This window comes from Rattus rattus, chromosome 9 (assembly GCF_011064425.1).
Source record: "Rattus rattus isolate New Zealand chromosome 9, Rrattus_CSIRO_v1, whole genome shotgun sequence".
In the NCBI taxonomy this organism is placed as follows: Eukaryota; Metazoa; Chordata; class Mammalia; order Rodentia; family Muridae; genus Rattus; species Rattus rattus.
In genome coordinates, this window is record NC_046162.1 from 64,650,291 (window position 1) to 64,929,270 (window position 278,980).

A 278,980-nucleotide genomic window follows, 5' to 3' on the forward strand; every position below is an offset into this window, starting at 1 on the left:
CCCAAGTGCTGGGATTAAAGGCTTGATGTGAGCCGTCATGCCTGGCTCTGGTTTCGATTTTGCTTTTACAGGGGATTACAGTTCAGAGATACGCGAGTCTCAGAAGAGACTCTGAGCTTTGGACTTTTAAACACTGCCGACATCTGTGATAGACTGTGAGAACGTTTCAAGTTGGACTGAAAGCAATTTTTTGCATTATGATGTGACTTTAGGGGCCAGGGTGTGAACTGTGGTGGTTTGGGTAAAAATGGCCCACATAGGCCCCTAGAGAGTGGCACTATTAGGAGGTGTGGCCTGGCTGGAGTGGGTGTGGCCTGCCGGAGTGGGTGTGGCCTGGCTGGAGGAGGCATATCACTAGGGCTTTGAGGTTTCAGAATGCCGCACCATTCCCACTGCTACTGTTCCACATCCATGTCTGTCTGACTGTTCCCGTGTTCCCTGCCATGGTTATAGACTCTAAGCTTTTGGGACTGTGAACCCCCTTATTTAAATGCTTCCTCCCTCCCTCTCCCCCTCCCCTCTTTTTAAAAATGCTTTTTTTTTTTTTTTTTTTTTTTTTTTCCCGGGGCGGGGGGCCAAACCGGGGGCCTTTGTCTTGCTAGGCAAGCGCTCTATCACTGAGCTAAATCCCCAACCCGCTTTTTTTTTTTTTAAAGTTGCTTTGGTTATGGTGTCTCACCTCAGCTACTGTAAAGTAACTTAGATATCAATTTAGATGGTGGTTGAGTTCAAACCCAGGGCTTCATGCGTGTTACTCAGGCGCTGCCAGCTGGACTTGGAGCCCTCGATTTCCTCTGCTTGGGAGGACAGCGTGTTAGATTCGGGGACTGTCCTGAGGTAGTATCACACGTACTCCAGATTTCACTAACTGTCTACAAAGACTTTCCCAGGGAGATACGCACAGGTGCAGGGGGTTACAAGCTCAGAATAATTGGGGTCAAAGCTGTAATGCATTTTCTCAATTAGTGATCAAGGGGAGAGGACCCAGCCCCTTGTGGTGCCATCCCTGGGCTGGTGGTCCTGGGTTCTATAAGAGAGCAAGCTGAGCAAGCCAGAGGAAGCAAGCCAGTAAGTAACATCCCTCCATGGCCTCTGCATCAGCTCCTGCTTCCTGACCTGCTTGAGTTCCAGGCCTGACTTCCTTTGGTGATGAACAGCAATGTGGAAGTGTGAGCTGAATCAACCCTTTCCCCAACTTGCTTCTTGGTTATTTTTGTGCAGAAATAGAAACCCTAACTACGACACACACCAACGACTTACTACACCACACACCAGGAATAGAGACATGGCCCCCACTATACCACAGACTAGCAATAGGAAACCACAGCTCCAAGACATTCACATAGGAGAGAGTGCTGTGAAACCATTTCCTCTGAGATAAAACCTCCATCATGAAGGGAAACCTTGAGGCACGTTTTAAGAGAAGATGAAGCATTCATTCCATCCTGCAGGAAACCTTCTGCCCCACCCCCTTAGAGACTTATTTATTTATTCTATATAAGTACACTGTCACTGTCTTCAGACACACCAGAAGAGGGCATCAGATCTCATTACAGATGGTTGTGAGCCACCATGTGGTTGCTGGGATTTGAACTCAGGGCCTCTGGAAGAGCAGTCAGTGCTCTTAACCACTGAGCCATTTCTCCAGCCCATAGGGAAGTTTCTGACGCTCAGGAAGCAAAAAGCTCAGTATCTTAAGGAACCAGATTCACTAGGCCCCTCCCTCCCTCCCTGAGCCTGTGTAATAGGACAGCTGAGCCTGAGGCAACAAGCTAAACAGCCTGGAAGGGACAGCAGCCAAGCTGCCAAGCAAGGACCCAGTCTGACCTTTGTGCTGTCTGCAGGCTGTACTGTGAGCTCCCGGTTCCCAGCTTCCCTGAGCTGAGGTGCGGATGAGTCATGGAAGTCACCTGACTCATCCTGTGTGGCTTCCGTCCTGGAACCCTGACAAGGGGCAGCAAGGACAGGAGCACATCCACGCCTCTGACCTCCACAACCCAGAATCACAGCTTCGTCACAGGGGAGGGGCAGCTACGTAGGCGGGGACTGTGGCTGAGCAGGCTCAGGCTATAAACCTGAAGAAGCTGCCCTTGCTAGTTTCTGTACAGACTGTCAGTCACACGCACCAGACTCCCAACGGGACTTTGCCATCCTCTGAGCTCACGCCCACAGGGCTCAGGCACTGGAATCCTTGGCATGGCCGTGTCCATACACTTCCCCCCACTCACACTTCCCTGTGCTCCCTAGGGGAACCCCCCATGCTCTTAGAAGAGAGAGTACAATGCTCATTCGTTCACCAAGCTGGACGGTGGTATCTGTACTTTTATCTGACCCCAGTTCCATATCCAGATTGGACAGATGCCTCTTCAAGTCTCCCCGGGAATCAAGTCACCCAACTAGCCATAGGGACACAGCTCTACCCACTGTGACACCACACGGCGGCAACAGGAACAAGGCTCCACACCACGGAACACACTAGCAGTAGGCATACGGTTCCATGACACAGCACATACTAGCAAACCCCCAACACCCACGTACGGTGTTGATGGGGTTGCTGGTGAGCCTCTAATCCCAGTGCTGGGGGACAGGGCAGACACAGGAGGATAGGGGGCTTGTTGTCAACCAGCTTCCATCCACAGTCAAAAGGGGCTTCTGTCTCAAGGGAGCAAGGCGGAGAGTTTCGGTGGAATACTCAATGCCCTCTTCTTGCTTCTGCACATATGCACACACCACACACACACACACACACACACACACACACACACACACACACACAAAGCCACACACACACACACACACACACACACACACACACACACAGCCACACACGGACGCACGGAATAAATAATATAGAATTAAATGCCATTGATCATCGCAATAAATAATACACAATTAATGACGACATGAAGACAGTTTACAAAGCACCTTAAAACAGTGATTCGGGGTTGGAGATTTAGCTCAGTGGTAGAGCTGCCTAGCAAGTGCAAGGCCCTGAGTTCGGTCCTCAGCTCCGAAACAAAACAAAACAAACCAAAAACCCAAAAAAAAAAAAAAAAAAAAAACCAAACCCAACAGTGATTTGGTTCTTCACATAAGACTGTGTGTGCACACAGATACACGGACCTGTCCTGGGCAGGGGACCTCAGATGAAGAGGACAGTGAATAGGGCTTAATAAGTTCTTGGATTTAAAAAAAAAAAAAACCAAACCAAAAAAAAAAAAAAAAAAAACAAGCATTAGTGTTCGTATTGCTTTACAAAAACACCAGAGTGACTTCCATTTCAAAACACGTGATTTTAAACAGAATTGACCTTGTGTGGCACACTGTGGTCGCCTCTTCAGCTCAGGTTCGTCTTCACGCCATGGTCAGACACATCTCTGAGATGCCCGGTCTCTCTGACTCTTCTCTGGTAGGGTCTGATTCCAAAGAAGGACTTGAGATCTGGAAAATGCCAGCTTACCCTGCCAGCCCAGGCCAGAAGACATGATTCCCCATCTTTCTTGGTCTCTCTCTCTCTCTCTGGAAGACTGTCCAGCCACCCCAGCCCTCAAATACTCACACCTAGGGGACACCCCGGAATCACACATGGCTCCCTGCTCTTCCCCAGAGCCATTTCAGTCCCTCCAGGTTGGTGAGTCTATCAGGTGACACCAAGTCACAGCGACAGAACCTTCCGGAGACCCTTCCTATACCAGCTGCCGTTCAGGGGCCCGAGGGAGACTTCAGTAGGGAGCTCCTGTGCTCTGAGGCAGTGTCTTCACGGATGCTGTAAGGCTGAGTCCCTGGTTCCTGCTGCAGGGATTTCTCTGCAAAACACACAGGATCTTATCAAGTACTGAAAATACTACCCAAGGCTGGATCCTAAACTCAAGGAATGACCGGCACCCAGGGTCTGGTACCCAGGCAGAAAGGGTGGGCCTGTCTGAGGCCAGGCCCCTGCCCAGCTCGGAGTTTTCTTGACTCGTCCTGTTCCATATCCATCACAGTTTGCTGAAGAATATTCCAGACACTCACCTGCCTCCTCCAGAGTGGTGAAGTACCGGAAACCCTTGAGGTCAGCAGCCAAGAGTGTGCGGAGCACAGGCACCTAGGACGCACACACAGTGTGATACAGGTCAGGGTACCTCTGCTCTGTTCTGTGCAGTGGGTGGTTCATCTGGATACCCTGAGTGTTCCAGGGAGAGTCTGTGTCTTGGTTAGGGTTTTACTGCTGTGAACAGACACCATGGCCAAGACAACTCTTGTAAGGACAACATTTAACTGGGGCTGGCTTACAGGTTCAGAGGTTCAGTCCATTATCATCAAGGCATCGTGGCAGCATCCAAGCAGAAGACCGGCTTCCATGCAGCTAGGGTGAGGGTCTTATAGCCCACGCCCACAGTGACACGCCCACTCCAACAAGGCCACACCTCCTAACCGTGCCACTCCATGAGCCAGGCATAAATAAACTGTCACAGTCTGCTTCAGTTTGAATGGACGGAGGGAGGAGGAGGGAAGAGAGAAGCGGGAGGAGGGAGATGGGCGAGCACTGCCAGAAGAGCTTACAAATGAACGGTCTCCAGTGACCATAAAGGTTAATGATTTAAAACAGCAAATCTCAGACCCGGACTAGGCGTGGTGAGAAGAAACCGTCTGACCAGAAAGCCAGTGTAGGAACGGCAACATCTGCTGACATCCTTCCTTCTTGAAACTACACAGAGCACATCCGTAGATAAGTTTCCTCTTCTGAAGCTCCCCTGTCCTCCCTATAAAGCCAGATCATCCTGGGCACACGCTCCACTCCCTTGAATACCCCTGCCCTCCACGGTTCTGATTAAAGGGCACCCTGCGTCTGCAGAGGTAGGTCTCTTCCTTCCACATTGCCTCCAATAATCTCTAACACCCACGAGGACGAGAGCTCTGCACGCAGGCGCAGCACAGTGGCCATGAGCATGGTCCTGGACCAGAGCCCTGGCCTGACGTTCCCAACACTGAGCACATAGACAGCATATGTGGGTCGGCACCGACTGCAGGAAGATGAATTCAGATGGTTGGTAGCCTGCCAGGTTAGAACCACAGCCAGCAGAGAGCCCTGGTGCGGGTGCTTACAATGACGTCATGTGACATGGGCGCTTACAATGACGTCATCTGACATGGCTGCTTACAATGATGTCACCTGACATGAGGTACTAATAATGCTGTCATTTCAGATGGGGTGTGTATAATGATGTCATCAGACATGGGATGCTTATAATGATGTTATGGCTTAGAGGTATCACTGAGGAATTTAAATTTTTTTAGTTTTAGTGTTTTGTTTGTTTTGACTTTTTTAATTTTTTTTTTTTAGATTTATTTATTTTATTAATATGAGTACACTGTCACTCTCTCTTCAGACACACCAGAGGAGGGCATCAGATCCCATTACAGATGGTTGTGAGCCACCATGTGGTTGCTGGGATTTGAACTCAGGACCTCTGGAAGAGCAGTCAGTGCTCTTAACTGTTGAGCCATCTCTCCAGCCCTTGTTTTGACTTTTTTGACAGAGTCTTAACTCTGTAGCTCTGGCGAGCCTCACACCTGATACATGGCCCAAGCTGGACTCGAACTCATGTCAGTACTCCTGCCTCAGCCTCCTTGAAATGGTTTGTATATGCTTGGCTCAGGGAGTGGCACTATTAGGAGTAGCCCTGTTGGAGTGGGTGTGTCACTGTGGGTGTGGGCTTTAAGACCCTCATCCTAGCTGCCTGGAAGCTAGTGTTTTGCAAGCATCCTTTAGATGAAGATGTGGAATTCTCAGCTCCTCCTGCACCATGCCTGCCTGGATGCTGCCATGTTCCCACCTTGATGATAATGGACTGAATCTCTGAACCTGTAAGCCAGCCCCAATTAAATGTTGTCCTTATAAGACTTACCTTGGTCATGGTGTCTGTTCACAGCAGTGAAACCCTAACTAAGACACTCTTGGGGCTGGGGATTTGGTTCAGTGGTAGAGCGCTTGCCTAGCAAGCACAAGGCCCTGGGTTCGGTCCCCAGCTCCGAAAAAACAAAAGAAAAAAAAAAAAAGACACTCCTACATACTGGGACTATGGTAGGTGCAATTGTATCTTTCCACACGTATCACATTAACCTAGGGCCATGGGGAGGCTGTGGACCCTCCTCATAAGGTGGCTTGGCCTTCCTACCTGTAGGCCAACAAAGGCCAGGGTGACACCTTTCTTCTGGAAGTCCTCCAGGAGCTCACTGAGTCCCAAAATCACGGTGTAGTCTATATTGCTGACATGCGTGCACTCCAGAACCGCGGAACGTGGTGGGGATGCTGGGGAGACAGGCCATGAGTCTGCCACAGAGCCTATGGCTCTGCAGCCCGACAGTGGAAAAACATCCGCCATGAGACCATTCCCCAGGGCTGTCGCCCAGCAATGGAACCAAGGTGAAAAGGATGGATTTGTGGAGAGAGCAACTTCCTTTGTACGTTCCCTTGGATGTCAGTTCCCCAGACAGAGGAACAGAAGCAAACACGGCCCTTCCTGACAGGCTATAGGGAAGCCACAGGGCTACTGCCCAGTGAGGGCTGTCCTATCTGCAGCAGACGCTACTCAATGACGTCTCAACCGTGAAAACAGGTGAGTGTCTCCCTGACCAAGGGGCCCGGCCTGAGGGTGTTGAGACTGTGGTGTAGGGGACGGCAGGAAGTGTGTGCTGCTCATCTTGATGGGCTCACATACCTTCCAGGGCCCTCTTCGTCATTGCCTCTCGGAGGGCATCAACTGCAGGGAAGTGCAGGCCGCTGGCCGGCTGGAGAACAAGAATCTGTCCTTCTGACACCTGGATTGGGGCGGGGGGTGAACGTTAGAAGCAGACAGGACAGGACAGTCTTCCAAGCTTCCCTCATTGCACCAGGAGGAACCCCTGACTCAAGTCCATCAAGTGGGGTACAGCAGGAGTGCGAGCTGGCAGGAGAGCTCCCAACACCCCATACTCAGGAGAGCTAGAAAATGCTCTCCCTCAGGAGCACCTAGGAAAGTAAGCAAGGAGGTTGTTGGGGCCTGGGGATTCCCACTCCCGCTCTCCCTACTCTTGAGCCTACCTGGGTTTTGGGTCTAGCTACAGAGTGCAGGAGAATGAGCAAAGACACCAGGGTCCCTGCCAGGATGCCGTATTGGATCTCCCAGAAGGACAGCAGGAATGTCACGCAGAGTGGTAACAGATCCAGCCCTAGGAGGAGTACTGATTCAGAGGCAACCCTCACCCCCATCCCTGTTCACTGAGCCCCACAGCCCAGTGACCAACCTTAGCCTCTCCTGGGGTTCATGGAGGTAGTCAGAGCCCTATAGCTGCCTAGAGGAAGATCTGGTCACATGAATAGAAGGTGTGGGTTGCAGCTGTCCTCTAGACGGAGGGCAGAGGTAAAGAATGGGGTCTCTGTCTACCAGGGTAGGACCTGCCTGGCCCATCCCAGCCCTCTGGCCTCTGAGCAGGTAGGTGTTGGGGTGGGGGTGGGGGTGGGGGTGGGGGCTCATCAGAGGATCCAGGGAAAAGGGACAGAGAGAAAGGTGTGTGTGTGTGTCTGTGTGTCTCTGTGTGCATTATGTGTTTGTGTGGTATGTGAGTGTGTGTCTGTCTGTCTGTCTGTCTGTGTATGTGTTTATGTGGCATGGTGTATGTGTGTGTGTGTGTGTGTGTCTGTGTGTCTCTGTGTGCATTATGTGTTTGTGTGGTATGTGAGTGTTTCTGTGTGTGGTGTGTCTGTCTGTCTGTGTTTGTGTTTGTGTGTGTGTGTGGTGAATGTGTGTGTGGTGTGTATGGGTGTATGTCTATGGTGTGATATGTGAGTGTTTGTGTATATGTAGCATGGTGTGTGTGTGGTGTGTCTTGTGACTCCAGGAGACCAGGAGGATTTATTGCCCTGGGCACAAAGTACTTGGACTCAGTCTGAGGTTGTACCTCTGATGTGGCAACCTAGACAGGCCATGCCCTTTCTGGAGTCCTAGTTTCCTTGGAGAACATCAGTTCCACACATCTACACTGATATATTTCAAGGCTGTCCTAAAGATGAAACCTGTTACACAGAAAACTGGGACACACACCCGACAACTGGCCAACGAGGAAGAAGGAAAAGTTAACCTCTGATTTGTTAAAGAAACCAGTGGATGAGGGGCTCTCAGGGCGGGAGATGGGGGAGACTGAGAGACTATTGTGTGAGGCCTTTCTGTCACCACCCCCTCAGGAAGAGATAGGTGGGGGGAGGCGAGGATGAGGACACCGAGTGGGGAAAATCTGCTCTCCACTCCATAGCTACAGAGCTCTGCCCAGCTCTGTGTGGACCGAAGTCCAGCTTCGCTCACTAAGCAGCCACCTCCAGTGTATCTTCTCCTAAGTTTACCAGAGTGCCACAGCTCCAGCTCACAGGCCAGGAGGAATAACAAAGGCCTAGGCATTCCCAGATGTCACCCCAGAGCTGCCCCGCTTTGCATACGTACTCTGAACAAGCCAGAGCCTCCTGAAGATCTTGACGTCAAAGAGCGGGGCCACAGCCATGATGATGACGGCAGCCAGTGCAGACTTGGGGATATAGTAGAACAGTAAGGTCAGGTAGTCCAGAGACAGCAGCACCAGGACACCTGTGGGGATGGCGGGTCAACTGGGGACAGGCACTCACCCGGCCACACCCACAGAAGGATACAGGCTCAGCGGAGGTACGGAGGAGCCTGGTTATCCACTACACAGACTTGGTAGAGAACCGTGGGCTCCTCCCCTCCACCTTTTCCACCCAAGGTAAAGAAGGGGTGGGGCTCACCAGTCACCAGGCCTCCTGCCGGGGTACAAACCCCCGTCTGGGCATTCACTGCTGTCCTGGAAGGCAACGGGAAGAAACCCATCAACCCCCCATGGCTGAGAGGAGAGCTGTCTGGCCTCACTGGAGGGCTGACCTTCCAGGGAGACCTGAAGTGGAGGTGACAGCAGGTGGTTCAGCCCCCTTAGCAGAATGAAGTGAGTTAGCTTTGCCACCAGCCCCCATTCCTCTCTCAAGTCCCTTCCTCTTCCTAGGGACTCTGTTTTATCTGCCCACTTAGTTTACTTAGGAAGGGATTCCTGCATGAGCCCGGGTGTGGCTCTATTACCACAACACTGGCTACTGCCCATTGGCCACACCACTGAAGAAACAACCCCGATCCTACCCCTCAGCACCCACAGCCATCAGCAGCCAAGAGCTCTTCAGCTAGGGGTGGGTGGGCTGTCTTCTTTCCCTAATATAAACTGTTTATTACTAAGTATGGAAGACACTGATCAAGAACCTCAACTATTTTAAGATCTCCCCTCTTCTGACTCCCCACATCCCCAGTTTCTGCTCGGTAATGCATGTAGCCCCTCTTTCAGCCTCAGAGCTCCCCCAGCTCTGAACCCAGGAAAACTTGCCTCCGAACAATGCATCAGGACAGACACAGATATGGATACATCTTCCTTTCCCCCTCTCTCCTCTCTCTCTCTCCCTCTCCCTCTCCCTCTCTATCTCTCCTTCTCTCCCCCACCTCTCTCCCTCTCCCTCTCTATCTCTCCCTCTCTCTCCCCTTCTTCTTCCTTTCCCCCCTCTCCTCTCTCCCTCTCTCTCCCCTCTTCCTCCTCTTCTTCCTCCTTCTCCCTCTCTCCCCTCTTCTTCCTCCTCCTCTCTCTCTCTTTTTTCTCTCTTTCTCTCCAACATCTCCCCTGGAACTCACTCTGTACACCAGACTGGCCTTGACCTCATGCACACAGATCCACTTGCCTCTGCCTTCCAAGTGCTGGAAATAAAGATCTGTGGCACCGTGCCAAGCCCTCCCCACTATTTCTTTTGGAATCAACCAGGAAGTTGTATCACTAAATGCTGGGCAGAGATGCCAGGAGCTATCCTGAGGGGTAGGTGTAACCTGCCTTGCTGGGGACAAGTCACAGCTTCCCAGAGGTCTTTAGAATGCCTGTCGGACTAAAGGAGGTAAGTGTCAAATATGACTAAGGGCATGGCAGGGGGAAAAGGGTCTCTGGACCCTGCTAACCCTAAATGTACGGAGAAGAACATGGCTACTCACCGCCCAAAGCTGCCAGTGACCGGGTAAGACGAGACTAGGGAGCCCAGCACATTGGTGAGGCCTGGAGAGAGAAGAGTTAACCAGGAGAGGCAGGGACACTAGGCTGACAGGAGGGGACTCAAATGCAGAACCACACAGGGGAAAGACAGAGAGGACCTGGGGCCCCTCACCCGGTGCTCATCCAGGGAGAGGAACCAAATCTATCACATTCCCTGCCTTGGAGTCTAGCTTTCTAACTCTTAATTCAAAGAGTTTGCTTTTGTTGTTGTTCCTGGAGACGGGGTTTCTTTGTGTAGCCCTGGCCGTCCTAGAACTTGCTCTGTGGACCAGATGGGACTTGAACTCACAGAGATCCGCCTGCCTCTGCCTCCTGAGTGCTGGGACTAAAGGCGTGTGCCACCGCCGCCTCTGCCACCACCACCCTGGCCAGCTTTTGCCGAGACAAGGTCTCAGGTAGCCCAGAGTGGCCATGAGCCAAGAAGGACTTGAACCTGCAGCTTTCTGTCCCTGCTTCCTGAGTGCCACCATCACCATGCCCCATCTAGTCTAGGTTTAAAGTAGACCTGGCTCAGGCCTCATGACGCCTTAAAGTCACTATCAGCAACCATGGAGAGGACCTTCCGGGGAGGGTTGCAGCTGAGAGGGTACCTGAGATGTGGCTGCTGCGAATGCTGAGTCCCCTCAGGGACTGAAAGGCAGCAAAGCGCTTTCCCGCTTTCCCGGGTGACATCATATTACATCACATTACTACTACTGCCTGTTGGGACCCAAGAACTAAGACCTTGGCCTACACCCACCACGCTCTGCCTGCTCAACATCCATCCCACACAGGAACCTTTACGGTGACTTAATCTGGCGACCACAGGTTCAAGTCCTACTCTTGGAACTCCCCTAGCACTAAGTGTAAGGAAGCCAGTCGCTACCCCAAAGGGCAGGTGTGACGTGACTTGCTTAGACTTGGAACATGGACAGCTACACCACTGGAGAAAAGTGACTCCCTGTCCCCAGCAGCCATAGCGGCCAGCGGCTCCTCAGACAGGGTGGGCGGGCTATCTTGCATTCTCTAATACATACCATTTATTACTGAGTATAAAAAATATTGGGCTGGAGAGATGGCTCAGTGGTTAAGAGCACTGACTGCTCTTCCAGAGGTCCTGAGTTCAATTCCCAGCAACCACATGGTGGTTCACAACCATCTGTAATGGGATCCGATGCCCTCTTCTGGTGTGTCTGAAGACAGCTACAGTGTACTCACATATAATAAAATAAATAAATCTTTAAAAAAAAAAAGAAAGAAAGAAAAATATCTATCAGCAACCTCAATTCCTGTAAGATCTCCCTTCTTTTGGCCCTGACATCCGCAGCTAGACTGAGCTGACCAAGGGTCATTCGAAAGTGTGGTAGACACACAGAAAAATGAGAAAAAGCCCTGTAAGACTGGGAATTACTTAAGTACCAGCCCCTCTTGAGTCACAGAGCCAAGCCCAGGCCTTTGAGAGTAAAGGCCAGGGCAGCTTGGTAGAGACTGAATCAATGGAGATGCCCGGCCAGTGCTGGCACAAACAGCTGAAGACCTGGTCTACTGCAGCGCCAGGAAGCAGACCCTCTTCACTGACCTCACCTTTCATGTTTCTATCTGGCTGGCACTCTGGAGGCTCCACTGCTAGCAGGACAGCCCTCTGCTGTTATTGACTTTTTTTTTTTTTTTTTTTTTTTTTGAGCTGGGGACCAACCCAGGGCCTTGCTTTGCTAGGCAAGCGCTCTACCACTGAGCTAAATCCCCAACCCCTGTTATTGACTTTTTATCTATTTATTATCAGTTAGTGTTGGGGATTGACGTGCTCTTTTTAACCCCTCTCAGTCGGGGATCCAGAGCTTCTTCACACACGGTAGGCAAGTGCCCTACCACTGAGCTATCTCCCCAGCCTCAGAATGAGTGCACAGCGTTCAATGTGAAAATAGGCCTCAGAACTCAGAGTTGGATGATTTCCCACGTGCATGGGGTGTCCGTGGATTTCTTCTGCTAAAAGAGGCAGCTGATCCCACCTCATTAGAGCCTTATTCACCAGTTCAGACAAACAGCCACAGCCAAACCCCTTCCATTGGACGGTTGTGGATGGCTGGGTACTGCCAGTGCTCTTAGAGGAGTGGCCCCAGTAGTTTCTAGGCTTAGGGCATTCACAAGAGCGAGAGGACCCGACAGGAACACCCAGGTTCCACAACATATTAAGAGGGGTACCATTATCAGTTTTAAGAGTCTTAGTGTGGGACTGACCCAATGGCTCAATTAAGAGCACTTGTTCTCTTGCAGAGGACCCAGGTTCTATTCGTAGCACCCACAGGGTGCTCATAACTGTTTTAATTCCAGTTCCAGGGAAAACCGTGCTACATTGAGCACGCGCGCGAACACACACACACACACACACACACAACTTCTTTAAAACAAAAAGATTTTTAGTGTTGTTTCAAAACACACCGGTATGTAAGTTAGATTGTAGGGACAAGTAAGCTAGTCACAGAATCCACCTGAGTCCTTAGTGACCCATGTGTCGTTGCCTGGAAGGAGGCTCTACTGGGAAAATATGGAGGTAATACCCTGGGCCCCCCTTATCCCATGCCCGTCCAGGGAAAGGCATTTGGGAGACTCGCCTGGAGTCTACCTGGCTGCACCCTCCAGCTCTCTTCGGGGCACAGGACAGGGTATAGCTTTCAGGCAGGGCAAAGCAGGTACTTGGCAGGCAGAGGAACAGACCACAGAGGAGGGGCTGCACGGAGCCCAATGGACACGTGAGGACAAGTCCAACCGGATATTTTAAAGGCTCCTCCCCGCCACAAACATCATACCCGATGCAATCAGACAGACACACAGGCACTGGGAACAGAACGGGTCTTACCGATGGCCAGCAGCTCCTGGTTGGCATCAATGCGGTAATTATTCTGAGAGGCTAAAGAGAAAGGGCAGTGGAGACGCTGTTAGCGATGTACACATTATGTGCGGGTCCCAAGCCGCAGGGACAAGTTTACATTAAGAAATGCTTACACACCCAAAAGCAGGAACTAGAAGAGATGGGTGGCTCAGTGGTTGGGGGCAGCAAGTGTTCAGGCTAGCCTTGAACTCACAAAGACCTGTCTGACTCTACCTCTCAGTACCGGGGTAAAAGTGGTAGGAATCCATGCCCAGCAAATAAATAGACATTAGAGAGTCTGACTTGGGTCAGGGATAAAGTACTGGAATGTTGGAGAAGGAATTTATCCCAGGCATAACCAGGACCACACAGGAAACATGATATGTGGAACTTTGAAACCATATTTTATTTTCGCTGGTGATGTGTGTGTTGCTGGGGGTGGAACCTGGACCTTACACGTTAGCCAAATGCTGCAATACCGAGCCCCACCCCAAGCCTCTTATCTGGGTTTTAGCCTCAGAATCAGCCTGTACCCATAGTAAAGAGGACCTGCTGTGTTTACAGTTCAGAACACAGACACCTATAATACGGAGCTGTAAGAACTGGGTCAAGGGCTGGAGAGATGACTCAGTGGTTAGGAGCACTCAGTGGTTAGGCTGTTCTTCCAGAGATCCCGGCAACCACATGGTGGCTCACAACCATCTGTAATGGGATCTGGTGCCCTCTTCTGGCCTTCAGGCATATATCCATTATAGATAATATATAAATAAATCTTAAAAAAAAAAGCACTTGGGTCAAGTGAGGGATTTCAAGAGCATTCCTTAGAAAGGCAAGACCAGGGGTTGGGGATTTAGCTCAGTGGTAGAGCGCTTGCCTAGGAAGCACAAGGCCCTGGGTTCGGTCCCCAGTCTCGAAAAAAAAAAAAAAAAAAAAAAAAAAAAAAAAAAAAAAGAAGGTAAGACCAAGGGCCCAGTTCATCCTGAGCCAGCGGGAGAAAACAAGGGGTTAAATTATTTAGGAATTCTGTGAGCCACCTACTAAAGTTGAAGTTTAAAGTCCAGCCTGATTAAACTTGAACTGTTCAGCTGGAAAGGGTGGCTCATTTACATCCCAGGCAGATATGCAGATTTCTGTGAGTTCAAGGCCAAGCTGAGTTTCATGACAGTCAAGGCCACGAAGTTTGGGCTGGTATTAAATTAACAAATAGGGACTGGAGAGATGGCTCAGTGGTTAAGAGCACCCGACTGCTCTTCCAGAGGTCCTGAGTTCAATTCCCAGCAACCACATGGTGGCTCACAACCATGTAAAAGAGATCCGATGCCCTCTTCTGGTGTATCTGAAGACAGCTACAGTGTACTTATATATAATAAATGAGAAATTGAAGCTATAAAAAATAAATAAATAAATAAATTAACAAATAAATAAAGCACCTCTGGTTCAGTGGGATCTGATTCCTTCTTCTGGCCTCTGAACTCATGTACACACACACACACTCTCTCTCTCTCTCTCACTCATCTATCTCACTCATCTACACAAATATGCACACACACACATGAGCAAACACACACACATGCACAAACACACACGTACACACTCACATACACTCACGTAGACTCTCGTGTGCGCACGCACACACACACTTAAAAAATATAATACATCTTAAAAAATTTTAGGGGTTGGGGATTTAGCTCAGTGGTAGAGCGCTTGCCTAGGAAGCGCAAGGCCCTGGGTTCGGTCCCCAGCTCTGAAAAAAAGAACCAAAAAAAAAAAAAAATTTTTTTTTTTTCAATTCAACAAATTACACTAAAAACAATTACAACACAGCCCACTGCCTCCTGGTTTGACATATCTCTATGATCCACGAGGCGGCCAGTGCATGCTGTAAGAGGCTATGCAGGGGACGATGTTCCTTAACATACATCTCATTCCAGTTCACCTGACATCATGCTCAGCACCGCATGGTAGGAGCAGAAGCCAGTGAGGGGGGCTTCATGGCAGGGCCTCACGCATCCACACAGGGCAGGCTGATAGGGCTCCTCAGAGTCCAAGTCCTGCTTACAGGGCATGGAGTATCCTCTGTCTGGACTCTGGGAGCTAGGAGAGTTGTGCCTGTGCAGACTGTACTCTGAGAGTGGCCGGGCTACGCTGGCCCTCTACCTTTATTCATTTTAAAACACATGCATGCATTACTTGTATTTAAATTCTGATTTTAAAAATTGGAATAGACAGACCAGGAGGCAGTGAGCTTGGCGGGAGGGGTGGGAGAGGAGTTATAGGATTCTTACCGAAGGATTTGGCCACAGCAATGCTCTCCAGGAGGCCCATCAGAGGCACCACAGCCAGTCCGACCCCCATGTCCTAAGAGGAGAAGGTCACTGAGCAATCCCCCTGTGCTCAGGAAGTCTCTTGCCAAGCAGGGACTGCCAGAGTAGGTTGGGCTGTCTTGGCGGCTAATGGAGGCAAACATGGGCAGCAGCAGGAGTGTGAATTTATACTGGAGAGGAAGTGCCACCTCATCACGAGAGAGAGAGAGAGAGAGAGAGAGAGAGAGAGAGAGAGAGAGAGAGAGAGAGAGGTGCTAAGAGGAACCTGGTTAATGCATCCTTCCCCCGTGTTTAAGAAGGAAGGGGCTTGAGGCAGAAAGACAAAGAGATATCCTGAGGTTGTGTCCGATTTGGTCTCTTCTCCAGTCTGCTGAGACACCCCTTCTCAAGGACCCGGCCCAGGGGTCACCTCAGCCTCAGCCACGCTGCTGGCTCTGCATCCACTCACCTGCACCATCTCAGAGAAAGAGATGGTCTTATTGTCTGTGGTCACTGAGAAGGGCGGCATCCTCACAGGAGAGAGCCCCTGGGCGATCTTTCCAGTCAGAATGAACGGGTGGGATCCTGTCACCTCAAAGGCGTAAGCAATCAGGGCCGCGAAGGAGACCACCAAGGCGTTGCGAGCTAGGGCAGAAGGGGAAGAGATTGGTGAGGTTGTTTTGATTTTTGAAAACGTGTTCAATTTATTTTATGTGTAGGAGCGTTTTGCCTGTGTGCACGCATATGTGCGTGCATGCATGCGTGCATGTGTTTGTGTACGTACCATGTAGGTACCTAGAGCCTGAAGTCAGAAGATTCCCCCAGAACCGGAAATATAGACAGTTCTGAACCACTGTGTGGATGCTGGTAATTAAACATGGAACTCTGCAAGAGCAACGAGGGTCCTTCACCACTGAGTCATCTTTCCAGCCCTGAGACCTCGTCTTAATGAGAGTAAGATAACTGGGTCAGAGTCACTGCATGTCATACCAGGGACAATACCCTTCCACAGCCCCCCACTGCATCCTGGGAGACTCGGCGTGAATAAATGAGGCCACAAGCGGGGATGAGCATGTGGCCCTGTGACGCACACAATCGTGGAGGTGACAGAGAGGAATGAGGATGTGGAGGCAGGAGGATTGTGAGTTTGAGGCTAGTTTAGACTACACAGCACATACCAGACCAGCCTGTGCTGTGTAATGTTCTGCAGTTACACACGGAGAGCTAAATTACAGGGAGGGGCTATTTTAAAAGCAGTGGAGAAAAGGGTCAAGCACAGAGAGGAACAGTAGCACACTCCCGTTGGAGTGATGCAGAAGGCTAGAAGGCCGCAGACAGAACCTTTAAAGCATCGAGAGGGAAAAAACAGTAGACTTCTGTACCCATTCTACATGTGGCAAGCTGTCTTTGAAATATAAAGCAAAAATAAAAACCAATTCAGACATAAAAAACAGAAAGAATTGACCAGTAAGCCCACACCACAGGACGGTGTCAGCGAAGCTTCTGTGTAGAGGGAAACGCCGCCCCACAGAAGCCAAGAATGGCTCACAAGCATGAAGAGGACTAGAAACAGCGGCCATGTATCAGTGACTTTCTCCTTAATGTGTAGGGCTCCTTAAAAGCAGATGCAGGTCCAAAGGAGAAACGGTAACAACTCCCATCGTCTTTATATGGGATTTACAGTCCACACCGGGAAAACGTACGGTCACAGGGACATGGACTTTGGCAGGGAAAGAACCAAGTCCAGTTACCGTGTCACCCGTGAAGATGTGAGAAAAAGAGGCACAGGATCCTCAAACCCTAAAGAACCGTGTCTTAGAGTTTTTACTGCTGTGTACAGACACCATGACCAAGGCAACTCTTATAAGGACACCATTTAATTGGGGCTGGCTTACAGGTTCAGAGGTTCAGTCCACTAAGGTGGGAACATGGCAGCATGTTAGATAGGAGTCAGGATTATCACAGAAACATACACTCTGGGCTGCACGGATAATGGGTAGCTGGAGACGGGCCATATTAGTTTGTTCGGATATATTATAAATAGACAGATGGTCTTCAAAAGCGTCAGAGATCCACAGAATATGACATTTAAAATCATTTCATTTTTTTAAAAAGATTTATTTATTTATTTCATGTATGTGAGTATACTGTAGCTGTCTTCAGACACACCAGAAGAGGGCATCAGATCTCCATTACAGATGGTTGTAAGCCACCATGTGGTTGCTGGGAATTGAACTCAGAACCTCTGGAAGAGCAGTCAGTGCTCTTAACTGCTGAGCGGTCTCTCCAGCCCCCAAATCATTTTATTATTAAAAGATCTTTTGACCACGAGACATGTCTGCTCCTGACAGTTCCCTGTCCCCCCCCAATTCCACTTCAAGGAAGGTGATGAGTTTCAGAACCCCCATATGGAGTTGCTTCAGTTGTGGCTAGCCACTGGGCATGAAATGCTCTAACTTTATCTGCTGACAAAATGCGGTCCAAAATAGGACAAACGGATGTAGGATAGATGACGGCTAATCTCTGCCAAGACTGGGTAAGCTAGTCCTTCAGAACTCCTGCTTCACTTAAGGTCTGTCAGATGTTCCGGGCCAGAAGGCTGAAGACTGATGCTCCAACGTTATATGAAGTATTAGAGACTGCTCAGTTGGTAAGCTATCTCTGCCATCTCTACGATTTTTGGAAGCTGCGTCCCTGTGCTTCATGTATACCCAGATAATAATAATAATAATAATAATAATAATAATAATAATAATAACCCAGTAAGTAATAACTTGGGTTAATGATAGGAAAGTAGATTCTAACAGCATAGAGGGTAGGTATCTGCCCAGCTCTTGTGCTGTTTAAGGCTTATTGTAAACAATAAAGGTTGTGTACTGTGGCAGAACGTTCCCCTCATGAATAGAGATTTCAGGGAACCAATCACTGGGAGAAGAGTAGGCGGGACTTCTGGGTCAGAGAGGGGAAGAGAGGAGTCAGGAAACGGTGACTTGCTTTTGGACAGGGAAATCTTGGAGGAAAAGTGTAACTAAGAACACCACCACCGGGGCTGGAGAGATGGCTCAGTGGTTAAGAGCCCCAACTGCTCTTCCAGAGGTCCTGAGTTCAATTCCCAGCAACCACATGGTGGCTCACAACCATCTGTAAAGAAATCTGATGCCCTCTTCTGGTGTATCTGAAGACAGCTACAGTGTACTTATATATAAAAATGAATAAAAAAAAAAAAGAACACCACCACCCCCCCCGGCACCCACTGGTTTAGATCACGAATGGAGAGGGGCTCATGAGACCCCATCCCTAGCAGTTGACAGCTGCTGGGGAAAGGAGGGTGGCCTCTCCGTAGTCTGCTCCAGCAGAGAGCCAGACAGCACTGTGGAATGTATACAGTGCTAATTAGACTCAGTGAGTTGCTTAAAATGATACATGAACATGGGAGGGGATGTGCTGGAGTCAGTCATGGAGAGAGAATGCGATCAGGATACTTTGTAGAAATGTATGAGAATGTCAAAGAATAAATTAAAGTATTTTAAAGGAGGCCTGGAGATGGCTTAAAGGATAAGAGCTCTGGTTGCTCTCCCAGAGGACCCAGATTCAATCCTCAGCATCCACGGGACCACTACACGGCTGTCTATGGCTCCAGTTCTGGGGGATATGACGCCCTCTTCTGGCCTCTGTGGGCACTGCATGAACATGGTACACAGACACACATGCAGGCAAAAACACTCATATACATGAAAGCTAAAATATGCTTTTACAAGTAATGATCATCCTGTAAATAAAAAGAAACAAAAGAAAGGCTAGAGTTGGTTGGTCTCCGTGGAATTTGATTTCTTCTGCTGCTGTGCTGAGCTAGTGAGTCCCTGCAGAGGCACGGCACACCTCTGGTCTCTGTCCACCAGATGGCAGCAACACCGTCCCCACTAAGTGACAACTATGATCCCCAATGTCACCATCCAGGCCTGAAAACTATCTGAGGCCTATGTCTTCAGCTCAGCACGGGTGGGAAACGCCTACGCCCACAGCACTGGCCGCTGTGGGACCCGCTCCTCTGCCTGCAGGTCCCCTCACCTGTTGTGATGGTCCACACTAGCCCACGGCTGAACTTCACGCCAAGGGGCATCTCAGGACGGGGAGGAGGCATGTGTTCACGCATAAGCTTCAGCACAAGCAGCAGCACCATGCAGACCAGTCCCAGGATGGCATCGCCCACCCTGCAGACGGGGGTGTGGTACAGAGGGGAAGGGGTGTGGGGGACCAAGAGGGAAGGGGGTGGGAGAAGGGGAGGAAGTGGAGTGGCAGGTGAGGGTAAGGAGGCGGGCGGTCAGCATGGACTCAGTTCATGGCTGCTCTTTCCTTTTATTGAGCCAGGGTTTCCCTGTACAGCTCAAGTCCTTGAACTTGTAATCCTCCTGCCTCAGCACCCCAAACGACAGACTCACAGACAAAAGTATAACTCTCAGGGGTAACTTTTGCTGCAAGACTCTCTCCCTGCCCCACTTTCTTTTTCGGAGCTGGGGACCGAACCCAGGGCCTTGCGCTTGCTAGGCAAGTGCTCTACCACTGAGCTAAATCCCCAACCCCTCCTGCCCCACTTTCTACCTTCGGAATAATCTGTGTCTCTAGTCTATTTCAGAACTACTCTGGCCTGGGAAGGACACACCCCTGTGAGGGCTGGGAGGTGAGAGGCCCCTCATCACCATGGTAACTGGACTATTGGCCCCGTTTTTTTTCAGTCACGAGTCTTCTGGCCTTTGGATGCTTGGTCTGATCCCAAGTGGTCTGCAGGCCTTGGGATTACATAGTCAGTGACACCCTGCTCACTGCACTCTCTCTCCGTAAGGAATGTGAATAGCCAGTCTTACTCCCCTGCCTCCACCAGGGCGACAGGAGGCACCCTGCCACTGGCTTTAGGCCCTGGGGAGCCCAGCAGACTGCCCTGGGCTTGGGTGGCTCCCCAAATAATTTCTGGCCTAAGGAATAGGCCATTCATCCTGGCTTCCACTGCACTGATGCCGTATTTAACTCTCCGGAGGAAAGGCCCCCCCTGTGGGTTCCCCGGCTCTCTGGCCCTGCCCACTGCCCACTGCCTCTGTACCCTGCATCAGTTCCTGGTGCTGTGTCTGTGGTCTCGCCCTTACTGAGAACATTGGAAGTGAGACAACTGTCTGGCCTTTCTTTTTCTTTTTTTTTTCTTTTTTTCGGAGCTGGGGACTGAACCCAGGGCCTTGCGCTTGCTAGGCAAGCGCTCTACCACTGAGCTAAATCCCCAACCCCCTGTCTGGCCTTTCTTGACTAACCGGCTGGAGGTAGGCTGTCCGCACTGCCCAGGTCCTTGCTCCAATGCTGCTAACTCTGGGCCTGGCCTGGCCTGGGTATCTGCACGTCTTAACCTGCTGCAGGGTGACCGACAGCTCTTCTCCCAGGGCCCATGTGAGAAAGAACAGATGCCACCCCTGGATGGGCATGAAGGTGGGGGTGGCAAGGGGGTCTGGAAGGAAGGAGAAAAGCCAACAGGTACCTGGTCTCTCCGATGTGGAGGAAGGTGTGGTACACCTGGAGGAAGAACTGCCGGGGAATGTTCTGCAATCCCAGCAGGTTCTGTTCAAACAGAGGAACCATCAGATGACCGCCCACCAGAGGCCAGCTCCTCTCACACCTCCCCTGCCTCTAACCCTAACCCTAACCCTCTCTTTCCATCAGGAGAGCCTCTGGAGTCCCATACTGGACACAACAATCCCCAGGGCCATGCTGTCTTAGGGCTCCCAGGAGACTACCAGGTGATTCCTAAAAGCCCCAAAGGCAGGAGAGTGATATATATATATATATATATATATATATATATATATATATATATATAAAAATATATATAAAAAAATACATATTTTTAAAGATTTGTTTATTATATATGAGTACACTGTCGCTGTCTTCAGACACACCAGAAGAGGGCATCGGATCCCATTACAGATGGTTGTGAGCCACCATGTGGTTGCTGGGATTTGAACTCAGGACCTCCAGAAGGGCAGTCGGTGCTCTTAACCGCTGAGCCACCTCTCCAGCCCCTAAACACGTTTTTTTAAAAACTAGGTGGGCAGCTAGGATTGCAAAATGGGGTACAGAGGAGGATCCACCTGTTGGCATTATGGCCACACAAGAGACCATTCAATGCTTACAAGGGAAGGGAAAAATAAAAACACTCTACCTATGTACTAAAACTGAATTACTGGGGGCTGGAGAGATGGCTCAGCGGTTAAGAGCACTGACTGCTCTTCCAGAGGTCCTGAGTTCAATTCCCAGCAACCACATGGTGGCTCACAACCATCTGTAATGGGATCCGATGCCCTCTTCTGGTGTGTCTGAAGACAGTTACAGTGTACTTGTATACACTAAATAAATAAACCTTAAAAAAAAAAAAAGAACAGGGGTTGGGGATTTAGCTCAGTGGTAGAGCACTTGCCTAGCAAGCGCAAGGCCCTGGGTTCAGTCCCCAGCTCCGAAAAAAAGAAAAAAGAAAAGAAAAAAAAGAAAAAAAAACAAAGAAAAACAAAACCAAAACTGAATTAGGTCCTTTCCCAAATAAAGACAAGACACCGGCACAGGGGTGCACGGGACTCCTCCTCACTCACACCACACTTTGCTAAGAGTTGTTTGCTTGTTTTGTTTCAGTGGACACAATGACAAGCTTGCCATCTAGGGGTCTGGGATGCCTTGGGAGTTAAGACTTGAAAGTGTGATCTGGTGCCTCAAAATCAGGGTGGGAAAAAAGAAAGAAAGAAACAAAGAAAGAAACAAAGAAAGAAACAAAGAAAGAAAAAGCCAGCACTGCCCACACACACATACCTATCCTACAATTCTCAGCCCGCACAGAGAGGCAGAGCAGCCCTGGCCTCCTGGAGTTGTGCAGTCCAACGAGCCAAGGGCGTGGCCCTGAGTGTTCCACCAGGGGCCCATGCTGCAAAGGGCAGGATAGAGTTCGGTTTCACTCTGCACAGGCGTGCTAGCTGCAGGGACACTTTAGACCACAGCCCCATCCTTGTGGGCTGGTAGCCGTGAAAGTCATTTCTACCCTCGGTAACTGAAGACTGAGTTTTAGCACTTTTGTAGATGTCTTACAAACCACTTTTTTTTTTTTTTTTTGGTTTTTTTTTTTCGGAGCTGGGGATCGAACCCAGGGCCTTGCGCTTCCTAGGCAAGTGCTCTCCCACTGAGCTAAATCCCCAACCCCACCAACCACTTTTAAAAAAGAGGCTGGCGTACTTAAAGCCTAGTAGAGAGTAGCAAAGCCATGCATGGAAGTCAGATATGGGATGTGACTTACTGCTGGGGCCTGGCGGCTGCCTGGCAACCATGAATCTCCCAATGAGTTGATTGTAAAAGATAGGACAGAAAACACCAGGCACCAGGGCACAATAAAGCCAAGGTACCAGCCCCAGGCTACCATCTGGGAAACCTGACCCTCACTCAACAACTCCCTTAAGGTGTGGTGGTTTGTATATGCTAGGCCCAGGGAGTGGCAATATTAGAAGGTGTGGCCTTGTTGGAGTGGGTGTGTCACTGTGGGTGTGGGCTTTAAGACCCTCATCCTAGCTGCCTGGAAGCCAGTCTTCTCCTAGCAGCCTTCAGGTGAAGATGTAGAACTCTCAGCTCTGCCTACACCATGCCTGCCTGGATGCTGCCCTGTTCCCACCTTGATGATGATCGACTGAACCTCTGAACCTGTAAGCCGGTCCCAATTAAATGCTGTCCTTTATAAGACTTGTCTTGGTCATGGTGTCTGTTCACAGCAGTAAAACCCTAAGACACTTGAGAATGTGCTTCTTGCCCCACAGTGAAGGGCTGCAGGCGCCATGCAGCACGACTGGCCTTGGTCTTACTCCCAGGCACGACAGCAGCAGCCACAGGAGCAGAGTCTAGCGGACACTGTGCCTACCTTGACCTGTCCAAAGCCAATTGTGATGCTGGCAGCGGATGTGAAGCCTTTAATGACAGGGCAGGAGATGAAGTCCAGCAGGAACCCTGTGGGAGAGAAAGGAGCGAGACCATTAACCCTCTCAGCTTCAGGAGGAGAAGGGGTACGTGTGGCCCAGGGGCTGGGCGTAGAGGGCAGCTAAGGACTGACGTCTGACATGCTACTTGGGATATTTTCTTTCAAAAACTTATGTTGTGCATGTGTGTGTGTGCTTGTGTGAGTTTATGTGCACCATGTATGGCCAGAAGGGGATGCTAGATCCTGTGAAACTGGAGCCATCGTTGGTTCTGAGTTGCCCTTGCAGGTGCAGCAAACCCCGTCCTCTGCTCACGTGGTGCATGCTCTTATCAGTGAGCCGCCTGTGGTGGTATGCCTACCCCAGGGAGTGGCGCTATTTGGAGGTATGGCCTTGTTGGAGTAGGTGTGCCACTGTGGGCTTGGGCATTAAAACCCTCATCCTAGCTGCCTTCTGAACAATGCTTTTGGCCTCTATCCAGAATACAGTAGCAATGGAGGCTGTCCCACCCCTGTATACAGAAATGCACAGAAAAGCACCCTGGGAGGACCTGGTACCCCAGGAGAAGCAGCCTGAAGCCACTACCCACAGCAGGAAGACAGGGTCTTACCCAAATGCAGGAGCCCCATGGCCAACTGGATACACCCAGACAGGAAGGCAAGCAGCACGGCATAGGCAGGCTCACGGAAGGTGTAGTAGGATACCAGGAGAGACATGATAGCCGTGGGGCCCAGAGTCACGTCCCGGGAGGTGCCCAGGACGAAGTACACGAAGCACCCCATGAAGGCAGAGTAGAGACCGTACTGTTGGGGAGAGACTACAGTGAACACCAGGAGGCCCAGGCTGGTCACTACGCACTCTCTGTTGTCAACCTTGCATTAGGGCACCCCAGCACACACCAGAGGATGCACCTCTCTCCTTCCATTAACTACGGAAGGAAGGGCTTGGGGGCTGTCTGCTGGAGGCTCGGAGGGCTGGGTGTTTATATGTGTGAGTCTGAAGACGTGTTTATTTTTTAAATTTCATGTGCCTGAGTACTCTGCCTGCAATTATCTATGCGTACCACGCGAGTGGGAGTGATCTCAGAGGTCCACGTTAGATCCTCTGTAGCTGGAGTTACAACTGCTTGTTAGAAGCTGCCCCATCTGGGTCCCGGGAACTGAACCCAGGTCCTCTGCAAGAGCAGCAAATGCTCTTAACTGTGGAGCCATCTTTTAAAAGATACTATTTACTGTATGTGAGTACAGTGTTGCTCTCTTCAGACACACCAGAAGTGGGCATCGGATCCCATCACAGATGTCTGTGAGCCACCATGTGGTTGCTGGGAATTGAACTCAGGACCTCTGGAAGAGCAGTCAGAGCTCTTAACCACTGAGCCATCTCTCCAGCCCCACGTTTCTAATCTTCTTTTAAAGTCTGTTGTCTTGCGATTGAGTCTCGCTATGTAACCCTGTGATATAGTTTGGCCTCGAACTCTCAATCCCCCCGCTTCAGCTTCTCAAGTGCTAGGATTTCTAAGCAGAAACCACCAATAAAAGTACCTGGCTGTTCTTAAGGCCACCGAGAGGCATGATTCGATCCCTAGATGGAAAAATCTAGGACCAGCTTGGCACCAAAAATAAGTCACAGGTTAAGAGATTAGACACAAAGGGACCGTCTGGGTCGGACACATAGAAGTGTTGGACTCCATGGTTGATGGTTCATCCTGTGGACAGACACTGAGGAATGGGGAGGGATCAGGCTGAGGGGAGGGGGCAGCTAGCAGAAAGGTCAGCCACTTCACCTGGGGCGGGAGTCCAGCCACTTCTGCATAGGCCAGGGCCTGGGGGATGACGGTGAGACCCACGGAGAGTCCAGCGATGATGTCCATTCTCAGCCACCGCAGAGAGTAGTTGGACAGCCAGGCCAGGACGGGTAGCCTCCTCCTCAGGGCCGCACTGGAGCAGCAGCGTGTGTCTGCCATGTCCAGGCTGGGGGGATCTGGCCTGACCCAGACCTTTCACAGATCTGGGCATGGGTGACACGGAGCAGTGATCAGGGGCTAAGCTTGGGAGAAGGTAGCATTATCTCCCCAAGAGCATTAGGAGCAGAGCCTGCCTTTTGTGGGAGACAGGCTCAGCCAGGTGGCTAAGTTTATCAAACCACGATGATCTGGAAGCCAGCAAAAATGTGCACATGGGCCTGGACCAAGGATTCAGGAAGGTCCCTCTTTCCCTTCTCTGGGCCACAGCCCCTGAACCCCACTGTCTATAAGTTTTGGTGTCTCTCCATTATCAACTTACCAACAAAACCTGGCAAACTAGTTCTTCATGGGATGCCTAAAGACTAAATTTTCACCTCTGAAGAACTGTGTTTCTTTCTTTTACCCCCTCCCCAGGGAACCTGACTATCCAGTCCAGAGAGAAGCAGGTCCTATAGACTCAGGCTTCCGCTGGCCAGCAGAGTGTGTGAGTGGGCGGCCAGACGGCCCCAAGGAGTCACACCTCACCACCGCAGAGGGCCACCTAGGTGGAAGAGCTCCATTTACTACTGAGGACTGCAGTTGGAGGAAAGGGGGCGGGAGCATCTCACATCCTTGAAGTCAAGATTTACCCGGCACCTGCTTGTGGCATTCATAACCCGGGAGGGGGGGGCCTGAAGATTCTAGTTTGTGACCAACTAAGGCTCCTAAATTGATTCTAGGTGTGTAGCATCCGCTAAGATCCGGGTGTGTACACACACAGACACAGACACAGACACACACACACACACACACACACACACACACACACACACACGCACACGTCCCATAGCTGACTCCCCGTTACTGGTCCATACGCTCCAGCCCTTGAAGTGACACTTTGGACAAAATCCACTCCTCCCCACCCCCACTCCGCTGCTAGCGGGGGATTCAGTGATCCGAGGTGAGGGGCGGGGACTGAGGTCCTGGTGGGGAACACAAGAGAGCCTGGAGGAAGGCTGAGAGCGGCCCGGACTCCAATGGGGGGGTCTCCGGAGTAGGGCTCCCCCGGGGACTTAGCGCTGGCCCTGCGTCCACAGTTCCTGATGACCCCAGCCCACGCTGCCACGCACTCCCTCTCTCCATTACACGGACCCAGACTCACCCACCGAACGCCGAGGCTCGGGGTCCTCCGAAGTGGCCGTAGCTGAGTCCGCAGGAATCTCAGGAACAGAGTGGGCAGTACATGGGCGGAGCCTGCCGTGCACGTGACCGTGTGGAGGGGCCGAGCCGGAACCGCTCTCCCTGATCCGCGCCGCCATGCACCGCCCGGCAGTGGCCTGCTGCTTAGTGCTGTTGGTCCTGGGACTCTGCGGCGCGCACTCGCGCAACGTGCTGCTGATAGTTGGTGAGTGCCGCCGTCCCTGGCACGGCCACCTGCTGCTGCCCCCAGAAGTGGCCACTCCGCTCTTCCCCGCCACTAGCCCGTACTGACCCCTGCGTGCCAGTTCCTTGCAGAGCCTCTGTTGTGGGTCTCTTCCTAGTGACTCTAAATGCATCTGGTCCTCCTGCTTCTGTCCTCCCCAGTCTGGCTCAGCACCCCCAAAAATGTAGTCAGAGCTACCAGGGAGACTCCGTGGGCCCCAGCTACTCATACTGGGTGGCTTTGCAGAGCTAGGGGCTTCATAGATCTCTGAGAAGATTCCAGAAAGGAGAATGGAGCTGGAGTCCCCAAGGTTTTACAGAATGACCTGGTCAGCTCTTTTACCTCCTGACCCAAAAGTACAGTACAGCACAGTTTGCCCATGCAAATTCCCTCAGCCCCTCTTAGAAACCACCAAGTTCCTCCAGCATTCATGAGACTTCCTGTTTGGGTGATCAGTGCCTGGCTTGTGACACCCCAGGCCTTCTGAGGTCTGGCCCTGGGCCAGGCCCACTCTTTCTGATAAATTTTGTGGTGTCTGGGCAGGCCCGTTGGTTAATGGTAACACAAATAGTGCTGTCTTAGCAGCACTACCCCCATCTCCCTGAGGACAGTAGTGAACATCCACCAGATAGGATTGGTGCTGGAATCTCCCGCAGTCCTGTCTGTATGGAACTTCCGTCCTGTCTCAGCTTCTACGGCCATCACAACAAAAACCTGACAGGCTTGGGGCTGGAGAGGTGGCTCAGTGGTTAGCAGGACTTGGGGCCCTTCCAGAGGACATAGGTTCAATACCCAGAGGCCATGCACTCACACACTCACACACTCACACACACGCACTCAACACTACAGGCCAGGTTGTTAACAAACAAATGTATTTCTATCGATTGATTCCATTATATCGAGAGACTGGGTTCAGAGAGCCAGCTCCTCTGTCTGCTTCTGAGGTGGCCTTCCTGGCTTGTTGACAGCAACTGTCTCCTTTCCTAACCTGACAGAGAAACGCCACAGTCCTGTCCAGTTGGACCCCACCCTAGTTTAACTGTTGAAGACTGTGGAATCAAATAGTGACAGCAGGAATTTTGGAAGGACTCAATTCAGTCCGTGACAGGGTCAGAGGCAGGAGCTGAGACTTCTGTGTGCAGAAAGCAGCATTCCATCCTAGCGTGCAGCAGAAGGCACATTGAACACAACCGCCCCTGCCTGTCCTCCTCTCTGTCCTCCCATCTGTCCTCCAGCCTGTCCTCACATCTGTCCTGTCTGTCCTCCAGCCTGTCCTCCCATCTGTACTCCCATCTGTCCTCTCGTCTGTCCTCCTGCCTGTCCTCCCGTCTGTCCTCCCGCCTGTCCTCGTGTCTGTCCTGTCTGTCCTACTGTCTGTCCTCCAGCCTGTCCTCCCATCTGTCCTCCCATCTGTCCTGCCTGTCCTCCCATCTGTCCTCCCATCAGTCCTGCCTGTCTTCCCATCTGTCCTGTCTGTCCTTCCATCTGTCATCCTGTCTGTCCTCTTGCCTGCCCTCCAGCCTGTCCTCCCATCTGTCCTCTCGTCTGTCCTCCCATCTGTCCTCCCATCTGTCCTGCCTGTCTTCCCATCTGTCCTGTCTGTCCTCTTGCCTGCCCTCCAGCCTGTCCTTCCACCTGTCCTTCCCCCTGTCTTCCCATCAGTCCTCCCGTCTGTCTTGCCTGTCTTCCCGTCTGTCCTCCCACCTGTTCTCCCGTCTGTCCTCCAGCCTGTCCTCCCGTCTGTCTTGCCTGTCCTCCCGTCTGTCCTCCCACCTGTTCTCCCGTCTGTCCTCCAGCCTGTCCTCCCATCTGTCCTCCCATCTGTCCTGCCTGTCTTCCCATCTGTCCTGTCTGTCCTTCCATCTGTCCTCCTGTCTGTCCTCCTGCCTGTCCTCCAGCCTGTCCTCCGTCTGTCCTCCTGCCTGTCCTTCTGTCTGTCCTCCCACCTGTCCTCCTGCCTGTCCTCCCACCTGTCCTTCCGTCTGTCCTCCTGCCTGTCTCCCACCTGTCCTCCTGCCTGCCCTCCTGCCTGTCCTCCCATCTGTCCTCCTGCCTGTCCTTCCATCTGTCCTCCCGCTTGCCCTCTCGCCTGTCTTCCTGCCAGTCCTCCCGCCTGTCCTCCCATCTGTCCTTCTGTCTGTCCTGCCTGTCTTCCCATCTGTCCTCTCATCTGTCCTCCTGCCTGTCCTCCTGCCTGCCCTCCAGCCTGTCCTCCCGTCTGTCCTCCAGCCTGTCCTCCCACTGTCCTCCCGCCTGTCCTCCCGTCTGTCCTCCAGCCTGTCCTTCTGTCTGTCCTCCCGTCTGTCCTCCTGCCTGTCTTCCCGTCTGTCCTCCCTCCTGCCCTCTCGCCTGGCCTCCTGCCTGTCCTGCCTGTCTTTCCACCTGTCCTCCAGTCTGTCCTTCCATCTGTCCTCTCATCTGTCCTCCTGTCTGTCCTCCTGCCTGTCCTCCTGCCTGCCCTCCAGCCTGTCCTTCCGTCTGTCCTCCCGCCTGTCTTCCCATCTGTCCTCCAGCCTGTCCTCCCGTCTGTCCTCCTGCCTGTCCTTCTGTCTGCCCTCCCACCTGTCCTCCTGTCTGTCCTCCCATCTGTCCTCCTGCCTGTCCTCCTGCTTGTCCTTCCACCTGTCCTTCCACCTGTCTTTCCATCTGTCCTCCCTCCTGTCTTCCCATCAGTCCTCCTACCTGTCCTCCCATTTGTCCTTCCTGTCCTCCTGTCTGTCCTCCCACCTCTCCTCCTGTCTGTCCTCCCACCTGTCCTTCCATCTATCCTCCTGTCTGTCCTCCAGCCTGTCCTTCTGTCTGTCCTGCCCACCTTCCTGTCTGTCCTCCCATCTGTCCTGCCACCTGTCCTCCTGTCTGTCCTCCAGCCTGTCCTTCTGTCTGTCCTCCCACCTCTCCTCCTGCCTGTCCTCCCATCTGTCTTCCTGCCTGTCCTTCTGTCTGTCCTCCCGCCTGTCCTCCCATCTGTCTTCCTGTCTGTCCTCCTGCCTGTCCTCCCATCTGTCTTCCTGCCTGTCCTTCTGTCTGTCCTCCCGCCTGTCCTCCCACCTGTCTTCCTGCCTGCCCTCCCATCTGTCCTCCTGTCTGTCCTCCCATCTGTCTTCCTGCCTGCCCTCCCATCTGCCCTCCCGCCTGTCCTTCCATCTGTCCTCCAGCCTGTCCTTCTGTCTGTCCTCCCACCTCTCCTCCTGCCTGTCCTCCCATCTGTCTTCCTGCCTGCCCTCCTGCCTGTCCTTCCATCTGTCCTCCTGCCTGTCCTCCCATCTGTCCTCCCGCCTGTCCTCTCATCTGTCCTCCTGTCTGCCCTCCCACCTGTCCTCCCGCCTGTCCTCCCGCCTGCTCATCTGTCATTGGTTCTTGCCCACGTATTCCAGCAGGGTGCATGATGGTGAGGACTGGAGGCTGGGCATGACCTTTGTTCAGGAATCACTGTCTGAAGCAAGTGGCCGACATGTTGCTCCTGGGTTCCCACCAGTTAGTTCTGGGGTACTCCTGCATGGCTTTGGGCGCTGCAAGTCATCCCTCTGCACTTCCGGTGCCTCCTGTAGGCTCGATGGTCAGAAATAGACAATCTGCAAGGCTGTAGCCTTCAGGGAAGAGGTCTGTTTCTAAGAGAAGCAGAAATGTGGTGTATACACCACACACACACACACACACACACACACACACACACACACACACACACACACACACACACACCACACCTCAGCTGTGTCCTGGGCATGTCTCTCCTGACTGGCTGTCACCTTGTGAGGTGTCTGCAGAGCCTGGGAGACCCAGTTTACATCCAGCCACTACCCACTAACACATCTGCATGGACGCCAGATATGTTGTGGTGTGTGCTTCCCACACTAGTCTACCTGTTAACATCCTCACCTGAGTTTCCTGTTTGGGTCCCCTGCAAACCATGGTGTCTTCTCTCTCCACTAACACATCCACCCAGGGAGCTTGCCTACCTGTGTGTTCCCTGCTTGCTCACAAACTCCTGTATCATCGTCGTGCCTGGCATCATACCCCCTCACGTGTCCTACCTTCTGGGAGCGTCTGGTCCAACTCCTGAGCGTCACAGGGACCAGCCTTTGCAGCAGTATCCTGAGTCCCCACACTGTCCCTCCTGACCCCAGCCAACGTGCTCTCTGCCTTGTCTTCCTCAGCGGATGATGGAGGTTTCGAGAGCGGTGTGTACAACAACACCGCCATCAACACCCCTCACCTGGATGCCCTGGCCCGCCACAGCCTTATCTTCCGTAATGCCTTCACATCTGTCAGCAGCTGTTCCCCCAGCCGTGCCAGCCTCCTCACAGGCCTGCCCCAGGTGAGAGTGGCTAGTGGGATGAAGGGGGCGGAGTGGATAGGTGGTGGTAACTCTAGGCCCGGCCTCTGCCGCTGGGAAACCCTCCTCTCTCCCGGGAGGAGCTTCCTGATTTCCCTTGCATCCGTAGGGGCAGGTACTGCCCAGAGGTCTCAGGGGCAGCCAGGGCTCTGCCTCACCACCCCTCAGCTCAGCTGGCCCTGCTGCTCTGTGGACAAGGGTGAACACATACCTCTCAATGCCTTAGAGTTCTCATCTGAGATGTGGGCACAGTTAGGTCATTGTGGGTGTTGGGCAAGTCTGCACACCTCCTGTCCAGCCCTGTGATCAGACCCCCGTGGAGGCTGGGGCACTTCCTTTTTCTGTTGTTATGGTAAACATAAAATTTGCCATCTTAACAGCTTTTCAGTGCATAGTCAGTGGTGTGAAATACGCCCACGTGACTGCAGCCGTTCCTCCATCCGCCTCTAGGACCTGCTTTAACTGAACCCCGTCTTCATTAAACACCCCCCCCCCCCGATTCCTGCCAGACCCCGCTCTGTTGTTCCTGAATCTGATGACTCTAGGGCTCTCTTGAAGGTGGGATCACCGCTCTTCCGCTTTTGTCACAGGATGTGACACCGAGCCTAGCATCTCTGTGGCTCACGTCAGGATTTACTAAATCTTTTTCAAGATCTCTGTTACAAACGCCTTTAATCCCAGCACTTGGGAGGCAGAGCCACATGGATCTCTTGAGTTCACAGCCAGCCTGGTCTACAGAGTGAGTTCCAGGACAGCTAGGGCTATACAGAGACCCTGTATGATGGTTTTACATTTTAAAACCTACATTGCGGGAGCGGGTGAGGGGGAAGACACCATGCACATCACGGTGAATCTCTGGACGTCAGAGACAGCTTTTGGGAACCGGTCCTCTCCCCACACCATGTGGGTGTCAGGGATGACATTCAGGTCACCCTCAAGCTTAGTTCTTTGCCACGTGAACTGTCTTGCCCAGCCCCCAACCTTTATCAAGACAGGACCTAGGGCCAGGCTTGCCTCAACCTCACTGTGCAGCTGGTGCAGGCCCTCGCTGGTTCCTTTCCCCCTCCCGCTGGTGTCCCCTGTCACAGGAGGGAGGACAGGGTGGAGTTCCCCTAGGCCAGCATCCACAAGGGTCCTGGGATGAGCTCTGGGGTGTCGGAGCCCACCTTTCTGCATGGCATTTTCATCAACAGCATCAGAACGGCATGTACGGGCTGCACCAGGATGTACACCACTTCAACTCTTTCGACAAGGTACAGAGCCTACCGCTGCTGCTCAGCCAGGCCGGAGTACATACAGGTGAGCTACCGGCAGGGTACAGCACCGGTGTGTGGTCCCTCTCTGACCCCTCCCAGCCAAAGCTGGAGGCCTGAGTCACTCTCAACCTATGTGACCTGCTGCTCAGCCAGGCCAGTGTGCACACAGGAGAGGTGTGGGCCTGAGGACGGGATACAGGCGTAAGGCCACTTTGTGACCCTTCCTAGCCTCTTAGAGAGGGAGGTCCAGGGCTCTGAGTCACCCTCAGCTCACGTGGTCCTCCCAGGGCACTCGTCCCAAGAACCAGGCCAAAGTCTCCAAACTGTGCACACACGGCAGCCACACTTAGGCAGGATAATGGGGCAGAGTGGACTCGACATGACAGACCTCTTCTCTTGTCCACCCTCAGGCATCATCGGGAAGAAGCATGTGGGCCCGGAGACGGTGTATCCCTTTGACTTCGCATTCACAGAGGAGAACAGCTCAGTGCTGCAGGTGGGGCGGAACATCACTAGAATTAAGCAACTCGTCCGGAAATTTCTGCAGACTCGGGATGACAGGTAAGGAGGGTTCTACCCTGGTAACCCTCAGTGATAGCCAGAACTCTCCACAGTAGACTTAGGCTGTCATCCCAGGGTCCACAGTTGGCTGTGGCAAGGGCAGAGGAAAACATTCTACATACCCAGAAGAAGAGGGGAAAGGGGGAAACTGAGGCAGTGAGGGAGACAGAGTGCCAATTGGCGTAAGCCATGCCAAAGTGTGCCTACCTAAGAATTGAGGCCCTCATGGTCAAGATAGGGGCCTGGCCTTGATCCCCACACTGATTCCCCTCCCCCACATTCAGGCCCTTCTTCCTCTATGTGGCCTTCCATGACCCCCACCGCTGTGGGCACTCCCAGCCCCAGTACGGAGCCTTCTGTGAGAAGTTCGGCAACGGGGAGAGTGGCATGGGGCGCATTCCAGACTGGACACCCCAGATCTATGATCCTCAGGATGTGATGGTAGGAGGGTCCCTTGCAACGTCTCCAAGGCATGCAACCCATCCTCCTCTAAACCCAGGGCCCTGGGCCCTGACCTCCTTAGAGCTTGCAGCCGCTGCCTCCAGGATGTAGTATAATGTGTATGAGGAGACTTAGTGGGCCCCAGGTTCCTGTGTGCTGGCTGCAGAGAGAGCCCTGGACCCCGGAGATGAAGCACTGCACGTGCACAGAGTAAAGCTGTTTTAACCAGTCTGTTCACGTGTGTGTGTGTGTGTGTGTGTGTGTGTGTGTATGTGTGTATGTGTGTGTATGTGTGTTTCTCTGTGTGTGTATGTGTGTGTGTATGTGTGTATCTCTGTTTTAACCAGTCTGTTCAAGTGTGTATGTTTGTGTGTGTGTGTGTGTGTATGTGTGTGTCTCTGTGTGTATGTGTGTGTCTCTGAGTGTATGTGTGTATATATGTGCATGTGTGTGTGTGTATGTATGTGTGTGTCTCTGTGTTTCTGTGTGTGTATGTGTGTGTGTATGTGTATATGTGTATGTGTATGTATGTGTGTGTCTCTGTGTTTCTCTGTGTGTGTATGTGTGTGTGTATGTGTGTGTGTATGTGTATGTGTGTGTGTGCGCGTGCACGTGGTCCTCCTACCTAGTCAGAAATGGCTGGTGTCATCCATGGCCCCCTCTACACCTATCCTACCCCTCCATCCCCACTCTGAGATGTTTTGCTCCGCCTTTGTCTTCAGGTGCCCTACTTTGTCCCAGACACGCCGGCAGCCCGAGCTGACCTAGCCGCTCAGTACACCACCATTGGGCGGATGGATCAAGGTGAGTTCCAGTGACCAAGGCTGTCCCTCAGCACAGGTCAGGGACTTGTGATGGACTTGATACAGGTGGGGTCCCGGAAGCAACGCAGTGTGAGCCAGGGTTGGTGTTGAAGGTGAGGCAGTTTCTGGGGCTGGACCCTCACTGTCCCTTCATGTTACTGCTTAGCTGTGTCGAGACCCTTTTGTCTGTAGCCCTGTTTTTTGGTTTTTGTTTTTAATTTTTAAATTAAATTTGCTTTTACTTTATTATCTTTTTTTTTTTTTTTTTTTTTGGGTTGGGGTTTTTCTAAAGCCCTGGCTTTCCTGGAATCCCCTCTGTAGACCAGGCTGGCCTCAGACTCACAGAAACCTGCCTGCCTCTGCCTCCCAAGAGTTGTTTCTCCTTCTCCTTCTTCATAATAAATTTGTTTCTGTGGGTGCTGTGCCTGCATGTATGTAAGTGCATCACATGCATGCAGTACCCACAGAGGCCAGAAAGGACAACAGACACCCTGGAATGACATTACAGATGGTTGTGAGCCACCATGTGGTTGCTGGGATTTGAACTCAGGACCTCTGGAAGGGCAGCTTTACATTTTATTTATTAAAATTTTTCTTTGTTTTTCATGTGCCTATGTGCATGTGTGTGCATGCTTTCATACATGTATAGGTGTACAAATGTGTGTGCATATTTTCATATGTGTATGTGTGTAGGAATGTGTACATGCATGTTTTTGTATGTGTATGGGTGTACAAATGTGTGTGCCTGCTTTCACATGTGTATACATGGGTATACAAATGTGTATACATGCTTTCACACATGTATGGGTGTACAAATGTGTGTACATGTTTTCACACGTGTATGGGTGTACAAATATATGCACATGTTTTTACATGTATGTGGGCCTACAAATGTGTGTGTGCATGTGGGGGCCTGAGGCTGATGTTGGAAATCATCCTGTCTCTTTTTTAGCTCATTTACTGAGACTGAGTCTCAGTCAAACCCAGAGCTTGCTGATGTTGCTGGTCTTGGGAGCCAGCTTACTCTGGGGATCCCATTTCTGCCTTCCCTGGCTGAAATTCCAGGCAAGCTCTCACCCACCTGGCAATTATGTGGGGTTCTGGGGTCCAGACTGTGATCCTGACTCTTGCGTGGCAAGCACTTTAACTGCTGGTCTGTCTGCCTGGTGCGGTCTCTTCTAAATTAAAACTTATTTTGACTTTTGGAAACAGGATCTTGTTATAGACCAGGCTAGCCTGGAACTCCCTTGATAGCCCAGGCTGTCCCTGAATTCCTAATTTTCCTGCTACTAGAAGGTCCCTGACCTTCTATCTATCTCAGGCTCCTACCCAAGCTGTCTCTCCTTGCTCGTGGGACAGACACGAGAATCTAAAACATAGAAGCCAGCTCAGGGCAGTAGCAGCTGCCCCGTGTAGGAGCAGTTCTAAGGGATGACAGGTCCTGGAAGCCATGTGACCTGCTCAAGTACAGGAGCTACGTGGTTTGGGCTGGAGGGTGGGCTTGCAGGAAAGGTGGAAGAAGTGTCTGAGGGCCAGTAGAGCCCAGGGGTGAGTGGACACATGCGCCTCTGAGCCTTCCCCCTCCTCCTCAGGGATAGGACTGGTGCTCCAGGAGCTTCGAGGTGCCGGTGTGCTGAATGACACCCTCATCATCTTCACATCCGACAACGGGATCCCCTTCCCCAGTGGCAGGACCAACCTGTACTGGCCTGGTACAGCTGAGCCACTGTTGGTGTCCTCCCCAGAGCACCCACAACGCTGGGGCCAAGTCAGCGACGCCTACGTGAGCCTTCTAGGTCTGTCTCTGTCTGTCTGTCTGTCTGTCTGTCTGTCTGTCTGGTGGGAGGGGAGAAGTGAAGTCCAGGGGGACTTCCGTGGGTTAGGTCCTGGAGTGCTCCCCAACCTAGGTAGGCACAAGACAGCCTCCTCTATTACATGGTGAGAATCAGGGTCACCCGGGAGGTCTGTTCCTGTCACGTCACAACCCCCAGAGTGTCTGGTGGGGTCCCGGGTGGTACCAGTGGGCTGTGGATTACCAAGAGAGAGACTTGAGAACCATTTCCCCTTTTCTCAGGATCCGGAGCCTCTCATGACTCAGCTCTGAGAGCCTAGTTATCTAGCCCCACACCACAAATGCAAAAACATGCCTGCAGGTGTGAGAAAGGGAGGGGCTGAGTTAAACCAGCTCGGAAACCTCCCCTGTGTTCTTCTCAGTGGTTATGAGATAGGCTCCCTCCACCCCGGGACCCACTTCTCCATGTGGCCCTAACCCATGAGTGAGGGAACCTTGTGACCAACCCAGAGTGATTGAATAAGCCTACCCAGGGTTCCTCTGGTCCACAGGACTTTAGAAGGTCCCTAGATATCAGCAAGCCAGGGCCTCTGGTGACAGACACGTTATCAGCCTCACAGGCCAGAGGCGACCTGATCCTATGGGTACCCATGAGATTTCCAGAGAGACTCAGATCCAGCCCTTCCTAAGGGCTCCGTGTCCCCCCAGGACCCCCTGCTAAGACGCTGTTCTTTTCCAGACCTCACCCCCACCATCCTGGACTGGTTCTCCATTCCATACCCCAGCTATGCCATCTTCGGCTCAAAGACGATCCAGCTCACAGGCCGTTCCCTCCTGCCGGCGCTGGAGGCGGAGCCCCCTTGGGCCACTGTCTTCAGCAGCCAGAGCCACCACGAGGTCACCATGTCCTACCCCATGCGCTCCGTGTACCACCGGAACTTCCGCCTCATTCACAACCTCAGCTTCAAGATGCCGTTTCCCATCGACCAAGATTTCTACGTCTCGCCGACCTTCCAGGACCTCCTGAACCGCACCGCGGCAGGCCAGCCCACGGGCTGGTACAAGAATCTCCGCCATTACTACTACAGGGAACGCTGGGAACTCTATGACGTCAGCCGGGACCCTCGGGAGACACGGAACCTGGCCGCTGAGCCAGACTTCGCTCAGGTGCTGGAGGTGCTGAAAGCTCAGCTCGTCAAGTGGCAGTGGGAGACGCATGACCCCTGGGTGTGCGCCCCTGATGGGGTCCTGGAGGAAAAGCTCACGCCTCAGTGCCGACCTCTTCACAATGAGCTCTGACGGTGCCCGGGGCACCTGCCAGCCCACCTAGACACGAAGGGAGAGACTTCCAGAGCAGTGGAGGCAGTGCCAGCGGCTGCTCCCTCTACACACCCCTCCGAGCAGGCCCCTCCACCATATGGGATGTCACTCCCGCCTCCTGTGGAGGACACTCAAGCATGCACTCCCAAGTTGCTGCCGTTCCAAGGACACTGCTGTCCTCATGTCTGCCTGTCCTGGTTCAGGAGTTGTAGGGGAATGTGGGCATGGCAGAACCCCACGTTTTGATAGGTGAGTTTTGAGAGCTACAGACAGAAGGGGCAGGGTCTGGGGCTTGAAGCCCTCTGCTTCCGGAAACCTGCGGATGTTTTTAAGCCCCTCGCCCTAAGAGGATGCCAGGTTTCTGAGTGCCACATGAGCAGTGGGCAGACCGCACTAACTACTTCAACCAACTTGGCCTGGAGGGAGCATTCAGTAGGCCTTGAGCTTGCTTTGCCGCTGCCTGCCCCCCGCCTGCCCCGTTCCCCCTTTGAAGTACACGCTTAGCCAGGATTCATGCTGGTACTCAGAGGTGGCGAGTTGGTCCTATGGTCTATCTGGTCTCAGTTTGTGTTTTCTTTCTTTTTTTTTTTTTATTTTTATTATTTTTTTTTTTATTTATTTATTATATTTAAGTACACTGTAGCTGTCTTCAGATACACCAGAAGAGGGCATCGGATCTCTTTACAGATGGCTGTGAGCCACCATGTGGTTGCTGGGAATTGAACTCATGACCTCTGGAAGAGCAGTCGGGTGCTCTTAACCGCTGAGCCATCTCTCCAGCCCTCAGTTTGTGTTTTCTGAGGGTGGCTGAGGAGGACAGGGTGTGACAGTGCTTTCTGTCTGTCTGTCTTCTCTGTTCCTGTCTGTCTCTGTGTCTCTGTCCCCTCCCCTCTCTCCCTGAGTGACACTAAGCACCTGGCCCCAGCTTTTTCCTTCTTTCACTTGCCAAGGGACAGAGGCACAGCCTAGAAATCTAGAAAGAGAGGCCTGTTCCCTCCTCCCTTCTATCAACCCCATCTTGGGAGGGAATGAGAGTCATGGGCCCCAGCATTGGGAAAACCTTTTTACAACAGTATAATCGTTCACAGAACATCGTAGGAACACACTGGGTCTCTGGCACCGAGACACAAACACCCTGTCTGTCAACTGACTCAGTTTATGGCTGGGTGGGGGCTTCACCCAAGTGTGGCGTGATACATCCCGAGAAGGACCAGGGGATAATGTCAGTTCAAGAATGAGTTCTTTGCTCACAAAGGGTTGGTCACTTGGCTCCAGGATATGGACCAAAGCAACCTGGTGAATCAAAGAGCCACTCAAGTCTGTCCACTACAGCCGCTTCCTTTGCTGGTGTCTGTGGTAGCTGAGTCAGTCACGCCCACAGCGCTCCAGTCAGTGCCCCACCCTGGGCGGGGAGGATTGCTCCAGTGACCCTCCAGGGTTCACTTGACATCGGAAACATAAAAAGAGGGACAGACCCACGACCTGGTCCTGTTACCACAGGAGGTTGGGGTGCTGGCTCTGAGCAGGTCTCAGGAAGCACCCCCACATGGCCGAATATTCTCCGGTCCTCCATCAGCCCAGGCCGTGCTGTGGGAAGGTGCTTCATCATTTTCGCCTTGATTTCTGTGAGCACCTGAGGCCAGACCCTGACCAGAGAAGGAAGTAGGGCTGTTTGCTGACGGCATTAAGAGACACATGGAGGTCCCCACAGTCCCAGGCCAGGTGTGGGCTTCAGCAGGGGCCCTCTGTCCACACCACCTTCTTCTGCTCATCCGCAATGGCCAGACGCACACAGTTGAGCAGGCTGTCCAGATCACTCCAGCTGTCGGGGGCCAGGCTGCTGTACAGACAGGGCACTCTGTCCAGTTCCCCCTCTTCCTGCCGGGCCACCTCCAGGAACTGCTCCTCTGAGCTGCCAAGCCGATGCAGGCCTTTCCTGCAAAGCAGAGAGATGTTCAGCCCGAGGACAGCAAGGTAGGCAGGAAGTACACAGTTGGCTTTAGTATGGAGCACTGTAGGCATCCAGGCCAGAACCTTGGGTGTGAACATGGGGGTCCTATCCAGGGAAGCTCATGAAGGTAGGACTTGGCTGCAAGCAGCATTCACTTCCCAGAGGATACAGGCAGCGGATGTTTGTCCCAGCCAGACAAGCGATGGAATGGGACTAGGCTTCATGAGCCGCAGGCACATGTGCCCCTTTAGTGTGGCCGGGACAGGGGACAGGTTCACCCCTGAGGGAGAGCAAGCTGGACCTCTGGCCCGAGGTTGCAAGGACGTGACTGGGGTGGAACTTAGAGAACTTTAGTGTGTTCCCGGGGCACGCGACAAGCTTTTCCAGAGCGCAAGCACCCGCTGCCCAGCTCCTATGACTGAGCAACTACCTGAGTTTCTTTGCCGTCTTCTCATTGACAGAAACGTGGATGATGATGGGAAATATGTCCATCCTGTGTAAGACTCGGACGCTGTCCAGCCGGACATCCAGCAGGGCGTGGGTGCTCTTTAGAAGGGAATAGAGAAGCAAGTTAAGCCCCTGGGCCTCGGGTCTGGGAGGAAGTGAGAGGAGTCTGCAGCAGAGCACAGGGCTGTGTGGAGAGACCTGAATAGAGGCTGCGTGGCAGGGCCTGCTGTAGATCTCAAAGGGAAACCATTTGGTTTGTCCCTGAGGAAATCGGGATTTGCAAGCCTTTGGCATTGAGGCAGATTTTGCATAGAGTGCAAACCTTACGAATCAGACCAACTGTTGGCGTGTGTGTGTGTGTGTGTGTGTGTGTGTGTGTGTGTGTGTGTGCACATGTGCGCACCCATGTTCCTGTGTGTACGAGTGCATGTGGGTGTGTGCAAGTATGAGTCCTGTGTTCTTGTGTGTGCACGTGTGTGTGTATGTGTGTATGTGTGTGTGTGTGTGTGGGTGTGTGTTGTCCTTCCTACTCCTTATGGAAGTGTGAAACTCAACAGTTTACTGAGAGCTGTAAAATGTGAGACTTAATGTCTCGATTCATTTCATTTATTAACAAAGATCTATCAAACGTCCCAAGTTAAGGGAACTGAGGCCCAAAGGCCCACCTAAGGGCGGTCCAGCATCATCACATGGATCCCAGATGGTAGGAACAGGCTTGGATCTTTCTGCGTCCCTCCTACAGAGAATGAAGCTGGGTGTCTAGGGCCCCACAAGTGACTCCCCAACCCTGGGCAGGAGCTGCCACCCCCAGAGTAGCCTCTAGACCCTCCCCTTACCGTATTCATGAGGGACTGCACGGCATGCCGGGTGACACAGTGGTGGTCACCTATTGACTCTCCCTCCTGGATGATGTCCCCTCTCTGACTCCAGGTGACATACTCCTCCTGGCTCAAGTACTCTGATAGTGACATTAGATGAGGTGGTCATACATTGGGGATCCTGAGGAAGCCAAGCTGAGCATTCCATACTGGAGGTCTCCCGCCACATCCAGGAGAAGCTTCCCATGGTGGTCACATAGAGTCTTATACCACCTTTGACCACAAGTCCTCTGGCACACCCACCCTGGGGCATGGCAATGTGTGGACTCTGGGTAGTGTTTTGGGCATCTCTCTCTCTCTCTCTCTCTCTCTCTCTCTCTCTCTCTCTCTCTCTCTCTCTCTGTGTGTGTGTGTGTGTGTGTGTGTGTGTGTGTGTGTGTGTGTGTGTGTGTGTGTGTGGGCCCCGCCAAACATCCTCCAGTGCTCAGGACAGCTACCCAATAGAGAATGTCAGCCACAGGTGTCCTGGTGCCGAGGTTGAGAACCATTCTGGAGCCCTCTTGAGCAGGCTCTTATGCCCCATCTTGGTCAGAAGGACCCTGTCTTCCTCCTAGCTATCAAGGCACCCCAGCTGTACATATCCCCTCCCCCACCATCACTGCAGCATTGAGGGGAACCCAGGGCCCCCAAGTTCCAGTGAGCGCATCCCCAACCCTGGCCTGGCCTCCTGTCTCGCACTCTGCTGGGGATCACACGCAGCAGTGAACCCTCCCTCCCCGTAAAGACTTAGGCTTTTATGAAACTGGACATGTGGCCTCCGCTCTCCTTGGCTCAAGCCCAGTGTTCTGGGTTCCCTTGTGCCTTTGTATGCACCCACTGGCCAGCCGGACCACCTCGCCATCTCCAGCTACCACCTGTCATCCTTCTGCCCCCTGTCAGCTGGCCCTTCATGTATGTGTCCCCCTCTCTGTCTGAGTAAGTGTGGAGCCCCACAGTCTGTATAGCTTTACCCCACTGGTTTGCCCAACTGAACCCAGGCGGCCAATTCTAGAAGAATGCATTGGCTCCTGGACTCAGTTTCTTCCACTTTCCCATGGATGCTGGCCAAGAAAGGTGCTCATCAGAGCAGCCTCATGGGTGGTACCTGTTTCTTTCTCTCTAGGATGAACTCTCACAGCCCACAGGGCAGGTAACCTAGCCCTGTCAGCCTTTCCCGAGCCCATGGGCCTGGGGATCAGAGAGCACTTTCATGAAGCCTCCATGTCGGATCTCTGAGTTCAAGGCTGGCCTGGTCTACAGAGTGAGTTCTAGGACAGCCAGGGCCACACAGAGAAACCCTGTCTCAAAAACCTCTAAGTAAATAAAGGGAAGCTGCCTATGGCTGATGGACAGAGCCCTCGAGCCATGCTACCCTGCTAACTACATCTGTTTTCAACGTGCCTGTGTTGGAGGGAGGGGTAGTGACCCACCTCTCTCGTGCCCGTAAGAACCCAGAATGGACTTTCTATGGAAAGAGGGCCTCTGTGTGAGGCAACACTGGGTTACAATAGACCCTAAGAAGGCCATGTGTAGACAAAGACACAGAAGGAAAAGGGCAGCGATGACCAACGCCAAGACGGGAGTGGGGACTTCCCGCATGCCTAAGGGACTGAAAGAACCAGGAAGGACCCACAGTTAGCAGCCCCCAGAGAGCAGGGCCCTGCTGAGGCCCTGAGGTCAGAAATCCCAGGAACCACGAGACAGGTCAGTGTTCCAGGTTGTGGCCCTTTGTTATAGTGTGTGGTGGTTTGCTTATGCCTGGCCCAGGGAGTGGCACTGTTAGAAGGTGTGGCCTTATTGGAGGAAGTGTGTCACTGGAGCGGGGCTTGGAGACACTCCTCCTCGCTGCCTGGGGATAATTAATCCGTTCCTGGCTTCCTCCTGGTGAAGTTGTAGAACTGAGCTCCTCCTGCACCATGCCTGCCTGGATACTGCCATGCTCCCGCCTTTATGATAATGGACTGAACCTCTGAACCTGTAAGCCAGCCCCAGTTAAATGTTGTTCTTTATAAAACTTACATCGGTCATGGTGTCTGTTCACAGCAATCAGACCCTAAGTAAGACACGGTATCTCTGAATTTAGGGTCACCTGCTCTGGCCACTCACTCGACGGGGAAGCACATACCTGCTGAACACTGCTTAAAACCTTGGAGGAGACACAGCTTTTTGCCCAGGATCTTCCCAATTACTCTGGGCACGAACAGCACAGGCCGGGGCCACGCAGGCCTATGGGGGTGCACCAGAGTGTAAGGTGCCAGGGTAAAGCAGTTTTCTGGCCAGAAGCACACGCTGGGACCACCTGTTGAGGACAGAGGTTATGAACACCTCCCATCTGTGTCCCTGACCCCTCTCTCCCCCGGAGAGCCGGACGGGGGACATTCTCAGCTTCAATGCTGCTGACTGTGTGTGCTGGCTCAGCTGCTCCAGAGCTCACAGCTCTTCAGGACGAGCCTCTGAGGACCGGAGGAGCCTGGTTCTTCCTGAAGGTGTAAGGGGCCCTGCCTTTCGCCCCCACCCTCCCTCTCCTCATCCTCACCTTCTGTTCAGCCCTGCCCCTCAGGCATCAGGGTCCTCAGTCTCCTCCCTCCTGGGCCCTGGGTTATTTGGGTTACTCCTGTTTTCCATATCAACCTTATTTTCTAAAATATTTTACATGTTTTTGCGCTTGTGTGTGTGTGCGTGCACCAATGTTTGCAGAGCCTAGGAGACAGCATTGGACACTGGAACTGGAGTTACAGGTGGTTGTAAGCTGTCTAATTTGGATGTTGTCGCCAACCCTGGGCCCTCTACAAGGGCAGTAAGTGTTCTTAACAGCAGAGCCATCTCTTTAGCCCCAGTACCCACCTTAGATCACACACTGAAACTGTCTTAAAGGAAATTAATTATTTCTCTACTACCAGATTCGCTTCTGATCAACTTCATTCTGCAGTTTTTACCCGCGGGGCCTACCCCAGTCAGACCTCTAGCGTGACTGCGTGTGTACACGGATCACCTAGTGACCTTCCTTACAGAACGCTGGGCGTTTGGTAGGTTTTACTGTTCCTGTGCACATCTGTGGACTCGTAGCTTTTGTATAGTTTCACTGGGTCAGGCCTCAGAGCGAGGCATGGCCATTTAGGAGATATCAAACGTGTTGCTCAGCTGCTGTTGAGAAGGTGTGTAGATATTCACTATAACCGTAAAACACAGCTTGGGGCTGGGGTTCGGGACGTTGGAGAGATGGTTTAGCTGTTAAGAGCACTGGCTGCCCTTTCACAGAAACCTGGGTTCAGGGATCTGATGCCCTCTGCTGGCCTCCAGGGGCACTGCATGCACTTAGTGTACATACATACTTACATGCACGCGGGCAAGACATCTATACAGACAAACACCAGCCTCTGGCCTGAGTGAGAGACACCACCTTGATGGTACTGTCCAGAACTGACCCCCCCAATGCCCACATGACCCCTATGCCAACAGGCCAGGCCTCACCTTCCTCCTTGCCAGAATCCTCCTGGCCTTGGTCAAAGGATGAAGTCAGAGGACTGACGGCCGCTTTGTCGACGCTGACAATCCGCACTAACTTCTGTGGTCCTCCGGGAGGCTGTCACGGGAGGAACAGGGAGACAGGGAAGAGAGGAGGCTCGGCCATCGGCACTGGGTTTGGAGCCTTACAACCCCTCCCTACTTCAGCACCCTGCCACCTAAGCAAATCCAGAACAGCCTCCGAACGAACGATCCGGCTATGCCACGGAGCAACCGGGCTTCCCAGGCCCCACACCAGGGGTGAGAGGCAGGGGAGGGGCCTCAGGCAATAGGACTCTGCAGGGAAGGGTAGGGCGCAAAAGGCAGAGAGAAGAGCAGGCCCTCTCCCGACTTAGCATTGCTGTGCTCGGGGCAGGGAATATCATAGCACCTTGCTCAGGGACAGATGGGTGCTCAGAGTGAAAGGTGTTCTGTGTCCCAAGAGAACAAGGTGCCCGACCTCAGAGGAAACAAGAACAGGTAGTTGGTGACAGGAGACTGGGAAAGTGAGGAAGAGCGGGGGGTGGGGTGGGGGTTGGGGTGTTTGTCTCTAAAATTGGGCCTGGTGTGTTCACGTGGCCAATTCCAAGGGCCCTTGGCCGCGGGGGCGTTGTGGGGGAACACAGGGTCCAGATGCTGCCCTGCTCCGCTCAGTGGTCCACACTCCTCCCTTCCACAGGACCCCGCTCCCTTCCGGCCCACCCCAGGGAGACCATACCCTTCTGCCAGAGCTTCACCTTGCGGGCGACTGTGCACCGTTGAGTCATGTCCTGGATGAGGGCCAGGAGCTGCTGCTGAGCCCTGAGCAAATGGAGGAAGAGAGGCTCTGACAGCCTGAGCTGTCTCAAGGACAAGAGAGGCAGGGAGCAGGAGTACTCCACCCTGGGGCTTATAGACTCTAGCCTTGAAAATATCTCCCAGGCCCCAGGCCAGGACATGCGAATTTAATTGTCCTACACTGGTCCCAGTGGGGGCTGATGGGCAGCCAGGGTGTATAACAGAGGCACCTACCACCAGCAGACCCCATGCATTCAAGTAAAACCTTTCCTCCACTCTTTCTTCTTGGGCAGACACTCTGCTATAGGATAGGGAAGATTCTGGAAGGTCTCTCTGCTTCCTCCCAGGGCGGGAGGCAGGTATTATCCTTGGGACATCTGTGGGGTGGTACAGAGCCAGCCAGCAGCTACTCACTGTGAATAGTTAGGGATGGTGCCGGGCTCCATGTCTTTCATGGTGTAGGGGTTCACATGATGGGCATGCCAGCAACTGCGGCCTTGGAACATGGTGTCGGTGACATGCAGAATATCATTGCAGTGAGCATGCAACTCTCCCTCCCCTCTCCTCTGCATGGCCATGTTGACCCGGATGTAGAACGAATCCCCGGACGTTACCACTTTGGCATCTAGGTCCTGGATGAGGTTCTTATAACCTGATAAAAGGAGAAGTCAGTGGCTGATGACCCAGGACTCTGAACTTACACAGGGAAGATTCCAGAATGTGGAGGTGGGAGGGAAAAGTCATGGAAGCCACCCTGTGGGATGGAGGGAAGTTTCCGGTTCTTTGGAATCTGAGGAATTCAGGGAGAGCCTGGCCGGACTGCCTTAGTAGGCCTGGGTTCTGGGGTACAGCAGGGTCCCAGGAGGAGACCGAGAGCTGAGCAAGTGTGGGGCGGTGTTTGTACCTTCAGTGTTGATCTTCACAGACAGGTAGCAGGAACCATTCACCCTCCGGAGAAGGCCCACAGCCTGCTCCAGCGTTGTATTCTCCAGAGTGGCCCTTAATGATGGCTTGGTAGGTTTGTAGTCCACCTGAGGGCAAAGAGTAAAGGTGGGCTTCTCACCAACACAGTATGGCCGCTGAGGCGTGCTGGGGGTGGGAGCCTTCAGAGGACCCCTTGGCCTTCCCCAGGCACCCACATATCTTCCCCTATCGTGGCCTATCAGCTTGTCACAAGCTGTGTGTAGTGGAATGAGAATTCTGGAATGCTAGAAATGTTAGAAGAAAGTGTTTTCCTTTTAATCCCAGGTATGGGGGTGTGGGGCTGCTTCAGACTGTCCGCAGCAGCTGACTAAGATTTGCCTCGTGTTCTAGGAGAAGCACGGTTTTGCCAGCTGCAGATAGTTTCTGCAGTGGTGTGATGTTTGGAATTCTGGAAACTTTTCAGAGAGTATATAAAGGCTAGAGCCCTGACATGGTGGGAGAGGTTGTCAGTGGTCGTTCAGGAGTGTTGGCTGTAGTTTGTTTTAAGACATGCTCAAAGAAGAAACAGAGGGAAAGAAATTAGATGCAGATCTCTCTCTCTCTCTCTCTCTCTCTCTCTCTCTCTCTCTCTCTCTCTTTCTCTCTCTCTACTCCCCCTCCCCTCCCCTCCCCCTCTCTCTATCCTTGTTTCTCTCCTAGCTAGTGTTATGGTGTGAAACCTGGGGGATAAAAGATGGGGGAAAGGGGAAGCTACAAAGTAGCGAAGACCAGCTACAATGTAGGGATAGTGTTGTTACAGCACCAACATGCTCACATGTGCTTCTACACATTCCTGGCCTGAAGAGCCGCCCATCAACCCACCCCTGAACTTTCCACTGCTGAGGATAGCCTCTTCGTCCTAACCACTTTCCTCTGTTGAAAATGGGCTTCAGAAGGTTCCAGAACATTCTGAATCATTCAAGATCAGTGTTCTGTATGTCTGGGGCCCGCCTGTTCTGTGTCAAGATTGTTGAGTGGCATTGAGAAAGCCAGAGTTTGGGGGCCAATCTGGGGCCAGTGGGAAAATTCCCACCACAAACTTCTGAGCACAAGGAAGAAAAAAGCTGGTTTAGTTCCTAGAACGACTACAAGCCAAACTGTCACAGAAAGCTACCTGTGGCTTCCAACCGACCCCCCACCTGCCTTGGGAAAGTCTTGAAAGGTAGACTGAGTCTGATCGCAAAGTTGTTTAGATCCACTGAATGCGCATAGTACCCTGCCTAGTTACCATTGTGCAAATTCTGCCCCAGTTGTTTGCAAGTGTAACTCCCTATCAGAGTCTGCTTGGGGTCATCTCCCTTGAAGTGCAAGGACCCCAAGATTTTGGAATTAAATTCCTCTTGCTTTTACATCGACCACCGCCTCCATGAGTCTCATTCAAGTCCTGGCAGAGGTTCGACTCGGACCCCACAGCATCGCTGATCCTCTAGGTGCAGTGCTCCGCCTTTACCTTCCCAGCCGTGAAGCCCTGAGGTGCAGGTTCTCTGCTGCCTCTCTCATCACATGGCTAGGTTTAAGAAGCCACGTTCTTCTGTGTGAGTATATGTGTATTATGGTACATGTTAGACAGTCAGCTGGGAGTTGCCCCAGGATGATGTGACTGCCTCTCAAACGCCTTAGAGGGTCTCTGCGTTGTGAATGGCTCCTCAGCTGACTAGTCAGTCTTAGGACTGTAATCTCACAGTGACTGTATGTAGAGAGGTGCAGGCTAGGGGGATGTCCTTGTATGAGGAGCATGCGGGCTTCTTAAGAATGAGGAGCTCTTGCTTCACTGTAGACGCCCTGTTCTGAAGGGAATGCCCCTGTCCAGGTGGTCTGCCATGTTCCTTTCTACACTTAAGGCCAGCAGGTGAGCCTCAGGGATGGGGTGAAACCCGTCTGGCACAGTTTCTTGATATTTCTAAAAGGCTTAAAGCACTTGCTGCTCTTTCAGAGGACCCAGGTTCTGTTCCCAGCACTTACATGGCAGCTCACAACCATCTATGACTTCAGCTCCAGGGAGATCCGCTGTCTGATTCTGGCCTCTGCAGGGCCCTTGCACACACCCCTCTCACACACAACACACAGTTACAAATAAAGGTAGAAACTGGAGAGATGACTCAGTGTTTAACAGCACTGGCCCCTCCCCAAAGGACTAGGGTTCAGTTCCCAGCACCCACACAGTGGCTCATAACTGTCTGTAACTCCAGTTTCAGGACATCCAATGACCTCTTCTGACTTCCATGGCTATCAGCACACAAGCGATACATAGGCATGTCAGCAAAACACCCATACACATAATAAAAAATTTTAAAATAAAAAATCATTTAAAAGTTTTGACGTTGAACAATTCTGCTTCTGGGGCTGGGGAGACACTCGTTGGGTAAAGACATTTGCTGCACAGGCAACCCTCAGAACCCAGGGAACCGCTGGATGCCCTACTGTGTGTCTGTAATCTCCTTTTACATGGAGGTGTGAGGCGGGAAAGGGGAGTGACCCAGAGCTCAGAAACTCACCAGAGAGTGGGTGTGCAAGAGGCAGAAATAAGATAGGACAGCCAGGAGTAGTGGCTCACACCTTTAGTCCCAACACATGGGGACAGCCTGATCTATAGAGTGAGTTCTAGGACAGCCAGGGCTATGCAGAGAGACCTCAGTCTCAAACAAAATAAAATAAACAAACAAAAGGAACAAAAAAGACAAAAATAAAAGAAACATCAAACATGCAAAACCCTAAGAAGGCAGAGGAGGAGAAAGAAGACAGAGGGGAGGAGGAGGGGGAGGAGGAGGAGAAAGAAGACAGAGAGGAGGAGGGAGAGGAGGAGGAAGAAGACAGAGAGGAGGAGGGAGAGGAGGAGGAAGAAGACAGAAAGGAGGAGGGAGAGGAAGAGGAAGAAGACAGAAAGGAGGAGGGAGAGGAGGAGGAAGAAGACAGAAAGGAGGAGGGAGAGGAAGAGGAAGAAGACAGAAAGGAGGAGGGAGAGGAGGAGGAAGAAGACAGAAAGGAGGAGGGAGAGGAGGAGGAAGACAGAAAGGAGGGAGAGGAGGAGGAAGACAGAAAGGAGGAGGGAGAGGAGGAGGAAGAAGACAGAGAGGAGGAGGAGGGAGAGGAAGAGAAAGCCCCAGGTTCAGCCCCATGGTTCAGTGGGTGAAGGCGCTCACCCCCAAAGGCTGAGGACCTCAGTTCAATCCCCAGGACCCACATGGAGGGAGGATAGAACCAATTCCGACAAGCTGTCCTTTAACCTCCATGCGTGTTCCATGACACGCAGACAAATAAGTAAGTAAATAAATAAATGTGTTCGTTTGAGACAAGAGTCTCAGTTTTTTACAGCGACCCACCTGCCTTTGCCTTTTTTTTTTTTAAGATTTATTTCTTATATAGAAGTACACTGTAGCTGTTTTCAGACACACCAGAAGAGGGCATCAGATCTCATTACAGATGGCTGTGAGCCACCATGTGGTTGCTGGGATTTGAACTCAGAACCTCTGGAAGAGCAGTCAGTGCTCTTAACCACTAAGCCATCTCTCCAGCCCCTGCTTTTGCCTTTTAAGGGCTGTGATTAAGGGTGCACACCAACACACCCAACTAAATAAACGTCTTTCGGAAGAGAGAGCCCGCCTCGAGGCAAGGTGGAAGGAGAGAACAGGAAACCGAAGTTGCCCTTGATATCCACATGTGTGCACCGCCATACATCTGTGCAGCCACGCTCACAAGTGCACACCACACATGCATGCACACATGCACGCACACACATACACAGTTGAAGGAAATCAGGCTGTTGGGCCACACACATGCATTCACTTAATAAGAATAATTTTTGTTTTATGTTTATGTGTATATTCGTGTGCTATCCAGATATGAGCATAAAAATAGTTCAGGCAACGAATTTTATGTCATGCCTACGTTCTCTCCTGAACATAGACAGAATGACAATAAGGTCATTGGAGTAAACAAACCATACAGCCGAAGCCATCAGGATGGCTATGAAGTCTGGTCAGGGATGGGGTGTGTCTCATTACCAGATCACTTGTCTGACAGATATGAGCCCCAACCACCAAATTCACTCCTGGAACAGTACCAAAGTCAGAATTGATATACCCCTGTGGAATTCTCTGAGTTTCCAGTCTCTGGGGGGTCTGGACTGTCCGGTTTGAGAAGGGGGCTCAGTGTCCCTCCCATGACCCTCTATAGACTCGTGTGGCCTTTTCCATCAACTCAGAACAGACCTGAGACCATGTCAGAGCCAGACTTCTGTCTCCCGCCAAACACCCCAACTCTGGCCGGGAAGCCTGGCTCGGCATGGTGTCCCTCTCTTGCTCACCATCATGATCTGGGTACCGGGTCGCAGGGCCATCTCATCTGCTGCAGAGCCAGGGGTGACTCGGTGAATGAAGATCCCTGTGAGGTTCCCGCCAATGACACCGATCTGCTCCAGCAACGCGTCCCCTTGGAACGCCAGCACTGTGACCTGGCTTAGGATCTTGCGGGCTGGCCTCCGCCTCACAGGGACGCTGCTGTGGGCGGATGGACACAACCTGAGCACAGAGGTTGGAGCAGCTCCAGATTCTGGAATTCTCCTCTCTGCTCTGGAGATGGCTGTGACTCCCCACGGTCACACCCTGCTCTGTCACTTCCAGGCTCTGGTTCTCTAGTCAGTGGGTGTCCCCAGCATGCTCCTCACCTTTCTGAGACATTCAGGCTCCGGGAAGACCCCTGCAGGCTGTCCTCTGTCTGAGAGAGGTCTGGAAGGAAGTGAGATTCATTGCAGCTTGAGCCTGAGCTCTCCATCTTCTTGCTCTTCTTCCCCTGCTGTGCACTCAGCCCTCCCCGCTGGCCTCAGGTAGCCCAGGCCTGGTTCAGCCCCTTCCTGAGGTCTCTCTTTGTGCTCAGTTGTGCGATTTCATCTTTCCATGGTGGAAGCTGCCTACATTATTCTGCCATAACTGAACAAGTTGCCAATATCTTAAGGACGAGGAGACAGAATTCTAACATTTAGATTTCTGAATTCAATTAGGGATCAGATCTAAGGGTTGGGGAGAAGGCTTAGTAGTTATGAGCACTTGTTCTTGTAGAGGACCAGAATTCAATTGTCAGCACCCACACCTGTCTGTAACTCCCGCTCCAGGGGGGGGGACACCCTTTTCTGACCTCTGTAGGCACTAAGCATGCATGGGGTGCACAGACACACATGCAGACAAAACACCCACACACATAGACTTTAAAAAGGGAGCCTCAAATCTGCCACAGCCCTGGCCTGCTCCCTGGCACTGACCAGCTCCCCGCTGGCTCTGCTAGGCCTGTGAATCCTCATATTAGATGCTCCCTGGGGCTCTCCAAGCTCTAGCATATTAAAAATTAATTAATTTGAAATGGTTTCACTATGTAGCCCTTGAATTCTCCATCCTTCCAAGGACTGAGATTACATGTGTGTGTCTCCATATCCAGAGTTGTCTGTCTGTCTGTGTCTGTCTCTCTGTGTGTGTGTGTGTGCTTGTGCATATGTGTGTGCATGGGTGTGTGAGCATGGTTGTGTGTGTGCATGGTTGTGTGTGTGCATGGTTATGTATGTGTGTGTGTGTCTGCACATGGATGTGTGTGTGCATGGTTATGTGTGTGTTCGTGTGTGTGTGACTGTGTGTGTACCCCAGAAGTCTGCGTCAGTTGTCTTCTCTATCACTTTCTGTCTTATTTTGTGAGGCAGCCTCTCTCACAGAAGCAGAGCTCTTCATTTTAGCTAACCTAGCTGGTCAGAGAAGCCCAGGTAACTACCTATCTCAGTTCCTCAGCGCTGGGCTTATAGATGCCTGCTGCCGTGCCTGGCTTTGATGTGGATTCTGGGGATCAGGCCTTCGTTTGCACCCAGCAAGCACTACTCTCTGAGTCATTTTCCAGCCCCAAATACAGCATTTAAATTTGTATTCTGTGACCTAGGACCCAGGGTATCCTATTCCTATCTCAAGATAGGGTGGAAATCTAACAGGTGCCACCCACAGATAGTCTTAGCCCAGATCACAAGCAAGAAACCATTTGACTATCTTAAAAGGCAAATTAAATTGAGGTAACACTCCAGATGTGTTTGAATTTGATTCAGTAACTGTAAACCTGAGGTAGAAGTTGGCAAGTGTTTGGATTTCTGGTCCACTGTGCTGAACAATTCAAGGTACTCTCTCGCCCTCTGGTGGCTATGGGATGAATTCTGGTTTGGTGCTGAGCACCTTTGTGAGAGCCAGGTGTGCCCCCAGGTGTGCCCCAGGTGTGCTCCAGGTGTGCCCCCAGGTGTGCCTCAGGTGTGAGGCGGAAACGTGCCAATGCCAATCACAAAGGGCCAGTTCAGTTACAGGTATAAGAAATGAGGAGAGCCTTGGGAACCAGTGCCCAAGAGAAGGAATACCCCTGTGAGACGCAACCTGTGTCAGACAGATGTCTCTGCTGGCCACTGAGCACCCATGCCTGCTGCATGGGTGTTTGCTCACAGGGCAGGCAATGGGGAGGAAAACACACATGTCTGTGGCTACCTGAACACACATGCTGAGCCCGTGTGGCTATGAAACAACCCTCTCGGCCTCTGTGTGAGAATTAAAAAGACAACAGCCCAGCTGGGCTCGGGTAGCCTCAACTAGAGAGAGGCCAAGGTCAGAGGTCGAGTTCCAGGCTGTCTCACTCGACTCCCTATGGCCGAGGAAGAGAGCACGTTGTCGAGATCCTTGTGTGTGGCAATGCTCACCGGCTCCGTCTAACATCTCAAACTCCAGGTCTGTGTCTGTGTCGTCCAGCGTAGCCCCTTGAAGGCGCACCTCGAGGACTTCTGGGAGGCTGTCACAGAGCACAGGAAGCTGGCTAGCTCACACTCACAGATAGCACAGCTCACGCCAGCCCAGGCCTTGAAGAGCTCCCAGCACCTTCCCGAGCTGCAGTGCCCAAAGCCCAGACCGTCCTTGGTCTCGCTGCCACCCCCTGCAAGCTGGACCCCAAGCCTGTACCACGTTCTACCTTAGAGACTCAGGGTCTTCCAGAAAATCCTCTGCCACCCGTTTGTAGAGGGACTGCTGGCTGGGAGGCATGGGGCTGCTAGAGCGGAAGCTGTCCGTCTGCTCCCGGCTGGATGTGGAATTCAGGTCCCACCACAGCCGGGACTGGTGGAGGGTGGGTGGGCAGAGGGTGACGGCACCGGAAAGAAAAGCAGAGGAGGAGGACATCAAGTCACAGCGGTCGAGTGCCTACTGTATACTCCCCGGGTTGTGTGTTTGGTGTACCATTTTGCATCTAAAGCAAGGAGACCCTGGAGGAGGGAGTTACTGACTGGTGAGGGGAGAAGGGTTAGGCTGGGCCCAGTTCTGCGCAGGCGCTGAGATGACCTAGGTCCACCCACTGGGAATCCTTACAGCAGCTCTATCCTGAGGACAGGCGCCGCCCCGGGGCGTGGGGGCGGGCTGATCACTGGGGAAAGCGGGAAAGCGGGGATCAGTGAGTAAGTGCACAGGTATGGCAGACTTCCTGGAGGGAGTGACAGAGGAGCCCAGTGGAGGAGGGTGTGGCAAAGTGAGTAACCAACCTAGCATCAACCTAGCACTGTGGGAGGAAGCTGGAGCCAAGATGGCCACATCCTAGGGTGTGGGGGAGGGCTAGATAGGGGAGGTGATCCCAGTCAGGTATTTGAGAGGGAGGCGGATTGGGAGTCGGTGCTGAGTCCTAAGGTTCCTCCCCATTCTGGCCACAACCCCAAAGGAAACGCGGCAGGAGCTAGAAGATGTGATTTTGATTGGCCTCTGGGGTTCGGGCTGGAATGTGGAGTCTCCCTCTCCATCCCCAGTTTTCCAAGAGCCAATGAGCATACAGTCTGGCTTCTCTGCAGATGCCTGGACTGTGTGGGGGACACTGCTGGGGTCAGCTAGGAAGGGAGCATGAAACCCTCCTCAGGAGGTGGCAAGGGGACTCCATGTCCACCTGCCTCTCATCCCCATTCCAACTCATAAGAGCCCCCAGTAGTGGCTCTGCCATCTACCCTGAGCACCTGCAACTTCCATGGCAACTGTGAAGAGACCGCCTCTCCTCTGCCAAAGGTGGACACAGGTGGACACTGTGGGTCTCATATTCCAAGCACCCTGGGCCGCGTAGAATAGTGTCTCCTGAAATCCAGGTCCCCCAACAACTTCTGAATGTGACCTCGTTTGAAAGTAGGGGCTTCACGGGTGAAACCAAAGCTAAGATGTCACACTGCGTCAGGGTGGCCTGCGAATCCACTGGCGTCTCCCTGTTGTGGTTTAGATTCTTAAGTGTCCCCAAGATTATGTGCTGAAGGCTTGCTTGTCTGTGGGTGTGGTGCTATTGGGAAATTGAAACTTTAGGAGGAGGCCGACGGAAGGAAGTTAGTTAGGTCACTGGGGTGTCCCTGAAGGAGATATTAAGTCAGGTTCTGTCTGTTTGTCTGTGTCTCCCTGTCTGTTTCTGTTGGCTTACAGGTGATTCCCCTAGGCTCCTCCCAGGGACTTAGCAACAACTTAAGTCATACCTGCTGCCAATACCTGCAGCCTCCAGAACTACTCTGCTCCATGCTCCAGTTATGCTCTCTCTCTCTCTCTCTCTCTCTCTCTCTCTCTCTCTCTCTCTCTCCCTCTCTGTCTCTCCCTCTCTGTCTCTCTCCCTCTCTCTCCCTCTCTCTCTGTCTCTCCCCCCTCTCCCTCTCCCTCCCTCTCTCCCCCTACTTCCCTCCCACCCCTCTCTCCCCCCTTCCCCTCCTCTCCCTCTTTCCCTCACCCTCTTTCTGCCTCCCTCCCCCTCTTTTTCTCTTCCCTCTCTCTGTCTCTGTCCCTCTCTTTCTCTGTCCTTCTCTGTCCCTGTTTCACTGCCTTCGTGTCTCTGCTCCCATCTGTCTGCCTCCTTCTTTACTCCCTTTCCTTCCCCCAAATAAACCCCCTTATACTACATCAGTTCTGTTGCATGATTTAATTTCTCAGGGGGCCTCTCTCTCTCTCTCTCTCTCTCTCTCTCTCTCTCTCTCTCTGTCCCTGTCTTTGTGCCCCCCCCCGCATTTCTCTTTCTCTGTCTCTGTTTTTCTCCCTGCTCTCCCAGCTGCAGTGCTGGGAGGTTCTGCCCCACCACACCACCACAGGCCTGAATGATGGGTCTGAGCATCCGTGGGGGAAACCTCTGAACTGAGAACACAAGCAGCCGGTTTCCATTTAAGTTGATAATCTCAGAGAAACTGCCTGATATGCCCTCTAAGTCAGTGGTTCTCAACCTGTGGATCTCAATGCCCTTGGCAAACCTCAGTCTACAAATTTACATTACAATCCACAAAAGTAGCACAATTACAGTTATAAAGTAGCAATGAAAATAGAACTGTATTAAAGGTCCCAGTGTTAGGAAGGTTGAGAACCAATGCAAGGAGATCTGGAGAACTCCACACTATGACAGAGGAGATGGGAGAGACGTGACTGCAGGCTAAGGACTGTTGGGGAAGCAAAGCTGCAGAGATAGAAAAGGCCTTCCTTGGGGTTGGGGATTTAGCTCAGTGGTAGAGCGCTTGCCTAGCAAGTGCAAGGCCCTGGGTTCGGCCCTCAGGGTTCGGAAAAAAAAGAAAGAAAGAAAGAAAGAAAGGAAGAAAGAAAGAAAGAAAGAAAGAAAGAAAGAAAGGAAAAAAGAAAAAAGCCCTCCTTAGGCTGGAGAGATGGCTCAGCGGTTAAGAGCACTCACTGCTCTTCCTGAGTTCAAATCCCGGCAACCAAATGGTGGCTCACAACCATCTGTAGTGGGATCTGATGCCCTCTACTGGTGTGTCTGAAGACAGCTATAGTGTGTGTGTGTGTGTGTGTGTGTGTGTGTGTGTGTGTGTGTGTGTGTGTGTGTGGTGTAAGTCTGGGGAAGCATGGCCTCGTTGGCACCTTGATTTTGAGTTTCCAGCTCCTGGAACCACGAGGGAGTAGATTTCTTGTTTGAAACACTCAGTGGTATCAATTTCTCTCTATGGGGATAAGGTTCCCAGAGATATCTTAGCCCTGATGATGTGTTGGGCTGGATGCAGCAAAGAGCAGGGACCTAGGTCAGGGCTAGGGGTCAGGGGTCGGGGGTCGGGGTTCAGGAGCGCATACCTCGGTGGAGCTGAGGAAGCTGCAGTCACTGTCATCTGGTGGGCACACAGCATGCATCCTCACAAGCCGCTGCTTCCCCCGGAGGCAGAGTTCCCTGTTTCCAGCTTCCTGCTTGGGCTTCCAAAGAGGCCAGATGTCCCTTAGCTCTAGGACCCCCGTGCCCCCCAGTGCCCCTTCCCACCCTCGCACAGGTTCCCATTTTAACTTCTGGGTGAAATTCTGGTGTTTTCTATTCTCTCAGTAGTTACTCTCAAGGAGAAGAGATCCCCCTGGCTTGAGAATAGTGTGTTTCAGTCTTTCTAGAGAATCTAGAGAATATGTTGTGCTCTAGGATAAGATAATAAACAGCGTAATGTTTGCATAGGTACACATATGCGTACATATTTGCATGCTACAAAGAAAATGAGGGTGGGTGAAGAAGCCATTAGAGACTGGGAGAGGATGGCATCAAACGCACCCCAAACCCAAAATGAGCAGTTAGGTCAGAGGGACAGCTCAGGGGTCAGGATCAGGCCTGCTCTCGCAGAAGGCCAGGTTCTCTTCCCAGCACCCACATAGGAGCTCACGACCATCTGTCACTCCAGGTCCAGAGGCTTTGACACCCTCTTCTGGTCTCCATGCATGTGATACATAACCATATGATCACACACATACCCATAAAAATAAATTATATATATATATATATATATATATATATATATGCGGTTAGCACTTAGGTGTCTGCCCTTCCAGTTTTTTGTGTGTGTGTGTATGGACACATATACACAGTGCATAAAATAGGTATATGTTCACACATATATGCATTTTGGACACACATATTACCAAATGGCATGTGTAGATTGTATTTACTTTGCGTGGGTGCATGCGTGCACATCTACACATGCCATGGCCTGCCTCAGAGGACAACTTGCAGGAGTTGGGTCTCTCCCTGTACCTGTGGATCATGGGATTGAGCTAAGATTGTCAGGCTCGGTAGCAAGTGCTGTTATTTAAGCCATCTTGTGTGTATGTATGTGTGCATGCATGTATGTATTATGTATGTGTGCATGCATGTATATATGCATTATGTATGTGTTATGCATTCATGCATTTGTTTGTGTGTATGTATACATCGTAAGATGGGCCTTATGACCCAGGCTTGTACATTCAGCCATTGAGAAGACTGAGGATGCAGGGTTACAAGTTCAAGACTAGACCAGGCAACTTAATGAGTCCGTTCCCAAGATTAAAAAAAGGTTTTTTTAAAGGTTGGAGAAGGACTGGGGGTGTGTATGGTTTAGTAGCAGATTAACTTGCTTGACCTGACTGCTGCGTGAGACCACGCACACACATGCCCACACACACACTTGTACATGTGCTCGAATTCTCACGTGAACACACAGGCAGGTGTAGGGCAAGGAAGAGACTCTGACTGTGCCTCCCTCCTGGACCATGGCTACTTAAGCAGTCTTGTCCATCCAGAGAACCTGACCCATGCTGCCCAAGGGACCAAGCAGGCATTGTGACACAACTCTCAAGTGCACAGGTCCCTCACCACAGCGTCTGTGTCACTCAGCTCCTGGATTTTTGACTTTGGGGATATCGTGGGCATCGTGACACCTCTTCTGTCACAACACACCCAGATTTCCTGGTTCCAGAACTTCCCCCCTAAGCTTTCCTTTCTATGACATAGTAACGTCAGCATGAGGAGAAGCAGAAGCTGCCCTGTGCACTCAGCCCCACAGCTCCACAGTTGACAAAAGGCAGACAGCTCTGTAGAGGACCGTGTGGACTCTGTCCTTGTCTTTCCAGCTCAGTTAACATTTCCTGTGCATCACTGTCCCCCATAAGCCCCACTATCCAGCCTCCCACTCTCGGGGTGGGACACTCACTCCTCCTGGGGCCTCAGCCTGCAGCCGGCGCAGCTGGGTACGAAGCTCGCAGACCTGCTCCGTCAGCTCGAACACTCTCCTGCGAAGGGCATCCTTCTCCACCAGGCGCTGAGAAATCTCCATCTGGGCCCTGTCCCTTGCTGTGTACGCCTGTAGCCAAGACAGGAGAGACAGACACGAATAGTTAAGGGTGGTTTGGGGCGGGATAACAGAGCCAGACGTCTGAACTGCAAAAGGCACCCCCATGATGTAAGCATTTGCTGTGAACTCATCAAGTGTGCGCTAACCAGGACTCACACTGACTATGCAAACCTACTACGTTTTAATAAAACCTATATCTGGGATGGACAGTCTATGTCTCGTGTCAGGAAAAAGGGCGGGGAGACTATCAGAGAGCCCATGTCGGTGCTGTTGTAAGGGGAGTTTGAATCCTATCCCCTGAGCCAGCAGCTCTGAGCCTCGTCTGCACACCAGCAGGGGGCAGTGTAGAATCATCCTGCCCTGCGCCAGCCTCCCCTCTGTTCCCCAAGGCTTCCGATACCTGGTCACGTTCCTTCTGCAGCTCAGCCACCTGGCCCTGAAGCATGGTCATCTTCTCTTTGTAGAGTTCACAGTCCACCTGGGTCTTCCGGAACTGGAGTAGGGTCTGTTCCTTCTCCTCCCAGTACTGTAGAACACACCCATGATGCTCATTGGCTCTTAGAGCTTAGGTGGGAGGGGGGAGTATAGGTGAGGGGAAAAGGAGGCAGGGGGCTTAGAGGGCAAGTGAAGAACAGGTCTACAGAGCCACAGAGCCAATCATACTGGATATAGTCAGCAAATGTGCACGCACGTGTGCAGAATTGCAGGCTGTTTAATGGCTCTTAAACAAACACACAAGCAATTTCCCCCAGCTCATTCTCTCCTACCCTTCCCTTCTTTTCTCTCTGTCTTTCCTTGTCTAAATCCTGGGCTCTAGTAGTCCCTAAATTTGACACACTCCTGGGGTTTCTCCATCACTTGTCTGACTATGAGGTCTGGGCTATGGAATAGCAAACTTAGTCAGACTGTGTTAATGATTGAATCTGTTTGTCTGTCTGTCTGTCCTACAAATGAACCCATCCCAAGATGAAGGTCATGACTCAAAGGAAGGGCACCACTGCTTCACCTGCTTCTGCTGCCTCTCCGCGGCCACTGCTCTCTCCCGCAGTGAGTGGATACGATCCACCAGCTCTTGCTTGCTCTCCCGGGCCTCATCCAGGCTCTGTTCTAGAATGTCCTTCTCCACCTGGTGAAAGATTTATTCATTTACTATATCTATATCTATATCTATATCTATATCTATATCTATATATAAGTACACTGTAGCTGTCTTCAGACACACCAGCAGAGGGCATCAGATCTCATTACAGATGGTTGTGAGCCACCATGTGGTTGCTGGGATTTGAATTCAGGACCTCTGGAAGAGCAGTCAGTGCTCTTAACCACTGAGTCATCTCTCCAGTCCCTGAAGGAATGATTTATCAAAGAAATTATGTGTGTATATGTGTATGTGTACCATGTGGGTGCAATACCTGTAGAGACCAGAAGGCGGCACTAGAACACCCAGAACTGGAGTTCTACATGGCTATAATCTGCCACGTGGGTGCAGAACCTTGGTCCACCGCAAGAGCAACAAGTGCTCTTAATCACCAAGCCATCTCTCCAGTAACCCTTCTCCCCATCAATTTTAAAGGAATTAAAGGGAGCTGGGTGGTGGTGACAGAGGCAGGTGGATCTCTGAGTTCAAGGCCAGCCTGGTCTACTGAGCTAGTTCTAGGACAGCCAGGATTACACAGAGAAACCCTGTCTTGAACCACCACCTCCCTTCCCCCCGCCCCCAAAAAAAAGAAAGAAAGAAAAAGAAAAAAAAGAAAGAAAAGAGGGGCTGGAGAGATGGCTCAGCAATTAAGAGCACTGACTGCTCTTCCAAAGGTCCTGAGTTCAAATCCCAGCAACCACATGGTGGCTCACAACCATCTGCAATGAGGTCTGATGCACTCTGATGAGTAAAGTGTTCTCAGAATTCCAGGGCTTCAGTGTCCCCAGCTCCTAGGCTCTAGGAAGTCACGGTGTAAAGGATGCAGGAAGTCTTATGGGCAGAACAGATTCATATTTCTGTATCTCTATGGTTTCCTCAGCCTTTCATTTTGTTTTAGCCAAGGTATCACCTGCCTCTGGCTTTCATGCAGGGGTTGCAGACATGAACCACCCCACCCAGCAGAGCCCACTGTTACAAGTGGCCTTTTCTCTTGCAGCTCAGTGTGGTCTCAGTAAATTAGCTCACAGAGCAAGCTAATCTAGGGACACGGTTTTTAATGCTGTCACCATCTGGGTGGGTGGAAAGAGGGAGGCAGAAAGGAATGAGAGAGGATTGCATAACCTGACCTGGTGGTGCAGGTCTATCATGCCAGGATACTGAGACAGGAGGATCCTGAGTTCAAAGCCTGTCTAAGAGAAGGGATTGCATGAGCCAGGAACCTTGACTTAGCAAAACCACCTGGGAGGGAGTCTCCCAGCCCATAGGCACCCCCTGATGCTAAAGACAAGGCCTCTCCAGATCAGCAGGAGACATCTGGCCTCCTGAGGGACCAAGACCTACCAGGCTGAAGGTCATCGAGCGGAGCTTCTCGTTCTCTTCCTTAAGCCGATTCAGTTCCTCTCCTTCAGGCTCCAGGTCGCTGGCCATCTTCAGGGACCTCTCTAGAGATTCTCTTTCACACGAAGATACAAGGCTTGCCCGCTGGAGCTCCTGCTTCACCAGGTAGAGCTGTGTGGGAGGAAGCGGGAGGACGATCATGGGAAAAGTTTCTCCACTAAGCATTGGCCGGGTGCAGCTTGTCCTTGTTCCTGCTGCTGATGGCATGTGAGGAGCCTCAGCCCCGACCTTCAGAGGTGTACGTGGGTTCACCTCCTGAGCAATCCCAGCCCTCATGAGAAGGGGCACTTAATAGTGCTTACTTTATTTTAAATTATATATACTTATCTGAGTATATATCTAACTGTTTGTGGACATGTGCATGTGATTGTGGTTGCCTGCAGAGGCCAGGAGCATTAGATTGCCCCTGTAGCAGGAATTATAAGCTGCCTAATATGGGTTTGACAACCCGAATTCGGGTGTTCTGGAAAAACAGTGAGTACTCTTAGCCACTATGACAGTTTGAATGCTAAGTGTCCCCTTCCGCTCGGGTGTTAGAACACTTGGTCCCAGTTGGTGGTGCCATTTAGGGGGAGGTTAGGAGGTGCAGGGTTTCCTGGTGGAGGTGTGTCAACAGGGGCAGGCTTAGGGGTACAGAGCCTTGCTCCACTCCCGGTCTCTCTTTGCTTCGTGTTTGTAGTTGAGGCTATGATCTGTCAGCTTCCTGCCCTGGCCATGGGGCCTCTCTGCTACCATCTCTCTCTGCTCTGCTAGACTCCTATCTTCCTGGAGCCACAGCCTGGGCAAACCTTCCTTCTGTGTTTCTCTTGGCCCTGTTCTTTTATCACTGTAACAGAAAAGTAACTGTTGCAGCCACTGAGCAGTCTCTTCCGGGAGAGCAACTTAGCTTTGGCCCTGTTCTTTTATCACTGTAACAGAAAAGAAACTGTTGCAGCCACTGAGCAGTCGCTTCCGGGAGAGCAATTTAGCTTAGCTTTACTTTGCTAAGAATGAGGCTCAGTGCTTAAACTAGTGGCTTCGGTTCCTGGGAGCAGACCAAAGGGGCCAAGTACCCGCTCTCATCTCTACAGTCAGATGGATGGCCACCAGGACCCCTGGTTTCATTGCCCTAATCTCTCTGACGGAGAGAATATGGACTCATAAATAAATAGCACCACCCCCAAGCCAGCCAAGTCAAGCCGATAAAGGCTAGGGATGCTAAGGGCCACAGGAACCGGATCCTTCAGCCAAGCAGAGGGAACCTTCCTGTGTGTATCCAGGGTCCTGAACCCCCAAACTACGCAGCCAGATCACACTGGCTTCTTTATTCTTTTGCTCAGAGGCCCAAGAGAAACCTGGTTCTCCAAGCTGCCCCCCCCCGGCCCCCCGCACGTTGGTCTGGCATTCTGGAAGGAAGCACCTGTAAGGCAAACCCAGAGGTCTGCAGGTCGCGGTAGAGGCTGGCTGCCCAGCTCCCTGGCTAGTGAGCCCCCAGGGAAGGTACCTCCTCCTGCAGGCTGTGGCAGCGTGTGGCGGCCAGCTCCTTCTCCCGAAGCGCGTTGCTGTAGTGCAGTGACAGGTTCAGCATCTCGTCCTTCAGCTTCAGGACCTCGTGGAAGTGGGTGCTGACCTCACGCTTCATGCGTCCATGGTCGACCTCCAGCTGGCGCAGACCCTCTGCGTGGGCCTCAGCCAAGCCCAGGCGTTCCTTCAGCTGCTGGCATCTCCGGAGCAGAACCTCCTTCTGTGCCTTCTCCTGGGCCAGCTCCTCCTGCAGGCTGCTAATGGCCCCGGCCAGACACTCGGTCAGCTTGGATGTCTCCATGAGACCTGCAGACGGGTGATCATTTCTCTCTGTCACCTTGGGAGACCCTGCATTCTCCTCCAGCCCTGGTCCCGCCCCCACCCCATGAGCTAGCTGACTGCATTCAAAGTTAGCAATTTCCATGGAACTCCAAGGAAAACACAGCAGAGACGGAAGTCTCCCGACAGAACTCACATGAATGTGTCTTTCGCACCGACCCAGAACAGATGGCTTATTAGCTGCTGCTTTGAGTTCCCCCAAATCTTTCAACAGCTCCCTGGGAAAGGCCAGAGTCTGTCAGCTCCTGAGCACCACCGTACATCCCACCATGCAGGCTAAGCCCTTTTTTTTTTTTTTTTTAAAGTTTTTTTTTTTTTATTTGTATGAGTACACTGTAGCTGTTTTTATATACACAGAAGAGGGCATCGGATCCCATTACAGATGGTTGTAAGGCATCACATGGTTGCTGGGAACTGAACTCAGGACCTCTGGAAGAGCAGTCAGTGCTCTTAACCGCTGAGCCATCTCTCCAGCCCCCAGGCTAAACCTTTCGTGCTTTCCTGGCAGAAGTCTTGGCTTCCCTGCCCCTGGCCCTGGGAAGAGAGACACTAGACCTCCCCTTAAGCAGCATGAATGTCAGCCCTTCACTTCTGGAGTGCATGGCGGCCCTCTGTCCCCAGAGTCTCCTCATAGAAGGTGGGCCTTGAAGCACCCAAGTCCTGTGGCTTCTTCTTCCCTCCCCTCTCCCAGTGCAGTGAGTTGGGATGGTGCCAGGCCCAGGGCCAGAGACCATAACGGGGAGGAAGTGCTGTATTAGTGGGCTCTGATCTGGCTCTCACCGCTGAAGGTGCTGAAGTCAATGTCAGACTGTAGCCCAGTGACCAGGGTGTAGACATCAGGGTTGTGGAACTTCAGGCTTTCCAGGAAGGCGATGGCTCCATTCTTCCCTCGGGCCTTCAGCAGATCCAGCAAGTGCCCTTGAGAGAGAGAGAGAGAGAGAGAGAGAGAGAGAGAGAGAGAGAGAGAGAGAGAGAGAGATACAGCCTGAGCCACCAAAGCGTGTGGAGAGGAGAGCTGGGGGTTGGAGTCCTCTGGGTTCCCTATCTTTATCCATGCATCACCAACTTGAGGCAAGAGCTGTATTAGTTGGATCCCTATGAGGGGCAAGAAAACGTTCTTCCATGGGCTGGGTATAAAGGGACATGAGCACACGCATAGTCTTACAATCCTGAGCGCTCGCCGTCTTCTCTGTCTCTCTGTCTCTCGCTCTCTCCTCCTTTCTCTGTCTCTCTCTTGGTCTCTCCCTCTCTCTGACTCTGTCTCTTTCTCTGTCTCTCTGCCTCTGTCTCTCTTTGTCTTTCTATCTCTCTCTCCTGTGTATGTGTGTGTGTGTTTGTGTGCATGATTGTGTGTGCCTGTATGTCTGTGTGTATATGTGCATGTGTATGTTGCATGTATACACATATGCATGTGTGTATGTATGTGCATGTGTGTCTATGTGCATGTGTGTTGCATGTGTATATGTGTACACATGTGCATGATGTATGTGTGTGTGCATGTGTGTGTATGTATAGAGAGCACCAGCCTTTTTACAGATCAATCTCTTTTATACTCTAAAGCAGCGTGTATACGCTGTGACATCAATACTTGCCACCTGTCACCTGGTCTCTATGGCCTACGTTTGCAGCGAGCATTTTGTCAACTTTGTCAACAGTGCTTCACCCTCTAACCTCCAGTGGCCTCGGTCACTTCCGAGTGAGAAGATACTGCCTTCCAGGCCAGAAGAACGAATTGCAAAGACATCCCCAAGATACAGCGCCCCTCCCCCCAATCCTACCAGTACTGGTTAGCTTTGTCAACCCAAGACACTAGAGTCATCGGGGAAGAGGGAATGTCACGTAAGGAAGTGTCCCCATCATGCTGGCCTGTCGGCAAGCCTGCAGCACATTGTCCTGATTAATGATGGATGTAAAAGGGCCTAGACCACTGTGGATGAAGCCACCTCTGGCAAGTGGTCCTAGGTATATAAGAAAGGTGTCTGGAGAGATGGCTCAGAGGTTGAGAGCACTGACTGCTCTTCCAGAGGTCCTGAGTTCAATTCCCAGCAACCACATGGTGGCTCATAACCATCTGTAATGGGATCTGGTGCCCTCTTCCATAGACGGATGTATATGTAGCAGGGTACTCATATATATATAAAATAATGAAACAAAATTTAAGGAAGGAAGGAAAGAATGGGGAGCGAGCCATTGAGTAGCATCACCCATGGCCTCTGCTTCCGTTCCTGCCTTGGCCACCATCAACGTTCGACTGTGGTTCAGATGTATAAACCTAATAAACCCTTTCCTCCCTGAGTTGCTCTTGGTCATGGTCATGGTGTTTATCACAGCAACAGACGTCAAGCTAAGACAGTGCCTGTATGAGTTTTTCCTTTTGGACAAATGATCTTTGTAGATGTGATTAGGTGATCGATCGCAGGTCAGACTGTCCTGAGACTTGGGGTGCAGCTCAGTTGGTAGCACGCTCATGCAGCATGCACAGAGCCCTGGGTTCGGTCACCCAGAAGTGGCTCACACCTGTCGTCCTGGAGCACATAGCAAGTGCTCATCCTCAGACACATAGCAAGTGTACATGAGACAACATCTCTATCAAAAAATCAGATTTAAGACTGGAAAGAGCCACATTCCAATTCCAAGTGTGCTTACAAGGAGAGGAAATGTGTGCACACCACAATGCCACAATGCCTGGGTTTGCTTTGTGTATGCTGGCAAGGTTTCTACAAATAGAGCTACGTCCCCCCCCCTTTTTTTTTTTGGTTCTTTTTTTCAGAGCTGGGGACCGAACCCAGAGCCTTGTGCTTCCTAGGCAAGTGCTCTACCACTGAGCTAAATCCCCAACCCTTTCCCCTTTTTTTGATAGGGTCCCACACTGCAGTCTCTACTGGCTTCGAACTTAGCAATCCTCCTTTCTCAGTCACTGCGAATGTTAGGGTAACACGCATACCCACCCTTGGTGTTGAAGCTTTCCCCCAGCCCCACGGCTGCAGCACAAACCTTGTTGGGCTGCGGGGCAGGGAGAGCCCAGCTGTGACCCCAGTATCTTGAGGAGGGGTTAATGGCTATGGACTCACCAACTCTCATGGCACTGTTGGTGAAGCGGGAGCTGTGGAGGATCTCCTCCTCGTCCAGCTGGCCCAGCACCTTGGCCTGGCGCAGGTAGGGGGTGAGCCGGCTGGGACAGATGCTCTGCACGATCCTGCATCGGTGACTCTCCAGCATATCCCAGAGCATCTCCTCATCCAGAGCAGTCAGCGTGGAATCCATGCGGCACAGTTCGGCCATACCTGGACTCCGAGAGGCCAGGATAGGGGCGCAATCGAAGACTGTGCTCGGGCGTTCGACCGAGGCCAGGGAGTTTTTCTGCTCTAGCCTTCTTGGCTCCACACTGCTGGCGGAGAAACAACATCCAACTCAGAGAGTCAGAGGAACACCCTGTAGCAATGCAGGAACACCCTGTAGCAATGCTAGGCTCACTTCCCACTCCCTGTCCCCACCCCCACCCCTCACCTCTGGCAGGCAGAGAACCTCACCTGGTGTCAGTAAACCACATTAGTCATCACTGCTCATAGCCCGGGGACTTCACTAACCCAAGGTGACAATAAAAGCTGGTTAGGATCTGGGAGCACAAGCTCCAGTATTCATCCTCAGCAACACACATGCACACACATGCGTACATATGCACACACACATGCATGGCAAACATACACACATGCACGCACATGCATACACATGCACACACACACATGCATGGCAAACATACACACACATGCAGGCACACCCATACACATGCACACACATACACATGCACACACACACACACACGCTCACACACATGCATGGCAAACATACACACATGCTTGCACACACACTAAACACACACACACACACACACACACACACACACACACACACACACACACAAAGTGGGGAGAAAAGAAAGAAAGGTTAAGAAACTGTCCTGGAACCAACTTTAGAGTTGGACACTGTGTCCAGCAGATGGTGGTACTGCTGCTGTTCTAAGGGCAGAAAGGATCTCATGGGGACAGGGCTGGCCAGAGTGCCTACTCAGGACTGATTTGGCCAGTCTGGAGCAGAGGGAGGCTCACGGTGGCTGCATAAAAGGCATGCACAGTCTGGGTCTTGTCAAGCAAGCAAAAAGCCACCAGCTTTCAGACCAAGGAGGGAGCTGGGAAGGGCTCCCCACTTCAGAGTCCCCCCCCCCAGTCTTTAGCCATTTTATAATGATTGCTACAGTGCCTGCAGTAGCCGGCTTCTGCCTCTGTGGAAGATCAAACCACGAGCACCATGCACTTAAAGCCGATACTCCGTGGATGAACGCTGGCCACTCTAGGTTTCTGCATCGCACATACAGCCCTACCGACATCCCTGTGAGTCTCCAAGCACAGGTAGGAGCAGACTCAGGTTCACAGAGTGTCATGGCTCTGATTCTTTTCATCTGACCCTGTGCTGTGCCCCGCAGATGCCCCCAAACCACGGCAAGTCAAGCTTGGTGGTTTATAACAAACAGAAAGTGATGGCTGGGACGTCCTGTCTCCGTGAACAACTCCCAGTTCACCTGGGGCAGCTAATCTTGATCACGGGCTTGACCGAACTCAGACTCGTCTAAAAAATAAATTTCCATGCGTGTCCGTCGGCTGCCGTCCCAGACTGAGTGAAGAGGGGGAGGCCGGCTGCATCTCTCTGCTTCCTGTCTGTGGATGCAGTGTGAGCGGATCTTGTCCCCCCCGGCACGCATCCCACAAGTGAAAGACCGATCCCCTAAACCACGAGCTCAGGTGACCTGTTTCTTCACAGCAACAAGAGGGCTCCAGCAAGTTACTCACCAGAGGTGCCCAGAGTTGCTTCTTCGGGGCCTCCTTGTAGCTGGCTGGAGTCTGGTGTCTCCCAGTCTGGCTGGTGCACGGCCAATGGCTCTTTCTCCACAGGCTGTGGTGGGCAGGGCCAGACGGGAAGGGCTGCGAAGTTACTTCAAACCATGTGACCTGCTCCAAAACTCAAAGTCCAGCGCCAAAGACTGTAGCGAGCGGGAAGAGAAACAATAAAAGACCGGGTTCAGAAATTGATGCAGACACCTCTGACTCACGCCTTCCTCGGTTCCTTAGAGGAAGCAGGTTCTGGATAGAGCCTGAGAACTATGCCACGCTAGAGAGAACAAGCAGGTGTCATGGTTATTTCACAGCCTGGTCAGCAATCGGGCTCCATGAACACCCTTCCCTTGAACTTCCTCATGCAGAGAGAACTCTGGAGAGTAGGTGGGCAGGCCAGAGCCATCACAAGGAGCAGGGTCATGTGGGGATGAGCAGAGAGCAGTCACAAGCTCCACCAGCCCACTCTTGGGTTTTTGTTAACAGCTGAGCTGAGCTGAGCTTGGGAAGTAAGGTGCTTCAGGTCCCATCCCCAAAGGACCTGTGAGCGTGGGCTTGTCAGAAATCGGCGAGCGCTCTAGAGTGACTTTCAAGAAGGAGAGGAGAGGTAAGAAGTGAGACTTGGGGTTGCTAGCAACACAGAGACTCACGAAAGCACGGAGCAGCCATTCCCAGAGTGACCTCAGATACATCTGGACCTTGGAGGTCAGAAACACCTGTAGTTTGGAGCTACAGCCTGGACCATACTAGACACATACGGCAAGGAGGTTTGGAAGAGCCCAGGCCCTGGGGTGCCTGGTCTCTGTCGGCATGATAGTCATGGACACATCCCGAGGGACTCTTGTGCACCCAATGTTTGCACGGTGTTTATCTCCACATCTGAACAGGGTCGGGAGTAGCCCAAAGAGCTCGGCAAAGAGAGAAAATAAAGCCAGGCTCGGTGGCCTTTTTATTCTAACATTTAGGAGGGTAGAAACAGGTAAGATCTCTGTGAGTTCAAAGCCAGCCTGGTCTACATAGCAAGTTCCGGGCCAGCCACAGTTGACATAGTGAGACCTTGTTAAATTATGTTTTAAAAAAAAGTTAAATTATGTTACATTAAAAAGGGAGAAAGAGAGTGCTGGAGAGATGGATCAGTGGTTAAAGAGCACTGTCTGCTCTTCCAAAGGACCTGGGTTCAATTCCCAGCAACCACACAGCAGCTCACAACGGTCTGTGATTCCAGTTCCAAGGGATCTGACACCTCACACCAGTGCACATAAAATAAAATAAAATCTTTTTTTAAAAAAAATTATAGAAAATGACCTGACTCGACTGCGGGCTGAGGAGACACACAAGGGAAGTGATTGTTACCGCAGGTGCCAGATTGTTTGACCCGGGACACCCCACCCCCCACCCCCACGCCATTCAGTCTGAGAAGAACCTTCAAGCAGCACCAGGGCTTCGAACGAAGAGAGGAAGATGTCCGGCTCATCCAGGAGCAGCACCTCACTGAGATCCCAATGGTTATAGATCGATATAAGGGTGAGAAGCAGCTGCCCGTCCTGGACAAGACCAAGTTCCTTGTACCCGATCACGTGAATATGAGCCATCAAGATAATTAGAAGGCACCTGCAGCTCAGGGCTAACCAAACCTTCCTCCTCCTGACGAGTGGGCACAGCATGGTGAGTGTGTCCACGCCCATCTCTGAAGTATACCAGAGCGAGTGAGATGAGGACAGCTTCCCGTACATGGTCTATGCCTCCCGGGAGACGTTCGGGACAGCACTGGCTGTGTCAGACAAGGACAACGTCTAATGTTCGTTAAGCCCTTACCAAGGCAAAAGGGGACATTACCAGTGGAAGCTGGTCAGCTCACCACCCACAGATCAGCACGTAAGCACCCACACAGGGTATTAGGAGCTGTTTATCAGCCAGAAACCGAGCGCCATGCAAGTGCATTCAGCTCAGAAACTCATCCAAACTAGGCTATCCTGTGTTCAAACTTTTTTTTTTTTTTTTTTTCTTTTTTTTTTCGGACCTGGGGACCGAACCCAGGGCCTTGTGCTTCCTAGGCAAGCGCCTTCCCACTGAGCTAAATCCCCAACCCCTTCAAACTTTAGAAGTTTAAAAATAAAATACTTTGCATCCTAAAAAAAAAATTATAGAAAATAGCCAAGCAACGGGCCCAGCACAGGGCCAGGAACCCCATGCACCAGAAGCCAGTTCTGAGACTGGCTGGGGGAATCTCCAGTACCCCTACATTCCATCCAACGTGCTTCGGGAAAGACACCAAAGCCACTAAACTGTGCACCAGAATGGGTGAATTATGGGGCTTGCAAAAATAGGGTCAGTAAGGCTGCTAATTAGGAAGGAAGGAAGGGAGGAAGGAAGGAAGGGAGGAGGAAGGAAGGAAAGAAAGAAGGAAAGAAGCTGGGTGGTGGTGCACACCTTTAATCTCAGCAGAGGCAGAGACGGGCAGGTCTCTAAGTTTGAGGCCAGCTTGGTCTACAGAGTGAGTTCCAGAACACCCAGGACTATACAGAGAAACTGTTGTCTTAAAACCTACAGAGAGAGAGAGGGAGGAAGGGGGAGAGAGAGAGAGAGAAAGAGAGAGGGGGGAGGGAGGGAGGGAGGGGAGGGGGAGGGAGGGAGGAGAGAGAGAGAGAGAGAGAGAGAGAGAGAGAGAGAGAGAGAGAGATGCCACAGCTATCTGTGACCCGTGCTCAGCCCAGCCTAGTCTCCAGTCCCAGACAGGGTCCAGGAAGAGGGCGGGGCTTGAGGAGCTCCCTCCCGTGAACTGGCCAGTTCTGCAATCTGAAGCTAGGGACTACTGTGTTCAGTGTGTGGGAGACCAGCAACCTCCCCACCTTCTCCCCACTTCTGCTCCCCTCTGTTCTTCCTCCCTCCTGTCCTCTGTCTCTCCCCACCACCTCCCCTTCTTCTCTCTTCCTCCACCCTCTCTCCCTTCTTTTCCTGGGCAGGGTCTTCACCAGCCTGGCCCCTTCCCACCCACGCCTGGTTCTTCTTGTGCCAGACCATGACCTCTGCCTGGGTAGGGACTATGTGTGTCTGTCCTCAGGACCCTGGCCCCAGCCTCTTCTTTCTCATTCTTTGTAGCAGAATCTCAGATCCCTTCACCTGACCAGAGACACCCCAGGATTACCTGCACTGACTGCCTCTGGGGGGTTTCCCCTTACCTGTTCTTACATGTCAGGAGCACGAGTGAACACAGCTACCTCATGTCAGTTTCAAATGCAACATGTGAAACTAGGACAAATGATTGTAGCACACAGTGGAACCAATGATGGCAGCACACAGTGGGACCAACGACGGCAGCACACAGTGGGACCAACGACAGCAGCACACAGTGGGGCAGATATGGGGAAACCTTCTACTGGGACCCTTCCAAGTCAAACCCCACATAGCTTTTCAATCATTTGAAGGGGTAAATTATTTTAAATCATTTAAAGCTGGTAAAGGCAGAAAGACTGTGTATGGGTTGTCCTCTGACCTCCACACCAGTGTCCCTCTTCCCCAGTAAGTAGGTAAATAGATAAAAAGGTAGGTAAATAGATAAGTAGGTAAATAGATAAAAAATAGATAAAAAGGGGGGGAAAATTAGTTGAAAGGGACAGGGAGGGGGGAAGCAGCTGTAAAGTCAGAAAAAGGGAAATGAACGGAGAGACAGTTTGGGGCGTGTCCGGCTGCCCTGAAACCAGCCCAGAGCTCCTCAGTACCAGGACTGGAAGGTCCCAGGGCAGAGAGGCCTGAATCCTCCTGCTCCCTGCCCACCGGGTGGAGTCTACCTCACTGCCTCTTCGGCAGTGTCTCCACCAAGGGAGACATTTCCTTTCTAGATGTTTGTCTCAGCTCCAAAAGGAGGTGTTCTCACTAACATGTGCCGGTGTCTCGGAGGATGCTGGCTACGGTGGGGAAAGTTCTGGAAAAGTCACAAGAGAGGAGATGGTTGCCCAGAACTGCCCTAGTCGGGAAAATGTCACTGACAGGACAGGATTCCTTTCCTTCCCACACAGCGTACAAGTGCAGAGTGTGTTTCTCCAGGTCTCTCCAGAGACATTCACCTAAACTCAGAGCCTGACCGGACCTGAACTGCGGAGGCAGACATTGTAGGCGTCCCTGAATGGTGACCTTTCCCTGGCAGGATCAACAGCTCTGTGATTGAATTGGCACCAAATGACCCCAGAACAAGGGTTCATTGGATATTAATTTATTTGTATCAAACCACACTTACGTTATTCACCATTAAATCACTACATCAGGACTCAGATGCCGGCAGATACTGACAGCCACACTGCAGCCTGCAGCTGACACTCGTGTGTTCCAGACACCTGGGCCTCTGGGAGGTCGGTGGCTGGAGAAAAAGGGTGCTGAGGTCTCTGAGGGTTTCTGGAGCCTTCCAGGACCTGGTTCCAGTGGCTACAGAGACTCTGGGAACATCAGCTAATAAGACAGCCTCCCTCCCCATCCCCCGCCATAGGCACAACCCTTGAGCTGACCCAGCCACTGATGAGGTGAATTAAAGAGTCAGGGCTCTCCAAACCCTAGTTCTGCCCCAGACCTCTGGATCCCCAAACCTAGTCAAAGATGGGGATGTAAGTGACTCAGCCAAGCAGTCCCTCAAGGCCACTCTGGGTGGCCCCTATTGATCAGCAAAGGGCAGTTCATAGAGCTGGAGAACTAGGTAGCATTTGCCAGGTAGGGGCTGCAACCCAGAACTTAGGAGGTGGGAGCTGGAAGAGTGGGAGTTCTAGGCCAGCCTGGGCTACATAGCAAGTTTGAGGCTAATCTGGGTTACATGAGACTCTGTCACAAAATCGAACACAAAAGACAACAAAAACCCAAATCAGGAGAGCATTGCTTGGGACTGGGGTGCAGCTCAATAGGGGAACACTTACTGAGTGTGAGCGTGAAGCCCTGGGGCACGCACACACACTCACACACACACTCACACACACTCTCATATACAAACCCACTCTCACACACACACACACTCTCACATACAAACCCACTCACACACACACACATACTCTCATATACAAACCCACACACACACACACTCTCATATACAAACCTACTCACACACACACACTCTCTCTCTCTTTCTCATACACAAACTCACTCACACACACTCACACACACACTTCATATACAAACCCACTCATATGCACACACACACACACACTCACACACACACTCTCATACACAAATTCACTCACACACACTCACATGGGAGATGAGCTGGGTGTGACCCCAGCTGCTTGGGAAGCACCCTCGACCTTAAGCCTGTGCAGCAGAGCAAGACTTGATCTCAGAAAACAAACAGAAAGTGGGGCTGGGTTTATAAGGTTAGGTAGGGGTGAGTCCGAATGAGAAAGAAAATCTGGCATCCTCGGAGTAGCCTTAGTTCTCTAGAATCTTCTCAACCTGCCCAACACTAGAGTAGCCTTCCTGAATGCATCCTCCTCCTCTTAGGAGACCCCTCCCGACAGTCAGCCTTCTCAGAACCCAGACTCAGCCTCTTGCTTTGTCTGATAGGAAAAACACCTCCCTCTCTCTCTCTCTCTCTCTCTCTCTCTCTCTCTCTCTCTCTCTCTCTCTCTCTCTCATACACACACACACACACATACTCTCTCTCATAAATACACATACACTCTCTTACACATGATTACACACATATACATTCTCTTAAACACACATATACACACACCCTTATAAATACACATACTTTCTCTTTCTCATGCACACATATGCACACACTTATACATGAGCACACATTCTCTCTTATACACACACATACACAACACACATTCTCTCGTGCACACATATACAAATTCTCTTACATGTGAGCACACACATATACACTCTCTTGTACACACACTCTCTCATGCACTGTCTTACACATGAACACACATACTCTCTTTTTTTTTTTTTTTTTTTTTTTTTTTTTGGAACTGGGGACCCAACCCAGGGCCTTGCGCTTTGCTAGGCAAGCGCCTACCACTGAGCTAAATCCCCAACCCCACATACTCTCTCTTAAACACACACACACACACACACACACACACACACACACACACACCCTTTCACCCACACATATACGCACTCTAACACATGAGTGTGCGCTCCCTACAGTCTGGGCAGAAGGTTCAAACACGTGGCAGACAAATGTAGCCGCCAAGGAGAGGGTCACCAAGCCAAGAGGGAAGGACGGTCCTTCGTATTCTTCTGCTCAAATCCAGTCCCTTAGTCCCAGAAATATCAGTGGGAATCCACCCGGCTGATGACAGGCCTGACTCACAGTAGCCCTCCAGACACCTGCTTTCCCCTCCATCCAACCTCGGCAACCTGAAGGTGTGGCCGTAAACCCCAGCATTCCTTCCTCCTGTCCCAGCCCCTTGGCTCTCTGTGGGAATGCAGCAGCCGGAGAAGGTTCTGGCACTTTAATCAAACACAATGAGACAAACTGTTTCCTTCATTTCCCCGGAAACCAGGCACCCATCTCCACTGTTAGTGAGGGAGATGACAGCCCCTCCTTGCCTCAGAACAGCGGGGGGCCCTGTCCTGACCTGTCCGTTGTCCTGACCTGTCCACAGTCCCCTTGGCATGCTGACTGGTTCTGGTGGGACAGACTCTGCATTTGCCTTCCTGTCCTGTAGCAGTGATGGTCCGAGGTTCAGTCTCAGGCTGGGCTGAACAGCATCTGAGGAGCAGGTTTGACGGGCACAGTCATCTGGGAGCTTCCCACAGAAGCAGGCCCTTATATACAGGGCTTGGGTGCAAAGGTGAAGGGGCAGCGCGTTCCCTCCTCCCGTGTCCTGTCTGATTGGCTGATGTGAGAGTCGTCGTCTCCTGTTGAGAGATGCCAGGTATCTGGTCTCCCCACGGAGGGCCGTGATAGAGGGTGTGGTGGCGGCCAGGAGAATCCTCCCTCCTTTGTGAGCAGTCAGCCCGGTTCATCGGCCTCTACTCTTGGAAAGAACCTAGTAGGGTGACGATGACTTACGGGCCTTCCTCGTTCCCATAATCAATTACAGGACTTGCATAAGGATTCCAGCAGGCCCATTAAAGGTCAACATTTCATAAGGGGACCTGGGTTGTGACAAAAGCGACTCTTTCTGGAGTCGGATTGCTTTGCCTGCCTGGCATCCTTACATCTGCATCCATAGTCCTTACCTTCTGCGCAGTGGCTCTTAGACCCCACCCACTGCCAGCACTCAATGAAGCAGGGGTCTAAGAGCTTAGGCAGGACCCAAGCACTCCCTCTGGTGTGCGGGCATGTAAGAGTGCAGTGCCCAGCCTGCAGTGCTGGTGGGGTACCTGCTGACAGCCCACACCTCTCTCCTTTAGGTATGCAGACCTCCTTCCAAGTCGGAGCCTCCAGGCTCACTCCCACCCCAGCCTTTGCACCTGCTGTCCCCGCTGCCAAGAACTTCCCTCACCTCCTTCTGATGCCACTCGAGGCCCAGCTTCCCATAAAAAAGGCCCTTCCAGGCCTTTCTATTTTAGACCGCAGGCTTCCCGTCTGGGCCCTCCCTCCCCCTTGGCCTGTTTCACTTGTCCGCCCTGATCTATTTTGCGGTCTGGATTTTTTTTTTTTGTCTCCCCCACGGTACATGACAAACAGTTCTTGTCTTTCTTGTTCTCCGTTCAGCCCCACCCCTAGGGCAGTTGCATAAATATTGCCTGAGTGAATGGATAAAACTGTGTCAGGTTTGCAGACGCTGATCGGGGTGGAAGGATGTTCAGGCCGTTGTCTGGGTGGGAGGACCTTAGGAATTTCCATATGGACAGGTGGGGGTTGCTCCCCCAGGTCACAGGCTAATCCCCCTGGTGGGGAAAAGTCCGCAGCTACTTTGTGGCTCAGGATCACAAGAGTCAAACAGCAATTCCGTCACCACCTCCTGGGCAGGTTGAGCCCTCTGGCCTCAGGCTTCTCACATCTCCACTTAAAATGTCCCTGCCTCATGTAGGAAGGCTCATCTCACTGAGGCTTGGGGATAAAAAAATAGGTAGTTCAGTGGGACACAAGGGACTGCTCTATGCCACGGGAAAGAGGGGACCCCTAAGTCTCCGCCCTTAAAAACCACGGAGGCTGGCTGGAGAGACGGCTCAACAGTTAACAGCACTGACTGCTCTTCCAGAGGTCCTGAGTTCCATTCTCCCCACAACCACGTGGTAGCTCACAGCCATCTCTAATGAGATCTGTGCCCTCTGCTGGCCCGCAGGCACACATGTAGGCAGGACACTGTATATTTAATAAATCTTAATACCCACAGAGGCCAGGCGTGGTGGCACAGGCCTGTAGTTCCTGGTACTCAGGAGGCAGAGTGAGGAGGATCGTGAATTCCACACGAGAGTGGCGGTGGGGGTCGGGGGGAGGTAGGGTTAGGGTTAGGGTTAGGGTTAGGGTTAGGGTTAGGGTTAGGGTTAGGGTTAGGGTTAGGGTTAGGGTTAGGGGTAGGGTTAGGGTTATGGTTAGGGTTAGGGTTAGGGTTAGGGTTAGGGTTAGGGTTAGGGTTAGGGTTAGGGTTAGGGTTATGGTTAGGGTTAGGGTTAGGGGTTAGGGTTTAAAGTTAGGGTTTCATGTGGTTGGGTTGACTATGCGGGGCTTTCGGGTGGCAGCTCCAAGGAGCAGCGGACAGTAACCCACTCTTCCCCTCCCTCCGTGGACTTGACTTCCTGCCTTGCCACACTTGCTGCACTGGCACCCGGTGGTGGGCAAGGAGTCGGATGCCACCACACCCTGCCTGATCAGGCGTCTTCTGGCTGAGCGTTGAGAAACTGTTGTTGGCAATAGGTTGGGTAAAGTCCTGGAATTCTCGTGCCCGTGAGCAGTGAGCACGAAGAGGCAGGGCTCTCGGTGTTTGTGACAGGCCAAACCTCCGTGTAACCCTGCCTGGACTCTTCTTCTACCTGCTGCTCTGCAGGCCCTGGTATGTCTGATCTTTCCTCTCCCAGGGAAGTCCACTTGGCCAGTTTGTTCACTCGTGCAAATATGGTGATTCCAAGGCCTACTCAAGCCTTTGTGGGCAGAGAACATTACAAAGTGTGCAATCTTGCCCAGAGTTGCCCTCTGCCTGACCTGGGACTAGCTTCTGTTCCTTGTCCATTCTGATCACCACCACCATAAGCCACACTGTCAAGGTGCTAGCTGCTTTCAGTCTGCCTCGCCCACCTTGAACGTTGCTTCAGGGTGTCAGAAACTGTCTTCCTGCTCCTGGAAGTGACTCCCACTTGCCATCCTGAGGGATACTGGTAACTACTGGGGATGTGCTCTGAGGCATTCAGCGGCAAGAAGTTGGGAGTTTCTGCTTTGTGTCTGTAGCTCCTCGAGTCCAAAGAGGTCTTCTTTTTATGGTTTCTGTCTTTCAGGCTTTTGTTGTATTTTGAGACAGGTTATTATGTGTGGTTCTGGCTGGCCTGGGACTCAGTAGTAAGCTGAGAATGGTCTTGAACTTGGAACTCCTGCCTCTGCCCGAAGCACCAGGGATCACAGGGTGCCCTGCGCCACCACACAAAGCATGTTTGGTCGTGTGTGTGTGTGTGTGTGTATGTGTGTGTGCGCGCGCGTGCGTGCATGTGCATGTGCATGTGCATGTGTGTGGGCTCCCTCACTCCCAAAGCCCAGGCTGGTCAGGAACTCCTCTTCCTCCTGTTTCAGTCTCCTGAGTGCCAGGGACTACAGGCATGTGCCATCATGCCGGGCCTCTGTCTTTAAGGGTGGAGACTTAGGGGTCCCCTCTTTCCTGGGCATGGAGCAGTCCCTTGTGTCCCACTGAACTACCTATTTTCTCTCCACAAGCCTCAGTGAGATGAGCCTTCCTACATGAGGCAGGGGCATTTTAAGTGGAGATGTGAGAAACCTGAGGGAGAGGGTTCGACCTGCCCAAGAGGTGGTGATGGTCTTGCTGTTTGACTCTTGTGATCCTGGCAGAGTGGCTGTGGACTTTTCCTCACCAGGGGGCCTAGCCTGTGACCTGGGGGAACAGATGGAAATTCCTATGGTCCTCCCACCCAGGCGGGGGACTGAACATCCTTCCATGTGGATCAACATCTGCTTCAGCGGGAACCAGGTGCCAGGCGAAGCTTTATTTCTTCACCCAGACAATACTCACGCAACTGTTTTAAGCTGCCCTCACCCCACTTTCCACACCCCGTTTTCCCTCACCCTGCTTACCACACAGGGAAACTCTGTGCCAGCAGCTCCTGCTGCACCCCCTCACTTATTCCTAGCGCAAGGCCCCACAGTCCCCCGTCTTGTGACCCAGAAATCTTGGTAATCCTGACAGCCCCACCCAGCCTAGGCAACTATCAGCTGTGTAAACGTCCATCTGAAATTTCCACAGAATCAGATGGCAGCCACAGCCAACACCCCTCTCTTCAGAGCTTCAGCATCTCCTTCCCATCTCTGTGCAGCATGGATCCCCTTTCCCGGTCAAGGATCAGCAGCCGTTCCAGGCCCTGCCCCATCTGGAGAGGGCGCTGTGGCGATCACGGTCTGGGAGCCTGAAGGTGCCGCAGCCCTTCTCACTTCTTGCTCACTCGCTTTGTCCGTGCTCACACTCACTGCCTCTTCCCTTCACTCCTTCCCTGGGCGTGACTATGAACACCTCCTCTCAAGTCAGGCCACATTTCCCTCCGGCCACCAAGTGAAACCGGAACCTCAGTAACTCAGTCCACTTCGTCTGTTTCGTTTACATCACAGTAACTATACACAATTATCTCATTTGTTTGTGAGATAATTTTCGTGAGTCTTGCCCTTCTCTGGAATAGACACACAATGAAGGCAATTGACCCTTACCTCCAGCCCAGGACTGGAAATGTTTCCAGTACATGACTGGGGCAGGGCAGCTTACTGTGTACCTGTCTTTGTGTGTGGGACCCCAAGCCTGCAGAGGGCACCAGGAGTCCGTGCAGCAAGTTGAAGTCAAGGGGTGCTAGGCAGGGTACCTGGGCTCCTGCTAGGTGGGTTTGGGAAATGGTCATGGGTGGGAATGCTAGCAGGAAGCAATCCTTTGGGGACAACCCTTTGGATTCCCTCCTGTCTAATGTTGCCATCCTGACTCCTGGAGCTGGGTTGGTGCAGATGGGCTCCTGAGCACACTTTAGCATTGTCCCATTCCCCCCAAATCCCACATGACCTTGCCATGTTCCTGCTCAGCTAGACTATGTCTGTATTCCTCCTCCTTCCCCTGTATGTGAATAGCGAGCAAGCTGGCAGCTGGTTACTTACATTAAGGAGACTGGGAAGTTGACTAGATATACCCATGCCTTTTAAATTAAGCACACCCCCAAATACAAGTGTGTAGTCAATTCGATCGATGCTAACGGGAGAGGGTACCGAGACCAAAAATTGTGGGTCTAACCATCTTTGTCACCGGAGACTTCTTCCCTTGAGAGGCCAAGGTGTCTGGGGCTCCAGAGCCCAGGTACTTATAAGCAGGATAAAGCCGTTGGAATATAAACTTGAGTTGGACTAATTGTTCCCTTGCTGAAAAAGTAGACTGAGCCTATCTTTCCGTCCGTAAAATAGATAAAGAAAGACATTCACCAGCACCCTCTGTTTCTAATGGTGGTTGAGATTTATAAGAATCAAATTAGCTGGGTGTGGTGCCACACAACTTTGATCCCAGTACTCTGGAGGCAGAGGCAGGAAGGTCTCTGTGAGTTCAGGGCTGACTGGGTCTACAAAGTGAGTTTCACAGAGAAACTGTGTCTCAAAAAAATTAATCTGTCAGCTTAAGCACTGGAATTGTAGATTGTCAAACAGGGCTGTCAGTTGCATGCCTGGGTGTATGTGCACATGCATACAGGTGGTTTTTGAGGTCAGAAGAGGGCATCAGGTCCCCTGGAAATGGTTGTAAGTTTCGTGAAAGGGGTGCTGGGAACTGAATCTGGGTTCTCTGCAAGACCAGTAAGTGCCCTTAACCACTGAAGCAGCTCTCCAGCCCTTACTGTAGTTCGTTTTTATAAAGATATGTCTTCACCTATGCCATTCTGGCCTCAAACCTTGGGTGTTTCTGCCTCCGCCACCCAAGTGCTGGGGTCACAGGGTATACACTACCACCTTAGTCCAGATTGTTGCTTTTAAGTAGATACTTATGCATAAAATACAATGTAACCAAGTTGATCAGATACTTTGAACAGGCAAGTGACAAAGGCATACTATTCATAACTGATTGGATTACAGCTGCTTGCTGATGATAAAGAGAACCAGGGTCTTCAAATTACTTGGGTACTGTGAGAAACTATAGCAAGCCGGGAAGATGGCTCATGGGTTAAGGGAGGGCTGGCTATGCAAGCTTGATGACCTGAGTGAGTTTGATCCTGGAACCCATATAAAGGTAGGAGGGAAGAACATGCTACACAACTGTCCCCCGACCTCCATACCTGCTCTGTAGCATGGGCCTGCCCACTCGCATACACCATACGAACACACACTAATACATGCGGATACACGCAGACACAATAAACAAAAAGATATGTGAGCAGAGTGGTCCAATTAAGAATACAATAACACCTTTCTCTAGTTGTTACATCTGATGAAATAAAAGAAACAGTGAGATGAAACAGCATTTTAAATAGTAACCACAAGCTGTAATTACTCATTTCAACAGACAGTATGAAATGGAAACTTTACATTCTTTTCTTGGGATGTCATTAAAATCCCTGTGTCTTTTAAAGCCAAGATTGCAAAACAACCCTTAGAGTCAGGCTTGCAAAAAAACAAAACAAAAAACGTCATGAGCACGTGGACTAAATCCTCATTGAGTGAGAAGGCACGAGAACTGGAACTCGGCCAATTCTATGCCTTTAGTGTTCTGATTAATACCACATGTATTATATGGTTTATCTGGTCTGGACAAATCCTGATACCAGAGCGGGAGCTGAGCTCTCAAAGAGAAGGCAGTAATAAAGAACTTGTTTTAACATGGGTACATTGCAACCCACAACTTCTCCATGAAAAGATCTGGTTATAACTAAACTTATCGACATGAGTCTTTCATAGTAGCTTTTAAAGACTTGTTTGAGTATTTGTGTATTTGCGTGTGTGTACACACCACGAGTGTGGCCCCCACAAAGGCTGGAAGCACTGGATCGCCTGGAGCTGGAATATACAGGCTGTGTGAGTCACACGGTCTAAGTGGCTGGAACACAATCAAGGTTCTCTGGAAGAAGAGTAACAGCCCTTAACAGTTTAGTCATCTTTCCTCAAAAGCAGAAAAAAAAGAAAGAGGCCACATGCAAATGAAGTTTTGCTAGAACTCGGGTTACGACTCGAAATTACAGAGGTCCTGGGATCCACTCTCACAAACAGAAAGACATGCCCCAAGTAGCAAGGCCCTTTTGGAGCCTGCGTTGAAAATCAGGATCCTCCAGAGTGACTGGGGTCACCACGCCGGGTCAGAGGCTCTGAAGGATTCTCGGATGTGATGGCAGCTTGGGCGTCCCCTGCTCTCCTAGGCAAAAAACATCTACCCACTCTGTCTCCACCGATCCCTCCCATCCATCACCCCCGGAGAGCAGCTTGATTCTCCCGGGTCGCCACGCTATGGTTGCCATGGCAACGCAGTCAGCAGCGAAGGAGCGCGGAGCCCAAAGGATAGTGCCATCTTCCTTTGCTCGGTACCTTCAGGGACACCCTGGGATCCCTCTTGCTCCTCCCTGAGACCCACATCCCTATCCCAAGTAGGCTGCAGACACCCAGAAGAGAAAAGAGTACGCAGAGTTACGGACATCCAGAGACTGCCAGCCCTGTCCCTCGCCGAATCCCGCGGAGCACGGAATATCGCGAGGCTTGGCGCGCTTTGCCTCCCACCCCTCCTGACGCTCTTCCGCGGCGCTGTGTTTGCGTCACTTCCTCCCGACCCGGCCGGCGGCGCGAGCCTTGTTTCCGGTTCCCGCCGCAGCTCGCAGTTGTCTATTAGTGGGGTCGGGATCATGGCGGCCACGGCCACGATGGCGACGTCGGGCTCCGCGCGGAAGCGGCTGCTCAAAGAGGAGGACATGACCAAAGTGGAGTTCGAGACGAGCGAGGAGGTGGACGTGACCCCCACGTTCGACACCATGGGCCTTCGGGAGGACCTGCTGCGCGGCATCTACGCCTACGGTGGGGCGCGGGCCTCGGGGAAGGGGAGGTTAGGGGACGGGCCGCTTCAGACCGAGTGGGGAACGTGCGTCCGGGCTCCAGAGCTCGGGGTTCCCCGGGACTGCAGTCAGCCAGGCTCCTCCAGTCGCTCGTGTAGCGGATAGCCATGTGTGTGTCCCTGTGAGGTGCCCCGAAGCTTTGATGGGGAAGTCGGGGCTCCAAATCTGGTGCGTTCGTGCCTTGTGGAGTTTAAAGCTTCCTAGGGAAGCGGGAAATACGAAGCAAAGGTGCTTCAAGCGGTGAGGATTGGGAAAACAAGAGAATGAGCGACTGGATAGAGTAGATAGATTGATAACGGAGAGTTAAAAGAGCCGAAAGAGATCTCCCAGAGGCGTTCAGAATCCCCAGGGGAGAGGGAACAACTGGTCCTGGCTTCTTGAAGCCATTGCCTGACGAGTGCCAGGAACATAAGAAAGAAACCCCTTGTCATGTTTTAAAGGCGTGTGTAAAGAATTTGAGATTCACTCCTAAATACAGCGGGGAGCCAGCCACCGCAGAGTTCTGAGCAGAATCGATAGGATCAGGCTTACCGTTTGAAAGTTTATTTTGGTGTCTGGATTTGGAGTTAGAAGAGGAGGCGGGGTGATGGCTGGACCATAGGAGAGATGGGGATGTTATTGTGGAGCTAAAGGATCTGCTGGCAGCAGATGCAGTGCATTCCTGGCTTTTTTGAGTGAATAGTGGGTCATGCTGTTGGTATTTGCTTAGGAGCATTTGAGGGAGGCCGAATGAACTCTTTTTGTTTCTGCTTTCTTTGTTGTTTTGCTTTTTTTTTTGTTGTTGTTGTTTTGTTTTGTTTTGTTTTGTTTCTCCATGTACCCCTGGCTGTCCTGTAACTCTTAGTAGACCAAACTGGGCCTCTAACTCAGAGATCCCCTGCCTCTGCCTCCCAGATGCTGGGATTAAAGGTGTGCGTCACCAAGATGTTTAACAACATCTTTTCTGTATAAATCCTATCTGCTTATTTGGAAAATACTTGTGTTTTCCTTGTTTGTTTTGTTTTAAGACACAGTCTCTCTACCTAGTTCTGGCTGGTCTGGAACTCATTCTGTGAACCAGGGGGCCTGGAATATACAGAGATCCCCCTGCTCAGCTTCTCCTGCTGGGATTAAGGGAGTGCACGGCCTTGTCCAGTCTTTCATACTATTGCTAGTAGCGATGGCCCCAGCAGGTGGGTGGTCCCTAGATGATAGGCCTGGGTGCAAACAGGAGAGCAGCACAGGGCGTCTCCCCATGCCTGTGCAGGCTCAGTGCTCTGGAGACACCACCAGCTGGGGTTTGAGTGCTTGGTAGCGGGAAAGGGCAGCAACTGCAGTTCTTTCGGGTTTGTGCTTTTGCTTGTAGAGCGGGTTTCGTGTGGCTTAGACTGGCCTTGAACTCCTGATGCTCCTGCCTCTGCCCTCCAAGTGTTGGTGTAGTAGGTAGCATCTTGACAGGTAGTCCTGTAGGCTGGTCTGTGAAGATGTGCTCAGCCCTGCCTGTGTTGCCTGGGATTGGCAGGAAGGAGCAAGTGTGTGTTCCCCAGGTAGTTCATGCCGTCACAGTCCTGGGGAGTTACGGTTTTCCTCTTCACATTTCTAGGTTTTGAAAAACCTTCCGCGATCCAACAGCGTGCTATCAAGCAGATAATTAAAGGGAGAGATGTCATCGCACAGTAAGTTGTGGGTGCTGAGAGCGAGTTGGGTCCTCGGGAGAGCTGTGGGGAGCTGAGCCTGCCTTATTTATTTATGCCGACTTGTTTTTGCATGTGTATTCTGGGTCCTATGGAGGTCATTGCGTACACTACACTGATGTATCCCTAGGTCCTGAATGTAGATCTATGGATTTGTGTAAAGTACTTTTTCATTAGCTTTCTTTTCTTTTCCTTTGAGACAGGGTTTCTCTGTAGACCAGGCTGGCCTCCAACTCAGAATTCTGGCTGCTATTTGGATTAAAGGTGCATGCTAGGTACAGAGCCCAGGGCCTTCTCTACTACTGAACTATAAAGATTTATTTATTTATTTATTTTATTTTATGTATGTGAGTACATTGTAGCTGTCTTCAGACACACCAGAAGAGGGCATTGGATCCCATTACAGATGGTTGTGAGCCACCATGTGGTTGCTGGGAATTGAACTCAGGACCTCTGGAAGAGCAGTCAGTGCCCTTAACCACTGAGCCATCTCTCCAGTCCGCTACTGAACTGTAAATGACCAGTTATCCTTTACATCATACTTCAGACTTTAGGAACTGGTGTATTAAAAGGAGAGGTCCCCTTTCTGCCTCCTTTGGGAAGTTCTTGTTGGCGTTGCAGTTTCTTAGTTCTGGTGTCCTGGTATAGAAGCCCCACATCCATTCTGTCTGTAGCAGTTTCTCTCTCTGGGGGCTGTGGAGATCGCTCGCTCTGTTCCCAAGTTCAGTTCTTGGTACCCACACTGAGTGGCTCAGAGCTGCCTATAACTGCAGCCTCAGGTCCAGCATTCTCTTCCCGGCTTTGAAAGAAGTTTCACACATGTTCAGTCACACAGATAAGTAAAGGTGAAAAATAAGAATAAGAAGTGACCTTGTACTTTGGTCTCCCACTGTTGGAGTTAAGATGTTTGGGAGAGTTTGAGATTAATTCATGGAGTTTCTATGTCCTCCTTGTTCTCAGATAACTGCTGGTGTTTCTAAGCCTGCTCTAGCCTGGTGTTTTATTAACAAGCCGTGAAGCCTAAGCTGGCCAGGTTCTGAGACTCTCACCTGACTAGGCTGCTAACACCGGACACATGACCTGTCACCTGCTCTCTGGCCTTGCCTTGGCTTGCTCTGGTCCATGTCTCTCCTCATGGTTTCTCTATACCTTCTCCCTGTGGTTTCCTCACTTCCTCCCTTCCCCCTCCCCTCCTCTGGTGTCTGGGCACCCCTGCTTCTCTTCTGTTGAGCTAAACGATGAGCTCTTTCCTGAACCAGTCGAGGTGACGGAGTTTACAAAGCACTGAGATGGGTGATACTTCATGAACATAAGTCACCAAGCCTGGCCTGCACTCAGCTCTGCCTGCACAGAACCCAGCATCTGACTAACGCTAGGAACCTTTACAGTGCACAAACCCACCCCCCAACAGGGCAGGAGCAGGGGCTCCTAGAAAGAAGCTGCCGCACATGTCTGCAGCCAGGCCTTTGGAGGGAGCACTGCTGTAACTGGGGTCCCTAGAACAGGGGCAGTGTCAGATGTTCTTTCTCTGATAACTACCCTTGTGCTTTCTTAAACAGGTCTCAGTCTGGCACAGGCAAGACGGCCACCTTCAGTATTTCAGTCCTTCAGTGCTTGGATATCCAGGTGATTTGCCACTCGCAGCAAATGCTCTTTAATGCCAATGCCGTGTGTACTGAGTGCAGGTTTAGATGGGGTGTGGTTGACCTTCGCAGGAGAGCCCTGACTGTCAACGCTCTTGCTGGCCTTCAAGTTTAGTGTCTCCTGAGGCTGGTTAGGAAAGAGCATCGAGCTAACCCAAGCTGGTGTTTATAGTAGGTCCCAGTGCTTGTTAGCAAGCTGTGCGAGTGACACTGAGACTGAAGGCTGACAGGCTCGGGGCAGGAAGCTGGACTTGGACAGATATCAGGTTCCCTCTCATGCAGAATCTAGGGGTTTTTTTGTTTTTGTTTTTTTTTAATTTTTCAAAGAGGATTTGAAAGTAGAGATGGGACCGTTAGGGAAGAGATAGGGAAGGGGTAAGAGAATGAGAGTGACCTGTGGACACGTCACAGGAAAACCTGTCCATTCCTCTGTACAATCTCATGACATTTCTTTTCTCTAACTCACTAGGTTCGAGAAACCCAAGCTTTGATATTGGCTCCAACAAGAGAGTTAGCAGTGCAGATTCAGAAGGTGAGACAATCAGAGATGGTGTGCCAAGCTGGGTGCCGCTCTGTGACAGTGCTGTCCCCACACATGTGAGGCCCCCATCAATCCCTGCAGCAACAGTAGAGAGTGCCACTGTGTTTGCACGTGTCGTTGTATGGAAGGGGGGTGATTTCTGTTTTGCTGGGGGTCCACAGGGCGGTGGAGCGGGTGAAGGTGCTGTGGCTCACACCTGAGTGCACCTCCCAGAATCCTTGTAAAGGTGGAGGGAACACTGCCCCCCGCTGTCCTCCCACCTGCACTTTCCTGCTTCGTTTTTGGTTTTGACAACACAAGAAGCTGGAACCCGGAGCTGTGTGTGCCTGGCAGCCTGTGATTCCTTCTCTGTTGTCTGACTCGCTGGTGGTTCTTACCTGGTCTCTGCTCTCCTGGTGTAGCCATGGTCCTGGGAATGTAGCACAGCGGTAGTTGGCTCTGCCGCAGTACACAAGGCCCTGGTTCCTTCCTCACAGGAAAATGAAGTTCATTTTAATCAAATAATGATTTTCCTTCTAGTCTTGGAGGGATATGTATTGGGATGTTAATACGGTAAGATTATCAACTGTGACTTTTCCCACACTTGGTTTACTCCCCTTCAGTATCAGGAAACCCTAAATTGAATTTCCTTTTGACAGAGGAACGAGCTTAAGTGAGTGAGTGGTAGGTGGTGTCTCCCATTAAAGTAGGGATGACCCTTGAGATGTGTCTGACCGCGGGCCTCTCATGGAAACCTGTTTTGCTTCAGGGTCTGCTTGCTCTGGGGGATTACATGAACGTGCAGTGCCATGCCTGCATTGGGGGCACCAATGTCGGCGAGGACATCCGGAAGCTGGACTATGGGCAGCATGTTGTGGCGGGCACACCAGGACGAGTCTTTGGTGAGTGCTTCTCTTGTTGAGAACTGGGCTGTGGGTGGTGTTTATGAGGTGTGCTCAAAGGACGTGGCAGTCCAGTTGTATACACCATATGGTGGGACAGCTTCTGAGCGCTCTGGGGACCAGTGGGAGTGGCTAGCTCTTTCCTTAGAGCCACATGTGATTCTTTCAAAATCTAATTGCCAGATATGATCCGCCGTAGAAGTTTAAGGACACGGGCAATCAAGATGTTGGTTTTGGATGAAGCTGATGAAATGTTGAACAAAGGTAAGGGGACCAGAATTTTCTAGTAACATACTATCAGGTGTATGTGACAGTCCTTACTTTTTGCAGAAGCAGTGTGTCTTGTGGGGTTTTGAACCTGAAACTTTTATTGTAATGTTTTTGTGGTTTTGTTAATGTTTTTGAGACCAGTCCTAGCTGGGGTGACAGTGTCTTCTTATTGTCTGGTTTGGCACTGCACATGGCCTGGCTCAGGGTTCAGGTGTGAACTCGCTCTGACCACCGACTTCTCTGAAGTCCCTCTGTGTGGCTCTCAGTGACAGCCTGAAAGCCAACGCCGAGCTCACCACGTCTGCTGCAGGTTTCAAGGAGCAGATCTACGATGTGTACAGGTACTTGCCACCAGCCACTCAGGTTGTTCTCATCAGCGCCACGCTGCCCCATGAGATCCTGGAGATGACCAACAAGTTCATGACCGACCCCATCCGCATCTTGGTGAAGCGGTAAGGATGCGTCCCTTCATTCCCTGGGTGGAAGCCAGGTTTAATGATCCCTACCCTCTTCCATTTCTAAGCCTGAGCTGTGTGCTCCATGGGGTTCTGTGGAGAGGAACCCAGGGACCAAGAACTGGAAAGGTCTAAAGCCGCCGGCTAGAGGAGGGCTGGGCTCAGCGTGGCCCTGTCCCTTGGGTTCTGGGTTGGAGAGTGACGTGAGCTCTGTTTTCAGTGATGAGTTGACTCTGGAAGGCATCAAACAGTTCTTCGTGGCCGTGGAAAGAGAGGAATGGAAGTTCGATACTCTCTGTGATCTCTACGACACGCTGACCATCACCCAGGCTGTCATCTTCTGCAACACCAAGAGGAAGGTGCGGTGCGCTGCTCTGCATCAGTCTTGGGGAGCTGCGCTGCGCTGTGTCGGTCTTGGGGAGCTGCAGGCCGGGTGTCCTGTCTGTCAGAGGCCAAGGGTGTGGCTTAGGCTTGGGTTCCCGTTAATTCAGCTATGGCCAGTGCGTTAGACGGAAACGCTGAGATTTGGCAGTGGGGGAACTGCTGGGGCCTCTGAGCAGGGAGGTCACAGAAGGTCTGCGTCTAGGACAGAAGGGGGTTACCGACACGGGTCTTCTGTCATCATTCGGATGCCTTTGGTTTAAGCTGGGTTGAAGTGGTGTCTGCCGGCAGAGTCTTCGAGAGTTGGTGGGGGAGTTTCCTCTTCGACTCTGTAAATCTGCTGTTGAGAGCTGCCGATGTACAGGTCTCTGGATGGGTGGATGAGCACCTCTCTTGTTCTGATCTGTAGGTTGACTGGCTGACAGAAAAAATGAGAGAAGCCAATTTCACTGTGTCGTCCATGCACGGAGACATGCCTCAGAAAGAGCGTGAGTCCATCATGAAGGAGTTCCGGTCAGGTGCCAGGTAGGCCTTGCAGCTTTGGCTCCTGTGGGAGGACGGATGGCCCTGCCCTCAGGGCCCAGGTGCAGGGGCTGATGCTGCTCTCTGAGAGGACGCTGTCCCGTGCGGGCTGTTGGGTTGGTGGTGAACCGCTGCTGGCATTGGTTTATTGTATTCACGCTGGTTTCTGTTCGACTTCTGGTGACCAGGTATTGGATCAGCAATCACAGTGCGCAGAGAACAGGCCTCGAGAGTCTGTGTCTGATTCAGGCCTGTTGTGATTCCCTGGGGACACACTTGGCGTGTGTGTCTGTGTGTCTGTGTCTGCGTCTGTGTCTGTCTGTCCTTCAACAAGAGATGCCCAGCTAGACTAGAGCTGATAGCCTGTGATAGCCCTCTGCTTGCCGGGATCCCTTCCTCTCATAGTCAGTTCTCTGTGACTGAGTAGGTGAGGCGCCCGTCCTGTGTTTCCGTGTGGCTGTAGGGTTGAATGTGCTGTGTAGAGTGTGTGGAGGTCGGGGACCAATGTGGAATGCAGCTCTCTCTTCACCATGTTGGTCCCAGGGATTGAACTTGGGCTGTCAGGCTTGGCATTAAGCTCCCTGACTAAGTAAACGACTGAGCCAGGTCACTGGCCTGTCTTCTGATGCTGGCTGTATCCGTCCTCACCTTGGATATGGGTGTGCAGTTACAGTTTTTCTTTGGAGATTTGAACCTGCCCTTGGTGTCCTGAAGCCTGGCTGACAACTTTTGTCTGTGAGCCTGGGCAGGGCTCATCCTTCTGCTTTTTTTTTTTTTTTTTTTTTTTTAAATAATGTTTCTCAGAGAAGTCAGAATTGAGTTTGGTTTGTCAGCGCTGTGATGATTGTTCTCTCCCTCTCTGGTTTTGGTTTGGGTTGGTGTTAGGGTGCTTGTCTGCTGGTTTGTGTTTCCCTGTGTAGCCGTGGCTGTCCTGGAACTCCATCCATAGACCAGGCTTGAACTCGGAGATCCACCTGCTCTGCCTCCTGGGTGCTGGCATTAAAGGCTCGCGCCGCGCCACCACCTGCGTTTCTGTTTGGTTTTAGAGTTTGAGACAGGGCTTGTTTGTGCAGCTCAGGGTTTATGATCTCCTGTCTCCACTGGAGTGTAAGAGTCGCAGAAGTGGACCATTCAGAGCAGTTTTTACATGTATGTACTGATCTTAGAAGTGATTTTTTCCTCTTTTTTTGTTTGTTTTGTGTGTGTGGTTTTTCAAGACAGGGTTTCTCTGTGTAACAGACCCCTGACTATCCTGTACTGGATAGTCTGCTGTTTGTAGACTAGGCTGTCCTCAAACTCACAAAGATCTGCCTGCTTCTGTTTCCCGAATGTTGGGATTAAAGACGTGTGCTACCATGCCCGACTGAATTTTTTATTTTTTTAAACTATTTCCCTTCTCTTTAATGTATTTTAAAAATTTTGTTGTTTAGTACCTACCTGGAGATATCGCTAACATCTGTTATCAGAGCTACGTTCCTGTCTTTGCAGACGGTACAAGGACCTAGATTTGTTTCATGCCTGTTAAACCATGTGTGCTCGCTCTCTCTCTCTCTCTCTCTCTCTCTCTCTCTCTCTCTCTCTCTCACACACACACACACACACACACACACACACACACACACACACACGTAATTGTTTTTCAGTGCTGGAGATTAACATATGTTTTAGTTTGCAGTGTCATTGTGCTTTATAGGGTAGGGTTTATTTATTTAGATTTATACATGTTTAACCTGCCTTCATCTCTGAATTTTTTTTTTTTTTTTTTTTTTTTCTTTTTTTTGGAGCTGGGGACCGAACCCAGGGCCTTGCGCTTTCCTAGGTAAGCGCTCTACCACTGAGCTAAATCCCCAGCCCCTCATCTCTGAATTTTATCTGAGACATGTTCAAGTTAGTTTGGGTCTGAGGATGAGCGTCCTGCTTCAATCTGTCTGGAAGTGTTTCCTTCACCTCAAAGTATCAAGGAGAGGTGAAGGGGATGCTGCTACGATGACCCACCATGCCCAGTAGTTTCCTTCTGCCTTGATGAGGTGAGGGTCTGCCAGCTGTTGGCCCCCTCGTTCTGAGGCCTCAGTTCCCAATCCAGTTGCTCTTTTAAGCAGCTCCTGCCTGTAGGCTTCTCTGCTTTTCTTCTGGTTTTGGTTTCAGCAGTTGGTCTTGGCTGACTCTAGGTGAAACCTTTTGTGTCCTTTTGCCATCCGTGACCATCTGGAGCCCTGGCCTGCTTGTCTCACACTGCTCTGGCCTTTTCCCTTCCTCCTGGGTCGGTTGCGATGCTACACAAAGGCAGGGAAGTAGATGCTCACGCATGCGTACCTCTGGAGACTTCTGGGATTCTCCTTCCCCTAACTTGCAGTGGAAACAGGAGTCCAGCTCCTTTCTAGTAACCATGGCAGTAGGGGAAGCAAGCAGGTGGTTTCTAGCTCACTGTCAGTGTGGCACCATTTCAGGAGTGTAACCGTCTTGTGTTCTTTTTTTTTTTTTTTTTGGAGCTGGGGACCGAACCCAGGGCCTTGCGCTTCCTAGGCAAGCGCTCTACCACTGAGCTAAATCCCCAACCCCCGTCTTGTGTTCTTACACTGCTTTCTAGTCCCGTGTCCTTGCACACCTAGCGTGTCTGTTAGGACCAGGCATGTTTCAGATGGGTGGCATCATCATGACTGTGTCCTCTGTGGCAGTTGACACCACTTGCTCAGAGCATCTGCTATAGTGTGGGAGGGGTATGGGTTGAAATGGGGTCATCAGTAGTAGGCTCCTGTTCTTAATGGGGTTTTTGCCAAGCAGACGTCGTGTTTTCCTGGAGGTACTGTCTTTAAACAAATGAACTCTAAAAGACACTCAGCTGTGGTCTTGTCAGCCCACGTCTTAAATGATTGCAGCAGGTTTTCCAGTAGCCTGCGGGTGACGTGAGCACTGGTGTGCTGCTCACACTGCAGAGGCCGCTCTGCCCCCTCTCACCTTTGCCTCTTATTCTGCAGCCGAGTGCTCATCTCCACAGATGTCTGGGCGCGGGGCCTCGATGTCCCCCAGGTGTCCCTCATCATTAACTATGACCTGCCCAACAACAGAGAACTGTACATTCACAGGTGCGTGCTTCCTTCCCTTGCTCAACACCCTGGACCCTCGTGTGTGTGACTGCTTACTAACACCTATATTTTAATCGAAAGAATCGGGAGATCAGGTCGATATGGACGCAAAGGTGTGGCCATCAATTTTGTGAAGAATGATGACATCCGCATCCTCAGGGACATTGAGCAGTACTACTCCACCCAGATAGATGAGATGCCTATGAATGGCAAGTTGTTGGCTGTACCGGTGGCTGTGGGCGGGGCTCCCTTACTAGGGTTAGGGAGGTGACATATTAACAAGTGTCTTTCTTCCCCTTCAGTGGCTGACCTCATCTGAAGCTGGTGCTGGTACACCAAGGGCCTGTTTGGAGCTCCTCTTTGGACATGGAAGCTTCTATTTAATGGGGTTTATATGAACTGTCTTCTCATAGCCCTCAGGAGGACCCTCGGCCTCTGCCATCTTTTCTAATGCACGTGTAAATAATCCAATGCGCTAAATCTTTTACATTAAACATGGAAATTTTCCCACGACTTAGAGTGCAGAGTTCTTGTGTCACCAGCTTTCCTGGTCTGGTCATGAACAGACCACTTCTTTCCCTACCTTCACATGTGCAGGATCTGGTTTAAGACGTGAAACAGCCCGGCAACAGAGTCCATAGAAGTCAGGAGAAAGTAGTGCAGGCTGGGCAAAGGTCTCCACTCGAAGATGGTGGAGAAGGAGCTCGGATGCGGACTGCATCCACACAGGACAGAGTAGCAAAGGGAAGCACAAACTGGGAGTGGGGAGGTGCATGTGACAGGGCCATGGAGTTTATGAGTTACCTGTTGAACCTGATCCTGCAATGGCACTCAGCCAAGGCTTGGGGATGGAGAGGTCACCCTGGAGTTTACGCACTCACATCCGGTGAGGGTTGGAGCCTTGGCTGCATGAGATTAGGGGACGGTACCAGGTAAGACATGCTGAGCAGACCAGGCTGAGGAGAGGGAGCAAGACCTGGAGGAGCCTTGAAGATGAGGGTTGACCTCAGTCAGCAGGGGACAACACTTAAACCATAGCGGATTCTGCCAACAGCCCGTGAGCAGAACAGACAAGCCTCTAACACCCTGACTTCAGCCAAGTTTGCGTTTTGGACCCATAGAACTGTGGCAGAGTTCATCTGTGTGATTTAAAGCCACTAACGCTGTCGTAATGAGTTGTGCCACTGATAGTAAGTCAGCATTGTATAAAAACAGCTCAGCCAGTTGTAGTTTCCTCTTGGGTGTCTGTCACTGCTGCGTAACTTGGGGAGACCCTATAAACCTTGTGTTTAAGGAGCTTCTGGAACCTTAATGAGCCTCCCTCTCAGAAGTGTCGGAATGAGAAAAATGGGAAACCGGCAGAACAGTCAAGGACAGTCATTGACGACGTGGATGAGTCAGATGCTGACTGACACAGATGGACCCTGTCATTTTAGAAGGTGTGAACTGAACAACAACAGCCTTTGACTGGTTTCTCTGACAGGTTAAAGTGGCTGTGTTTTTCTCCTGTCCCAAACTTGATCTGACCCTCTAGCTGGGAAAAGGGACACTGATACTAAGTCATGTAACAGCTGGGAGGGGGCAGGACTGTGCAAAGGCCCCTTGCTGCCTTCAGCCACCGTAAGGGACAGGTGCTAAAGTCCTAGGCTTTGGACATCTCTACTTCAGATGGGGTGCTAAAGCTACCTCAGGCATGCGCCTTGTCTCACACTATGGTTATGCAGTGCAGACCACTGTGGGAGCAGACCTCAGGCTTCAGCCAATGGGAGTACCCCTCGCCTCACCTCCACCCCATCCCTTCCAGGAAAGCTCCCCTTTCAGGCCTCTTTGATGAGGCCAGCAGGGTGCAAGGGGCAGCATGTCCATGGCCACTTGGGCTGCAGGAGCTGCTGCTTGGGAGGCACCAGTTCCCATTTCCATCCCCCCTGTTCTCTCAGGACACTTGGGGAACCTGCCTGTGCCTGTCAGCCTCTCCATGTGGTGGAGGAAAATGAGATCCACCCGAGTGTCCCTGCTTTCTGGTACCCCAAGGCAGGGAGGAGAGGTGGAACAGTTGATCCAGTCAGACGAGTAGGCACCAGAGTCCCCATGCCTTTGTTTCTTGGTTTTCTGGAGATCACAGGAGTGGGTTAGCTGCTGATCCTCTCAGCCTACCAACCCTAGAGACAAATTTGGCATCTGAGTGACAATACCCGTTCATGACAGACATAAAACTTTCTTTTCTCTGGGTTTGCCAGGATTACAGATTTCTGCCTGGGCCTAAGGGCTCAGGCCTCCAGAAGCCCCCTCCAGAAGTTCTCACTGCCCTGGCATATCACCGCCACCAATGCCTCCCTGCCACAATATTCTCTTGCTAACTCAGACGGGGAGTGCTAGAACAGGGGACAAGCAAACCTGAGGTGACATGGTGAACTGAGGGGACATGGGGACCTGAGGGTGACATGGGAACCTGAGGGGACATAGGGGGCCTGAGGGTATCATGGGGTCCAGAGGGTGACATGGGGACTTGAGGGGACATGAGGACCAGGGTGTGGTGTCATGGGGACCTGAGGCTGTCATGGGGACCTGAGGGTGGTTGGGGATGTGACTCGAAGGTGATATGAAGACATGAGGTGATGCGAGAGCTGCTTCCAAACAATTTTTTATTAAAATTAAGTACACTTCACAGTAAGTTTCTCAAGTCTCAGTGGCTGTGCAGCCTGATGTTGGTGCAGACACAACGTCCCCATGCCGAGCTCCACATTCTCTAGTGGGAGGCGAGGGACAGACAGCTGGGGTAGGGCAGGCGAGGCAAGCCTCACTCTCCTAACCACACAGAACTTCAGGGGCGCATGCAGCAACATGATGGGAAAGCTCAAAGGTGTGTCGGGAGAGCGGGACGCAGGTCCTCACAGGAGCCACCAGCCAAAGCGAGCTCAAACTCGCATGGCCTCTAGGGAGGCCTCTGTAAACGGGCGTAGTCTCCTAGGACCAATCGATTTGAAACCGCTCTCCCATCAGCAGTGAGACAGGGATGGACAGGCTCTGGAAGACAGAAAGAAGCATCAATGGTAAGTAGTTTCCTCCCTAGATGCTCTGGAGACAGGCAGGCCGGCGATGAGCAGACACCAGGCCATCCCTGTCCGAGGTAGAGGGACCCGTGCGGCAGAATCAGCATTGGATTCCGTTGGGAGCAAGGTTCTGTTCAGCAGCTCATAGCCTCTGCGCCATATCACAGACATGGCGAGGGGTGAGGTCCCACTTGGCCCATTCTACTCCGTGAGGTCTGAGAGCCTTGTCTCCCTCCCAGGAGCATGCCCAATGATGGCTGCACCAAGGGCACCCCCTTTGCTCATGCCCGATCCCTGATCCCCAGCCTGCCCTCTTACCTTGTCATCCGGGCTGTAGGTGAAATTGGAGACAGGGATGCCATTGGAAAGGACCTGGGTGGGAGCTGTGGTCACTCCCAAGATGGTCACCTCCCTCAGTTGCAGTTCACCTCCCTCCTTGGTCACGTGCACTAACTTGTTTACAATGGTATTCTGGTGACGTGAAGAGCAAAAGAAAAAATAATAAAATAAAAATTAAAAAAATGTAAAGGGGCCATTGGACTGTGACATTTATTGAGAATGGAGACTCACTAAAGCATTCACAGGAGGTCTCCTCTGTGCAGACAGAAGGGACATGCTGACCCCTGAGTACTCTGGCCCAGTCCCTCCCTCCACCAGGTCAAGACAACCCCCCCCACCATGTTTCATTCCACCAGCCTGGGCAGGCCCCGTGACTCACATTCTTGGCTGAGAAGGTGACCAGTGTGTAGGCCCCACGCTCCAGAACCCCGAGGCTCTCCCCGTCGTCCCAAAACAGCTCCCCAGAGGCCTCGCCGCTTTCAGTTAACGCCACAGCCAGGGCCATGGGCTGCTTTCGGGACTCTGTGGTTGTGAGGCTGGGACCCTGGGAAGAGGGTGTGTGTGTGGGGTGCACATGTCATACCTCTAACCCTGGAGACTTCCAGGTCGTGTATGATTGATGACTACCTTGGCCTAGTGCTGGGTAGACCCAAGTGTGTTCTTTTCAGTGCCTCCCTGTCAGGGGCTTTTCCTGACAGAGCTCCAGCTCGGGAAATCAGACTGCGCCCTGGGCCAGTTCCCTGCCCACCCCCCGCGTCCCCCCAGTCCTTCCTGAGGCCATAGAGCTGCTGGTCTGGGTACCTGCAGTGGTATGATGTACCCTGCCCTCAGGTGCACATTGATGGTATCCAGGGGAGCTTCCAGTGTCAGCCACTGCCCCTTGCTGTGGACAATAGATCTGAAAGACGAGGCTGGTGACGAAGAAGGGAGGCTACCAAGGGTCTCCACAGGCACCTGGAGGAAGGGGTCACGTCAGAAGGGTCCCAGGTAGCACCCAAGCTCCCGTGGCTGGCACTCAGAGCCATGTACTTGTGTACCTCAAGGCTGTGTGTGGTGGGCTGTGACCCCAGAGATGGACTTGGGGTTGGACTGAGCAGGGAATGTCTGGCTCAGCTCAGCCTCAGTGGCTGTGGGGCCCTGGGGCTACCTACTCCGAGTTAATTTCCTCATCTAGAAGTGGGGGTTACAGCTAAGAGCTGGTATGAAAGAGATCCGCAGATGAGCATTCAGCACGCGGCTGGGATTTCAGAGCCCGGCCATTGGCGGAGCTGCTGTCACTGACAGGCCAGGAGGGCGTGGCCACTCTAGTCCCCACCACACCTCGGGACTCACCATCTGCAGGTTGTACCACATGCCCTTGGGGAAGTAGCCTGTCACGTCAGTTTTCCCAGGCTCAAGCACAGGTGTGACGAGCAGGGCCGGCCCCCACAAGAGCTGGCGGTCCACAGACCAGGTGCTGGGATCCTCAGGGAACCTTCACAGAAGAGACAGGGGTGAGGGCCTGGAGACTGGGGCTCTGACATCAGCTGCTCAGTTGCAGGGACCGGTGGGAAGTCAAGGTCTCTGAGAAACCCCGGGAACCAGAGGATCTGGGATACTCGTGCTGGAGCACAGAGCAGTTCCTGCTTTGTTGACTCTCCAGGCTCAGGCATGAAGCAATGTGGAGTCTCTGGCTTTGCTCACTGTTTCCTAAATCTCAAAAGTTTCCTGAATCTCAAAATGGTGATGCCATCCATCCAATCAATGGTCCACAAAACGCAGAAAAGAGAGCATCAATGACCAGGAAACATTCCCCACAATCTCACTGACCAACAGCCACTACATAACACCGGACAGACCCCAGTTGTCCTCTCGTGGCGGCCACTGTGAACACCTGGCAGACCCCCACGTCTCCTACCTCATCACTCCTGGGCTCTGCTCTGACCGTGAGGCAAGGTCACAGTGCTAGGGGCATGACTGATCACCATACTTTTCAGAGAACTCAGTTTGTGGAATTAAGGCTTCCATCAGGGAGCCAAAAATACTCTCAGTGTGCACAGCTGTGTCCTCACGCATCTGCATGGAACGCTCACGCTGAACCCCCGCTGAGTCTTTGACAGCCTTGGTTACGTTCATTCCCGCGGAGGCTTGCATGTGTGCATGCATGTGTGTGCGTGTGTGCGTGCGTGTGTAAGTGCACATGCCTGTGCATCTATGTGGATTTGGAGACAGGGTCTCAATGAGGTGATAAGGCGAGGATGACTGGCCAGTAGCCAGTGAAGTCTCAAGGATATCCCCCATGCTGGCTGGACCTAAGCAAGAGCCACCATGCCCAGGTTTGGTTGGTTGTTGTTTGAGCCAGGGTTTTCTCTGTAGACAGGGCTGGCCTCAAACTGGCAGAGATCCACCTGCTTCTGCCTCCTGAGTGCCACCACGGCCACAGGCCACACGCCCAGCTTCTTAAGAGTACTGGGGGAGGGAATCCAACTTGATCTCTCATGCTTCTAAGGCAAGTGCTATGTCAACTAAGCCATTTCCAGCCTAATTCTACTTAACCATTTAGTCTGTCTGGAACGTGTGCATGCGGGTGTGCGTGCATGCGTGTTACAAGAGAATGTTGCTTTCTAGAACCACCTCCTGCCTGCCCACTGGAGATGCCTCCTATCCTAAGCAGAGTCCTGTCTGGGGACACAGATGGGACATCTCTTGTTTGTCCTTCTCTCTTAAGCCACCCCCAGATAGTCATGTCTGTTTCATCAAAGCTGTCAGCCGGCAAGCCTGGTTGGTACCCCATACAGTTTTCCATTCTCCAGATGTCCCGGCTGAGCTGAGGTCTAGAGGCCTGAGAGCACATCGCACTCAGCTGCGGCCTGCTTGGGTTGTAAGAACACCCACAGCAGGAGGGGATTCTCTGGCACCGGATGCTTTCTGGTCAGTTCTCCCAGGGACATGGGTGGGCTGTCATTCCCTGACCCGGGTGACTCACTCCAGGAAGAGGGGCCGGGCCACCGTGTCCCCTTTGACGTGGGCGCCGTGGAAGAGTGTATACAGGTAGGGTAGAAGGGCATAGCGCAAGGTGAAGGCCTTCCTCATGGCCTGCTGTGCCGTCTCGCTGAACCTGTACGGCTCCTGAGGCTGTGGGGGCAGACAGGGCAAAGGGGGATCTGTTCAGCATTTTGCCAACTTGACACGGGCTGGCTTCATCTGGGAGAAGGGAACCTCACTTGAGAAAAATGCCCCCACCAGATTGGCCTTTAAGGCAGGGTTGGGGGAGCATTTTCTTATTTAATGATTGATGTAGGAGAGCCCAGGCCATCATGGGTGGTAACCCCTGGGCAGGGGGTCCTGAGAGCTGTGAGGAGCAAGTGTTCCTCGTGGTCTCTGCTTTAGTTCCTGCCCTGACTTCCCTTCACAGCAGACTGTGAGAGGGACAAAGATGAAATAAAACCTTTCTGTCCAAGCTGCTTTTGGTCATGGTGGCAGGACAGCACACCAGAACAGAAATGTCTTAGTAACAACACTAAGGTGAGAGGCCTTGCCAAGAACCCACAGCTCCTTGACCAGCCACAAGGACTGACTCTTCCAGCAGGTATGGGATTCACCAGGACAGGGTCTTAGTGGGTGGGGACCCCCCTGCAACCCCATCCTACCAAGCTATTCAGGTCATTGTGGTTCCGCATGAAGGGGTAGAAGGCCCCCAACTGGGTCCAGCGCACACACAGCTCTTCTGTCGTGTTTCCCTGGAAGCCGCAGATGTCTGCCCCGACCAGGGGCACGCCCAGCAGGTTAAACTGCAGGATTTCTGAACAGAGAGAGGCAGAGTGGTGCCAGGTTACCAAGACAGTAGCTGGGCAGGTCGAACCTAGCCTCGCCATCCCTGCCTGATGGGCAAGAGCCCAGAGTGCCTTCCACCAGTCCTAATACACAGGGCCAGCAGGGCAGCCCAGAGCCTGATATGCTGAGGTGCAGGATGTGTGACTGTGACCTCATTTGGAAACAGGAGCTCTTCAAATGTAATGGCACTAAGCTCAAGGGGTTGGTGTGGTCCTGAGGAAAACGCCATGTGACAATAAAAGTCACATGGGAAGAGGGCCCTGCAAAGAGAGATGAACCCAGAAGCAATGCCCAGAGGACCCAGAGCAGAATGAAGGGTCCCCAAGGCTGTGAGGGGCACTAAGCCACACCTCGGGGAAAGGGGGTATGGCCTGCCACTCCTTGGCTGTAGACCTATGGTCCGGTCACTGTCGACACATGGATTCCTGGAACATTTAAGTCTCTAGAAAGCTGCCCTCAGCTATGGCAGCCTCAAGACATTAAGAGCCCTGAGCCCCAAAGGGAAGGAGAAAGATCAGACTCAGCTCTGCTCTGAGTCTGGCTCCTGGCCCACTAGGCCTGCATAGAGTGAGCTGCAGCCCACAAAGCAGAGGCAGCCAGCTCCACCTGGGACAGCTCAGCTAGCTGGGGCCCTTCATAGGTCTGTGAGCAAATCATACATAGAAGCCAGTCTTCCAGATGTTAGAAGGTTCCAGACTCTTGGTCACGCCCCTTAGCTGCCCACGTAGAGCTCTGGCTTCCCCTCCTTCCCTAGTCTGTTCTCCATGGCTCCTGGCTTTTCTGACCTCTCGTGAGCCAATGGCATCAAAGTTCTTGGGACAAAAACCAAACCCCTTTTTGCAAGGAGAGCAGGCAGCTGGGCGGTGGTTGCAAACGCCTTTAATCCCAGCACTAGGATGCAGAGGCAGGCAGGTCTCTGTGAATGTGAGGCCACCCCTGGTCTGTAAAGCCAGTTCCAGGACGGCCGGGGCTACACAGAGAGAGACCCTGTCTTCAAAAAAAACCAACCCCCCCCCCCAAAAAAAAAGGCAAGCGGAGCGGGTGGCCTGTATCTCAGGATGGGGTGAGCAGAGAACAACTGGTCTCTGATGAGAATCTGAGGGCTTTTCAAGCAGTGGTCAGGGTGAAACGGACACAGGGATCCTGAGAAGGTGCCGCAGGTGAGCCCCACTGCACAGGTGAGCTGCTGACACAGGCTGAGCAGGGACCAGCAGGCCACACAAATTGGCGCATGTCCCCAAGCTATCACAAGACTATCTGCAGTACTGAGTCCAGCACCCAGAGTTCCCCCCAGAGAGAACCCCAGAGCCCTTCAGGCGGCTTGTGCTCACCTGGCACAGAGTACGCAAGATGCTCCCAAGAGCTCCGCACGTCCCCTGTCCAGTGACCGGCATACCGGCCGTGGCCCGCAAAGGTTGAGCGGGAGATAACAAAGGGTCGTGTTCCCCGAGTCTTGACTAGGGCCCTGAGTGGGATGGGAACACAGAGACCTGGGTTCACCTGGGTAATACAGACCCCTGTGTGCTTGAACAGAGCACAGGGGGGTGGGGTGGGGGCAGCAGCAAGGGGGTCAGGGCCAGTGAAGCAGTACAGAATAAACGCGGAAGAGAGGCCATCTTTAAAGTATGTCAGGTGCAGACAGCCCTGCCCCAGTGACCCTGACTTGAGCCAGCCCCTCTCAACCCCACTGTGAATGCTGGGCAGGCTAGTTGGCTGTAGAGGGCGGGGCCTCACCTGCTGGAGGCAATCGCTTCAGTGAGGCCGTATAGGTTGTGGAGGTTGTAGTGTGTAGAGAGGAACTGGCGGCTGGAGGCACAGATGGTGGCTGCCTGCAAGGCCCCGCCAACCACCCCTAGGCGAGAGGAGGACTCATTTTAGGTGGAACTCCCTCCAGGGGGTCCCCCTGTGCCCTCTCCTTTGCCCACGCCCTCTGCTCTGATTGATACCTCCTTGGGCTCTGCTCGGGGCGGAGCTTCCTGAAGCTGGAGCTACCTTCTCTCCACTCATCCCAAGCGGCTGTTTGTGTGGGCCCAATCCCCTTCCCCTAAGGTGCTGTGATAATGTCTGTGTCATTCTGTAGGACCTCTGGTTCTCTCTGTCTTAAGGCTGCTCTGCCCACCAAGAGTTTTGCATCCTCCAAACCACAAGAGGGCGCTCTCTTCCCCCCACTAATTAACTCCAGCACTGTCCCCCCACTCCAGGCAGGCAGGCAAGTGGGACTCACCGGGCACATAGGGGGGGTTCTCTAGTTCATTGTCAGGGCAGCCCTGCTGAGAGCCTCTGACAAAGTTGGATGGTTCGTTCATGTCCTGGAAGAGGCAGAGATGTGGGCTGGGCTGGTCCCCAGAAGCTGGCGGTGTACCCAGGGAGGGATGATGGGACAACACTTACGATCCACATGCCATCGAAGGGCACCTGGGAGTGGAACTCAGACACCATGTCCTGCCACCAGTCGAGGGTCTCAGGGTTGGTGAAATCAGGGAAGGCGGTGGATCCAGGCCAAACCTGAACAAGAGCCCAGAGCGGAGAACCAATTATCACACAGATCCTGCTGTGACAAAGCCCTGTCAGGCCTCAGGCCCTGAGCAGAGCAACAGCCTCGCTCTAAGCCAATGATGACAGAGGACAGTGAGAGCCTCGAGCCCAAGGTCAAACAAGTCTCTCCCACAATGCCTCAGGGCATAGAGGGCTTCAGCCTTGGGAGAGCAAAGGCCAGCACTACACATAAGGCAGTAGGGCGGGTGAGTCTTGGAACCAGAGCGTGGGAAGAGGTTGAGCCCCATTGGAGTCCTGACCATCAGACACAAGCCCTCGCTCCTCCCACGGCCAGGGACACATTAGGATGGGAAGGTTGGGACTCAGAACTCCCGGAAGGCCCCCAGGGACAAGGAGGACAAAGGAGACTCTCCATCCTCCCTCACGGCCTCACGAGAGGTTTGCTAAGCTTGAGCCGGGCCCAGCTGCTCATGATGCCAGAGGACACCCTCCACTTAGGGAAATCTCAGGTGACTGACAGGAGTTCATCCCAGGGAGGACCCCTCCCACTGTTGCTATCTGACATGATAGTTTCTGACCCTTGCCCTAGATAGCTACTCTGTCCCCTTGACCACAGTTCCCACCCCCCACACTACCTTCCCAATCAGTGGCTGCCCGGTCTCATTGGTGATGAACACGCCCCTCCGAAGACCCTCATCATAGGGCCTGTAACTCCCAGCAGGGCCTGAACTGCTGATGGCAGGGTCCTGGGGAGAGAAGCAGAAGTGAGGAGGATAGTGCCGAAGCCCCGGTGGACGAGTAGCCCCCAGCAGCAGAGGTAGAAGCCCTAGCCCAGGAGGAGAGGAACTGGCTGAGGCAGAGATGGCACGGTACATGGAATAGGCCTGCCTATGTGAAGAGTTTGCTGGAAGCTGCTGGGGTGAGTCTGGACGAGTGATCTTCATGTCCTCCGACTTTGCAGAGTTACGAGAGCCGCTTATATCTGCTCTTTTTATTTATTTATTTATTTATTTATTTTTTATTTTTTGGTTCTTTTTTTCGGAGCTGGGGACCGAACCCAGGGCCTTGCACTTCCTAGGCAAGCGCTCTACCACTGAGCTAAATCCCAAACCCCTTTATTTATTTTTTAAATTATTTCATGTATGTGAGTGCACTGTGGCTGTCTTCAGACACACCAGAAGAGGGCATCAGATCTCATTACAGATGGTTGTGAGCCACCATGTGGTTGCTGGGATTTGAACTCAGGACCTCTGGAAGAGCAGCCAGTGCTCTTAACCACTGAGCCATCTCTCCAGCCCTATTTAGTTTTAATTAATTAATTTTTAAAGATGCGGTCGGTCTATCTATCTATCTATCTATCTATCTATCTATCTATCTATCTATCTATCTATCTAATCTATCTATTTATCCCTGGCTGTCCTGGAACCTCCCTCTGTAGATCAGACTGGTGTAGAACTCAGAGACCCGCCTGCCTCTGTCCCCCGAGTGCTGCGATTAAAGGTGTGCGACACCACACGGTCCAGTTTATTATTACTTTTAATCTGTGTGTGTGTGTGTGTGTGTGTGTGTGTGTGTGTGTGCGTGTGCGCGTGCGCGTGCGTGCATGCACAGGCCCACAGAGGCCAGAAGAAGCTGCTGAAATGTCAAGTGAGCGGCTTAGTGTGGGTACCAGGCACTGAACTCCCTTTCTCTTCAAGAACAGTGTGCTTTCAACTGCTCCGCCATCTTTCCAGCCCCCGTTTACTAAAGCACCCAGGCATGGTGGTGCACGCCTTTAATTCCAGCTGCTGGGAGACAGAGGCCGGCCTGGTCTACTCTACACAGTGACCGGTCAGAGCTACATGATGAGTCCCTGTCTCTAGAAGAAAAAAGAAACTGCCTGGGGCCTTGTGATACAGGCTCACCATCCCAGCTGCCTGGACCGATGAGGAGGGAGGGTTATGAGTTCAAGGCCTGCCTGTCTGGGCAATCTAGTGAGGCCCTGTCTCGAATAAAAACTGGAAAGAGAGTTGTCAGTGTAGCTCAGTGGTGGAGAGCTTTGCCTAACGTCTGAGTGGCTCTCACAGCCTGCACCATTCGTTATTCATTGGTTCTGTGGTGGTGGAGAGGCAGTTGTGGTCCTTACAACACTGTACCTGCCACAGCGGGAGGCAGTGGCTGTTTGGTCTCCTTGGACCCGCCTGCTGTGGGGACAGGCACAGGGCAAGTATGTTTCCTTCTCGCATGGACACAGCTGGTCTGAGGAGAGCAGGAGGAGATACATGAACCACATCGAGGTCCTCAGCCCAATACCAGCTCTTTATGGCCCCGCCTTGGGCTTTACGGCAGTTAGAGCAGTGTAGTGGATCCCGCCTGCTGACCAAGGAGCCCTGAGCTCATAGGTCTGTCTGGGGAAACCTGGGCAGCAGACATTAAGCCTGAACACTTCTAGATGCTTCTTCAACATCAAAGACCGCCCTGGGCAGTTGCTCCGGCAGGGGGAGGAGGCCACACGGAAGCAGCAGCGCCAGCTGTATTCAAATCTGCTTACCACAATCATCATGTACCGCCGGCCACCCTGGTGGAGCTCGCGCACCATGTCTGGGAAGTCTGCAAAGCCGTCCTGGTTGAAAGTGAAGTCTCTCCGGGCGTCCATGTAGTCCAGGTCATTCCACTGCACGTCCTGCAGCAACGGGTGGAAACAGAAGCTGAGGTCGGGAGCCAAGGGGACAGAAGCTGGGGCTGCCCTCACCCTGACTTCTACTCACCAGGGGGAAGTGCGTCCTGGTCATGTTCTCCACCACCTCTCGGACGATGGTGGTGGAGGAGTAGCCCCAGCGGCAGAGGTGGAAGCCCAGGCCCCAGTACGGAGGCATGAAGGGGTATCCTGCAGACCAGCACTGCAAGTGAGCAGGGACTGGGGGCAAGGAGCAGGGAGAAGGGGCCAGGGGTGTGAGCTCAGCGGGCAGGGGGCAGGCCTACCCACGACATCCAGGTATTGTTGGACAACACTCTTGGGCTCTGGGCCTAGGAACACATAAACATCCAGGATTCCGCCTGTTGACCTCCAAGTTAGGGCCGGGCTGGGCTGCAGGACCACATCTGGAGAGAAGTGTTTAGGCTCAGGAACAAGTCCCCCACAGATGGGTGATCCATGGGCGGTGCCTGCAGGGTGGGTCTGGGGTAGCTGTACTGAGCCCAACTTAGCAAGGTTTGAAGGACGTGGAAACAGGTGAGCCTGGAGGATCACCTGGGACATCTTTAGGTACCGAGGATGAGGGGGATGCGGACTCTATTGATGGGAATCTCTCCACGTGAGGTTCCTTTGGAGACAGACAGACTCTGGGGCAGGCAGACCCTCAAGTTTTCACACGGAAGTGACCACTGGGAAGCCCCCAGTCTGGTGACTCACCCATGGCATTGCTGTTTAGCAAGAAGACACCGTGAGCCAAGCCACCGTCCTCCAGTGCCAGGTAGAAAGGGTGTGACCCGTAGAGGTTGACACCTTGCTGGGATGACAAGAGACCGCACCTCGTACCCAGGACCCCAGTCTCCACACTCCCACCCACGGCCGGTCTCTTACCGAGGGTGCCACGTCCCGGTTCCAGAGGGTGATGCGAGTCCATTCGGTGCTGAGCATGAGTGGACTGAGGTGCTCACCCAGGCCTGTGATGTGCTGGGAGGGCAGTGAGGTGGACAGCTGCAGGAACTGGTCAGCGAAGAACAGGGGGGCCACGGTTGTGTTCAGCCTGTGGGGAGGCACCAGGTTACCTTGGCCCTGAACCTACACAAACCTAGGATAATCCTTCAGAGGGAAGGGCTGTAGAGGGACAGAGTGACCTCACCGGCTCTGCATTAGGCTAACCCTGGGACAAAGACCACATAGAGCCCCGAGGCTCTCAGTATCTGAAGACAGTGGGAAAAGCCAGAGCAGGCATGCTCAAGGCGTCTATGTCACCCCAGATGAGAGGGCACAGTGTTATAAATATGAGGTCCTGTTAGGGGCACATGAACCTCGGAGAAACGCAAGGCATGAGAGAGGCTGATGGCAGGGACTCTTGCCGCCTGCAGGGGGCGCCATTGTGGATAGACCAGGGTCTTTCCCTAGTCCCCCTGGCACTTGGGTGGATCAACCTCTGTGGTGGGTCATCTCTGCTCACTGCTATGTCTCTCCTGGGAGGTATCAGTCCTCACTGGGAAGCCACAGATGGAAACTCTGGGACCCAAAGAAGAAGCACCAAGCCAAGACCTGGTGATACAAGCTAGAGCCATCTAGAAGCGGGAATGACTGTCCGTTGAGAAAGTACTTCCCTGAGATTGGCTTGTAAGCAATCTAGCACGTTGTGGATGGAGCCTAGCATGCTGTGGGTGGGGCCTAGCATGCTGTGGGTGGAGCCTAGCACACTGTGGGTGGGGCCTAGCGCATTGTGGGTGGTACCACCCAGGGGCTGGTAGTCCTCGGTTGGATAAGAACTTAAGCTAAGCAAGCCCATGAGGAAGGACCAAGGCAGTAAGCAGCACTCCTCCATGGCCTCTGCTTTAGTTCCTGCCCTGGCAGTGATGGGCGTGTGGCCTGGAAGCTGTGAGGTGAAACACCTTTTCTTCCCCATGTAGCTTTTGCTCATGGTGTTTACCACAGCAATGGGAAACAAGATAGAAGAAGGCAGGGTTGGGTTGACCAGGGATGAGACAGACAGGTTTGCTGATTGCAGAAGCTCTGACCCCGAGGAGCCACCGGGTCCCCGTTAACTCTGGGTGGGGACCCAACTCACAGCACTCGGCCACCAAGCTTCCTGCGAACGATCACTCCAAAGGGCTCCTCTGAGAACTCCACACTGTAAAGTGGGGATGGCGCCTGGCTCAGGACACGCGGGGTCTCCAGGGGCACTTCGTAGCGCTTACTAGAGGGATCTTTGATCTAGGAGAGGGGAGACAGTACGGTGAGAATTTTGGCTTCTTCGAAAATTACGTGGGTTGCAGAGAGATGGCTCAGAGGTTGAGAGCACTGATTGCTCTTCCAGAGGTCCTGAGTTCAAATCCCAGCAACAACACGTTGGCTCCTGACCACCTATAATAAGATCTGGTGCCCTTTTCTGGCCTGCAGGCAAACGTGCAGGCGGAATGATGTATACATAATAAAATAAATCTTAAAGTTATGTGAACGTTTTTCTTTTTTACATTTGGAATTCTTGGGACTCTTTTTTTTTTTTTTTTTTTCTTTTTTTCGGAGCTGGGGATTGAACCCAGGGCCTTGCGCTTCCTAGGCAAGCGCTGTACCACTGAGCTACATCCCCAACCCCAGTTCTTGGGACTCTTGAGATGGTAAGAAAACACCAGAGCCTGGAGAGGCTGCTGTTCTTCCTGCTGTTGCTGTGGTTGTCAAGAGGTTGTGAGAAAACAGACAAGGAAAAGAGAGAGATCTTGACTGCAAAGATTGGCCTTGCCACAGGGAACTCCATGCCCCTTAATCAGCAGGAATAGTCAAACGGGATTGACGCTCCCTTCCCCCCTCTTATCTTCTTTCTTTCCTATCTAGAGGAGGTGGAGAAGGGTGGTGGTAGGGAAAAGAACCCAATAAAGTAGCTAAAAAGACAGTTACTAGACAGTGATGCTCAAAGCCCTTCCAGAGCCAAGTCCCCTTCCCCAATGGCTGCCTCCCTCACTGTAGTCCCTTTGTGGTTCCAGGATAGTCCATCAGTTCAGGTCCCAGGTGGATGGAGACTGTACTATGAGCCTCCGTTTTAGCAACTATGTAATTGAAGGGAAGAGACCTCCCAGGGGGGTTGTTAAAGGCAGAACATCCGCTAAACCTGAACTTCATACGAGCAGACACAGTTCTGTGTGTGTTCTTTTCTCCCTTGCTTTATCTTTTTAATTAATTGATTAATAATTAATTTTTGAGGCAGGTTCTCACTCTTAGCCTGAGCAAGCCTGGAGCTCACTCTGAAGCCCAGGCTGACATTTCACTCTTGTGTTGTTCTCCTGTGTTGCTATGATTACGGGCGATCCACAAATTCTCTCACATGACATCCTAAATGCTGTGATTACAGGGATGGTCCCCTTCTCTGACTTTTGACTGTTGGGGATCAGACCTTGCACATGTCAGGCACATGTTCCACCACTAAACTTCGGTTTTTTTGTTTTTTTTTTTTCTTTTCTTTCGGAGCTGGGGACCAAACCCAGGGCCTTGCGCTCGCTAGGCAAGCGCTCTACCACTGAGCTAAATCCCCAACCCCTAAACTTCGGTTTTTTGAGATATGCTTTCTCTGTGTAGTCCTGGCCTTCCTAGAACTCACCTTGTAGACAGGAGTGGCCTGGAACTCTCAGAAATCCGCCTGCCTTTGCCTCCCAAGTGCTGGGATTAAATGGGTGTGCCAACCCCCTCCCCCCACAAATAGTTATTAGTTTTCTTACCTGTGCACGAGGTATTTCATATGTGTACGTGTGTGTGCATGCACGTGTGTGTGAGGTATGCACGTGTGTGAGGTATGCACATGTGAGGAATATACATGTATATATACATGTGTGTATGCGTATTATGTGTTTCTGTGCATGCAAGGTATACATGTTAGGTATACACACGTCTGTGCGTGCGTGAGGTATACACATGTGTGTGTATGTGTGTACAACTGCAGAAGTCAGAGGCTGAGGTGAGGTACTTGTCTTATCACTCTCCAGCATGGCTAGGCTGGCAGCCAGAGAGCTCCACGGATCTGCTTGTCTCTGTCCCCTGAGCACTGGGGCTACCGGTGTGTGTGGGGGATCTGAACTCAGGTCCTACTGTTTATGCAGCAAGCACCTTTACCCAGTGAGCCATCTCCCCAGTTCCCACAGTTTCTGGCATAATGATGTCCCCAGTCTTACTTAGTACAGCCTTAGACTAAAAACGTAAAATCATCCTCCACAGAAACAAGGTGCTATAGACACTGAGGCAGCAGCTCAGAACAGATGACAATCCCTGTGTCTATAAGTGGTCAGCACCGGAGTCACTACCTGGGACATTCTATAGGATGGCTGTCTCCTGGCCTGTCTCCCACCTGTGCCTGCCTCTAACACCACTCTGCCCCCACCTGGTGTCCCAGTAAGCATCCACACACAGCCATACTACACATATCCTTGGGAAATGTGTCACCTATCCACACGCGCCTACACGCTGCCTGGCCTGGCCTGTCTGCAGGGACTGTCTCTGCACAGGCCCTCCTCGTTACAGTTATCTGTCTGAGCCAGCTTTACCCATGTTCTCCCATGTCCGTACCCACCATAAAGTGGAGGCGGCTGTCAGTCTCCATCAGCACCTCCAGCTGTAAGGTCAGCACATCCTTTGGGAAGAAGGTCGGACTGGTCCGGGTCAGGGTGGCTGTGTACCCTGACTCTGTAGAGCTCAGGTTCTCTAGCCGGTAGCTTGGGTAGCTGGGAGGGAAGAAACACCAGGGCTGCCCCATCACTGGCCCATTCAGCACCTGCCCTGCTGGGACCCAGCAGCAGCCGCGGGCTTCGCACTGCTCCTGGGTGATGCCTTTGTCGGGGGCACAGTCAAAGCGGCTGTTGGGGGGTACATCACACTGTGTGGGTACTGCTCTTAGCTGTTCGGCGTGCTCCTGGATGTGCAGGGGCGCTGGCTCGTAACTTTTCTGATGGTGAGGTCGGTAAGTCTTCCACAGTCCCGAGGAGGACTCATGAAGATCCTGGGGAAGTAGCATTAGCTCCCGGAGCATGAGGTGACCCAGGATGACAGCCGTAGTCAAGGAGACGAGGGTGCAGGCCCCAACCACGGAGTTGGAACAGAGGGGCTTCCGTATATTCATGGTGAAAGCCGAGCCCAGGGCAGCATGAATAGTTCTGAAGGCCTGGGGAGAGGAGCAGCCTGTATCAGTGTGGGTGGGTGTCAGAGGGCCCTGGACATGTTCTCAAGCAGCACCCTCACACACTGCCAGTCGGTGGAAGGAGGTGGCACAGAGTATCTCCCCCAGAGCAACGGTGAGGAAGACAGAGGCCGGGTACAGGAGACAATGGGAGACTCCTCAGAGGCAGAGGGCTTGCCGCAGACAGGGGCCCCACAACACAGGTACAGACATATGTGAGAAGGAGCCAGAACTTTGTCAGGAGGACTTTATCATGTGAGAGAAGAGGGTGAGTGGGAAGGCTGTCAAGCCACTGCACCCAAATCCAACTCCGAGGAGAGGGAGTTGGAGTGAGGAGCCAAGGGGCCACAGGGGTTGCCAGCTGCAGGTGCGTGGGGGTGTGGGACTTCTGGAAATGGGGCTTGGGTAGGAGCTGGATGAATTCTGGATGCAGGGCTCAGCACAGACGAAGGTTCTCAGTGTCACCAGACACACTCAGGAGATAGCCCAGCTGTGAATATTCTGTCACTTGGGGACCAACCGTGGCCATTGGTGAATCAGGGTGCTCCTGGTTGACAGTTAATCTTACCCACAATTCCTGTGACTTTCTCCTGCTAGTGGCTCCCCAGTTCTCTGGTCCAGGAGGGGGGTTGTGAACTATGACCCAGCTGGGGCTGTGCCACACTTAGATGCCAGCTGTAAGCACCAAGTTGCCACCATACCTCTGATGACTTGCCTACAGACCTGGTGGTTTTGAGCTCCTCCCCCATACCCCCACCAGTCCCTTCCTTCCCCCTCCCATGTTCGACAATTCAGTAGAATGTCTCACAGAACTCAGAAACGCACGTCACTTATATTTACGGGTTGGTTGGTTTGTTTTGAAAGCTGTAACTCAAGAATGGCCAGAATGAAGAAATGGGTGGAGAATGGTTGGGAGTGGCCCCCATGATCCCAGCGCTTAAATGTGCTGACCAACTGGGATGCTCTCTGAACCCACTTGGCTGCCGTGTTGGGATAGGGTCTCCAGTAACCGGGTCCTGTCTTAACTTGCTATGAAGCCAGGGGTGGCCTGGCTTCCTGCCACCCATCTCCCACACACTGGGCTTCCTGGCTTTGGAGATCACACCCAGCTCTGTTCAGTTCTGTGGGCCTTCGGTTACGTAGGCATGACTGAAATCAGTTACCATGGTGAATGATCTCCAGCATCTTGTGGGAGTTGGAGTGCTTGCGTAGGCTGCAGTTTCCAACCATCCAATCATGCCTTGGTCTTTCAGGTGCCCGGCGGCCATAATGAGCCACCATGATGAGCAATAGAAAGATCCAGTGTGTGGATCAGCTTCGAAGACCAGAGACACAGTCTGTCTTTACTACAGGGTAAGGCCCACGCTGGAGCTGGCCCTTCCAGACATATGTGACACTGACCATGATTCAGCACCTAAGGACACTCACAAGCTCAGACTCCTTTGGGCAGGATAGGAATCTGCATTTTCCAGGACCCTTCAAGGAGGCCGCAGGGCGTCACTGAGAGACACACGCATCAGAACAAAGTCCCAGAAGCAGGGACCAGGCAGCCGAGGTGCTCTCTCTCAAACACAATTTAGAGGAAAAAATGGGAAGTAACTGAACTCAGGGGCCACAGCTGACCTGGTGACCTCAAGCTTGCTTTCTGGAAAGCGGCTGGACCGCGGCGCCACCAGGCACAGGCGAGTCCAAAACCAGCCTTGCAGACACGGGAGATCTAAGTGAAGGTTAGCGGTCTCTCTGTGCCTCAGTTTCCCCCTGCGTCACATACACACAGAGCTTTGCCCGCCTGGCACTGAGGGAACGAGCTAGAATCCGGGAGGACTTTGCCGGAGCCCGCTGCCTTACTAAGGTCACACTGTCCGCGGCTGCCTCGGTCGGGGGTCTCACCTATGCCGGGTGTCTCTGCTCGATTCTCCCAAGCAGGAACTCGCTGATAGTCGGCCGGCCCCGCCTGCCGGGAGGAGGCCGTTCCTCCGGAGGCTCTGGGGCCTGAAACAGCCTTCAACAGCTCGTTCAGCTCACCTGCGCAAACACCCTCCTGGCCGAAGACCCCCGGGCTCAGTGGGCAGTGTGGGTCACGTGGTTTGTGGGCGGGGCTTATCCGCGAGAACCCCGTGACACGACCTCCTGCGTAGGCGCCGGAGTCCGGGCGAGTGTTTTCGCTGCGCCCCCTAGTGGTTGAGGGCGACAGCGTGCGCAGGTGTTTGAATGGCAGCCCAAGGACGTCGTTGCAAAGGCTCCAGGAGATTAAACCAGCCCAGACCTGGAGTCGTGAAACAGTAAATGACCCGAGGCATTTGGTATATGACGAGGGTCCTACATCCAGCCATAAGCGCAGGGTGGTGGGGGTAGGCATGTGATCCCAGCACTCGGGAAGAAGAAGCAGGAGGATTGCCAGTTTGAGGGCCAACCTAGGACACCTGTTGAAACCAAAGTTGGCAGGCAGGGATGTAGCTAGGGGTAGAGCACTGGCCTACCCTGTGTAAGTGTACCGCTGTGAACACTCTTTCGGGACCGGTTACTGTAAGGCACTTGTGCGGTCTGGCTGTCAGACTTTTGAAACAATGTACACCAAGAAATTAAAACCAATCCCCCCTCCCATGCTGGGAGAGGAGAAAGTTCTGGGAGGACATTGCCCGCAGCTCTGGCAGCTTGTCGGAGCACAGTGTGTGCAGGATGATTAGAGCCAAGAGGACCAGTCAGTGAGGGAAGGTGAAAGGATGCTGGCTAGCATAAATGTGCTGAGCTTGGCTCTGGCAATCCTACCCTTCTCCCCATTCCCGCTGCCTTGCTACAAAAACATTAGATTACATTCCTAAAGCTAGCCATCGAGGTCTCTTCCCTTATCCAGCCAGTTCCTCCCCCCCACCCCCACCGGGGCTGACTGCCAAGGGCCAGCTATTGAAGTATTGAAGTCTGGCGATCCAAAGCCCCTACGGTTCGTGTAATTAACACACTTGTAGTGGCTATTCCTGGTTGTCAGCTTGACTCTATCTGGAATGAACTATAATCCAGAATTGGAATGCTCACCTGTGATCCTGATCTTGAGGCTGGGAGATACAAGTTTCTGACCTGGATCTTGGTAGGGAGATCTTGAGGCAAAGTGGCTATGAATCCCAGGAGCTAAAGGCGAGGAGTTCTCTGAGTTCAAGGTCACCTGGGACAAAGCAAGTCCCAGACCGAGTCCCTTTTATCTGGGACACACCTTCTGCTGGAGACTTACATAAGGACATTGGAAGAAGGAAGAATCTCTCTTTTTTGCCTGCCTGCCTGCCTGACTAGTGGGACGGAGCCAGTGTTGGATCCTTGGACTTCCATTCACAGCTGCTGCTGACCATTGTTGGGAGAGTTGGACTTCACACTGTAAGTCATCAACCAATTCTCTTACTATATAGAGACTACCCATAAGTTCTGTGACTCCAGAGAACCCTGATAAGACAACACCCAACAAAAACATACCACCTCATGCTGGCCCATCCTAGCACAGACCTCTCCTTTTCCTCTTCCTAAAGATCACATCTGCATCCGATGATGGTGGTGGCATATGCCTCTGGGCACAGGACTTTGATCCCAGCACCGGGAGGCAGAGGCAGATGGAACTCTGAGTTTGAGGACAGCTTGGTTGGTGCACAGATTGCGTTCCAGGACAGTCAGCACTACACAGACAGAGGCCCTATCTTGAAACCGCCCCCCCATTACACCTACAAAGTCATTTGCTGCTGTTTTTCTGCCTGAGTCAGAAAGCGGTCACTAAACCTTCGTTCCCTGATTAATGAGAACATTGGTGTTTGAGTGTGGCTTGTGCAGATTCCGGGGTCTGATGGGGAAACCCCTGCTGTGTAGGGGTCTCCTAATAGACAGGACCATATGGTGACCAAGCATGTTTAGCCATGCAGCTCTTCTGCCCCATTCAGAGTTGGACTTCCCATCAGGACTTCCCCACTTGTTCCACTCCTGTTTGTTTTCCTTCCCAAAGTGGCCACACTGGCTGAACCCCCTTTCTCTGCAGTTCACTCTTGTCTCTTTAACTGGTATTGGGGACAGGCAGCTGAGCCTAGTTCCTTAGAACCGTTCGACTCACTATCAGAAAACTCTAAAGCCAGCCGATGCTTACAGGTGCGCAACTGAAATGGCTGCAGCTTTCACTTTCTTTTCTTAATAAAAGATTGATTTATTATATACAGTGTTCTGCATATATATATCTGCATATCAGAAGAGGGCACCAGATCTCATAACAGATGGTTGTGGGCAACCGTGTAGTTCCTGGGATTTGAACTCAGGACCTCTGGAAGAGGAGTCAGTGCTCTCAACCTCTGAGCCATCTCTCCAGCTTGGCTTTTATCTTCTGAACAGAAGAAATACACAGCAAGTACAGGAGGCCAGGCTTGTGGTGGGTGTGTCCAGGGCAGGGCGGGTGGGGCTGTGTTGGGGTAAGGTGTGTGTGTGTGTGGGGGAGGAGGTTGGGGGGGCGGTGAGTAGGGTAGGCAGGGCTGGGGTCTCCCCAGCTGCTGGGCTGTCTTTATATATCAATCTTACGATAAATGTGTCAACTCTTTTGACCAGAAACAGCTTTTGTAAACTTTATTTTTTCTTCTGTGAAGTTTAAGACTGAAACTATCCCACGGGACGTTTTCCATTTCACATCTATACCAGCAAAAAGGCAACTGGTACCTAGGAGTCCCCAGGGGAGGGGAGGCGGAGTTGAAGGAGAGAGAGGTCCGAGGTTGGTGGAAGAGAAACAGGTGCCCCTTTATTGAAGCAGTTTCTGCTCCATAGACATTTGCTGTCGTCCTTGGACTCCTGGGGCCCTTGGCTTTGGTCTTTGGCTTTCAGTCTAAATTTAATGCTTCCTGGGAGGCGGGGGCAGGAGACGGCTGAGCTTTCTGTGGGGTAGAGAATGAGGGTATCTTCTGGGCTTCAGACTGGCCGGAGCAGGCTTCCCAGGGCTGAAACAGTCTATCTTGCACCTGGCTCCCTTGTGCCTGGCTTCCTTGGGCGCCTTGCTCTACAAGGGCCTGTCCCAGTACAGTGAAAGGCACCCGATGCAGACCATAGAACTGCCAACAGGATGGTCTCACCTGAATGGGTAAGTCCAATGGAAGGGTGGGATTTTTACACCCAGGCGATGCCTCTGTGGGCATGCTCGCCAAAGCGTCGGGGTCGGGGTGGCCGAGTTACACCTGGCGTGAACGGCGGGCAGAGAAGCTACGATTCGAGTGTCTGGCCCCCGCCCATGTTTCTTAGACAGGGTGCTGTTCTAGTGGGCACGTGGCTTTTCAGGACCCGGGGTGACCTCCTGGGTCTGCTTCCGAGGCAGTCCTAGTAAGTGTGGGGCCAGGTTAGTAGGTGTGGGGCCAGGTGCTGTCTAGGAGGGCTCTGGGGCCTCCAGCCTGGTAGCAATCTTCTCTTGAATTTTCTGCAGCATCTCCTGGTACTGGGGGTAATCTTCCTGCACGCGGGCGAGGACGCTGCTGAGCTGGGACAGCTTCATGGCCAGGCGCTTACGCTCCATAAGCTGGGCCTTGCTGTTGCGGTGCAAGAACACGTATTTCCCATCAACGGCGGCCTGCAGGTGCTTGGCGCGGGTCTGCAGGGCCACGATCTCCAAAAGGTTCTGGGGGGGAGAAAGAGACCCTGTGTCTATCCTCAGAAGTCAGGAGGACTATGGTCCCCAACCCATTCTGGAGGGGATGCCAAAGAGGAAAGGGGTATCGAGGGTCCCAGGACTCAAGGGGAGGGGCCTTGCGTTACCTTGCCCATCCATTAAGAGGAGTTTGCTGGGACTGGTGCTAGATGTATTCCTGAAACCTTGAGGTACTCTTAGACTCATACCACAGTCAGCCCAGCTGGAAATCCCAGTGGGGCAACTTCTGAATTGTATGTAGGCTCAGACACTGGGATTCAGGCTTGCTATTCCCTGAAGTCTACCCTTGATGCTCTGTCTCATGCTGTCCCAGGGCCAGGGGGGATCATTCTGATTCCAGGTCGCCCTTAGACCTAGAGTTCTCAGCCATTTCCCAAGGTCAGTCTCTTGGTCCTCACAAGGCTCAGTGTGGTGTGGGCGGGCCCTTCTTGGTTACGCTGCCCCATCTACCTGAATGGCTTCCTCTTCTCCCACCTCCTTGAAGTCTTGGCTCAATTACATTTCCCCTCATGGCCTTCCTGAGTTGCTCCTCCCAAAACCTCGGCCCCCCTGATTCTACTCTAAGGCCTTGACATCTTCCATCTCTGTGTCCCAAGGATGAACTACAGCTAGGGGCTTTTGTTCTGTTTGGTGGCCCTGGCATCCAGAATGGTGCCCAGCCATAGACAGGTGGAGATGGAGGTGCTGTGTGCTGTGAACAGCCCACAAAGGATGTAAAGGTAGGTAGGTCATTGGCCAAAGGTGTGGCCGGGCGCAGGGGAGATCTCCACGTGGGGACTCAATGGGCTTCTCCGAGGGTGGCCACCCTGCCTGAATGCTTCAGGCCCACAGAGATCGGGATATTTACCTTCCGTTTGAGGGCCGAGAGATGGCTGATCTCCTCTTCAAGAACGTCTGTGTCACTCTGCATATCCGACAGCGACTGCTGCTTTTCCTGGAGGGAGCTGCTCAGGAGCTTCTGAGCTTCCTCCAGTTCCAAGACGGTTTTGGAGCACTCCTCTGTGGCCTAGGAGAGGGGCAGGACCTGGTGGGCTCCAGTCAGCACTCATGCCGCTTAGCAGACAGAGGCGTTGGTTAAGGATCAGCTATGTGCCTCAGAGTCCTTATTCTGGGGTGGGGGGTGGGGTTCCTGTCTGTTTCTTTTCTATGGCTGGGATAAGACATGACCAGGGCCACTTAGGGATGGAATGGTTTACTTGGGCCTAACATTCCAGAGCACGGTAGGAGTCCATAAGGGCGGAGCAGAGGTGAGGCAGCTGGAGCAGAAGAAAGCCGAGGCCTCACATCTTCGAACCGAAAACAGGAAGCAGAGAGGGTGTGAAGTGGAAGGTAGTGGAAGGTTTTAACTGGTCGAAGTGCTACCACTGATGTGCTTCCTCCAGCAAACTGCCCACACCTCCTAAACCTACCCAAACAGTACCACCAATAGGGGACCAAGCATTCAGTTCCACCAATGGGGGACCAAGTGTTCAGTACCACCAATGGGGAACCAAGTATTCAGTACCATCAATGGGGAACCAAGTACTCAGTATCACCAGCAGGGGACCAAGTATTCAGTACCACCAGCAGGGGACCAAGTACTCAGTACCACCAGCAGGGGACCAAGCATTCAGTATCACCAATGGGGGACCAAGTACCCAGTACCACCAGTGGGGGACCAAGTATTCAGTACCACCAACAGGAGTACCACCAGCAGGGGACCAAGCATTCATTATCACCAATGGGGGACCAAGTACCCAGTACCACCAGTGGGGGACCAAGTATTCAGCACCACCAACAGGAGTACCACCAGCAGGGGACCAAGTATTCAGTACCACCAATGGAGGAACAAATAATTCAAATGCTCAAGACTATGGGGGTATCTTATCCAAATCACCACAATTCCCAAAGAAGAATCCAACAGCCACAGAGCTTATAGAATGTATACTGGCGGTGGGGGTGAAGTTAGGGGTCGGGGTGGGGTGGGCTCTGAGACACCAGGGCTTAGAGGCCAACAGTGCCAACTAGGGGGGCTGTGGCTTCACAGAAGACATGGAGGAAGCAGTCATGCATGCAAGTCTGTGGTCTGACAGAGCACAGGGACATGGGGACCAAGATCAGCCCTGAAGCCCTGATGCCAGGAAGGGACGAGGCTGTGTGGGAAGAGTGAGGGAGGATGGTAGGAGTGGGCTGGTCAGCGGTGGGGCTGGTGGCTCCCCTGCAGAGCTCCAGTGGGACAGGGCTTCTCTGGAAGTCTTCATGGCAGAGTGACAGGGATGAGCTTGGGGCCATCAGGGGAAGTGGCGTTTTACCAGGACAAGGAAGGTACTGGCAGTGTTTGGGGGTCTGGGTAATGGTGAACTACAAACAGTAACCCTTGGAGAGGAACTGGAGAAGGAGGTAAGGGCCCCCATTCGTGGGTAGAAGGTGGAGGCCATGCTGCATGTGGCCAGCGGGATGCAAGGCACACTGATGCCTGGTTCTGAGTGTGGGGCAGAGAGGACGGAGATTCTGGTGGGGACTGGGAAGGCAGCTAGGGCAGTCGAAGAGGTCAGACACACAGCAGGAAGCTGAGGAAGGAACAGGAGAGGTTGCCGGGCCTCTCTGCCACCTCACTCTGGAAGCCACCAGTCACACCCGTTCACACCAACGGTTCTGCTCAGTTGATCTTTCCCTACACAGGATGCACTCTATAAGGCTTTTAAATTTTAAATTGTTTTGAGACCGGGTCTCGTAGGTAGCCCGGGCTGGCTTTGAACTTGAGGCAATTCCCCTGTCTCTGACGGAGTGGTGGACTCATATATGTGTATCACATATCTTGCTCCTACGGGGACTCTCTCAGGTCTCTGTTCGGTTCTCTGGATGATTCTATAAGGTGGATTCCTCAGGACAGGCCAGTAAGCTGAGGCAGACAGGTGAGACAATATGCCCCAGCCATGAGGGCATGGTGGGGCTGAGGCCATACTCACAGGTCTCTCAGCCTGGATTACAGTGGTCTCCCCGTGGGCCACCACCAGCTCCATGTCATGGATCAGAAGGAATCTCTGACACACTGTTACACTTGGTCCCCCTGACTCCCCAAGTCAGAGGTGGGTAACTCCTTCTGTTTCTCCCAGTGGGTTTTCAAAGGTCCCAAAATACACCTGGGGCCACAAAGCCTATTAGTGGGGGCTTCAGGACACCTGGGAACTTTTATCCCAGGGCCCCGGCCTGGCAGGGGAGTGGGCCCTGTGTTGTGTGCCTAGCCCTCTTTTAGGAGGAAGCCACCACATTCCCGTCAGCCCATCTCTCTGCCTCCTCTTGAGTTCCTGAGTTTTTTCCCAAGGCTCCTGCAGAATCCCTAGTGCCTGTTTCTGCCATCAGGAAGTGGCCTCTTGCAGTGTGCTGGGTGGTGCCCAGTGTGGAGGGTCTGCCCACACCCAAGACAGACGCCCCGTGACGGGGCCACGAGCGGCTTCCGCCAGTGTGCTTGGAAGCGCCCATTGAGCACTGATGCTCTGACAGATGCCACCTCTTCACCTAGCAGAAAGGCACACATGACGCGTGTCTCCCTTCCCAGACAGGGGCCATGGCCCAGAAGCCACAGCAGTGTGTGCCACCGGTGTGGAAGGGATTGCTGTGTCCAGAGCCTCTATCTTCCCTCCCTGTCTCCACACTGTCATAGATATGACGAAAGCAGCAGTGACCTCAACCCATGGGGATGGGGAGAAGGGAACTTGGGAATGGGTGGATGTTATGGACCATGGTCCAGTGTCGGCTGGTCTTTCCATGTCCCTCAGAACTGAGTGGGCAGGGCTGGAGAGATGGCTCAGTGGTTAAGAGCACTGACCGCTCTTCCAGAGGTCCTGAGTTCACCCAGCAACCGCATGGTGGCTCACAACCATCTGTAGTGGGATCTGATGCCCTCTTCTGGTGCGTCTGAGGACAGCTACAGTGTACTTATAGATAATAAATAAATACATCTTAAAAAAAAAAAAAAAGAATTGAGTGGACAAGTCAGAGCGGGAAGGTGGCCCCTCTCTGTGTCCTGCTGGGGTGATGATGTGGGAGCAGAAGCCTCAGGCCAGCCGGTGGGGATGAGTGGAGATGCCTTCTGAGCGTGAGGAAAGGTGAACCCTACCATATTCCTGTGCCCCGCCAAGTCTACACAGACATGCAGCCAGGATGGGAACACATTGCTCGTGTCACTGGGTCCTGGGGGTGGAGGAGGGGCGGGCTGTACCTTGTGAACCTCCCTGATTTTCTTCCGCAGCTCGCTCTGCTGGAAGTGGAAGTCGGACTTGGTGACTATCTTCTTGTCTATCTTGCTCTGCCCTTCAGCCTGGATGACGATGGTCTCCCTGCGGGCCACAGCCAGCTCCATGTCTCGGATCATCTTCTCCTGCTGCTTCAGTAGCTGTCCGTGCTTAACCTGGGGGCACAAGATGGAGGGACAGGGTGGGACGCTGAGGGTGGGAGGCCCACCCTTCCCGGCTTGTCTGCTTTTAATACCGGTCAGTGGGGTGACGGGCACGCAGGGAGGGCCTTGAGGAGTCTGGGGGCTGGGGGCACTGTGCACATTGCCAGAGATGGATATTCTCGAGGGCGGTAGGAAAGGATGGCCAGAGGCAGGAGAGGAGGAGGATGACCCTGCCAGGTTCTATGCCAGGCATGTTCAGAGGACAGGGAGCCTCTGTCTAGACAGGGGGCTGTGGTTAGCAATGTCATGGCTCTTTGGAGGGGACCAGTGATGCTTGAAGAAGCTGGGTGGGGAGGGTTTGGGGATGGAAGCTGGGGGCCAGGGTGTGTGAGCATGGACCGTCGTGGGCTGCAAGGGAAAGGTCTAGAGTCACAGGGGTATGCTGGTTTAAATAAGCATTTAGAATTGTGTGAACGTTTGGGATGAATGAAGATTTTTAAAAATGGGGGTGCAGGTTGCTCAGCCTGCCAAACGTTTGCCTCAGAAGAGTAAAAAGATTTGGGTTTGAGCCTCAGAACTCACAGGGAAGTGTCAGGTGTGGCCGTGCATGCTTGTAATCCCAGTGCTGGAGCGGCTGTGATGGGGATGGGGGCGGACCCATTTGGCCAGCCAGTGCAAGCTAACTGGTGAGCTCCTGGCCAAAGAGGGATTCTGTCTCAAAGGGAGTGACGGATCTTCCAGTGGATGTCCTGGCTTCTACTCACACAAGCACACACAGCACACACGTAAACACACGAGTGCTCACACACAGATGCACATACACATACATACATAAAACAAAACAGAAGTGCAATAAATAAGCAAGTGCCAACGACTGACAACACCCAGAACTGGAGTCGGTCCCTGGGAGGTAACAGGAACATGATGCTGTCACGTGACACACGCACGAGCGATCTGACAGACCTCCTAAAAGTTGAGGATTCATATACAACCTCTGGTGATCTAGTCTTCAGGAAAAGGGAGGAGATTTCAATATTTGCTTTTATGAGTCCATTTGATTGGCTTAAGGGCTGCCAGATAGCTGAGTGTATCTGTGAGGCAGCCTGTAGAAGAAGCATGAGCATGCGCAGTAGCAGACTGAGCAAAAGACCCAGTCTCTTCAGTGGGCGTGGCTGGAAAGATGCCTGGAGATGTAAACCTTCAAGGCCATGGCAGAGTGTGTTCCAAGGTGGAGCTGGAGCTGTGCGGGCTCCTCAGTCTATGGATTTGGGCAAAGTCTCAGTGCTGGCCCTGCTAGGTCTCTTATGGGAACATCGTTGTGTGCATGTGCATCACCGACAGAATGGAGCTCGAATGGACATACGTCCTGTTGGGTCTGCTTCTCTGGGGACCCCTCACTGGGTCTAAAATACTCCACTCATACTCAGGGAAAACTGACGGTCGGTGCGGGCGGGACCGGAAACGGGGGCTGGGTGAGTGACGACAGACCTGGGTTACAGGAGGATTTAATGGGGACTTGTAGACAGGGCATGCCTCGGGTGGCCACACCACAACACAGTAAGAAGAGGTTTCAGTGCTAACCTAGACAGAGGCAAACAGCCAGATGAATGAACCTCACTAGTTACCAATTTATCCAACATCAATTACCAAACATGCTGTGGAGGGGTGGGGCGGGGCTGGAGAGATGGCTCAGTTGTTAAAGAGCACTTGCTCTGGCAGAGTTTGGTTCTCAGCGCCATGTCAGGTGGTTCACAACTGCCTGTAACTCCAGCTTCAGGGGAACCTGACACTTCTGGTGGCCTCACGCTGCACACGTGCACGTACCCTCATGCGAACCCACACACATAAATACATAATCAAAAAAAATTTTTTTTGAGACAGGGTCTCATTATGTAGCTCTGGCTGTTAGATTAGGCTGGCCTTGAGTTCGCAGAAAGCTGCCTCCCAAGCGCTGACTACATCTAGCTTGAAATAACACAGTCTTTAAAAAGAAAGCAAGCCCAAGCTCACCGTGCCTCGCCGTGCCCCAGCTGGTGGTCTCAGTGACTCTGTGTTGTAGGATTTGGAACATGGTGAGGGTCACCTGGTAGACCAGATGGCCGTTATGACTGAAATGGCCTTGGTTCTATCAACTGGGCCCTAGCAATCACCGGTGTGGCACTGCCCGTCACACCTGAGGCCCAGGTTGCATCTGTGCTGTGGTAAGCTGCAGAACAGCGTGCATGCTGGCTTCGTGGAGGTGGAGCAAGCCAAGCCTTGTGCATGTGCGGAGGGGGGCTCTGACCCCTGTGAGGTTATTTAGTAATGTGGCTGGCATACAGCGGTCTGGAGGCAGCGGGAGGAGGAGGAGCCCCTCGGCTCCCCCTGTCCCCCGGGGATGGGGAGCTAGTTTGCTGTAGCAATCACAAAGTTTCTGTGCTTTTCTTTTGAGACAGGGTCTCATGTAGGTCAAACTGACTTTGATTTCTCTGTGTAGACGAGGATGACTTTGAACTGATCCTCCAGCCTCTGACTCCCGAGCTCTGGGATTACAGATCTGTAGCACCATATCCAGCCTGCCCATGCTTTGAAAATTAAATCAAGGGTTTTTAAATATATGTATATATATATTTTTTTTTTCTTTCTTGCTTGGTACATGGTCTATGTAGTTGAGGGTGGTCTTGAACTTGATGTTCTCTTGCCTCAACCTCCTGGATGCTGGGATGGATTATAGGCATAGATAGAGGTGACTGTATTATATTATATTATATTATATTACATTATATGAGTGCTAGATGTATTAGTTATTTTCTTGCTGTGCTGAAATATTTTGACAAAAAGAGTTTAAGGGGAAAGGGACTTATTCTGGCTTGCAGTTCTGAGGGGTACAGTCTGCCATGGCAGGGAAGGGGGCTGGGGCTTGGCTGGTTGGTCCCCTTCTCCTTTATTGAGTCCAGGACTATATACAGTGCGAACCGCAGTGGGGCATGGTTCAAGTGACACGTTCAAGCAACTCCAATTAGCCTGATCTAGGTGATCCTTCACAGGTATGCCCAGGGCTAATGAAATTAGATGATCCCTCACAGGTATTGGCTTCTAGGTGATTGTAGGTCCTGTCAAATTTGGCAATCAGTCACTTGTACGTCCTTGCTCAGCCCATGTATGAGAGCTAAGGAGTAGCCAACAGCCAGAGGCCTTTACATAATAGGTACATAATAGGAAAGTTATGTCACTTTGATTACTTAATCTAATGATTAGTTGATCTATTTCTTTCTTTCTTTCTTTCTTTTTTTTTTAGAGCAGAATAGAGTTTATTTAGGGCATGGGGAGGGGTGTTGAGGAGGGAGTAGAGACAGAGAAAGGCAGAGAGAGGCGGAGAGGGGGGGTAGAGCCTGAACACAGGTAGTGAGGGGGGTGAGGAATGGGGAGAGAAGGGACAAAGGGGAAGAGGGGAAGAGAGGAAGAGCAAGAGGATCTATTTCTTTTAAAATTGGCTTGACCTTCAGGTTTTTGTTTTGTTTTTAATACTTATTTACATGTATGTGTGTACACTATTGCTGTCTTCAGACACACCAGAAGAGGGCATCGGATTCCACTACAGATGGTTGTGAGCCACCATGTGGTTGCTGGGAATTGAACTCAGGACCGCTGAGCCATTTCCCTACCCGTCTATTTTTTTTTTTTTATTTAAAATTTTACTCTGTGTATATAGGCATCCTGCCTACGTGTGTGTCTTTACATCATGTCTGTGCCTGGTCCCTGTGAAGGGCAGCAGAGGACACCTGATCCCCGGGACTGGAATTACAGATGGTTGTGAGCCGCCATGTGGGTGCTGGGAATCAAACCTGGGACCTCTGGGAGAGCAGCCAGTGCTCTTAACCACTGAGCCACCTCTCCAACCACTGATGGCTCCTGTTTTTGTCCTTAAGGTCTTGAACCTTAAACTGATGGTCACTTGTGATTTAGTGAAGTCAAGCTACGCCTGAGAGATGGGACCTCTGGACCTCGTTTTCTCAACTGTCTTTTGAGACAGGGTCTCACTGTGTCACCCTGGCTAGCTTGGGACTTACTGTTTAGACCAGGCTGGCCTCGAATTGCTGGCAGTAGAGATGTGACCACCACACCAGCCCGTAAGAGCCCACTGTCCCACAGTGGGATTAGCGGGCTGGGAAACCGGGCTTTACAACTAGTATTCAAAGAGATAAGAGGGCCTCGGATGCCTGGAGTTGAGATAAAACATTTTATGAGGTGATGTGCATCTCCTGGCTGTCCTGGGATTGTATTCCTCACGGTGCAGGCAGATCCTGTTGTGAGAGGCGGGTGGTGACACCGAGCCTGCAGTCCTGTTTGCTAGAATGCAGTCACTGAGCGGCAGCAGGTCTCTCCAAGGAATCTTAACTGTTGTCATTGCAGGGTGGCTCTGGTTCCCGATGTGGCCCGATGTGTGGCATATGGGACAACCTGTGCCCACATCCCTGGGACGACTTACCCTCATCCTGTGGATCTCCGCCTTCATGGCGCGGATCTCCGTCTGCCCAGTATCGGAGTCCACCGAGCTGCGCATCTCCTTGGCCAGTTGGATTTTTTTCTCCCAGAGCATGATCTGGTGTCTTCGGAGGTAGGAGAGGCAGTGTCAGAGGCACAGCAGTTTTAGGGGTGTGTGTGTGTGTGTGTGTGTGTGTGTGACAGAAACCCCACCTCTGCCCAGGGCTCAGCATGCCCTTGTGCACATACCAAAGCCAGGAGACACTGAGCTTCCTGCTGGATACATTCTCCATGTATTCTCTCTGAACCCAGAGCTAGACCAAGCTCTGTCATCTGGGGCTGGGGCACACCTGGCCGTGCCTAGCTTACATGGGTGTTGGGGACTTGAACTCAGGTCTTCCTGCTTATGTGGCAAGCTCCCTCATCCACTGAGCCAGTTCCCTGTTTTTTTCTTTTCTACCCTCAATGCTTGGTCTTAGGGTTGGGTTTGTGTATTACTGCTTTTTTTTTCCCCCATAAAAGTTAGATCGACTTTATAAAGTTTATCTCAAAGGAACCACTCAATACCCAGAGGCAATTGGCCTGGCTGGTGGTTGCTGCTGAGAGGTGTTCTACAGAACTCTATGGTGGATCCGTGGTTCCATGCCAATATTTGGTGGCCATTCCCAGACTCTTCACACACTGTGTGACCTTTAGCACACAGCTGAGCCTCTACTCACTCGGCCTCCACTAGGCTGTTGAGAAGAGTGGCCTTTTCCTCACAGAGTTCGGACAGCTTTTCCTGCATTTGGATGGTCTCTCTTTCCGCATCCTGTGGGGAACAAGGAGAGCTGCGAGGAAGGCTCAGGGCTGCGGCCGCTAGAGCCTCTCAGGACCTGCAAGGCCTCAGACCAACATCCTGATCCTTCCACGAGCCAATCTACGGAGGCTGCCCAGTGGAGGACGGGCATGCCCGTGAGAGCGCTGATCCTTCGCCACATCCTGCGGGTGCTGGTGCAGTGGACGGTACTGACCTTCAGAGTGCGCACGAACTCTGTCTCGGCCACAGCGTTGTTCTGCTCCAGCAGTTCCGAACTGCACCGGTTCTTGTCCAACAGCATATTGAGCTTGCTCAGGTCGTTGTCTAAGTCCCTCATGTGGCGGCTCACCATCTTTTGCTCCCTCTTCTCATGCTCAATCTTGTCTGCAAGGGACAGGCAAGTGGAGGGATGATAGAGGGTTAAGGGTCCTTGGCAGGTGGCAGCCATGCCGTCCAGTGGCTCCTTCCTGCCCGGTCTGACTCAACCAGGTGCCCCTCCACGGATGGGAGAGGTGGGGGCTGTCTTCCTGGGCTTTTCTTTTCCAAAGCGTGGTCCTTGGAGGGAACCTCGAGGATCATTTGCTGCAGAAGCGCAGGTGGTGAGTGGGTTGGGCGGGGCAGAGAGTGCGGGTGGGCGGGGCGGAGAGCGAGGGTGGGTGGGGCCCAGAGCAGGGGTGTAAGGGGCTCAGATGCCCTGGAGAAGACAGGATGGGAAGGAAAACGACAAAAGATGTTCTTGCCTTTTGTTGAAAAAAACAAAAAGGCAGCAGGGTACAGGACGCACACAATTCTGCTGTTCATTGCCATCCTCACACCAGTGTCCTTGGCTGGCTCAGTGTGGCTTTGCATGTGGTTATCTTTGTCCCAGCTGATTTCACCCACGGGGTGGGGGTAGGGGTGGGGGTGGGAGTGGCGGTGGGGATGGGGGGGTCTTTGCATCCAGCCAGCCCTGCCTTCCCACACTTCTCTTCCCCTCGGTGCCCAGGCAGCCTCACACCTGATCCTCCCCAGCAGGTACCTGTGAGGATCTGTGGGAAGTGGGCAGTAGCTCTAGACATTTTGGAGAAGACCTAACTGGACCACGTGGGACCCAGGAGGTCCCAGTCAGGTGCTGTATGTTGGTGGTGACCCTGACAGGCCCTGGGGTCTCAGGTACCCCTGGTGAAGCTGCTGCTGTAAGGTTGTTTCTCCTGAGCTCCAGGTCAACCCGGTGGGACCACCGCTCTGGGTGGCTAAGGGTTTTCAACTGTGCTTCCTGAGGTCTGTGGTGGGTGGGAACAAAAGGCTCTAACTCTAGTTAGGGGTGGGGTTTAGGAGATTGGCTGCATTTGACTGAGTTTCACAGACCTCAGAGTTCCCTTGAATGAGTGTTTTGTTCCCATTCCCCACAGACCTCGGGAGCACTGGTGAATGACGCTGACAGACTAGGCGGCTTCAGCATTTTTTCGTGGCTTGCTTTGATTTGTTTTGAAACAGGGTCTTTCTATGTAGCCCAGGCTGGTATGTGCTGCCGGGTCTGGGCTGAAGGAGCTTAGTGCTGTGTGGTCCCTTCCCCAGAGCGCCCCAGACTCACTCTCTATGCGAAGCTTCTTTTGCTCCATGACGTGCACCTCCTTCTTCAGTTGGTCCACAGACTCCAGCCGCTCCTCACGCTGGTGGGTGATCTGGACCAGTTCCTGCTGCAATCGCAACCAGGTCATCTGGGCCTGGGTCACTCCGGCGTTGTACTCTTCTGTCAGCTTCGACAGCCTTTTGATCTCCAGTTCCAGGGGTCCAGCTTCTTCCCCCTGAAGGAGATTTAATCACTGTGAAGCATGAGCCTTGGGATCCACAGGCGAGCATTTATTATTATGACTCATGTGTGGTATACATACGTGTGTGTGTGTGTGTGTGTGTACGCGCGCGTGCGCGCACGTGCGCGCACGTGTGAGTGCTCCTGTAGCCACTGAGGTGAGGTTTGCACACTGAGGGTTGGTTTGTTCAGACAGGGTCTCCTGCTGAACCTGTTCCTCACTGGCTGGTGGGACTGACTGGCCAGCAGGCCACAGCAATCCTCCAGCCTCTGCCTTCCCATCCCTGAGGTGCAGAGGTCCCATGCCTGGCTTTTACTGTGGGTATGGAGTGAACCCACATCTTTAGGACAACAAAGCAACTGCCTTGCCCATGGAGCCAGCTCCCTGCAGGCCTTCTTTTGGAGTGGGCTATGGAAGACCATGATTCAAGCAAGGCACTGACTCCAGGGGCTCAGAGAGTCCCCACCAGTCCCAACAGGTCTGGAGGTCCCAGATCTGAGTGGGCACAGCCTTCGGCCCACAAGGAGAATTTTGTATACTGTCCTCTGACCCCAGAACATTAAAGTTTAGGGCTTCTCCAGCACAGGGCCTCTCTGACAGCTTGATTTACTTGAGTTGAAGCCCACAGTGGGTCTTCAGGTTACAGGTGCCTGAGAGACAGGCAAGACCCGGGGCCTCAAGTTCATCAGGAGGCTGCGTTTCCTAGTGCAGCAGTGCAGTAGTTAGTAGGTCACGTCCCAGCCGCCAACTGTTTTTCTGTGTGGCCCACAAGCCGTTAAGAAAACCAAAAGAGGGCTGGAGAGGTGGCTCAGTGGTTAAGAGCACTGACTGCTCTTTCAGAGGTCCTGAGTTCAAATCCCAGCAACCACATGGTGGCTCACAACCATCTGTGATGGGATCTGATGCCCTTTTCTGGTGTGTCTGAAGACAGCTACATTAAATACATTTTATACATTAAATACATTATATACATTAAATAAATAAATAAATTTAAAAAAAAATAAAAGAAAGAAAACCAAAGAATCCAGCTGAGGTCGCAGGAAGACCTCAAGGTCTCTGTCCAGCAGGGACACATAGCAAGACCCTGTCCTGCAAAACAAACAAAATCAAAAGAAGGCCCACGCCAGATGTGAATGGTGTGGAATTCTGTTCCAGTTACAGAGGCGGGAACAGCTGTGTCACCCAGCCCAGCCTAGACCCTTTCCTTCCTGGTCTGTGACCAACAGTACGATGGCCATGGCGGCAGGGGTGACACTCAGAGCGCGCGCGCGCGCACACACACACACACACACACACACACACACACACGGACATTTCACTGCTGTGATGGGGGAGGGGAGAGAGGGAGGTGCCTGCTGTCTGTGAGCTCCCAGGCCATGGCTCAGAGCTCAGGGACGGTGCCTCACCCCCAGCACGGACACCATCTGCTCTAGCTGCTTGTTGAAGAAGTTGATGAGGCTCTGCTTCCTCTCGATGAGGATGGTGCGCCGGACGATCTCGCTCTCGCTGTTGGTGATGAGCTCGTTGAACCTCATTACCTCCTTGTCCAGATCTAACAGTGTCTTCTTATGCATCTCTACCTTGGCGTTGGTGTTGGTGATGTCTAGGGTGGCCTGGGCGATGTCACCATCAATTTTTGAAAGGTGTGTCACCTGAGGGCACAAAGGGCGATAGGTGTGAGCAGGTCTCCGCCATTTGGCCGGGCTAGACTGCTGTGTTCTTGACATTCTACGGGTATACTGGAGAGATCCCTGCGTGTGGTCAGGAGGGAAGCTAACTGGCCCTGCATCTCAAGGACCTACAAAGGACCACCGCAAAGCACAAGGGGCCCGCTTACCCAGTGGAGACAGCTTGCAAAAAAGAAAGTGGTGTTGTGGCATATGCCTGTGAAACCAGCTCATGGGAGGCTGAGGGGGATGGCAGTATGGGCTACAAAAGACTCTCTCTCTCTCTCTCTCAAAAAAGAAAGGGGGGCCTCTCTCCCTCACTTCCTCCCCCTCCATCTCTTTCAAAAAGGGATTGAGGGGTGGTAAACTGGCTTATTTGTTTTTTGAGACAGGGTTTCTCTGTGTAGCCCTGGCTGCCTTGGAACTTGCTTTGTAGACCAGGCTAGCCCCAAACTCAAGACATCCGCCTGCCTCTGTTCCTGGCTCCTTCACGTCTTTAATCCCAGCACTTGGGAGGCAGAGGCAGGGGGCTCACCGTGAGTCTGAGCCCACCCTGGTCTACGTACTGAGTTCCAGGCCAGCCAGGGTTATATAGTAAGACCTTGGAGGGAGGGAGGGAGGAAGGAGGAGAGGAGAGAGCAGGAGGAGAAAGCAAGCTGTCAGTGTCTGCTTTTCCTTGTAAACAAGCGCAGGGGGTCGATGGTGGTGTTGAACCCTGGATGACTCTGTCACAAAGCTACCAGGATCCTACCCTTCTCCCATTTTTATGTATTTCCTCCTGTGCTCCTCAGGAGAGCATGGTGGGACTGCACTCCACTGATCTCTTTAGTCTGACAGATCCTGTCTCATTTTCCTGTGTAATTTAAAAAAAATTTTTTTTTTTTTGAGAAAGCCTCTCGCCGTTTAGTGCTGGCTAGCCTCAGACTCACAGGGATCCCCCTGCCTCTGCCTCCCAGGTGCTGAGATTAAAGTTGTTTGTGTTTAACGGCTGTGCAGTATGTGCGTGCAGTGGCACTCCGCGTCCTGATTCCTTTTGGGATATGGCATCTTTCTTTCTCTTGCACGGAGTTTATAATGAGATTCTGCATCGACGCCCTTCCCCCCCCCTTCCTCCGGCACCAGCTCCAGACGGAACATGACAGCCACCACCTTCTGATCCTCTCCCCAGACAGGCTCCTTCCCGCCCGCACCTGTCACCAGTGCACAGGCTTTTGAGTCTCCTTTCAAGGGCTCCACTTCTGTTAGAAAACCATAGTAACGTTAGCCTAAGACTCTTTACTGCCCTCTGGTGGGAAGAGGTGGTGATAGTTCATGACTGATTTAGGACAATCTATGGCAGGATGAGGGACAAGACTGGTGGGTGCAGACATAGGGCCAGGCAGGCTACTTCACACGCACCATGCTCCCTAGAGTCTCCAAAGTACCTGGGACCACCTTCTCTTGCTGCCTGCCCTGTCCCAACGAAAGGACATTCCAAGGCGACCCAGCAATGGCTGCTGCTGGCTGTGTCCAGTCAGGGCAGCAATGAGCTCCCCTCCTGCCAGGGTGTGTGTAAATCGGGGATGCCAAGGCTGCCGGATAAGTGGCTGTCCTTTAAGAAGGACAGGTGACAACAGCCACATCTACTCCTGACAAGTAGCCACCGTGTCAGGAGCGGCGGCTGGCTACTAGGATCCTCTGGCGCCTTGGAGAGAACAGGAAAGACAGCTGAGCTCCCAGGGCATGACACTGTCTGTGCTCAAGGCCCTAGCCAGATGAAGTCCTGAGGCTCTGCTTCTCAAGGGAGCTGGACTCAAGGCTTAAATGAAGAGTCGCCCCTGTGTTCCCCATCTCTCGGTGTCCAGGATGGAATCAGAGAGCCTGGGCTGGGATGGCACGGCTGAGGTTGAAAACGAAGGGAGTGTATCTGCATGGGGTGGGGCAGGTGATGGCACGGACCTGTGCTGACTGTGCGCAGGGGCCGGGTTCTCTTCCTAAGACTACGTGGTATAAGAAGACAACGGAGCAGCCCTCCTGCGGGGATGTGTCCTCAGCCAGACACAGGCTGCAGTGCTCCCTTAAGGATTGGGACAATGTCCTCCTCAGGGTCACTCAAGACAGAGCTTCCAGCAGGGCCCTACCGTGTGGGGAAACAAAAAATGAGCTGGGCGTGTGGGCTCACCCCATAATCCGACCCTCGAGAGGCCGTGGGTCTGAGGCCAGCATGTGCTCTGTGGTAAATCCCAGGACAATCAGCTACAGAAAGAGACCAGTCTCAAAAATAAAATAAAATAAAATAGACCTGTGCGATGGTTTGTATAAGCTCGGCCCAGGGAGTGGCGCTATAAGAGGGTGTGCCTGTTGGAGTAGGTGTGTCACTGTGGGTGTGGCCTTAGAGACCCTCATCCTGGCCAGTCTTCCACTAGCAGCCTTCAGGTGAAGATGTAGGACTCTCAGTTCCTCCTGCACTATGCCTGCCCGGATGCTGCCATGCTTCCTGCCTTGATGATAATGGACTGAACCTCTGAACCTGTGAGCCAGCCCCAATTAAATGTTGTCCTTGCAAGAGTTGCCTTGGTCATGGTGTCTGTTCACAGGGTAAAACCCTAAGACACACTGCGTCACGGTTCAATGAAACTAATAAATAAATGTCCTGGAGCCCAGTATTTAACAAGAATGAAGTGTTAGTGTGTGTGCATGAGTGTGTGAGTGTGTAAGTGTGTGTGCGTGCGCGTCTAAATGTGTGCAGAAGGAAAGAAATGTAGAAGGGGTTCCCTGGACTACGGCCTCTTACTGTTTTCATTGTCTTTCTGTGTCCTCTCCCGGCTTCCTCCTCCCCTCTCCCGCCCGGTGCTAGAGGGCAGAGCCGGGACCTCACACGGGCTCCCCTGCAGTGAGATATCATTAGTTGGTGCTGCCGTCCCAGCTGCTCAAGAGACTAACTGAGCTGTGCTGATCTCAATTTTGAGCCTAGCCTGGGCTACAGCATCAGTTCAAGGTCAGCCTGGGCAACTTAGTGGGACCCTGTGTCAAAACGGAGACACGTTGTGGGGAGCTGGGGGTGTGTGCAGCCTCTCTTCCGGCCCAGTAAACTGGGTGTGGTGGCCCAGGCCTATAATCCCAACACTTTAAAGAGGTGGGAGGTCAGAAATTCAAGGTCTCATGTACACACACACACACACACACACACACACACACACACACACGCGCGAATTTGAGGCTAGCTGGAGCAACGTGAGAAGGGAACGTGTCTTAGGGAAGAAGAAAAAGGAGGGTGTGGGGGCTCTCAGTGGTACATCACTGAAAGTAAATTAAATCATTAATTAAAATAAATTATAGGGCTGGCTGTGATGGCCCACATCTCTTGTCCCTGTACTTGGGAGGCAGAGACAGGCAGATGTCTGAATTCCAGGTCAGCCTGGTCTACATTATCAACTTCCAGAGTGGGCCAGAGAGACACTATCTCAAAATAAATAAATAGGGCTGGAGAGATGGCTCAGTGGTTAAGAGCACCAACTGCTCTACGAGAGGTCCTGAGTTCAAGTCCCAGCAACCACATGGTGGCTCACAGCCATCTGTAATGGCATCTGATGCCCTTTTCTGGTGCGTCTGAAGACAGCTACAGTGTATGCATTTATATAATAAATGAATAAATCTTTAAAAAATATAGATATAGATAGATAGATACACACATACATACATATATACATACATACATACATACATACATACATACATACATACATACATACCGTATTGCCCTGACAGCTAGAAACAAGGTAATGAGCCCCCCTTTCTCCCGAAACCCTTTGCTCACGCCTCTGGCTCCAGCCCAGCCCCGCGCTCTGTCTGCTGGAGGCTACCTACCAGGTTCGTGTTTTCCTTTTGCAGCTTGCGAAGGAGCTGATGAAAGTACTTGGTCATCTTGCTGGAGGTCCCGTGCTCCTGCAGCTTGTCCATGATGGATAGGTCCATCTTTTGTCGTAGCTCCTGCTCCTGATGGACAGCCTGGCGGGTGCCCTGGAGTTCGCTCAAGACGGCCGAGTGTTCCTGCAAGGAGCCATGTGTAGGCCGTGCCCGTGGACATCCTCCTGGGGGCTGGTTGAGGGCTGAGGCTGGGGTTGGGGGCCGAGGCTCACCACATAGCCCTTGTTCAGCATCTCCTCGGTGTCCTGCAGGGCGAGCTGGTACGTGTTAAACTCAGTCTGCAGGGTCTCTTGCTTGCTTAAGCACTGGGTGGTCATCTTCTGCACCAGGGCGGCTTCTGTCTCTGCGCGGTTCAGGAGGCGGGCCAGCTTCTCGTTCTTCTCTTCCTCCTGCATGATGGACTTCTTATAGGCCTCGATCTCACTGTCTATGGACTTCACCTGATGCTCACACTCCCTGAAAAACCAGGGCAGTAAAGCTTGTTACAGGCGAGCTGGTCACAGCCGAGACACCAGAGGCTCGGGGTACACGGCTGGTTTCCTCTCAGAGGAGTCTCGCCGAGTGGATTCCATGCATGGAGAGATGATTTGGATGCCAACCCCTTTTTCTGTAAATGTGTATAAGTGCACTACAACTGTCTTCAGACGCACCAGAAGAGGGCATCAGATCCCATTACAGATGGTTGGGAGCCACCATGCGGTTGCTGGGAATTGAACTCAGGACCTCTGGAAGAGCAGGCGGTGCTCTTAACCGCCAAGCCCTCTCCAGCCCGGGTGCCAACTCTTGACTGCTGTTTATTTCTGTATGTGTGTCTTCTAGTTTGCTTCCGTTGCTGTGATTAAAACACTGGCCAAGAGCAACTTGGGGAGGAAGGGGTTTGTTTTCTCAGAGGTTATATACAGTTCATTATCAAGGGCAGACAATCGGGGACCTGGAGGCAGGGACTGAAGCAGAGGCCATGACGGAATGCTGCTTACTTACCGGCTTGCTCAGCCTGCTTCCCTACATGACCCACGAATGCCAGTGCACTGGTGGCATGGTCCACAGTATCCGTGGCCTGTATCAGTGACTAATCAAGAAACGACATGCCCAGGGGCCAATCTGACTGAAGCAGTAACTCCACAGAGGTTCCAAGGTGGCTCTAGTTTGTGTCAAATTGATAAAACCCAACTAGTACAGTGTGTGTGTGTGTGTGTGTATGCATGTATGTATGTATGTGTGTATGTGTATTGTATGTGTGTATGTGTCTGTATGTGTATGTGTGCATGTGTATATGTCTGTGTGTGTGAGTGTGTGGGTATATGTGTGTGTATGTGTGCATATGTGTGTGTGTCTGTGTGTATGTGTCTGTGTGTGTGTGTGGGTATATGTGTATGTATGTGTGTGTGTGTGGTGTGTCTGTGTGCATGTGTGTGTGTGTCTGTGTGTATGTGTCTGTGTGTGGGGGGGGGTATGTGTGTGTATGTGTGTATGTGTGGTGTGTCTGTGTGTATGTGTATGTGTGTGTATGTGTGTGTGAGTGTGTGGGTATATGTGCGTGTATGTGTGGTGTATGTATGTGTGTGTAATCTGTGTGTGTCTGTGTGTATGTGTATGTGTATGTGTATGTATGTGTGTGTGTGTGAGCGTGTGGATACATGTGTGTGTATATGTGGTGTATATGTGTGTGTGTACTCTGTGTGTGTCTGTATGTGTATGTGTATGTGTATGTGTGCATTGTGTGTATGTGTATGTGTGTGTATGTGTCTATGTGTATGTGTGTATCTGTGTGTATGTGTGTATGTGTATGTGTATGTGTGCATCTGTGTATGTGTGTGTGTGTACATGAATGTCTTATTTATTTATGTATGTACCATTTATTTGTTGAGTCATGGCACATGTGTGGAGCCAGAGGACAACTCGTCTCTTTTTCCACTGAGCCATATTTGCAGCCTAAATGTGTGGCCTAGGCCGGTCTCGACCTTATGATCCTCCTGCTTCTGACTCTTCAGCATGCCCAGCCAGCACTGGCCACTACAACTTACATTTTTAGTTAAAAATTTAAAATTAGGGGTCTGGAGAGATGGCTCAGTGGTTAAGGGCACTGTCTGCTCTTCCAGAGGTCCTGAGTTCAATTCCTAGGAACCACATGGTGGCTCACAACCGTCTGTGATGGGATCTGATGCCCTCTTCTGGGTGTCTTCAGACAATGACAGTGTGTACTCATATAAATAAATAAGTAAATCTTTAAAAAAAGAGTCACCTGTCTGAAAACACAGCTCATGGTGTGGCTGGGGTGGGCAGTGGGGTCCACAGTTCACAGTGTGGTTGGGATGGGTAGTGTGATCCACTTCAACTTCTCTGTCCTTCATGGCATGCTGCCATGGAAAAGCTTGTAATTCACCTCAGGTTTTAAAAACGCAGATGCTGAGCCTGCTGGGCAGGACAGGCCCACCACTCCAATTGCTCTCTGTCTCAAAAGTGACCTAGTAGGGCGGCACCCACTCATAACCCCATGCCTAGGAGGCAGAGGTAGGCTGGCTGTACTTTTAAGGCCAGCTGGGTCTACAGAGTAAGGCCTGCTTCAACAATAATGGCAGACATATGGGCAGACAGACAGACAGACAAGGTTATAACTCAGTGGTAGAGAACTTGCCTAGCATGCATGGAGCGCTGGGCTCCACACTCAGAGTCACCAGACAAGCCACTTCCCTAACACATGTATCCTGCAGACAGAAGCTGAAATTTTTTATTTGTGTGGGAAACTTCACCCCCTTTCATCCTGACGATTCCAGTGTCAGTACCTTACCTTTCTTATTTAAAACAGGAATTTTAAGAGCCCTACTATGTATCCCTGGCCGGTCTGGAGTTCACTATGTGTAGACCAGGCTAGCCCTGAACTCACCACCATGCCTGGCCAGACACTGAGAAGTCCCCATGGCCTGTCGGTGCCCGCCAAGCAGGCTGGCCTGATTTCATTTGTTTCAGTCATTTTGGGGGGAATAGCCTCACTATGATACCCAGGTTGGCCTTGAATTCCTAGGCCCACGTGATCCTATCAAAAGATGGCCTCCTAACTCTGGGGCCTTGGCATTCAGCTACAGTTAGAGGCAGAGGCCCGTATACTGGTTACCAGTATGTACACAGACTGCTCGAATCCCCACCTGACATTCTGGGAGTGCATACTTTAAGACGCAGAGTATTGGCAGTGGAGATGCACACCTCAAATCCCAGCATCAGCAGGCAGAGGCAGGTAGGTCTCTGAGTTTGAGGCCAGCCTGGGCTATAGAGCAAGTTCCAGGACAGCCAGGGATACAGAATGGGGCTATCTCAAAAACAAGCAAGCAAAACCACAAAATACAACATGTTTACTTTCCCCACAGTCTAACTGGTTTGATCTTAGCAGCTGATAGACAATATAAAAGCTGTCAGGGACTTTAAGCTGCCACTGGGCGTGTTGTGACCGTCACAGCCCTCTTTGGCACTGACTACAGATGCATGACCTTTGGGAGCCAGAAGCTCCTGACTTGATAATAATATGGAAAAACTGCATGGCACCTAGCAGTCGGAACAAGCCCAGACTTGGCCAGTTCAGGAGCCTAAAGTCATGAAGCCTGACAGCCCTGTACCCCCAGAACCTGAGTGGGAAGCACCCAGGAGCCTCTCAGCAAACACTGGGTGACTGGAGCGCTGCTCAGGTGATTTAGGGACTGCTCTGGGCAGAGAAGAAAGGCTCAAGGTAGCACACTGTGTTGAAACGCAGTATGGTTCACGGACAGCATGGTCTATGTAGTTGTTTGGAGACCAGGTAAAGCTACAAAGTGAAATCCTGTCTTAAATACACACACACACACACACACACACACACACACACATTGAACACACAAAGACACACATGCACACATATGCACACACACAGACACACTACCCACAGACACACACACAGATACACACATGTGCACACAGACACACAGAAACATACACACATGTGTGCATGCACACAAATACATACACATACACAGACACACGCATGTGCACACACAGAGAAACACATACATGTGTGCACACACAAACACATAAACACCCACATACACATACATACATGTGCACAGACACACAGAAACAGATGAGCACACTTGTGCACCTACACGAACATATGCACACATCACACACACATGCACAGATGCATACACATACACACATACACTCACACACACACTCACACATGCTAGCACAAAACAAACAACAACAACAAAAATAAGGGTGTGGGAAGGCATGGAGAACCAGGCCGCATGCACCCAGCTGCTCTTACTTCCTCTGCCTGAGTATTTAAAGTGAAAACCATCTTTGTGCATAATTTCCCTGGACAGCCCCACAAAGCCACCATTGGCTTAGTATTGCTGACTGAAAAACAAAAGCAAAAACAAAAATCCCAACAGAAATAGATATTTTAAATCCAATATCATCCACGTAAAAGCTGTCTTGTGATTTTGTTTGTTAAGTGAGCAATCATACACATACACCTTGGCCTTTGGCTCCCAGTGCAGGGACTGCAGCCTGGACCCTGTGCATGCTAGGCTGACCATCTCCACCCTTGGTCTCTACAAAATTATATCAGTGTGTGTGTGTGTGTGTGTGTGTGTGTGTGTGTCTGTCTGTCTGTATGTATGTATGTGTATCTGTCTGTCTCTCTGTATGTATGTGTGTCTGCCTGTCTCTCTGTGTGTATGTCCATCTGTCTCTGTATGTATGGCTGTCTCTCTGTGTATGTGTATGTGTGTGTGTCTGCCTGTGTATGTGTATGTGTGTGTCTGTCTCTCTGTGTGTATGTGTGTCTGTCTGTCTCTATGTGTGTTTGTCTGTGTATGTGTGTCTGTCTCTGGTGTATGTGGGTGTGTATGTGTGTCTGTCTGTCTCTGGTGTGTGTGTGTATGTGTATCTGTCTGTGTGTGTATGTGTGTCTGTCTCTCTATATGTGTGTGTCTGTCTGTCTGTGTGTATGTGTGCCTGTCTCTGTATGTGTGTCTGTCTCTCTATATGTGTGTTTGTCTGTCTCTGTATGTGTGTGTCTGTCTTTATATATGTGTATGTCTGTCTCTGTATGTGTGTGTGTGTGTCTGTCTGTCTGTTCTCTGTGTGTATGTGTGTCTGCCTGTCTCTGTATGTGTGTCTGACTCTGTATGTGCGTGTGTGTCTATCTCTGTGTATGTGTGTGTCTGTGTTATGTGTATCTGTCAATCTCTATATGTGTATCTGTCTGTCTGTCTCTATATATGTATCTGTCTGTCTCTGTGTGTGTGTGTGTATGTCTGGGTGTGCGGATGTTGAACCTCTGGGAGCCAGAGTTTCAGGTGGTTATGTGCTGCCTGATGTGGGAACTGAACTTGGATATTCTGGAAGCACTACATGTGCTCTTAACTTCTGAGCCTTCTTCCCAGCCCTCAACACCTAGTAGGCCGGCTGCAGCTACTCTTTCTCTCATGGCTCAAGCCTCTATGGGTGCCAAGATAGAGAGGACCAGCCCGAGCCACTAGCCACCTTTGGAAACCAATTCCCATCACTTGGGAGCTTCTGGTTAACCCTTCCTTTTGTGGGAATTGGAACAGGATTTTGGCAGGAACACGGCCCTGGGGCAGAACAATCCAGAACAATGAGGGCTGGGGTTTCCTGACATCCTGCCTGGGAGACTGACCCAGGGACTTGGCTTCTCCTGGTGCTGGGGACACTGAAGGATGGGGATGAGAGTGGGTCCTGATGCTGCTCCTGTGTGGTTTCTGCTGGTAATCCTTGGGCCCCAGCTCACCCAGTCCCTGGCAGCCCTTCCCGGAGTGGTACCTCAGCGCATCCATCACGGTCCTGTACGCCTCATTACGGTGCTTCATGCCCACTAGGCTGGTGGTCCACTGCTGCAGGATACGCTTTTTCTCCATGATAATAGTGTCAATCTCTGTGATGGCCTGAAGAAGGGGTGGGACACAGACACCGTCGCTGGCTGTGGCTTACAGAGAGACACACTGGTGCTGTCCGGTTGGACCTGCCAGGCCAGGGGCAGGCGAAGCGGGGTGGGGGAAGCTTCTACTCCCACTGGCTTCAGGGGGAGCTCTTACCTCAGTCACCGCCTTCCTGAGAACCCGGGTGTCCTCAGCCTGGGACAAGTATTGAGCCTCATACAGGGCGATGTTCTCTTCCAGCTGGTGCACTTTTTCTGTGAGCTGGTCCACGAACAGGTCCTGAGAGAGAGAGAGAAAGCACGGTGGCCATAAGGAGCTGTCCACGGCCGAGGTCAGTTCTCCAGTCATGGCAAGGCTGACCACCTCCTGCGGGGCCACGGTGTCTTGGCGATGAGCTATGCATTGGCCTAGAGGGATACCTGCTTTTGCTTCTCTATCTCTGCGTTCATCTTCTCTGTCTCGGTCTTTCTCACCACCTGCTTCATGACTTGGATGTCATCACGCACGTCCTGGTCTATGTTCTGCATGTAGAAGAGGTGCAGGGCCAGGCTCTCCATCTCGGTCTGCAGGGCCGCAACTGTGGAGAAGGGAAGCCGCTCAGCACCGCCCATCCCAGGGCCTGGGACCCTTGGGACAGCACTCTGCCCCGTGCCCTCCTTCACGGAGCAACTCTTGTAATCCAGATTGGCCTCAAACTACTGTTTCTCCTGCCTCTGCCTTCCGAGGGCTAGGATTATAGGCAGGTACCACTACATCTGGACTGGGACTACCACCTCTCTCTCTCTCTCTCTCTCTCTCTCTCTCTCTCTCTCTCTCTCTCTCTTTCTGTGTGTGTTGTGTGTGTGTGTGTGTGTGTGTGTGTGTGTGTGTGCATGAGTGTGTACCACACGCATGCCTGGTGCCTTCGTAGGCCCAAAGAGGACACAAGATTCCCTCGAACTGGATTCACGGATGGTTGTCAGCTGCTGTGGGTGCTGGAAATCGAATCCATGGTCTCTGCAGGAACGGCCGATGCTCTTAAGTGCTGAGCATTGGAAGAAGTAAGCATCTCTCAGTTCCTACCTTATTGTTTGATGAGATTTCTCAGGGAACCTGGAGCTAATCCATCTGGTAAGACTAGCTGGCCAGCCAGCCCTCAGGACCTTCCTGTCTCTCCCAATCCAGCAAGAAGTTACAAGTGGAGCCCACTGTGCCCAGCTTAGGTGGGTACCTGGCACCCACCTAAGACTCAGGGGCTTGGACAGACAGCGCCTCAGCTATGGAGCTGGATTCCAGCCCCTGCACGACCTACACACAGTACAGACTTACTCTCTGGGGCGGAAGAATTGTTAATGGAGTCGGAGGGCGGAAAGGAGCAAGAGCACGCTAAGCAGTCAGACCTGATGCTGTGGGTCGGCCATCTCAGCACTGGGGAAGCAGAGGCAGGAGGGCCACAAGTTCTATGCCGGCCAGGGCAGCACACCGAGGCCATGTCTCAAAAAAGTACATCTATGTGGGTACAGAAATCCCATATCCGCAAATTACCTCAAACCCACCTCCCAGCACACGGAGGAGACTTAGGCTTTCCCAGGATGGTGGTGGATAAGGCCTCACATCCATCTCACAGGTTTCTCACCACTTGAGAGCGGGAGGCAGCTTAGGCACAACTCGGAGACCCTTTGGAGGAGTCCCAAGCCCAGCAGGTAGGTTGACCTCCACTGAAGGCCCTGCCATTGCTGGTACAGCTGCAGGGGTTGGGGGAGCTGCTGCCCCTCAGGCTGGGGCAGCTATGGAGGATGGTGCTGCACCTCAGGCAGGGCCTCTCGGTCCCAATGGATTCCCCTTAACCAAACTCACAGGGACCGCTGGGAGCCTGGAGAGATGACGCTATTAACACTTGTTTGCTCTGGCTAGGGGTTAGCTCAGTGGTGAGCACTTGCCTTGCGTGTGTATGGCCCTGGCTCTACCCCAAACACTGCGAAAATAAGTAAACATCAGGGCTTATAAGTGACACATGGATTTCCACTGATAGACAGCATTTGACAGCAGTTAAGAGCAGAGGGCCTGGGTCCGGTTGTTCCCAGCACAAACATGGCTGGTCACAAACATCCTTTGTCCAGTCCCAAGGGGACCCATTCCTCGACTATGTGGACCTCAGGAGTGCACACGGTGCGCATACGTACATGCAGGAAAAAAACACTCACACACAAGGCAGGTGGGGTGCGTTTAGAGGGTGGAGGCAGGCAGATTTCACTAGTTTGTGGCTACCCAGGAGTGCACGGTGAGTTCCAGGCCAGCCAGGGCTACATAGTAAGAACCCCATCTCGGAACAACAGCGACAATGACACTGCACCCATACCCTTAAAATAGAAATAAATCTTCTAGAAGTAAGGAAATTGAAAAAAAAAAACAAAAACAAATAGGCAGATAGGAGCTGGACAGACAGACAGATGATAGATAGAAAGGAGGTTTGTGCACCAGCAGAGAACACCGCCTGTCCAAATGATGGGGCTACACAGAAAGCTGAACTGCGTGTTGGTCATTGGGAGAGGGCCGTGGTGGAGTCAGGTGTCCTTGAAAGGTGCACCTTAACCTTGAGGAGAAAGGACGCCTGAAACTGCACTGTGGGAAATTCCGTGGCACTGGAGCACACTCTGGCAGTAAGGTTCCCGGGGAAGGAGGCTGGAAGGAGGAAGCCAGGCTGGAGCTGGTTTGTGGTGTGTTGGGTCTCTCTCTGCACAATCCGATGCTTCCTCTGGCTGCTGGGGGGAGGGGAGGGGGGTCCCTTTGTTTTGGGTTTTAGCTGTTTGCCTGTGAAGAGCATGGCGCTGTCAGCACGGTGTGCCGGCTTCTCATCTGTGATGTCTTTAAGTATTTCTTCGGTTCCTCCTGTCCCACCTTCTGTCTGCCTAGCACACACACGTGTTGAGGCAGCTGACGTTGCCGAGAGTCCACTGGGCACCCCCTGCCCCATCTTTTCGGACCGCACTTATTTGGGACCGTTTCTATTTGGGGAACGTGTCTGTTTCAACCCTCTCGGATGAGTTCCTTTCTCCAGATAAAGAGTGGGAGGAAGCAGGTCATGCTTGCCCGGGGTGGGGGGGTGGAGGGGTGGGGGGGTGGGGTGGGCGGCGGCTGCTACCTGACTGCCCTCCTGATTTCATCTGAGCTCGAGGTCTTTAGAGAGGTTAACAAGATTTACTGTGGTCACCATGGTCGCCTTCCGATCCTCTGAAGAGGAGATCAGGACATAGAGGGGCAGCCACACAGAATCTCAGGGTCCTCGGAGGACCCAGTCCTGACTGCCCTGGAAGGAGATAAATGTTTATTGATGAAGCGGCCTTGCCTGGGACGTCGGTCTGTCAACCAAAGCAGGCTACCTTACCTCCCGCTCACACCTGATCGAGCAGAAGTGTGTATTGCACACTTACCTAAGTGTGCCAAACGAGGTCAACTTGTCTTTGCCAGGTGACTGCGTCAATATTTCAATTATTCTTCTGAATTCTCACTCCTTCAAGTATTAGTGAACATAAATTGATTTCAAACTTAACTGCCTGGAACCCATTTTCCTCCTCCGGAGTGCTTGCTTATCCTCTCCTCGATCCCCAGGTTTGTCTGTCGTTGGCTGGCTTTGAATAAGTACCCTTTGTCATAAAAACACGGTGGGCAGGGTTCTTGCTCAACTCCTCTGGCTGTGTCCCTCTGTGTATGTCAAAGGGAAGATTAAGGGGTGGCCCAGCCCTTCGGGGAGCCCTTCTGGGGACAGAGGCTCGTCTGCTCCAGGAGCTGTGGTAGGTGGAAGCCATGTAGCCTGATGCTCGAGAATTGGCAGGGCAGGGACAGCCATGTGTGCCTGCAGTATGCTTCAAGGTCTATAATGACGGGGCGTGGGGGCTTCCGTTCCAATGCCACACCCTTCCTTTGGTGTTTTCTCTTGACTCGGAGATAAGCAGGGAGAGGTACTTGATATGGGTTGAATGCTTCCCCCAAAATGTAATCGCTGGGAGCCCAGTCCCTAGTGCAGCAATGCAGTGATGGGGGAGGGGTGAGGCACAGCAGATGGGACGTGCACAGGTCACAGGCCTCCGCCCTGGGTGTGACCGACTAGTGCAGGGTGCGGGGGTCGGGGGGCTTGAGACCACGGTTGCCTGTCTCTGGTCCTCTCTCCCCTCTGTCCTTCAGTCATTACAATGGAGCATCATTAGATGTATGTTGGTCCCTCCACGTTGGGCACCTTCTTCTCCAGAATCGCGTGGCAGATGTTTGGTGGGCTGCTTACTTTGGTGTGCATGAAGGCCCCCGAATTTGACCCCCAGCACTGTGTACACCAGTTGTGGTACAGCACAGGACATACAATACCGGGAGATGGAAGCCGGAGGATCAGACGTTCGAGATCACCCCACGTAACAAGTTTGGAGCCAGCCTGGGCTACAGGGCACACTGCCTCCAAAAATTGAAAAAAATTAAAAATAAATAAAAACTAAAAACCCCATTCGTTACCAGTGTCCCGGGAAGACCTCTAATAGAATATAAAACCCAAAAAGAAAGGAAAGCCCGGAATTCTCACCTGCATTCGTCGGGGTTCAAAATACATCGTGCCACCATCTGTTTTGTTTCATTTTATTTTTGTTTTTTTTTCTTTTCTTTTTTTTGGGGGGGGGGGCTGGGGACCGAACTCAGGGCCTTGCGCTTGCTAAGCAAGCGCTCTACCACTGAGCTAAATCCCCAACCCCTTTGTTTTCTATTATATCAGTAATAGAGTTATAAAAGAAAGTCGGAAACATCAAAGCACACAAAGACTGAGTGACCACGGGCGCCGGGTGCGAGGTCGTCAGCTCTTGGCTCGGTGAGGGGGCGTGGCCTCAGTAGGGATACCGCGCACAGCGGGGGCCCATCTCACCTGATCCCAGGCTACCTGGGCTCCTCTCTGCCGTCCCGCAGCACCTTTGGCTGCTGCTGTCGGGTTTGGGGCACTGCCTGATCCAGCTCTTGTACCCAGCAGAATGGCCCCTCCCATCCCTGAGCCCCACCCACCTGCTCTGCTGCCTCCTGATTCCTCTTTTGGACCACCGTAGACCCTCTACACATCCAGTTTGGAGTCTCTACACCTGACCCTATTGGTCTCTGCCTTTGCTGCTCTACCCAGTGTGCCACACCGCAGGGCCTTCCTTTCCAAAAAACAAACAAACAAACAAACAAACAAACAAACAAAAAAAAAACAAAAGTGGTAACCCCTTCTGGACACGTCATTGTTTTGCCAGTATCTTCAACGACACGCAACACTCAGGGGATAGGCCCTGGGTCTTGGGGGTCACGGGGTGCCTTACACTTCTTTCGTTCCTCTTTGGCGGTTGCATAGGTCTTGTTGTAGAGGGCGCGGTTGCACTGCAGCTCCTCCTCCTTCCTCCTCCGCTCGCAGGCGACCAGAGAGTGTCGGTCATGGCTCTTCTCCAGCTGCATCTGCAGGCGGGCCAGGTGCTGCTGGACCCCGTAGAGGTTCACGCCCAGCTCCTGCCTCTGGATTCGGGTTTGCTTGGTGGCCACATCCTGTACGGGAGAGGGTGATAGGTTTGAGGCAGGTCCACAGGTGCCCACTGGGGGCTGGGAGGAAGACAGGAACCCGTACTCACCAGTTCCTGGATGTCCAACTTCAGCTTGTCGATCTGCCGGTTGAGGTAGCTCTTCAGAGCCTCCTGGAATCTGATCATCAGGGGCTAAGGAAACAGAAAGCCACAAGCAGTCAGTTCCTCTCATGGTCAAGGCAGTAGTGCTTGGCTGAGTGGTCCATTGCTTGCTCTCTCCCTCTCCCTCTCCCTCTCCCTTTCCCTCTCCCTCTTTCTCCCCATTTCCCCCTTCCCCCGTCCCCCTTGCTCTCTCACTCTCTCTCTGACCTCTGTCTCAGTCTGTCTGTTTCTGTGGGGATGGTATGGACAGACATAGGTGATTTCTCAAGCAAGACTCCTTTTCCCCCCATTAATTCATTATTTTACTTTACATCCCAATTGCAGCCCCTCTCTCCTAGTTCCCCTCTCCCATTCCCCTCACCTCTGAGAAAGGAGAGGTCCCCTCCTGGGTAGCAATCCACCCTGGCACTTCAAGTCACTGCAAGACTAGGTACATCCCCTCCCACTGAGGCCAGACGAGACAACCCAGTTAGGGGAACTAGATACACAGGCAGGCAACAGCCAGGGGTAAACCCCTGCTCCAACTGTTGGGGGACCCACACCCAACCAAGTGGAAGCCACAAATCCTGGGCCCACACCAAACACTGCAGAGATTTGCCTTGAGGGATGTGCTCGCTGGTGGGGGGGGGGGTCAGCCTAGATTCACCAGGGACAGTAAGGGGGATGATAAGTGAGGGCCCAGGGGATTTTCCCAGTATGCCCTGGGCTTCTTCTGAGCTCCCTGGAGCAGTACAGCTCTCCAAATGTGTCGCTAATGTCAAGTCAAGTCTGCTTTTCTCCTGTGCTGTGGGTCTGGACCGAGGACCCTCGGTGTGGATGACAGTCAGGAGGGAGCGACGCTATCCCTGCCTCCCTCCAGCATCCTGCACAGTTTGGGCACATTTTTAGTTGTCAGGAAAAAGAGGTCAGAGATTTGGCCCAGATCCCTCACAGAGGACAACCAGCCCCCAAACAAAACAAACAAAACAAAGCAAAACAAAGAGAAACAGCATTGCAAAGGGCGTTTGGAGCTTGTTTAGTCAGTTTGACACAACTGGAGTCATCTGGAGAGGGAACCTTAACTGAGAAAATGCCCCCATTAGACTGGGGGAAAATGCCCCCTATAGGTAAGACTGTGGGACATTTTCTTGATTGTTGTGGGTGGGTCCCGTGGGCCCCACCCACTGTGGGCGGTGCCAATCCTAGGCGGGTGGTCCTGGAGTGTTTATCACAAAGCACACTGAGCAAGTCGCAGGGAAGCAAACTGGTAAGCAGTGCTCCTTCCTCCGTGGCATCAGCTCTTGCCTCCTGGTTCCTACCCTGAACTGTGACTGTCAACAGAAATAAACGTTCCTCCCCCAGGTCATGGTGCTTTATCGCTGGGACAGAAAATAAACGACGGCAGTTTAGGAAACAAAGCAGGAGGTGTAGCCGATGAGAGCCAAGAGGCAGCTAGCATTGGGAGGTTGGTCAGAGGCAGAAAGAGCCCACACCGTTTCCCCCTTGCACGGGGTGAGAGCAAAACCCCAGGGCGTTTTCTTACGTGGTCTGGGTCTAGCACCATCAGTTGGGAGCCTTCCTCCTCTGCTTCGTCACTCCCTTCAGACATTGTTCTTTCGATCTGGGTCTCGTCCTCGAGGCTGAGGGTCTGGACCTGGTCTAGGAACTGTATTCGGGTTTCTTCATGGGCTCTGGGAGGCGGCTGCACTGCGGTCAGAGAGGGACAGCAAAAGTCACCAGGGCTTGGTTGTCATGTTCTGAGGGGTGTGGGCATCAAGGCTAGTCCGGCTCTCACAGGGCATATTGGAAATGAGGAAGGAGAGCCTTCCAGTGGCAGGTTCTCAGGCTTGCCCATGGTATCAGCCAGCACTGACCCAAGACATCCCACAGAACGAGCCCCATCCTAGCAGTGGATGGAGACTCAGGTGAAGGATGGGGGGAAAGGGGCCTCCTTACTGTGGGGCTTTTGGGTTTTAAAAAAATGAAGTTCGGGAGCTGGGATGATGGCTCACAGGTTTACCCATGCCAGGCAGTTTACACCGTTCTCGAACTCCAACTCAGAGGGATCTGACGCCCTCTTCTGGCCCCCTTGAGTACTGCGATCATGAGACCTAGCACACGTACAGGCAGCACACAGTTAGGTCACGGAGACCCTTGTCTTCTGCTGTATGTCATTACTTGTCTGTTTTGACCGGGAGTCTCTCCATGTAGCCCTGGTTGGCCCAGAACTCACTATGCAGACCAGGCTAGCTTTGAACTCACAGAGATCCCCTGTGTCCCAAGCACCGCTGGGGCTAAAGGTGTGCGTGCTACCACACTGGCTGCTGGGCAGACTGGCTGTTATCCATTGTACTCTGCTGCTTGGAGCAGTAATCAGAACACAGGCGCCCAACAGATCAGCATTGAACAGATAAGACAAACAAAACACGACATCAAGGGCTGGCATGATCCTGCAGACCCAGAATCCCAGAGCTTAGGAATTCAAGACCAGTCTTTAAGACACATAAGGGGTTCGAGGTCGTCCTGGGCTCTGGGAGACTGTTTTGACTTTTATTTATCGATTACTTTTTGGTTATGCGTGTGGGTCCACAAACATGAGTGCAGGTGCCCGCAGAGGCCAGAGGAGTTGGATACCCCTGGAGTTTGAATCACACAGGTGGTTGAGTGATTGGGAGTTGAACCCAGGTCTTCTGGAAGAGCAGCCATGCTCTTAGCTGCTGGGCCATCTCTCCAGCCCCCACCACTCTGTTTCAAACCAGACAGGCCATACAGGTGAGCGTCAGGAATAAAATGGGAAGGCAAAGTTATGGGGTGTGTGAGACGTGGAGCAGGAGTTGGTCCAGGGAACCGAATCTTGGGGGAACCGAACCCTGGAGGAAGAAGAGGGTTCTTCAGGGTTAGTCGGCAGACAGCTGCCTCACTTAGAAAACCAACCAACACGCCTGGTGGGCATTTGCCATCCCGTGAGCTCACCTGCAGCATCAGGAACTGCAGCCCTGGTGTGTGTGAGACAGACCTGGGGCGGGGGGACAGTCCCCTAGGGGCTGTCCCCTTCAAGTAGCCATCCCACAGGCAGGATGATGGTGACGGTGCTTTGGACCTGAATCGTTCACACCGTCTTGCTTCCTCTGTACCCCTGACCCACCTTGCTCTGAGGGCCTAGGTTTGTCTGGAGCTTAGTGGCTCAAGGGTCCTCCTGATTCAGGCTTCACATTGCTGGGACTCTGGTGTGAAGTACCGCATCCACTTCTGTGGACCAGGGCCTTGTGTGTGTGCAAAGCAAGTCCCAGCAGTGAGCTGCATCCAGAACCACGGTCTCATTTCTTACTGGACTAGATGGACATCTGTTCTCATATCAGCTTAAATAATGTGTGGCTCTGTGAAGCGGAAGGGTGCACGCATTTCCATCCTGGACAGCATGCATTCTCCCCATCTGTTCCCCACACACGTGGTCAGACGAGGACATGTGTGTGCCCTTCCACACTCGGCAGAGGCTCCACTTCCAGAGACCAGGGGTCGGGTGGAAATGGGTGGAGTCAGTCAGGGTTGTGGATGTGGGGGACCTCTTTGGGTCTGAAATAAGTTACTAGATGTATCAATGGGCAATGGGGAACAGTTGCGACTTCTCTGGGTCTGGGTGAGGGCTAACTGAGATACATTGTAAATGGAGTCTGGGTGAGGGCTAACTGAGATCCATTGTAAATGAAGTCTGGGTGAGGGTCAACTGAGATCCATTGTAAATGAAGTCTGGGTGAGGGTCAACTGAGATCCAGCTGCCTGCACCTGCTGAACATATGTTTATCATTAGCCTCTCGGCATCAGGGGAGTGAGGAGGAGACAGCTATGGCCGGAGCAGTCTCACCTACACAGAAAGGAAGGTGAGCTGGCTTAGTGGCTGTCATGACAACGCTGTCAGAAGCATCATTACCTGACTCTTGCTGAAGAGCTTCCTCTGTTTCCAGGGGAAGATCGTCAATGTCCGAGGGAGTCAAACTTCCCATAATGCTCAGTCTGAAGCGGTGCCGTGCCCCCATAGGAAAGGATCTTTGACGGGAGGGCTCTATGGGTCTCACCTACAGAAAGAATATCAGGAACAAATTAATGAGGACTGCTGTAGTTTGGAACAGGTTTAATTGTGTCCCTTCCTTACTAAGGTTCTGAATGGACCTGGAAGACCCTCTGCTCTGCTGTCCAGATGCCAGAGGCTGGAAAGAGTGGCCTGAACACGTTCCTCATAGGGGCTAGCCTTCACTCTGTGCACTTCCAGCAAGGGCCTCATGGTGGGGGAGGCACTTTCTCTTCTCCCATCTAAACACCTTCCCTTGATATCTGGCTGTTTTTCTCACTGGAGACAACGTCTTTTACGTAGCCCAGGGTGGCCTGGGTACTTAACAACTCTTATATCTCAGCCTCCTTAGTGATGAAGTTATGAGACTGTGCTTTTACCCTCCCCCTCCCCCAACTTTATTTTAAGCATTTGAAGGGGTAGTTCCTGTAGTTACTGAGCTGGGCCGTCAGTACTCAGCAGCCGCTGAGGTAAATGCTGGACCAGGAGCTGGCGAGACTAGGCTTCACCACCCTGTTTATGAAGAACAAAGTATGAATATCATATGCGCCCGTGAGCTCCATGGCCCATGATGTAGGGAAGGGGAAACAGATACAAGAAGCTAAAAAGTTCACCTAAGTGTGAGCATCACCTAAAGGTAGGCTGGCTCACAAGAACCTGCCCCAAAGGTGTATACATGGTAGAGATAGAGGAAGAGGAAGAGAAGGAGCGGCAGGAGGAGGAAGAAGAGGAGAAAGAGGAGGAGGAGCATGAGGAGGAGAAGGAAGAGGAAGAGGAGGAGGGAGAAGAGGAGCATGAAGCAGAAGAGAAGGAAGAAAAGCATGAAGAGAAAGAGGAAGAGGAGGAGGAAGAGGATAAGTAGCAGCAGGAGGAGGAGAAGTGGCAGCAGCATGAGGAGGAGGAGGAAGAGAAGAAGGAAGAGGAGGAGGAGGGAGAGAAGAAGGAAGAGGAGGAAGAGGAGGAGGAGGGAGAGAAGAAGGAGTAGTAGTAGTAGGAGTAATAGCTTGGAGAGCTGACTCTGGGAAGGGTGATCTGCCTACAGGTCCTGTAGGGAGCCCCGGGAATGCTGAACTGGACGTTACGGGGACATGGCTGCTATTGAATCACCCATGCTCCTGTGAGTGACCCCAGTAAGCTCACTGGTTCTCCGAACTGGGCTTCCGTGGAATCATTACTTCAGCCTGCTGTTGGCTCACTGTCTGGGGCCAGGAGACATTTGTTGGCATCTCCCCAGGAAAAGGTCACTCAGTGATTTGTACGAAACAAAAAGCATTTGTAGGTGACCAAGCAGATTTGGGATTTACCTCTGGCACCTAAGAAAATAAAATGTGCTTTCTACTGTGCTTCAGGTTTTTTTTTGCCCCCTGAAAGTTTCTGACCTGTTTTAAGTTTTGGTGCTGGGTTAGCAGGTTTAAGGCCTCTAGTTTCAAGCCCCCAAACAGATAAACCAACCAACAAAGATCAAAATGTCAGCCACTAACACGAAATGACACTTTGAACGCAAAGGCTGACTTAGAATGCGAGATACCCCTGCCCCAGCCTTCCTTCTGGGTGAGTGCAGGGATCGAAGCTGGATGCTACCATGGCCAGCTAATTTGAATTTTGAGAAATAAGAACTTCAGTCCCTCTCCCTTCCTTACATAAAGTGAACTTACGGGCGCACAAGCCCCCACCCCACCCCCCGAAACTTTCTGGGCCACGCTGCTCTGGAAGACTGGAGACCTGGGAGTGGTCACATGTATGGATGGTGGCTACAGAATGTCCCCAGCCTTGCATGTGGCAGCCTGGATCTGAGGTTTAAGCTCTCAGCGGTGACCTACATTGGCTAAGAGATTCCTAACATTGGCCAGCTTGGGAGAATGCACCCATCAGGTTGGCCTGCGGCCAAGTACATGGGAGTTCATGATCGACGTGGGAGGGCTTAGCAGACAATTTACTGCCCTAGCCCTGGGCAGGTAGCCTTAGGTTCTCCAAGAAAGCAATGTAAGCCAAGAGCAGGCTAGAAGCAGGGCTCCTCCATAGCCTCTGCTTCCCATTCCTGCCTCCAGGTTCCCCACCTCCCCTTCCCTTCACAGCAGACAAGGGTCAGGTTGTGCAAGCCAAATAAACCCTCTCCTCTCCAAGTTTTTGGAGATGGCGGTGTTTATCACAGATACTAAACACATGTCTGCAAACTCCTCTCACTGGGTGACGAACCACATGGGCAGGCAAACACTGAAAGGCACTCACCACGCTGTCCTCTGGAGGCTCTGTGGGCTCTGTGGGCTGTATGAGCTCTACGGGCTCGTAGATGCTTTCCTGGGATGCGTCCTGTGTTGTTAAGGCTTTTGTCTCCTCTTCCCCCATGTCCCAGGGGCTGACATCAGAGTAGGAGAACGCAGGAGAGCTGATTATATCAGAGAGCTCGTCCACCTCGGAGGGATGGCCTGCTTTCTCTTGTTCAGAAACGTCAAAATCTCCTTCTGGGGCAGGTTCTCCAGTGGGTTCCGCTTCATCTCGGGGTCTGGCCTTTGCAGTGTATTTAACTTTTTTTTGTGGTATGGTGGCTCCAATGGATTCTAAGTCCACTCCTTGGATGGCTTTTACAATGGAGTCCACATCAGTTTCCGAGATGGCTTCTCTGACTTCAACTTCTTGTTCCGCCTTTCTGATGGTTTCCACATCCACTCCTGGGGTAGCCTCTCCAGTGGGTTCCGCCTGTGTTTCTGGTGTGGTCTCTCCAATGAATTCCACTTCTGTTCCTGGGGGAGCCTCTCCAATGAATTCTACTACTGTGTCTGGGGGAGCCTCTCCAATGGATTCCACTTCTGTTTCTGGGAAAGCCTCTCCAATGGACCCCGCTTCTCCTTCAGAGATGGCTTCTCCTTCAGTGATGACTCTCTCAGCATCCACCATTTCCCCTTCTAATCTGCCTTCGCTATCAGTTGTAATGCCCCTTTCAGGATCTTGGGTGGGCTCTCTACCCTCAGCAGTTTTTTGGCCATTGTTTTCCAACTGTGGTGATACCTGTTACGGTGCATCGAGAAATCCCAGGGAAGAAAATACAATCTTGAGAGATGTTAAGGTGACAGGAAGACCATCTGCCTACATCTCCCCCACCCCCAAGAGGTCATGTTTTGTGTATAATGTGACTGCCGCCTGGTTCCTAAAGTCATGTGTTACAAGCATGACTTCTGGAAAATGCAAGGCAGTCTAAGGGTCGGGTGTGCTATTACCGAAAGCTAACACTTCGGAATGAGGTATGCAGCTTGACACAGTCTATCATCGGAGAAGGGGAGTCTCAAGTGAGGGATTAACCAGAGGAGACTGGCCAGTCTGTGAGGGGTTGTCTTAATTACTAACTGGCCAGGCACACTGCGGGCGACACCATTCCCTATATGAGTGGTCGTGTGTTGTATGAGAAAGCTGGCTGAGCAGAAGCTAGAAATGAACAGTGCTCCCCATGGTTCCTGCTGAACCTCCTTGGCCGTGAGTGAGTTCTCTGGTTAGAGGCACCATGTGTGGACTGGCAAGCCTTCAGGCTCCTGCCTTGATGTCCCTCAGTAATGAACCATGACCTGGAAGTGTAGGCCACATAAATCCTTTCCTCCTCTAAGGTGCTTTTGGTCAAACTATTTTGTCAATGGCAGTAGAACACAGTGGGAAGGAACCAGGTCTCTCCGTGCCTGAACCGAGACCGTCACGGAGCATATGAGCATGGCACCACGGTTCCTGGCCGTCCTGTCTATTTGTTTCCTAGCAAAGCAGTCTGGACGGAAGTTACCTCATGGCCTTCAGTATACTGCTGCTCTGTCTCCTCTTCCGCAGATGTCTGTTCGCCTTCCAGGTTTGACCTGCTTTTAGAGACAGGGAACACTGGCTCACAGCCTATCGTGCAAACTGCATACCAGCTGCTCAACGGTAAGGCTTCCGCCTCTCCTCCATCCTGCTGCCAGTCAAGACTCTTCCATCACTAGGTGATGCTTGTCATGGGCCACAAATTTGGCATGGAGATGACCGTAAAGCGCAATTATAGCACGAAAGGAGCGGCATGTGAGAACACCCCAGAAAAATCACCTTAGCTATTCTGTTTCTGGGGCAAAGCAGAGAAGGTCTCAGAGAGAGGACAGCATGTCTGACTCGGTCTCTGCTTCTCAGCATGGCGAAGGTTTGCATATAAAATATTTTGGCTTTTCAAAAACTTAATTAGGAGTTGGAGTCTGGACCCCCAGCACTTACGTAAAAGTCAGGCACAGTTGCTCATGCCTGTAACTCTGGCATTGTGAGGATCTGAGCCAGTGCAGATCGATAAAGCAGGACACTTGACGTCCTCCTCTGGCTTCTGCATGTGCACTTGCATGCACATGCACACACACACACAGATGCACACTCACACATGTCACACACGTGCACACACACTCGAGCATACACACATACACAGGCACACGCACACACACACCCACACACACACACCACACTCCTACAAATATGCCACACGTACTATTTAAGACATAAACTAAGCTAGCTTTTTAAAAAATCAAACTACTGCAGATGTCTGCTTCACAGACAATGAAAGCACAGGCCATTTCCCCCTCTGCTCCCCACAGCACCACTGGGACAGGCACTAGTGTGCACCTGCCTTTGTTCAGAATCTTTGCATTTCAAGTCTTCCCCAAGTTGGAGCTCATCCTACAACTGTTGCTTCACAGTTAGCCTTCTCCTGTGATATAATCTGGATGTGTTGCCATGGGCGTCCAGAGAGACTTAACCTTTAAATATATGAAACAACCCAGAAGTGTCTGAGAGAATAGAGTTGTTTAAACTTGCTTTTGTTTTGCACAAAAACTAAAACAGAGCCAGCAGCAGTGTTTTGGAGTTCACTCAGTGCTGGGGATCTATCTGTCTACCCCTCAAATCCATGACAGGGGAGTTCATTCTTTTAGGGTGAGGCACGGGCCTAGCAATGGAACCAGTGCTTCCCCCCTTCTTCCTACTCTTGCAATACTGGACAGCGTCCTTTCTACGTCCTGCTTTGCAGTCCGGTTTGCCAAGCCTAGTGGTTGCCATGGTTACCGCAGGGCATGCAATTCTGTAGTCCGGGAGAAGCAGGAGCTAGGAGTAGAGAGTGAGGCGGGGGAGGAGGTATGCGGGGGGGGGGAAGGAAAGGCCAAAGGATAGGAGGTGGAAGAGATAAGGGATATAGGGGACAGTGGACTGGGTAGGGTAGGAAAGGCCCAAAAAGTGGGGAAGAGAGTGGGAACAGGCACAGAAGTGAAGGAGAAGGCGCACCGGGTGGGGGTACCTGCGTACAGAAAGCTGCGGATAACATCTGGTGGGTTTATTATCCCTCCAGCGGGGCTTACCCGTCAGCCTGGTCCTCCGGCTCCGCCATCTCTCGTTGCTAGGAGACGCCATCAACATCCGGCGAAGTCGGGACCGCGCGCTCAGAGACCGCAGGAGGCGGGGCCTGGCTGCGTCCGCTAGTTCTCACGGAAACACTGAGCAAACACATTTAAAGCACAAATGTGTGTTTTGTCTGTCCGTCGCCATGTGTCCGAGCCTTTCCCGCCCAGACTTAGGTCCGGTAGAGGGACAATAGTGCTAATGTACACCTCCTTCGACCTAAAGATGTTCAGGGACTCGGAAAGCGGCAGGCTGGGTGGGGATGCTGGGTCCGGGAAAGGCGCCTAGCTCTGGTTCTCCCATATTCAGCTTTGGGTTCCACAAGGACCCTCACCATGGGGTCTTTCTAAGGGGTCGTTGTCAGAGGAAAGGGTCCCAGTACCTTTTGGTGGGCATCATTCCTTCGTACCCCCAAATTTGAAAAATAGGAACGCAGGGGGTGAGCGCATTTGTGGGCACAGGGAGGCCCTGCCTCCAGGACTGAGGGCGTAGGGCTCCCATCCAGAGCAGGGTCTCGGGTACCCGGCGCGCGGTAGGACTTGCAGAGAGCCCCGAGCAGGGATCGACGGATGCGCGGGACCCCGATGTTAGAGGCTGGGCGCGGCGTTCCGGGCTGCGCGGGGGCCCCGGGGCGGAGCGAGGCGGAGCGGGGGCGGAGTGGGGGCGGAGCGGGGCCGGCCTCTCCACATCCCCTCCCCGCCGCGCCTCGCTAGCGGCGGCGGTGGCAGTGGCGGCGGCGGCGGCGGCTGTGGCTCCTGGAGCCGGCGCGTGTCCAGCCCTCGCGGCGGGACCCGGGTGGGTATCAGTGTTAGTTTAGGTCCGCGAGCCGGGGGTTTTGGGGTCCACTCGGGACAACGTGGCGGTTCCTGGGCACGCTGGAATCTGCACGCACGGGACGCGGGCCTGCTGTGCGGGGGCCCGGGAGGGGCTCGGGGAACCGGCACTGGGCGCAGGGCGGGGGCGATGCGGAGGGACCCGGATCTCGCTGGGGACGCCCTGGGGACTCCATCCTCAAGTGAGACTCTCTGCCCTGGGAGTGGGCTCACTCGAGGAGACCCGGTCCCTGCCTGTCTGGAGCTGTGGGCCGGGGCACTTGCGGTCTTTGTCTTGCTGGCTGGTCTGAGCATGCGAAGAACTTGTGGGGTTTCCGCACTAGCTGACAGAGCCCCCAAGGTGTGTTATGCCCTCCTGGGGCGTGCGTGGTCTTAGCGTTGGGTACAAAGGGGAATGGTCAGAGATATTTAAGATCCCCATGTCAGGGTCCTCGCTTCTTTTTAGCCTGCGCCGGCTCGTGTCTCTCTCTCTCTCTCTCTCTCTCTCTCTCTCTCTCTCTCTCTCTCTCTCTCTCTCTCTCTCTCTCTCTCACCTCCCTTCCTTCAAAAGAACGGGAAAAAAATGGAATAGCATAAAAAAGAAAAAAGGGCAATTTAAGATTGCTAAAAATAACCCATGGAACCCTGCCAGAACGCGCGGTGCGAAAAGCCTCTTCCTCCAAAGTCGCGTGTTGGCCACAATCTAGTCCCAGGTTCCGTTCAGAAATAGGGGAATATAGGAAAGTGGCTCTTGCCTCCGGTAAAGTTTGTTCCATGGCCCCTGTCAACTTCCTCTATCAGGAAAGAGAGGGGAAATGTCCCGTCGCCAAGCATCTTGGTCAGAGCATGGATGCAAACACCCGGACTCTAGGGGCTCCATTCTAAATCTTAATAACTGATTAAAGAATTTAAAAGATACTCTATGCAAGCCTTAGCTCTCGGTAGAAAGGTTGATATTAACCTTGATGGCGAATATTGTACTTAATGGTGCAAGAACTTTGGGCACAGGGGTGGCCCGTTGGGAATTTACCCGAGTTGGTTCTCAGCTGGTTGTTGGGGAGGGATCTCTTGGCTGAGCAGTACTTACGGTTTTGTTTGTTTTTCCTGGTGGGTGGAGTGTTTAGAGTGTTGCTGGGAAATTCTTTCTTGAGAACTGTTGACTCTCCTGGCAATCATGGTGTCGGTTAACAGCCCCTGGTCATCTCCTGTGGGTTTTCGAAAGGGCTGTGGTTGCGATTTGAACTCAGGACCTTTGGAAGAGTAGTCAGTTCTCTTAACCACTGAGCCATCTCTCCAATCCCAAGGCTGTGGTTTATAAGTTTCCAAAACCACAGTTTTTATTATAGCTATTTATTGTGTGAGTGTATGTGTGTCCATGTGTGCCTCGCGGTGGTGCCTATGTGGGGCTCAGAGGACAGCTTGGGGTCAGTTCTGTCTTTCTACCACCTGAGTCTTGAGCGGAATCAAACCCAGGCCCTCAGGCTGGATGGCAGTCACTTTATCCACAGAACTATTTCGATGACATTTGCTCCAAGATGATATCACATGATGACATGTGACCCAGCACAGACCTTGCTGGCCTGCTCCTCACGGGGATTTGTTAAAGGAGGGGAGCTGGGAGCACCGTGCTCCCTGAGGAGCACTCTTTTCTTTGGAGCCTTCCCCTTTGAGAGGATGGCCTTTGGGCTGACAGAACTCCTCCACTACTGCCCTGGCCTCTCTATGCCCCAATTTTGAGTGACAAGCTGCAGTGACAAAATCATCTACCCTGGGTATGGTGGCTCAGGACCGCAATTCTAGTGCTCGAGAAGGTGAGGCAGGCAGATTTCTGTGAGTTTAAGGCCTGCCTGGGCTCTATAGTGGGCTTCAGGCCATCCTGGGTTACATAGACTTTTTTTTTTCTCAAATCAAGCCAAACCAGAAACCCCAAAAATCTGAAGAAAAAACAAAAAAAAAGCAAAACCCCCCAAAAACCAAAACCAACCAAACAAAAGCCTGTATGGTCTCCAAAAATAGACAGTATATACTGGTTCTTGTTTGCTTCCTTGATTCTTCAAAATCTCACCACCCAAGTGCCTGGCATACAGCAAATAACTTTTTATTGAGACTTAGTCAGTCAGTCTGTCAGTCTGTCTGCCTGTCTGCCTGTCTGTCTGTCTCTCTCTCTCTCTCTCTCTTGCTTTCTCTCTCTCTCTCGCTCTCTCGCTCTCTCCCCCACCTCTCTCTTCTGCAGCCTAGGTTGGTCTAGAACTCATGATAATCCCCCTGCCTCTGCATCTTAAGTGCGGGGATCACAGGTGTGTGCTTCCATTCTTGCTTGTTGACTTTTAAACTGTCACCCTCACGATGATCGAATCTGTCACTCGGACTTCTCATGTTTAACCTCGCAAGTTAAAAATCCTGCTTTAAAAAAACAAACAAACAACAAACAAACAAAAACAAACCCTGCTTTCCTTCTTACAATGTTTTTATTATTTGAGAATTCCATGCAGGCATAACCACCCCCCCTCTTCCCTCTGACACACCCTGTACCCCACCTCTCCTTCTAGTTTCTTTGTTCTCTTTTTTGATGATCCCTGACTCTAGTGCTGCCCACACACGTGCATGTGTGGGACCACCCACTGCATCATGGGAAACCTGCAAGTGTTCTCCAGCTGCTGACAACTGCCAGAGGCCTCAGTAAGGGGTGTGGCCTGGGATCAGTAAGGGGTGTGGCCTGGGCTCTCCCACGCTGGAATGCTGACTGGTTTGCTCTTGTGCAGGTCTTACACGGCTGGACACGGCTGTGGCTCTGAGTTTGTAGGTAGGTCACCCGTGTCCTGTCTGGATGTCATCGGTTCATGGCAATCCTTCCCATCCCCGGGATGATGTCATTGGTGTGTTTCTGCCATCTCCTCTGCGGTGCTCCCTGAGCTTGGTGTAGAGTGGGGGCTTGTAAAGATTTAGGGCTGAGCACTCGGTTTCTTTATTACACTTTCCTTGTGAGACCGCTGCCCACCAGAGCCTCTGTGAGTGGGTCAGGGCTCTGCCAACCACACAGATGTTTTCATTTTTGATTCTTTGTGTGGATGGTTTATTGGTCTGAATCAGTCTTCTGGACCAGTTTTTGTTTTTGTTTTTCTTTTTGTTTGTTTGTTTTTTGTTTTTTGTTTTTTTGGTTTTTTTTCTGTGATAGACTGAATGCGGGCATGGCCTCACTCTTGCTAGGCGAGCGCTCTGCCTCTGAGCCCGTGGGTTTGTGAAGTCTATCCTTAGGCTCACTGTGAAGCTATGGCAAGCCTGAAAGTTTCGATCTTCCTGCCTCAGCCCTCTGGGTAGCTGAGATTACAGGCCAATACCACAACTCTGCTACCCTCCAATCTTTGTAACTCGGTGGGGACTGAACTCCCTCAGGCTGTTCTGGGGAGCAGGGTTGGTCAGATTACCTGGCAACACAAGTCTCCTCTAAGGTTTTGGCTTTCTATGACTGAGGGTTTTGGTCTTTTGTTTCTGGGTTTTTTTTGTTTGTTTGTTTGTTTGGTTTTTTTGTGGGGGGCGGGTTTGGCTGGATTCTGCTCTTGTAAAATCAGCTATGTAGATGGATACAGGTACAGGGAAAGGGAGCTGCTAACAGTGAGGGTTTGCAGCAGGAGAAGCTGGTCTTATTGAGGTCTGTCATGTTCTGCACCATTTGATTGCAGTTGTGGGATGTTGGTGGAGCTGAGACATCTCGGGTAGGGAAGAAGCCCAAGCCTGCGAGTGCCAACCTTAGTGGACGCATCCAGAGCTATCAAGGAAGGACGCTAAGCATCTTCCTTTCACTTCAGATCACCGCCCACGGACCTAATGGTTAATCTTTCGAAATTATGTTTTGGCTACACAAGAACATTTTGATCAGAGTTTTAGAGGAAAACCCCAGGGCATTCAAGCTGTAAAATCTCAACTGCTACCCAGAGGAGAACAGAGGAGAGGCAGGAAAAGGCCACGCCATTGGAGATCCACCGGGCAGTGAGAGCCACAGGGCGGGGAGGAAGGCTTTAGATAAAAACCAAACCAAACAACCCCCTCCCCAATAACACTAAGGACACCCGAAAATGTTGATAGATGTTTCCGAATTGCTAAGGAGAGTGTACTTAGAGGAGGGATAGAAAGCAAGCATAACAGGTTTTCTGACAGTCCAGGAACTGCGCAAAGTTATCACACTCCCGTGGCTGCAGCCTGCGAGCTATTACTACCTAAAACATTTTCTTAGCTTACATTTAATTTCTGTCTCTCTGTGTGTGAATATATACACACATACACATACACACACACACATAGAATGCACCCATGTGCGTGTGTGTGAGGGAGAGAATGTGTGTGGGAGTTATGTGGGGGGTGGATATATATGTAGGGGTATGCTCAAATGTGTGTATATGATCACATGTGTGCCTGTGTGTATGTGTGTGTGTGTGTGAGTGTGTGGGGGGGATGTGAGTGCGCAGGTGGGTGTGGGTGGGTACGTGTATGAATTCAAATGTGTATATGTTCATGTGTGTGTGTGTGTGTGTGTGTGGTTGTGTGTGTGTGTGTGTGTGTTTGTGTGTGTGTGTGTTTGTGTGTGTGTGTGTGTGTGTGTGTGTGTGTGTGTGTGTGTGTGTGTGTGTGTGTGTGTGTGTGTGTGTGTGTGTGTGTGTGTATGTGTATGTGTGTGAGAGAGGAAGAGAATGTGGGGAGTATGTGGGGGAGGGGCATGTATGGGGTGGGTATGTGCGTGTACACAAATGTATATATGTTCGCATGTGTGCCTGTGTGTGTTCTCATGTACATGCAGGAATGTGGGGGCCAGATGTCCTTCCTCGGGAGCCATTCGTCCTGTGTTTTTCAGAAACCCTGGGGATTTGCCTGTCTCCACCTCCTTAGCACTGGATCACAGGCATATGCCAGCTTTTACATGGGCGTTGGGGGTAGAACTCGGGGTCCTCAGGTGCCTGGGGCAGACAGGACACGGATGGACAAGATACTGAACTCACGTGTTGTCACTAAGTAACTTTCTCTACACTGGGTCAATCTGGCTGCTCTTTGGAGTGTCATCAATATGGTTTTCTCCCTGATCTGAATCTTGTTTTGTGGTTCCTTTGCACAAGGAGAGCACCATCTACAAGTAAAGTCAGAAGGAGCTAGCCTGGTCTCTGTACCCCTGGGTAGCCTGGTTTGGGCCACTCATGGAGTCCCTGCCTAGCTCGTGGTCTCCCCGGCTACCTTTGCATTTCTCCTGTCTCAACACCTGGCTTATCACCAAGTTTCCCTGCTCTTCCTGGCCCAATTTCCCTTGTTCCGTGGGAGAAATAGGATGTTTATATTTGCGGTCCAGGGACGTGAAAGCAGGCGGCTTCTGGAGGGAGGCCCTGGCTTTGGGGTTTTGCAGGGAGAGGCTGTGTCGGAGTGATGGCTGACCAGTTGGAAGAGGTAGATGGCAGCTCCAGGGCCTCCGAGGCCTCCCAGCCCTGCTGAGGCCTCAACCTCAGCTCTTCCACCCAGACACAAGTCAGCCATCTTGTTTTCAGATCAGGGAGCCCTGTGGGATCCTACAGGGGGCGCGTGGGCTGGGAGTGAACTTCTCCTCTGCTTTGGTGCACCTACCCAGAGTTACATGCACTAGAAGACAAGTCATGCGGGTCCTCCAAGGGCTCTGTTGTTGAGTAATGGGACCAAAGGCCTTCCCAGAGGGACAGGTTGGTTGATCTCACTCTTTGATCTGCAAAGCTGGCTCTCCCAGGGTTGGTGAGGACAGGAGGGACTTGGGAAAGTCAACAGGAAGGTAAGGGGAGCTGAGGTGAGCAGTGACAGATGCAGAGGGAGGAACAGATCCCTGTTCATCCCTGTTTGCGTGCGCCTGACTTGTGTTTAATAAGTCATCTTTTATCCCAGGCTTTGGAGCCTTGAGGGAAAAGTCGATGAACCGGTTTTTGTTGGCTGCAAGGCAGGTGACCTGAGCTCAAGGCATTCTGCTCCTGAGCAGTCTGATAGTGCCAGGGGAGTAACCGGGTTTAGGCTACATCTATTCGCACAGTACCCTAGACATCCTTGGCCTCTTCTCTCTCTCTCTCTCTCTCTCTCTCTCTCTCTCTCTCTCTCTCTCTCTCTCTCTCAAACATTAATTTACTTTACGTATGAGCACGCTGTAGCTGTCTTCAGACACACCAGACGAGGGCATCGGATCTCATGACAGATGGTTGTGAGTCACCATGTGGTTGCTGGGATCTGAACTCAGAATCTCAGGAAGAGAGCAAGAGGCCAGTATTTTCTTAACCGCCGAGCCATCTCTCCAGCCCTTGGCCTCTTCTCTTAACTGTCCCTACTTCAAGGCAGTGGGCAGAGGTCATGCATGGGCAATTGTGCGGTGCCTGAGTATGTGTTGCAGACTGATGTGAGCCAGCGCCAGACCCAGGTTGGCCTGAGCACAGCACTCTGTGTACGGGGTGGGGAGCTGTGGTTGCCCTCCTCTCTTGGTGGGCACAGACCGGCCTAGGAAGTTTCCAGAAGAGACTTCTGCCCCTTTGCTCTTGTCTCCCCAGAGAAACGATGAAGCCCCATTATACCCAGATAGGAAACCAAGGTTTTGGACGGAGGAAGTTCCGACTTACTCAGTTCCCCTACTCTCAGGGGACATTGGATCCTGGCTCTAGGCTTCAGTCCTCCGTGCTGTGTCCAGGACAGTTGGATGCCTGGGAGCCAGTGACTGTTGAAGATCCCCACCTCCCTAGAGCTGCCAGTCAGAATTCTGTGGGGTTCTTGTCCTAGAGTCTGGCAGACGAAAGGACTCAAACATATCCTGTCCTGACATGGGGACCGTGCGATATTATGCTGTTTCCAGCAGGATTCAGGTTGCATGTGGAGTCAAGTTCACACGGTAGCTGACCTGGACAGGAGAGCCTGGGTCACCCGAGTGTGATCCTTACAGGATGGAAGGTCAGTGTCAGATCTGTGCAGTGTGGCAAAGGCTCCATTGGTCATCAGTAGCCAAGGATGCAAGGTTTCTGGAAGGTTCTCCGGGATCTCCAGAAAGACTTGCTTGCACTGCCTGTTTGCTCGTGCAGTCCAGGGGTCCCGTTTGGACCTCTGACTCCGAGAGCACAGGACTCACAGCTGGACTGGGTAAACTCCAAACATGGCTGGCTCCTGCTGCAGCAGCCATAGGTCGATGCTCAGGCACAGAGGCAGGCTGTCGTGTTTTTACTGGTTTTCTGATGGCCTTCGCCCTCCCCACATCTTGGGCGAATCTTGGGCGTAAGTTACTCAACCTCTGGCCATACATTCTGGGCAATATGAGTCTTAACTTCACTCCTTGCAAACTTCAGCTAAAGGAAATGCCAGCCGCGCCACCACAAGGGCTCCGGCAAACTCCAGCTGCTCTGGCCGGCAGACTCAAAGCCTCCAAGAGGAAGTTTCAGTGGCTCCTGTGGGGCAGTCCGTAACAGCAGGCTCCACTTGACGTAGAGCCTGGCTCATCAGGGCCTGTGTAAGAAGTCGCCTGTTTTTCTCCCAGACCTGTTACGGGTCCCCTCCTGTCTCCCATTTCTCTCCTCTTGGGACTTCTCTTCTACCTCATTAAAAAAATGATGTCTATTTTAATTTTTTGTGTATGCGTGTCCTGTCCACACACATACATATATGCAGCACTCTCATTTAGACCCTGCAGAGGCCTGGAGATTGTGTTAGATCCCTGGAAATGGAGTTTACGGACGGCTGTGAGCCATCATGTAGGTGCCAGGAACTGAACTGGGGTCCTCTGCAAGAGCTCTTCCCGCCGTACCATTTCTCCAGCCATGTTTTATTTTAGATTTTTTTCCATTTTCATAAGTGTATGTAGCACGTATTGGGTGTAGGCACATGTGGGGGGAATGTGCGCTTACATTGCGTATGTGCACGTGGATTCCCCCCCACATTCTCTCACACACATGCACATACACACACATGTGAACATATGCACACATGTGAACACATACACACACATGTGAACATATACACACATTAGTGTATTTAGAATTGGACTTGCTTGCTCTTTCATCTTTTTCACTGAGGCAGGGACTCTCAATCGAACCCAGAGCTCACTGATAGGGCCAATCTCCCTGGATAGCTTGCTTTGGGAATTCCTTGTCTATACCTTCCCTGGCTGGGATTGGACCACCATACCCACCTGGCACTTATGTGGGTTCTGGGGATCCAGGTTCTCATTCTCATACTTGTAAAGCAAGCATTAACCACAGAGCCATCTCCCCATCTCCTCCGAATATTTGCGTGTGTGTGTGTGTGTGTGTGTGTGTGTGATGTGTGTTCGTGAGTGTGTGTGCATGCATGTGTGTGTATGTGTGTGTGACGTGTGTATATGCGTGTGTGAGAGAGTGTATGTGTGTATGTGTGTGTGAGAGAGTGTATGTCTGTATGTGTGCATGTGTGTGTGCACACGAGTGTGTGCGTGCGTGTGTGTGCATATGCACTCGTGCGCGTGTATATGTTCGGGTGTTCGGCATGTCAAGACCAGAGACAAACATCCAGTCTCTTCCTCGATTGCGCCCCACTTTTAAGGGAGGGTCTCTCTGTTTGAACCCAGAGCTCACACATTAGACTACTGTAGCTAGACGACCTGCTGTTTAGATCAGAATCCTATCCCAGCTTCCAGTGTGATTGGATGACCTGCAGGCCACCACGGTCACCTGCTTTAACCTGAGTGCCAGGATCTGAGTTCTAACCTTCAGCAAGCCTATCTACCAAGCCACCTTCACGCCCTTACAGTTTGCATCTGTCCCTAGCGGGTGCCCCACCCCCACCCCAGTCACCTTTTATCTCTGAAGAGGCCCTCAGCAGCTTCTTTATCCCCACTGACATCCCCTGTGAGCTGTCAGAGCAGGGAGCCCACGTTTCTCCGTGGGGTTCTTAGGGAGGGTTTTGTGAGCTGTCTGAGGCGAGGAGGAGGTCATGCTGTTCTTTTCCTTCTGATAGCACAGTAGTTTCATTTTACAAACAGCTCCGCCTAGCTGGCACTGGTGGCCTGGAGCAGCCTAAGGTGCGGCTGAGGGCATACCCAGTCACGCGTGGAAAACAGTCTTGTTCTTTTATACCGTGCCCTTTAAAGCCATCAGCCCTGGGTGGCTGGTTACTTGTGTGCCCGAGCTGGCTGGAGTCTGTCTCTGGCTTCCCTCCATCTCTGGTTCTTTGTGCCAACTGTCAGGCTGACTGCTGCCCCCTTCATCAGCAGAAGGAGGTGTTAGAACACCGGTGGGGGTGGTTCAGCTCAGAGGGAGCCGTCTGGCACACCCAGTGTGGTCTAAGATCCGTGGTGCTGACTGACATGGGTGTAAGCATTTTAAAGGACATGTATCACAGGGATGTAATCAGGAGACAAGGCTCTCCCGGTTGTCAAGGATCTCCCTTGAATCTGTGAGATTGAGGCCGACCTGGTCTATATAAAAAGTTCCAGGCTATCTAGGACATGCCTAATAGGACCTGTCTATATCAACCCAACAACTAACCAATCAGTCAGTATCAGGGGCTGGGGAGATAGCTCAGTGTTGAAGTGCTTGTGATGCAAGTGTTTGGATTCCAGAATCCCCAGGAAAGCTGAGTGTGACAGCCGCCCTCTGTAATCTCAGGGTCTACAGAGAGAAGGGGGACTGTGACAAGAGACCCTGTCTCAAGCAAGGAAGGAGAAGACACCTGAGGTTGTTCTCTGAGCTCCACACTTGTATAGTGATGTGTGCTTGCCCACCCACATACATACATGCATGTGTACACACACACCACACACACACCACACATACACCAAGATATATATATATACACACACATATATATACATATATATATACACACACACATATATATATATATATATATATATATATATATATATATATATATATATATATATATATTAAAGCTTTTTGCCTTGAGTTTCTCCAGCCACTTCTGCGCCCCCCTCGCTGACGACCAGTTCTCTCGGAGTTGCGTCCTCTTTGATGCTGCTGCCCCTGACTCTGTGATAGGTTGAGAAGTCAGTGTGTGCTAATCCCTCAGTCTTTCAGGGAGCCTCATGGTGATGGTGTTGAAAGTCTGCTCTGTCTGTGTCTTCCCTCACTGCCCCGTGTGTAATTGGTTGAAGCTGCTGGACTGTGGAAAGAGCTCAGATGTGGAAGGGGACCTGCCTGGCAGCCTTTCTGATGTCTGATGGTCACTGTTCCTTCTGCCCTCTGAGGACACCGGCGTCCTTAAGGTCATGGGCACAAACGTCTCCATATTACTGTGCTCCAGGGTCATGTGTGTTTAATGCAAAGACATCAGCAGGGTCTCCGAGCAGTCAGTAGACTCAGTGATGCCCTCTCTGAGGCAACGATGGCTTTGTCCCACCTCTAGTAACTAACTTCCTGGGGACTTAATCTACACCGGGGGTGGTGGTGGGGCAGTGTTGCCTTGGATGGAGTCTCTACTCTGTTCGTTAAGAAACAAACAAGACTAGTATCTTAGTTTGATTTCTGTTGTCTCGATAAAGACCAGGACTAAAAGCAAGTGCGGGAGGGGAGGTTTGATTGGCTTGTGCTTCCATATCAGAAAGTCACTGAAGGAAGTTGGAGAAGGGGCTAAGCAGAAGCCATGGAGGAATGCTGCTCACTGGTTTGCTCCCCATGGCTTATCCTGCTTGTGCGCTCTCTCTCTCTCTCTCTCTCTCTCTCTCTCTCTCTCTCTCTCTCTCTCTCTTCCTTCCTCCCTTCTCTTTTTAAGATTTATTTATTATTTGATGTAAGTACACTGTAGCTGTCTTCAGACACACCAGAAGAGGGCATCAGATCCCATTACAGATGGTCGTGAGCCACCATGTGGTTGCTGGGAATTGAACTCAGGACCTCTGGAAGAGCAGTCAGTGCTCTTAACCGCTGAGTCATCTCTCCAGCCTCTGTGTGTGTGTGTGTGTGTGTGTGTGTGTGTATGTGTGTGTGTGTGTGTGTGTGTGTTTGTGTGTGTGTGTGTGTGTGTGTGTGTGTGTGTGTGTGTGTGTTGTGTGTGTGTGTGTGTGTTGTGTGTGTGTGTGTGTGTGTGTGTGTGTGTGTGTGTGTGTGTGTGTGTGTGTGTGTTGTGTGTGTTGTGTGTGTGTATGTATGTGTGTGTGTGGTGTGTGTGTGTACATGTGTATGTGTGTGTATGTGTGGTGTGTGTGTGTGCATGTGTGTGTGTGGTGTGTGTGTTGTGTGTGTGTATGTGTTGTGTGTGTGTGTATGTGTGTGTTTTTGGGGTGTGTGTGTGTGTGTGTGTGGGTTGTGTGTGTGTGTGTGTTTGTGTGTGTTGAGTGTGTGTTTTTGTGTGTTTGTGTGTGTGTTGTGTGTGTGTTGTGTGTGGTGTGTGTGTGTGTGTTGTGTGTGTATGTTGTGTGTTGTTGTGTGTGTGTGGTGTGTGTGTGTGTGGTGTGTGTGTGTGTATGTATTCTCACACATGCAGTCTTGCTAGGCATCAGTGTTGGGTATCTTCATGTGTTCTGCTCCACCTTATGTAATAGTATTGTATGTGTAACATGCTGTATGCACACTTCAAATACACAGGATGGCTTTACAGTTCCTCAAATGCTCTTCTCTTCTGCTTGTCACTCACTGCAAGTGCTTGGCTATGGGAATCTCCACATGTCTTGTCCTGTCACATGGAGAGAACTTTGGGTCTTTGATTTTGGAATGAGAGGTGCTGAGCCTGGTGCTGGAACTGTGTAGCCTCTTTGGACTGGCTTTTCCCACAGAGATACACCCAGAAGGCTTCTTTCATGCATTTTGAGTTCCTTTGCTGAGTGGCGTTGCCTTATCTGGAGCGATCTGAGTCTGTCCACTCAGCTGTCCATAATTCTGGAATGAATAAGCTGCTGTAAGCCTCCGTGTTCAGGCTTCTGCGTGGCAGAATGCATAAAGTGTGTATGTATGCATGATACATGTGTGTCACATTCCTGTATGAGGGCACATGCGTGTGGTACATGAGTGTCGGTCAGAGGACACCTCCACTGTTGGTCTTGCCTTCCACCTCTGAAGCAGAACATCTCCTTTTTCTGCTGCATTGCACACCCAGGGCTGTCTGGTTCGAGAATTCTGGGAGATTCTGTTTCTTGTTCTCTTAAATGAGTTCTGGGGATCTGAGCTCATGGTGTCAGGCTTGGGCAACAAATGCCTTAACCCATTGATCCATTTCCCAGGCCTAAGCTATGTTTTTTTTTCTTCTTCTTCTTCTTCTTCTTCTTCTTCTTCTTCTTCTTCTTCTTCTTCTTCTTCTTCTTCTTCTTCTTCTTCTTCTTTTTTTAGAACAGTTTCAGTTTTTTTTTCTTTTTAAATCAGAACATCCAGAAAGAACTATTTATAGTTGTATAAAACCCCAACAATGCTCATAAGTTTTTTTTTTTTTTTTTGAAAATAGTACATTAGATAACAGACTTTACAACCTTAAATTTCTAAATTTAGGTCTCAGGAGTTAGGCTTGCTCTCAGTGTTCAGTGACCACTGGCCCCCGGTTGAAGCCTGAGTCCCACCTGCTCCCCGCCTGCTCCCCACCTGCTCCCCACCTGCTCCCCACCTGTTTCTCATCTGCTCTTCCCTCCTTGCACCTGTTTCTTACTGGGATCCTGTACATCCTGTCTGCCCCCCTCCCCTCTTGCTCTCTCTTCCCATACTCCTCTCTGTTTTTATGCCCTTCGGCCATTAGGGCTCTGTGGAGACCCTGGCACTGCCCTCTTGCAACATCAGACTCCAACCTTAACTTCACATCTCCCTTGGGGACTTGGTGCTCCTGTTGGGGACACCCTCTGGGATCTTCCAGCACCCCTGTACTTGTGGAAGCAAGGACACATGATACATGGAGGAGCTCAGTGTCCGACCAGGATCCTGGAAGTACAGTGTGAGGCCGCGTGATAACCTACCCTGAATCCTGCTGGCCTGCTGCCATGTTCCTGCCCTGCTGCCACCTGGCAGACTTCCCTGTGGCAAATGTGTAAGAGGCCAGGGCACAGGATGCTGGTGGATCCTGTAGGCTGTTTTAGGCTGGTGGACTGGGTGAGGAGGGACTGTGTGGCAGACAGAACCTTAGGCCTTAGGCTGCAGTGGGCCTGCTCTACAATGACAGGAAAGGCATGTGGGAAGAAGAGTGCATGCACTTGACCCCCCCAGTTCCTGTCGGCCACTCTCCCCTGCAGTAGTAGAAGCTCAGACCTATGAGTGCCCCTTCACCAGGGTGGGGACCCAGGGTGACTTGACCTTGGCGTCCAAGGGAACGATTCCGTTATTGGTGGGGTCTTGGTTCTCCCAGAGGGTCTCCAGATCACCCGAGACCTGAGGCTGTTTTCTGTCTCTGTTCCTTGTTTGTGTAGAGGAGCCTGTGACATCACAGACTGGCCTCTGTCTGGTCCCTGGCTTGGGGACACACCAAGGGACAATAGAGGATAGATTCCCAGCCAAGTCCTGGTTATGGGACAGGCAGGGTTTACCACGATCGGGGCAATAGGGGCTGAGACCCAAAGCCAGAGCTTTGGTAAGGAGGTCTGTACGTGAGACATGGCTGTCTAGCTCCCCCAGCACCCTACCGAGTCCACAGTGTGCTGGGAGCCGCCCGGAAACACCAGCTCTGATCACTCAGTGCAGCCTGACAGATGAACCCTGGGCTGCCAGGCGGGGAGGCTCCTGGAGCGTCCCAACCCCCAGTCTTCGTGCTGACAGTGTCCAGGAGCAGGCGTTTGGAGATGGGGCTTGGAAACCTGAGCACGGTAATGACGTGTCATTATTTGTGCAGCTGGAGAGGGCTCAGGACTGATAACAGCTCTGTAGTTGTGGTGCGTGTGGCACGCAGCATGTGTGTGCCTCTGGTATACTTGACCTGTGTGCCGCAGAGCTAGGCCTCGACGCTCCCTGCACATGCAGAGAGGTTGGAGATGCCCCACCCTCAGTGTTGACCGTGGACTGCCATTCTCGCCGGCCTGGCCCCTGCGTGGGGCTGGCCACCCAGGCTGCTGAGTGTTGCCTGCCCTGCTCAGCCGTCAATCCTTGGGTTCCTGCCAGCAGTTTTCCCCCAGCTGGGGATAGGGATGACTTATGGGTTCTGAGCAGAAAATCACTGTCAGAGCCAGGACCCCGAAGACAGGACCCAGACAGGGCTCTGCGGGCTGGTGTGCCTCCCATTAGCTCTCCTCACCCACAGGGTAGCGGGGTGTGGCAGCCGACACAGCAGGAAGCTGTGGGGTGAGCTGGGAGTTGGGAAGAGACACTCATGAGAGGGCAAGGGAGCGATCCCCACCGTCCCCTCCTCACAGCCCAGCTCACCCCTTCCCTGGGTCCTGTCTTTGGGGCTCTGGCCCTAACTGGATAGGGAAGAGCCCTGGAATGGACCTGGAGTTCTAAATAGCTTCCCCTCACCTCCATAGCAGCAGAAGCAGGGTGTGCCTGGGCTTTCTGGTGAAGTCACAGAGACTGTGCCTATGGGAGGAGGCTGCGTGCAGGGGACTTACTCCTACAGCCTCAGGAACAAGCTGTGTTCTGTTTCAGAACTGATAGGTACCAGAAGGCCGGAAGGCCCAGATGTCATGTCAGTCAGCACCTGGGGCCTGGGTAGCAGCCCCCCTCCAGTCCTGCTGTTTCTGATTGGAGATGGGCTGTGTGTTGCTATGTATCTCATTTATGATATTATTATTCATACGATGATGGTGACAGCCGGGAGAGGAGGCTGGTGCCCCCCTCCCCCAACCCCCTCAGGGATCCCCACCACCCTGCCTCTGGAGGGCACCAATGGGAACGTGGAATATGTAGGTCCCTGGGGCCACAACTAAGGGCCCCAAATATCCCAGCATTATGATTTTATCGTTGATTTTCCTGTTTTTATCGTTCACTCCTAAAAAAACATTTGCAGTAATAAAAACGCTGTAAATGCCACTCTAAACCGGCTGACAGTGAGCTCCCAGGCTCTCCTAGGTAGAGACGCTCAGGCCAGGCCCTCTGATTTATCGACAGTGCTTCTTTGAAAATTAAAGATACAAGAAAAAGCAAGGTAAACGATGAACTGCGTGGTGGTTTGTGGCTTGAGGAGAATTCCGGGAACAAGGAAAGAAGTCAGAAATCACAGAGACGGGCTCCCATTCATTTAGAAGGAAACGGGAGACTTCCGTCCTCCAGAGTAGGCGATACAAGGTAAACACGGGGTAAGGTGGTGCCCAGTACGGGGTCAAGGGTCTTAGTCCGCTCTCTCTTGCTGGGACGAAGAGCAAGACCAAAAACAGTGAGGTGAGGTAAGTGTTAATTTCCGCTTCCACACGCCTGTCCAAGTCAGGGCAGCAAAAGGTGGTGCTGCTTCTTAGCCAGCTCCATGACTTGCTCAGTTTGCTTTCTTATACCTGGCGATAGCACCGCCCACAGTGACCTTCCCATACCAATCAATCAAGAAGGCACGCCCACAGGCACGCCCACAGGCCAAGCGGACTGAGGCGGATTTCCCAGATGACTCTAGGTTGGATGAAGGTGACCAAAACTATGCAGCAACCCAGTCAGGAGGATCTCGGACTCAAGAGCTGGTGATACAGCTAAACCGTAGAGCTTGTGCGAGGTCCTGCGTGAGGTCGCCATTGTGGGATCGCCAGCAGCACACATGTAGGAGCAAGAGGCAGAGCTTAGCACTTCCGGATTTTGGCTTCTTTGGCTGCCCTAAGACGTTCACATACAAGGAGCCCGTGGACAGTAGGCGTTTATTCCTTCGTAGCTTTGGAAGCTAGAAACCCAAGGCCAAGGTGCTGGCCAGTTTGTACCTTCTGAGGCTGTGAGGGAAATGACCCTTGACTCATCTCCCGGGCCTGGAGGTGGCAGTCTGCCAAGCCAATAGCTATGAAGGAAGATGTATCTGCCTCCAAATCCTTTCTTCTTCTGAGAACCTCTGCCATCCTGGATTGAACACCAGTGACCCCCGATAGCTTGAATTCTGAGCTGGGGGTTAGGATCACAACATATGGAACTCGGAACGAGTCCAATCCACGAGGCCAGGGAGTGTGCTTGTGATGTAACCAAAAGGAAGATATAATTCCAGTGGGTGGGATTTTACACTTTAAATTTCTGTATTTTTAGACCGGACATTGAAGATGCAAACGTAGTTTGCATCATGCTGTTCAAGGGGACATGTTCATACATCTTCCTTTGTTCCTCTTCGCCACCCCCCCTCTTTTCTTCTCTTCCTCATTCTCTTCTTCTTTTGCAGACAGGGTCTTACATACCCCAGGCTAGCCTTAACTCATAATGTAGACCTTAGGTCTTTCTGCCTCCACCTTCCAGCGATCTCTGGGATTGCACGCATGCGCAGACATGCAGGGCTTACGTCACGCTGGGGGTGGAGCCCAGGGCAGATGCTCTACCCACTGAGCCACACCTCAGCCTATCGTAACATTCATTCATTCATTTATATGAGTACACTGTCGCTGTCTAGAGGGCATCGGATCCCATTACAGATGGTTGTGAGCCACCATGTGGTTACTGGGAATTGAACTCAGGACCTCTGGAAGAGCAGGCAGTGCTCCTAACCATTGAGCCATCTCTCCAGCCCCTATCATAACTTTCTTGAATCTATTTTTCCCTAGTGCTAGAGATCAAACTAAAAAATTTACGTTCTAGGCAATGTTTTATCACCCAGACATTGTTAGGAAAAGTTTTATTACATTGTGTGTGTGTGTGTGTGTGTGTGTGTGTGTGTGTGTGTGTGCACATACACAATGGTGGGCATATGGAAATCAGATGTCAACTTTTGGGATCAGTCCTCTCTTTCTGCCCTGTGGGTCCCAGGGACCAAGCTTAGGTCAGCAAATGCCTTCACCTGCTGAGCCTTGGAGTTGCCCCACCCCCACCACTAACCAGGTCTTACACAGCCCAGGCTGTCCTTGAACTCACAGCTCTCCTACCTTGGTCTTCCAGATGCAGAAACTTCAGGCAGGTGTCACGTCACCTAGTGCAACGAAAAAAGGGTTTCAGAGTTGAAAACAGACCAAGGGTTGCCTCTGCCCAGTGTGATGGAAACCAGACACCAGGCGGCAGGTTTAATTTAGATGAAAGAGGCAAAAAGCAAATCCATTTTGAAAATAGGAATTGTCTTACCAGAGTAAATGACCCTGGTTAATATGGAACAGATTTGCCATGGCTTGTCCAGAAGCAGGCAGGGCTCTCCAGAACATTGCGGGAGGGAGGCTGTCTGCACCCCCAGCCATCCTAGGGTGGAGAAGCGGGAGTTGCCTACATAGAGGATGAGGGCCTCCCACGTCCCACTCTTCCTCCCACGTGGTACGGGATGCCTGTGTTATTAAATGGAACGGCAGCAGGATGCCTCTCACAGCCGCCGCCCGGCTTTTGGAATCTCCCTCCGAACTTCCAGCACGTTCTTTTGATTATCCTCAGTGTGGCTAAACAGTGCCACGGAGGATGCTCTTGGTTTTCGGAAGCAGATGAGGGCTGTTGGCAGCCAAGCCTGGCGCTGATGCAGCTCCCTAAGTGATGTGGGGGAGGAGGGGCTCAGAGGAGGCCGTGCATGCCTCTGCAGCCACTGTGGAGGCCACGCAGCCCTGGGCACCCCAGGGGGCAGGCAGGGACTGCTACAACACACCAGACTGAAGAGTATAAAATGTCTCACTGCTCTTTTTTTTTTTCTTTTCATTTTTAATGATACGTTGTAAGAGCACTAGCTCGAGTTCAGTTCCCAGCAACCGCGTGGTGGCTCACGACCTAATGGGATCCGACGCCCTCTTCCCGTGTGTCTGAAAACAGCTACCGTGTACTCATATGCATTAAATAAATAAATAAATAATTTAAAAAAAATTTAATTTCAGGCTGGAGAGATGGCTCAGCGGTTAAGAGCACTGACTGCTCTCTCAGAGGCCCTGAGTTCTAATTCCAGGAACCACACGGTGGCTCACAACCATCTGTAATGGGGTCCGATGCCCTCTTCTGGTGTGTCTGTAGACAACTACATTGTACTTATATATAATAAACAAATAAATCTTTTTTTTAAAAAAATAATTTCAACAGTTTCTTTCTCTCTTTTTAAATATGGCTACTAGACAGTATTGCCTTGTTTACGTGGCTTGTGTAATTTCTGGGCCAGAGAAAGGTCACTCTCCCCTTTCTCTTTTCCCTTTTCTCCTTTTTCTAACTCCCTCCTCCCCTTCCTCTCCCTTCTCCTCTTTCTCCTTCTCCTCTTCCCACCCCCTTGGTTTTTGAAGCAGCTGAGTGCTTGTTGGCAGCCAAGCCTGGTGCTGGCTCCGCTCCCTAAGTGATGTGGGGATGAGTGACTCAAAACCGTGGAGAGACGCCAGAGGCCTGTGGTAGGTTGGGCTTGGGGAGGCTGTACCGCACGGCCCCACAGCTCTGCGAGCGCCCCGTGCCAGCAGCATCCAAAAGCCACTGTAATACTGCTGGTGCGGTCCCGGGCAGGACGCAGACCAATATCCATGCCTCTGACCGTGGTCTCCTCTCCTGCCCCTGCAGGTCCTGACAAGCCCTGCCTGGGCCCAAGTGCGCGGAGGATGGAAACGTGCGTTCGGCCATGTCTCTGGGCCGCCTCCTTCGTCGGGCCTCCTCCAAGGCCTCGGACCTCCTGACCCTCACCACGGGGGGCAGTGGCGGGTCCCTCTCCGTCCTGGATGGAGAGGTCATCTACTCCAAGAACAATGTCTGCGTGCACGCACCCGAGGGGCTGCAGGGCCCTGGGGAGCACCATCCAGGTGAGGCAGGGGCTAGGGATGCCAAGCCAGGCCGGGGAGGCTCAAGGCCTGAGGGACCGGGTGGTTCTTCCTTTTTGTTTGCCCTTCCCTGGACTCCAGCTTTTGAGCATCGATCGGCAGGGAGACCCAAAAGGGAAACCTAGATCTCTGTGTTGGACGTTTGTGTCACCTGTGACCATTCTTGGTCCACTTGTGGTCTCTCTCTGGGAATGGAGCTTCCCTCGGCTGCCAGCGTTCTGGAGGCTCAGCCTCGCACATTCCCTTCAGCTGGCTGAAGGATTTCCTTAGACTTTCAGAGGCTCAACTTAGGGAGCTCTGGGATCGGTGGCTTTGATACAGAAAGGAGTCTCAGAAGTAGCTTGTTTGGGAGGCCCAGTAAAGACATTTAAAAAGGGCTTAAGCACAGGGAGGATGAGACCTCAGCAAAGAGGCTCGCTCGCTCGCTCGGGAGTGTGCATGTGGGTTTCTCCATGGTGAGGTCCCAGCTGACTCAGCAGGCTGGAGTTCGGAGTCGCCTGTGCAGGGTTCTAGGCTGTGAGTTCTGAGCTTGGAGCGTCTGCTCACGCACGGATCTAAAACGTCAGCTGTAAGCGCAGCGGCTCCCGCGCCCTACTTGTGGTGCTGGGAACGAGGGTCAAGGATGGATCTTAGGTCCTCATCTGCGTCCCAAGACCATGTGACCGCAGGGTGTGGGAACAGCCTCCCCCTCACGTTATGAACAGCTGGCCGAGTCTCCCAACCTCTGCCAGACACAGAAGTGAGCCAAGGGGATTTTGGCTGGAGTTCAAGTCCCCAGGGATATATGTGGTTAATGTTGCTGGCTCTTGCTTAAAGGGTTTTGAATCACAAAATCGGGGAAGCCTGGGGATGGTGTGCCATAGCCCAGGAATCGGGGTACCCCTCAACAGCCTGGGGCTGTGTTGGGAGATGCCAACCGCATCCCCCCTCACCAGAGCTTGATGCTGACAGCCTTAAAAGAGGTTCCTTCCTCAAACCCTATGTTTAAAACGACAAGCCAAGAAAGCCCTTGCTGACTGGAGGAGGCCCAAGTGCTATCCATCTGTCCGTCTTGGATCTGGTTCTTGACATGATTGGGTCTCCCATCTGCCTCTCTCCCCCTGGTGCTGTGCATGTAGCTGGGATGCCACCTGCCCAGCCAGCCCCTGACCACCTGCCCCACAACTCCCCACAGGGTACCTGTGTCTGTACATGGAGAAAGATGAGCTGCTGGGGGCTACCCTCATCCTGGCATGGGTCCCCAACTCTCGAATCCAGAGGCAGGATGAGGAGGCCCTACGCTATATCACCCCCGAGGGCTCCCCTGTGCGCAAGGCACCGCGTCCTCGAAGGCGTCGCACCACAAGCCTGGGGGCCCCCTACCAACCCTCTCCCACAGAGCCAAGGCCTCCCCTGATTCCCAAAGACGAGGACATCCTGGTGGTGGTCCAGAACACGCAGGATTCTGTGCACATCAGCCCTACAGACGAAGATGGGGTAAAGCTGGCCCAGGGCCCAGAGGTGGATGGACCCCTGCCCACCTCACAGCCTGTGCATAGTGACTCTGGGATCCTGTCTACAGTCAGCTCCCAGGATGGGACGGAGAATGGCCGGGAGCTACGGCCCGAGGCTGTGGAGGAAGAGGGCTCCTTGGAGTTGTCAGCTGATGGCGTGAGCCGGGATAGCTCCTTTGACTCGGACTCTGACGCCTTCTCCTCGCCCTTCTGCCTCTCCCCCATCAGTGCGGCCCTGGCGGAGGGGAACAGCTCTGCATTCCTGGAGAGTGAGGGCAGGTGAGTTCATGATGCTGACCCCCAAGACCCGAGCTGGGTTTTGGGGAGTGGTTCTAATATCACCTGCTTAGTCCATAAGGAGCAGTCTTAGGGCCACCACATGGTGACTGAGAAAGACACCCGATTGGTCCCTGCATTCATCTCCTCCAATTCCTCTCCTTCTCCATCCATTCCTCTTCCACAGTCTCGATACCCAGGACTACTGCCTGGTGGGGTGACCTCTGACCAGGGTCCCACTCGCAGGATCTTTCGACTTTTCTGTTCCTATTTGAGAAGCATGTCAGCCCCCCAGGCAAACTCCTGCCTGTGACCCTGGGTGGCACTGTGAGTTCATGCGGTGTTGCATGATCCACTTCTGGGCTCTGCTGACGACCTGACACATGGCCTGGTCTACTGGAATTCCTCCCTGTTGCCAGGTGCAGAGATAGAAACACAGCCCTGGGTGTTGGACAGTGGAATATGTGCAGCGTTTGCTCTGCTGAGTCAATGTGCTTGTGCCCCGTGGGGAGCACGTGCCTGGACTAATTAGCCAATGAGTGGGCTAGATGGCATATGCTGTAGTTTCAGGAGTTGGGAGGCAGGATGGCTTGCCTTGCAGAGGGTCCTCTGGCTTGGGGGCCCAGGTGCTATGTTTGACCAATGTCACCCAGTGTCCTCAGGGTTCTTAGGTCATGTTGTGTAACGAAACTTTCTCTGGGGAGATACAACACATGCATCTGCTCACCTCAGATAGGGAGCCCACAAGTCACAAAAGTGTGGACACCATCAGAGTCCAACTTGGTGAGCCGTGAGTTTTATTGAGTTTACTTACAGGAGTAGAAATGACTCAAAAACAGCTGCATCACCAATGCCCACCCAAGCATGAGTGACAGCTCGCAAAGCTGGGAACCTGGAGCTCCTTTCTAGGTGCCTCAATAGGTCTACACCTCCTCCAGGCAGCTCTACTGGTTTCTGTTGCTTGCAGCTGGTCTGGTCTCTCGAGGGGTCTTTGCAGCATTTATCAGTCTCAGAGGGACTCAGTTTTTATTGTTTACTCTGGCAGGGAGGAGCCTGGTGAATCTAGTTGGTTTCAGGGACTTCCTGAAGCCTTTTGAGTTGTTTACCTCCCTGCTTAAGGAGCTTCCCTGGGAGATGGAATGTTTCAATCTATAACTGTAAAACTCAGGTCCTCAGAGGTTGGTGCATGTATGTGTAACTGGGCATGTGTAACTGGGCAAACCGTAGACACCCAAGGATGAGCTCATGTGACTCCAATGTCTTCTGTATCCCAGACTTCGTGGTACTCAGCTTGTTAGATTTCAGTAGAATGACAATAATAAAGACGGTGGTGAGAGCGGGTGCTAGCCAGACAGTATGTGATTAATTTTTGAGCTCACAGGGAGTGGATATTGTGGTGAACATAGGTGCTGTAGCACACGGGCACCGAGGTCAATTAGATCTGGATTATGTGTGTTCATGCTATGAGCTAGATACTGGTGTTGCCCTTCCCCCACATTCAGGGAAGGGAGTGAGGGAGGCTCAGGGGTCCTGTGGCTTGCTGGAGGTTACTATCATGCCAGTGCTGTAGTGAGCCAGTCAGCAGAGGGCTCAGCAGAGGCAGCACCTTGCTGGCTACAGCAGTTAGGAATTCAAGATGGAGTCTGTCCTGATAATACCTCGTTGATAAGACACGGTCCTCTAAAGCCCCAGGGGGTGATAATATTGGTCTTGGTGTTTGAGAATGCAGACAGAATGATGCAGTCAACCATAATGGGCATTCGAGGCCTGGTTCATTGAACCGGATTTGACTAAGAAACCTTCAGTAACCCTTGGCTGGGCAGACTTGGGAGCTCCCCCTGGTGGTGCTACAGCAGCAGTGCAGGGTGCTTTCCAGTGTTGCTACACCCAGTGCCAGGCTGAGATAGAGGTGGCCTTGCTTGGCTTTCTCTGTAGCTTAGAGTCTGCAGCTGAGGGTGGGCAGACCTGAGCCTGCTCCCTGCCGGGTGTCCCATCAAGGTAGGAGCTGGGATCTAAGAATCGGGGCACAGGGTGTTGCTTAGTCCTGGCTCCCTGCTTAACATGGGCCTGGGGCAAGCTTATTTTCCAGGATCCCCTGCCCTCCCCACTGTAAAATGCAGACCATAATATGCACTTTATGCCTGAACTGGAGCCCTCGGGTGCAATGACTCTTGGTCTCTGGGTTTTGCGTCCCTAAGCTCCCTCCCTATTCCCTGCTCCTGATGGCTGTGAGCCTCAGCTCTGGGGGGCCCCGTGCATCTGGGTTTTGAGGAGCCATCTCCAGTTCCCCACAGGCAGAAGGGGGCACCTCTCACCTTCCTCTGCTCTTTCCCCTCTCTCTGGTTCCTGGATCACACCCTCAGGCCGCATGCCTGGTGTGCAGCCAGTGGCAGTAACTTCGGACCCCAAAGGAAGTGTCAGACCCTGGCCTTACTCTTGGCTGTGAGGTCTTGCACATCCGCAATGCAGCTGTCTTAGGGGGATGAGGTGTAACTCGGAATCCCTCCTCAGGGCTGGTGGATGAGGGCAAGGCTGGGGTATGAGATCGGGGAACCTGGCAGCAGGGCTGTCCCTCTGCAGGAGATGGCTCCTGGGAGTGTACAGCTTCTCCCCTCCCCTCCCTAGGATGCACCCTGTGACTTAGCCTAGTGTCTGCTTAGCTGCCACATGGGGCCCCTGTAAGTCGACCACACTTGCCCTTCCTCCGGATCAGTGTATCTTGCCTGATGGCGTTGGAAAAGGGTTGTTGTAACAAAATGCCTGAGACTGAGTATTTACAAAGAGAGAAAGGAGGACTGATCCTCTGTGATGGCACAGCAGCCATCCCAGGTTTTCACGGCCAAGGCTGAGTTCAATCTCTAGGACCTAAACGGTAGAAAGAGAAACCTCTCTCAAAAGTCGTTCTCTGACCTCCCCACAGATACAGCCCCTCTCTCCTCTCCTTCTTCCTTTCCCCTTCCCCTCCCCCTCTTCCCCAATACATTTAAAACAGGCTGGAAAGGTGGATCAGTGGTTAGAGCAGTTGTTACTCTTGTAGAGGGCCAGCTTCAGTCCCCAGCACCCACACGGTGGCTCACGACCATCCTTAACTCCAGTTCCAGGCAATTCGGTGACCTTAAACCTCTGCAAGTGCTACACACGCATGCAGGCAGGCAAAACACAAAACAAAACAACTGTGAACAAAAGGCTACGTGATACGTAAGCTACTGTTTAGAGGTTGAAACCCTAGCCTGGTGGAGGATCATCTCTGGCCTCTAGTGAGGCGGCCCTGCTGGCTATATCGGGGGACACTAAAGTTGTCCTTAAAGACAGGAGATCAGATCACAGGATGGGGCTGGCTAGCTTCGTCCTGTCATTAATTTATTGATTTGCTTGCTTTATATCCTGACCGTAGCCCCTCCCTCCCTCCCTCCCTCCCTCCCTCCCTCCTTCCTCCTCTCAGTCCCACCCTTCCAACTCACTCTCCCCTTCTCCTCAGAGGCTTGAATTCTGATCCTCTTGCCTTGCGAATGCTGGGACTATGACTGTGTGAAAACCACACTGGGTTTGTTCTGTTCTAGGGATCCAATCCAGGCCTTGCACACTGGACAAGTGCTCTCCCGTCTGAGCTGAGTCCCCAGCCCCAAGCCTGCTTTTGCAGCACTGAGGAGTGAGCCCAGGGTCCCTTACCACTGAGATACATTCTCCGACCTTCTCTGCGTTTTCAGACAGTGGTCCGGCCTGAGTTTGAACTCACGTGGTAGCTCAGGCAGGCCTTTAACTTTCTGTCCTCCTGCCTCAGCTTCTGAGTAGCTGGGATGACAGGCCTGGGCCTCCAGGTCTAATTCATCAGTATGTTTTGAACTCCCCAAGGAGTTTCTCTTTGGAGTGGCCTTGAGGACCATGGCTGTGGAGAGGCCCAAGGGAGAGTGGGTCCTGCGTGCTGGGCAGAGAGTGTCGGGGCTGAGGACCGGAGCACTGATACTGGGCAGGGGCTTAGCTCCGAAGACCTGAATGCATCTACCTGGCCTGCTCCTTCAATTCAGAGAATTGAGTCCCAGGGAGGCCAGGCCAGGGCAGGACAGATAATCTGGCTCGTGGTTGCCCTCTAGTGGCCGAACTGAAGAACAGCATGTGCAGGCATAGTAGCGGCTGATGATGGACAGACAGACGTGGCAATGTCAAGTCCCTCTCCATTTCGTTATTTGGCAGGATGTTCACAGAAGGCCCGAGGAGTTAAAAGCATGTCAGGGTCCCCTGGGCTGTCTGTCTTTGTCCACTGCCTCCGGGATATAGCCCGGCAGGGCCTGCTTCTCAGTAAACCCAGCCACGTACCAAGTTCCGAGCTCTCTCTCTTGATTCCCCTCCCGTGTCACAGCGATAGCTTGCAACCCATGGTCTGTTGATTCAAGGCCTTGCTGGGAGTGGATGCCTGGGACTTGGCTCACAGGGATTGGGTTCTGGTGGTCTTGGTCTCCCTCTATCCCCCTGTTCCTTCTTTTTTTTTTTTTTTTTTTTTGGTTTTTTTTTTTTTTTGAGCTGGGGACCGAACCCAGGGCCTTGCACTTCCTAGGTAAGCACTCTACCACTGAGCTAAATCCCCAGCCCCTCCCCCTGTTCCTTCTAACGTGTCAGGAAACACAGTTCTGCTCTGGTAGTGTCAAAGATGACACCATAGTCAGGGCCATCTGGTCACCTCTTCACCTCCAAGAGAAGTGTGTCCCTTATGAAGAACCACCTTGGGTGTGAGCGTGTGTCTAGCTCGTGTGAGCATGTGGATTGTTTGTGTGAGCGTGTGTCTAGCTCATTGTGAGCTGGCCTTGAACTGGAGATAGAAATTAACATCATGCATTCTTCTTGTCCTGTCCTGCTTCAAATGCCCTGTATGGAAAGGAAGAGACCGCTCAAGTTTCAGAAAGAGGAAAGTGCACACAGATGTCTGTGGGAGCAAGGAAAGGGCCCACAGACATACCCACCAGAGGGAAGGGATGCTAGCCAACCCCACTAGTGAGTGCTCCTGAGTGTCTGCCTCCCCTCAGCCTGTGACCCAAGCCCACCTCTCCTAGCCCTGCAGCACAAGGCAAAAGAATCCTGTTCTGCTGAGAGCAAATTTCCAGAGACTCAAAACCAGGGTGGGGCTGGAGAGATGGATCAGTCAGTCACAAGCATGGGGGTCTGAGCTCAGCCCCAACATCACATAAGCCCCTGATCCCAGCACTCATGAGGCAGAGAGAGGAGGATCCCAGGGGGCCCATGGGCCAGCCAAAGAGACCCTGTCTAAAACGAACAAAAAGGTGGACTGGGGCGGGAGCAGAGGCTCAGTGGGTTAAAACACTCGCTGGGTGCTTTTCAGAGGACTGGGGAGGCTCGGCACCCACATGGCGACTCACACCATCTGCAGCTCCAGTTTCAGGGATCCAGTGAGCTCTTCTGGCCTCCAGAGGTGCACAGACAGACACGCAGACAGAACAGCCATACGCACACATACACGCATGCACACCAGGAGGCACACGGGGTGACTGATGCCGTGTCTGAGCTTTGGGAAGAGCTGAGACCTAATGTGGCTGTTCGGCGAGGCTGCAGGACTCTGGCTATGGAAGAGAAGAGTCCGGATCTGAGCTGTCCAATGTTGTAGTCCCTCATGCCACAACCCTTGTGAACCCCTGAGGTAGGGCACGTGCAACCAAGGAATCTTTTTAGGGTTTATTTCTTTATTTCAGAAGAGGGCACCAGATCCTATCACAGATGGTCGTGAGCTACCATGCGGCTGCTGGGAACTGAACTCAGGACCTTGGGGAAAGCACTCAGTGCTCTTAACCACTGAACCGTCTCTCCTCAAGAATTCTTATCTTTTATGTTTAGGATCAGGGTCTCATGTAGCCTAGGCTAGCCTTGAACTCATTAATCAGGGGTGACCTCGAATGTCCAGCTGCAGCCTCCTGGTGTTCCAGGTGTATGGTGCTGCTATTCCTAATGTATTTGGTGTTGGGGATGGACTCTGCATGCCAGACACACCCTGCACCATCTGCGCCCCAGCCCTAGCTGCAGCTAAGCACTTTCATTGTGTGTTTTGAGTATTACTGGTTTAAATGGTATCTGTGGCCAGTGTTGGCTAGCTGGGTCAGGATAAAGACATGAGAGTGCTTAAAACACAGGCCAGTTATGAGGCAGATTTTAGCTTTACACATCTTATTTTGTGGTTATATTAATCTTAGAAAGAAAGCCCTAAGGTGGACGGGATGGCACACACACTTGGAGACAGAAGCACACCGACCTCTGTGAGTTCAGAGGCCAGCCTGGTCTACACAGGGTTCCAGGACAGCCAGGGCTACATAGGGAGACCTGTCTCAGAACAGATAACCCAGAGATGGGCGTGGCTTGGCATTTAAAGGCGCAGACTGCCTTTGTAGATGGACAAGGTTCAGTTTCCATCACCCACATAGTGGCTCATATCAGCCTGTAACTCAGACTCCAGGGGATCTGACCTCCCAAAGCACCAGACATGCTCGTGATGCACACACACACACACACATGCACGCACGCACGCACGCACGCACGCACGCATGCACAAAGACAAAACACATAAAAAAGCAAATTAAATCTAAAAAAAATTTTTTTTTCATGACAAAAAAACTAGCCCAGGCTTCTAACAGTGAGGGCAGACACGGATGGCTTTAATTCCTAGGATCTCATCTGAGCCTTCTCCCTGGAGACAGCGAGGGCCAAGCTCTCTCTCGACGCGTCCTTTCTGTCATTCCTGGTATATATTCCCAGGGTGCCTGACCCCGTGAAGGATTGGTGTTTAGGTGAGGGACAGATGTGGTGGCTTTGAGTCCCCAGCAGGGTTGTGGCTTCCTCCGCAGGTTCTGTGTTCCTGCAGGGCCTGCTTGGGGCCCAGAGGAGCCTGGCGCAGCCTCAGAAGTAAACAAGCACCTTGGGCAGGGATCCTGGACAAGGTCCGCTGGCCACCCCCAACCCTTCCGACCCCCCATGCCCCCACCCAGGTACTTCTGGGAATTTCTGCCCCAAGCAACCTTCCTGTTTCCTGGCCTTGTTGCTGGAGCTGGGATACTCCTTCCCTCCTGCTGAAGCCCCAGCCACCGTAGGTGGAGGCAACTTTGTCCTTGAATGGGCCATATAGGAGGGTTTATTTACCTATGTATGTATGTGTGTATGTGTGTATGTATGTATGTATGTATGTATGTATGTATATGTGTGTGTATGTATGTACATACGTGGATTTCAGAAATTGCTTCCTGTCAGGCAGTTCATTGTGCCCACACACCTGTGTGGGGTGCACATGTGTGTGTGTGTGTGTGTGTGTGTGTGTGTGTGTTCATTTGGAAGGGAGGGCACACCCGTGTGGCCTTCACATGTATGGGTGTGCATGTGGAAGGGAGGGTTAACATAGGATGTCTTCTTTAATTGCTTGCTGGCCACCTCAGGTTTTCCAGACAGGGCCTCTCATTCAGCCCGGCTAGCTAACAAGACAGGATCTTCCTGTCTTAGCCTTCTCAGAGCCGAGATTAAGGTTCCCAGCTTTTCAAATGGTGCCAAGCTTCAAACTCAGGTCCTCGGCCCCTCGTGCCTCACTGTTCTGTTTCTTCTCGTCTCATTTGTCCAGGCTGGGTTTGAACTCCAGGCATAGAGGGTGTGACGTCGAAATTCTGATGCTTCCATGTCTAAGTGTCGTGAGCTGGGGTTATAGGGGTTCATCAGCACAGTTGGCTTGTCTATAGGATCTTGATTTATTCTCTCCTCTCTCCTCTCTCCCTCCCCTCCCTCTCTCTGCACCAGTGTGTGTGTGTGTGTGTGTGTGTGTGTGTGTGTGTGTGTGTGTGTGTGTGTGTGTTTGCTATGGGCAGGAAGGTACCCTTGGAGGCCAGAAGAGGGCATACGAGTTACAGATGGCAGTGAACCACCAGATGTGGGTACAAGAAACTAAAGTCAGATCCTTTGGAAGAGCAGTAAGTGCTTCTAACGGTTGAGCCACCTCTCTAGCCCCTGTCAGTGGGGTCTTGAAAGCCCCATGGGTCTCCATGTGCTGCTTCAGAGGGCTGAGGATCGGTCCCCAGGGTCCCCAGGGTGTCTGCCCTAGCATCACATAACCCGGTGGAACTCTTCCTTTTACTAATGTTTATCCGATGTAAATTCTAATGAGGTGGCTTCATTTCTAATGAGGTGGCTGAGGAGCGGGGGACAGGTTTCCTGGAAGCCACATGCAGAGCCTGGAACAGCTACTGCGGTGGATGCCACGCAGGTGTCAACGCCTGACTCTGTCGGCACTCGGGAGGGGGTCAGCCTTCCTTGATGGGTGAACATGGTGGAGTAAATGGTCTAAGTGATTTTGCCTTTGGGAGGAAGCAGGTCCGTAACAAGGCATCAGCTCAATGGCTGAATTATTAATGGCGTTATCACGCATGGTTGGCGTGGCGGCCTCTCACAGAGGGGAATCCGAGGATCTATGAAGGTTCTAGAATCAGTAAACTTGCTGGAATCATGAGCTTAGAAGTGAGGGTGCCTTGGTGCTGCCACAAAGGTTCCTGGCACCCACCCATCGCCCCAGCCCTGCTCCAGGTGGCAGGCGTATGCCAGGTCCCTGGGTTGCTCCCTGAACGACCAAATGATCTCTTTCTGTACGACTGTCATGCACAGGGAGGCATGCCCAAGGAGGAGTGGGTACCCTCCCAGGGTGAGCAAGCCAGGAGGAACACTCAGGAACAGCCTCTCCTTCCCTCCCCAGAGCTGCCCAGTGCTCTGAGAAGAGGAGAAACCAGAGGGGAGAGAAGGGCAGAAGGGTCCAGAGGCAGGAAGGGACAGGTGAGCAGGTAAGGTAGGGAACGGGGCAGGCCCTGGTGGCCTTTGGGTGGCTCAGTCACACTGAGGACCGGGAAGTCTGGGATAGGGGTCAGGTGCTAGAGGCTGGTCTATGGGTGCTACCCCCTGCTGGTGTCAGGGAGGCGAGTCCTGTAGAGATCAAGGGAAGGTAGCAGCCAGGAATCCCGAGGGTGCCCAGGAGGGGTGGATCGTCCTGAGCCCTGCTGTGGGCTGCCGCAGGTGTTTGTTTAAGCCGCCTACCACCCCTGCCTTTCAGGAAACACTGGGGAGACCCGAACATCCCTCCATCCAGGCGCAGGAGGCTGCTGCTTCCGGGAGCCGTTGTTTGGGCTTGTTTGCGCTTCTGCAGCCTGGAGCTGCGATTTATTTCTTTAAAACATCCCCTCGCTCGACACCCTGCAATCTGTTCCGCGCTGCGGAAGACTCGTCTCGCCTTATGTTTCTGTAGCACTTGGCAGGCTCCTTGCGGAGGCTGGCCTTCCCCAGCCCACCCCCAGTCGAGGTGGCTGTCCCCACCTGCACCTCCATCGTGAAGGGTAGCCCTTCAGGGGTTTCCCGGGAGCTTCCGGGAGGGTAACCCTTCAGGGGTTTCCCGGGAGCTTCAGGGAGGGACCACAGCAGCAAGTCTGAGACCATGGGACCTGGCTCACGTACCCCCCAGAGATGACTAGAAACAGTCATGGGTGGATGTCTCACTGTCAGGCCCTGAAGTCGAGGGTGCCCAGGCAGCAAACCGGGCCCTCAGTTGCTGGCTGCCCTTCAGCTTCCTGCTCATTAGCAGGCGTTGGCTGCCACCCACTTCAGGAACTCCGAGGCACTGCCAAAGAATTTGGACTGGGTCTCGACAGCGCCCGGCTCTTCCATGTGCTACTCGATGTACACATGTGTTTGGCTCATGCATGACAATGGGAGGAGCTGTGGGCTGGGGCCCAGGGACCCGGCTCGGTCTGCAGCCTGGTACATATCATAGCCAGATACCTAGGTGTGAAGTGTGCTAGATCTGCCATCCCCAGTGTGACCTCAGCAAGGTTTTCACTTCCTAGCCTCGGTCTTCCCACCTGTGAAATGGGGCCTTGGTGAGGGTGTGCGGTGCATGCAGAGCCCTGGCAGTGAGCCCCACACAGTGGGCGCCACTCACTGTTGCCATGGTGACCAGACTGACAGGTGGCACCTTTAGATGCTCAACATTCTTCAGCTCTCTGCTCAGTTTGGTATGGGCGTCCCAGGGTCAGCATGACAAAGAGCTGTAGCCAACCACTGAAGAGGAGAGAAATACATCCTTTCACACTCGAGGCTCTAGTTCCTGCAATCTTCAGCCTCTGACTTCGCTGTAGCCACATGACCTTGCCCTGCCTGTGTGCACACTCCCCTCTTGATGAGCATGCTAGATTAGGGTCCCCCAACTCCAGCACATCCTGACCTGAACCTGACAACACCTACTGGACACTGGCATCTGGGGAGGTTCTGCAGGACAGGGATTTGAACCTGTTTCCACCTTTCCCAAGTTCTGTGGACATCAATGTCAATGGCTAGGACACTGTTCGTTTCCAGTTTTAGAGAGGGTCACTCAACAGGTTAATGGGTTACTGTCCATGACACTAACTCAGAACTTAAAAACTAGAAGGGGCTATGGAAGTCGGACAGCGGTGGTGCACACCTTTAATCCCAGCACTTGGCAGGCAGAGGCAGGCGGATCTGTGTGAGTTTGAGGCTAGCCTGGTCTATAGATTGAGTTCGAGTTCTATGACAGCCAGGGCTACACAGAGAAACCCTGTCTCAAACAAACAAACAAACAAACAAACTAACAAACAAACAAACAAAAACAGGGGACTGGGAGATGGATTACAAGAGAGTACTGGCTGACCTCTGACCTCCCATATGCATGCTATGGTAGGGGTTTGTGTGGGTGCATGTGTGTGTGTGAGTGTGTAAGTGCATGTATGTGTGTGAGTGCATGTGTGTGATACACGCTATGGAGCATGTATGTGTGTGCATGTATGAAAATGTCCGTGTGCATGTGTGTGTGAATGAATATGTATGTGTGCATGTGGGTGTATGAGTGTGTAAGTGCATGTATGTGTGTGAGTGCATGTGTGCGATACATGCTATGGAGTGTGTATGTGTGTGTGTGTGAGAGTGTGCATGTGTGTGTGGGAATGTGTGTGCATGGGTGCATGTATGTGAGTGCATGTGTGTGTGTGCATCATGCACGTGTGTGTGAGTGTGTGTGTGATGCATGTGTGTGTATATGTGTGTGTGTGTGTGTTTAAAAAAATTAAACTGGGCCTTCATGGAGTCCCTTGATCACCTGTCTTTTGCACAATCCCCATTTGGCCTCAGAAGCAGGTCAAGTGGGTCTTGTTCTAAGTGACAGGTGAGCGGGGCCTGAGGAAAGACATTAATTTGCCTTAAAAATGACAAATTGGAGCCGAACCCGTGGCTTAGTGGTTAATCTCAGCACCCACAACCATCTGAAACTCCAGGTCTGGGAGATCCGATGTTCTCTCCTGGCCTCTGTGGACACCAGGCACACTCAAGTGACACAGACATACATTCAGGCAAAAATGAAACTCATGAACACAAAAGACAAATAGATCTTTTTAAAAGCTGCCAAAAGTGTTAGGGTGGTGGTTCACACCTGTAATCCTAGCAGGGAGGCGGAGGCAAGAGACCTGCCACAAGTGGGAGGCCAGTGTGGACTACATAGCAGGTCCTTGTTTCAGAGAAAGAAAAAGGACGTGAGTCTGTTTCAGGAACTCGGGGAGAATTTTTGATGCTGCTGGGCCAAGGTGGTCATTGTTTTCGTGTGGCTATATTTTCCTCCTGGCCTCTCTGGATTCTGACTGAAACTACACTCTCTCTCAGGGACTGGAGGATGGGACAGAAAGCTGGCATTTTGTGCTTTGTGGATCAGATGGGCACTGCTGCTGTGCCTGAATGCCACCTTGTGTGCCAAAAGCCTCCACCCAAAATATGCAAATGTCCCCCCACCCCCGGTGAGCCTCACCACAGACACAGGGATGTGAGCTTTGAATGGCATTTGTAAAGCGTGAAAAAAATATATAAATATATATATTTCTTTCAACATTTAAGATATTCAGACTTAAAGCAGGTGTGGCACATGGCTTTAATCCTAGTACTCAAAAGGCAGAAGCAGGTAGCTCTCGGTGAGTTCAAGGCTAACCTGGTCTAGTTCCGGGACAGCCGCGACGGCAGTGAGAACCCTCTCAAAACAAACAAATAAACAAAATGAAACCGAAAAAAATATATGGACCGGAGACGTATTATGGAACCCGGGGGTAGTCTCCAGCACTTTATAAACCAGCTGGGGTAGACATGCCTATCGTCCCAGCGTTCAGAGCAGGAAGGTCAGAAGTTCAAGGTCATCCTTGGATACATGGTTAGAGGCCAGCCTGGGAGACAGGAGACCTTGTCCTAAACAAGTAAGCAAGAAAGCCGAAAGTATGTGTAGGAGTGGAGAGAAGGAAGTCTGTTGATGGAATATTTGAGAATCAGGCATGGCGGCACTCAACCTGCACTTCCAGAACTCCAGAGGCCAAAGGTTGTAGAGGCCAGATGGGCTGCATGATGAGCCTTGTCTCAGACAAAAGAAACATCAGGCCCAGAGAGATGGCTCGGCATGTCAAGGCTCCCGGTGTCATACCTGATGGCCCACATTGGGTCCCAGGCCCTTCATATGGAAGGAGAGAACTGAGTGCTGCAAGTCTGACTTTCGCATGTGCGTGCGAGCACACAAATAAGTGAATGAATGAAATAAAAGAACAAAGACTGATTGCCTGGCTCCTGGGCTGAGTAGACAGAGAGCAGCCTGGAGACAGACAGCGGCCTGGACTTTGCCTGGCCCTGGTCTAGGCCAAGCACTACCCAGTAGAAACACAGTGGATAACCTTTGCCCCATCCCTCAGGGTGGCATCCTGGATATGCCCTCACTTGGCCTCTATTCAGTAAAGGAGACTGAGGAGGCCTGTGGGTGTCCTATCTACAGGCACAGTCTCTGTAAATCCTCTCTCTCTCTCTCTCTCTCTCTCTCTCTCACACACACACACACACACACACACACACACACACACACACAGAGAGAGAGAGAGAGAGAGAGAGAGAGAGAGAGAGACATGTGAGTGCAGTGCCCACAGGGGCCAGAGGCTTCAGATACCCCGTAGGTGGAGTTATAGATGGCTGGAGACTGCCAGGAAAGCATACTAGGAACAGAACCCAGGAACCTTTGGAAGAGCAGCATGTTCTTCTCAGCCAAGTCACTGCTCCGGCTCCTGTGTGATGCATCTGAACATACCCTGTTGCTGTCTTTTGTCTTTTAGCCTCTTCCCTCTGACTCCCTTTGTCCTCTGCCTCTTCCCTCTGACTCCCTTTGTCCTCCCAAATAGTTCCCCATCCTACTTCCACGGCTGCTTGTGACCCACTGAGTTTAACTAGAGCTGCTCGCATGAGCATGGCTGGGAGGTTCCTTACTGGATCTGACTCTATGGCTACACCACTCAAGATCTCCCCCCTTTCATCCCCAACAACCATTTACTACCCAGAGCTCCTGGGAAGGGGGATGTTGGGTCCTCACAAGCCCCCTGCCCTTGTTCCTGATGGGATGTTGACTGGCCTTGTGCGGGTCTCACGTCGGGGAAACACCACCATTGTGGATTACAAGATGGCCTTTCTCTACTCTCCTCCCCAGCTCCTTCCTCCTCCCTAACCTCTCTGAGGCTTGGAGGAAGTGATACAGGGGTCCTATTCAGGGCCCAGCATTCAAGATGCAGTTTTCTGCATCCCCACCAAGGCTGGTTTTGAACTCGGGGACTCCAGCAATCCCATTCCCTGAGCCTCTTGAGTAGCCATTGGAACTACCTGGCTTCGCGTGTTTGAAACCATCTGGACATGTGTGCGGCTGTGCCCTAGGATGCCCACAGTCTCTTTCCACTGATGGCCGGGGGGTTTGCTTCTATCATCTGCCATCTCCATCCCCTTGGTCAGAGTGTCCCTCCGCACCAGAGTGCTGATGTTTGCTTCTCTCTCTCTCGAATTTCAATAGTTTTTGAAATTTATTTTAGAGACTAGGCTTTTGTTGAACATGTGTGTCTTATCAGTGTTCCCTTCTGCGGCTCACACCGCTGATGCCAAGTCTCGGAACCCCTGGTCTGGCTGGGGACTGGAAGCCGTTCAGGCGTTTCCCTGCTCTGTGGCTTTGTGGCTGTGGCCCATGTGAGTTAACTTGGGTGTAAGGTGTGAGGTTTGTGTTCGGGCTGTGCGTGGGCCCCAGCAGCACGTGTTGGAAAGACGTCTTTGCTTGCAGAGTCCTGTCTCTCTGATGTCATGGGGGGATGCTTGTGTGGGTCATTGTCTTTATTTATTTATTTTTTTAAGATTTATTCATTTATTATATATAAGTACACTGTAGCTGTCTTCAGATACACTAGAAGAGGGCATCGGATCTCTTTACAGATGGTTGTGAGCCACCATGTGGTTGCTGGGAATTGAACTCATGACCTCTGGAAGAGCAGTCGGGTGCTCTTAACTGCTGAGCCATCTCTCCAGCCCCATTGTCTTTATTTTTAAAGATCACAATCATTCCTCCCTTCCCTCTTATCTCTCCAAACCTTCCCATGCTGTCCCATTCAAATTTATAACCTTTCCTTTAATTGTTGATACATACGTGTGTGTTTGCACACGTCTGTGCATGTGTGCATGCGTGCGTGCTCCTGAGGATGTAAATACAATCTGCTCAGGCTGTTTAATGTTACTCATATGTATGTTTTCATGGCTGACCACTGTATAATCAGCTGGCGTGCCCTTCCCTCTCCAGCTCTCAGCATTCCTTAGTCGCCTGTTGTAGTTCTTCCTGTGTGGGGTTGAGGCCTCATGGGTGTTCCTGATCCACATCAGCCCATCCTCGTTCCTGTCATGTTTAAGTAAAGTTAGGGAGACTTTATGGGTGCGGCTTCTGACGTTTCTAAGAGATACAATGTTGCAGCACATGGCTATGTTGTTAAAAGCAAAAGGGAAACATCAAATGAACCATTGAAGCTACCCAGGTGTTCAAATCAGTATCCAGTTCAGTATGGGGTCTGTACAGTCACCCACCGAAGCTTTGCGTCCTGTCTTCTCACTGCCCTGTGCCCTGTGTACTCAGAACAGAGCCCAGTATAGCATTGCTGCCCTCTGGGCATCAAGAATGGCTCATGACCCGTAATGGCCTTGGTTCAGTGCACTGTGTTGTCCATGACTCGGTTTAGGGCTCTTTGTGGTCCATTGTTTAGGGACCGACTTTGTCCATGGTTAGGTCCCCTCGCTGTCTGTGTCTCAGGACCCTGAATCATTGGGGGCTCACTCTACTCAGGGGACTGGGCTGTGGCTGGGAGCCCTACATTATCCACGGCTTTGAGCCCTCTGTGGTTCAGTGTGGGTCTGTACTGTTGAGGTCTCCCCCTACCTGTTCTCTGCCAGACTTTTCCTTTGTAGGAGTCATACGGCTTCTAGCAAGAGGGCCTTGCTGGCTCACCGCCCCTGTTACGAAATTCTACGGCCTCGACTCCTCCCCTCTCTGAGCTGAGATTCCAGAAGTCACCTGCGAGGGAACTGGACTCCAGAGAAATGGGGGGGGGGTGTCGGATGGTCAGGTTCATCTTGAACTCAACTCTGCTATCAGCAGAAGCTGGCAGGTCTTAAACAGCTGAATGCTTTCTGCTAAAGGTACTGGGTCACCAAGGAAGGAAGTAAACCAGTGTTCCTAAGCTTAAGATGCAGTGTCCCAAGAGACAAGTTGTTCCCCTCCTGCCCCCAACCCCTGCCCTCCCCCTTGCCCAAGGCACCTGAGCCCGGGCTGGGATCTTCTCCACAGCCTACTGGGGTCCCTGATGTAACCTAGCCGACTGGTTGCACAGGCTCCTGCAGCTCACTGGGGCCTGTGCTCAGCGTTCAGGAGCTGCCCTGGGGAGCCGGCAGCTGTTGGCCTGTCTCTTGCATCAGCAGCTCTGTATGTCAAGGCCAGCCCGAGGTCACAGCCACCCTTAGGGGATGACGAGGCAGCTCATCGGGCATCCGGGAGATCATACAGGACCTCTAGGGGCCCAACCTGGCTGTCGTAATGTAACCAACACATGACGAAACCCTAAGAAACCTGGGGGCTTTTGTCCTGAGGTGCAGAGATCTTTATCTGCCTCTGGCTTGCGTGCCTACACTTTGCAGCTGAGCAAATGGCACCTTCTGTTTCCACTCACATATCCTGTCCCTAGGCATACAGGGCATGGGGCTCCTGCTGACCCCTCACTCCCATTCAGAATGTGCCCCCCCTCCTGTTTCAGGGAACCACAAGGACAGTCGCCCAGCCTTACTCAGCCACACTTTGCTTTGAACAGTCATCCCGTAGCTTTGATCTTCCTTAGCTACCAAGGGTAAAACAGATGGCCCCTAATGGTGGACAAAACCCTGGGCCATGTCTCAGTTCTGCCTGTCCACTGCACGATGGGGCTAACACCTGACCCTCCTACAAGACAGCGCTTGGGAGAGACTTGGGACCACAGGTCCTGAGATGCGTGTCTAGCTCCAGTCTTTGATGGAGCTCCAGCTGGGCTTATGTTTGTTCTAGTACCTTCCTTACCCTTGAGTCCCAGGAGAAGAGAAATTGAGACCGTTCTGGGGAGTTTAACACCTAACTCTGTTCCGTTTTATTCCGTGGTTCTTAGACATAAGTTTCCAACCCTTGAGAAAGCTGGTTTATCCCGGACTGCTCAGGAACCAGTAACCCATGCTGGCGGAAGGCTAGGGTGTAGGACTGTAGACGTGGGAAGACTCTGGAGGAAGAGTGAGGTTGAAAGCTTTGTAGGTCACTGGAGGAAGCAGCTGTACAAATCCTGGATGAAGGAAGCCAGGGCGTACAGAAGTAGGAGCTAAAATATGAAGAGGGCAGCACAGGGAGATGGAGAAAGCACCAGGATCCGCCGCATGGCAAATATTTAGACACAGCAAGGTTCATGTTTAGTCGTTCAGTCTTTCTCTCTCCGAGTCTGGCAGCCATGTTGGGGCCATTGTCAAGTGATAGTCTCCTTCCCTCGGGGCTTCAGGGGCTTGCAGTTCCAAAGACCACTATTTTATTTGGGTCACAGACTTCCCCCCTTGGGAGATGTGGAAAGATGGTCCTCACAGGTAAGGCTCCGTGACCAGCATGCATCCCCATCTATTAGTCTCCCTGGTGGGGGTCAGTTCTGAGAGCGGCAGGGCCACAGCTGCCAAGATCAGTAGTGGGTGCTCAGGGAGGGATGTCAGGGAGGGTCACAGCCTGCACCAGGCCCACCTGGGGTGAATTGCCTTGGGAGGAGCTGAGAAACATCTGTCAGGATGGGCAGTGGCCGTGGCTGAGGATGTCCTGGGCACAGGGCATGGTAACCCCCAAAGGGGGTCTCAGCTCCTTGCAGAACGGTGGTCACCTCTTACCACAGTGTAGGGTTTGAGTACTACGGCCCCAACCTTCCCTCTTTGCTGTGCCAGGCAAACAGTAAACCACAGACAGCATTTCTGTCCCTAGAAATTCTATTGTGTGGATGTGTGGAGGGATCTCCGGGTGCCCAGCAGATGGCAGGCTTCTCCCAGATCAGCAGGGGCCATCCACCAGACACTTCCAGCCATTCCTTCCTTCTGGACACCACACCCTTTCCCTCCTGTTCTTGGTTTTAGGGAACACCAAACAGCCCGGGCAGCAGATGAGACCCTCCGGAAGGCAGTTGTCATGGCAACTGCTTTCGTTTGGTCGGTGGGGACACACTCAGGTCCAGACCTGGCTCCTTGCTGTGGCCTGACTGAGACCACAGCCTGCCTTCCACTTCCTCAACGCCTCTGCCTCCTCTTTGGGTGGTGGTGAATGTCCCCACTGCTCTAAGCCAGCCACAGCCTCTTTAGAGACCAAACAGGTTCCAAACTGGCTTGGCCGCTGGCCCCAAGGAAAGGCAAGTGGTTGATGTCTCACCTGGAGTGGGTGGCCAGCGGGATACGGCCTCCTTCCTATCCTGTCTACCTATCTCTGTGGGCACATGACCACCAACACAGGCCCACTGACTCAAAGGTGCCTTGTCCAGGGTTGACTTTTGCCTTCTGCCCCGCCCCAGTTTTCTGAGATATGGTCCCATGTCCCAGGCTGACCTCAGACATGATATGTCGCTGAGGTTGACTTTGGTCCTGCTGGTTCTATTACCAATGCTGAAATTTCTGGTACGTGTCATTACGGCAGGTTTTGTGTGTATGTGCACAAACGTGCACATGTGTACAGAGGCCCACATACGCTGACACTGGGTGTCTTCTCCAGACAATGAGGCAGCTTTCTCGTTTAAACCGGGAGCTAGTCTAACTAGCCAGCTTGCTCCAGGGATCCTGTCTCTGCCCCACGGCTGCCGGTTTAGAATGGCGTGGATCCAGGGCCTATGGATTTGTACTCCGGTCTTCACACTTGTGTAGCAAAATATTTTACCTGCCTTCAGAACACTTTTTTAACTGTTATTTTCATGTAGATGGTTCACGGTCTACATAGCAGTGTCAGAAATAAAGAGGAGGGGTTGGAGAGGTGGCCCGGCAGGTAAGGGTACTGTTAGTCTCGCAGAGGACTCAGTTCCTCTGCACCCACATGGTGACTCCCAGTCAGCTCTAAATCCAGTTCTAGTGGCCTGATGCTCTCGTCTGACTTCTGTGGGTACCAGGACACATGTGTATGTAGCACACAGGCAAAACTCGTGGAACTAAAATAGATATATATATCTTTAGAAGCAAACGAAAGAAAGAGAAGCGGACTGGGAAGGAGGCTGCTTGCTAGCACGGCCCAGGTTCAATCCCCAACACCACCAAAAAAGGAACAAACAGAATGGTGGTGAAAGACCCCCTCCCACGAGAGCCAGTGTGGGGGAGCAAGCCTATAATCCCGGCACCCAGGAGGCAGCCTGGGGGTGGGGAATCAGTAGTTAAAGGCCAGCCTGGGTTCATAATGAATTCCAGACCCCTGTTCTAAATAAATATGAAAAAAAAAAAAGTAAGGAAAGAAGTGTGGAAAGAGAGAGGAAGAAGGGAGAAGGGGGAGGGGAGAGGGGTAAAAGGTGAGGGAGGGGAAGGGGTGGGGGAGGGGGAGCAGGAAGAAATAAAGAGGTGGAGAATGCTATTTACAAGGACTAAGAGCAGTGGTTCAACTGGCCTTGCACACCCACGTTCACAGCCGCGTGGGTCACAAGAGGCAGAGGTAGAAGATCAGGTGATCCTGCAGTACAGTGGGCGGATCCATGACCTGGACTGTAGGGCCAGGGGTGGGGCTCAGTGGCAGAGCTTGTCTGACATGCCTGTCAAGGCCCTGGGTTACACACACACACACACACACACACACACACACACACACACTCATTATCCAGCCTCCTAGGGGGAGAGAGTTCTGACTGGGAGGACGCTATGCTTAAGGTGGTAAATTTGTGTTTACAGAGGGAGGGTAAAGTCAGACTCACTTTACTCTGACAGGAGCTGTAGACCCTCATCCGTCCCACACCTATTCCCAGTCCCCCGAGAATTGCCTTTCCCACCAAGGTCATCCCGGACCAACAATTACTCTTGAACCTTAAGCGTTGGGAAACCACACTGAAGCGATCCTGGCCTCCAGCCAAGGGCAGACCTAGCTCGTGCTTGGCACTGTGTTCAAAGGGAAAAGCTGATGGGGGTGGGCGTCCACTTGACGCACCACCGCCACACTGCGTACCCGATGCGGGAGCGGAGCCATGGGTATAGCGTGTTCCCCTCTGGGTCACTTAGCTCTGAAAGCAGGTCCTTCCCTGGGGCCCACTAAGCTTTCAGAGCTCTAGCAGGTTAGGGAGAGCACTTTCTCAGTGCTTCTATGAGCTTAGAAAAACAGCCTCTCCCATCACCTTCTGAGACTGGAAATACGATCTAAGTTTTCTGGGTGTGGACAGTGGGCAGAAGGCCTGCACTGGGGGAGACAGCTCATGGGCCTGGGGCCCCAGTTCCTTCAAGTCTGACCTCTAGATCTCAGACACCCCACAGAGCGGATCTCTATTGCTTTGGGGATTCTGAATGGAATGATGGGGAGGACCACATGAGTCCCCTTCTATACCCTCTGCCTCAGTCATCTTTTCATACTCTCTGACAAGGCATGAGAGCGGACCTCAGCCCCTTTAAAGCTCCACAGTTCTGTTGGAACGAAAGTACTTGTGTCTTGGTTCCTCAGCCGACCACCATGCCAGCAGACTGTGGGTCCATGAGCCAGGGCTGCTGGAGAGGCCATATGGTCTGTAGGACCTTGGTGGTGACCAGGTTGGATGCAGCCATTGGTGTCACAGTCCTGGCATGGTAGCCAATCATCTCCTCGACGTGACCCATCTCGTGTGTTTCCAAAGCCCGTGTGACAGTTTATCCACAGTGTGAGCCTTGTGTTTTGTAGGTGCAGGCTCCAGATCACCCCACACCTCTCTGTAAGGCCCTTGAAGCTTCTGGGAGAGCTCAGAGCCTTCATCTCAGTCCAGTTGGGTGAGACCTTGGCTGATTCAGCGTGTTGTCACTGACGAGAGCCGTCCTGTAGATGGCGCTCACCGAGACCTGCCAGTCGGCAGCTGAGGAGAGCAGCCCACCCACACACAGGGTTAGCACAGTGTCCTCTGTGTCCTCGAAGATTCTGTGCCCTCCAATACAGCTGACCACAGATCAAAAAAACCGGAGGGGGGGAGAACGTGCTCATACCGAACACATGTGGACATTTTTCTTGTCACTGACCTCTAAGTGTGAAGACTGTTTACACGGCGTTTACACTGCATGGGGTGGTATTGGTAATCTATGGGTGATTGAAGGCACACAGGAGGGTGTGTGTGGGCTCTGGACATCACGGTGACATTCTATATGAGAGACTTGAGCATGTGGGGAACCGATCCCCACAGAGGGGCGACTGTTTATAAAGCCCGAGTTCTTAGCAGCTCAGAGCACACCAGTTGAAGGTAAGGGCCCATGGGGAACATGGGGAAGAGGCAAAGACTGCTTTTTATCAGCGGTCTCCCCGCCTCACAGCAGGTCAGAGTGTCAGAGTGCAGCCTGGTGTTCACTTGGAGCATATTGCCTGTTTCCCTCACGGCGACGGCTGAGCAGCTGACTCAAACCCCACCCGGCTGCTCCACTGAAGTCTCTGTGTCACTAGAGCAGACCGTGTTAGGACGCCGCCCCTCAGCCAGCACCCCGGGGCCCACTTGGCGTCAGATGTTGAGTAATCCTGGGATCTCTGGTGATCGAAGGGCGGCTGACCCACTGGGGTCTCGCTGAGTCTGTGTCCTAGGTCACCCCCACCTGGTTGGTTCTTTCAGGGAAACTCTTCTCTTTCATTGGTGGAATGACTTCTCCTCGGCCACGGACTGAGGGTACTGGATCTTGAGGGGGTGGGGTCTCTTTCTCTCATGCACACATGCACTGTTCCAAGGAGAGAGAGAGAGAGCGAGAGAGCGAGAGCGAGCAAGAGAGCACAAGAAGGAGACTTTCATCCACTGTTTTGAGACCCAATGACCTGATGACATGGATCAGTTTCTGCTTCCAAGCCCTTCAGAGACATTCCCCAAAGAACAGTCCCTAGGGTTCAGCCCTGACTCACAGTTCTCTATAGCAGATAAAGGAAAATATTTTCAGTGGGACCAGATTGGCTATAAGTGTGGCTGGAGCCAAGGAGCCCAGTCATTTTCATGGATGACTCACAGGGCCGAACTGTTTGTGCAATGTGTTGTTTTGGGGAGTGCATGAAAGACTCGGCAGACGCCTTCTTGCTGAGGGTCACAGGCTGGGGCTGAGGCCGGACAGCCACCTCCCCAGGAGGCACTGGGACAGGGCTCAAAATAAATAAAATTACTCGCAAGTATGCATGGCCTCCTTCCCCTCCCCTTTCTGTACACACACACACACACACACACACACACACACACACGTACTCACACATGCACACATATACTCACACACACATAGCCACATACCACACATACACATACTCAAACACACATAGACACACATACACACACATAGTCACACATACATACAAATGCACACACATACACATACATACTCACAAATGCACACATACACACACATAGTCACACATGCACACATACATCCATACACATATACGTACTCACACATGCACACTCACACACATACATGTACTCACACATGTGCACACACATACACACACATACTCACACATACACATACATACACACATGCATACATAGTCACACATGCACATACACATAGTCACACATGCACACACATACATGTACTCACACAGGCATTCACACGCACACACATGTACACATGGAGTTTTGAGGAAACTTAACAGCATTTTGTATGAGGAGCTGGGAAGATGACTGTAAGGTGTTTGCCGCTTAAGAGTGAGGAGCTGAGTTTGGGTTCCCAGCACCCACATAGAAGCAGGGAGTGGTGACCCTGTAATCAGAGCTCTGGGCATACAGAGATAGGTAGGTCCCTGAGGCTTGCTGGCCACTGAGTCTAACTGAATGGGCAAGTTCCAGGTTCAGTGAGAAACTCTGTCTTAAACAAACAAACAAACAAACAAACAAACAAACAAGGTGACTTGTGCTGAGAGACAGCTCAGTGGTGAAGAGCACTTACTGTTTTTGCAGAGGAATCCCCAGCACCAAGATTGGGCGAGTCGAAACTGCCTGTAACTCCATCTCCTGGGGAGCTGAAACCCTCTGCTGGTCTCCAAGGGCACATGCAGTCATGTGCATACACCCAGCACGGATACATCCATACAGTTAAAAAGAAAACAAAAACCTTTAAGTTAGCCATAAAAGAATAAGGTGAAGAGAAAGAAGCCTTACGTCGACCTCTGACTGCCGTGCACACACACACACACACACACACACACACACAGGAAGGCATATACACATGTGCACACACATGTACTCACATACCGCACCGCGGACACAGTGTTGCGTTTGATTATTTTTTCCTAACCCTTGCTCTTGGTTGCCGGGAAATCTAGTTCTTCCAGATTTGAGATTCTCCCCTCCTGGTCTCCCACGGGCGGGAAGTCCTACAGCCTCGGGGCTGCCAAGCCACTGAGCCACCCCGTGCTCCTCCCCGTAGAGCAAACAAAGTTGTCTGTGTAATGCTCTATGAATGGCAAATGCTCTGTACCAACCTTCGGGTCTGCGACTGTGTACCCAGGAGCCTGAGCCCTGCAGAAACCTAACCTGGCCCGAGCTTGGGTTCTTTCCCCCTGGGTGGTGGCCCTAGGAAGCTCTTAGACTCCTGCTCCCAGAGCCAGGCTGTGGCCATAGAGCTGAAAGGACAGGCCCCACTCCTACAGCCTTTGCCCTCAAGAAGAGTCCCGTTCTGCTTGAGAAATACCTAGTCATTTCTATTTTGTGTTTAAAAGAGTCATGCTTGGATTGGGGGTGTGGCCGAGTTGGTAACTTTCTAACCAAGCATTCAAGAAGTTCTGGGTTTCATCCTTCAAGCTATAGAAAACCTAGTGTGGGTTTGCACACCTGTATTCTGGTACTCAGAAGGGGGAAGATCAGGAGTTCAAGATTGTCCCTGGCTACATAGTGTCTTTGAAGCTAGCCTGGACTATGTGAGATCGGGTCTCAAACAACCAAACTGAAGCAAAGAAAAAAATCATCCTTAAAGTCCTTCTCATCCCTGCTTCCCATTTCTGCATCCTTGAATGAATCTTCCCATTAGCCGAGGTTGAGATCCTGGCCAGGAAGTTGGCCCTGGCCAGCCACCAATTCTTCAGGAGGCAACTCCTCTGGGCAAGCCTCACTTCCTACCAACTCTTGATCTCTTGGCATCCCAAGTTTGGGACCTTTTTGTGAAAACATAGTGCATCCTGGGTCACCTCAGGAGCCACCTTGGGAAGAGAGACCAGTTGGTCAATACCAGAGAAGAAACCTCAAAGTCTAGCCCCTCTCGCTGGTATGATATACTATGCCTCTCTCATTCTCCCACCACCACCTCCTAGCAGCAGGGAGCCCTGCCAGGTAACTATACCTTCCAAGACAGTGAGGCTTGCTGAACCCTCTCTGAGAACAGGGAACACAACAGCATACTCTCCGAGGTGGAAGCCTTGCTCCCACCATGGCGGCTCTGCCTTTGTCTACCGGGTCAGGTACATGGACCCTGGTTACCACAAGGGTGGACACCCCTTGCTATTCATCTTTCAAAAGCGAGGCTGACGGCAACTTTGGCAAAATGGAGGTTTGCTTCCTCTATTGAAGGATCCTGGGGCAGGAAGGTGAGGTTACATTGTTTCTCTGCAGAGGACCTGGGGTTGGGGGTGGGGGTGCAACCGGCATGGTGGCACTGATTATGAGGGCTGAGAACTTTGCTCCAGTGCCTCTGCTCCTGTTGGGTTTCTGTCTCAGCAATGATCCTAGACTGGCCGGCGTTGATGGAGCAAGTATTGACTTGCTATGAAGACCATTACGTCTGAATACCCTAGAAATAAAATCTGGGAACCGTGAACAAAGCCCAGGTTCTTGGCTCTGAGCTAGGGGGATCTGGAGTAGACAGCACCTACCTTGGCCACATCCTGCCTCCCGTGCACGGGGACTGCACCCTAATTGGCACAGCAGTGATGTATGCGAGGGCTAATCAAAGCTTTTTATCCTCTGATTATCTTTCCCTGTGACGGATGGCAGGCTCCGGCACAGTCGAAATAGAAGCGGATTCGGCTGAATGTTTCAGAGAATTCAGCAGTTCCAGGGAGCAAGGGAACCTGTCCTGCCGCTGCCTGCAAAGAGTTTCACTGGGGAAAATTATTTTTTTGTAACCTTTTTGCTTTCTTATTTAAATTAAGCTTTGACAAGCAAGTTTGGCAGTGGTGGAGGGCACCTAATTTGGTCCCCCTTGACCTCAACAGCCTTGATTGACAGTTTGTTGTCAGACTGGAAGTTGCACGGGGAAGGTGGGAGCAGGCAGAACAAATGCCCCTGGACAGCTCGGGGTCCCCCAGGACCCAGGCAGAGCCGGGGAGAGCATGCAATTAGAGAGGTCTTCACAGGAAAGTTAATTAGATACTAAATAGCATTTAGCACAGTTTACAGCGGAAAAGCATGTTTGAGGGGGGAATGGAGGTCAATGGAAAGATGGCTTCCGCTAAGCAGTCAACACTGGTCTGCTGGCATCATAGCCAGAGCTTGCTCCCAGGGCATGGGGTGGGTGTTCCTCAGCAGGGAGAAGGGAAGGTACGCACCTGTCACACGAGACAGACTGATCTACGGCACTAGGAACTGTCCCCGTCGCTTCCTGGAACCGGGGTGGAGACATCAACTATGCCTTTCCATCCTGGGAACTGTGTTTATAGCGGGTGGGATAGCACCCCTCCCAGATGCACAGGCACCCAGAACCTCTGAGTGTGACCACCTTTTGAAATAGGAGCTTTGCTGATCTGGTCAAAGCAGTGGGAAGATGAGGTCATCCTGGACGGAAGTGGACCTGGGCCCAGAGTTTATGCTCACAGGATGCAAACAGGCACGCAGACTTAGGGAGGCTTGAATATGGGGGCCCTGCCCTGGAAGCTAAGGAGCACCTGAGAATTGCCTGTAAGCACCAGGAAGCTGAGGTGGCAGGAAGGGCCTTGAGAGGCATCGTGATACTTGGGCTGTCGTCTTTTGTTAGGGTGACCCAAAGGAAATACCATGTCACTGCCACAATGCTTTGCTCAGCATCTGAAGCCAGAATGTTCTGAAGGTCTAGAGGAAGCCAGGTTGGGCAGCTGGTGGGGCATATTGGGCTATTGAGCCTGATTTTACTTTGTAAAAATAAGGTGGTAGGACCAGGAGAGCTGTTCAGTGAGTAGAGAGCTTGCCTACCATGTGTGCAGACCCCGGTTCCAGCCCCAACAGTACAAAAGGCAGACCAGGTGCGGTGGTGCATACCGGCAGTCCCAGTACACATGGGGACCAGAGGTCAGGGCCAGGCTACACGCTACATGATGTGATATTGGTTGGGCTTTCATACGGTTGTGGGTTGATGGCTTGAGAGAGTGTGTGTGTGTGTGTGTGTGTGTGTGTGTGTTAGATTATATATGTATATGTATGCATTGCATGTGCTCTGTGTGGTACGTGTATAGATGTGTATGTGGTATGCAGTATATGAGTCTATATGTACTTGCATGTGCACAGACATGTACACGCAAGTGTGTGTGAGGCCAGAGGTCCATACCTCTGTCTTTGTATGCTCTGCACACTATGAGACAGGGTCTCTCACTGAACGTGAAGCTGGACAGTTTGGCTAAGCTGCCAGTGTGCTCAGGGATCCTCCTGTCTCCTGATCTCCTGACTACCCAAGGCTGGAGCTGCACTCGCGTGCGGCCGTGTCCACCGTGCCTTTTCCCTGGACTCGGAGGCTCCAAACTCCGGCTCTGCTGCTCTCCCAGCATTTTAAAGACGGGGTCTCCCACTGAACCTGGAGTTCACGGTCAGCCCCAGGACCCTCCTGTGCCTTTGTGATAAACGTCCTGTCGTTTTACATGGGTGCCAGGGGTCAAAGTTCAGAATCTCCTGCTCAGGTGCTGACTGAGCCACCTCCCCAGCCCGTGTGTGTGTGTGTGTGTGTGTGTGTGTGTGTGTGTGTGTGTGTGTTGTACACTGTGATACTTACTTTTTTTAAAAAAAAGATTTATTTATTTTTATTTATACGAGTACACTGCAGCTGTCTTCAGACACACCAGAAAAGGGCATTGGATCCCATTACCCATGGCTGTGAGCCACCATGTGGGGGCTGGGGATTTGAACTCAGGACCTCTGGAAGAGCAGTCAGTGCTCTTAACCGCAGCCCTCTGTGATAATTTTTACACAGGTGTTTGTTGCACAAGGACATGAACAGTCCCTCTGGGGGGCTGTGTCTGGGCCCATGGCACCTGGATCCCACAACACCCCAGCCCCATGAGCATGCCCAGTGTTTTATTTATAGTGACTGTACCCCTCCCCCCCATGCCATTTGCCTCCTCCCTCGCTATCTTTTCTCGGGTCTGCAGAACATCTCGCCGTGTGGTGTTCCACTTGACCACACCCCTTCTGTGGGCACCCGGTTGCTTTCAGTTCTTTGCTTGTCTTTAATAGCCATGTCTGTGTTGAAGCTTGCCCACAGGTAAGATTCTTCCTCTTGGTGGTTTCCAGAGACGCAGGCCAGGGCAGGGCACTTCCAGCCTGAGACGGTTGCCAGGTAACTAAGCAGTTTGAGCTCTGGATGTGGAGAAGCGCAGATGTGCGCGATGATATGACAGCCGCACACCCACACGCGCACAGCCTGTGAACGTATCCAAAGCTTTGATAGATAACTTCACACAGAGGCACACACAAGCTCCTGTGCACACACAGGGTCTGTCTGTCTGTCTGTCTGTCTACCTGACTAACTGTCTGTCTATCTGTCTGTCTTTCTGTTAGCCTCTCTGTCTGTCTGTCTACCCGACTGACTGACTAGCTGTCTGTCTGTCTGTCTACCTGACTGACTGACTGTCTGTCTACATGCAGCCACGACCACACACCTCAGGCATCTGTGCTATGGGGAAGTGTCTTGGGGGGCACCGTCTGCTGCAGAGGCAGCATCCTGGATATGCTGCTGGCTGAGGCAATCCCATGGTGATACCGTGAGATGCTGTCTTACATGTGTGTGCGTTCAAGCATGTGTGTTAGGCTTGTGTGTCCCGCAGAGTCACATGCCTCCTGCTGCTGGAGATGTGTTACAAGGGTGAGACCCAATTGGGCCAAACCCAGTGATGAAAAGACAGGAGTCAGTGAGCTCTGGGCCGCACACTCTCAAGTGTCTGTCTAGGTGACTGAGCGTAGAGAGCCTGTTAGAGCTGAGAAGGATGACCCTTGGAGGCGTGGCTGCAGCATGTCTCTCAGGGCCAGGAACCCCCATTTGGTGGTAGACGCTCAGCATTGGCTGTTGCTTACCCTTGCTAAGATAGCGGGTGGAAGTTATCCATGCGTCCTCATCTGCTTTTGAACCGGTCTCGCTACAGCTCAGACTACTCTCAAACTCACAAATCTCCTGCCTCCGTCCCTCCAGTATGGAAGTGACACATGGTACCCTGGATTCTGTATGGCCCCTTGCTTCTCAATTGCTGTCTTCCTTGGGGACATTTGTGTGCAAGAAAGACAGTGCTAACCTTGCCCTGGCACCCAGTGCTAACCCTGGCACAGAGCTGCTTCTCTGTGTGCACTTCAGGGACGTTCTGAGTGGAATGGCCCATGAGCCAGCTTTCTGGGAACCATCCTGGCTGTCACACAGCCGTCTTTCCCTAAGAATGTTCTATTAGGGTGGTCCCTGTCTTGGTTGCTCCTAAATGCTCCGAGTCAAGCCAGGCAGTGTCTCAGTGCCTAGAGACTGTGTCAGTCCTGACACCAGCCCAGGGGATGTTGAGATGAGGGTGGGGGAAGACAGGAGGAGGGAGGAAAGATTCCTGAGTGGGGTCTGTTCTCATGTCCTTCATGCGTATATGGTCTATAAAAAATTCAACTTGCCCGTTCAAGTGTGTGAGTGGATTTGAAAAGGGCTTGAACTGGGCACAGTGACACTCGTATGATCTGAGCTTCTTGGGAGGTATAGCAGGAAGACTGCAGGTTTGAATCCTAAGTTACATGGGGAGTTTGAGGCTAGCCCAGGAAACGTACTGAGACATCGTCTCAAAATAAAAAGAACTTTTAAAATAAAAATAACCTTTAAAAGGAAGTGGAGGTAGGGGGCTAGGAGGGTAGTCCAGAAGTTGAGGACTTGCCTGGGTTGGTAGTTTGAGAGTGGCCCACATAGGTTCCAATGGGTGAATGCCTGGACCCCAGTTGATGGAACTGTTTGGGAAGGATTTGAAGGTGTGGCCTTGTTGCAAGGAGGAGTGTCAATGAGGGCGGGATTTGAGGTTTCAAGGCTGCCACCATTCCCCACGTGCCCTCTGCCTCCTGCTTGTGGGTCAGTGAGAACCTGCAGCTGTCCATGTGGGTCGGTGTGAACCTTCTTCCTTTTATAAGCTGCTTTGACCGTAGTGTTTTATCATAGCAATAGAAGCTCTAAGGCATCTGGTAACGCCCTGGCTCCATCTCCAGTACTGCATAAGAAAGGGGTGGGGTAGAAGGAAGGAAGAAAAAAGGGACAGAAACAAACAGCTGATGACCCACCCGGAAGACAGAGGAACCTGGGGAGACTGCTGGCACTTCAGGGATGGATGTGGCAGCCCCTAGATTTACTCAAGGTCAACTCTCAGGGTCCATTTGGGTTCTAGCAGGGGTGTCACTGGAGAGACAAGCTATGTTGAGATGAGCCAGCGAGACCTTGGTGTCTGAGCCCTGGAAGACCCTGGAGGTGATTCTGGCAAACCCAAACTAGCCAAGGAGTGTCTCAGAGCCCTGATGCCCAGAACCCCGAAGGTTCTGGTTTCTAGTCTCGCTTTCTCCCTCTGAGAAGGAGTCCACCCTAGTTCTTCCCCTCATTAGGACAGATGAGTTCAGTCTGGTGATCTTTAGGTCCTTGAGCACCTGCAGGTTCTAGGACCACGAGCTGTTTATTTGAACAAACCTCGGTCGCCAGCCCTCAGTCACGTGTATCTTACACTCAGACTGGGCTTTTCCCTGAGACCCTCTTCCCACTGCCATCTGGGAAGGAGGGCTCTGCCCACCCTGCAGGATCGTTAGGAAGTCTGGCTGTGGATGAGGGGGTGGGGCTGAATTTGGGCTGAACACCTGAAAAAGAGTTCATGAAATTTAATCAGTGCCTAAGGGGAACACCTAAATTTAGTCAAATTATTATTAGTATTCATTCCATTTTTAAATTGCCTAGGGGAACGTCACAAAAAGTTGGGGAACTACCAGCCTGGGTGGTGATTAGTCGTTTCTGCGAAGCAGAGGAACCCCAAGAGGCTGTAGAGATTCCCCAGGAGCCTCGAGGCCGAAGTCACTGACACGGGGAACTCACTCTCTCAACCATGTGGCCCAGGTCTGGGGAGACACAGGAGCCCCGTGCAGGGCAGGTAGGCAGAACACAGTGACCTGTGAGCCGTTCATAACCCTGGCCTTCCCTGGTGGGGTGTGGTGGGCTTTACTGCCGCTAGCTATACCAGCCATGGTGGGCCCCTTGCTGTGTGTGAAGAGAGGACTAGTGTCCTCTTCTTCTGAGTGAGACTGTGATTTGGGACTAACCATCATCCAGGGCCTACTATTCCTGATGTTGTCAGGGAGCCCTGGGCCTCTGGGTAATTACCGAGTTTGAGGCCCTGCAAGAATTAAGGGACATCATGCGGTGGCCCATATGGAATATCAGTCTCCTTTCTGTCCTGCCCCCTCCTCCTCCCCTCGCCCCTGGCATGTGTCATGTGCCAGCCAAGCCTTGACAGATGCAAGGCATCATGATAGTGACCTGAGGGTGCCACTAACTCAGAGCACGCAGTCTCCCAGCATCCTCCTGTGTTCTTGACGTGCAATGGCTGGTCAGCACCTGGTGTCACCAGGGCTGCTTCATCCTCCCCTTACTCAAGGACTGACTCACTAGAAAATGTGCCCCATTCCTCATTTTTTACCCCTACCCCCGTGTTACGTAAAATGTCCTTGGTAATGTAAATGTCGGTGTGAACACCTGGGCTGTGCACACGCAGCCCACGAGAGCACGTTGGTTCAGAGATAAATGCTTGCCTGTTGTTAATTGCTGTAAAATGGGGCGTTTTTAGTTTGTGTGGGGTAGGGGGTGTACATGCGGCAGACACACAGACACACAGACACACAGAGGTCAGAGGACAGATGCAGGGAGTCGGTTCTCGCCTTCTACCGTGTGGGCTCTGGCGTCAGAGCGCAGGTATTGGGCTGGGTGGTGAGCATCTTCACCCACAGACCCACCAGCCTGGTTTTCACTGGTTTTGAGCTCAGGGTGCTGCTGCCATGTTGTCTGTAAGTCAGCGTATTCCAACCACCCAGCGCAGGAGCGGTGGGGACAGTCTCCAGACCAAGCGGGCTATTAATTATTTTGCTTTATTTATTAGACGCGCTGGCGTCTCTTACCCTCGGAGCATATTTGCAAATGCCTTAAGGGAAAAGGAAAAGCAAATGACTCCTGCCGCACTGGTCTCCGGCCGGTAATGAATGACACCGGTTAATAGCGATGACAGCGTCTCCTACGGGTGACGGGACCTGCGGTGACACGTGCGACACACAGACCAGAGGTACACTGGATACGTTGAGCGAAATGTTTCTTAATTTTCCTGGGAAAGGGGCGAGGTCACTCAACCGGACTATGGAAAGATTTAAATAAAAATGGCACCCGAGAGACCGGCGTTTTTCTCTCCCCGCCACTGCAGACGAAGGCACCGCCCTCTCTCCATTCACTCACCCACCCGACAGCGGGGGCTGGCAAGGAGAAGGCAGGCAGGCCTGGTTATCTTTTCCTAAACGGTGTGGGTAATAAACCTGAGTGATGTGCCTGTCTCTCCCTGTCTGTGATTTACACCTTTCATAATTAGCCCTGCGTGCGCCCACGTGGTGTCACGGTAATCGCCGGAGCCAGGATGGTGTTCTGCTGGCGGCGGAGCGGCAGCCTCATTCCCAGAGTGCGACATCCTGTAAGGAGCCGTGATTTATTTCCACCCTGAACACCCCCAACCCCCCGCCGCCCGCTGTCTGGGATAGCCAGGTTGGCTCTCGAGGCTGGACCGGGGAAGGGTCTAAGGGCCAAAATGGCAGAATCAGGCCAGCCTCCCGAAGATTGCTCCCTGTCTCCACTTGTCAGAAATGACATCGCAAGCCGAGTGGCACAGGGCTCCCTTGGGACTTCCTAGCACGGAGGCCCCGGGATGCATGAAACCCACATGGCAGCAGACGTTCGCTGCTCTGACCTGCTGTCCTGGGAGCTGCATTAATTGTCCTCCTGGGCATGGCTGGCTGAGCGCTCAGGAGCCTCCAGAGTGAGGGACTGGTCAGCAAAAAGCTGCAGGGCCCTGCCTGGGTGGATGGATTGATCCAGTGCAGTGCTCTCTCTCTCTCTCTCTCTCTCTCTCTCTCTCTCTCTCTCTCTCTCTCTCTCTCTCTGTGACTGCACACGTGTGTGATGTTAATTATGGCTGACAGTCCTTCGGAACGGTTAGCTTAGCTTAGCTTTGTGTGCGTTTTAGAGACCGTTAGAGCCTAGAGCCTAACAGGGCCATAGAGCTGTCAAACTTGCCACCCCATCCCCATGTCACTAAAAGATCAACCCTTCTCTCCGTGGCCCCCGCCCCTGTGCCAGGCTTTGATGTTGAAGGTGCCATCCTGGCCTGGGGGGAGCAGGACCCCTCAGTAGATGGCAGAGGTGCTAGGAAGGTGTCAAAGTTAGAGTGAGAAGCCTCCTTTCCAGGGAACAGACCCCCCCCCCCAGGGTAGAAGGCTCAATGTCAACTCAATGCATCCTAGCTAGCTCCGCCCATCTCAGCCTATTCTGGTTGACGCCTGTACATGGAACACACTAGGGACTGTCTCCCAGGGCCCAGGGCTTGGTGCCTTCCCCTGGTAAAGGAGGCGTCACAGAAGTCAAAAGTACAGGCCGAACGTCAGAGAAGTTTGTAGTATGGGATGAGTTGATGCCAGGCTGTGCACGTTGGGAAGAAGTGAGAGCTGGGGGGAGGGGCAGAAGACTCCAGCAGGTGGATCTTCGAGAGTGAATTTGTCAGCAGCCCAAAACACCAGGGCTGCTGAGCATGGTGGAACACGCCCTTAGTCCCAGTAATCAGGAGGCAGAGGCGGGAACACCACGAGTTCAAGGCCAGCCTGAGCTATATTAGACCCCTGTCTTAGAAAGTGGGTATGGCCTGGCAAGATTGCTCAAAGGTTAAGTGATCTTGAGAGAACCCAATTCTATTCCCAGCACCCACGTGGCAGCTCACAACTGTCCATAGCTCCAGTTCCAGGGGCTCTGACTTCCTGCTCTGGCCTCCACCGGCACCAGGAGCACATGTGATGTTATGTATGAAACTCAGAGGTTATCCACACACATATACATAAAAGTTAAAATAATTACTTTAAAAAAGCACTCTTGGATTGAATACTGGGTTTTCTTTTTCCCTTCTTCTGGGGACCCTCTGGCTTTTGTCTCTCTTTCTCGGCAGCCGGGCGGGCCATCAGCTGATGGGTTAGAATGCCAAAGGAAGGAATTAAGTAAAACTCCAGCCATCTCCCTGCCTCACTGGCTTACCCTTGGAGGGGCGATCTGTGGTGCAGTGGGTCCCCAAGCTTGACTCTGGGGTGCCGTTCCATCTAGCCTCAGTCTGTACAGTCTCCGTTAGACGTTTCTAAGCTGGTGTTTCCATGGAATGGAAACTCACGCCCATCAGGAAGACGGTGAGCACATGAGGCTGCTTGCTCTCCTCCAGGCTTCTATCTCTGTGATAAACACCATAGCCAAGAGCAGCCAGGAGCGGAGAGGGTTCTCCTGGCTTCTTTCACAGCACTGCCCGTCCCAGAGGGAAGTCAGGACAGGAGCTCAAGGAGGTGGGAACTAAAGCAGAGGCCATGGAGGAGTGCTGCTTACCGACTGGCTCCCCGTGGCACACTCAACACTATGCAACCCACCCGCCCAGGGGTGGCCCAGGCCACAGCGAGCTGAGCCCTTCCACGGCAACCATTAATCAAGAGAACGCCTCATGCAGGTCTGCTCACAAGCCAGTCTGGAGGGGGAGTTTTCACCCGTGAGGTTCCCTCTTCCCAAATAATTAGATTGGATCTGGCCAACATAAAACTAAGACGCCACTGCCCATCTCGGGGGGAACTAAGCTGCCCGCATTCCTCGTTGCTGTGAGCCCACCTCCCTGCCTCCTTTTGTCTTCCGGGCTCTTCTTCCTAATGTTTTCCTCGGCTCCCTGCATGGCGGCACCATGAGACACCACCAAAGGAAGCTCCTTCACCATCACAAGGTGGGAGCCAGAGCCTCAGTTTCCCCATCCGATGCAGGAGTGGGACAAGCCTGAGAAAACGCTATTGTGTGGGGTTGGGGATTTGGCTCAGTGGTAGAGCGCTTGCCTAGCAAGTGCAAGGTCCTGGGTTCGGTCCCCAGCTCCGAAAAAAAAAAACCAAAAAAACAAACAAACAAACAAACAAAACACTATTGTGTGAGAGTAAGGTCAACACTGAGGGCTACCGGGGTGGGTCGGCCATGTGCTGACACTACACACTGGCCCTCCATGCTTTTGTCTGGCTGTCATCTTGGGAAAGGTTGTAAAAAGGCCATTCTGGGAGCCAAGTAGCCACTGGCTCAGCCACTCTGAATCCCAGAAGTCCCTCCAGGTCTCCACTCAGTTCCTGGCAGCTCCATGCTGAACCTGTGGTCCCCGAGAGTAGACTTGGTGTGGCTGGAACTGTGTCTGTGCCCAGGGTTGCAGTGGGAGCTCCTGGGTAGCTTGGGACAGGTTTAGGGACACTGGGGGGCCTCGTGCCAGGAACAGTCAGTTACATATCAGGCTGAAAAGGAAGCCTTTGTCTTCCATGCTTCCTGGTGGACTCACCCCTCCCCTCCTGACGGACTCACCCTCCCTCTGGCCCCTACGCTCCCCATCAATGTCTTCCATTGATCCTTTGAAATCAGGGGCTGCAACTTCAGAGAACATTCCAGTTGCTTCCGCTCTCGCTCTTTTAAGCAATCCTTTTGTCTCATCCATCAGAGGCTCCTCACGGGGCTTAAAGAACACCTGGTTGGGTCGGGTGCCCCTTTCATAGGCCACTTGGAAGATGGGGCTTCCAGAGAGGACACGGCAGCCCAGAGCTCCGCCACCGGGAGCTCATCCACGCAGCCCAGGGAGATCCCACCAAGAGCTCAGGATCCTGGTGGAGGCTGAGTTTTCCGGGTGTGTGGGGCCTTCTGGGTAATGCAGCCAGTAGCTCTTCTCTCTCCCGATGTTGGTGGGGAATGCACAGGGCCCCAGGGGCAGAGCAGACGGGCTTCTCCCATGAGCTTCCTATGCCCAAAACGTGGGTGCCTTGGGCGGTGCCCCCAGTATGTGCAGGTTTTCCCGTCCAGGCTGAACCGGGAATTTGATAGGAAGAGAGCTTCAAAGGCTCACGGAAGAGAAGGTCACCAGTCTTCCTCCCAGAGCCTGGAACGCTTCTGAAGGTGTGCCGCAAACTTACTGTCGTCTTCCCGCTAACGCAAGCAGCAATCTGTATTGCCTGAGTAACAGACCCACGCCGTTCGTGCCCACTGCCCCTGCGTGTGTGTGTGCGTGTTGTGCCTGACACAACCAGGCTAAGGTGGAAGGAAGATGGGGGTGGTGCTTTGGGGTAGAGAAGAGAAGAATCTCTAGAGCACCCCCACACCCATTTTAACCACAGTGAAATACGCTCAAACTCAGGCTGCTGTAAGCCAGCTCCCCTGCTATCCCTAGAGCATTGTCTTCCCAAACTGGAATTCAACCTCATTGAACAATCACCCATCCTCCCTGGCCCAGGCCCTGGCAGCCCTGGACTCTGTTTTCTTTCTCTCTCTCTCTCTCTCTCTCTCTCTCTCTCTCTCTCTCTCTCTCTCTCTCTCTCTCAGGGCTTCCCATCAGTGGGACTGTGGTGTGTACGTGTGTGTGTTTGTCATGTGTGTAGTGTTTGTGTGTAGTTATCATCATGCCGGGTCTGGCGTCGTTGACCGTGTGGTGCGTCCATGTCACCGCCAAGCCTAGGAACTTTCTCCCTTTTGAGACTGAGCGATGTTGGTGTAGGTAAACCTCGGTAATTGCTCCTCCCATCTCTGTGAATAAGCATCTGACAGAATCACTTAAGAGGAGAAGGGTGTGTTTGCAGGGACAGTCCATCACAGCCGGGAAGGCATGGCAGCGGAGCGTGAGGCTGACTGCTCACGCTGTGTTCACGGTTAGGAAACAGACAGAGAAGAAGGTGGGGTGTGGGGAGGGATGCGGGGTGTGGGGCAGGTTTAAGTCTCGAGCATGTATTGTTGGCACAATACATGCCAGGACCCTGGTGTCTCAGAACAGCAACAGTTTCCCCTGGTCCAAGTCGGGATGTTGACTGTGTGTGGAAAATGTCAACCACGGTTTTCTCCTTCCCCGAGGACTAGCCTGAGACTGCTCCCCTCACCTGTCTGCTGGTTTCTGCTGGATGTAAACTTGCTGAGTTTCCGTTCTCAGCTGCTGCTACTGCGTCTCTGTCAGGGGGCAACCCCCGCCCCCGCCACCCCCATCCCAGCTTTCTTGTACCTGTCTGGGACTGTCCTCATTTCCTGTCACTCTCAGATGTGGGACGGTGTTCCTCATTGGCGGTTGTCGTTAGCTTGGTGGCAGTTGTCTGGGAGCACAGAGAGGCCTTCTATGAGAGACTTCGGCTCTGTAGGCGAAGACCTTCTCTGTGCTCCCCATGGTGGCTCTTGTTAAGAGAGACAGTCCTTAGTTCCAAACTGTTTACTGATTGATCATTGTGGAAAATGGGAGCGTACCACCTCCTCAGGGTGGAACAGAGATTAAATATCTTTTGTAGAGAGGAATGTCTGGGAAGGGAAGCTTATTGGCTAAACCCTCAGGGCCTCTAGGTACCTCATTAGCATGGAGAACTCTGTTCTGGGCCTACAGGACCACAAGTCATGTTTCCTTATGTGGGAATTGTGGCACGTGTTCCAGGCCAGGACTCTGGCAGGGAGCAGGGAGCCACCCACGGCCTCAGGTGGGTGCCCAGGTTTGAACCTGCTCAATCTACCGAGTTTCCTGGCATGGCCCATCATCCCACCCACAGACGCCAGCCCTCAGGTGAATCTTCCTTCTTTGCTTAAACCCCTATGAAAATACCCATGTGGGCACACCCAAAAGTGTGACCCTAAATCCTAAAGTTGACGGAGGGATGAACCACCCCACACTGGTCTCTGTGTGCCTGTATGTGTGGATATCGGAGGGGGATGGGCAGAGGCAGGGTCTATGTTTTTATTCTATGGGGCGCAGGCATCAAACTCATTAGGGCTTGGAGGCCAGTGCTCCACGCTCCAGCCGCACACACTACTACTCTACCCACCTGCTTTCCTCCAGGGGACACTTGTCTGTGCCCAGTGTCTGGCAACTGGCAGCCATGTGCACGGGCACACCGGCTGGCCCCAGCTCCCACCCCATTCCCTCAGGTGACACTTCTCAGAGCTTTCTATCAGGAAAGTGCTGCTTCGCAAGTGTGGGGCACTGAGTCTGAATCAGGTATAGTCAGGCTCGAGAGACAGATATGGCTGCCCTACCTATACAACACACACATACATACATACTCACACATAGAGAGACACTACGTACATACATTCACACATAGACACTACACACACACTCACACAGAGACACTACACACACACATAAACACTATGTACACACCGTACATACTACACAGATGCAGACACTACATACACACTACACATACATACACATACTACACAAACTACGTGAACTTCACACCACAAAAACTACAGACGTACACTACACATACCACATGCATATACACCATACACACAGTATGCATACTATACAAACCACATACAAATACATACTACACACAAACACTACCCACGCTAAACACACACATACTACATATACACAGAAACTACATACACATTCACAACACACAGACACAGACACAGACACACACACACACACACACACACACACACACACACACACACACCACAGCCTCTCTGGTGCACTCATTGACCCTCGTGTCATCTTCTGCCCCCCACTATGCAGTTTTGTGCCTTCCACATTCCTCCTCAAAGCAGCCAGGGTTTCCCCTCTACCCCCACCTCCAGGATAAAACCTGTCACACCCCTATCTCCTGAATGCTCCACCTGACCACCCAACACCTTCCTACTCTTGACAGGTAATCTTGTTTCTGGGGTGTGACCTGTCTTCACTCCTTCCTTGTTGGTGCAGAGAGACAACTGATCCACCGATGGGTCCACTTAATGAAGTCCCTTCCCTGTCACCTTTCAGTATCACAGGAGATGGAGGCCAGGATCCTAGGCAGGGATCCCCAAATCTGCAAATGCCGGAGGCTTTGTAAACAATAACACATTGTTTGCCCAGAATCCGAGTTGGACTCAGGTTCCCATAGAGTGTAGATGCTGAGAATACCTTCTGCGTGTGCCGTTTAAGGGGCCATGACCAGAAAAAGAATCTGTGCATGTTTAGTGTACATATGTGTGAAAATGTTTTCTTTATGTGTTTGAGGAGAGGCTGGGGGCCGGGGCATTGCGTGTGCTAAGCACGTTTTCTGTCACTGAGCTACACCTGAACCCTTTCCCAAATACTTTGAACTCCTGCTTAGTTGATTCTCTGGATGCAATACTGATAAAGTCAGAGGCCAGGTAAATCCCAAGACAGTGTCTACAAACTATGTGGAGAGAGTCCTTCGAGTGGGTCTAATCACAGAAATGTGGTTTAAGGGAATAGTCACCCGAAAACTGACAAGGGGGCCCCTTGGGGTTGCATGAACCAGGCCGTGAGTCTGCTTGTCAATGTTTTTGTGAATTTTCATCTTTGTGTGTGTGTGTATGTGTGTGTGTATGTGTGTGTGTATGTGTGTGTGTATGTGTGTTTCTGTGTGTGTGTTTCTATGTGTGTGAGAGAGTGTGCACACGCACACATGGTGTGGAACACCCGTGAGGTCGGAGGACAATGATGTGTGGGTGTCTCTTTGCCGTCTGCCTAGTTTGAGCCAGGTCTCTGGTGATTCATCACTGCAGACACCAGGCTAGCTGACCCACGAACTTCCAGGGACTCTTGGGTCTGCCTCTAGTCCCACCCCAGGAACCCTGGGATTACAGACGTGGGCTGTTGTGTCTGACTATATGTGGGTTCTAGGGATTAAAACTCAACTCCAGGGATAAAAAACAGCACTTTACCGAGAGAAAGATTTCATGGCAACTTTGATTCACTGGTCCTTCTCCGTGGCTCTATTTGTGAATTTTCAACCACAGGAGAAAAAAAAAGAATTTCTTTATTACTTGCAAATATCAATCAGGTAACAAATACAGGAGGGCAATTTAATGTAAAAAGTGCTTGCTGTTTGAAGCCATTTCTACAAGACAGCAGGAGGGGAGACTCACCAGCAACCCAAGTTTCTGTTCCCTTGGGGCCATGCCCCACAGTCGGGCAAATTAAAGAGACGGGTACTTCTCCTCCTCATGTCTTGACGATCTCACCTGTTCATCCCCATGGGATCGTCAGCTGCTCCACCCCCAGGACCCCTTCTCACAAATGGTCCCAGGACCCTCTGCCTCCTGCCGCTCAACAACCCACCCGGGGTGCTGGTTCCTTGTGGCCACCTCATCCCCTATCAATAGGAAGTGGCCACATTGGCATTCATGCCTGCAGTCCTGAGGTCAAAGGAGACTGTTGGAAGGTTTTGTAGAATAAAAAAAAATTTGAGGTTATCTTAGTTTAGGTAACTGAGGAGAGCGGGGTCCTGGGACCTCTGTTGGAGGTAATCTGTATTGTGTGAAAATACTCTCGGGGCACACGTGCATCTATGTGGTGTGAGAGGGCTCCCGGGACACACAGGACACCCATGTAGTTCGAGAATACTCCTGGGGCACACAGGACATCCATGTAGTGTGAGAATATTCTTGGGGGCACACAGGACACCCATGCAGTGTGAGGCACACAGGACGACATCTATGTAGTGTGAGAATTCTCCCATGGCACGCATGCATCCATGAAGCTGTGCAGTTCTCACCACTGTCTAATTCCAGAACTTTCCACCATCCCAAAGAGAGACCCCATGCCAGTTTCCGCATTCCTTGCCGCCTCAAGCCACAGCAACCACAGGTCTGCTTTCTCTCTCTTGACTCGCTAGTCCCGATGTTTCATATAAATGGAGTCATCCCTTGCCTCCCAGGCCTGCCTTTGTTTGTTTGCTTGTTTACTGACTTACTTATGTATTTATAAGGAGGCTGCTGGGGCCCTTTTTACCCAGCCATTGACCCAGTCTTGGTAAGCGCTGTGAGATGTGTTCAAATTTCTTTCTCTCCTGTGTGGGATGCTGACTATCCCAGTGATGTTTGTTGAAGCGTCGTCTTCCCTCTGCTGGATTATTGAGGTGTTCTTTTCGGAACCCATCGACTGCCAACACCAGGGTTCACATCTGATGCTTGACCCTGCTTCATTCATTCTTCCCGTGTTCCCTGTACACCAGGCCACGCCATCCCAGTGACTGTGGCTTCGTAAGTTCTCGGGTTTAGGAAGGTCCTGCGCCTCTGTGTTCTTATGCCCCAGCTCTTCCAAATCCTCGTGTTCCCGTGTACATTTGAGCGTCCACCTGTGGGCATCTGTGCAAAGGCAGCCAAAATGTTTCAGGATTGCTTTGTCCCTTCTGATGCCTCCGTCACCCAGAAGGGAGCCTTCCCCAGACTTTCGTAGACCGTGTGTGGCGCTGCTCATGCTTTGGTCTCCCTTCCCTGGTCCCTGGAACTGTAAAGATTCACTCTTGTGGTTCTGAGCTGGGCCTGGTGGTCATTTCTAACCATGGGCCTAGGAAACACATATGGGAGAAAGGGAAGAAGGGTCAGGCTGGCTTCGGAGCCTGTGGGTGCCAGGCTAAGGGGCAGAGCTACTGGTAACCAAGGTGGCTGGAGGCCATTTCTCAGCTGAGTGTGCAGGGTGAAGTGGGGTCTTTCAGAACAGACATGTTGTTTGGGCAGGATGGGCTCTTCTCTCCTAAGTGGAGAGTCTCCTGAGCCGTGTGGCCACCACCCATTCTGTGCTGTGCGACACGTGGAGACATTCTTGATATCTTTAGTCCATGAGCAATGTTAACAAAGCCACTCTCGACCTTGGGGACTGCAGAATGGTAGCCTTGGGGACAGCTAGTGTCTCTACACTCCTCCCCTTCTTTTCTTCCTGCATCTGAGACAGGGTGTCCTGTACCCCGGGCTGACCTTGAACTTGCTAAGAGGCCAATGATGACCTTGAACTCCTGATCCTCCTGCCCCCCGGCTCCCCGGGTACTGGAACTACCAGCCTGGTTCCCTTTCCTTTTCTGAATTATCTTATTTTCTAATACAAGTGGAAATTCAGGCTTCACGTAAGAACAAACCTCAAAGATAAGAATGTAGCAGATTGGCTTAGTGGTTTTGATAATCGAATTGATACACTCTGCCTATCAGGAAATCTGAAAAGAGTAAAGAGCAAGGTGAGAGCGAACTCTCATTGTGCCATCTAGAAACTCCCATGATTGTAATATCCATGGCATATGTATATGGATAAATCTGCAAGGTTATATTTTATATGGAGTCGGTTTTTTTTAAATTTATTTATTCTATATAAGTACACTGTAGCTGTCTTCAGACACACCAGAAGAGGGCATCGGATCCCATTACAGATGGTTGTGAGCCACCATGTGGTTGCTGGGATTTGAACTCAGGACCTCTGGAAGAGCAGAAAGTGCTCTTAACCGCTGAGCCATCTCTCCAGCCCTATATGGAGTCTTGTGACAGCACTGAATATCACGTTCATTTGATGTATGCTATGCACATTTTTTCTAGTTATGTAATACCTTTATGAAACATCTTATAACAACTCAATGGTGTGGTGCCCTATGACCTTGCCACCATAGGTGAAAATAATCCCCCATGCTTGGAAATCTGGTTGTGACACTGAGCTGATATTGGTGGGTGTCTAAAAACCTCTCTTGGGGAGCTGGAAAAACAGCTCAGGGGTTAAGAGCACCTGCCGCTCTGACTGGGGACCCGAGTTCGCTTCCCAGCACCGCTAATTAAAAATAAATTAAATCCGGGCTGGGATGATGGCTTAATGGTTAGGACCCAGGTTTGATTCCCAGTACCTACAGGGCAACCCAGGACGATCTCTAACTTCAGTTCCAGGAGACCCAGTGCCTTCCTCTGGCCTCTGGGGGTGTTATCTGTACATGGGGTGCATAGATGTGCTTGCAGGAAGAACACTCCTGTACAAAAAACAAAAGTAAAGCTATGTCAAATTATAAGAAATAAAAAGGGCTGGAGAGGTGGCTCAGCTCTTAAAGGCTAGGCTCCCAACCAAAAATATAAGAAATAAAAAAATCTATCCGAGGTTGGGGATTTAGCTCAGTGGTAGAGCACTTGCCTAGCAAGCGCAAGGCCCTGGGTTCGGTCCCCAGCTCCGAAAAAAAGAATTAAAAAAAAAATCTATCCGAAAAGCTCCACTGGATTGTAACTGCTATTCGGCAACTGCTGAATGTCTGAAGCACACAGTTTGGCCAGCATTGGCGTGGATGGGGCATCGCTGTGAGCCTCACCACATCTCGGACGAGAAGCGCCATCTCCGTGTCTGGTACCCCTCCAGGTCCTGCCCTGCGTGAGTCACCCGCACCCTGGCAACAGTGACACCCACTGTGGGTGAGCCAGAGAGAGGCAGACACAGGCCGCAGAAGGAAAGCAGGCAAATCAGAACTCGAAGTTTCTCTTTTTTAAGTTTGTACATCAAACACAATGCGAAAAAAGAAACCCCCGGAGTGTAGGAAGGAAAATAAACTTAGAAGCCACACATCTAAGCAAGAGATTAATATCCAGGCTATACGGATTTTCTAAAGTGTCCCGATGAGATGTCTCCCCAAAGCTACTCTAACAGCCAGCAAGCGGGAGGGCAGGCGTCACCAAGGAAGGCTTCAGGGAGAGCCCCTAGCTCCGCAGGCTGTTGTAAACCAGAGTCAGCACCCACAAGGGTTGGCGGGCGCGCGGAGAAAGCAGAACCTTGTGTGCTGTCGGTGGGGTGAGTCCCACTTCCGTGGTAAATGGGGGTGGGGAGGGCACTTCCTCAGAAAATCTAAAAACAGAATGATGATATAGAAATTCCTCTTCAGGTCTTGGACCCGAAAGGTCAGATAGCAGAGACTTCTTGAGGAGTTGCTGTGCTGTCAAAGAAGCACCAGGGACACGGTAGACAGACAAACGACAAGTGACACGGTAGACAGACAAACGACAAGTGAAACGAGGTCCGTTCACTTCATGGAGCGCCACTCCCCCTTGGAGAGCCCGGATGACAGGATGCTCGGTGAAACACTCCAGTGTCAGAAGGGCGAGCGCTGCATCCGAGCCTCTTGGGGCAGCCAAGTTCATGTACACAGACAGTAGGATGATGTCGCAGGGGGTCCAGAAGGCGGGGAAAGGTAACGAAGTTCACAGACATCACATCACCTCCGTTTTATACAGCCCTGTGTTCTGGGGGAGGCAGAGACGGCTGCACAGGTCTGTGATTCACTTGGTACCACTGAACACTACCCTTAAAGATGCTTAAGCTGGGGCAGGAGAGATGGCTCAGCGGTTAGGAGCACTGACTGCTCTTCCAGAGGTCCTGAGTTCAAATCCCAGCAGCCACATGGTGGCTCACAACCATCTGTAATGGGATCTGATGCCCTCTTCTGGTGTGTCTGAGGGCAGCGACAGTGTACTCACATCCATAAAATAATAAAATAAATAAACCTTAAAAATAAAAAGATGTTTAAGCCAGGAGCCAGGAGCCTGGAGGGGTGGCTTTTGTGGTTAAGAGCACTGGCTGTTCTTGCAGAGGACCTGGGTTCAATTCCCTGGTTCTAGGGGATCCAGTGCCCTCTTCTGACCTCTTTGGAAACGAGATAAACATGTGGTGTGCAGATATACATGCAGGCAAAACACATGTATGCAAAAAATATTTAAAAATCTAAAAAATGCTTAACTCAGGAATTTTATATTTTGACAACAGCAGCAAAATTGGAAGTCGGGACTGTGGTCCCGGCTACTCAGGAGGCTGGGACAGGGACTGAGACTTCAAAATAACCCGGGAAACTCAGGAAGATCCTGTCTCAAGTAGAAAGTAGAAGGGGGGCTGGGGTTGAGCTCTGTGTCAAGGCTTGCCCAAGGATGTGGGTCCAATCCATAGTAAAACATACTCAAGAGTGCGTGTGCGCGTGCGCACACACACACACACACACACACACACACACCCCACATGCATACTACACACACATACACCATACACACAAACACCACACACACACTGTAGACTCGCACACTACACATTCACACACACCACATATACACACCCACCACACACACTACACACACACCCCACATACATACTACACACACACATACACCATACATACAAACATCACACACACTATAGATTAACACACTACACATTCACACACACCACATACATACGCCCACCACACATACTACACACACACACACACACACACCACATACATACTACACACACATACACCATACACACAAACATCACACACATACTGTAGACTCGCACACTACACATTCACACACACCACATATACACACCCACCACACACACTACATACACACACACACCACACTGCACACATACTGCACACACATGCAGATACACACTGGACACATACACTGCATATATGCCATGCATGCAGTGCACATATACACACTGCACACCACACACACACACACACACACACACACACACACACTTACTTCAGTTTCTGCCATCTGGGGGTTTAGCCATTTGGGTACATTTTTGTGCAGATGGCATCGCTCCATGAGTGGGCTATGTTCTGGTCTGACTTCTTTTGCTCAGTGTAATAGTTTTGCCTGTGCTGTGTTCCCTGTGTGTCTGTGGCCTAGCCTTTGACCCCAGTGCCTTTCATGGTCTATGAACCATTGTTAATGTTTCGTCCTGGTGGTTCTAGGTCTTGGTTCTCTCGCTTAGAGCACCGCACCTATGGGCCTAAGTAACTGTGTCTTCCCACACAGCACCGAGGAGTGAGTGCTGTGTCTGATTGTGCAAGCAGAGGCTTGCTGCTTGCCCCAGGCTGCTCTTGAACCGCAGTCCTCCTGCCTCAGCTTCCCCAAGATCAGGATTGCAAGCCTGTGCAGCCTCGCCCGGCGAGACTGTGTTTAAGAGTTTCTTATAAATATTCAAGACCGGAGTTCAGCTGGACATATGTTTTGTGGGAGTTTTCTCTCAGGCTGTGACTTCCTTTCTTCTTTGATGGGGATGCTTTGAAGAGAAGTTCTCTGCTTTTACTACCTTTGTGGTTTGTAGGTTGTAAGCCAAACCCTGCCTGCCCTGTTGCAAGGTCTCACGTGCCAGCATATCTTTGAGATTACTGATACTGATACGGGGGTTTGGGCTTTATAGCATGATCATATTTTAAAGTCACATTTATTAATTCACATGTTTGTGTTTGCTTGGGGCTGTACACCTAAGCCTTGGTGCATGTGAGGAGGTCAGAGAACGATCTTCAGGAATCGGTTCTCTCTCTCTCTACCCTAGGGGTCCTGTGGATCCAACACAAGTTGCTCTGTGGCAAGAAACTTTACCTGCTGGGCCATCTCCTTAGCTCAAAAGCGGTGGTGGTCAGGGAGTGCTCCCCAGCTTTACCGTTTTCACATTATGATCTGTAATCTGTCTTGAGTTAACTGTGGGGTGCAGCATAAGGGAGTTGATTTTGTCTTGCGGAGACGTCCAGTGGATACACACCCGTTGAGGATGTGGCTGTGGTGTGTCTTCGCTCCCTGACTGATTTCCCTCAGCAGCTGCACATTTTCAGCGTGGAGGTCTTAACTGTGATGTCTATTCTTTCTGTGGGTGCATGCCCATGTGTTCGATGGCACGTGGGCACGTGTGTGTACACGCATGTGGAGGGTGACATCTGGTGTCTTCCCTGGTCAGGCTCCTCCTGGTCTCTCACTGAGCCCAGAACTCCCTGTTTCTGCTTGGCTATGACGTTGGGTTTTATTCGGGTTCTGGGGGTTCAAATTCCGGTTGCTGCATTTCCACGGCAAGAGTTTATCCACTGAGCCATCCCCCTCGGCCTTGGCTTTGTTTCTGGCGTAAGTTAAATGTGATGTTGGATCTTTCCCAGTTGTGCCCGGATGGTTCAAGGACACAGGCTGTTCTTCTCTATTAACCTCCTAGCCTATAAACTCTCTCAGTTCACTCGCTGGCTCTAAGAGTTGTTTTATAACCCCCCGGAGATGGGTCACATAAACAGTCACATCCTCTGAAAGCCTTCTCCTCCCGTCTTTGTAGTCCCCCTTCCTCTTCCTGCCCCGTGCAGAGGCCAGAGCGGGCACTGGAGGATACAGGATGCCAGCGGAAGCCAGTCCCTAGCTCCTGGTTTGTTTTAGTTTAATTTTAGTTACTCACTTCTTAGATTTATTTACTTTATGTATACAGGTGTTTTGCCAACCCATTTGTCTGTGTACCATGTGGCCCTCAGAGGTCAGAAGACATTGGATCCCCTAGATCTGGAGTTACAGGTGGCTGGGAGCCATCATATGAGTGCGGGGACCCAAACTGTGGTCCTCTGTAAGAGCAGCCAGTGTTAACCACTGAGCCACCTCTCCAGCCCCCGGCTCCTGTTTTCGAGGGAACTAACTCCACCCTTCTCCACTAAGTCCAACGTTAGCTGTAGAGTACACACAGTGTCCTTCCTCTTCTGAGAACGTTCTCCTCTGTTCCTAGTTTGTGGGTTTTGTCAATTTTGCCAATAGGATGTCCTGAATCTATCCACGCGTGTGATTTCGTGACTGTGATGCTTGAATCAATTGCTAGAGAGAAAACAAAACACACAGATATGTAAAGCCTTTTGCATTTTTATTTCCAGATTGATTGATTCAGAGAAATCAGGTCAGTCTGCTACGTTCCTCTAAGCTGTCCCAAGGTGTTCCTGAGAGCCCTGAATTTATCATTATCATTATCATTATTACTATTACTATTATTATCATCATCATCATCATCATTTTGACTGTTGATTTGTTTTTGAGATCGGGTCTCAGGTGCTGTGTCCTGGCCTCAAGGATGACTTGGCCTTTCCCTCTCAAGTTCTGGAGTTACAGGTGTATGCCACGCCCCACGCCCCCCAGTTTAGATTTTAAATACTTGTTTTTTATTTCTAGCTACGCGTTTCTCTATATGTGAGCGCAGGTGCTCACAGAGGCCAGAAGAGAATGCTAGATGATCTCCTGAAACTGGAGTCACGGGAGGGGTGGCAGGGAGTTGTGAACGGCCCGATGTGGGTGCTAGGAACTGAAGTTGGAGCTCTGCTGTTAAGAACAGGATTCACACTTAACTGTGAGCCATCTCTCTGGCTAAGATTTTATCATCTTTGCATGACCACCGATTTAATACCTACCTTCAGAACAGTCTCTTTCACACTTGAATTCATTTTATTACTCTAGATATGAGTAAATATAGTAGAAACTGTTAAAAATATTTTTAAAAAAATCAGTTTTTGTGTATTCTCCAGTAAATTGTCTTTTCTCTTTGACTCTGTCCTGTGTAGAATTCATGTCTACAATTTATGTGCATTTTTATACATGAACAATATTAATCTTTTTTTAAAGATTTATTTATTTTATGTATATGAGTGCACTGTTGCTGTCTTCAGACACACCAGAGGAGGACATCAGATCCCATTACAGATGGTTGTGAGCCACCATGTGATTGCTGGGACTTGAACTCAGGACCTCTGGAAGAGCAGTCGGTGTCCTTAACCATTGAGCCACCTCTCCAGCCCAGCAATATTAATCTCTAGCGTACGCATGCGTATGTGACCAGTTCGTTCTTTGTTTTATTATTATCAGCATTAACATATATTTATGTGTTTGCTTTTTTTTTTTTTAATTAGCATCTCATGTAGCCCAGGTTAGCCTCCAGCTCCCTGTGTCGCTCACCCAGACTGCCTTCAGGCTCCTTCTTCCTTCCTCTGATTCTGGAGCATGGTTTGCACCACCACACCTGGCTTGACAGACTTTTAGCTTAATAGTTTCAGGTCCATTGCAGAGACTTCTCATGTGTCCTTGGTACCATGGGGACCCAGACACCCCAGCGTCGGCATGAGCCGTGAGCTCGTGGCCGGACCACACTGACAGAAGTCCACAGCTTGCACGAGGCATTCTCTTGCCGTTGTGTGCTCTCTGGTTTTGTGGTGTCAAGCAGAGGGTGGCGTTGTCCCGTGCCCCACAGAGTGTGTCTCCTGTCCTCTGGCCCCTGGTAGACGCTGATATTTTAACTGTCTGCGTAGCTCTCCTTTTCCTGAATGTCACCATGTTGACACCAGGGCAGGAAGCCTACCCACATAACCATTGTTTTCCAGAGACATCTTACCTCCGCCACCACTCCCTACTCTCGGGGACCGGTAGGCGCCTCTGCTTGTGGCCTGGCTCAGCTGCCTGCTCTGTGGGGTTCTGGGAGGTTGGTACTGTAGCATGTAATAGTGTCTGGGTAGCAATTAAAGGGAACAGTCCAAGGACAGACCCAGCCACTTTGCACATCGATTGTCGATGACTTGCAGGATGTGGTAGGACAGCAGCTTTTGGCATACTCTGACCCAGACTGTGGATGAGGACTTTACAGTGTACAGAAAGAAGCAGGCTCCACTTAGGAAGGCTAGGGCGCATCCCAGGCCTGAGGGAGGACCCTGTTGGGATGACTTCCTGACACAGGTTGGGAATGAAAGCCACACCACACACTGGCCAGGCCTTCTGGGTACTTCGAGGGGCCCAGCTTTCTCCTCGATGGCCGAGAGAGAAGGAACTAGACCCCGAGGCTTCCAAGGGAGCTGTTCACTGGGTGGTATACACCGGGACTTCTGCTCCAGCAGGGTGTGGCTACTGCCTGGGCTGAGCCAGCGCAAGACGGGAAGAAACTCACTCGCGCCTTTGCTCATTCTATACCTTAGCTATTGTGTGCAGAACACCACTGCTGCACCTCCAGGATTTAACCCGTGATGCCCACAACTGTATAACGAAGTATTCTGCATAAGAAAGTGTAAATAATCAGTGGATTTTTTTTTTTTTAAGTAGAATGACAAGAGTGCACACTTGGAGGACAGACCTCGGGTTCCACTCCTTGCTAGCTGTGTGACCTTGGGGAAATGACACAGCCCCTCTGGGCCTTAGTTTCATTTTCTGAACAGCAGGGCAATCCCAGCACTCGTGTAGTAAGGTCATGCGCTATAACAACACAGGAGGGCTGGGCACAGGGCTCAGTGGGTAAAGTGCTTGCTGGGTTTGATCCTAGGGCTGACGTAAGAACACCCAGTGTTCTTAGAGACTCCTAAGGGAGTTGGGGTGTCTCTAACTCTTTTGCCTGCCTTAGGGATCTTTTTCCTCCTGTTGGGTTGACTCTTCCAACCCTGATATGAGGGCTTGTGCCCGGTCTTATCATCACTCGTTTGTGCTTGGTTGAGATCCCTGGGAGGCCTGCTCTTTTCTGAAGGGAAATGGAAGAAGAGCGGGCCTGGGTCGGGGAGGGGTGTGGGGAAGAAGAGAGAGGAGGTTTGGTCGGCGTGTAAAGTATGGAAGAAGAATAAATAAACATCAATAGATTGCAGGCCGTTCAACATGCACCGTTTCCTCAGTGCTGGGGAAAGCAGAGGCAGGAGGATCCCGGGACCTGGTCTGACCGATCAGTGAGCTCCAGGATCAGCGAGCGATGGAGGGAGAGCCCAGTGTTGACTCTGACGGTTACACACGCTCTCGCATATGTGCACATGCCTTCTCCCCCACAGCACATGGGAAGTGGCCAAGCCCACGTACACAAGTCCTTACGGATGCTTATAGTTAATATTGGTTAGGTTAGTTATGTTAGTTAGTTGTGTTAGTAGCCCCTGTGTTTCCTCCAATATCCATTGTCTTTAAGAAACGGAGAAGAAATCTAAAGCCTTGTAGATGCCCCCTCCTAGGACTGACAGAGCAGCTGCCCTTTGCAGGCCCCAGGGACCTACGACAAGCGTGTTACAGTCACTCACTCCACGTGTATTCTGTTAGTACCTCTGTTTTATAAATAAGACGAGGCTCAGAGAGGCCTGGTAACTCGCCCTAGGTCACTCAGGAGGGAATTTGAGCTCTGGTCTCCTCTGCTGTCCTGACAATCTGCTGTGTTAAGTTACCAGAGTCTGCTCGTGAAAAAAACAACAAAACAAACAAACAAACAAACAAAAACCCCACTTTTCCATTCAAACCAGAGTATCACTGTTCTCGAAGAGTGATGGGATCTGCTCTCTCCTTGGTTCATTCACTGACATCTGGGGTGCGGTTTTACCCAGGGCGTGTTCCATCGTGTCCTCTGTATTTAAGCTCGGGGTGTATGTTAGGCGCCCGCTCCCCCCTTTTTCTGGGATAGCATAGCACAGAAATGAGAGAATCTCATGCAACCTCCTCCACCAGCTCCCCCTCCAGCTCCGATGCCAACCTTCGGTTCCCCGACAGCAACGGCCTCCTGCAGACACCTCGCTGGGACGAACCACAGAGGGGATGTGCTCTGGAGCAGATCTGCGGTGTGTTCCGTGTGGACCTGGGCCACATGCGCTCCCTGCGGCTCTTCTTCAGGTAAGAACCTATCCTCTGCTTCCTGCAAGCATGCATGTGTGCCTGCATGCATGTGTATGTATGTACCCGTGCGTAAGCACACCTATGGGACACACACACACACGCACACACACAGCTGTGTGCATTTCCAGTCTCGTGTGCAGCAGAGGCTGCAACCGGTCTAGCCAATGCTAGCAGTTTCCTCCCTGACCCACAGTCATACGTGGTCTGCCACCCGAGGCCACCCAGCACCCTGCACATCCTCAGGCAAAGGGTGTCTGGCCTTCAGGAAAGAGAGCCCAGCAGGTGGGTGATGCTGACAGGTGCTGCAGACTGCTGTGCTTCTGGGATCCACAGATCATTTGCATGGTTGACAGGGCACTGGTCTCCTAGACAGAGGTGGCTTTTCCTTCATAAGGAAGGTCACAGCTCCTGACTGCAGTTTCCCACATCAGCCCAAGTCACCACCTGTGGGAACCCAGACCCATATCCCAACTTCCCTGAGGGTGCCAAGGTGGCTGGGGTGACAGCCTTGAAGGAGATTTTGGGAGACCCTCTCCTCTGTCCTCTTATGATCCAGCCATGAGATTAGGGGAAGCTTGAGAAACCCCTTACAGGGTTGAGATCACCATCCAACGTTAGCCGGCCCTAACACACTCCCCCAGGTGTCTAGGACAGCTCACGAATGGCGTGCCAGGGGTCCTCTGGATCCAGCCACTTTGCTTCCTAGGTACAGGGGTCCTGAGTTTTGTTGACTCTGCTCCCCCACAAAAGCAGCCAGACTCCCTTGGGGTTCACCGTTTCCTGCCTGAGGTGGCTGACAGGCGGGCTCTGATTAGACTCGGAAATCAAAACCTGTGTTAATGCGTTCACCCCCCTCCCCCACGCCGTGGCCCTTCAGCGACGAGGCTTGCACAAGTGGTCAGCTGGTGGTGGCCAGCCGAGAGAGTCAATACAAGATTTTCCACTTTCACCACGGCGGCCTGGACAAGCTCTCCGAGGTGTTCCAGCAATGGAAGTTCTGCACAGAGACACACCTCAGGGACCAGGTAGCCCGGCCGACTGTGGGGCGGGACATGGTTGGTTATGGTCAGGGGAACGGAAGCTCCTCTCTTAGGATGCCAAACACGTGGGTCTGGGACCATTCCAGCACCCTTCCTCGAGGCTGCCTGGCCCTGGGGATTTCCCTCTGAGGAGTATGGCATTTGGCTGTCTGTGGTTCGGCGTGGTTGGCATGGGTGTGCTCGGGGGCTGGGATCTGTTCCCAGGCCTTTCTGAAAGTCACCTTGAGCATTTGAAGACTCGTGTTTTCCCAAGGCTTTCTGCCATATTTTGCTCAATCTGCATACAGAGGCAATAAGAGCCCCCTTAATCACCTGTTTAAGATACTGTACGTGCTTATTAGAACCAGGGGGGCTGACTCTAGAGCTCTACCCCTCCCGCAGAGCCCCCTGCTGGCTCTCCTTATTACAATAGTGGCAAAAGCTCCCCCACTCCCCTGCAATGAGCAACCTTTGATTTTTGAATTAAATGTCAGCTGTGGTTTCGCCCTGGACTCGTGACTGCGCATGGAGACAATCTGACAGTCTGGCTCCCTGCTCGCCCGAACAGCAGGTCTTTGTATGTGGCCGATCGAATGGAATCTATTGCAGGCTTTCCCTGGCAGAGGGAAGTTGGGCTGTAAGGGGTATTAATTCTGGTTTTCTTTGCGGCCGGGGCAGGAAGGGGATGGGGGCAGTGGAGGCTGCGAATTGCAAAGGGAGAGAGATTTTTTAGGATGAAGGTATTTTCATTTTAATTGTGTCTAATTACGCTCGCCATTTAGGAGTTGTGTGCACAGACAGCAGCGCCTCCCGCCCCCCTCTCCTCCCAGAGGAGAGAGAGTGGCTTTGACATCCTGGGAACAGCATCTCAGGCTTCAAAAGCCCGAGCTCTGAGATCTGCTCTCCACCGGGTTCCTCCCACTCGTCCAGCAGGTCACGGATGAGAGGACGTGCATGCAGTTCTCCATCCGAAGGCCCAAGCTGCCGTCCTCTGAAATCCACCCGGAGGAGAGCCTGTACCGGAGGCTGGATGTGTCCGCCTGGCTCAATCATCTGAATGACCTGGGGCAGGTGGAGGAGGAATACAAGCTACGCCAGGTATGGAGCGGCCACCTGGCCAGCCTCCACCGAGCCCTTGTCGTCAAGCAGCTGGATGGAGGGTGGGTGGCCAGAGGGCCGGTCCCTGGCATCAGGTTCTGTCCGTAGCACCCAGGCAGCTTCATTGAAAAGACAATTGCAGAGTTTGGGGATCCCATGTTGGGCCCTGCGGACTCTTCAGTATTGAAACCCCCAGGATTAGTCCATGACGTGAGAACAGCGTGTTGATCTCAGAGTGCCACCCCGGGGGGGCTTTGACATTGAAATGAGCCAGTTTGTAGCCTGTCTGGGAATGCCTCTCCAGCACTTTCCCCTTGTAAACATGTGCAAATTGCTGGGGTCTGAATCGAGGCTCGCCAAAGGACCCACAACACCCTTTTCGGGGGATTTGGGGTTCTTTGAGCTGCCCTGTTTTATACTCTCCCCCCCCAACCCCCTCAATTTGTACTGCTTCCTCCAGGCCATTTTCTTTGGTGGCATTGATGTGTCGATCCGGGGGGAGGTCTGGCCTTTCCTTCTGCACTATTATAGCCACGAGTCCACGTCGGAGGAACGCGAGGCGCTTCGGTCGCAGAAGCGAAAGGAATATGCAGCTATCCAGCAAAAGAGGTGCGCCCTGCCCCCCGGAAGTCCCTTCAGGTCTCGGCGGGAAAGTGCAATTCACCGCCGACCGACCGTGTGTTCTCTGAACCATGGTTTCTTTGGAGCATGAGTCTCCCAAGAGCCAGCACTGTAAGCAGGATAATGGCAGTCACTACACGGCACCCCCAGCACCTTGGTCCAGGCACCCTTAGTTCACACGCCAAGAGTTTTAGAATTTGTGTTTAACAGACTTTTAACTAGGGGCCAGTATTCGCCAACTACAGGCCGGGCTGGAAGCCTGACCTCCACATGGGTTTCACAATCCACAGGCTGTAGTCAGCTCTCCTCTGAGGGGCTAGATCTGTTAGATGAATTAAAATGAGGAAAACCTTGAATATACCCCCATACACATATACACATGTACACCACACATGCACACATATGTATACATGCATATGTACACACATGCATACATGCACATACACATGCACATATCCTGTTGGAAGCAAGAGCACACACATGCGCGCGCACACACCACACATGAACACACACATACACACACACACACACACATGAACACACACACATGCACATATCCTGTTGGGAGCAAGAGGGTTGGTGCTAACACAAACACACACACCACACATGAACACACACACATGTATACATGCACACACATGTACATATCCTATTGGGAGCAAGAGGGTTGGTGCTGACAGCACATGCACATGTGCGTGCACACACATACCACACATGGACACACACATGCACACATGTATTCATGCACACACATATGTACATGCACATATCCTGTTGGGAACTGGAGGGTTGGTGCTGACAGTACACGCACCAACCTAGCCTAGAGTGTGCAGCTACTCCAGGTCCTGGAGGACCCTATATTACCCCCTCCCTGCCCTCCCTGGTACTCCTGTGTTCTCCTTTCCATAGCTAACCTCAAGACTGTGCTCTGTCTGCCTCACAGGCTCTCCATGACTCCCGAGGAGCACAGAGCCTTCTGGCGTAACGTACAGTTCACTGTGGACAAAGACGTGGTTCGGACAGATAGGAACAACCAGTTCTTCCGAGGGGAGGACAATCCGAACGTGGAGAGCATGAGGTACCTGGTGACTCTGCCCTCCCCGTGTCAAAGTCTGTGACTCTCTTTGACCCCCTGGCTGCTGGGCAGACTCCACCCAGGCCCAGAACAGGACCCACAAGCTAAGTCAGCAGAGGTCTCAGCTTCTGAACCTTCTGGTGGCCACGCAGTCCCATCTGACAGTATCAGCGAAGGCCCTACTCCCTCTCCTTGGTCTCCCCAGCCCTACCACTGCCCTCTCACCTCATGGACGGACCGACATAACACCATGCAGAGCCAGAGGCTGCCACCTTTTATACTCTGCTGCAGCATGGCAAAAAACTGCATAAAATTAAATACATCCCTGCCAGGCCACCCTCCGTCACAGACAGTGGACCCTTAAGAAAGTCACATCCATATTCCTGCACAGCCTCTGCTCTGGGCGCTGGGCCTGATGAAGGGCTGTTATCCCTGGCATAGGCAGTGCCACTGACTTACTTCCCTCAGAACCCAGACTTTTTTTTTTAGAGGCAGAGTTTCTCTGTGTAGCTCTCGCTATCCTGGAACTCTGTGTAGATAAAGCTGGCCTCAAAATCAAAGACACTCTACTGCCTACCGAGTGTTGGGAGTAAAGGTGTGTACACCACACCCGGCTAATAACCCATACTCTTGAGACAGGGTTTGTGGCATCCACTACTGGCTGCTGCCTCCCCGAGATGAAGGAGGGACCCACACTGTCACAACAGGCCTTGGCAGAGATTGGAAGGGTGGGATGGCTCAAGACACCTCTACTCCCCACTGCCCACCCAGGAGGATCCTGCTGAATTACGCTGTGTACAACCCAGCCATCGGCTACTCACAGGGCATGTCAGATCTGGTGGCGCCTATCCTGGCTGAGGTCTTGGATGAATCAGACACCTTCTGGTGCTTCGTGGGTTTGATGCAGAACACCATCTTTGTCAGCTCTCCCCGGGACGAGGACATGGAGAGACAGCTGGTGAGGCGTGGAGCCGTGTGTGTGTGTGTGTGTGTGTGTGTGTGTGTGTGTGTGTGTATGTGTGTACACCCATATGTGTATCACTGTGTGCATATGTGGGCATGAATATATTTGTGCTTGTGTATATGTGGGTATGTGTGTTTATGTGTGTGTGTACATGTGTGTGTTTGTGTGTGTGTACACACCCATATGTGTATCACTGTGTTTATATGTAGGCATGAATATATTTGTGCTTGTGTATATGTGGGTATGTGTTTATGTGTGTGTACATGTGTGTTTACATGTGTGTGTGCATGTGTGTACATGTATGTGTGCATGTGTGTGCATGTGTGTACATGTGTGTTTACATGTGTGTGCATGTGTGTCTGTGCACTGGAGGGCTCAGAGAGATAACACACTGCCTCCTGTTGCTGCTTGGGTCTTGATGGTGAGATGCAACCATGTTATCAGGGGTCAGAGGTCAGCAGAAAACTAGAATCTCTGCTGACAGAACACAGGCCTTCTGGGAAGGGCCAGCTAGTCACCTACAGGAAATGTATGTTTGGGTCTGAGCCAGCCTATAACCCATTCCTCCTGAAACACCAGGGGACAACTGTTCAAGGTCCTACCCTGGTGGCTTCCTGCCTTCCTACAGGGCCATTAATCTGGCCTTCTTGATAGGGCAAGTAAAGAGAGGTCCATGCTACCTGAGTCAGGTATGTGTGTACAGCGGAACCCAGTACAGACAGGCGAGGCAGCTGTGTGCAATGGGACTTCCAACAGGAGAGCCTCACATCTCCACCCCCAAAAGCTAACCTTTATGTGAGACCCAGCTGCCACTGGCCACAGATCCTCCCCCATAGAGACCAGCTGTACACAAACCAGGCAGCACCAAGTGACGGGGACTAGATCTTGTCACTGCAACGCACCTGCGTTTGTGTCAGACCCCTGCCCAGTTCCATGTCCTGGATGTAGGTAGCCTGCCCTCAGTCCTGTAGATGGCCTGGTCTGGTAGCAGTTACTACACTGACAGAATGAACGCATGAGCAGAGGGCATTGGGGGCCCTGGAGACGGGAGTCCCAGAGCCCCCTCCCATGGCTCTGTCTGTTGCATAGGGGTCAGACCTCAAGCATTGGAGATTCAGCTAAACAGAGGCTTTTGGATAATTATGGTCAGGGGCCCCTTCTAGACGTGGTGTGCCTCATGCAGCGAGACAGAGCCGAGGGAGGGCAAAAAAGCGTGTCCTGTAGATCAACCACTGGGAACAGAGGGCTGACCACAGCAGAGGTATGAGGGAGAAGCAGCCGGCAGCAGGAAGAACGGAGCATCCTAGCAGCTGTGCACGCTGAACACATTAGAGAGCTGTCAGCCATAGGGCGGCCTTGACCTCCGTGGGCCGCAGACTGGAGATCCTGGCCCATCAGGAAGGACTCCTGGGCTCCAGAGCTACACAGCTCCAGGCACTGGGAATGACAGTGTGCTCGCTTTGGAGAGGTGCAGAGTCCTGGGGCCCTGCTGTGCTCAGCAGCGCTGACCCTAACCGGGCACTCCGGCCCCTGCTGCATCGTACATGCCTGTGATGTCAGGTTTCCACGGTACCCAGGGAGGCAATTACAGAGTCTGACGCCATCACCCTGCAGCCTGGCGGCACAGGGCCAGTGACTCATTAGCTGCTGGAGGCTGGTTTTCTGGTGGCGTCAGTGAAGTCGGCAGTCCCCACCCGGTGCAGCCAGAAATAGTCTCTGTCGTCGTCAAGTGTCACGCAACCTGGTGACCCGACACACGGGGATCCAGGGTCTTGAAACTCAGACGTGTCCTCTCCCTTAATCAGCTCTGGGAGTCCGCTGGACCGTGGTGGGATGGAAGGAACACACCCCGCCTGGTCGGGTATACATCATAAACAGCCCCTGGGGGTGGGCTGAGGTTGGGGGATGACTTCATACTGAGTCAGCCTCCTTGACCACCCAGGAGATCATACTTTGACTAGGGCTATACTAAGGTCTCCTTCTAGAATATCTTAAGATGAACTGGAAGACAGGTGTGAGCGAGGTTCCAAGTGGTGGAAGCTGGGGGATGACTCCAGACAGCAAAGAGCTTGTACAAGCACTGGGACTCGGGTCCAGATTCCCCAGAACCCAGGTAAAGTGCTGGGTGTGCACTGAGGAAGTTCACACACGGGTAGATCCTTGGAGCCGCCCAGACGGCCTAGCTAACTGGCAAGCCCTCTCGGTTCGGCGAGTGGCTGCATCTCAGGCTGGCCCAGAGGTCGATGTCACCTACTGCTCTTGCAGAGGACCTGGGTTCGGTTCCCAGCACCTACACCAGGCAGCTCACAATTGCCTGTAACCCCAGTTTCGAGGGTTCTAACTCCCCTGGCCTTCTCGGCTGCCTGGAGTCATGTGCACGGACTACACACATAATTTAAAATAGTAAGAGCTGGAGAGACAGCTCGGTGGTGAAGGGCACGGACTGCTCTTGCTGAGGGCCGGGGTTTGGATCCCAGGACCCATATGGTGGCTCCTAACCACCTGTAACTCCAGTTCCAGGGCATCTGACCCCCCCTCTTCTGACCAAGCACTGCATTGGGGCACAGATGGGTGGGCAGATCGCTCAGACACACAAAATAAATTGGTTCAGTTTTTAAAATAATAAAATAGGTCTTTTTAAAAAAAATAAAATAAAGTAAGGGAACTGTTAGAAGACACTCCTTGTCACACCTGCACATGCGTGTGCGCATGCCCGTGGAGGAGCGCGCACACACACACACACACACACACACACACACACACACACACACAGGGGCAGGGAGGGGGTTCCAGCAGTAGGCTGACACGGTGTCTGGCTGATGCGTTTGGCAGACACAGAGACTTCCTGTGTGTGCTTTTGGAGTTGAAGGCATTCGAGTAGCGGTAGGTGAGCTCACCCAGAGCCCGGGTAACACCCGCTCCACTCTCCCACCCGCAGCTGTACCTGCGGGAGCTGCTCCGGCTGACACACCAACGCTTCTACCAACACCTGGTCTCTCTGGGTGAGGACGGCCTCCAGATGCTCTTCTGTCACCGATGGCTCCTTCTCTGCTTCAAGCGGGAGTTTCCTGAGGCCGAGGCCCTGCGCATCTGGGAAGCCTGCTGGGCCCACTACCAGGTGAGTGGTGCTGGGTCACCCGAGTGCAGCTGCCGTCCTGTTGGGAAGGGAGGGTCCTGGGATCGCTCCAAGCCTCCTCTCTTGTGTGGGGTGTCTCTTTCCTTGCTCTACCCACTCACCACACCACAGTCTCTAGGTCTCACAGTTACTATTTCCCAGGCCTGTGCAGCCGGCGTCAGACCTCACTCCCCATGTAATTGAAATCTATGTAAATTGCTGGCGGACATGCTCATAACTGCATTCTGGGCTGAACTCCCTTCTGTCATGGCCACCCAGTGGGAGGGACATCAGCACCAGAGGACAGTTAGGACGCCCAGATATATGTGCCCACACCTGCTATGGCCTGTGCTGCCCTGCCCTGCCCTGCCCTGCCCTGCCCTCTGGGATTGCTGGGCCACCCCGAGCTCCTGCCTTCCCACGGCGTCAGAGAGCCTGGATCAGTGATACGAGCATCCACCTGTGTTCATCATGACCAGAGTCTCCTCCATCACCTCCTCTCTGACCACAGGGCTGACTGCCACACGGCTCTAACACCCAGGCCATCAGTGTAAGGAAGTAGGCAAGTCATTTTAGTGCTGCATCAGCCTTAAAATAAAAAACAGGGGCCTTTAAAAAGGCCCTGGGTTCGTCCCCTCAAAAAAAAAAAGAACCAAAAAAAAAAAAAAAAGCAATACCAAAGGGGAGATTACTCAATGGTAAGCGCTTACCTTGCAAGCTTGCAGATCTGTGGAGTGTCTGAACCTGTGTGTGTGTGTTTTTTTATTTTTTTAAAAACCAGGTGTGCCAGGTGTGGTAGTGCACACCTCTAATCCCAGTGTTTGAGAGGCAGGCAGATTTTTTTGTCAGGGCTGCACAGTAGGAACCTGTCTCACAAAAAAAAAAAAAAAAAAAAAAAAAAAAAAGCCCAGTGCACGTCCATAACCCAAGTGCTGAAGAAACGGCAGACACAGGCAAGTCCCCAGAGCTCGCTAACCAGACAGTCTAGCCTAATTGCTGAGCTCCAGGTCCCAGTGAGAAGCCCTGAGACCCTGTCTTCTGACCTCATGTGCGCACTTGTAATGCACACACACACTCGCACATACAAACATCAGTACCATCCGTGTGTCCGGGACGCAGCTCTGTCCTCTTCCACCTAGACCCCCAGCTATGAAAAACACACTGACGTCGCTCTCCTTATGCTACCTGCAATGTCAGTCCACCAGCAACGTCAGTCCACCAGCTAGTACACCCTAGACTTAAGGCTGTTGTTCTAGATAGATACTCTGAGAGGCCAGGGAGGCTGGGTCGTGAGGAAGGCACCCGTCCATCCTCCGAGGCTGTTGGCAGTTCCCCACTCCTCAACCACTCCTGTTGGCTGCTGTCTTGTTCAAAACTCACAAAGCGAGTTCATGTTGCCTTCAGATGTCCCATCTAGGACCATCTCCTCCCAACGTCAGCCAAGGTTAGGTGGAGGGGAAAGACAGGTAGGCAGTGAATGAAGCCGCTGCTGGATGAGGACTTCCCAAAGGGAAGACTTCATTCAGCCCTCTGCTGTGGCTTACCGCTGTGCACCTGCCTGCCCGGGAGCTGGGATTTACCTTTGCCCTGTCCCAGATCTGCAGAATGTGTCTCATGCTCCCATCCCTCTACTCCTCAGAAGCTTTCCTTCCTGCAAAGCTAGGGGCTGGGGGACTCCAGCACCCATGCCTCTGCACTCTGCTGGTCTGGTTGGGAAACAAAGGACGCATGGTATTGTCAGGATACTCAACAGGGACTTCCTAGAAAGCCACCCCTCCACCACACACACTTCAGGAGTGAGCACTTTAAGGTGTCCAGGATGGAGAACCCGTAGGGACTGCCCACCACCCAGCCAGGTGGCCTTAAAGGAGGGCAGGGAGGGACTGTGGGTGTCTGGAGAGAAGGCTAGAGGCAGGAAGATGGTAGCAGCCCTACACAGGGCCTCCGGGGAGTCACTTAGTAGGGGTCTTCCCACATGCTCAGCCGTCAGCTGCAGAGCAGGGGCCCATCTAGGGATGCTCAGCCGATACAGAGGACACTATCCCGGAGCCGGCTGCCAGGACTTCTTCCACATCTGTGGTCTATTCTACAGCCTTGGGGAAGCAGTCTGGTTAATCCACATGCACACACATGTGACACCCTCAAGACCCCCGTAGATGAGACCCTGCGGTGAGAGCTCAGACGGGCTAAAGTGTGCTTTGCCCTCCTCGCAGACACCTCCCAAGAGAGCGGCCGCAGCCAGGGTGTGGCTCGGTTATCATCCAGTAGTGTGTCCCAGTAGCCCCGGATGTAGCTGCCAATGGGTGGTGCACTTTCCTAGAGCAGGGACCTGGAAACACAGGCTCAGACCCAAGTAGCCGGAGCCAGACTCGGGGCCGAACTCTGGTTCAGAACTGGCAGGGCCCCTTGAGTTCTCTGTGTCCCTGCAGACGGACTATTTCCACCTGTTCATCTGTGTGGCCATTGTCGCCATCTACGGGGATGACGTCATCGAGCAACAACTGGCCACGGATCAGATGCTCCTGCACTTCGGAAACCTGGCCATGCATATGAACGGAGAGTTGGTGCTCAGGAAGGTGAGCGCCCTCCTGCCCTGCACAAAAGCAGGTCACCGGCTTTACAGCCTCACCCCTGCACACTGGAGGGAGGGGTTCTAGGAAGTCCCAGTGGAGCATCCTGATACTCACACCTCACAGACCCTCAAAGAAGGCCCCAAGGTCCCAGCCCTGCGCGCAGAACCCCGCCCATACCTCGCAGCCCCGCCCCAGCCCCTGGAGCCCTGCCCACCACACCCAGAAGGCTACCCAGCACATGGGCTCAGCTTGCATCTAGAGCCCCTCTCCTGCCACAGAGCTCCACCTCTGCCCAAGGGTACCACCCCACAACTCAGAGCTCCGTGCTACCTCGCTGGGCTTTCTCTACCAAGTCGGTGCGATTGGCACCTGCTGCTGCCTCCTCAGCCCAGCGGTGTTGCTGTGTCTCTGCTGGGTCCCCAGGGCCGTCAGAGGGCCGTCGCTGGACATAGCCTCTTTCACTTGCTACAGTGCGTGAATGCCGCCGGTCTCCACCCAGGAGTGCCTCCTTCCGGTCCAGAGTTAGGAAAGTGAGGATGAGAAAGGCAGAGCATAGGGAGATCGTAGTTTATCCGTGGCCGGAAGAAAAGCACCCATGAAGCTCAGACATCTCCCATTTCCCACAGTCTAGCTGGCAGTGCTTTGGGTCCAGGCCTCTGATGGTCCATGGGGACAAAAAGGGGTCCTCAGGCTCACCACTGCGCTGGGCTCCCCAGACCTTGCAGGGGTCGAGGGTAACTCTGAGAGTCATGGACAGAGGGGATTGGAACTGAGTTAGAGGGGCTGTGTGGCTCTGTCACCGGTGGCCACCTATACCATCTGGAAACTCTGTGTCTTAAGCTGCCCAAGTCTTCTACAGTGCTCCACTGTTCTCTCCTGTCCTGATGGCCTTCTGTTCCCTTCGACCTGTGCTCTCTCTGCAGGCCAGGAGTCTCCTGTACCAGTTCCGCCTTCTGCCACGCATCCCATGCAGCCTACATGACCTGTGTAAGCTGTGTGGGACAGGCATGTGGGACAGTGGGTACATGCCAGCTGTGGAATGTGCCGGCCACCACCCGGGCTCAGAGAGCTGTCCCTATGGGGGCACAGTGGAGACACCATCACCCAAGCCTCCAAGAGAAGGCAAGAAAGGCCCAAAGGCACCCCGGGAGGCCTTTGGTTTCCGAAGATAGAAAAGCTCCTGCCCTTGACCATGGGTGAGGGGACCTCCATGAGGTCCTTGGGCAAGTGGGAGGGGGAGGGGGTGGATGTGGAGAGGACACGAGGAGGAAAAGCTTCCGGCCAGTGTGAAGGGGAACCTCGTCCTGATGACAAAATCGGGCTCCAGAACTGACAGCAGATATCGGCTGTCCCAAGAATTCAGCTCCTGAAAGGCTAGCCCAGGATGTCTGGCTAGCCACTGGAATGCAAGCACCTTGAGGGGTTCCAGCAGAGGCCAGGAGGCTCTCCACAAGCTGTGGGCAGGGCAGGGACTAGGGAAGGCCTCGTCCTCGCACCAGCACCAAGGGACACAGAGGAGCAGGACTGTTGTTTGAGTCGAGCATACTCTCGAAGCTTCTTGGTCACAGCTGCAAGACTGGTATGAAGAAGATGCCTGTCTAAAAAAGACAGGAAAAAAGGGAGGGAGGGAGGGAGGGAGAGAGGGTGGGGTAAGAAAAGCTGTGGGAGCAGGTGTTCAGGCCTGGGCTCCTCACAGTGCCCCGGTGAGTGTTGTGTGCGCTCCTACGTATGGCAAGGACATGCCTACCCTAAGCCAGAGGAGCAGGCTGGTAGACAAGTGTCAGGGTCCTCCCCTGAGGATGTAAGGTTTGTCTTCGCTACCAGCAACGGCAACCCACTGGGGCCTGAATGGGTTGATGAGTGTGGCATGGGAACCACAAGGTCCTCTGAATACTTGGTCCTGGAGAAGGGGAAGTATATCACTCCCCAGCCAAGACAAAGGCATCTGACATGGCTGGGGAGGTGTCTCTGCCACCATGCAGGGCCTAGGGCACTTCTATTCCTTGGTTTAGCCCTAGCTGAGCAACACCAGGATGCTCTTCCTCTTAAGAAGGAAACAGTCATGCCCACACTCCATCCAAAATGGGGGACTGTGCTTGGATAAAGGTATGTTCCAGAGCATTCCTAGCCGGTGTCCCAGAAACTGGTGCAAGCAAGGAGCCTGGATTCCTCCACAAAGGGCTGAATCCTCATAGTGGGTGCAGGCGGCAGGGTGGGTGGAGGTGCCCTGCTTTTTGGGTTTTCTCACTGAGAGTGGTGCTGCGGGACGGTGCCACGTCTAAAAGGTGCTGACCAGAACGAGAAGGGGCGGAGCCTCAGAATAAGAGGAGGCGGAGGCCTCTGAATGTCCTCTGAATAGGGGGCGGAGCCTAAGAATGAGGGCGGGGTCTCTGAACGAGAAAGGCGGGGCCTAGGAACGAGGGGCGGGGCATCAGAATGAGAGGGGAGACGCCTCAGAGTGAGAGGAGGCCTCAGAATGAGAATGGTGGAGTGTCTCATAGGTCTCCTTTCTCAGCTTCCCTTTCTCCATGAGTTCACCTCCCCTGCCCCCGCAGGTACTTCTAAGAATATGGGTCCTTCTAGGAAGAGCCTTTGGAAGAGGATGTCCTGATCTTGGGGGCGGGGGGTACTCTCCGTTGTGAGCGACCGTGCCATCCTGGGAGTAACCTTTCCACTGAATTGCTTTCTATACTGGCTTCTGATCCTTTCTGGAAGCTAGAGCCACAAACAGGTATATCCACCGCCTGTCACCCGGGGAACAGAAATAACAGGGCAGAGCCTCAGTGACCTAGAACTCTGTGCACCTGGCTGGCACAGAGACTGGGCCTGCAGTCCAGGCTGGGTGGTTCTCGTCCTGGGTGGTTTGACTCATTACTTCTGGGGTTGTCACCATCTCTGAGATCCCGTGGGTAGGTATATGGGTGTGAGACAGCACTCTGGCCTCTGGGCCTTAGGTCACCCTGTGACAGTGGAGGCAGAAATGGATGGTGTTTTTGTAAGTGCGTACCCACTCGCTAACCACGACACCATCCAATCAAGTGAATGGCTGAAGCCAACAACTAGCATTGGGAATGCAAACCTTTGTTTCGGGGCCTTCTTGTGGTAGTCATGTGACAGAAGCTTGGTAATTCAGAGGGATTCCACAAGCCCACCACCCCAGGAAATCTGGACACAGATCCCTCCTTTTCTGGGAAGGAACCAACTCCTTCCCTAGCCCAGTATCTACACTCTGCTGTGTTGGGTGGGGACAGCAGGAGCAGATCCAGAGTCTCGCTTGCCCTGGAGCATCTCAGTCAGAGAGCATTTATTCTAAGTCTCTAGCTCCCACAGGTCCCCCCCCTACTGCTTCCCAAGACCTGACCCAGGCTGTTCAGTGACAGCCTTGTGCCAGGCATCCCCTCTAGTCCTATGGACTACTGGACCCCGGTGTTGCCTCAGCGTCAGGCCAGCTGGAGCCTCTGCAGCCAGACATGGTGTGTGGGCTCTCGGAGCTCTGCCCTGCTCTGAGGAGCAGAGAGGCCCCGCACAGAACAGCAACCTTAATCTGGATGCAATTAGAGGAAACCAGCCAAATGCCCTGTGGCAGCTGTTACCCCAGGATTGTTCCCGGCCAGCAAAAGGCATTAGAGTGATAATTCAGTCATTAGACTTCTAGCCGTCTCACCGCCAAGACGTACAAATCAAGGGTAATCAGCGTGCGTGCGCACCGTCCCCTGGCCACAAGGCTTATTTAACCCATTTTTTTTTTTTTTTAAAAAAAAAAAAAACGATGCTTTATATGCTACTGGCCAGCACGTCTGTGTGCGCATGCCCCGCCGGTAATGTCTGTGCTGACGACATTGCCTAATGTCATCAAGGCCCTGTCATCTAGGGCTCTGGGAAAGGAGGACACCTTTGATGTGCCTGCTGCCAAGGCTCTCTCGCCTCTGACTCACTCTCCTAGGAGAGGGGGCAGTGGAGGGGAGGGGGCAGGGTTGGAGCAGAATGTGTCCGCCTCGATCTGGATGTCTTCACTGGGGACAGGAAAGACACTGCCTCCCTACAAAGTCCCATCTCAAGTGCCAGCCAGGAGGCGTAGCCCATCTCTGCGGAGGAGGGCCGAAGCCCCAGGGAGGCTCTGTTAGTGAGCTGGGCGATCTGCAGACAGATCTGACTGACCCGGGTCAGGGAGGGGAACATGTTAAATTCAGGAGGGGATGGTTTGGGCCTCGGCTTTTGAGTGTAGGACACCAGCCCAAAAGAGGGTATCCTGGAGCCAGTGCCTTTGATGGCCTGGGACAGGATGGCAATAAATAAGTAGGGAGAGGAACACTGGCTGTCAGGCCAGCTCCTGAAAGGCTCCTTTGCCCTCCCGCATGTATTCGTGTTTTCCTTGCTGCTTTGCTGGGGTTTTGCTGTTCTGGAGGCGGGACAGTGCGTGAAACTTGGGGCTGCACTCATGCTAAATTATGAGCTGAGCGGTGCAGTCTGCTTCTGACAATGTTAATTTAGGTGGCGATCAACCCCAGGGTGCCAGGAATCCACCTGGGATCTCCCTCTCCTAGGTGGGCTCCCTTCCATTATAGTCAGACTGGGGGATGCTAGGAACACCCTGGGCTGGCCAGACAGAGGGAAGGAACCTGGCCCAGGTCCCTGGAGGCCACCCTGCCTAGAAGGGAGATGGATGAGAAATCCCCCCTCCCCGAAAACGTATTTCTGGGTCAGAGGTGAGTCAGGACTGCCACCCTCCTGGGCCACCAGCAAGGACACAGGGAAACTGGCTAGGCTGAGGCTGGACCTGCCAGATCTCTGGAGTCCCTGAAGAACCAAGTGGCCTCTGGATGTTAGTCTTGTGTTTCTACGGAGGTTGTAATACATTTTGTCCTGGGTTGACCTGGTCTAGCAGGACTGGGATACCCCAAATCTAAGAAGCCAATTTCCCCTAGAGCTTCCCGCACGCAGCAGGGAGCGAGGGGTTCCCCCAGCCAACTTCCTTGCCTGTAAAAAGAGAGCAGGGCCCTCTCACAGGCTTCTTCAGAAGACTGCTCTAAGGCTGCCATGAGGGTGGCTAACCATGGCCCAGGGACCTCACCTGCCACTCAGGGAAGAGCCCACTGGCCTTAGCCTTCCGCAGCAGTGACCGAGAGGGACTCCCCACTCCCAGTCCAGTGCCCTCCCTGGTCTGAAGTCAGTGAACCAATGCCTTTCCTGCACATCTACCTTGCCGAGTGTCCTCTGCAGAGGGCAGATCTCTCTGTGACGTCCATTCTGTGTCACCCACACCTACCCTGAAGAAAAATGAGCCACAAAGCCACCTCAGCGGTCTTGGTCTGCACCTAGCTGTGCGCATAGGTCTGTGCAGAGCTCTTCCATGGACAGCCTCACACCTGGGCAGAGAAGACCCTTCCCTGAGGACTCTGCACTTTCTGAGCAGCCGCATGTGGATGCCTGCCGCCACCGGGCCTTTAAATACGCTGCGTTCAATTCCAGGTGGGAAGATAGCATTTCAGGTTCTCAGAAATCAAGTCACGGGACTGTCTTTCTTCCACACTTCGAGGATAAGGAGGGCAGCTTTTTGTGTGTTCCGTTTTGTTTTTAAAGTAATGAAATATCCCCATCGCTGATGTCTACAGCGAGTGATTCGTTTCTTTGTTGCGTTTTGTTTTTTTAAGCAGTTCCCCTTCCGGTCAAGGTCAGGACTGGTCACCATGACCCTCGTGAATCACGACTCTCATGGATCCCCACAAAACAAATAAAATAGTACTGCCACACACAGGGTCCTGCGCTTTGAGAGAAAGCCCTAGCGAGAATGGCCAGGTCAGACAGGCGGCCCAGGGTTGGGCAGAGAGCTATGGGAGGGGGAACCTTTAGCCACATCCAGCCTGTCCAGCTCCTTGGCTGCTCTGAGAGTGTTGGGAAGGGGAGCTGGTGAGGCCCAAAATGCAGAACAAAAAGGAGTGACCTGCAGGCCCTGCTCGGGGAAGGCCAGGGACACAACTGAAAGGTCGCTTTGGGCCTGGTAATGGGGAGAGAAGAACCTCGGTGAACCCAGGAGTGCTTTATGGGCTCCTAGACTATTTCCTAGTTGGTGGCCCAACCTGTCTAGAAGCTAAGCTCCAACTGTTGGTGGCATGTGAGTTGCTGGTGATGACCAATGGCCAAAGGGACAGGAGGCAGCTAGGCAGGCTCATAGCCTCAGTGGCTCTGAGGCCTGGGACACTGTGGAGGGTGGCATGTAGCCAAGGGACAGGAGTGACTTGCCCTCAGGGAAGGGCGGCCCATACTCACAGGCCAGTCACCGCAGGGGCTGAGGCCTGTGATGACCCCCATTTTGAGCCCCAGATTGGACAGTCACACCTATTAAGACAGGGTGGACTTATGTGGAGTTGCTCAAGGCTCTGGCACATGTCCTACATGACAAGACTCTCCAATAGACCAGGGCTCCCACACCTCTATGCCTTCAGCTAGGCAAACCCTGAGCTCCCCATTTTTATGGCACCTCCCCCCTTCCCCGCCCCCGACTGCCTCTCCTATAGTCTTGAGCAGAAGTGTTCATAAGCTACCTCCCCTCACCCCAGCGACATCCTGTCCCGGCCTCATTAATCCAGAGCAGTTCTGGTTGTAAGGGGTCCCCCATTATTGTCTGACAAGCCAAGAGTCCAGAAACAGTGGATCATTCATTCACAAAGCATACCCTTGGGCTGGAGAGATGGCTCAGTGGTTAAGAGCACTGACTCCTCTTCCAAAGGTGCTGAGTTCAAGTCCCAGCCACCACATGGTGGCTCACAACCACCTCTAATGGGATTGGATGCTCTCTTCTGGTGTGTCTGAAGACCGCTAGCTACAGTATACTCACGCACATAAAATAAGTAAATAAAATCTTAACAAAAAAGAATCCCCCCCACCCAAGTCACCCAGTCACCCCCTTTCAAGCCCATGCTTGGTCTATGTTTTATCTGGGCTCTCATCATCACCATATTCTGTCCCTCCTGTCAGGGAAAAGCTATCCAAGCAGACCCTCCATCGAGAGGAGACCCCAGGCCATCTCTTTATCCAGTTACCACACAGATGCCTTCTGCCGTACTCCCCAAAAGGCCCAGGACCTGAACCCACTCACACCCTCTGAGGACCAGAGGACACTTGCCACCTGCCTGGTGGGTGACATTCTTATTTTAACGTTCTTACATTTCAAAAGGGATGGCTGGTTCCCTAGTCCCCAGACCTCTGTCCTCCCGTTTCTACATCTCAAGAGAGTTAGAACTTCCGTGTGTGCATCGTAGACGTGGGGGACAGGGGCGGGGTGATTTAAACGGTGTAAATGCTGCTTCATCTTCAAATAGAAGGGTTGGTCTCAGTCCAGAGTCTGCCGGTCCTTTGGCCCCAGGCAGACAGGGACACTTGGCATTATCAAGGATGACTGGATCTTCTGAGTTCAGGATACAGAGCAGACGCAGAGTCCTCAGTTTGGCACAGCACCTGGGCCTAGCCACACTTTACCACAGTGCCCCCCCGAACTGAGACACATCTGAGAGAAAGTTCGCTTCTCCCTGGCTATAAGCAGCTCTGCGCAGATGCGATAGGAAAGAGACATCAAGGCCAGGGGTCTCTTGGCTGCAAGGCTCAGCAGTGGGAATGGATGAGGGCCAGGGTGACAGGCCAGGGCCACCATGGGTAGTTCCATTAAGATCTGTGTCCAGCATGTGAACACCAGCTGCAGGCGGCAGTCGGAAGAGGAGAGCAACACGCAGTTAACAGGAGAGGCATCAGGAGGCAAAGGGCAGTGTTGTTCAAAAGAAAGGCTGGGTGGGAGTCAATGGTGCTAAGTGTTCGTTGAAGAGGGAGCGCCCGGGAGTGCGTTCTCCATGCTGCTTTCTTCTGGAGAGTCCTGGACAAAGAGACTACTGGCCGCAGAAGGCCGGAGGGCTGTCCTGCAGGCTGTCCCATCCAGAGACATCCAGCTCTTCTCCCAGAACCCAGGGGTTCTAAATGCAAGCTCTGGGTGTGGCTCAGCCAGGTCCAGGAGAAGTCGCTGCCTGGGGAGGCTCAATCCATCAGCCTGTGAGGACCCCCATGGGTGAGGATATTCTGGCTTCCATGAGAGGGAATCCAGTCTACTTGAAAACACAGTGACCTCTGTGGGAAGTCCACCAGTAACACATCTAAGGGGGTCGTGGAAGGAAGGAGCAGCCTGCATGACAGCCACAGGCCGAGTCCCTCTCTTCTGCCCACCCCTTGCCACCGTCGGAGGCTGTAGCGACAGGTCACCAAACCCACAGGCCACCCGGGTGTTTCTCAAAGGCAGGCTCAGGTCTCTTCCACGCAAAGCTTAGGCTCTCAGTTTCCCAGATTTTCCCTCTGGGTTCCTGGGAAGTGCCCAGTTGTGCCAAGTGCTACATTTGGACGGAGCGTTCCCCCCAATTTTTGCGTCTTTTTGTTTGACTGGCTATAGCGCCGCCCACCTCAGGCAGACAGGCTTAAATGGAGTCTCGGGGGTGATCGGTGTCCCTGAAGTGGGAGAGCTCCTGGCAGAAGTATCTATGGAGCCTTCATGCTTACATGAGATCTGCCAGTTTCATCGGGACAAGGTCCGGGTAGGTGGCTGGGACAAATGTGTCTGCAGGTGCCCCTAGGAAGGCTGGAAGTGAAAGTCCTTCTACGTGCCTAGCCATCCCCTTTCCCTCCTTTCACTGTGGCCCGTGGTGTCCCCACCCCCGTGGATGCTGCAGATTTGCAGGGCTGAACAAAAAGACCACAGCCCTCCCCTGAGGCCTCAGGTAGAGCACAGTTGTCCGGGCAGCCTTAAGGTGGACTACAGTCCAACTACAGTTACCAAACCAGCCTAGCTCGGGGATTTCCACTCAGGATCTCCATCCCGAGAGAGATGAGTGTTGGTGGGGTATACAAGGAGCACTGGGTGCCCCAGCCCTATAGTCCTTGGGTTCCATAGGGCTTACTCCATTTGCAGGAGCTGGGCAGAGGGGGTACTTTGCTAGGCAGAGGACCTAATCCTTCCTCCAATCTCAAGGTAGGCTGTGCCAGCCTCCCCGTCCGTCCTCTGCCCTTGTCCACTCGATGGTTGCCCGCCACACTTCTGCATAAGACAGCAGAGATTCCATAGCAGTTCAAACCTACAAAAATGTCTTCTGAGAAGAGGCAGGCCAGGCCTGCACCCAGAGCCCAGGGTAGAGGATGGCACTTGTGCTCAGTGAGTCACCAGCATTTTCCTGAGGAATCCTCAGGGCTCACTCAGGTTTCCACGGAAGAGACTGCGCACTCTCGCCACCCCATGCTCTCTCCCCTGCAGAGACCCTCGTGGTGGCGGCTTCTGGTTTCACACCCAGTGTGATCACCCCACTCTGCACTCACACACTCACCACGGAGCCTGTGTGACAGCGTGCCTACAAAGTAAGGAGCCAGGGTCTAGAGAGAGGGAGCATGCAGTCAGGAGAGGGACTGAGGGCTTCCCTTGGGTGGGGAGACTCGACTTCAGGAACATAGGAGGAGGACCACCAGTCCAATCATAACAGGTGCACTCTAGGTAAGTATTAATAACTCATGACACAGGGGACAGGGGAGAATCTAATTACAAGGACGCCGTGCTGTGCCAACCTGCAGCACTGCAAGGGAAACCACACTGCCCTGGCAACCCAGAGGCACTCCCACTCCAGGAGGACATCATGCCTCTCACTCTAGTCCCTCTGAATCTACCTACCCCTCTCCCACCCCAGGAACCAGCTGTAGCCAGGACACCTCTCCCTCAGCGGACCTTCTCTGTCTGTCCTTCTGAACCACACACACACACACACACACACACACACACACACACACACAGTGCCACGGTGCCTCTACTCCTGTAGTCTAAGAGTGCCCAGGGTCAGGAACCTCCATTGACCATACCTAAGTGGGGCAAGCAGTTGGGCGTAGAACCATGGGATGACGTCATCAAACTTGACCTCTTCCTGTCCCCGCAGACGGTTCATACACGCACTGTGCGGCTTCAGGCAGCTGTCTTGAACATAGCCCTTACAAGCCCTAGGGTTGGGCCTGTGCCTGACCTCTCCCCTCCCTGGACAGTTGTCAGCCAACAGGGTCTCTTTTTGGGGGAAGAACAAACTTTGATCACCTTCCGATGCAGTGGCGTTCTTTGGCCAAGACGGCGAGATGAAATGAGAAGAAAAAGCCAAACCAAGGCAGCCTCAGACCCTCCCTGGTCGGCAGAGCCTTACCTGGCTCTGGTTCAGCCTTCGCCTGGGCCCTGGGTAGATGGACCCTGTAGAGGGAATACTGGGCTTCTGGGCCTAAAGAGTCCCAGGACAGGCTCCTCCTCTGAGGTAGAGGAGTACGTCTCTGTGGATGCATACTTCACCTCACACCAAGTACAATACTCGCAGAAGGGCACACTCCTAAGCGTTCCTTTAAAACCAAGTTCCTCAAGGAGGCAGGAGGCCCAACTGCCACTGACCGCGTTCCCCAGGAATGAGGAGCAGGGGACACACTGAGCTCACAGGATGGCCTTGGGGACCACACCTGCCTTCTCCGGGCCTCAGACGCCACCTTTGTGTAAGTCACAGCTCTTGGCTGTTTGCAGAATAATAAATTAATAAACCAGGGTCCTCCCAGGGGGGAGGAGGTCAGCCAATAGCATCTCGTTGGAGGAATGTCACCACCAATAAGAACAAAGCCAGGGTACACAGATCATAAAAGAGACAGAGATGCGTTGATAAGATTGTCCCTCGGGCATAGAATCTGCCCGAAGCCCTGGGGTTGGTACCCAGTGCACATAAACTGGGAGTGGAGGGGAAGGTGGGGAGTGTACCTGTAATTCCAGCAACTGGAAGGTAGAGGCAGAAGGATCAGAAGTTTAAGGTTATCCTCAGCTTGCTGTGGACTATATAAGACCCTGTGGGGGGGTAGGAATTCCCACCACCTCCCAGCAGAGTGTATTTACAGACTATCAAGAGAGACAAGGGGAGATGGAAGATGTCTTCTGTGCACAGCCAGGCCTGAGAACTGTGTCCTTGTATTCCATTCTAGGAATTCCTTTTGCTGTGTGACCTCAGGCAAGTTGCTTAGCTTCTCTGAGCCTCCTATAGCTTACCTGCATACGGAGAGCGATAGCACCTAATTTCTCCAACTTGTTCTCCACAACAAAGAACGGACCCATAGCTTGACCCCTGTGCGCTCAGTTATTTTGTGGCAGCCTGAGGACTAGGTGGGGGGGTCTAACTCATTGAAGAGAGTTTTAGAGAGAGGGGGTGGGTTGGGTGGAGTTCTACCTAAGTGTCTCCATCTTTTGCTAAAATTCTTTCTGGGAGGGGGAAGGCATAAACAATGTCTTCCCCTCCTCCCAAGGTCCCAATGACAAAGGGAGGCAGGAACACACCCAAAGCTTGCTCTGGGAACAAATGAGTTTATTGCGTTTCCTTAGAGAGCACAGGCGAAAGGTGACCTGCAGGGGTGCGGGTGGGTGTTCCTGCCACAAAAGCCAGCATTGGAAAGGACAGTCTCTACTCAGGCATGGACGACCTATATTGGCTGTCATCTTTCATTCTACCCTGGCCTACTACGTACCCTCTCCCTTCTCCCGTGCACTTAGAGTAAAGCAGGCAAGGAGTAGCTGGATACTCAGGTGACCCTACCCTACCTCGCCTGGGGTGGGGTAGGTAGAGGTGGGGGCAGGGCATCAATAGCCAACAAGCCCAGCTGTGCTGGTCTTTGCAAGAGAACACAACTGCACTCCCCAACGTGGCTGTCACTGGGCTCAGAGGACAGTCACACACAACACTGCCTCAAGCCCCAACACACACAGCCAACCCTGAGCCTCCATCACCGCAAGCTGAGGCAACCTGGCCACGGGTGTGACACAGACGTGGCCAAGTGCAGGGGTCCGGAAGTCTGTCTGTGTGCAGTTTGTCCTTCTCGGAGAGCCTTCTGCTGCCTGTGGCCCTTGCAGGTCTCTCAGAGGAGCAGAAGTGCTAGGGTGGGGCTTGGTGTGACCACTCAGCTACAGAAAGAGGGGCTCCCGTTCATAATCAAACCATAGACTGACCTTGGTCACAGCAGAGGCAGGGTTTCCATGCAGCATCATAGGATGTCTCCCCTAAAAACGATGTCATTCTCAGTCAAGGGGTAGTGCAGTCAGAGCTAGTGATTGGCCCTGATGGATTGGGGAGTGGCCATGTTCCCTGGAGCCTTGTAGAGGGCTCTTAGGAAGAGGGGGATCCCATACCCTGATGGCGGTTGGGCTGATGACCTGTGACCCCACACTGGGGGAGGGACAGACTGGGACCCTAAGCTAGCAGACTGGGATGCTTCAAAGGAGTGGTTGGCAGAGCTCACTGGCTGTCAGTCAGCTGCCCCCACCTCCCACCCCCCACCTCCATGACTCACAGAGTAAAGGACACGTGTGTGACCTGGCATCAGCCGCCTGCTCTCAGTGAGAGCCAGAACAGGGACTCACTGATAGCTAGCACTGGCAAACACAGGCACAGGATCCCTGAGGTGCTGTTTGTCTACAAAACTGAGATCTGGAGACACACCCCATACAGTCTAGAACTTAGCCGAGGAGCCTCAGTCCTTCTTCATCATGGCCGGGAGAGGGAGAATGGTTCTCACCCCCATTTCCCAGATTGGGAAACTGAGATACAAACAGACTAAGGGAAGTGCTTGCGGTTCCACAGCAGTTCTTGACTAGCTGGATTCAAACCGGGTGGGACAGGTGTTCAGCTCAGTAACAGGTGTTCCGGGGGCTGGGCGGGGGGACTGAGGTCCCCAGAGGGGAGGGGATCACTGACCAAACCTGGGACCCAGACCAGAAGGGAAGGCAGCTTCCATGAGATCTCCCAGGACTGAAAGAAGAAATGTGGTCACAGAAACTTGGCCTGGGTTCTCCAGGTGCCAACCAAGAGAAATGTCCAGATGGACATGGGAAAGGGTGGAGAACCTGTTGTCACTGTCCCTAACATACCAGACGGTCGAAGGGACAGCCTCAGAGAACAGAACAGTGCGGTCAGGGGGGAGCTCTGAGCCCTGGCTCCAAGCTCACGCCTCTCTCCCTGCCTCTGTTTCCTGTCTACACTGGACACAAATGGGATACAGGGTAGTCAGTGTGTGGCTGCCAGCTTAGAGTGGGAGACAGACTCTGGGTTGGTGCCATCTCAGTGTCCTGACCCCCTTGGGGCACAGGATGTGAAGAGAGATAGACACGGGAATCTGCAAAGCTGCTGTGGAGGGCGGAGGGGGCCGTCCCGAGTCCCTGGCGTGGTCTCTACTATCTCGGGTCCTTGAACCTTCTGTTCTGTTTTGCAATTGGTTCACGAGGCCTGGTTTCCTTTCCTGCCTCTGTCCTTATCACCGAGACTTCTAACAGGACCACAATGACTGATTGTGCTCCACGGCGGGACACCCTCCCCTTCCCCAGCCCTACTCTCTTTCTCTGATGGCTTTGGGACTATAATGGATCCCATTGTGAGTCATTCCTTCAGGTGACAGTGTGGCCCTTGAGTTGAAGGGCAGTGGGGGCTCTGGAGAGAGTAGCAGAGAAGCCCTCACTCCCACCCTGAAGGTACCCAGGGAGGTGAGAGAGGGAAGTCTCAGGGTAGCTGCTTCTTGTTCTAATGGAGAGGGCTGCTCACGGGCCGTGTTTAAAATATTTGGTTTCTTGCGAACAAAATACATTTCTTTTCTTTTCTTTTCTTTTTTTTTTTTTTTTTTTTTTTTTTTTTTTTAAGGTTCAGTGTTGACGAAACAGGATAAGTTGGTGACTTGTATTCCTGCCATGGCTGGGGCTTGAGCGACTCCAGGGTGACAGAGTTGCTGGGTGGGAAAGGTATTCAGACGGCACCTTCAGGGAGTCACCTGCTGCCATAGGGAGCACCATTCAGCCATGTCCTGAAAACAGTGGCCTGGACTAGTTCTGGTCCAGCCCCTGTGGACCCACCTGGATGCCTCACTCTGAGCACTACCAGCTCTGTAAATAGGTCAGGTGGAACCCAGACAGCCATCGAAGTGTGTCCACAGTCAGAAGCCCCGGCTGGGCCTCCCAAGCTACCTCTCTGCTCATCAGTCTGGCCCCTAGCTAAAGCTCTCCAGCCCCCCCAGAGTTCTACGTGCCACCTGCTACTTCAGCCAGGGCCAGGGCCCCAAGGCACTTCCTGCCTCACGAGGTTTCTAGAGAAAACCCCACAGGGGATTTCTCAGAATGTTCTGCAGTTGTTGCTGCTGCTGCTGCTGCTGCTGCTGGAGGGACTTGGCAGCGGCCCCAGAGGACTTGGCAGGGGCCCTGGTGGCCTGGCCAGAATAGAGAAGCCATCCAGGTTCCAGTGCCTGGTATAGGGGACAGAGACTGTCATCAGGTCCTACCTCTCTGCTTCTTGGTGACTGTCTACACTGGATATCCCTAGCTAACCGGAAGCCTGTGCAGAGGACTTTAACATCATGCCTGGGGGCACAGACGGCAGAAGAAACCAACATCCTCAAGGACTCGGTGTTGACTAGCTTCTGCTTGTTATTTGCTGGGCTCACTGGGTCTTCCTGGTGTGGTTACTTTGGAGAAGAAATGGGATTTGTTCATGGCTAGACGCACAATCAATTCCCCACCCACTGGGGCATGAGTTAAGGAGGCCTCCTCACAGCCCTATCTCTAAGCCCTCACACCCAGAGGAAGCCTGAGACAGATGGGGAAGAATATCCTCCTGAGTGAGAGGAAGAGGCTTTGGGCTAGAATGGATTGAAGAGGAGATTATATGAGAGACCACAGAACAGACTGGGAACCGCCTTTACTGGGCTTGCCCGTCTGCCCTGGGTAGCCTTCTGTAGACAGTGTATAATCTGGAAATCGATCACTGCAAGAAAGGACCTGGAGTCAATGACCTCCCATCCCTGGGCAGCAGTAGGAACCTAAAGAAACTGCCCAGCAGGCCCAGAGCCTCCCAGGTGAAGCTCTGAAAGGCCAGAGAGAGCTGCTGTCCAGAGGGAGCCCGGTTTGAGGGAGCCAAGAGGGCTTGAAAACCTGTTTGTACCATGCCTGGTGGGTTAAATGACAGAGCCCAAGAGCTGCATGAGTAGAGCCAAGCATAACGAGGCAGGGGGCTGGCCCAAGTGGAGACTTTGCAGAGTAAATAGCCAGGGACCCGTGACTATACAGCTCATGGTCAGGTACAGGCAGGTGGTCTGAAGAAATGCAGGGCTGGCAACGGTGTTGTGAGGGCCACCAGCGCAGGTGGGAAGGCTTCCTGAGGGAGGTGACCTTCTTGCTGGTGGTAGGGTATCACGGAGTGGGTGGGTGTGGGTGGTTTTTTGTTGTTGTTGTTGGTTTTTTTTTTTTGGTTTGTTTGTTTGTTTGTTTGTTTTTTGAGCATAACCACAGATCAGCTCTGCAGAGACAGGATGGATAGAAGTGTAGGACAGAAATGCCTAAGCAGTTTAGTTATTTTCTTTTTTCTCTTTTTAAGAGACTGATTTATCTTGTTTTATGTATACAAGTATTTTGCCTACCTGTATGTGGCAGTGCTTGTGTACCTGATGCCTGGGGAGGTCCAAAGAGGGAGTCATATCGCCTTGGGATTGGAGTTAAGAGATGTTTGTGAGCCGCCATGTTGGTGCTGGGAATGGACTCCAAGTCTGTAAGGGCAGCTCGTGTTCTTAGCTCCTGAGTGGTCATCTCCCAGTCCTTGGAGAGACGACTTCTGAATGTCACTGTTCCCATTTCCAAGAATATGGCTGACTGCAAGGCATTTATGCACACCCCGGGTTGCACGGCCATCGCCGGTGTGTACCCGAAGTGTTCCTATCACCCGGGAGGAAAGTCGCCACTGCTATGGGTCTGTCTGCCTCGTTCCCACCGCTCTGCAGCGCCTGTCAGTCATGCTCAATCGTGTCAATCAGAAGCCTTTGACACGTCTTTGTCTTGGTTATTCCGGAGGTGGGTGTGGTGTGTGCATGGGTGCCTGCTTTTGTGTTTGTGCACAGCGTGTGGAGGCCATACAGCCGTGCCAGGTGTCTTGTGTGTACACACACTTAACTGAGCCAGGTCCTCGAGGCTCGTCCCTGTTGATTTCGGTGCCTGGGGGTGTTTTGCCTATACATATGTGTATCTCTGCAACACATTCCTGCCTTGTAAGCACAGAGGCTGGAAGAGGGCATCGGAGCCCCTGGAACTGGAGTTACAGGTGATTGTGAGCCACTGTGTGGGCACTGGGAATCGAACCTGGGTCTTCTGCAGGAACAGTTCGTCCTTTAGCCACTGGGTCACCTCTCCATGCTCTTGGTCTATTTGGTGACTCTGGGGATGGAATGGATTTTGTACAAACCAGGCAAGTGCTCCACTACAGAGCCATATCCCAGCTCTTCCTGTGGCATTAAATATATATATCTTTGCTGGGATTTGCTGGGGTTGGTGGGATTTGAACTCGGGACCTCTGGAGAAGCAGTCAGTGCACTTAACCAACCACTGAGCCATCTCTCCAGCTCCTCCTGTGGCATTTTTAAAGACATGAAGAGAGCCAAGAGGAGGCAATGGGGCTCTGTTTGAACTGTGTATTTCCAGCTGTGCAGGTAAAGGCATAAGACTACCTCCTGCCTCAGTTTCCTCAACTGTAAAATTGACTTAAGAGTGCCTATAAGAGGGTCACCTAAGAGGAATGCTGAGTATCTGTCACTGGGAGTCCCAGGGCATGTTAGATTCTACTGTTCCAGGGTCAGGGGTCAGACTGACGTGGGACAAGGAACGTGGACCTGGTTCTCTGGTAGGCACAGTGCACAAGGACAACTACACACATCACAGGTCTGTCCCAAGGCTGCATCTGCCCCTTCTAGACTTCAGGACATTGGGCCTCAGTTTCCCCATCTGTGGAATGGCTTCTAAGAGCCCACAGCTCGGCAGCACATTTAGCAGCAGAGAGAGGGGTGCCCAGGAAGATGTCTTCTGTCCCACAGCAGTGGGGAGGTACTGGGGTGGAGGGGCTGGCAGATGCCCCAGGTCAGGGTAGTAGGGAAGGTTGTGCCCGAGATATGCAGCAGGACCCGGATCCTTCAGCGTGCCCTTTGGCTATCTGCGAGCTTTAAACAAGTGGCTGGATGCCTCCCGTCCTGCCTCCCTTCCCAGCGATCCATCAGCTCAGCTATTACTGTCCAGAGTCAGCTAGTGGCTATAAACGCTCTGAGCCCCCCTCCGCAAGTCACCCAGGTTTTATGTTGTAAGAACACTGTGGGGCATCTCAAACACACCGCTAATGACAGGCATCATGAAGCAATAAAAGTGAGGCGGCTGGTGGGCGGGGGCTGGTGGACGGGGGCTGGTGGGCGGGAGCTGGTGGGCGGGGGCTGGCGGGAAGGACTAGGACTGCCATCCCGGTCCCGGCTCCCCTGGCGACTGCAGGAGCTCTCTGAGAATTGATTAGTGTTGGACGTGCTGACCTTTTTGCTCTTGAAAAATTGCTTTTGAGCAGCTGAGGCAATAAAAGTAAATTGATTCAGAGAGGGCGAGGATGAAATTTGCGTTAGGTGAGGAGCAGTAGATAAACGCCCGCCCGTGATGTCAGCGCAGCCACCGCCGTACGGGGATCACAGGAGGGCAACCCTAGGGAAGGGGCAGTGGGCGCTGACGGGGATGCCAGTGGGGCGGGCTCTCTACAGTGTTTGCTTGTTTGGAGAAAGGAGACCTTGCAAAGAGAGCTGGGCAGGGGGCAGGGCGGGGGGGAGTGGTGCTGACAGTGGTGTAGAGAAACAGGAAGGAGCTGAAAGAGAAGAACCTGGGCTAAGGGAAGAAGCCAGGGGGAGCTGCGCTGCCGAGGCAGCAGAGACCCAGTGCTGAACAGCAGGACAGATGCCAGTCAGAAAAACCTTGTGCGGTACCCAGGAAGGCCTTGTGTTGCCCCCATTTCACAGAGCAAGGAAATGAGGTCCAGGGAGGTTGAAAAGCCACTCAAAGCGATAGCATTGCTGGGGCTTTAGGAAGAAGCCTTCTCCGGGTCAAGAGAGGCTTTAAGATGTTCAGCAGTAGGAGCGGGGGGTGTTCTTCAGTCTGTGGAGAAGCAGGTGCAAAAGATGGCCGCCATGACCCAGAGATTAGTTGCAGAGAGGTGGCATCGGTATACCATCCTACTTAACCCATTCTACGGGAGGATACCCTCGGACCAGTCTGAGCTTGTTCTTGCCCCTCCCTGAAGCTCTGCCCCGTCCTTGCCCAGGGACCTTGGGAAAGGACCTCTCTCTGCTCCAGTCTGCGTCAGCTGAGACTGTACACCATGCTAAGGCATGCTACAGGGTTGAAATCCAGTGCAGGCCCAGGGTAGGTAGGGGAGAACTGGACCTCGGCCCCGAGGTGCCCAAATCCTGCTTCCACAACTCAAGCGAGGGCTCAAATGATTCTCCAAGTTCAGGGACCACACACCTGGACTTGGTGGTCCAGATTTGAAAGTGCTGATTGGGTGGCTTTGGCAGGTTTTGGGTGGATGTTAAACAGGTCTGGTTTAATATCCTACTGAGGTTCAGGCTCTCACTGCAAAAGGAAACCCAGACAGAATGAACAACACCAATAGCCTTGGACTAGATGGGTGGTGGCCCCAAGGTCTGGGAGGAGCAGGCCCTGCCAGGTTTAGGCTATCCATCTCCCTCTGTGGCTGGTGGCCTGGTGGCCACCCAGGGGCTCCCCCTGCAGTAAGGGGCCTCCCTTGGTCACCCATGCCCTGTCCCATCATTGCCAGACACAGGAGTGCCTGAAAGTCACGCAGACACACTTGGGCTCCTAGGGGACCTCTCTCTCCTTGGGGCAATGCAGACTCTGGGGGTGGCAGGTTGCTGGGAGACACTGTTGTTGCCAAGGAGACATCGAATTACAAGCTCCCCTGGTGAGCTGAGACCCATACTGTATAAGAACAAGCAAGGAGTGGTGGGCCTGGCCAGGTAGTGAAGACTCTCCCTTCTACTCCTGAGTCCCCGCCATTTGGAAGCCTCTCTGTTGGGATAGGAAAATGACTAGAAGGCCACCTGCTCCTCCAGGCCTCTGTGGTGAATAGAGGGGCGATCAGGAGAGGAAGCAAAGGCAGGCATGTGCACGTTCCCCTGTAACTCCAGTCACCCAGACTCTGGTCTGCAGAAATCCCAGGGAGATGAGGAGAGGCCTCACAGAGAGGCAGATGCTTCAGGGAAACAGAGGCAGGGTGATTCCATGGCTCATGTGGGCTTTACTGTGAGCAACCTGCAAGCTTGAGATGGAGCCCAGACCACTCTCAGGTTCTCTTGCTCTTCCTCTTGGTAAATCAGTTCCCTGGTCACCAAAAGGGATATCTCCTCTGTGCAGCTGTCAAGAAGAGGTGAGGAGCAGAGAGCAGGACTTGCCCTGGGCACGGCTCCTAGAAGCCACATCTCTGCCCGCCTCCCCCAAGAGGCCCTGATACTGGCAGTGTGTAAGGCTTGGCAGAGTGCCACAGGATGGGGCACAGAGGTCAGCGAAGGAGGGGGTTGGAGGAGTGATCTTGGGACAGGCTGCCAGGAGCAGTTGGACCTGTTATGCCTAGGCCTTAGCAATTTCACTCCCAACAAGGGTAGATCAGGTTCGGTCCTGGGGGGTTTTGTAATATGGCGCTTGCCCGGGGCTGACCAGGGCAAGGGAGCTATGCACTGATAAAGCTGAATGCAGTGTCTCACCAACTTCTTTATTAAGCCGGTCTGGGGGCTGGCAGAGACCACTATAGGAGGGGCCATCCTTGTCCTGACAGGTAGCCCCAGCCTGTGAGTCCTATCAAGAAATCACAGCAAGCTCCTGTCATGGATGTCCTGGATGGTAGAAGTTCTGGGCTCTCAAAACTGGGTGGAGGGAAGTCAGGAGAACCCTCCTCTCTGAGTCACTCAGCGGTTTCCAGGTGGCTGAGAGCCACTTAGATAAAATACAAATCCCTCTTAGCAAGCTGGAAAACAGAGACTGAATAGAATGCTCTCAGATATCAGTGGGGATGGCAGTGGAGATGTGAGTTTGGGCAGGTTCACCTCCTCAGGACCTTCTCTTCCTTTTACAGAGCTGGGTCAGAACCCAACACCCCTCCCCCACCGCATGCTAGGGAATGGTCATTCACTGGACCACACCAAAGTCAACTCCAGGGTCAGCATGACGGTCTCCAACCAGGAAGGAAGGATGTGCTGGTAACAGTTGCTGAGACATGGAAGAGGCATTCCAGACATGCCACAGGCTGAGCTGAGCCTGTCAGTGTAGAAACAGCCCTGACCCGTGTGCTACCATCCGGCATTCCTTGAGCACCTGCTGCCCGTGCACTGGGGATGCCTTGCAAGCAAAGCAGAGAAGAAAGAGCCCTGCTGTCCTGTGGGGGGGGGTGGGGTGGGAGTAACTATGCCCTCTTCCTGGGGTGAAGCACTCTGTGTCCAGAGGCCAGGTGGCTGCTTGTCTCAACCTTTATGTCCCCTCCTCCAGTAAGATCACAGAGCCAATCAAGACTCCAGACAGCCAAAATACACTATGCCAAATCGCCACGTAGCCACCATTCACCATTGCCAGCTAATATGGGGGGCAGGGTTCGCAAAATGTATGCAGTCTCAGAAGGCCTTTGCATGACAGGAAAACACCCAGTGAAGCAGACCCACAGAGAGAGAAAATAGTTGGGGTTTGCCCCAAGGGCCTGGGAAAGAATGACTGCTAACAGGCACAGGGAATGACTGCTAACAGGCACAGGGGTGCTTTGGGGAGCTATTAGAGAGCTCTGGAATTAGATGAGAGTGGTGTTGTGCAACTGAAGATTTACTAAAAACAATCAGATTTTTTTTCCCTCTCTTTCTAGAGAAGGAGTCACGGTCGGCTCTTACATATCTCAGTACATCTGTTGCATGTTCAAGTGTCCTGGGGAAATGTTGCTAGGGTGGTTGTCGTCATTTACGCATCAGCCTCGTTAAAAAACGTGCACAGATGTGCATCGTAAAAAGACCAGCAGGAAATATACCGGACGGACGCTAGCATCAGTTTTGTGTGGGTAAAAGAATCGTAGAACATTTTATGTGCAAACAGCCAGTGGGTAGGATCCACCCAAAGTCCATTGGTAATGGTGACGTCTGAGGCCAAGCCCCTGGACCAGCCCCTTTCTGCCTGAGGCCAGCCCTGTGACTCACAGCAGAGGCATCGGGCGACCAGGGGTCAGCTCCTCCCTGGGGAGGGAATGCTGCAAGGCTGGCAGGGCAGGCCATGCAGCAAGCAGGGTAGGTGTGGTGGGCAGGCTGCCTGTGGGCTCCAGGATAGCCAGCTACCTCAGGCAGGTGGGCAGGAGAAGAGCAATAATTACCCCGCTGGGTGGAGCTTGGCACCCTCCTTCATTCCCAAGCAGGGAGGTGACCCGTCCTGGTAGATTGGCTGGCAGCAGCCTCAGCAAGGTTGCACGTGACTGGCCAGGTGGCAGTACAGACCTAGGAAGGAGAGCGTCAGGGCTTGCAGGAGGACCTAGGCCCACACGTGCACTGGGCCTCTGGGAAGCCCTCCGAGGCTGCTGCTCCTAAGTCTCTTTATCTGCTCCCTGTCCATTCAGCTGTACCCAGAGGACAGCTCAGAACACTCCGGGGAACAGCAGGCCCTTTCCCCTCTGCTCCCTGCCCCCACTGGCCTCTTCCTTCTGCCTCTACACTGGCCTTTGACCTGGCCCTTAACCCTCTTGGCTTCTACTGCCTTTCCCTATAACCTCCCCGACATCACACACACACACACACACACACACACACACACACACAGGCTTTATAGATACCCCGTGGACAAGTATGTGGATGGATATAGGATGTGAGCTGGAGCCCTGCAGGTCACCCCTGTTGGCGGGAGGCACTTGTGGCCTTGTAAGGGAAGGTACAAAGGGTGGGATCACTGTCACCAGGACCATCTGAGTCACTTGGTTATTCCTGGCCATTGGAGTCACCTGAGGTTGGAATGGAACTGGGAAATGGGAGGCAGAGAACCTGGGGTGTGCGTGGGGGATGGTGGGGTTACTGGCTTGAAAGGAAGAGTAGTGCAGACCCCTAGCAAAGGACTTCAACTTTGCAGGGAGCGGGATGACGTCAGAGGCTGGGGCAGGGCTTCCAGAAGGCAAGTCGGGTAGTCCCGGAGTTAGTGCACAGACCTCTGGGCACAGTGCTCGGAGCTAGGAGGCTAAGGCTGACCTGGAGCTGTCTGTATCACACGGTCAGTCTCCTAATCTGGGACAACTGTAGGCAGAGATGCAGAGAGGCCCAGCTCCTGAAGCCACTCAACACCCACACAGCCACCAGCGAACCCCTCCTCAGTCCCCTGGTGCTCAGGCAGCTGGATGTGACCGTGAATAAGGACCATTGATTAGCCTGTCAGGACACTACCAGAACATGCTAGCCAGCGCGGGAGAGGAGCAGCCCTGCTGTCCCCAGAGCCCAGGGGAGCCCAGCAGATCACAGACATGGCCATTGCCAGGGGAGATGAGTCAAAAGAAGTTCAGGGAGTAGGTTGGTCACAGGCTCCCATCAGCACCAGGGTGTAACTGGAATTGATGACAGACCCTCGAAACCGATATTTAAATCTGTTCCTCTGTGGCTGTGCGGCCTCAGGGACGTTACCTCCCCTCTCTGATCCTGTAAGGTGAGGCTACAAACATTGATGTCTCAGGGTCATGTAGGACTTCACAGATTGAGGGGCGGTGGAGAACAGAGGTGAGCTACCACCAGCTGTCATCCTTCTGGGCGCTTAATGAAGTCATGGTTGTCACGGACCAATCCTTTGTCCCCAGGGTCCACCCTGAACCCTTAGCCCTGGTCCCTTTGAATAAGCTGTAACTTCTTGTCAATCTGGCTGAGTCCCCTCTCCAACCTTTGACAGCGCTTGCCAGTGTTATGACCAAGCTGACTGGCACCTTCCCCAGTCCCTGGAGCGGGAACAGGGGTGGCACGAGAGGGTCCACTCTAGCTCTGTCCTTGGGCTTCTTAACTTCCTGGGGAGGCCTGAGCGGTAGGAAGAACCTGTGGGAAGACGACTAGGTCAGCTCTGTGAAGTCTTCTATTTTTACCCTCTTCCAGCCTGCCATGCATGGGTGCTTAAAGCCTCAGACCTAGGCTGGGCGTCGAGCGGTTTCCCTCAGACTCGGAGCCTTTGGCTTACAGAATCATGGCCGATGCAGGTCTGCAACTTTCTGCTCCCCCCCCCTCCCGGCTGTGCTGGGTGGCCCACACCCATCTGCTGAGGAGGATGAGGTGGGGAAAAGCCTTAGAGGTCAGTGTCTCGAAGCCAGCCTGGGCAGTACAATGAGATTCGTTCTGTCTCAAATATATAAGTGACTGAATAAGATGTAAAAATGGCCAACTGCTGGGAGGGCCAAGGGAAAGGAGCCTCTGAAGGTCTTTTGGCAGAGGACCCAAGGCACGGACGACAGCAAGGTTAGCAAGAAGGACAGACCCTGCAGATCCACACAGGATCCAGTCTCCGGAAAGAAATCGTTATCAGGCAGAGGCTGCTGTGGGGAGCCTGACCCGGAAGCCTTGGGTTCTTTTCAGGAAGGTCAAGAGGAGCCATCTGGCATCCTCGGCCTAGAAGCTCAGAACTCGGAAACTCTCAGTCTCTTCCAACACAACTGGTGCAGAGAACCACCCTCATTGCCAACCCCACTAGAAAACAGGTGCCAGAAGGTCCCGCCTGTCCTTCCAGTGTCCATCTGAGAAAGTGCTTGGGGTTGCTGGAGGGAGCTGGGGAAGTGGAGGGAGCTGGGGGGGCTGGGGGAAGCTGGGGGAGCTGGAGGGCTGGGGGGAGCTGGGGGGAAGCTGGGGGAGCTGGGGGGGAGCTGGGGGAGCTGGGGGGCTGGGGGGAGCTGGGGAGGGGCTGGGGGGCTGGAGGGGGAGCTGGGGGAGCTGGGGGAGCTGGAGGGAGCTGGAGGAGCTGGGGGAGCTGGAGGGAGCTGGGGGAGTGGAGGGAGCTGGGGGGAGCTGGGGGGCTGGGGGAGCTGGGGAGGGGAGGGAGCTGGGGGGAGCTGGGGGAGCTGGGGGAGCTGGGGGGGCTGGAGGGGGGCAGCTGGGGAGCTGGAGGGAGCTGGGGGGCTGGGGGGGGCTGGAGGGCTGGAGGAGCTGGGGGGCTGGGGAGGCTGGGGGGAGGGGGGGGCTGGGGGGCTGGGGAGCTGGAGGGGGAGCTGGGGAGGGGGGGCTGGGGGGGCTGGGGGAGGGGGGGCTGGGGGAGGGAGGGGCTGGGGGGGGGGCTGGGGGGCTGGGGGGGGGCTGGGGGAGCTGGGGGGCTGGGGGAGCTGGGGGAGCTGGGGGGGGGGGGGGCTGGGGGGAGGAGCTGGGGGGGCTGGGGGGGAGCTGGGGGGAGCTGGAGGGGCTGGGGGAGCTGGGGGAGCTGGGGGGAGCTGGGGGAGCTGGGGGAGCTGGGGGGGCTGGGGGGAGCTGGGGGCTGGAGGGGGCTGGGGAGGGAGCTGGGGGAGCTGGGGGAACTGGAGGGAGCTGGGGGCTGGAGGAGCTGGAGGGAGCTGGGGGCTGGGGGAGCTGGGGGGAGCTGGGGGGGCTGGGGGAGCTGGGGAGCTGGGGGAGGGAGCTGGGGGGCTGGGGGGAGCTGGAGGGAGCTGGGGGAGCTGGAGGGGAGGAGCTGGGGGAGCTGGGGGAGCTGGGGGGAGCTGGGGGAACTGGAGGGAGCTGGGGGAGCTGGGGAGCTGGGGGGCTGGGGGGCTGGAGGGAGCTGGGGGAAGCTGGGGGGAGCTGGGGGGAGCTGGAGGGAGCTGGGGGAGCTGGGGGAGCTGGGGGAGCTGGGGAGCTGGGGGAGCTGGAGGGGCTGGGGGAGCTGGGGGCTGGGGGCTGGGGAGCTGGGGGGGAACTGGGGGAGCTGGGGGAGCTGGGGGAGGCTGGGGGAGCTGGGGGAGCTGGGGGAGCTGGGGGAGCTGGGGGGAGCTGGGGGAGCTGGGGGGAGCTGGGGGGCTGGGGGAGCTGGGGGGAGCTGGGGAGCTGGGGGAGCTGGGGGAGCTGGGGGGAGCTGGAGGGAGCTGGGGGAGCTGGGGAGCTGGGGGAGCTGGGGAAGGGAGGGGGGGGAGCTGGAGGGAGCTGGAGGGAGCTGGAGGGAGCTGGGGGGAGCTGGGGAGAGCTGGGGGGAGCTGGAGGGAGCTGGAGTGGAGCTGGGGGGAACTGGAGCAGTTTCTTTCTGCTAGTCCCAGAGCTTGTAGTGGGAGAAGTGCACTGAGTGTTAGGCTTAGTGTTCAGGGGCTTCTGGGAGGAATGGGTATGGCTAGTGTAGGATGCTCATGGTCATAGACTGTGTAGCTGTGGTCTGAACAGGGTGGGTGTGTCTAGCGTTAGACTGGGCTTGGCTGGAGGTAGGGTGGTATGGTTATGAATGGGCTGAGCGTCTGTAAGTCAGGTTGGAGTAGCCTTGTATCGAGAATATGTTGTCCTGGGTGGAGCAGGCATAGCTATGTACAGGGTAGGAGAACAGCCAGACCGAGCTGAGACCCCTTGGAAAGGTCTGTCCATGGAAAGGCCCACCGTGAGTCTTTGGTAGAGGCTGGCAAGGAGACCTCTCCAGTCAACACCTGCTTTTTTATTATTTTTTTAAAGACTTGTTTATTGAATGTATATGAGCACACTGTAGCTGTCTTCAGACACACCAGAAGAGGGCATCGGACCCCATTACAGATGGTTGTGAGTCACCATGTGGTTGCTGGGAATTGAACTCAGGACCTCAGGAAGAACAGCCAGTGCTCTGAACCGCTGGGCCATCTCTCCAGCCCAACGCCTGCTTTTCTAGACCAAGCTGCTTCCCACTACCAGCACTCAGGGAAGGAGCTGGAGGTGAGGGTGGGGTGGGATGGAAGGAGGATGTGAGCTTTGACAAGAGAACCACAGACAAGGGGCATACACCTCCTAGGGCAGCAGGCATCCCAGGACAGAGGCAAGAGCCTCTTATCTCAATTCAGGACACCAAGCTTTCAGAACTCCACTAAGATGTGTGTGTGTGTGTGGGGGGGGTTCTTCCTCAGGACTCCCTAAGTAGGGTGCATCTTCTCTCCACACAGGGTTCTGCCATTTCTCTGCAGAGCCTCCATGGCAAGGCACGAGGACTCACAACATTGTTCCAGCCCACTTCAGACCTGAGATACCCACAGATGCCTACCTTAGCAACACGATTAGCCTCCAGGATTCTTATGGGTTGAATAGTGCTCACCCACTGACTGATGTGTGGTCAGAACCCCAGGAAGGAGGAGAGAGATCTTCATGGGTATCCTTCAGTACGGTGGAGGCCACCTAGGATTTAGGGTGAGCACCGACTTTAACCACCGGTGTCCTTGTGAATAAGAAGAATAGGACACAGACCCAGAGGAAGAGTGCCACACCTGGACAAGGCAGAAACGAGAGTGGTCAAAAGTCAAGGAACACCGGGGATGTTGCAGCTCTCGAGCTGGTAGGAGTGGGGCTGTCTAAATGGAGCAGAGAACTTGGTATTCAGGGTGGGAGAGGTGGCTTCAGAACCAGGCAGCCAGCTGGCCACTCAGCGATGTGGTGAAGGCCAATAGCGAAGGCCTTTAGCCTCAGAGGGAGCAGGAAGGTGTCAGAGGCTGGGATAAGGGTCCCAAGAAAGCACATGGGCTAGCATCATGGGACCTGTAGACACTTTGCATTTCATGCTCTGAAATATACATCCAGGGGATGGCTTGTCTGTGGTTTTAAGCTTCCTTGTTTATGGTAATTGCAGCAGGAGAATTTCAGTGGCCAAGAGGCCAGTGATCCAGTCCTTTGAGCCTGCTGGCCACCGTCCTCACAAATGCTGTCCTCAGCACACCAGGAGGATTGTGGGTGCTTGTTGGCAGAGGAAGGGGGCCTCATATGCGCAGCTGTGAGGCAGACTTCCTGTGAAGGTGTTTAGGAGTCCTGGGGAGATCAGGAAGATGGAGAGGTATTCTAGAACATATGCCTCGAAGCTGGCATCAAACCTTTGCTGGAGAAAGGTGAGGAGGAGGACTGGAGCTGCAAAAGGCCAGCCATGCATCCCAGCATCTCCTTAGGCTGGGTCCCCGAGTGTTCCCATGGGTTTATCGTGTGGAGACTGCTCAAGGGAACAGAGCCGGGTACTAGGCTACAAATGTGGCACAGGTCACAGGGGCCAGTCATTCTTGGGAAAGGCTCACTACTTTTTGGAGAATAGAGATTGTCTTTCTGTTGGTTCACCTAGTTTTTTGGGACCACTCTAGAAACTGGTCTATGTACCAGAGACAACAGCCAGTGCCCTGGGGGTCTTGTACTAACCGGGTTGGAAACATCCTTGTTTGGAACAGGCAAACCTCCTTGTTGGCTTGGAACAGTTCTGGAAAAGGAAGCCTCTAAGACAGTCAGGAGGTATAGCCAAGAAAATCTGGGTGTGTTGACACTTAAATAGTTCCTCCTCCTCGTCCTCCTCCTCCTCCTCTCCTCCTCCTCCTTCTCCTCCTCCTCTTCCTCCTCTCCTCCTCTTCCTTCTCCTTCTCCTCCTCTTCCTCTTCCTCTTCCTCCTCCTCTTCTCCCACTCCCTCTCCCTCTCTTCCTCTCCTCCTCCTCCTCTTCCCCCTCCCCCCCCCTCCTCCCCTCCTTCCCCTCCTCCTCTTTCTCTTCCTCCTCCTCCTCCTTCTTCTTTGGTTTTTTGAGACAGAGTCTCTCTGTGTAGCACTGGCTGTCCTCGAATTCTGTCTGTACACCAGGCTGGCCTTGAAATCACAGAGATCCACCGCCCTCTGTCTCCCAAAAGGTGTATGCCACCACTACCCCTTAAACTTCTTTCCTGACACAAAGACCATGGGGATGGGGCTGAGGTGATGGCTCATCCAGCAAAGTGCTTGCTGCACAATCATAAGGACCTGAGTTCAAACCCCAGCACTCACATAGAAAAGATCAGGCACAGTGCTATATGCACCTGTAACCCCAGCTCTGGGTGAGTAGAAACAAGCTGAGTCCTTGTGGCTTCCTGTCCAGGCAGTGTAGCTTAAATGGTGAGCTATAAAAAAGAAAGATCCTTGTGCCAAAAAAGGGGGTCTGGATGATTGAGGAGGGCACTTGACCTTAATGAGCAGTCTCAACATGCAGGCATGCACACACACATGCACATACATGCATATGCACGCACGCATGCACACATGGACGTAGGCGAGATCAGAGACATTGAAAAGGTGACAGAGCAGGGCCAGGCATGTTGGTGTACTTCTGAAATCCCAGCACTCGGGAGGCAGAGGAGGCAGAAGCATGAATAATTAATGGAAGGCTAGCCTTATCTACATAGAAAATTCGAGCCCAGACTGGGCTATGTGAGACCTGTCTCAAATAAAAGTATCAGGGTAATCAGAAAAGACCGGTAAAGGGTAAGGTATAAGGTGGCTCAGCTGGTAAAGTGCTTGCCTGGCAAGAACCGGAGTGAGCTCATGGGAGAGCGCCAGGCTTGATGCCACACACACTGATCCCAGCAGCCTTAGGGAAGCAGAAACAGGCAGCTCCCTAGAGCTCACTGGGCATCGGTCTAGCCTACTGTGCGAGCTCCAGGCCAGTGAGAGACCCCGTCTCAAAAACAAGGTGGATGGTCCCCGAAGAACGACAGTCGAAGATATCCTCTGGAAAGCACACGCGCGCACAGACACACACACACACACACACACACACACACACACACACACACACACACGCGCACCCTGTGGTGAACAGAGCTGCCATAGGGTTGGGTGTGGCCTGGGCATGGCCTGGATGTCCGTCTCTTTGAGACCCTACTTCCAACCCAGGAAATTATCCCAGCTGTGTCTCTTTGCCCTAAATCCCTTCTTTATATTCTTTAACTATTTTGTGTGTGTGTGTGTGTGTTTCACTGTCTGCTCATAAAATGCCTTAGGCTCGTGTGTGTGGGCGTGTGCGCTCGCACATGTGCGTGCAGATATATGCATGTGAATGTGGACGTCAGAGATGAAGGGCCTCTTCCTCAGTTACTCTTTGTTTTTTTATTTTGTTGTTGCTTTTGTTGTTGTTTCTTCCCTGACAGTGTCTTCGCTGAGCCTGGAGCTTGCTGATTGGTTAGTCTGGGGACCTGATTGTCTCTATCCCCCAACCCCCACCCCCAGCCTAGCACCAAATTACAGGCCTGTGTGGCTATGCCCAACTTTTTTCTTTTCTTTTTGAGACAGAGTCTGACTTTGTAGCCCTGGCTGGCCCAGAACTTGAGGTGTAGACCAGGGTGACCTCAAACTCACAGAGATCCACCTGTCTCTGCTTCCTCAGTGCTGGGATTAAGAATGTATGACACCACCCACACCTGGCCTTTCACGTGACTGCTGAAGAGCATTTTACCAACTAGGCCATCTCCGTGGCGCCTTTTCTCTTTCTTTTTCATGAAAAGAAATGGCGTCATCATCACCACCACCACCATCATCACCATCATCATCAATACCATCAGTGCCGGAGGACATCTTTGGAAGTCGGTTCTCCTCGTCCATCCACCGTTGGACCCAGGAACTGAATTTAGGTCTTCAGGCGAGCACAGCGAGCACAAGCACTCTCACCTGCTGAGTCATCCCACTGACCCCTTTATTCTTCTGTGCTGATGCAAGAGATGAAAACCCAAGGCCTCAGATGTGCTCCGTGCTCTGCCCTGGGCTCCAGCACCAGAGAGCACGAACTTTTGCAATACCGAGGAAATTAAACCCGGCATACACACCATTCAGACATACGCACGTATACACCCATCCCACACTTGCTCCGCCCATTTACCCTCGTACAAATCCACGTGCCTAAATTTGCATCGTGGCTGCTTGAATCCAGACGGCATGGAAACACACACGTCATGCGATCACACACATGCACGGATGCTCGTGTGTTGTGTGTTGTGTGTATCTACACGCCTAGGTGTGCATCACACAGAGAGATGCGTTCAGGGCCCATTCCAGCAGACGACTTCGGAACAGAGAACAGACGGACGGGCTGGTGATGACATCAGCCCGTATCTGCCTTGGAAAGGGTTGGGGGTATCTGCTGTGGCGTGTTCTTGGCCTCTTGACATCTACCTTGTGGGACCCTGGCCCCTGCACCCCTGCCTGCCACACCTTATTCCCCCGGCCCCTGTACAGAAGGGCTGTCCCATATGGCAGGGAACAGGGGTGACCCTGTTGCCCTGTGAGAATGCCTCGGGAATCCCACACAGATCTCTTTCTGCCTGATGTCTCCTTGGGGCACTAGGGATGAACAGCTTTTGACATGTTGAGCGGGAAATTGCTTTTCCCCTCCTGCTTCTGAGACTCGCTCTTAAGACTTTAATTGCAGAAGAAGGCTCTGGGGTTGGAGACTGTGCAGGTGTGAGTGATGTCAGCTTTCGGAGCCTGGCAGGGCTGAGCCAGGGAGAGGGCTGTGCGGGGAGGGATGGGGGAGTAGGGGGTGGCACCTTCGGAGCCAGAATCAGCCCTGTCATTTAAATCCTCTGTGCTCCCCGCCTCCAGACCTCAGGCTTCTCTGAGGTATCGCACAGTGCCCATTAGGGGCCTTCCTCATCCCCTCCTCTGCCAGCTTCATGAACACCTACCTCCCTCTTACCTTGAAGGAGCCCTCACTGTGAGCGGGTGCTAGGTTTGGTTCTGCAGTCTTGTCCCCAGGTCCTGCCTGTACTGGGCACTGTGGGCACTGGCGGTGGGAAGCCAGAGAGTCTGTCCTTCCTCAGGGTAAATAGGAGTCATTCATACATGGTGAGTGGGTATCTCGGCAGGGGGAACCCAGGTAAGACAAATAGAGGGGCCCATCAGAAGCCCAGCCTGAGACTTCCTTCCCCAACCAGGCCTCAGGCAAGGTACTCTCCTGCCTATGGCCTCTGTAAGTCAGAGAGATCCCTTCACTCACCAGATGCTTCGTTTGATCATTTGTCCTGACTCAGGGACACTGCTTTCCCTTATGCAGCAAGGACTCACAGAAGTAAGTCCTCATGGGCCCAGATAAAGCCATTTTGACGGACACTCAGGTTGCAAAGACTACACTGTGGCAGTAAACGGGGCCTATGCACTGAGCCATAAGGGGGCTGCTGTCGGAGGGAGGGGTCAAAGGGGACTGGAGTCTCCTAATAGAGCTGGCTAAATGACCCAAGTGTGATGACAAAAATGCATCCATCACTCTTAGAAGGGAGGGCGCTTCCACATGAGTGAGAAGAGCAGTGCTGCTGAGGAGGGGAGTCACAGCTGGGAGGGAGCAGGCAGGGAATCAGAGCTCCACAGGCAAGCTTCAGCAAGCAGCCGCAAGCCCTCCCGCGGTGAGTGGAAACAGAAGCTCACCTCAGAATCACCAAGAGAAGCAAAAGGAAACGATGGAGTGGGTTTGACAGCACCACCCTCATTGTCAGGGAGCAGAGGTGGCAGGGGCCAGAACCAGTGACCCCAGGATCACAGGAGACAGGGCCAGCCTTGGCAGAGCCTCGGGAACCAGTAAGCACACACACATCACACACTCAATGTTCTGAAATCAGAGGAGAGCAAAGCTGACAGAATATTGGGGGAGACAACAAGGCTGCACAGTGTGCGAAGGGGCCTGCTGCCAAGCTCCTGATAACCCGAGTTCAATCCCAGGAACTGACACAAAGGAAGGGAGAATTGACCCACAAAAGCTGTCCTCTGACTTACACACACACACACACACACATATATATACAGACTACAGACACACGGACACACAGAGACACACACATACACATATATACACAGACACACATACACACATACACATATATATACAGACACACACACAGACATACAGAGATGTACACACACACAGATATATATACATACATATAGACACAGAGACACAAACACATACACACAGAGACACATATATACAGACATACAAACACACACAGATACACATAGACACATATATACACAGACACACAAACACACAGACACACACACATACATACACACAGACACACAAACACACACATAGACACACAAACGGACACACACGCACACGAAAATGACAAAGGCTGAAAAACATGAACTTTGCAAAGCCTCACCCACTTCACTCCAGACAGCAAAATGTCAGCACAATCAGTTGCCGTCGTTTTCTGTAATATCCAGGGCTGGTCGTGTGGCTCAGTGATAATGAACTTGCCCAGCAGGGGAAAACATTCTGGGTTCTAGCCCCAGCACCAAAGGAGAAAAGACAGGAGACTCAGAAGAGCCATGGAAGGGACACAATGAAACATTCAAGGTCGTCCTGAGGACATGAAGACGGACTGGGGTGGGGACTCAGGTGCTGGAGGGTGAACCCAGCTCTGCATAGCCAGCAGGAAACCCTGAGAAACAGCTCCAGCACGGTGTTAACTGGGCACAGTGCTCCATGCCTGTAATCCCAGCAGGGGGAGGTGAAGCAAAGTCATCCAAGTTCGAGGTCAGCCTGGGACACGTGAGAAACTGTCCAGAAAGGAAGGAGGGACAGAAGGAGGGATGAAGGAGGGAGGGACGGAAAGAACAAGCCAGGGTAGAACACAGTCTGAGTGGCTCACGCCTGTGACTCCCTCATTTGAGAGGTTGAGGCAGAAGGCTCCCCACCGCTCCGAGTCCAGCATGGACTATATAGCTAGCTCTAGGCCATTCTGGCTTCAGAGTGTGGCCATGTCTCTCAAAAATAAAAATAAAAATAAATCTGTGGATATGTAATCCCAGTGACAATGAGGCTGGAGACAGGCTGTCCCCGGGGCTCACTGTCCAGCTAGCCTAGTCTGCTTGGCGAAGTTCCAAGTTAATGAGAGCCCCGTCCCAAACAAAAATTACAGGTCTGTCCTCAGACCTCCAACATGCATGTGCATGCGTGCCCACGTGTATACCCACGCATGCAAAATGAAAATGAGTAAAATGATTTACTTTTTCCAAGGAAGAAAGAAGAGAAAAACCAAGATAGAAACTTTAGAAACGGGGTTGGGGATTTAGCTCAGTGGTAGAGCGCTTGCCTAGCAAGCGCAAGGCCCTGGGTTCGGTCCCCAGTTCTGAAAAAAAGAAAAGAAAAAAAAAACTTTGAAACCTATAGATTTTTATTTTATCATCATTTTTGTGTATGTATACAAAGTTTTGCCTCTCTGTGTCTGTGTACCACGTACACGAAGAGGAGTTTAGGTACCCCGGAACTGGAGTAACAGATGGCTGTGATGGCCACTATGTGGGTGCTGGGATTTGAACTCAGGACCTCTGGAAGGCAGTGCATGTTCTTAACCCCTGAGCCATCTCTCTGTTCCTTTGTGGGGCAAGGGCAGAAAGAAGGACAGAAGGAAAGGGAAAAAAAGTCATCTCTAGGGGGTGCTGTATTGTAGTTACAAAAGATTATATATATATATACATATATATATTTTAAAGGATTTATTTATTTCCTGTATGTGAGTACACTGTCGCTGTCTTCAGACACACCAGAAGAGGGCATCGGATCTCATTACAGATGGTTGTGAGCCACCACGTGGTTGCTGGGATTTGAACTCAGGACCTCTGGAAGAGCAGTCAGTGCTCTTAACTGCTGAGCCATCTCTCCAGCCCCCTATACCTTTTTTTAAAAGTAGACTCTAAATTCTATTTTAAGAAGACACATTTTAAAGATTTGTTTTTATTATTTTTTGTTTATATGTAGGTACGCCTGTGTGCATATGTCCCATGTGAACAGCGCCAAAAGGGAGTGTTGGATCCCCGGAGTTGGAGTTTACAGGTGGATGTGAGTGGCCAGCGTGGGTGCTGGGGACTAAATGTGGGTCCCCTAGAAGAGTCCTAGAAGAGCAGGAAGTGCTTTCACCGCAGAGCCCTCTCTCCAGCCCTCTGTGTCATGCCTTATTACATACATCTCTCTAAACCAAGAAGACCAAACTTTAAAGTTACATATGTACACGAGTGCGTGGAGGTGAGAAAACAGCTTCGGGGGGGGTTGCTTTCTTGATTCACAGTGTGGGTCCCAGGGAGTGAACTCGGGGTTGTCAAGCTTGGTGGCAAGCTCCCTTTCACCCAGTGAGCCATCTTGCCAGTCCAACACTGAATGTTTTTGGAGACAGGGTCTCATGAAGCCCAGGTTGGCCCTGAGCACAGTTTGTAGTCAAGGATGACTTTGAACACCTCCTCCTCCTGCCGCCCTCTCTCCACAGGTGCGAGCCACCACACCTGGCTCTGTTTGTTTGGCTTAATTTTTTAGTCAGGGCATCACTATGCAGTCCTGGCTGGCCTGGGACTCGCTGTATAGACTAGGCTGGCCTGGGGCTTGCGATTCGTTGCAGACGAGGCTAGCCTCATATTTGAGGTTATCTTCATGCTTTTGAATCCTGGGAGGGGAGCGTGCTCATTTATTTTCTTTAATAAAAAAGTGAGGACTGAAGAACTAGCTCAGCCATTCAGAGCATTGGCTGCTCTTCCCGAGGATCTAGATTTCAGAAGAACACCCCATGGAGGCTCACAAGCACCTATAACTCCAGTTCAGGGGATCCAATACCCTATTCTGGCCTCATGGGCCAAGGCACGCACTACAATGCATACACCCAAGCAAAATGCCCATGCACATAAAATAAAGATTTAAAGAAAAAGATTTAAAAATTAATAATAAACATGGACCTACTGGCACCTTGAAAACTGCAGCTGCCTGACTTTACTTTGTCTGTCCATTTGTTCCTAGCTGCCAGCACCCACATAAGGGACAAAAGTCCCTTCTGACTCCTTTGTTCCTTATCCATCCACCCTCTGTGGCCTACAGCATGTAACTAAAGTCAAAACCACACTTCCCCCCCTGGATTCTTCCCAAAAGGAAGCCTATGACGAGATGCTCCCTGCACCAGCAAAAGCCTCCCTAGGAAGTGGTTCCAGGAGCCAGGCAGGAAGCCATCAGCAGCCGAGATGAATCACCAACAAACAGGGTTACCATTGCTATGGCAACAGGTACCCAGCCCTCGGGGGTCTCCTGGAACGTGCGGCAGCAGATCTGGGGGAGGCACTTTCTCATCACGCCTTCTCTGCGCCCCAGGTGACAGCGATGTGACCACAGGGGTCCCTCTGAGCCTGTGAGTGTGGCACAAGCCCTTGAGAAGACAGCTTGAAAGCCAGACTTTGAATGCCAGGGAGAGGCTTGTGCTGTTCCCTGACTGAGCCCCATCAGCTTCAGCCTCTGGAACACGCATTTCCCGTGGCCACAATCGAGCAGCTCTCAGGTGGGGTTCCAGTAGGATCAGACTTGAAGCACACAACCGGAGTCTCTCCCCAACCCCCAAATCACCCAGAAACGACCCACTCCAGATTGCCATGGGCCTGGTCTCCTGGGCTCTTGAAAATGTCAGGAACAGTGTTAAGGTTTGGTCTCTCACTGTGTATTGTAACGCCAAATACTGGCCCCCAAGGCACAGACCTAAATGATACTATGTAACCTTGCCTCCCAAGTTCTCCCTGATTGGTGAATAAAGATGCTGATAGTCTATCACTGGGCAGAAGAGAGATACATAAGGTTTCCCATCAGGTCTTGGGGTCAAGGAGAAAAGAGAGAGAGAAGAAGGTGTAGAGAGAAGACACATGGGTGAATCATGAAAACATGGCCAGGAGAGCTGGCCAGTTAGAGTCAAGAGCGGCCCAGATGAAACATGGTAAGTTATAACTCAGGGTTATTGATAAGGAAGTAAATACTAATAGCTTAGTGGGTTGATATCTGCCCAGCTCTAGTGATCTAAGGCTTACTATAAATATAACGGTTTGTGTCTTTTATCTGGGAACTGAATGATCTAAGGAGGGGTAGAAACCCCTCGAATTGAGATTAAATATTTACTACAACAGGACACCCTGAAGTCTCTGGGACCACCTTGTCTCTCCGGTTTCCAGTTCTAAAGTCCCTGAGAGACAGAAGTTTTATCTACCTGGTTGGTGGCTGATGCAGGCAGCATCTTAGAACTCCAAGAAGCTAGCCAGGCCTGGAGCAAGACGGTGACAAAGTGGGTGACTGGTAAAAGGCTGGACACATGCCAGAGAATGAGAGGGTAAGGGGTCCTCTGTGGCCCCTGAGGACTGCAGCTCTGAGCCTGAGGACACACTCAGGCCACGGCATGAGCGAGCTCGGAGAGTAGGACCCGGTGTGCGGCATGTGCTACCTGGCGGTTATAGCCCATAATAAGAGTACAGGAGCATTGGTCTACAGACCTTGTGGCTATGGAGAACAGTGTTCAGGATGCCAGGCTGCCTGTCAAAGATGGTTACTTACTCTGTGTCAGAATTCGTGCTGGGAAGCTACCAGTGTCTAAAGACAGAGGGGCAAAGAAGTGGAGACCTCTCTACTTGGAAGCAGAAGCCATCATGACTTCACTTCTGCAATATCAGCATGGGTATGGCTCCCTGGTCTTAGGAAGCAGAGGAGGCCTGGCCTGGGAGCTAACTGGGCCTTTCATGGAAGAACAGGGCAGTCCTTCTTAGTCCCTCTAAATCATATCTCCCCCTGGCTATGCCCAGTGCTTACCTAGCATGCATGAAGCCCTGGGTTTGATCCCCAGCTGTGCATAAACTAAGCATGGCGATGCCTACAATCCCAGCGCTCAAGATGTGGAGGCAGGAGGATCAGAAGTTCAAGGTCATTTTGTTGTTTGGAATGAGACTGGCCCATTGGCTAGTCAGTTGGTGGAACTGTTTGGGAAGGGTTGGGGGTGTGGCCTTGTTGGAGGGGGCGTGTCACTGGGAGATAGACTCTGAGGTTTAAAAAGCCCGCATTATCCCCAGTTAGTTCTGCAGCTCTCCCGCCCTCCCTCCTTCTTGGATGTAAGTTCTCAGCTACTTCTCATCACCATGGCTGCCTGCCTGCCTGCCTGCCTGCCTGCCTGCCTCTGTTCTCTCCACCACGATGGTCGATGGTCGTAAACTTGAAACTGTAAGCAAGTCCCCAGTCAAGTGCTTTCTTTTATGAATTGCTTCGGTCATGGCGTCTCTTAGCGGAAATAGAGAAGGAACCAAGGACTCAACTGTAATTGAGCCATCCTCAATTATATAGTAAAAAACCTGGATAGATGAGCCTCTGCTTTAAAATGTAAAAAAAAGGTAGCATTACTGTGACTCTGGCTGGAGCCTGGGCATGACTCCCTTTTCAGTCCCCCCATGGGGGCATGGAACCCAGGGCTTAGAGCACGAAAGGCAGTCTTTTTTTTTTTTTTTTTTTCTTTTTTTCGGAGCTGGGGACCGAACCCAGGGCCTTGTGCTTCCTAGGCAAGCGCTCTACCACTGAGCTAAATCCCCAACCCCCAAAAGGCAGTCTTAATTAGGGTTTCTATTGCTGTGTTTTAAACACCATGACCAAAGCAACTTGGGGGAGAAAGGGTTTGTTTCAGTTCACCCTTCTATATGGCTGCTCAACACCAAAGGAAGTCAGGACAGGAGCTCACACAGGGCAGGAACCTGGAGGCAGGAGCTGATGCAGAGGCCATGGAGGGGTGCTGCTTACTGGCTTGTTCCCCATGACTTGCTCAGCCTGCTTCCTTATAGAACCCAGGACCACCATGCAGTCCAGGGATGGCTCCGTCCATGGTGCGCTGGGAGGCCACACTGATTACTAATTAAGCAAATGCCTTCATCAGGATGTATGGGGGCATTTTCTCAACTGAAGTTCTCCGAATCTGATGATTCTAGCCTGTGTTAAATTGACACAAACCTGTCCAGCAATGGGAACCATTTCCGTGCTCCCAGGCCCAGCATGGTGTCCCCTAGTCTACCCTCCCATCTCCTGTGGGTTGAGTGACCTTGAGCCTCCTTTGAGGCCCACCTATTCTGCTGCTTTGCTATCCCGGCTTTGAGGATCCTTCCCACAACACCTATCCCTAGGTGGAGAGTCCCAGAGGGCATGGCTGTGCCTGAGAGGTCAGGAGAGGTGGACAGAGCTGACCCTTCCACCTGCTTCTGCTAAGCCTGGACTCCCCTGGGGTCCCCTGAGACTTCTGTTCCCAGGACAGGGAAAGGTGCATCCCTGAAGAGATCTTGTCCATGTCCTTCTTCCTACCCCCTTATCAGGGATGGTGTACATGTGGGTCTTAGGACCTTGTCCTGGACCTCCCTTAGATTCTCAGTGCCTGGGATCTGCAAGCATGATTACACCCAAGACCCTTGGGAGAGATAGCCAGAGGCTAGTGACAAGGGCCTACCCTGGGCTGGGAAACAGCAGCTGGCAAGCCTACCCCAGGCCCTGCCCATAGCCAGGCCAACGATTAATCAGCCCTTGAACTCCTAAAGAATCATTTGAGGGCTCAGGAGATGGTGGTGCCAGTCCTAAGGTCCCAACCTTTAGGGCATAAAGGGCTCCTTATCTAAAAACTATGTGCTCCAGCACCCCTGGAGGTCTCAGCACATCTCAGAGACCTGCAATAGAAGGCCACCAAGCTGGTGGCACTGGAACCAACCCCAGAGCCTGCCTGACCTGGGCCTCACATGCTGTCCACGCTGAATGCCTGGACAAGCTTCTAACTCTCTCAGGTAAGGGAGCTCCAGTCAAGCAGAATGTATTCAGGACTTGGTGTGTGTGCATGTGTGTGTGCATGCATGTGTGTGCACGTGTTTATATATGGGCTTGTGTGTGTATGTATGCGCATGTATACGTGTGTGAGTATATATTCATGTGTGTGTATGTGCACGTGTGTGTAGAGGCCAGAGGTCAACCTTAGCTGTTGCTCCTCAGGAGCCATCCACTTTTTTTTTTTTTTTTTTTGGTTCTTTTTTTTGGAGCTGGGGACCCGAACCCAGGGCCTTGCCACGCTCTACCACTGAGCTAAATCCCCCAGCCCAGGCCATCCACTTTTATGTGTAGTTGTGTCTTGCCTGAATGTATGCCTGTTGTCTGTGTACCATGTGCACAACTGGTGTCTTTAGAGGGGGAGGAGAATGTCGGATCCCCGCCCCCAGAACTGGTCTTCACCCCCTTCCAAACCCCCTGAAGAGCATCCAATGCTCTTAACCACTAAGCCACCTCTCCAGTGTCCCCCTTTTTTGAAATAGGTCTCACTGGACTGGAGCTTACCAAATGGACTACAGTGGCCAGTGATTGTTAGGGTTCCTGGTTTGATCCCGGGTTTTGGCACCAATGTTAGGTCTTAAATCTTGGTCCGTGCTGGGACAGAACACACACCGTGGTTCCACGTGGAGAGGTTTAATGAGAGAATAGAAGGGCAGAAAGGCTGCGGGCCATGGGCACGTGGAGGGGGCGGGGGATGGGGGAGGGGGCTGAGGATGGGAAAGGGGAAAAGAACAGCAAAGAATAAAGAGCAAGAGGGGTAAGAGAGGGAGGAGAGGCAAGCAGCCCCTTAAGTAGTCAGGCACAGCTGGCTGTTGCTAGGCGACTGTGGGGCGGAGCATACCTGGTTGCTGCCAGGTAGCTGTGGGGGTGGAGCTTAGACAGAATACCAACAGTGATCCCCAGGGGCCCGCCAGTCTCAGCCTCCCTTGTGCTGGAATTACAAGAGTGACGACCATTCCTAGCTTTTTGTGGTTTTGTTATGTTTTTAATTTCCTCCTTCCTTCCTTCCTTCCTTCCTTCCTTCCTTCCTTCCCTCCTTCCTTCCTCTCTCCTTCACTCCCTCACGCCCTCCCTTCCTTCTTTTCCTCTTTTTGCACTGGTTACTGGAACTGGGTGCTCTGCCGATACTTTACTCCCAGAGTGTCTCCTTAGCCCCAGAACCTCTTCCAGGTCGAACAATCCAAGACAGGATCAGCCTGAGGCAAAGTGTCTGCACTGCTCTCCAGAGGGTTAAAGGAAAAACCTGGCCCGCTGCCCATCAGGTAGCAGGAATCAATCCATCCCCAGTGAGGAATTTTAAACACTGTCCCAGAGTCCACCCTGAAGGTAGGACACTGGCCTGAGGCCCAGTGGCTTCCTCTCAGCTCCCAGAGGGCGGGCCCTTGTACCGTTTATAAGCGCTAATCACGGTTGGGAGCCAGCCACGTGATGCGACCTGGGCGTGTCCCAGTTCTGAATCTCAAAGTGGATGCCGGGCCGCTCTCCTTTGATAAACTGTGCAAATGCAACCCCACAGTGTCGAGTAACTAGGGGTTTCGGTTTTAGTTTTAGTCACTTAAATCTTCTGTGGTAGAGAAAAGCAGAGTGTGTGGGCGTATTGTCACCATCGCTGGGTTTAAATTTTAATGCGAGTTCCCACAGAAAGAAAACTCGATACAGACCAAGCAGACCTGAGAGGAAGTCTATCTTCTATTCCTCTCTCCCCGATTCTCGTTCTCTGTCTCGTCTGCCTGTCTGTATCTCTCTCTCTCTCTCTCTCTCTCTCTCTCTCTCTCTCTCTCTCACACACACACACACACATTTTCCAACATTTTTTGTAAATGTGTACTTTATAATGTTTCCAGCCACCCACATGGAAGGACACCTGGAAAAGCCGGAGGAGAGAATGGATTCCAAAGTCGTCTTCTGACCTCTATATGTTGGCACAGCACAAACATCGTGGACACGTGCAACAATAGTTACTTTTTGAAGAATGATTTATTTATCTTATACATATGGGTTCACTGTCACTCTCTTCAGACACACCAGAAGAGGGCGTCAGATCCCATTCCAGATGGTCTCGAGTCACGGTGTGGTTGCTGGGAATTGAACTCGGGTCCTCTGGAAGAGTAGTCGGTGCTCTTAACCACTGAGCCATTTCTTCATCTCAATGATAATTATTTTAATTAAAGAAAAGAGATCCATCTATATGAAGAATCCCTTTTAACTGTTTTCCTGTTATGAAGTGAGCACAAAACAAAAGGCCAACGAACAAAAAAAAAAAAAAAAAAAAAAAAAAAAAAAAAACCCAACAAAAAACCAAACCAACCAACAAGGAAAACAAAACAAAAACAAACACAGAAAACCATTTCACATGACACCCTCCCTCAGGAAGCCTCTTTCACAGTTTGTCAGTGACCCGAAGGCTGTTGGCTTCCTCTATCTCCCTGCACCTGTACCACAGGCAAGCACAACTCCTAGCACTGAGCAGATGGTGTGGCCAATGCTCTCAATGACTGGGTGGTTTCCAGCACCAGGCCCTGAACTTTCAATCTTCCTACTAGTGCCACTCTCCTTGCTTTCTTTCTCTTTAAAATATTTTATGCGTATGCTATTTTGCCAACATCTTCGTATGTGTGCTGTATGTGTGCAATGCCATTGGTGGGGCCTGAAGAGGGTACCGGATGCCCTGGAACTGGAGTTCCTGAGTTGTTAGCAGCTGCAGGGAGGGTGGGATTTCTGGGAGGCTGTGAACTTGTTATGGTAATATTCTTGCTGCATGAGAGGCCCTTCCTAGAAGTCTGATGGGGAGAAGGGGAGGGACCCAGGGGCACTTCCAGCCAACCATGTAGAGAACACCCACACTCTTGGAACCTGGGTGCTATGCTCTAGTCTTGAGCTCCGGCTCCTCTCCTGGAGGCAGACTGAAGTCTCGTCGTGGTAAGGGGAGGATTACAGAGCCTGACATCTTTCCTAATCTCAGGCACCCGACCCTCGGGCTAGCCTTTTCTGACAGCCATAGCCAGGGAGGCCACCTACTCACCTCTTCTCTCCATCGAACCGGCCACTGTCCCTTTCCAAGGTGGACCATCATCAGCTCCCATCATCTCTTCCCTCTGCTCCAGCCCTTGCGGTCTTCCTTGTCACATGCACCCCTTTGCGGACCTCCTGCCAAGAAGACTACCTCTTCCTCTCTCTGTTCTCTGTCCACAGTGACACCACCAGATATTCACCAGTCCAATGCCCGTGTGTAAGCATGTGTGTGTGCCTGCCTTTGTCTGTTTCTCCATGATTCCCCGCTGCCCCAAACTGGTCTATTCAAAATCTCCTATTCCATCCCCAGAGCCCCTCTTTATGCTCTGAATGGGTTCCCCAAAGTCCCCACTTCCTTCCATCAGTCTCCTTTGCTGTGCCCTCGGGGACTTTCTGGCCTACATCCATCCCTTCTGTGACTTCTTTCCTCAGATACTCCCCGAAGGCTGCCGCTGGCCTTCTGCTGGGTTTCCACAGACGGTGACTCAGACCTACCCTGCAATCCAGACAGACCACAGCAGCACAGTGCCGTACCAGGGCATCGAAGGTTCATCATCCTTCTAAGCTCCAGAGTCAGGGAGGCACTGTGTGTGTGTTAGGCTTTGTAAGTGACTGTCACGGTCCAAGCAAGGACTTAAGATCTGGGTACTATCTGCATCTGGGAGAGGCAGGGGGCTGCAAGTCAGACCATCCAACTGCTGTCCCACCCCATCCACTACCCACCGCCCAGCCCCTCTACCTGTGCCTGTACCCACCGTCCCTACAAAGTGTTTCTTCCTTCAGGAGCGGGCTCTGCTCTTGCAGGAGGCCTGGATCTTTTTACCTCCAGCCCTGCCACCACCTTGACTCCTGCGTTGCGCGCTGAAGTCGTAATAACATGCTCTCTGCTGCCCGTTCTTGTCCACCGCACCCCAGCTGCCAGGTTAATCTCCAGAGAATGCCGTTAGGACTGGCGCCTTGATCACCTCGCTTGTCAAATGCGGGGTTCCAGCTCGATAGATCAGCATCTTTAGAGCTCAAATAAATCCTTTGGAATCCTGAAGACCATTATCCCCCAAGATGTGTGTGGCTCAGAGAGACTGCTGGGGGAGTTGGTGTCAGCCCTAGCCTGCTGGGGCTTTGCAGTGCTTAGCCAAGGAGCCAGGCAGTGTGAGTCAATGTGTGTGTGTGTGTGTGTGTGTGTGTGTGTGTGGTCAGGGTGTGTGTGTGGGGGGTCAGTGTCAGGTGAGGGTGGGTTAGTTGGGGGAGGGTCAATGTGAGAGAGTCATTGTGGAAAGGTCAGTGGGAGATGGGTCAGTATGGGGGAGGGTCAGTATGGGGGAGGGTCAGTGTGGGGAGGGTTAGTATGGGGAGGTCAGTTGCAGGGAGATCAGTGTGTGCCGGGTCAGTGTTGGGTGGGTAGGGTGAATGGGGCTGTCAGTGGGGGAGGTCAGTGTGGGGAGGGTCAGTATGGGGAGGTCAGTTGCAGGGAGGTCAGTGTGTGCTGGGTCAGTGTTGGGTGGGTAGGGTGAATGGGGCGGTCAGTGGGGGGAGGTCAGTGGGGGAGGTCAGTGTGGGGGAGGGTCAGTGTGGGGGAGGGTCAGTGTGGGGAGGGTCAGTGTGGGGTTTGCTGTGGTGGGGTCGGTGTGGGTGGGTCAGTACAGGAGGGTCAATGTCGGAAGGTCGGCGTGGGGGATCTGTGTGGGAGGAGGGTTTGTGTGAAAGGTCAGTGGGGGGGGTTCAGTGTGAAAGGTTAGTGGGGGAGAGAACAGGGGTCACTGTTGGGGGTCAGTGAGGGAGGGTCAGTGGAGGAAGGGTTCGTGGGAGAGTCTTGCTCACAGGGCAGAACCCAGGGGAGAGGGCTGCATGAGAGTTCTGGCTTGCTGTACAAAACAGCCACACCGCTGACATGTTCTCTTGCCCTTTGGAGCCTGTGGGTGGTACATGGGCGTGTGTGTGTGTGTGTGTGTGTGTGTGTGTGTGTGTGTGTGTGTGTGTTCGAGTGCCTGTGTGAGTCTGAAGTTCAGATGTGAGCAAAGGGTGGAGCCCTACAGGAGGGAAGGGGAAGGCTGCCTCTTCCAGCGGTGCCAACAGCAGCCCTGGGTGCTTCTGAGCAGCGGCAGTGCTCCTATCTCTGCTTGGTCATCCCAGGAAGGGATGCTACATATCTGTATCCAGATTCTTTCTTCCTCCGAGGACACCCATGACACTGGACAAAGCGCCCACTCTCGGTGGGCTTTCGTTTTAATTTGATTATGTGGACAAAGATCTGGTCCCTGCCAAGGTCACACTCCGAGGTCCCAAGATGGACAGGAGTTTAGGGACAAAGGGATTATTCAACTCAGTAGTGGGCAAGATGAGATAAGAAATCTCAAATGTGATGTTCGGGGACAGCCTAGAAATGCCCCCGGAAGCAGAGGGCAGGGCAGCAGGAGGTGCTGATGCCAGGTAAACACAGGAGCAGAGACAGCCATTCTGGGCATCCTAGAAGTTTGTGGGTGGGGCCAGAGGAGCCCCGCCCCACCAGGACTGCTCGGCATCCGCAGCCCTCCTGGAATCAAGCAGCTGCGGGCTGCTCTGCCTGGCCACCAGCTCTGTGAGAGACATATGCGCAGACTGGTCCTTGAGGACAAGCCCCATAATTACCCTCGGCTGCCAGCACACAGCATCCACGTCAGTGATAAGCCAAGCTGGGCGGGAGGTGCACCAGCCCACAGACACCTCAGAGGTGGGCTGGTCCTGCTGACATCAGCGGCTCTCTGCCTGAGACAGAAGCTTTGGCCATGCTTCGACAGGAAGAAGGCCTTCCCTAGAGGAAACCTGAGCAAGCCGCCTGCGCGCTGCCAGGCGGGCATCGCCAGAGCCCACAGGAAATTGCTATCTTCTGGGTGAGATTTTTTGCCTAGAGCTGTTCTGGGCAGATGGCATATTACTGATGCGACTATCCAGGTCCAGTGAAGTCTGGGAAGGTCATCTATCCTGCCTCATTCTCTATGTCCACCTTTGTAGCCACCTGCAGAGGCAAGCTGGGGCCAGCATTGTCTGTTCACTTTTGTGAGGGACCAGAAGTCACATACCAAGCCTGATTAAGGAGCAAGAGATTGTGTGACCACTGACACTCATCCCCGCACCTGTGCCTCATGCCACGGGACCTGGAAGGAGATGACGTCAGACTCTGATGGGCCAGATCCCAGAATAATTGTCTGGACGGTGAATATTAAAGTCCCAGATCCACATTGTCCAGGAAGGAGACCGCAAGGCACACATGGCTTCTGAGCAATTAAAAGGTGCCGACTGCCAAAATCCATGAGGGGTTGCCAAGACTTCGAAGGGCTGTGACGATAAGAAAGACGCCGCCGTAATGTTTATATTGACCACATGTTGAAGTAAAAATATTTGGATGCTGGAGAATAAGCAAATATAGTATTAACACTTACTATGCTGACTTCTCTTTTTAAAAACATGTTTATATTTTTTAAATTAATTTTATTTGTGTATGAATGCTTGTCTGTCCATGTGTATGCAGGCTGGTTTGCCCGTGGAAGGTAGGAGAGAGAATTACCAATGGCTGCGATCCACCATGTGGGTGCCGAAAACCAAACTCGGGTTCTCTGCAAGAGAAACAAATGCTCTCAACTACTTAGCCCTCTCTCCTGCCCTACTTTTTATCTTAAAAAAAAAATGTGGCTACCAAAAATTTTAAAATCATAGCCAGGTGTGGTGGATGAATGCCTTACACTTAAAATCCCAGCGCTCGGCAGGCTGAAACAGGAGGAGACAGTGAGTTCCGGATTAGCCTAGGCTATAAAGAAAGATCCTGTTACAAACAACATAACCACATAGTTGAATTAGTCCCAGAACTCAGATGGCAAAGTCAAGAGGGA

General features: G+C 52.4%; 7 protein-coding genes, 1 long non-coding RNA gene and 1 pseudogene across 22 annotated transcripts; 4 read left to right on the forward strand and 5 right to left on the reverse strand.

The window, feature by feature from the left end:
* Window positions 1-3,222: 3,222 nt before the first annotated feature.
* Window positions 3,223-25,241, reverse strand: Slc26a11 (solute carrier family 26 member 11). The gene is made up of 16 exons (XM_032912222.1): window positions 25,018-25,241; window positions 23,845-24,037; window positions 23,180-23,265; window positions 20,771-20,850; window positions 19,321-19,463; window positions 15,722-15,897; window positions 15,235-15,307; window positions 12,938-12,988; window positions 10,044-10,104; window positions 8,777-8,832; window positions 8,460-8,600; window positions 7,067-7,194; window positions 6,705-6,804; window positions 6,162-6,295; window positions 4,015-4,087; window positions 3,223-3,806 (listed from the first exon to the last, which is right to left on the reverse strand). Exons 1-16 carry the CDS (start codon window positions 25,195-25,197, stop codon window positions 3,703-3,705), a joined length of 1,779 nt encoding a protein of 592 aa, XP_032768113.1. The 5' UTR covers window positions 25,198-25,241; the 3' UTR covers window positions 3,223-3,702.
* A 1,209-nt stretch (window positions 25,242-26,450) lies between these two features.
* Sgsh (N-sulfoglucosamine sulfohydrolase) lies at window positions 26,451-37,633 on the forward strand. The gene is made up of 8 exons (XM_032912235.1): window positions 26,451-26,581; window positions 30,754-30,914; window positions 32,126-32,231; window positions 32,599-32,749; window positions 33,034-33,190; window positions 33,913-33,994; window positions 35,586-35,789; window positions 36,525-37,633. Exons 1-8 carry the CDS (start codon window positions 26,494-26,496, stop codon window positions 37,082-37,084), a joined length of 1,509 nt encoding a protein of 502 aa, XP_032768126.1. The 5' UTR covers window positions 26,451-26,493; the 3' UTR covers window positions 37,085-37,633.
* A 522-nt stretch (window positions 37,634-38,155) lies between these two features.
* Window positions 38,156-67,099, reverse strand: Card14 (caspase recruitment domain family member 14). Of its 12 annotated transcripts, none has more exons than XM_032912226.1 (23): window positions 66,909-67,099; window positions 65,136-65,449; window positions 62,845-62,982; window positions 61,706-62,031; window positions 60,166-60,333; window positions 59,952-60,014; window positions 58,693-58,812; window positions 58,087-58,212; window positions 57,546-57,695; window positions 55,675-55,791; window positions 52,577-52,719; window positions 52,311-52,399; window positions 50,268-50,328; window positions 49,908-50,100; window positions 45,546-45,672; window positions 45,056-45,293; window positions 44,602-44,665; window positions 44,256-44,324; window positions 43,832-43,943; window positions 42,486-42,659; window positions 40,340-40,461; window positions 39,487-39,602; window positions 38,156-39,041 (listed from the first exon to the last, which is right to left on the reverse strand). In XM_032912226.1, the coding sequence occupies exons 2-23, from the start codon at window positions 65,344-65,346 to the stop codon at window positions 38,837-38,839; spliced, it is 3,132 nt and encodes a 1,043-aa protein (XP_032768117.1). In that variant the 5' UTR covers window positions 65,347-65,449; window positions 66,909-67,099; the 3' UTR covers window positions 38,156-38,836. The 12 variants fall into 12 exon arrangements, 11 of the variants coding, with proteins under 11 accessions (XP_032768117.1, XP_032768115.1, XP_032768116.1 ...); XM_032912224.1 differs by having other exon boundaries at window positions 65,136-65,452; window positions 66,909-67,016; XM_032912225.1 differs by having other exon boundaries at window positions 65,136-65,496; window positions 66,909-67,015.
* A 661-nt stretch (window positions 67,100-67,760) lies between these two features.
* LOC116910338 lies at window positions 67,761-68,747 on the forward strand (annotated as a pseudogene).
* A 10,691-nt stretch (window positions 68,748-79,438) lies between these two features.
* Window positions 79,439-80,725, reverse strand: LOC116909048. The gene is made up of 2 exons (XR_004389046.1): window positions 80,584-80,725; window positions 79,439-80,122 (listed from the first exon to the last, which is right to left on the reverse strand). It is a non-coding gene; the product is annotated as an uncharacterized LOC116909048 (long non-coding RNA).
* Window positions 80,726-80,820: 95 nt separating this feature from the next.
* Eif4a3 (eukaryotic translation initiation factor 4A3) lies at window positions 80,821-91,063 on the forward strand. Its single transcript, XM_032912096.1, has 12 exons — window positions 80,821-81,063; window positions 82,684-82,756; window positions 84,334-84,400; window positions 84,887-84,949; window positions 85,707-85,839; window positions 86,023-86,103; window positions 86,420-86,561; window positions 86,785-86,923; window positions 87,355-87,470; window positions 90,443-90,550; window positions 90,632-90,759; window positions 90,853-91,063. The coding sequence occupies exons 1-12, from the start codon at window positions 80,895-80,897 to the stop codon at window positions 90,867-90,869; spliced, it is 1,236 nt and encodes a 411-aa protein (XP_032767987.1). The 5' UTR covers window positions 80,821-80,894; the 3' UTR covers window positions 90,870-91,063.
* Window positions 91,064-93,175: 2,112 nt separating this feature from the next.
* Window positions 93,176-110,200, reverse strand: Gaa (glucosidase alpha, acid). Of its 2 annotated transcripts, none has more exons than XM_032912099.1 (20): window positions 110,115-110,200; window positions 107,487-108,074; window positions 105,000-105,145; window positions 103,811-103,976; window positions 103,640-103,736; window positions 103,210-103,329; window positions 102,996-103,114; window positions 102,779-102,910; window positions 100,884-100,994; window positions 100,144-100,257; window positions 99,977-100,061; window positions 99,487-99,604; window positions 99,084-99,217; window positions 97,569-97,720; window positions 96,905-97,053; window positions 95,272-95,413; window positions 94,741-94,893; window positions 94,319-94,483; window positions 93,919-94,071; window positions 93,176-93,574 (listed from the first exon to the last, which is right to left on the reverse strand). In XM_032912099.1, the coding sequence occupies exons 2-20, from the start codon at window positions 108,030-108,032 to the stop codon at window positions 93,515-93,517; spliced, it is 2,862 nt and encodes a 953-aa protein (XP_032767990.1). In that variant the 5' UTR covers window positions 108,033-108,074; window positions 110,115-110,200; the 3' UTR covers window positions 93,176-93,514. The 2 variants fall into 2 exon arrangements, with proteins under 2 accessions (XP_032767990.1, XP_032767989.1); XM_032912098.1 differs by having other exon boundaries at window positions 109,980-110,177.
* Window positions 110,201-112,645: 2,445 nt separating this feature from the next.
* Window positions 112,646-152,348, reverse strand: Ccdc40 (coiled-coil domain containing 40). Its single transcript, XM_032913971.1, has 21 exons — window positions 152,146-152,348; window positions 151,724-151,858; window positions 150,145-150,214; window positions 148,611-149,387; window positions 146,244-146,388; window positions 143,859-144,022; window positions 142,283-142,366; window positions 141,980-142,199; window positions 137,093-137,250; window positions 136,830-136,952; window positions 136,558-136,679; window positions 130,956-131,199; window positions 130,684-130,866; window positions 126,577-126,822; window positions 124,951-125,164; window positions 123,592-123,761; window positions 123,298-123,389; window positions 122,583-122,703; window positions 117,938-118,126; window positions 114,584-114,742; window positions 112,646-113,706 (listed from the first exon to the last, which is right to left on the reverse strand). Exons 2-21 carry the CDS (start codon window positions 151,750-151,752, stop codon window positions 113,458-113,460), a joined length of 3,759 nt encoding a protein of 1,252 aa, XP_032769862.1. The 5' UTR covers window positions 151,753-151,858; window positions 152,146-152,348; the 3' UTR covers window positions 112,646-113,457.
* A 113-nt stretch (window positions 152,349-152,461) lies between these two features.
* Tbc1d16 (TBC1 domain family member 16) lies at window positions 152,462-234,963 on the forward strand. Of its 3 annotated transcripts, none has more exons than XM_032912168.1 (12): window positions 152,462-152,558; window positions 171,052-171,287; window positions 172,480-173,077; window positions 223,058-223,219; window positions 224,100-224,247; window positions 225,172-225,339; window positions 225,800-225,948; window positions 226,904-227,038; window positions 227,807-227,993; window positions 230,938-231,117; window positions 233,544-233,690; window positions 234,611-234,963. In XM_032912168.1, exons 2-12 carry the CDS (start codon window positions 171,110-171,112, stop codon window positions 234,857-234,859), a joined length of 2,301 nt encoding a protein of 766 aa, XP_032768059.1. In that variant the 5' UTR covers window positions 152,462-152,558; window positions 171,052-171,109; the 3' UTR covers window positions 234,860-234,963. The 3 variants fall into 3 exon arrangements, with proteins under 3 accessions (XP_032768059.1, XP_032768061.1, XP_032768060.1); XM_032912170.1 differs by having other exon boundaries at window positions 225,175-225,339; XM_032912169.1 differs by lacking the exon at window positions 152,462-152,558 and adding an exon at window positions 168,036-168,270.
* Window positions 234,964-278,980: the final 44,017 nt, after the last annotated feature.

Excerpts from the sequence above, each read along its gene's own strand:
- Slc26a11 (XM_032912222.1), bottom strand. The coding sequence starts at position 25,197 with ATGGCAGACACACGCTGCTGCTCCAGTGCGGCCCTGAGGAGGAGGCTA. Across the intron at positions 8,601-8,776 it reads GGCAGGAGGCCTGGTGACTG|GTGTCCTGGTGCTGCTGTCT; the intron begins GTGAGCCCCACC and ends CCATCCCCACAG. Across the intron at positions 4,088-6,161 it reads TGGCCTTTGTTGGCCTACAG|GTGCCTGTGCTCCGCACACT; the intron begins GTAGGAAGGCCA and ends TGTGCGTCCTAG.
- Sgsh (XM_032912235.1), top strand. The coding sequence starts at position 26,494 with ATGCACCGCCCGGCAGTGGCCTGCTGCTTAGTGCTGTTGGTCCTGGGA. Across the intron at positions 26,582-30,753 it reads CAACGTGCTGCTGATAGTTG|CGGATGATGGAGGTTTCGAG; the intron begins GTGAGTGCCGCC and ends TGTCTTCCTCAG. Across the intron at positions 33,995-35,585 it reads CATTGGGCGGATGGATCAAG|GGATAGGACTGGTGCTCCAG; the intron begins GTGAGTTCCAGT and ends CCTCCTCCTCAG.
- Card14 (XM_032912226.1), bottom strand. The coding sequence starts at position 65,346 with ATGGCCGAACTGTGCCGCATGGATTCCACGCTGACTGCTCTGGATGAG. Across the intron at positions 58,213-58,692 it reads CGGAGAGGCAGCAGAAGCAG|TACTGGGAGGAGAAGGAACA; the intron begins GTGAAGCAGTGG and ends TGTGTTCTACAG. Across the intron at positions 55,792-57,545 it reads AGGCTGAGGCCCCAGGAGGA|CCCAAGCAGGAAGCTGGAAA; the intron begins GTGAGTGTCCCA and ends CCTCTTTGGAAG.
- Eif4a3 (XM_032912096.1), top strand. The coding sequence starts at position 80,895 with ATGGCGGCCACGGCCACGATGGCGACGTCGGGCTCCGCGCGGAAGCGG. Across the intron at positions 86,562-86,784 it reads ATCCGCATCTTGGTGAAGCG|TGATGAGTTGACTCTGGAAG; the intron begins GTAAGGATGCGT and ends CTCTGTTTTCAG. Across the intron at positions 90,551-90,631 it reads AGAGAACTGTACATTCACAG|AATCGGGAGATCAGGTCGAT; the intron begins GTGCGTGCTTCC and ends TTTAATCGAAAG.
- Gaa (XM_032912099.1), bottom strand. The coding sequence starts at position 108,032 with ATGAATATACGGAAGCCCCTCTGTTCCAACTCCGTGGTTGGGGCCTGC. Across the intron at positions 103,330-103,639 it reads GCTAAACAGCAATGCCATGG|ATGTGGTCCTGCAGCCCAGC; the intron begins GTGAGTCACCAG and ends ACTTCTCTCCAG. Across the intron at positions 99,605-99,976 it reads GAACCCCCCCTATGTGCCCG|GGGTGGTTGGCGGGGCCTTG; the intron begins GTGAGTCCCACT and ends CCTCTCGCCTAG.
- Ccdc40 (XM_032913971.1), bottom strand. The coding sequence starts at position 151,752 with ATGGCGGAGCCGGAGGACCAGGCTGACGG. Across the intron at positions 136,680-136,829 it reads TCAGGAAGGCGGTGACTGAG|GCCATCACAGAGATTGACAC; the intron begins GTAAGAGCTCCC and ends CCCCTTCTTCAG. Across the intron at positions 126,823-130,683 it reads AAAAGGAAAACACGAACCTG|GTGACACACCTTTCAAAAAT; the intron begins GTAGGTAGCCTC and ends TTGTGCCCTCAG.
- Tbc1d16 (XM_032912168.1), top strand. The coding sequence starts at position 171,110 with ATGTCTCTGGGCCGCCTCCTTCGTCGGGCCTCCTCCAAGGCCTCGGAC. Across the intron at positions 224,248-225,171 it reads AGACACACCTCAGGGACCAG|CAGGTCACGGATGAGAGGAC; the intron begins GTAGCCCGGCCG and ends CCACTCGTCCAG. Across the intron at positions 227,039-227,806 it reads CCGAACGTGGAGAGCATGAG|GAGGATCCTGCTGAATTACG; the intron begins GTACCTGGTGAC and ends CTGCCCACCCAG.